The sequence below is a fragment of the Heteronotia binoei genome, chromosome 13 (assembly GCF_032191835.1).
Source record: "Heteronotia binoei isolate CCM8104 ecotype False Entrance Well chromosome 13, APGP_CSIRO_Hbin_v1, whole genome shotgun sequence".
Classification (NCBI taxonomy): Eukaryota; Metazoa; Chordata; class Lepidosauria; order Squamata; family Gekkonidae; genus Heteronotia; species Heteronotia binoei.
The window spans coordinates 13,998,873-14,249,830 of record NC_083235.1 but is presented as its reverse complement, the minus strand read 5'-3'; the positions used below and the strand labels follow the sequence as shown (position 1 = coordinate 14,249,830).

Below are 250,958 nucleotides of genomic sequence, written 5' to 3'. Positions count from 1 at the left end.
GCAAAGGAGTTCCTGCTACGAAAAACCCTCCCCCCATGCACTGCCCCCCCCTCTTTTCATACTTAGGGGCCTCCTGGGCTTTTCGCCAGAGCTTCCCCTATGGACACTTTGGGTACTGCAGCCTGCAGTACGCCGCCCCCTCCCCCCATCGATCCATTGACTCCTCTACTCAGCAGAGAAGCCCCCATCCGGATTGAGAAAGGGCTCGTGTGTATGCGTTGCACTGGGCTGCGGTGCTTTTCAAGGGCTTGTGTGTTTCAAGACAGCCCAGCTGGGGGAGAGGGCGAAAGTGACAATCCCCCAGCTTGGTTATTCTTTGGGTAAAATCCTTCACCTAAAGAACATCAGAAGAGCCCTGCCGGATCAGACCAGTGGTGCATAGTAGTCCAGCATCCTGTCTCACACAGTGGCCAGCCAGTGCCTCTGGAGGGCCAACAACAGGGCAGAGAGGCCGAGGCCTTCATAAGAACATCAGAAGAGCCCTGCTGGATCAGAGCAGCAGTCCATCTAGTCCAGCATCCTGTCTCACACAATGGCCAGCCAGTTCCTTTGGAGGCCCAACAACAGGGCAGAGAGGCCCAGGCCGTCCCCCTGATGTAGCGTCCTGGCACTAGGATCCAGAGGTTTAGTGCCACAGAACGCAGATGATCCCTTTGGTCACTATGGCTGGTCGTCACTGATAGACTGATCCTCCACGAATCTATCTCACCATCTTTTCAAGCTGTCTAGGCCCATGGCCATCTAGGCCCGAGAGCCAGTTTGGTGTAGTGGTTAAGTGAGCATACTCTTATCAGGAACAGCCGGGTTAGATTCCCCACTCCTCCACTTGCACCTGCTGGAATGGCCTTGGGTTGGCCATAGCTCTCATAGGAGTTGTCCTTGAAACGGCAGCTGCTGCAAGAGCTCTCTCTACCCCACCTACCTCACAGGGTGGCTGTTGTGGGGGGAGGAGGGAGGTAAAGGAGACTGTGACTGCTCTGAGATTCAGAGTGGAGGGTGGGATATAAATCCAATATCTTCTTCTTCTACATCCCTTGGCAGCAAATTCCACATGTTTATTCACTCGCTGTGTAAAGAAGTATTTCCTTTTGTCTGTCCTGAATCTACTGCTCATCACCTTCATTAGAGGCCCTCGAGTATTTGACATGTTAGCTTTCTAGATGCAGGGTGTTTTCAGTTTCCATGTTGGTGGTAGAGGGGCATCCTAACCAATTCTCCCTCAAAGCTGTGGAGTCTTGCGATCAAAACTTGTACTTTGTGAGCTACTGGCATTAAAGTGGTGAGCGAGCGATTCGGCTGCTGCAGAAATTAGCTTGCTCTGAGGCCCTCCTTCCTGAGCTAAGACAAAAATGTGTGAGCCAGAGGCTAAAAAACTGTGAGCTAGCTCACACTAACTCAGCTTACGGGGAACACTGAACAGGCCCTGCCTTGAAGTCCTCCGTAGAAACAAGGCAAAAGCGATGGCTCTTGATTCTCCCCAGTGAGCCGGTCCCGAATCAACCCCCTTGGCCATCTTTTTCTGAAATAATCTAAATAACTGACAGTTCTATTTTTTGCTGCTTGCATTTCTTAGCTTTTTTTTTTTTTTTAAACCCACGGCTGCTTTTTGTTGCTTTCCGGGTTTTTTAATTGACACCAGTTGCCTGAGTGCCTTGCGGCAAAATATAGTTATAAATATTAAAGCAAATCGGGCCATCAGTCATCTCATCCCATCGATGTTCACAGCAGCTTTTACTCAGTCACAAGTGCTAATAAAATAACACAAAATGGCAAGGCCCTTCCTCCGGGGGTTGACGCTTCCAGGAAACTCCGCCTCCTGGTTCTCTGTGCCCACAATCACGGGGATTCTGTGCCACCCTTGAATTCACAATTTTAAAAAATATATATAATCTTTTCACTCAAGCGGGTCCTCTTTCTCTGCCAAGGCAAGCAAACGTTCTTCAAGGGAGGCTTTCCTCCCATTGCTACAGTGCCATGCTGCACCTGTTGAACTTCTGCTACAGTACCATGCTGCACCTGTTGAACTTCTGCTACAGTACCATGCTACACCTGTTGAACTTCTGCTACAGTGCCATGCTGCACCTGTTGAACTTCTGCTACATTGCCATGCTGCACCTGTTGAACTTCTGCTTCAGTGCCATGCTGCACCTGTTGAACTTCTGCTACAGTACCATGCTACACCTGTTGAACTTTTGCATGAAACTCCTCCTCCCCCCTGCACCCAATATGCAGGGGCGAGACAGGTGGAACCTAGAGACAGAGCCTTTTCAGTGGTGGGACTCTTAGAATAAACCTTCCCTCACTTGGAGCCAGTCTTACTGTATTGTCAACTTCTGGCCCAACTGCTTCTTTCCCCAGACTCTTAACTAGTGGTGTCAAACTCATTTGCTATGAGGGCCGGATTTGATATAAATGAAACCTTGTTGGGCCGAGCCATGTTGGACCGGTGCCGTGTGTGTACCTATTCAAGATTGGGTAGCGGAGATATAAACTTTACAAAGGACATAGATGAACACAATTAAAGATTTTTTTTAAAAAAAAACTTAAATTAAAACATGCTTAAAATATTAGCACTTGATGGTCTGAAAGGTGCTTTCTCTGTATCTTTCCCATGGGATCCAGGGAAATGCGCAAAGGAAGCTCTGGCTCTTTCCTTCCTTTCCCAGGGGGCCAGAAGGGGGAGGAGCCTCAGCCAATAGAAGGAAGAGAAGCTTGGCTCAGTAGCTCTGCTGTGTGATTGAGAGAGCCTGGCAAAGCAAGCCAGGGCCGGATTAACAATTAGGCCAAGGCAGGCACTGGCCTATGGGCCCCCATGCCTTTAGGTGCCCCTGGCCAGCTTCTCCCCCTGGTTTCCTCCCTGCCTGCAGTCCTCCCAGCCTGCACACGCAGCCAGCAACTGAGCCACTCTTTGCCCGACTTGCCCGGTGCGGCTGATGCTGGTGTCATCTCCCAGTTTGTCTCTCTCTGCCTCTCCTCCGCAGCTTTGTCAAAGGGGCTTTGGAGAAGGTGCCTGCAGGGGCCACAGGTGCTCCAACTGAGATAATCTGGAAGGGCCCCCCCAAGATTTTCCTCCACGGGGTGTAATCCGGCTCTGTGTTGTGTGATCCAGACCACTAACATGGGATGTGCGAGCCATCCAGCTATGGCGTCTCTCCCACATGACCATGCCCTACCCTATCTTCAGGGGCCCTGCTTCATCTTAGACTGGGAGCAACCCAAGAAAGGGCCTTCTCAGAATTTACACCAAAATGATGGAATCCCCAAATAATTGAGCTGGGAAATGCTGCGGAGGTAGGGTTGCCAAGTCCAATTCAAGCAATATCTAGACTTTGGGGGTGGAGCCAGGAGCAAGGTTGTGACAAACATCATTGAACTCCAAAGGGAGTTCTGGCCATTGCATTTAAAAAGACATCACAACTTTTAAATGCCTTCCCTCCACTGGAAATAATGAAGGATAGGGGCACCTTCTTTGGGGGCTGTTAGAATTGGACCCCCTGGTCCAATCTTTTTGACACTTAGAGGGTGCTTTGAGGAGAGGCACCAGATGCTATGTGGCAAGTTTGGTGCCTCAACCTCAAAAAACAGCTCCCCCAGAGCCCCAGATACTCACAGATCAATTCTCCATTATACCCTACTATGGAAATAGGTCTTCACAGTGCAGAATGTAGATTCAGATTTGCACTAGAACATGCACAGAGTGCAATAATGGGGTGTCCAGCAGACATTTCCCCCCCCCCCCTTTTTGATAATCCTGAAGGAAGAAGAAGATGAAGATAAGAAGATATTGGATTTATATCCCGCCCTCCACTCCGAAGAGTCTCAGAGCAGCTCACAATCTCCTTTCCCTTCCTCCCCCACAACAGACACCCTGTGAGGTGGGTGGGGCTGGAGAGGGCTCTCACAGCAGCTGCCCTTTCAAGGACAACCTCTGCCAGAGCTATGGCTGACCCAAGGGAGGGGAGGGCCTCCAAATCGGGGGATCCCCTGCCCCCACCTGGGGATATATGGAAGGGAAGCCGTGGCTCAGTGCACACAGAAGGCCCCAAGATCCACTTTCAGCATTTCCAGGGGAAAGGATCAAGGAGCAGGGAACATGACCTCCTCAGCCTGAGACCCTGGAGAGCTACTGGCAGGCAGAACCGACAATCATGATCTCAGACCAATTGTCTATAAGACAGCTTCATTTTGGATGGGCCCTGCGGCTTGGGGATAGAGTGTCTGCCTTGCATGCAGAAAGTCTTAGCTTCAATCTGGGAGAGCCAGTTTGGTGTAGTGGTTAAGTATGCGGACTCTTATCTGGGAGAACCGGGTTTGATTCCCCCACTCCTCCACTTGCACCTGCTGGGATGGCCTTGGGTCAGCCATAACTCTGGCAGAGGTTGTCCTTGAAAGGGCAGCTGCTGTGAGAGCATAGGGCTCTTTGTACGGGGCCTACTGTCAGCTCCAGGAGGATCGGCTCCCTCAGGGAGGTGTGGTCTAATATGCAAAGGAGTTCCTGCAACCAACACACACCCCCGGCTTTTAAAAATGTGATTTATTGCATTGGATATGACCCCCCCTCCCTTTATAGACAGAATTCTAAATTTCAAAATCTCCCATCCAGAGAAAAAAAACGATCCTGTCAGGAAACACGTTCTAGCCACCTCCCAGAGGGTTTAAATGTGATGAGGCTTTCAAACTTGTGAAAGTCCCCTAGCGAGGGATTCTGCATGCATGATTCATCCAAAGGTGTGGAGTGATGCTCCGTTCCCTTAATAGCTGCCTGGCAGCCAGGAAACAGCGAGTCCAGCTTCTCCTTCGTTATGTGCCATGCATCTCCTGTTTCCTGGGTTGGGAAATTCCTGGAGATTTGGGGGCGGAGCAGGGCTCTTATTCTAGCAGGAGCTTCTCTGCGTATTAGGCCACGCCCCCTGATGTAGCCAATCCTCCAAGAGCTTAGAGGGCTCTTCGTCCAGGGCCTACTGTAAGCTCCAGGAGGATTGGCTACATCAGGGGTGTGTGGCCTAATATGCAGAGGAGCTCCTGCTAGAAAAAGAGCCGTGGGGTGGAGTCTGGGGAGGAGAGGGCTTAGGGACAGGACCTTCATAAGTTATAATTCCATAGAGTCCAGCCTATGAAGCAATCATTTCCTCTAGGACAGGGGTGGCCAAACTGCAGCTCGGGAGCCGCATGCGGCTCTCTCACACACATTGTGTGGTTCTCGAAGTTCCCACCGCCCTCTCAGCCAGCTTGGAGAAGGCTGTTCTCTTTTTAAACCACTTCTCCAAATCAAGCCAGCTGGTGGCTTGGAGAATGCATTCAAAGTTGCTTTCTTTCCACCTCTCCCTCCCCATCTTCCTTCCTTCCTTCCTTCCTTCCTTCCTTCCTTCCTTCCTTCCTTCCTTCCTTCCTTCCTTCCTTCCTTCCTTCCTTCCTTCCTTCCTTCCTTCCTTCCTTCCTTCCTTCCTTCCTTCCTTCCTTCCTTCCTTCCTTCCTTCCTCCCTCCCTCCCTCCCTTCCTTCCTCTCTCAAACATCTGATGTTCATGTCTTGTGGCTCCCAAACCAGTTTGGTGTAGTGGTTAAGTGTGCGGACTCGTATCTGGGAGAACCGAGTTTGATTCCCCACTCCTCCACTTGCACCTGCTAGAATGGCCTTGGGTCAGCCATAGCTCTGGCAGAGGTTGTCCTTGAAAGGGCAGCTGCTGTGAGAGCCCTCTCAGCCTCACCCACCTCACAGGGTGTCTGTTGTGGGGAGGAAGGTAAAGGAGATTGTGAGCCGCTCTGAGACTCTTCGGAGTGGAGGGCGGGATATAAATCCAATATCATCATCATCATCATCATCATCATCATCATCATCATCTTCTTCTTCTTCTTCTTCTTCTTCTTCTTCTTCTTCTTCTTCTTCTTACATCCGATGTTTATTCTATGTGGCTCTTACGTTAAGCATGTTTGGCCACCTCTGCTCTAGGAGAATGGATCTCTGCTGTTTGGAGAACCCTTGTCATTTTGGGAGCTTCTCAGCCGCACCTGGAGCTTGGAATCTCTATGGCAGGGGTGGCCAACGGTAGCTCTCCAGCTGTTTTTTTGCCTACAACTCCCATCAACCCCAGCCATCAGCCATGCTGGCTGGGGCTGATGGAAGTTGTTGGCAAAAAACATCTGGAGAGCTACCATTGGCCACCTCTGCCCTATGGAACTGATGATGGGAAATGCTTTGCTTGTTCCACAGTTGTAGGTGATGGCAGCCCTCAAGCACACAAGCATGAGAAGCCAGTCAATGGATAACCTTACGATTAGCCATCTCATGATACAGAGAGCAGCATCTGGCACGCTGGTGAGTTTGCTTTAGTTGTTGAAGACTTCAAGGCGCATGATGCAGTGCGCTCACAAGCCGACCCACAAGCCCCACAACGTAGGAGAGCTTGATTGTGTCCCAATTGGGGAGGGGCGGTGGCTCAGTGGTAGAGCATCTGCTTGGGAAGCAGACGGTCCCAGGTTCAATCCCCGGCATCTCCAACTAAAAGGGTCCAGGCAAATAGATGTGAAAAACCTCCGCTTGAGACCCTGGAGAGCCGCTGCCACTCTGAGAAGACAAGACTGACTTTGATGGACCGAGGGTCTGATTCAGTATAAGGCAGCTTCATAGGTTCGTATATGTTCAATGGCTGAGAAAGCTGTAAACAAATAGAAGCGGATGAAGTCTGATAATATTTTCTATGGAAGTCCATCGAGGCTGGAAAACAGATTTGGCAATCGAAGTCTTCTTTCTTCCGGTTTGGCCCATGTCTGCATGGAGAGCCAGTTTGGTGTAGCGGACTCTTATCTGAGAGAACTGGGATTGATTCCTCACTCCTCCACTTGCAGCTGCTGGAATGGCCTTGGGTTAGCCGTACCTCTCACAGAGGTTGTCCTTGAAAAGGCAGCTTCTGCGAGAGCTCTCTCAGCCCCACTGACCTCACAGGGCATCTGTTGTGTGTGGGGGGAAGGTAAAGGAGATTGTGAGCCACTCTAAATCCAATATGATCATCATCATCATCATCATCATCATCATCATCATCATCATCATCATCATCTTCTTCTTCTTCTTCTTCTTCTTCTTCTTCTTCTTCTTCTTCTTCTTCTTCTTCTTCTTCTTCTTCTTCTTCTTCTTCTTCTTCTTCTTCTTCTTCTTCTTCTTCTTCTTCTTCTTCTTGAGACCAATGGCTGACTCCTGACACCGACAGAAGCTCCCAGCTGAGCCTCTCATTTCTAGAATGGATCTTTTTGAGCCTGCAGGAAAATGGTCTGCCACAAAATGGCTGCTAAAGGAGGCGGAGCTAGCCACAACATGATCACCACGGCAACATTAGACAAGATCTGTGCAGCCAATCAAATCCCCATTAGTCAACCAGAGGGCTTACTGGGCAAAATCCTCTCTGGGCCCCCCCACCTTCTAAAAGCACTTGGGGGGGGACCGGAAAAAGTGCCATCAGTAGGGCTGCCAAGCCTCTGGGCTGTGTGGGAGTTCTCTCGCCCTGGAGGTCCCCAACCTGCCGGCCCGCATTGGGCCAGAGAGGGGAACCTCCCCTGATGTTGCTGGCACGATGACATCACCCGGAAATGACGTCATTGCGCCGGCGGCATTGCTCACCGGCTGCTCTAGGCGTTTCTGGGAAAACTCTATGGTTTTCCCAGATGCTCTAGCAATTTGGGAGGGAAAGCTCTATGGTACAATAGGTACCAAAAAAACTCCCCCACCGGAGGCCGTGGGGGACTTGGGAACCCTAGCCAGTAGGCGCCACGGTGCCCTTGGGTCCCACGTTGGGGAAGTCGGTTTGCAGTCTTCCCTCAGGATTCCCTCACCTGGCAGGCCTGGGACTTGCTCCACCGCCTGAATGATTCATTCGCTCCCCACCCCATTTTCACAGTTCATATCCAGCTGTCTCGAGCCCTGTCGCCTTCCTAAGATCCTCGCTGCCAGCTCTGAGGCATTGTTCCAATTTGGTACTTACCACTCAGCCAGGTGAAGCGATTGTTAGGCAATGAGGCAGAATCTGAGCGGCACCAGCTACGGTTGGTCAATGCCACAAAGACTGCCCCCTTCTCTGAGGCAATTTTGGACCAGTAAGCTGCGGGCGTTGACGGAAAACACTCCGTGGAGACAAAATCCAACAGGAGGCCTTTTCTGACACCACACCGGGCTGTGTGAGTCATTTGCTTCCAGGCGAATGGGGAAACTCCCCAGGAAGCCGGTGCGAGGGGGCTCCGGCCCCTGGAGCTTCAGCAACCCTTCAGGTTTCTCCTTCCCCCCACCTGCTCAGAGTCGGACGCTCGGGCATGAATCAACCTCTGAATCAGCAATGAGGGAACAACCAGCACTTAGCAGCGATCAATACAGGCCTCTGGCTAGGAGACATTTGTTGCTTTGGCCGAAAGCCAACCCCTCCCTCCCAATTCCGAGGCTGGCGTACAACCAAGCGCAACCCTCCCCCTTCCCCAATCTAGTGGGGAGATCTGGAGCCGGAGGAGGTGGCAGTCAGGGTTGCCAACCCCCAGGCAGGACCTGGAGAACTCCTGGAATTACGGCTGATCTCCAGAGTACAGAGTTTCAGTTCTCCTGGAGAAAATGGCTGCTTAGGAGACCTTAGACCCTGCTGAGGCACCTCCCCGGTAGGGTTGCCAACTCCAGGTTGGGAAATACCTGTGGATTTTGGGGGTGGAGCTTAGGAGTAGGGTTGGCAGGTGCTACCTGGCTGTTGCTGGGGAAACTGCACTTGCATGCACTGGGAACATTGCACAGGTGACAACGCTACCATTTTGGTATAAAACTCTATGGTGCCATAGAGTTTTATCCCAAAACACTAGAGCGTCCTTGTGCGACATGACAAATGCGATTACATCACTTCAAGATGACGTCATCACGCCATGCACGTCCGGCACTGTCAGAGCTCTTTGTGGGCGGGGCTCCCCTCACCAACCAATCCTGTGCCAGCAGGTTAGAGTCTCCAAGATAGGGTTGCCAAGTCCCCGCGACCTCTGGCACAATGATGTCACTCGCAAGTGACATCATTGCACCAGCGATGTTGCATGCCAGCCGCTCCAGGAGCTTCCAGGGAAGCTCTATGGTTTTCCTGGATGCTCTAGCAATTTGGGAGGAAAACTCTATGGTACCATGGGTTTATCTGTAGAACTACTGTCCATGCTGTCCTTCACTGCCACAAATTAAAAACAGGTTGCTAGATATTGGTCAATGCCACAAATTAAAAACAGGTTGCTAGATATTGAGCGCCAAGAACTATACAGTCTGGCAAAGAAAACTTGTTCCCCACGGAGCTTTGAGATCCCTCTCAGTACTGGGGAAACGACCTCCTATCTATCCGTCCTGCAAGTGCCACAGCAGCATAGAGCTTTTTCGCTTGCCAGATGTAACGCCATAATCTCTGCCATTCTTTATGGCAGATTCAACAAGACAGCCTACTCAGTCAAATACTGCCTCTGCAAACAAAAATGTGTTGAGTCAATTACTCATATTCTTCTCTATTGTCATTTGTATACAGCTCTTCATCACAAGTATTCACATCCTATTTTAGTTAGCATGGTGAATTGTTCTGATGCACTTAAGGTCTATAGACTTTTGAATGATTCTTCATCTAGTGTCATGGAGAAGGTGGCTAAATTTCTTTACTCTGCTTTAAAGGCACGCCAAGGGGTTTCATACATTGCCCTGTGGTAAGGCTGCAGTACTGCAATCTGAGCTCTCTGCTCACGACCTGAGTTCGATCCCGGCGGAAACTGGGCTCAGGTAGCCGTCTCCAGGTTGACTCAGCCTTCCATCCTTCCGAGGACGGTAAAATGAATACCCAGCTTGCTGGGGGGAAAGTGTAGGTGACTGGGAAAGGCAATGGCAAACCACCCCGTAAAAAGTCTGCCGTGAAAACGTTGTGAAAGCAACGTCACCCCAGAGTCGGAAAGGACTGGTGCTTGCACAAGGGACCTTTCCTTTCTTTTCCTACTGCTGTTGGTAGATGACTGGGGAAGGCAATGGCAAACCACTCCGTAAAAACTCTGCCGTGAAAATGTCGTGATGCAACGTCACCCCAGAGTCAGAAACGACTGGTGCTTCCAACTTTACCTTTTTTTAAAAGGGATTTCATAGAAACAGTTTATGTTTATGCTTACTCTGATGTATATGTATGCAGTCGTTCCATTTTACCATTTTTAACGAATTTGCTCTGATATCTATATTTATATATTTTATGCAAATATAGGTGCTTAGATCCACCCCCAAAGTCTCCTGGCTCCACCCCTAAGTCCCCAGTTATTTCTTGACTTGGACCTGGCAGCCCTGTCTAAAATTAGTGCAGAACAACATGCCTAGCAGTACTGGAAAGAAGCAAGAGCATTGTTTTCTTTCTTTCTTTAGATATTTATACCCTGCTTTACACGCAGCAGCATCACATTTAAGGGAGCACACACCTCTTAAATGCCTTCTTTCCATTGGAAATAATGAAGGGTACGGGCACCTTTTGCGGGGGGTGGGGTGGGGGTCAGAGAATTGGACCTCCTGGTCTTTTTGAAACTTGGGGAATATTTTGGGGAAAGGCACCGGATGCTATGCTGAAAATGTGGTGCCTCTACCTAAAAACACACACGCCCAGAGCCCCAGATACCTGCAGATAAATTCTCCATTATACCCTATGGGAATCAGTGTCCATAGGGAATAATGGCGTGCCCAGCAGACATTTCCCTCCCCTCCCCCTGCGTTCTGATGACCCAGAAGTGGGGGGAGGGCCTCCAAACTGGGGGGTCCCCTGCCCCCACCTGGGGATCGGCAACCCTATTTCAGGCAGAAGCCTTCTTTAACAAGATGCCTTTTAATCTGCCCGGCCGAACAGAAGCCGTGCTGCGCAAAAGCCCCACTCATTTCATGAAAGCACTTAGCGAGTTGGCAGGCACCAAGAAAGTTGTCACGGGGTGTGATGGCCCCCAAAGGCACCATGTTGAGAGCCTAGGGTTGCCAATCCCCAGGTGGGGCAGGGGATCCCCCGGTTTGGAGGCCCTCCCTCCACTTCAGGGTCATCAGAAAATAGGGGGGGGGGGAGGGAAATGTCTGCTGGGCACTCCACGATTCCCTTTGGAGACCAGCTTTCATAGGGTACAATGGAGAATTGATCTGTGGGTGTCTGGAGCGCGGAAGGACTGTTTTTTTGAGGGAGAGGCACCAAATTTTCAGCATAGCATCTGATGCGTCTTCCCAGAATACCCTCCAATTTTCCAAAGGATTGGACCGGGGGTTCCAATTTTATGAGCCCCCAAAGAAGGTGCCCCTATCCTTCATTATTTCCAATGGAGGGGAGGCATTTAAAAGGTGTGCGGTCCCTTTAAATGTGATGGCCAGAACTCCCTTTTCAATTATGCTTGTCACCACCTTGCTTTTGGCTCCACCCCCCAAAGTCTCCAGGCAACCCTATGAGAGCCCCTAGTCTAACAGGAGAACAGCTGCTGCTTCTCTGCACCCCCATCTAAAGTACCCCCAATATCCCCAAACTAGGGCCAAAAAACACAGCCGTCTCCCCCTTCATTCACCGCTCCCAAAGAGTCAGAATCCTTCCCTCTCTGATTCTCCCGTCAGCTCTCAATTAGCCACGAGCCTGTGACGGCAACGCTTCTTTAATCTGGATCCTTCAAAGCTGGCTCAGGCGACAGGGCGGTGACGGTGACCCCGATATGTCAGTGCTTTGGAGAGATGAGCCCTAGAAAAACAGCCCACGCAAAGAGAAGGCTCATCCATCCGCCACCCAGAAATACCCGAGCCCCACCCCCTCCTTAAGTTGGAAATGACAAGTTCAGAAGATGGGCTGTCGCTAGGCATGCAGACTTGGGCATACAGAAGGGGCCCGCTTCATTCCATGGCATCTTCAGTTCAGGTAGGGTTGCCAGGTCCAATTCAAGAAATATCTGGGGACTTTAAAGGTGGAGCCAGGAGACATTGGGGGTGGAGCCAGGAGCAAGGTGGTGACAAGAAGGAGAAGACTGCGGATTTATACCCCACCCTTCTCTCTGAATCAGAGACTCAGAGTGGCTTACAATCTCCTATATTTTCTCCCCCTCAACAGACACCCAGTGAGGTAGGTGGGGCTGAGAGGGCTCTCACAGCAGCTACCCTTTCACGGACAACTCCTGCAATAGCTATGGCTGACCCAAGGCCATTCCAGCAGGCGCAAGTGGAGGAGTGGGGAATCAAACCCGGTTCTCCCACATAAGAGTCTGCATACTTAATCACTACACCAGGGGTGGCCAACGGTAACTCTCCAGATGTTTTTTGCCTACAACTCCCATCAGCCCCAGCCATTCGCCATGCTGGCTGGGGCTGATGGGAGTTGTAGGCAAAAAAACATCTGGAGAGCTACCGTTGGCCACCCCTGCACTACACCAAACAAGCATAATTGAACTCCGAAGGGAGTTCTGGCCATAACATTTAAAGGACTGTGCTCCTTTTAAATGCCTTCCTTCCATTGGAAATAATAAAGGATAGGGGCACCTTCTTCTGGAGTTCATGGAATTGGATCCCCTGGCCCAATCTTTTTGAAATTTGGGGGGGGGGGTGTTTTGGGGAGAGGCATTGGATCCTATGCAGCAAATTTGGTGCCTCTACCTCAAAAAACAGCCCCGCCAGAGCCCCAGATACCCATGGATCAATTCTCCATGATACCCTATGGGAATTGGTCTCCATAGGGAATAATGGAGTGCCCAGCAGACATTTCCCTCCCCCCCCTCCACTTTCTGATGACCTCTGAAGTGGGGGAGGGCCTCCAAACCGGGGGATCCCCTGCCCCCAACTGGGGATTGGCAGCCCTAAATTCAGGTGATCTCGGGGTCTGCAACCAGGGCGAAGAGCAGCTGATAGGCAAAGCTTACAGGCCCCCCTTCTCAGATATGGCATCAGCATAGACATCAACACACCCAGGAAGAGATCTCAAGCTGTGGGGAGGAAGCCTCATAAAAACATAAGAGCGTAAAAGAAGCCATGTTGGATGAGGCCAATGGTCCATCCAGTCACACAGAAGCCACATCCAGTCCAACAGTCTGTGTCACATAAGAACATAAGAGAAGCCCTGTTGGATCAGGCCAATGGCCCATCCAGTCCAACACTCTGTCACATAAGAACATAAGAGAAGCCCTGTTGGATCAGGCCAATGGCCCATCCAGTCCAACACTCTGTGTCACGCAGTAGCCCAAATCCAGGAGCCATCAGAAGGTCCACATGCGGGGCCAGAACCCCAGAAGCCCTCCCACTGTGCTCCCCCAGCACCAACAATACAGAGTATCACTACCCCTAAGAATGTAAGTGAAGCCATATTGGATCAGGTCAATATCCCATCCAGTTCAGCACTCTGTGTCACACAGTGCCCAAAATACAGGGCTATCAGGAAATCCACCTATGGGACCAGAACTCCAGAAACCCTCCCACTGTGGCCCCCAAAGCACCAAGAGTACAGAGCATCACTGCCCCAGACATAGTTCCATCTATACTTTGTGGCTTCTAGCCACTGATTGACCTTGCTCCTGCCTCAAAGCTTTCTATGCTTGTAGCTGCCGCCACTTCCTCCGGCAATGAATTTCATGTGTTAATTCAAGTGTTAAAGCCCTAAGAAAGCTTTAAGGATGTATTCAAGAATTTTGCATAAAGATTATAGAGCAAAGAAGTCATATTCTAGTTAGAAACTCAGTCCTCTGTAATAAAGTAAAACTTTTTTTTAAAAAAAAAGGGGATTTATGCTTTTGGTAAGTACAGCAAACCCACCTGCATGATTTACAACAAACGTCGCTCTGCTTTGGTGGGAGAGCAATAGCCGTTTCCAGCAATAAGCTTGTTTCTTAGGGTTGCCAATCCCCAGGTGGGGGCAGGGGATCCCCCAGCTTGTGGGCCCTCCCCCCACATCAGGGTCATCAGAAAGCGGGAGGGGGAGGGAAATATCTGCTGGGCACTCCATTATTCCCTATGGAGACTGACTTCCATAGGGTATAATGGAGAATTGATCTGTGGGTATCTGCAGTTCGGGGGGGGGGGGCTGATGTTTGAGGTAGAGGCACCAATTTTGCAGCACAGCATCTGGTGCTTCTCCTCAAAACATCCACCAAGTTTCAAAAGGATTGGACCAGGGAGTCCAATTCTCTGAGTCCCAAAAGAAGGTGCCCCTATCCTTCATTATTTCCAGTGGAGGGAAGGCATTTAAAAGTTGTGCTGTCCCTTTAAATGTGTGGCCAGAACTCCCCTTGGAGTTCAATTATGCTCCCAATGTCTCCTGGTTCCACCCCAAAGTCCCCAGGTGTTTCCTGAATTGGACCTGGCAACCCTTATTCTCCAGCAGGCTGCCAACTTTCATATTAAACCTTGCACCTGTGCCTTGACCAGAAGCTCAAACTTCAGGCAGAGCTGTTCTTAGCTCCATGCAATGAAAACCTTTAGCAGACTGGAGGAAATGAAGGTGGAGCTGCTGACCGAGACAGAAGAGCAAAATGGACCTTTTTTAAGCGATCAGCTGGCATTGTTATTCCTGGTGATATCTTTAGCCTGTCACCTGTCTGCTAAAAATAATTAAACCATGCATTGGGGACAAATCCCTAGTTCACCAATATTTTCCATTACCAACTCCCTCACACGCCAGCTCTCAATATTCCAGGTTTCAGTGCAAAGGTAGGGTTTACTAAGGAAGGTTCCAATGTAAAAAAAATCTAGCAAGAATCCCTCTTTCTCCATCTCTTCCCCAAGCATCCAGCTACCGCATCTCCCCATAATGGACCCATTCCTTCTCAGCTATTCTTCATTGATCTTGATTTTTAAGTGGTCTTATTGTTGGAGTGCGGAGCCCTCTGCTCACGACCTGAGTTCGATCCCAGCGGAAGCTGGTGCAGGTAGCCGGCTGCAGGTTGACTCAGCCTTCCATCCTTCCGAGGTGGGTAAAATGAGTCCCCAGCTTGCTGGGAGGAAAGTGTAGATGACTGGGGAAGGCAATGGCAAATCGCCCTGTAAAAAGTCTGCCGTGAAAAGCTTGTGAAAGCAACGTCACCCCAGAGTCGGAAACGACTGGTGCTTGCATAGGGGATTACCTTTACCTTTTTTTGTTGGAGTGAGTGACTCTGCATGCTTGGGGGGCGCTACATCACTCCAAGTAGGTGTTATCTTCTTCAATGGGAAGGCTCTCTTTGATTTAACCTGGGAGCTGCCCTCTGACCCTTCCTCTCTTACTTTGTCATCTCATTCTTCTCACATGGCCTTCCATGGAGACACCTTGCAGTACTCCCTCTAAGCTGTGGAGTCTTGTGAGCAAAAATTCTACTTCGTGGGCTACTGGCATTAAAGTGGTGAGCTCCTGCATAAATTAGCTTGCTCTGGGGGCCATTTTTCCTGAGATGAGACAAAAATGGGTGAGTCGGAGGCTAAAAAACTGAGCTAGCTCACACTAAGTCAGCTTAGAGGGAACACCATGTCCTCATACTCCCACACATATGATACTGGACAAGCTGGCCATTTGTGATAGGGGAAGTACTCTTTAGATTAGGCCAGGGGTGACCAACCTGAGGCTTTGGAGCCACACGTGGCTCTTTCACACATATTGTGTGGCTCTCAAAGCCCCCACCACCCTGTCAGCCAGCTTGGAGAAGACACTTGTCTCTTTAAATCACTTCTCCAAGCCACGCCAGCTGGCAGCTTGCAGAATGCATTTAACATTAAAGTTGCTTTCTTTCCCCCTGTTCCTCCTTCCCATCTATTTGTCTTCCTTCCTTCCTGCTCTCAAACGTCTGATGTTCACGTCCTGTGCCTCTCAAGCATCTGATGTTTATTCTATGTGGCTCTTACATTAAACAAGTTTGGCCACCCCTAGATTAGGCTTCTTTCTTCCTTTGATTCCAACCTGAATGTGAACTGGGTTGACTTGAACAAATATAAGTCTGCCTTTTTGGCAATATACTTCTTGGGAGAGATATTTACTGCACACAGTATCACACTTCTAGGTAACCAAACCCAGTAAGTTTGTGTGTGTGTGAGAGAGAGGGAGGGGGCAGGGGCTTCTCAAGTTTGGAGGCCCTCCCCCCCCGCTTTAGAAAGTGGTGGGGGGAGGGAAATGTCTTCTGGGCACTCTATTATTCCCTATGGAGAACGATAATGGGATATTGATCCACGGGTATCTGGGGCTCTGGGGGGGATGCTCTTTGAGGCAGAGACACCAAATTTGCAGCATAGCATCTGATGCCTTTCCTCAAAACACCCTCCAAGTATCAAAAGGATTGGACCAGGGGGGGCAATTCTATGAGCCCCCAAAGAAGGTGCCCCTATCCTTCATTTTTTCTAGTGGAGGGAAGGCACTGAAAAGGTGTGCAGTTCCTTTCAATGTGATGGCCAGAACTCCCTTTGGAGTTCAGTTGTACTTGTTCCAACCTTGCTCCTGGCTCCACCCCTAGAGTCCCCAGATATTTCTTGAACTGGACTTGGCAACCCTCTCACCAGGTATGGCACCCTCTGCGTCTCTGCGGCCTGTTTTCTTTTTCCTGTTGAAGGAGAGGAAGAAATAGAGGATGGTGCAGAGTTGTTTTCTGTTGCCCCAGAAGGGCTGCCAGATCTGGGATGAAAAACACCTGGAGACTTTCGGTTGGATCCAGGAGAGGGTGGGGTTTGGGGAGAGGAGAGATCTCCGCATGGTTCAATGCCATAGAGCCCAGCCCACCTTTCAAAGCAGCCCTTTTCTCCAGGGGAGCCGATCTCTGCCAGCTGGAGATCAGCTGTAAAAGCAGGAGATCTCCTGGCCCCACCTGGAGGCTGGCAACCTTAAACTGGAGCAACCTCTAGGGTTGCCAGCCTCCAGATGAGGCCTGGAAATCTCTTGCTTTTACAACTGATTTCCCCTGGAGAAAACGGCTACTTTAAAGGGTGTACTCTATGCAGGTGTGTTAAACATGCGGCCCAAGGAACAAATCAGGCCCCCGGAGGGCTCCTATCACGCCCACAAGCAACTCACTGTAGTCTGCTTCTTTCTCCCTCTCTCTTGCTTCCTTCTGCATCTCAGCTTGCTTTACAAGGCTTGCTCAATCACACAGCAGAGCCACTGAGCCAAGCTTCTCTTCCTTCTATTGGCTGAGGCTCCTCTCCCTCCTGGTCCCCTGGAGAGGGAGGGAAAGAGACAGAGCTTCCTTTCCCCAGTTCTCTGGAGCTCATAGGAGAGATACAAAGAAAGCACCTTTAAGACCAACAAGAGCCCTGTTTTAAGCCTGTTTTATTTTTAAAGTTGTTCTTTTAAAAAACTAAAAATCTTTAGTTGTGTTTGTTTGTGTTCTTTTAAAAAGTTTATATCTCTGCTACCTGATCTTAAATAGGTACACACATGGCCCGGCCCAACAAGGTCTCATTTATGTTAGATCTGGCCCTCATAACAAATGAGTTCGACACCCCTGGGCATTGTACCATGCTGAGGTCCCTCCCTCCCTAAGCCACTCCCTCTCCTGGCTCCACTCCCAAAGTCTCCCAGGTATTTTCCAACACAGACCTGGCAATCCAACTTCCCTCTGTGTAAGAGAGTCAGGAGCCCCCTAGGGTTTCCAACCTCCAGAAGGCAGCTGGAGATCTCCTGCTGTTACAGCTGATCTCCAGGCAACCAAGATCAGTTCCCCTAGAGAAAATGGCCACTTATCTGGGAGAACTGGGTTTGATTCCCCACTCCTCCACTTGAGGCTGCTGGAATGGCCTTGGGTCAGCCATAGCTCTCACAGAGCTGTCCTTGAAAGGGCAGCTTCTGTGAGAGCTCTCTCAGCCCCACCTGCCTCACAGGGTTTGATGCCCCACTTCTCCACTTGCACCTGCTGGAATGGCCTTGGGTCAGCCATAGCTCTCGCAGAGCCGTCCTTGAAAGGGCAGCTTCTATCAGAGCTCTCTCAGCCCCACCCACCTCACAGGGTTTTATTCCCCACTCCTCCACTTGCACCTGCTGGAATGGCCTTGGGTCAGCCATAGCTCTCGCAGAGCCGTCCTTGAAAGGGCAGCTTCTATCAGAGCTCTCTCAGCCCCACCCACCTCACAGGGTGTCTGTTGTGGGGAAGGAGATAATGTAGATTGTAAGCTGCTCTGAGCCTCTGATTCAGAGAGCAGGGCGGGGTATAAATCTGCAGGCGTCTTCTTCTTCTTCTCCCACATAGCCAAGTATTTCCCAACCTGGAGCTGGCAACCCTAGGGTCCCCCCAGAAACCAGCTGCCTAAGCGCCAGATGGGACAGGCGGAAGGTGGCTGGAGCTTCTTCTCCTCCTTTGAGGAGGTCAGGCTGTTGGCAATTGTCCCCCGCCCCCCCCCCCCAGCATGGGGCCCAGAGAAGCTGCCCCTCCCCGTTCCCCACTGGCTCAGACCACCCTGCAGCCTCCTCAGCCCCCGCAGACTCCTCCTGCCCATTGTTAATTCCTCTTCATCCATCTTTCCTCTCAATTAAGGGTTATTATTACTATGGCCATTGATCCCTTTCACCTGAGCGCTTTGAAAACGCTGATCAATGGGGGCCTCTCTTCTTATCGACAGCGGAGGAAGGGAGGGGCGAAGAGGAGGAGGCAAGCGCCGGAGGGGGGGTGGTCCTAGATTGTCCTTTGATGCGTCAGCCAGTGGCAGACAGAACCGAGCTGGAATTCACAAATTCCTTGGCCAAAGTGGGGAAAGCCTGGGGTGAATGTTGTCCCCGTAATTACAGCCAGAAACGTTTCCTTGAGTGGTTTCCACTCTTATCTAAATGGCTTAGGCCAGGGGTGGCCAAACTGGTTTAATGTAAGAGCCACATAAAACAAACAGTTTTTTGAGAGCCGCAAGAGGTGAATGTCAGATGTTTGAGAGCTGCAAGACAGGAAAGAAGGCAGGCAGGCAGGCAAATAGATGCTGGAGAGAGAGAGGTCGAAAGAAAGCAACTTTAACTTTAAATCCATTCTCCAAATTGTTGGCGGGCTTGGCCTGGAGAAGTGATTTAAAGTGATGAGTGCTTTTTCCAAACCATCTGATGGGGCTATGGGGGCTTCAAGAGCCACATAATATGTGCGGAAGAGCCGCATGTGGCTCCCGAGCCACAGTTTGGCCACCTTTGGGCTAGGCTCATTAGATGCTGGAAGTTAAGCAGGGTCGGCCCTGGTTACTACTTGGAGGGGAGACCACCAAGAAGTCCAGGGTCGCTACACAGAGGCAGGCAAGAGCAAACCACCTCTGCTTGACTCTGCCCCGACCTATGGGGTGGGAGCCATAGCTCAGTGGTAGAGCATCTTTCTCTCATGCACAAGGTCTTGTCCCTGGCGCCTCCAGCTAAAAGGATCAAGTAGAAATGGTCATGTGAAGGTCTCGTCCCTGGCACCTCCAACAAAAAAGATCAAGTAGAAATGGTCATGTGAAGGTCTCGTCCCTGGCACCTCCAACAAAAAAGATCAAGTAGAAATGGTCATGTGAAGGTCTCGTCCCTGGCACCTCCAGCTAAAGGGTCAAGTAGTAGTCTCACCATTTTTATTGCTTAATCTCACTTAAAAAAATAATTAAAATTTAAAATAAAAAACTGCAAATTAAGAATGTAAATAGGTTCAAGTTTTCTGTTTCTTCTACAATTCTCTGTTGTTTTAAATTCCAAGGGGGGGGGGTGCTAGTGGGAGTTGTCCTTGAAAGGGCAGCTTCTGTCAGAGCTCTCTCAGCCCCACTCACCTCACAGGGTGTCTGTTGTGGGGGAGGAAGATAAAGGATATTGTGAGCCAGAGACTCTGATTCGGAGTGGAGGGCAGCCTATAAATCCAATATCTTCTTCTTCAACTGAATGGTGCTCAGAAATCCAACCGTTGTTTGTAGGGTGGGGGGGCAAGCCAAGTTCCCCCAACCACCTTTCCCCATTGTGTCCTTTGAAGCCTCTTCCGTGCCTTTGACGGCAGAAACTTGGAGCAGGTGACGCCTCCCCCCCTCTTCTAAAAATTTCATTCCAGTTGGAAATAGAACAACATTAAATTAATGATTAATAACTTCCAATCCCTTTCTTGTCTGCGCAGAGCGAGGGGGGAGCGCGTGAGAGAAATGTAAACCTTAGGCGATGCTTGTTCTGAATTGGCTTTGTCAGGTTTCATATGATTCGGGAATGAAACAAATGGCCGCTGTCGTTCTGGCGTTGCCAGGTCTGCTCCGTCTGTACCTCCAAACCATTCGCTTGTCTCATCTCTTTAACTCCATGTCAGCAATATACGTTCCAGGGGCTTAATTACTGTGGTGATCGGCTGTCAGTGTCATTTTCAAGACAGGGCAACTGAGGCCTAGAGCTATTGGCTTCGTGCGCTCTTGCCACCACCTCTACCCAGGTTTATTTCACGATGACCTCACAACAACCCTGGAGGAACATGCAGTCAGATAGACATTATTTCCAGCATAGAAGGGGCACAAGCCTTCCGATCGGACAGCTACTGCTAGAGAGAAGAAGAAGAAGAAGGTATACCCCGCCAGTTTGGTGTAGTGGTGAAGTACGCGGACTCTTGTCTGGGAGAACCGGGTTTGATTCCCCACTCCTCCGCTTGCAGCTGCTGGAATGGCCTTGGGTTAGCCACAGGTATCTCAGAGCTGTCCTTGAAAGGGCAGCTGCTGTCAGAGCTCTCTCAGCTGCACTCACCTCACAGGGTGTCTGTTGTGGGGGGAAAAGATGAAGGAGATTGTAAGCCACTCTGAGTCACTGCTTCAGAGAGAAGGGCGGGCATAAATCTGTAATTCTTCTTCTTCTTCTCCTCCTCCTCCTCCCTGAATCAGAGTCTCACAGTGGCATACAATCTCCTTTATCTTCTTACTCCGCAATAGACACCTTATCCAACTGCATGCCTTCCCCCCTTCACCTGGGGCCCCCTTCTTAACACAGCGTGGTCTAAAGCGGTTTGGGGATCTATGTGGTACAGAGTTTGACTGCCAGCATTTAAAACAGCAAAAAAAAATATTTATTTAAAAGAGAAAAAGAAAGGGAAAGAAAAACAAAACAAAAACAGTTGCATTTAAAAAGTTAGCACAGCACAGCACCCGTACAGCAAACAGCCTGACAAACAAAATGTGTTATAAACGCATTTTACTGTCCCTGATCTAAACACGCCCTGCCTTTTTGGATGACTTACTTGGTCTTACTGCCTGGAGGCCTCATTTTCCTGAGCAGGCCTCCCCCACAGGCAGGAGTCCAAGGCAAGCAACCTCTCTTCCAGAGCGCCAGCTGCAAACTGCCCTTCTCTTCCTGCTAACTCCAATACCAAGAACAAAAGAACTTCCTGTCTCTCTAGGAGACTTTCCCCCTAGAGTTGTTGGTTTGGCTCTGGAAAGGGAGGGGGGGTTGGAGGGAGGCTACAAAGCCTGCTGAGGGATTTACTGACCCCTGCCAATGAAGCACCAACACTCTAAGATGGCGTTTCTCCACACCACTGATGGACCTGTGCTCCATATATTTATCTAAACCCTTCTTGAAGGTGGCTATACTTGTGGCCGCCACCACCTCCTGTGGCAGTGAATTCCACATGTTAATCACCCTTTGGGTGAAGAAGGACTTCCTTTTATCCGTTTTAACCTTTCTGCTCAGCAATTTCATCGAATGCCCACGAGTTCTTGTATTGTGAGAAAGGGAGAAAAGTACTTCTTTCTCTACTTTCTCCATCCCATGCATTATCTTGTAAACCTCTATCATGTCACCCCGCAGTCGACGTTTCTCCAAGCTAAAGAGTCCCAAGCGTTTCAACCTTTCTTCATAGGGAAAGTGCTCCAGCCCTTTAATCATTCTAGTTGCCCTTCTCTGGACTTTCTCCAATGCTATAATATCCTTTTTGAGGTGCGGCGACCAGAACTGCACACAGTACTCCAAATGAGACCGCACCATCGATTTATACAGGGGCATTATGATACTGGCTGATTTGTTTTCAATTCCCTTCCTAATAATTCCCAGCATGGCGTTGGCCTTTTTTATTGCAGACGCACACTGTCTTGACATTTTCAGTGAGTTATCTACCACGAACCCAAGATCTCTCTCTTGGTCAGTCTCTGCCAGTTCACACCCCATCAACTTGTATTTGTAGCTGGGATTCTTGGCCCCAATGTGCATTACTTTGCACTTGGCCACACTGAACCGCATCTGCCACGTTGACGCCCACTTACCCAGCCTCAACAGATCTCTTTGGAGTTCCTCACAATCCTCTCTGGTTCTCACCACCCTGAACAATTTAGTGTCATCCGCAAACTAAGAACATAAGAACATAAGAGAAGCCATGTTGGATCAGGCCAACGGCCCATCAAGTCCAACACTCTGTGTCACACAGTGGCAAAAAATGTTATATACACACATACACTGTGGCTAATAGCCACTGATGGACCTATGCTCCATATTTTTATCTAAACCCCTCTTGAAGGTGGCTATACTTGTGGCCGCCACCACCTCCTGTGGCAGTGAATTCCACATGTTAATCACCCTTTGGGTGAAGAAGTACTTCCTTTTATCCGTCTTAACCTGTCTGCTCAGCAATTTCATCGAATGCCCACGAGTTCTTGTATTGTGAGAAAGGGAGAAAAGTACTTCTTTCTCTACTTTCTCCATTCCATGCATTATCTTGTAAACCTCTATCATGTCACCCCGCAGTCGACGTTTCTCCAAGCTAAAGAGTCCCAAGCGTTTCAACCTTTCTTCATAGGGAAAGTGCTCCAGCCCTTTAATCATTCTAGTTGCCCTTCTCTGCACCTTCTCTAAAGCTATAATATCCTTTTTGAGGTGCGGCGACCAGAACTGCACACAGTACTCCAAATGAGACCGCACCATCGATTTATACAGGGGCATTATGATACTGGCTGATTTGTTTTCAATTCCCTTCCTAATAATTCCCAGCATGGCGTTGGCCTTTTTTTATTGCAATCGCACACTTTCTTGACATTTTCAGTGAGTTATCTACCACGACCCCAACATCTCTCTCTTGGTCAGTCTCTGCCAGTTCACACCCCATCAACTTGTATTTGTAGCTGGGATTCTTGGTCCCAATGTGCATTACTTTGCACTTGGCCACATTGGACCTCATCTGCCACGTTGACGCCCACTCACCCAGCCTCAACAGATCCCTTGGAGTGCCTCACAATCCTCTCTGGTTCTCACCACCCTGAACAATTTAGTGTCATCTGCAAACTTGGCCACTTCACTGCTCACTCCCAACTCCAAATCATTTATGAACAAGTTAAAGAGCATGGAGCCCTGCGGCACCCCACTGCTTACCGTCCTCCACTGCGAAGACTGCCCATTTATACTCACTCTTTGCTTCCTATTAATTAGCCAGTTTTTGATCCACAAGAGGACCTGTCCTTTTACTCCATGACTCTCGAGCTTTCTAAGGAGCCTTTGATGAGGAACTTTATCAAAAGCTTTCTGGAAGTCAAGGTAAACAACATCTATCGGGTCTCCTTTGTCCACATGTTTGTTTACCCCCTCAAAGAAATGTAACAGGTTAGTGAGGCAAGATCTTCCCTTGCAGAACCCATGCTGAGTCTTCCTCAATAACCCGTGTTCATCAATGTGCCTACTCATTCTGTCCTTGATAATGGTTTCTACCAACTTTCCTGATATTGAAGTCAGACTGACTGGCCTGTAATTTCCCGGATCTCCTCTGGAACCCTTTTTAAAGATGGGGGTGACATTTGCTACCTTCCAGTCCTCAGGAACGGAGGCAGATTTCAATGAAAGATTACAGATTTTTGTTAGAAGATCCACAAGTTCAGCTTTGAGTTCTTCCAGAACTCTCGGATGTATGCCATCCGGACCTGGTGACTTATTAGTTTTTAATTTGTCTATCAGTTGTAGGACCTCCTCTTTTGTCACCTCAATCTGACTCAGGTCTTTCAACACCGCTTCCAAAATTAGTGGTTCTGGGGAGGGCAAAAAGTTCTCGTCTTCCACAGTGAAGACGGAGGCAAAAAATTCATTTAGCTTCTCAGCCATTTCCCTATCCTCCTTCAGTGATCCTTTTACCCCATGGTCATCCAAGGGCCCCACTGCCTCCCTGGCTGGTTTCCTACTTCTAATATATTTGAAGAAAGTTTTATTGTTGGTCTTTATGTTTTTTGCAATATGCTCCTCATTGTCCCTTTTTGCCTGCCTGATCACAGTCTTGCATTTGATTTGCCACAGCCTGTGTTCCCTTTTACTAATCTCACTTGGACTGGTTTTCCACCGTTTAAAGGAGTCCTTCTTACCTTTTACAGAGCAGTTTCTGTCAGAGCTCTCTCAGCCTCACCTGTCTCACAGGCTGTCTGTTGTGGGGAGAGGAAGGGAAAGGAGATTGTAAGCCGCTCTGAGACTTCTTTGGGTAGTGAAGGGTTGGGATAGAAATCCAATCTCAACTTCTTCAGGTGAGGGACACAGTCCCTGCAAGACAGAGAGAGAAGTGTTACAGCAGGAAGGATTTGGTTTGTTCAAATCCAGCGTTGTGTACAAGAGCATGATGGCTCCAGGTTTCCTCAGACAGGGCTCAATATGAGCCAGAGTGGTGTCCAAAACCTCTTTCCTGGGATGTGCCAATTGCTAAAAGGGAATATCTTGGGCAGAGAGGGAGACTGCCTTTCCTTTGTTCCTCTTCTCCCATTTGTTACCTTTATTATCAGCCACAATCTGCACATTAAGGCAGCCTTGGGTCCCTGACAGGTCGTGGCATGACATATCCAGTCCTCTTTCCCTGGTGCCTGACAGGTCGTGACATGACACAGTCTTCTCATCTCCCTGAGAGGTCGTGACATGATATTGTCTTCTCCTCAGCTCCCTGACAGGTCGTGACATGATATTGTCTTCTCCTCAGCTTCCTGACAGGTCGTGGCATGACATAGTCTTCTCCTCAGCTCCCTTAAAGGTCATGACTTGACAATAGTCTTCTCCTCAGCTCCCCTAGAGGTCGTGACATGACACAGTCTTTTCCTCAGCTCCCTTACAGGTCATGAGTCTCATGGCATTACACAGTCTTCTCCTCAGCTCCCTTAGCGGTTGTGACATGACAGTCTTTTCCTCAGCTCCCTTAAAGATTGTGACATAGTATTCTCCTCAGTTCCCTTTGAGGTCATGACATGACACAGTCTTCTCCTCAGCTCCCTTACAGGTCATGAATCTCATGACATGACACAGTCTTCTCTTCAGCTCCCTTAAAGGTCATGACTTGACAATAGTCTTCTCCTCAGCTCCCTTAGAGGCCGTGACATGACACAGTCTTCTCCTCAGCTCCCTTACAGGTCATGAGTCTCATGACATTACAGTCTTCTCCTCAGCTCCCTTAGCGGTTGTGACATGACAGTCTTTCCTCAGCTCCCTTAACGATTGTGACATGACAGTATTCTCCTCAGTTCCCTTTGAGGTCATGACATGACACAGTCTTCTCCTCAGCTCCCTTACAGGTCATGACTTGACAATAGTCTTCTCCTCAGCTCCCTTAGAGGTCGTGACATGACACAGTCTTCTCCTCAGCTCCCTTACAGGTCATGAGTCTCATGACATTACACAGTCTTCTCCTCAGCTCCCTTAGCGGTTGTGACATGACAGTCTTTTCCTCAGCTCCCTTAAAGATTGTGACATGACAGTATTCTCCTCAGTTCCCTTTGAGGTCATGACATGACACAGTCTTCTCCTCAGCTCCTTTACAGGTCATGAATCTCATGACATGACACAGTCTTCTCCTCAGCTCCCTTAAAGGTCATGACTTGACAATAGTCTTCTCCTCAGCTCCCTTAGAGGTCGTGACATGACAGTCTTTTCCTCAGCTCCCTTAAAGATTGTGACATGACAGTATTCTCCTCAGTTCCCTTTGAGGTCATGACATGACACAGTCTTCTCCTCAGCTCCCTTAAAGCTCATCACTTGACAATAATCTTCTCCTCAGCTCCCTGACAGGTCGTGACATGACGTAGTCTTCTCCTCAGCTCCCTTAAGGGTTGTGACATGACATGCATGGTCCTCTTTCCCTGGCTCCCTGACAGGTTGTGACACAACATACACAGTCCTCTCTCCCCCTGAGGTGCCATTTTTTTTTTATTGACAGCAGCCCCAATTCACAGAAATTAAGCAGGCACAACTCTCTCCATTGCTTGTTTCCTTGTCAGGGGAAATAAAATTCAGCAGGTCAGTTTGGTGGGAAGAGCACAGGAGCTCTGTCAGAAAGCAGTGGGGGCAAGACAGTCGGCCACTGTCTTCCTCTCCCCTCAGCAGCTACATCATCTCCAGCAAAGAAGAGGCAAAGATGTTCCTTTCCATGCTTGGGAAACACTCTGCTGATTTCCACAGCTTGTGCTAGAGCTAGAAATTCTGCAAACCACGCAAAGAGGAATGACGGGGGACTCTGGACACCTACTATTCAAACTGCATATGTTTGTTTATATGGATTTTTAATTGTACATTGTTGCTTGTATCATCATTGTAAATTGCCTCGAGTGCGGTTTTGGACAAGGCAGGATCAAAATGCTCTAGATATGGAAGGCACAGCCCAGGGAAAAGTATACCGTGCCCTCCTGCCCCTATCTAGGGTTGCCAGGTCTGACTCAAGAAATATCTGGGGACTTTGGGGGGTGGAGCAAGGAGACTGGGGATCTCCCGGGACTACAACTAGGGTTGTCAGGTCCAATATCTGGAGACTTTGGGGGTGGAGCCAGCAGACTTTGGAGCAGGGATGCGACAAGCGCAATTGAACTCTGAAGGGAGTTCTGGCCATCACATTTAAAGGGACTGCGCACCTTTTAAATGCCTTTGCTCCGTTGGGATAATGAAGGCTAAGGGCACCTTCTTTGGGGGCTCATAGAACGGGATCCCCTGGTCCAATCCTTCTGAAACTTGGGGGGTGTTTTGAGAAGAGGCATCGGATGCTATGAATTGGAGCACCCAGGCTCCCAAGATGACTCGGCTTGGGAAGGACGAGAAGCGGGACCCGGCCTACTCCCTTGTCCCAGTTAACATTCAGAGACTCAGCAGCAGAGTTTTCACACGGCACCATTTCACTCTCTTCACCCGCCGGGTCTGGTTTTCTGTCTGTGCCTCTGTCTCTCCCATTCCCCTTTCCCTTTCCAATCCTCAAGACACCCCTAAGAATCTAAAATAAAAGCTTTTGTTATTATTTTCCCCAGATCAAAGGCCCAATGAAATATTTATTCGGGAGGGGGGGGGCGTAGCAATTCTCCACATGGGCGCTGCCACCTGACGGCTGAAGAGATTCTCTAGCCCAGGGGTGTCGAACTCATTTGTTATGAGGGCCAGATCCGACATAAATGAGACCTCGTCGGGCCGAGCTGTGGGTGTACTTATTTAAGATTAGGTAGCAGAGATATAAACTTTATAAAAGACACAGACAAACACAAAGATTAAAAAAATAAATAAAACATGCTTAAAACATTAGCACTCGTTGATCTTAAAGGTGCTTTCTTTGTATCTCTCCCATGGGGTCCCAGGAGCTGGGCAAAGGAAGCTCTGGCTCTTTCCCTTTTCCCCAGGGGACCAGGAGGGGAAGGAGCCTCAGCCAATAGAAGGAAGAGAGACTTGGCTCAGTAGCTCTACTGTGCAATTGAGAGAGCCTGGCAAAGCAAGGTATTCCTCCCCCCTTCCTCCCCAAGCGAGGAGCCTCAGCCAATGGAGAAAACAGAGACTTTGCTCTGTTGCTCCTGTGCGATTGAGCAAGCCTGGCAAAGCAAGCTGTGATGCAGAAGGAAGCAAGAGAGAGGGAGAAGAAAGCAGATGACAGCCAGTGGTTTGGAGGGCCTGATTCGGCTCCCTGATTTAGGGCTTCCAAAAATGGACCTAACTTTCTGTTCTAAATGTTCATGCTTTCTCCTGCTCTCTGAGCCCAAAATTCAATCACTCCCAGAAACAGAAGTGGGGCAGAGGTACTGGCGCCACTAGCAGCCATTCAGTCGTATGGATCATAGGGGGGTGGGGGTGAAACCTAATTCTCCACACCCATACCAGAATTCACAGGAGCAGGTTTCCTTCCATTGAAGTGCTGCTCAGGTGGAGGGGCCCCCAACCCAGTGCCTTCGGGTGCCATAGTATCCACCGACATTTTTTCTGATGCTCAATGTCCCCTCGAAGCTGCAAAGTCTTGTTGGCTGGCTTGGAGAATGAATTTAAAGAGACAAATGTCTTCTCCAAGCCAGCCAATGGGGCGGTGGGGGCTTCAAGAGACACACCATATGTACCTCAGTTTGGCCACCCCCGGGCTAGGTAAAGCTTTTGCACAGCAAGGCTTCTGATTGGCTGTCCAGATTTTTTTAGAATGTTACTTGGGCAGCAGCTGCCCCCACAGCACCAGAGTGACACTTGAGTGCTTGAAGTTAAGCTCTGGCAGCCATTTTGCATGGGCCTCCTGTGGCAGCCATTTTATTGCTGCGTCCAACATGCCGTGTCAGAATTTTAAAGGTGCTCGCAGGCTCACAGAGGTTGGGCCCAAGCATGTTCTTTAATGTTTACAAATAATCACCATCAGGGCTTTTTTTTGGTAGAAAAAGCCCAGCAGGAACTTATTTGCATACTAGGCCACACCCTCTGCAACCACCATTGTTTTGCATGTGGCCTTTTTGCAGAAAAAGCTCAGCAGGAGCTCCTTTGCATATCAGGCCACACCCCCTGATGGCACCACTGTTCCACACAGGGCTTTCGTGTGTGGAAAAAGCCTAGCAGCAACTCATTTGTATATTAGTCGACACCCCCTGACACCAAGCCAGCTGGAACGGCATTCCTGTGCGTTCCTGCTTAATATAAGCCCTGGTCACCATTCACTACTATGGGAAAAGGGCTGAGTTTTCGAGGACAAAGTCTGAGAACCTCAGATCATCGTCCTTCCTGAATAAAAACGTGCCAGGCAATACGAGCATTTGGGCATCAGTCATGTGTCAGCCCCCGAAGGGTGGTGGATATCATCCACATCCAAGAGTCCTGTTACCCGTTCTAATTTTGTACGGTGGCCCGAGAAGGTCAAGAAGTAGTGCAAGAAGAGTCTCCGTGTGGGCAGCTGGCCTCTTTCCAGAGAAGAAGGACCTTCTGCTGTTCCTGTGGCTCAAGGTCCCACAGCCCTCCGTGAATCGTGGAGCCAGCAGTGGGTGGGAAAAACTCTGAGGAGCTGAGAAGTCAAAGTCATTTTCATCCTGTGAGGTGTCTCAGAAGAAGATATTAGATTTATATCCCGCTCTATACTCTGAATCTCAGAGAGGTCACTATCTCCTTTACCTCCCCACTCCCACAACAGACATCCTGTGAGGTGGGCAGGGCTGAGAGGGCTCTCACAGCAGCTGCCCTTTCAAGGACAACCTCTGCCAGAGCTATGGCTGCCCCAAGGCCATTCCAGCAGGTGCAAGTGGAGGAGTGGGGAATCAAACCCGGATCTCCCAGATAAGAGTCCGCACACTTAACCACTTCATTGAAGTGGCTCTCACAAGAAGATTCTCAACTCACACAAACACACAAAGTTGCTTCCCACTGAACAAGACCTTTGGTCCACCAAGGTCAGTGTCGTCTACTCGGGCTGGCAGCAGCTAAGAAGGTAAGAGAAGCCATGTTGGATCAGGCCCATGGCCCGTTCAGTTCAACACTGTGTCACGCAATGGCTCAATACTCCCTTTAAACTGTGGAGACATGGGAGCAAAAATTCTACTTTGTGAGCTACTGGCATTGAAGCGGTGAGCTGCTGCGTACATCGGTTTGCTCTGGGGCCTTTTTTCCTGAGCGGAGACAAAAACGTTGGAGCCAGAAGCTTAAAAACTGTGAGCTCACTCACACGAACTCAGCTTACAGGGAACACTGCAGCAACCAAAAGCCAGGGGCTGTCAGGAGGTCCACCAGTGGGGCCAGAACTCCAGAAGCTCCCCCCCCCGTTGCCCCCCCTCAAGTACCAAGAAGACAGTGCTGCCCCCAGACAGTGCTCCCTCTATACCTTGTAGCTAATAGCCGCTGATGGACCTCTGGCTCTGTATATTCATCCAATCCCCTCTTGAAGCTGTCCATACTTGTAAAAGGTCAAGGTAGTCCCCTGTGCAAGCACCAGTCGTTTCCGACTCTGGGCTGACGTTGCTTTCACAATGTTTTTACGGGGTGGTTTGCCATTGCCTTCCCCAGTCATCTACACTTTTCCTCCAGCAAGCTGGGTCCTCATTTTACTGACCTCAGAAGGATGGAACGCTGAGTCAACCTGGAGCCGGCTACCTGAACCAGCTTCCGCTGGGATCGAACTCAGGTCGTGAGCAGAGGGCTCTGACTGCAGTACTGCAGCTTTACCACTCTGTGCCACAGGGCTCTTAGCTGCCACCATATCCTGCGACAGGAATTCTCTCCGGAAACTCTTGCAGAGAGATATTTCACATCATCTACCACCAAGCCCTTTAAACTGATGATACTGGGGACTGAACCTGGGACCTTCTGCATGCCAAGCAGATGCTCTACCACTGAGCCACAGCCTCTCCCGTGACAAATTTGGACTCTGCCTCTTCATACCTCTTTTCCTTTCACCTCAGCAACTAGGGCCTAATAGCAGCGATGATTTTCATGGATACTGAATAGGGTCATCAACACCAGGCGAGAGCCTGAGTGAGACAGGGACCTCAGTGGGGTACAATGCCAGAGTCCACCCCCCCAAAGTAGCCATTTTCTCTGGGGGGACTGATCTCTGGAGATCAGTTGGAATTAGGGTTGCCAATCCCCAAGTGCAGGCAGGGGATCCCCCAGTTTGGAGGCCCTCCACCCACTTCAGGGTTATCAGAAAGCGCGGTGGGGGGGGGGGAGGGAGAGATCTGCTGGGTGCTCCATTATTCCCTATGGGGACTGATTCCCATAGGGCATAATGAAGAATTGATCTGTGGGTATCTGGGGCCCTGGTGGGGCTGTTTTTTAAGGTAGAGGCACCACATTTTCAGCATAGCATCCAGTTTCTCTCTTCAAAAACACCTCCAAGTTTCAAAAGGATTGGACCAGGGGATCCACTTCTATGAGCCCCCAAAGAAGGTGCCCCTATCCTTCATAATTTCTAACAAAGGGAAGGCATTTAAAAGGTGTGCGGTCATATTGCAATGGACAAGATCCAGGCTTCGATAGATACTTCTGACCCTTACCAAGCTTATTCCAAGTATATAGCGGTTTGGCTTCCTATCCTGGGGAAAATTGATAGCGACCCATTTTATATCAATTCCTACAACAAAAGCAAACTTTACAAAGATTTTTTGTGGTTATAATTAATCCTGGTGTATTTCACGTAGTAATCTTATCATTGGTCTTTCCCTTTCCCCTCCCCCCCCTTTTTTTTCTTTTTCTTTTTTTTCTTTTCCTTTCTTTTCCCCCTCCCTCTTTCTTGAGGTATATGTTCGGTGAAATTTACCAAGTTATATGCATTTTCTGTATTACTTTATTACGATTGTATAATAACTTTTTCTAATAAATCATTTATTAACTTGAAAAAAAAATAAAAAAAATAAAAAAAATAAAAGGTGTGCGGTCCCTTGAAATGTGGTGGCCAGAACTCTTTGGAGTTCAATTATGCTTGTCACCACCTTGCTCCTGGCTCCACCCCCAGCCTCCTGACTCCACCTCCAACATCTCTGGCTCCACCCCCAAGGTCCCCAGATATTTCTTGAATTGGACCCGACAACCCTAGTTGTAATCTTGGGAGATCGCTAGGCTTGGCCTGAAGGCTAGCAACTCAGTAGGGGAAAAACACAGAACAGGCTCCCACTGAACGTATGAACATATGAAGCCGCCTTCTACTGCATCAGACCCTGGGTCCATCCAAGTCAGTATTGTCTACTCAGAATGGCAGCGGCTCTCCGGGGTCTCCAGCTGAGGTTTTTCACGCCTACTTGCCTGGACCCTTTTTAGTTGGAGATGCCGGGGATTGAACCTGGGACCTTCTGCTTCCCAAGCAGGTGCTCTACCACTGAGCCACCGTCCCTCCCCTCACTGAAACGTATGATAGAAAAAGGAGTGTATGGGTGTGAACTGAGCCAGGATCAAAAGCGGGCTTGGTTCCATCGATGTAAGCGCAGATTCCACCCCCCGCCATACTCCCCCCCCTTCCCCACCATCCCCCTTCCCACCGTGACATTCCTCCAGCCCATCGGACAAGAAAAAGACAAACCGCAGAGCTCGAGCCAGTCAAAAAAATCATTGTTTGCATTATCAGTTGCTCAACGATTAACAGCCTCGTGTTAAAGTCATGATACGTTAAATAAAGCGCTCACGCTGCCTCCGCCCGACAGGAGGAGGGCAGCCGGAGAAGCTGCCCCGCTCGTGTCCCGCCCAATCCCACGGGAAGGAGCCAGCGCAAATATATATATATACATATATTCTTCTCTACAATATTTTTCTCTTTTCTTCTTCTTAAGTAACAGCAGCAACAGCTGGACACAGCTGGGACAGGGAAGTTCGGGACTGACCGAGCATGCAAAATGAAGGGCGTAGAAAAAAAAAATAAGATTGCAGGGGGGAGAACTGGAATGAGTCCCGGGGAGTGTGCTGTGGGGATGGTAGATGTTCCTTGCAGGGTGGAGGCAGAGCGAGAGACAACAGAGAGGGGGAAGTTATTTATTAATCATTGGTCCCCACACCAAGGAGACCTTTATCTTGACAAGGCAACCTCTCCCCTGCCTCACAAGCCCAGTTAAGCCAAACCAGGTATCCAACATTTCCCCCTATGAATGCCGGTTTGGCACATTTACAGCAACCGCCTTCAGAACCAGGCCGCAGTTTGCCCTCCTGATCACAAGGAGCGCTATAGTGATAAGGCCAGGGCTTTTTTTTGTAGCAGGAACTCCTTTGCATATTAGGCTGTGCCCCTCTGATGAAGCCAATCCTCCTGGAGCTTACAGTAGGCCCTGTACTAAAAGCCCTCTAAGCTCTTGGAGGATTGGATACATCAGGGGGTGTGACCTAATATGCAAAGGAGTTCCTGCTAAAAAAAGAAAAAGAAAGCCCTGGATAAGGCCGCTTCAACCTCTCAGCCAGCACAGGATCAGCGGTTACAGCTCCTAGAGAAGAAATAGCTAGAACAGAACCCAGCTGCGTAGGGGAAATAAATCGGGGGCGAGGGTGGAGGGAGAGATCTGAACCCAGGACCCAAAGGAGGGAGGTAGTTCTGGGAGGAACCGTTTGCTGGATGGAGGGAAGGGAAAAGACGGCTAAGCTGGAGAGGGGATAGGTGCCCCCAACCCCCCAAAACAGAAAGAGGATGAGAGAGATCAAGCTGGGGAGGAGGAGGCAGTAAGTGGCAGTTTCGCCCCCCGAAACGCCACCCTGGCAGTGCAGTCGAGGGCAAAGCGAAGGGGTGGGGCCACAGGACGGAGCTGCGCTCAGACGGCGTTGTCCAGGTCAGGCTCAGCGTCGGGGGACGGGACGCACTCTTTGCTTAGCCGGACGATCTCCTGGGAGAGCACTTCCAGGTCCTAGGCAGGGAAAGGAGGAAAGAGAGAGAGAGGAGTCAGAAGGCCAAAACAGAGCTCAGGAAGAGTTGAGAAGAGTTGTTCCAGTTGAGAACCAACACAGCGTGGGGCCTACACGCTCTGCTGCTGCATGCAATAATGCACAGTTTTGCCCACCAGCTGCTCAAACCGTGTTCCATTTGGCAACTGTAATCTGGGTACAAGAAGAGCCCGGTGGCGCAGAGTAGTAAAGCTGCAGTACTGCAGTCGGAGTCCTCTGCTCATGACCTGAGTTCGATTCCAGTGGAAGTCCCCAGCTTGCTTGGGGGGGGGGGGGAGGGAAGTGTAGGGGGCTGGGGAAGGCAATGGCAAACCACCCCGTAAAAAGTCTGCCGTGAAAACGTTGTGAAAGCAACATCACCCCAGTCGAAAATGACTGGTGCTTGCACAGGGGACTACCTTTACCTTTTTATCTGGGTCCAAGACCCTGTTCCCCAATGCGGTGCCCACAGGCACAGTGGCATCTGTCACTGTGTTTCCCAGGGCCCCCTTCTTTCTTTGCAAAGCAAAGAGCTAATCCTGACTTTGGTGTAGGGGTGAAGTGCGCGGACTCTTATCTGGGAGAACCGGTTTGATTCTCCACTCCTCCACTTGTCTACTCAGACTGGCAGCAGCTCTCCAGGGTCTCAAGCTGAGGTTTTTCACGCCTACTTGCCTGGGCCCCTTTTAGTTGGAGATGCCGGGGATTGAACCTGGGACCGTCTGCTTACCAAGCAGAGGCTCTACCACTGAGCCACCGCCCCTCCCCAGATCTTGGAAGCGAAGCAGAGTTGACCCCGATTGAGCACTTGGATGGCAGGCCAACAAGGAAGTAAAGGGTTGCAATGCAGAGGCAAGCAATGGCAAACCACCAGTTCGATGTAGTGGTTAAATGCGCGGACTCTCATCTGGGAGAACCGGGTTTGATTCCCCACTCCTCCGCTTGCAGCTGCTGGAATGGCCTTGGGTCACCTATAGCTCTCGCAGAGCTGTCCTCGAAAGGGCAGCTTCTGTCAGAGCTCTCTCAGCCTCACCCACCTCACAGGGTCTCTGTGGTGGGGAAGGAAGATAAAGGAGATTGTAAGCTGCTCTGAGACTCTGAGGTTCAGCGTATAGGGTGCGGTATAAATCCAATATCATCTTCTTTGTTTTTGCCTGACCTGGATGGCCCAGGATAGCCTGATCTTGTGAGATCTTGGAAGCTAAGGAGGGTTGGACCTAGCTAGTACTTGAACAGAAGAACACCAAGGAAGCCCAGGGCTGCTATGCAAAGGCAGGCAGTGGCTAGCGACCTCTGAACTTTTCTTGTCCTGAAAGCCCTGCCGGGTTGCCATAAATTGGTTATAACTTGACGGCCCAGAAAAGAAAAGAAAAGAAAAGGGAGAGATGAGCCGCAGGTGGGAGGAGCCACAGGCAAACCCCACCCCCCAAGTTTAGGACAAGGAAAAAGCAACATTTGCCTTCTCCCCCAAAATTAAAATGTAGCCGAGGCGACAAAACGTTGCCTTCTCCCTCTGCCAGTGCAGACGTTTGCATGAGCAATTCATTATGGGATTTTAAAAAAATTGCTTGTTGGAACAGGATTGGGGGAAAGTTCAAAGGAAAAGTCTGGAAAGCAGCGTGGGAGACAGAGAGAGGAAAGGGCCAAATCAATTATTAGGCAGAGAGACAGAGACAGAGAGAGAGAGAGAGAAGAGGCAGAACCAAGTGGCAGATTTTCACAGCAAGGGAATCTTGAAGTTTAGGTGAATTGCCTTACCTCTCCACACCTGTAGGGAGACCCCTTACCTTACTTCCCGACTGCGTAGCATGCCCAGGGACGATCTGGCTTGCTGGGAAGTGGGGGGAGGGCTGCCCCACACCTACCCCATTTACCGCGGGGCAGCCGACCGGGAGCCTCTTTACCCAGCTCCACAGTGCCTCCCAGAGGCCACCGCCGGCCACCCACATCATCTCATCTGCCCCTCAGCCCCGCCCAACGAGGAGAGCTCTCCTCGTCGTCCTTGGCCCTCCCAGCAACAGCCCCTGACCTCCTGGCCCTGAGGAGGCGTTCCCTCTCTGCCCATTTTTCAGCCCCAACCTTGAAGGCTGTCCTCTGAAACGGCTCCCCCCCAACACCCTCCCCTCTTGGGTACGGCTATAAATAGCAGTCCTGTTTCCGCTGACCTCACTCTTTCGTTCCCTCGCTCCATTAGGACGTTGGAAGGATCGGATTCTACATCAAGCTAAAACTGAAGGGACGGCGGGGGGCGGGGTGGGGAGAGAGAACCGATATACTGCAAAGTCCTTCGTTGGGTTGGATGCTCTCCTGCCTCGGCGCATGTGCTGGCCTGTGGAAGGAAGGGAACGCCGGCGTTTTCTTGCGGGCTGAACAGGGCCGGTGCGTGGGAGTAGGCAAAGTAGGCAGTTGCCTAGGGCGCCACCTGGCCTCGGGGGCACCCCTCCCCGATGCACGACGACTCTGGCTCCTGACCACTGTCCCCTTGTCCTCTCCCATCACCAAGCTGCCCTCAACAAAGCCAAGCCACCCCCCTCTCCCCGATGTGTGACTTGGCCTCCCACCTCATCCTATCCTGCCACCCTCCTTCCTGGCGTGGGCGGCAAGCACTTACTCCCACCATTTTTAAATAACTTAGCACATTTTTTGTGTGTGTGGAAAAAATTAAAATTAAAAAACCAGTAAATTAAAAATGTAAAAAGTTTCAAGTTTGGCACTCTTCTCTTGATCCGCTAGTGGGTGATTTGCCTATGGCGCCAGAAAGCCTAGCACCGGACCTGGGGCTGAAGCCAAGGCTCCGTCCGGCCCGGTGCTCTGCTCCCGAAAGGCGGCCCGTGTAAGAACAGAAGAGAAGCCCTGTTGGATCAGACCAATGGCCCATCCAGTCCAACACTCTGTGTCACATAAGAACATAAGAGAAGCCATGTTGGATCAGGCCAATGGCCCATCCAGTCCAACACTCTATGTCACACAGGGGCAAAAAAAAATTATATATATAAATATATATATATGTATACACACACACACATATATATATATACACACATATATACACACACACACACACACACCGTGGCTAATAGCCACTGATGGACCTCTGCTCCATATTTTTATCCAATCCCCTCTTGAAACTGGCTATGCTTGCAGCCGCCACCACCTCCTGTGGCAGTGAATTCCACGTGTTAATCATCCTTTGGGTGAAGAAAAGACTTCATCAACTTCATCGTGTGGGAGTTCGCAAAGCGCGGCACGAAGGCGATGGCCTCCCCTCTGCACCCTGCCTCTATACTGCCTCTGAACATGGAAGCTTCAGCGACAAACGGGGTGGGGGATGATTCGTTTCTGTCGTTTACACCCCGGCCTCTCTCCCTGACAGAGGCTCCAAGCGGCTGACGACCTCCTCCTCTCCTCTGGCGCTATCCTCACAACTGCCCTGCGAGGTGGGTTAAGGCAGACAGTGCATGACTGGCCCAAGGTCACCTTGCGAGCTTCCAGGGCAGAGCAGGGATTCTAACCTGGGCCTCCCAAATCATAGTCCCGGTTTGATCAAACTGTAGCTCGGGAGCCACATGTGGCTCTTTCATATGTGTTGTGTGGCTCTCAAAGCCCCCAGCGCCCTGCTGGCTGGATTGAAGGCATATGTCTCTTTAAATCACTTCTCCAAGACAAGCCAGCTGGCAGCTTGGAGAAGGCATTTGAAGTTAAAGTTGCTTTCTTTCCCCCTCTTGCTCACCACCTATTTGCCTTCTTTCCTTCCTTGCAGCTCTCAAACACCTTACAATCATGTCTTGTGGCTCTCAAACATCTGACCTTTGTTCTGTGTGGCTCTTACGTTAAGCATAAGAACATAAGAGAAGCCATGCTGGATCAGGCCAATGGCCCATCCAGTCCAACACCCTGTGTCACACAGTGGCAAAACGAAACAGGCACCATCAGGAGGTCCATCAGTGGGGCTAGAAGCCTTCCCACTGTGCCCCCCAAGCACCAAGAAGACAGAGCATCACTGCCCCAGACAGAGAGTTCCAACAGTACGTTGTGGCTAATAGCCACTGATGGAACTCTGCTCCAGATGTTTATCCAGTCCCCTCTTGGTGCTGTCTGTGCTTGCAGCTGCTACCACCTGTGGCAGTGAATTCCACGTGTTCATCACCCTTTGGGTGAAGAAAAGACTTCATTTTACCCGTTCTAACTCGACTGCTCAGCAATTTCATTGAATTCCCACAAGTTCTCATATTGCGAGAAAGGGAGAAAAGGACTTCTTTCTCTATCTTCTCTATCCCATGCATAATCTTGTAAACCTCTATCATGTCACCACGCAAGTTTGGCCACCCCTGTCATAGTCTAATCACTCCCCCACACCAGTTCTCAGTAACTGCAGTGCATTAATAGACCTCCCAATCATGGTGGGCTCTCCTTCTTTAGAGGTTTTCGAGCAGAAGCTACGTAGATGGCCGTCTGACAGCCATGCTGAGTCTGGGAACTTCGGCAGATCATGAGGAGGAGGGCGGGAAGGGCTGCATCGGTGCTTCATTCTCATGATCCTTTCTTACACATCCAAGAAAATGCCAATCGCCATTTTGGGGTCAGGCTGCAATTTTTCTCCAGGCCAGTTTGGCCAGGTATTGTTAATTTCCTGCATTGTGCAGGAGGTTGGACTAGATGACCTTGGAGGTCCCATCCAGCTCTACGATTCTGTAAGCTGCATCCTTGTTTTGTTGTTAAATACCGTATGCAAGTGTTGTGGGGGCACTGCCCCCTGACTCCCAGGGGGCCTCCGGCAAGCAGTCTTCTTTTTGCATTTTCTATTTCGCTGTGGCTGAGACAGCGAAGTGTCACTGGTGGCAGCCAGAGCCAGGAGAGCTGAGCAGGGCGCAGTGCAGTGCAGCAGCAAAAGCGACAGGTGGAGAGGAGGGAGGCAGAGGAAGCCACGTGGAATGGGCTGGGGAGGGGAGGAGATGGATGAAGCTCCTGGCTGCAAAGTGCCAGGGTGGGAGAGAGGGAGGTGGAAGGAAACCCCCCCCCCCTCGCTAGCATGCATGGTGCAGTCCCTTCTTCACGCCAAAGTTTTAGGGTTGGCTGCCTCAATCTGGCCACGTTCAGAGCCTCCAGCTTTTGCCCCTACCCCAGAAAGCTTCCGAGAAGCGGCGAGCCCCGTAGTGGATGGGAAAGGGTGCCCCCTGACTTTTTAAAAAGGCCCCCGGACTTGTAAAATCCTGGCTACATCCCTGGTGTCAGGGTGGAGTTCTAGCAGGAGCTACTTTGCATATTAGGCCACACCTCCCTGATGTAACCAATCCTCCTAGAGCTTACAAAAAAGAGTCTCGTAAGCTCTTGGAGGGCTACGTCAGGGGTGTGTGGCCTAATGTGCAAAGGAGCTCCTGCTAGAATTCCACCCCTGCAAGTGACAGATTTGAATCCAGTGTCCCCCGTCCTCCCACCTCAGGGTGTGTGCTTCCAAAGCCCTCTTCATCAGCTACTTCCTCTCCTGCCTGGAAAGCTCATGGCAGCCCACGCCGTGTTCCCAAACCAGGCATAAGTATATAAGAAAACGGCAGTGGGACTGGATTGCTCCCCAAAGCGCCATCTAGTCCAAAATCTTATCTCTCACAGCGGCCTACCGCTGTCTCCGAGGAGCCTCCTCTCCCGCTAAACACAGTTCTGCTTAACAGGGTTTTTTTTGTAGCAGGAACTCCTTTGCATATTAGGTCACCCCCCCCCCCCCAATGTAACCAATCCTCCAAGAGCTTCCCGGGCTCTTCGTACAGGGCCTACTGTAGGGTCCAGGAGGACTGGCTACATCATGGAGGTGTGGCCTAATATGAGAAGAACCTGCTAACAAAAAAGCCCTGGTTTTTATATGTGGAAGCTGGTTTCAGCTGCTTCTGGATTGAACAGGGGCCCAGTCTCCAACCTCGTGTCTTGAATGTGCCACTGGACTCCAAATTCCTTCTACATAGGGTTGCCAGGCCCTACTCAAGGAATATCTGGGGACTTTGGGGGTGGAGCCAGGAGCAAGGGTGTGAAAAGCACGACTGAACTCCAAAGGGAGTTCTGGCCACCACATTTAAAAGAACCGTACTCCTTTTAAATGCTTTTCCTTCATTAGAATAACGAAGGGTAGGGGTACCTTCTTTTGAGGCTCAAAGAACTGGACCCCCTGGTCTAATCTTTTTGACGCTTGGAGGGTGTTTTGAGGAGAGGCACTGGATGCTATGCTGCAAATATGGTGCCTCTACCTCAAAGAACAGCCCCCCTAGAGCCCCAGATACTCACAGATCAATTCTCCATTATACCCTATGGGAATCGGTCTGCATAGGGAATAATGGAGTGCCCAGCAGACATTTCCTCCCACCTGCTTTCTGATGACCCTGAAGTGGGGGGGGGGTCTCCAAACTGAGGGGGACTGGCAACCCTAGTTCTACAGCTGGTCACTAGTAAGAGAAGTATACTCAGGGTCGGGGCTGGCTCGCAAACTAGGCGGTTGCCTTGGGTGTCAAGAGGCAGGGGGCGCCGAATTGGGTTCCCCCCCTCCAGTGCCCCAGGCAATCAGCTAGTTTGCCTCCAACTCCCCCCCACTGCTGCCGCGCTCTGCTCGCTCCTCCCGTCGCCACCGCGCTCCGCTCGCTTGCCCCCTCACTTAACACCACTACAGCCCTACTGGCTTCTAGCAGCCCGCGCCTGTGCATTTGGTTAAATGCACAGGTGCGGGCTGTGAGAAGCCTGTAGGGCTGTTTTAGCTGCGGCGAACAGGGGCGGAGCAAGGCAGCGGGGGGGGGGTGGCGAGCAGAGCATGATGGCAGCGGGCCGGAGGAGGCTGGCGGCGGCAGCAAGGGGGGGTGAATGGAGCGCTCCCAGGGGTTGCCGGCACTGTTCAAGGTGTCAGACTCACCCCATCTCCGGAGAGCTGGCAGGCCCCAGAGGGTCAGGTAGCAGCTCTGTTTTCTGCAGGACCCTCCCGTAAAGCCAGGACGGACTGCGGACTGCCTTTTGAGGGTGCAGGGATTTGCGCTTCTAGCTGTTCTGTTTGGCTGCTCGGCCCCAGAGGTTCGGAGGGGGAGGGCGGACCCCGATTTGCGAGGCGGAGGAGTTCCGAGGAGCGGCGGCTCCTTGGCGCACAACGGAGCAGCTCCGAGCTCAAGGTCGCCCGAGAGCCACTCATGTGGAAGGGAAACTGCTACTCCCTCGGCTGCCGGTCGGTGCCAGGGAGGGAGGCTCGTGCTGCTGCTGTTCCTCCAGCAGTCACCTTGACCTGCGGAGGCTGCGACCAGGAACGGTTGGGGAGATTTTGTGGATTGTGCTCCTGCCTACTCTGAGCCAAGAACAGAGGGGGAAATCGGCCAGAGCCCTAGCAGGCAGGGTTGGATTAACAATTAGGCCAAGCAGGCACTGGCCTAAAGGCCCCCACGCCTTTAGGGGCCCCGGGCTGGCTTCTCCCCCTGGTTCCCCCCCTGCTTGCAGCCCTCCCATCCTGCACACGCAGCCAGCAACTGAGCCGCTCTTTGCCCGACTTGCCTGATGCGGCTGTTTCTGGTGTCATCGCCAAGTTTGCCTCTCTCTGCCTCTCCCCCACAGCTTTGTCGAAGGGGCTTTGGAGAAGGGGCCTGCAGGCTGCAGTGGGGGTCACTGACTCTGAGATAATTTGTGAGGGGGCCGCTGAGATTTTGACTGCCTGGGGGCCTCTGCAGGGTTTAATCCGGCACTGGACCCAGGTGGGGGAGGCCATCTCCGCATACTGGGAGGTCCTTCATGAATCCGTATTTGCAGCTCTGGAGCAAAGTTTCCTTCAGAAGGCTCATCTTGGGGGGGGGGGGCTACCTTCCTCCTGCCTGTTTCTCTTCCTAAGATTAGGTCTTTAGCTTGGAGAAATGATGATGGAGGGGGTGACATGGCGCAAGTTTACAAAATTATGCAGGGGATAGAAAAAGTAGAGAAAGAAGTCCTTTGCTCCCTTTCTCACGATACGAGAACCTGTGGGCGCTCCAAGACATGAAGGAGCAACAGGCATAGCGATGGGATAAACATGTGGAGTAGAGGTCCCATCAGCATCTATTAGCCACAAGTTGGAACACTCTGTCTGGGGCAGGGATGCTCTTGGGGGGGGGGTGTTTCTGGAGTTCTGGCCCCGCTGGTGGACCTCCTGATGGCCCCTGGGTTTTGGCCACTGCATGACACAGAGTGTTGGACTGGATGGGCCATTGGCCTGATCCAACATGGCTTCTCTCAAGTTCTTTTGTCTGCGGCAGGGACGCTCTGTATTCTTGGTGCCTGTGGGGGGGCGCAACAGTGGCTTCTGGAGTTTTGCTCAGAGTGTTTGACTGGATGGGACATTGGCCTGATCCATGGCTTCTCTTATGTTTTTACCTCAAGCCCCTAAAAAGCCCCTCTGTCTCCTGTGCTGCTGCAACAAACATGTCCCCTGGCCCCACTCTCTGGCTTTTGAAACTCCTCTCCCAACTCTTAGCCATGCCTACTTTCTAAAAGCACACACCTTGGGTACAGTATCACTACAGGCTTTTATTTCAAGAGTGCTAGCCTCTCTGGTTGTGAGGCTCAGCTGGCAGTTTCTTCTTCCCTGGTGTTCTTCTTCTTTAAAAAAGGATATGAATATAAGAACAGAAGAGAAGCCATGTTGGATCAGGCCAGTGGTCCATCCAACCCAACACTCTGTGTCACACAGTGGCCAAAAAAACCAAGTGCCATCAGGAGGTCCACCAGTGGGGCCATAAGAACATAAGAGAAGCCATGCTGTATCAGGCCAGTGGTCCATCCAACCCAACACTCTGTGTCACACGGTGGCCAAAAAAACCAAGTGCCATCAGGAGGTCCACCAGTGGGGCCATAAGAACATAAGAGAAGCCATGCTGTATCAGGCCAGTGGTCCATCCAACCCAACACTCTGTGTCACACGGTGGCCAAAAAAACCAAGTGCCATCAGGAGGTCCACCAGTGGGGCCATAAGAACATAAGAGAAGCCATGCTGTATCAGGCCAATGGCCCATCCAACCCAACACACTGGGTCGCACCATGGCCAAAACCCAGGGGTCATCAGGAGGTCCACCAGCAGAGCTAGAGGTCCAGAAGCCCTCCCACTGTTGTCCCCCAGCACCAAGAATACAGAGCACCATTCCCCTGACAATGCCTCAGGAACCCAGGACTTCCTTGGTGGTCTTCCATTCAAGTACTAACCGGAGCCAACCCTGCTCAGCTTCCAAGATCTGGCAAGATGATAAGAACATAAGAGAAGCCATGTTGGATCAGACCAATGGCCCATCCAGTCAAACAATTTGTGTCACACAGTGGCCAAAAAACCCCCAAGTGCCATTAGGAGGTCCACCAGTGGGGCTAGAAGCCCTTCTGCTGCCCCCCCCCCCAAGCACAAGAATACAGAGCATCACTGCCCCAGACAGAGAGTTCCAACAATATGCTGTGGCTAAGAGCCACTGATGGACCTCTGCTCCAGATGTTTATCCAATCCCGTCATGAAACTGTCTATGCTTGCAGCCGCCGCCACCTCCTGTGGCAGTGAATTCCATGTGTTCATCACCCTTTGAGTGAAGAAGGACTTCCTTTTAACAGTTCTAACCTGACTGCTCAGCCATTTGCTCAATGACGATGATGGTGGTGATTGTTATTAATTAAGATTTTTATATTGCCCTCCCCACAATGCTGGCTCAGATCAGGCAAGCCTGGGCCACCCACGTTCAGAGCAGAGACAAAACAGGGGTGGTTTGCCGTCGGCTGCCTCTGCGTGGCGACCCTGCCGTGCACTTCCTTGGTGGTCTCCCCTCAAAGTACAAACCAGGGCCGACCCTGCTTAGCTTCCGGGATCTGATAAAATCAGGAGCTAGCCTGGGCCATCCAGGTCGAGGGTCTTCCCATTCTCACCCAACGGTGCGTCCCTGGGGCGGAGCTCCCCCGAAGCCCCGCCCACAAACCTTCTGCAAGTGCATGTTCTTGGTCAGCTGCTCCTCCAGCATATTCTGGAGCTTCTTGTTCATCTCGCGCAAGTTCTCGTCTCCCGGCTTCACCAGGTCGCGCAGGACGCTGCTCAGGCTGCTGCGGTCCACCTGCCCGTGGGCTCCCGACACGTCTGCCAGAAAAGGAGGGGGGAGGAGGGAGGAGAGCATTTGATGGGCATCTCGAGGGTCAGCAAGGAAACAACGCTGTCAAACTCATTTGTTATGAGGGCCAGATCTGACATTAATGAGACCTTGTTGGGCCAAGACATGTTGGGTTGGGCTGTGTTTGTTCCCTTTTTAAGATTAGGTAGCAGAGATATAGACTTTATAAAGGAAACAAACACAGTTTAAGATTTAAAAAAAATACTTAAACATTACTACTCATTGTTCTTAAGAACATAAGAGAAGCCATGTTGGATCAGGCCAATGGCCCATCCAGTCCGACACTCTGTGTCATGCAGTGACCAAAAACCCAGGTGCCATAAGGAGGTCCATCTGTGGGGCCAGGACACTAGAAGCCCTCCCACTGTTGCCCCCCCCCCCCCCAAGCACCAAGAATGCAGAGCATCACACATGGTGGCCAAAAAACCCCAGGGGCCATCAGGAGGTCCACTAGAATGTCAGAAGCCCTCCCACTGTTGCCCCCTCAGCACCAAGAATACAGAGCATCACTGTCCCAGACATGAGACCATAAGAGAAACCATGTTGGATCAGGCCAACAGCCCATCCAGCCCGACACTCTGTGTCACACAGTGGCCAAAAAACCCCCAAGTGCCATCAGGAGGTCCACCAGTGGGGCTAGAAGCCCTCCCACTGTGCCCCCCGCAAGCACCAAGAATGCAGAGCATCACTGCCCCAGATAAGAACATAAGAGAAGTCATGTTGGATCAGGCCAGTGGCCCATCCAGTCCAACACTCTGTGTCACACAGTGGCCAATATATGTTTGTGTGTGTACATACACACACACACACACACACATATACATACATATATAATAATAATAATAATAATAATAATAATAATAATAATAATAATAATAATAATAATATATTTTATTTATATTCTGCCCTCCACGCCGAAGCAGGCTCAGGGCAGCTCACAACATATAAAATCTACAATTTACAATATAAAAACATTATTTCAATGCAATATATATAATTTACTAATTAAAACCATTATAATTAAAGCCATCAAAATTACAATTAAAACTAAAATTTACAGTGTTATACACGCACACACACACACACATATACTGTGGCTAGTAGCCACTGATGGACCTCTGCTCCATATTTTTATCTAATCCCCTCTTGAAGCTGTCTATGCTTGTAGCCGCCACCACCTCCTGTGGCAGTGAATTCCACATGTTAATCACCCTTTGGGTGAAGAAGTACTTCCTTTTATCCATTTTAATCCGACTGCTCAGCAATATCATCGAATGCCCACGAGTTCTTGTATTGTGAGAAAGGGAGAAAAGTACTTCTTTCTCTACTTAAAGGTGCTTTCTTTGTATTTCTCCCATGGGATCCAGGGAAATGAGCAAAGGAAGCTCTGGCTCTTTCCTTCCTTCCTCAAGGGACCAGGAGGGGGAGGAGCCTCAACCAATAAAAGGAAGAGAGGCTCGGCTCAGTAGCTCTGCTGTGCGACTGAGAGAGCCTGGCAAAGCAAGCTCTGCCTCCTCCCTTCTTCCTCAAGGAAGGACCCTCAGCTAGTGGAGAAAATGAAGCTTTTGCTCTGTAGCTCCTGTACGATTGAGCAAGCCTTGCAAAACAAGCTGTGATGCAGAAGGAAGCAAGAGAGAGGGAAAAGGAAGCAGATGACAGCCAGTTGCTCAGGGGTCTGATAGGAGCCCTCCGGGGGCCTGGTTCGGCCCCTGGGTCGCATGTTTGACACCCCTGCTCTGGTCTGATGGTACCATTTGAGGCAGAGTCCCCCCCCCCCACATAAAACCGTTCCCCGCCATGCAGAAAACCAGTGCGTCAATGAGAAAAGATCCCTTTCGCCCTGATATCTAGAAGAACAGAAGAAGGATAAGAGGAAATTCCGTGGAAGACCTCTTCTATTATAGTTTGCCCACTGTACTCGGAACCTAGACACAAGTTTCTGACTGAAATAACAAATCGATTGTATTTGGCCTCTGACATGGATAAGTTAATATTTCTATTATCAGATATTGACTCTACGGTTTCTTATAAGGCAGCACTTTTTGCTTTGGCTGCTAGTAAAATCAGGGCAAAGGCAGTGTCCAGTAGACAGTAAAATGATGCTGTTAACCGGACTATTAGAGCCTGATTATGGAATCCTGGGGTTGCTGTATGTAAGTAAGATTCTGAATAATCTAATATGTTAATCTTAGAGTCCTTGACTGCTTTTAACTTGAAAGTTGCTGTAATTGCAATGACCAATGGTTTTGCGCAATAACTTTTTACTGTACTGACCACAGGAGGAGAAAACAAGGCAGGGATCAAGTGGCACCTTTAAGACCAACAAAGTTTTATTCAGAAGGTAAGCTTCTGTGTGCTAGAAGCACACTTCATCAGACTGAAGTGAATGAAGCGACGGAGTGTGCTTCTAGCACACGAAAGCTTACGTTCTGAACAAAACTTTGCTGGCCTTAAAGGTGCAACTTGACTCCTGCTTTGTTTTACTGCTTCAGACCAGTAGGGCTGTCCACCTGGATCTATCTAAAAGGAGGAGGAGATTGGGTTTATACCCTGTCCTTTCCCTTCCCCTCCCCACAACAGACACCCTGTGAGAGAGCTCTGACAGAAGCTGCCCTTTCAAGGACAACTCCGCCAGAGCTATGGCTGACCCAAGGCCATTCCAGCAGCTGCAAGTGGAGAAGTAGAAAATCAAACCCTGTGATGTAGGTGAGGCTGAGAGAGCTCTGACAGAAGCTGCCCTTTCAAGGACAACTCCGCCAGAGCTATGGCTGACCCAAGGCCATTCCAGCAGCTGCAAGTGGAGGAGTGGGGAATCAAACCATGTGAGGTGCGTGGGGCTGAGAGAGCTCTGACAGAAGCTGTCCTTTCAAGGACAACTCTGCCAGAGCTATGGCTGACCCAAGGCCATTCCAGCAGCTGCAAGTGGAGGAGTAGGGAATCAAACCCTGTGATGTAGGTGGGGCTGAGAGAGCTCTCCCGGAAGCTGCCCTTGTGTGGAACAGCCTCTGACAAAGTTACGACTGCTCCGGCAGCTGCCATGTGGAGAAATGGGGAATCAAATCCGGTTCTCCCAGATAACAGTTCACTCATTTAGCCACTACACCCAGGACCGACCCTAGCCCTTCTGGCATCCTAGGCAGCACAGCTCCACCCCCCGCCCTTGCTGCCTACTCACGAGTAGCCCCACTTCTCCCCACTTCCTGGTCTCTGGTCTCCTGCTGCAGTTGGCCTGCCCCGGCACTGATGGACAGTGAGAACAAAGTGTGGTTTCGCCTGCTGATCAGCTGATCAGTGGGGAAGGGGGGGGGCTTTGGATAGCCCAAGAGCAGGGCACTGGACCGCTGTTCAGGGCATTGAAATAGACCGGGGGGGGGGGGAGGGAGGGAGGAGGTGGCTGGGGAGCGGGCAAACTAGGCATTTGCCTAGGGGGGAAGGCCGAATTCGGTGCCCCCGCTGTGCTGGCGCCCTAGGCAACCATCTAGTTCGCCTAGTGAGCGAGCAGGCCCTGACTACACCCAACTGGCTCTCTAGTTTTCTACGGGCAGGGATTCGGAGGGGGGGGCAGAGGGTTCAGGAGGCACATTCCATTATGTGAGCCCCCACCTAAAATCTGGAGTGGGGTAGCTGAGACTCATGTTTATCACTCTGGTAAGAATGAGGCCTCAGGGAGTAGCTTCCCTCACTTAAAAGCAGGGCTGCCAGTCACCAGGTGGAGTTTAGAGAGCTCCTGGGGTAACAACTGGTCTCCAGGCAACAGGGGTCACCTGAAGAAAATGGCCACTCTGGAAGATGAACTCAGTGGCATTCTACCCCATTAAGGTCGCTCCCCAAACCCCGCCTTCCTGAGGCTCCACCCCCAAACATCCAGGTATTTCCCAATGCTTAGGTGGCAACCCTACTTAGAAACCATCTCGCATGTCAAAATCTTCCTACTTTGGGTCCCTTCCTCGGCAGATGTTAGACTGGTGATGAATGCCCTCCTTCTCTGGGTGTTCTTGACCAATCAGAGATGGCATAACACCCATCACGGTGCCACACAGCCAATCAGGCTTGGCTATATGGCGATACCGTGAAGCCAATTCAGAGTGTGGGTGGGAAGCAGCGTTCTCAGTTCATATTGGCGCCGGGGCAAGAGGTACCCTGCAAACACTTTTGCTCCGTTTTAGGCTCCACCCCCAACAATCAGACTTGAGGATGCATTTTGTGCGGGACAGATCTCTTCATTCGACACATGTCTTCATGTTGGTTCTGTGTTGCATTTTAGCAGAAATAAACCAGATGACCACAGCGGCGCCAACTTCCTCCCACCCTAGGCTCTCCCCATCTAGGAAAGCCGGTGCTCTATCACCTCTGGTGAGGGAAGTATCTGGACAGCCCTCCGCCCGCTAACCATTACCCACCACTCCCCTCTCCCAAAGCCCTGAATAGATCTCATCTCTTCAGGGGGCTGATGTAAGTTTGGGGTCTTTTCCCTGTAGGAAGGCTGAGGAACCGCTCAGCCGTGAAATTAGCAACGCAGTGGGAGAGAGATAACGGCACCAGCCTTTCCTCCGCCCCCACCTGAGGAAAATAGGCTCAAAAAAGGGGGGGGGGAAACAGGGGGAAAGAAATTAAATTAGATTCCCCCCTTCCCCTCTGCTAGAACAAGTCATCCAACGGCTCGGCCAATTCCACCGGGAGGGCAAGCACAGACTCTGTGGGTTGCGCCACATGGGTCCCAAAACAATGGCTTTAGCTCTCCATTTCAAGGGTCTAGACAAGTAGGGGGCTGGCAGCGGAGGGAGAATCCGGGTGGCTGCACGACTAGGAAAGAGAGAGATAGAAGCGAGAAAGCGTGGCAGCCCCTCGATTCAATAAACCTGACGAGTTTTATTTGATGATTCATCAGTTCCCGAATCAAATCAATCTGGAGGGGGGGGGGCAAAAAGAGAGAGAGAAGGGGGTGGGGAGAGTTCTTTCCGTTTTCCAGATTATGGATGTCGGTATCAACAGCAGGCACCCGCGGGAAAAAAAGAAGAAAAATTGGCTGCTCCTCCAGTATATGAGAAGAAGGGGAAAAAACCGACAAGGAAGAAATCCCTGGAGCCATGCTTTAAGTGTTTAACTTAAACATTTTTTTAAAATCCTCCTACATTAATCAGGGTCACCTTTTCTATACGTCCATAAAAAGGTATGAAACTCCCCCGTGGCTGACTTAAGTATGTTGCTGTAAGAAATTAAATGCTTAGGACGTGGGCGGAAATCAGCAACTCTGAGCTCGTGCAGAGTGTTTTCTCCTCACTGCACCGACTGAGCTCTACCCATCTGGGGCCAGGAGAGAAAGACACAATGGTTAGGCAGCGGGACATTCAGGTGGGCTGCAGGATGGGATGCCCACTAGCCAGTGTCCTGCATGGGAAGGGGGACTCATTAAAACACAACATAAGAGAAGCCAAGTTGGATCAGGCCCAGGGCTTCTTTTGTAGCAGGAACTCCTTTGCATATTAGGCAACATGCCCCTGATGCAGCCAATCCTCCAAGAGCTTAGAGGGCTCTTAGTATAGAGCATACTGTAAACTCCAGGAGGATTGGCTGCAACAGGAGGCGTATGGCATAATATGCAAAAGAGTTCCTGCTACAAAAAAAAAAGCCCTGATCAGGCCATCCAGTCCAACACTCTGTGTCACACAGTGGCCAAAAAATCAGGTTCCATCAGGAGGCCCACCAGTGGGGCCAGGACACTAGAAGCCCTCCACTGTTGCCTCCCCGCAAGCACCAAGAATACAGAGCATCACTTTCCCCAGACAGGGAGTTCCAACAATATGCTGTGGCCGATTTTACCAGGAGATAGTCCCTCAATAAGTAGATTTCAGGGCCATTTCAATCTTTCTAATTTGGAGATCACTAGGAAGCTTCTTATGGGAGTGAACCCACAGATTACAGATCCTTGTGCAAAGCTTTTTGCAATTGCATGTAAAATTCGCAATGCTATATTATGTCCCGAAGCCAAATTTTGCTATTTTATATACCCTATTTCCTGCTGTTCGTACTGCAATATTTGAATATTTTGTAAGTATTTTAGCTTTAGTAAATTCTTTCTGATTTGTGCTTGTCGTTGACTGTATTAAAATCGAACGAACAAACGACAGGGAGTTCCATCTATATCTTGTGGCTAAGAGCCACTGATGGACCTCTGCTCCAGATGTTTATCCAGTCCCCCCTTGAAGCTGCCTATGCTTGTAGCTGCCACCACCACCTGTGGCAGTGAAGTCCATGAATTAATCACCCTTTGGGTGAAGAACTTCCTTTTATCTGTTCTAACCCAACTGCTGAGCAATTTCATGGAGTGACCACGAGTTCTCGCACTGTGAGAAAGGGAGAAAAGTACTGATTTCTCTACCTTCTCTATCCCATGCAGAATCTTCTAAACTTCTATCACGCCACCCTTCAGTCGACGTTTCTCCAAGCGCTTTAACCTTTCTTCATAGGGAAAGGGTTCCAACCCTTGAATCATGCTATTGGGATTTGAGAGACCAGCCATATTCTGCCAAGCAGCGCTCAGATCTACCCGATTCCTCCTACAGGCTCAACTGCTCCAGGCCCTGAAATCAGAAGCCATTAAGCCTCTCTGAGCCCCTCTTCGTTTCAGAAAACCACCTCTAGTGGGAAGTACCCTGGCTACTAATGCAGTCCTTCCCACTTTGTTGTTGTTGTTCAGTCACACAGCCAAGTCTGACTCTTTGCGACCCCATGGACAAAGTCACGCCAGGCCCTTCTGTCTTCCACCATCTGCTCAAATTCGTGTTTGTTACATCAGTTACGCTGTCCAGCCATCTCTGTCATGAGCCCTGACGAGGAGGAGCTAGAAGGGTTAACAGACCTGGAAGAGTTGCCAGCCAGTTCCTCAGCTGAACAAACAGCAGCTGGCCCATCAATCACTCTCCAGGCACAAGTGTCAGCTGTTGACCATCAATCTCCTCCAAGCTCTCCTCCTCTCATCTCAAGAGTTCGAAGCAGGCTTCGGAAAGAACTTTCAGAGTGAAGACATGAGACACGCCGATGCTTCAGATCTCTCAGCCCTGAATTCTAGCAGAGTCACTGCCACCCATGGAGCAGGCTGATTGAGACTCCCATATAGCTCCCACCCAGGACCTGGTAACCTTGTGGAAGCAACAAGTCTATTCTCTGGCTTGCATCCATGCTCCTTCCTGATCCTGACCTGCTTGATTTCCTTGGCACCCTGAGCTTTTGGCTTCTGGACATTGACTTCTGATTCCAGTTTGTGATTCTGCATTGATGACCTGGCTTCTGCTTGGCTTCCTGGACTTTGACCTTGGACTGGCTTTGGACTCCTGCCTGCCTGCCTGCCCCCTGAGAACATGACAGATTGCTTCTACCTACACATTCACTCCACAAGATGGATGAGGAGGCAAGCAGAGGCTCTGGGCAGCTAGCAGCCTTGCTTATGCAGGTGCAGCACCTCACCCAAATGGTGGCTTCTCTGCAACAGCAGCAGCAGCTGCAAGCCACTGTCGCTGCCCCACCCAAATGCCCGGTGCTTCTCCCAGAGAAGTTCGCTGGGAAGGTGGAGGAATTTCCTGCATTCTTGGCACAGTGCAAACTGTATATTGAATTGCATGCCAGAGACATCCCTAATGACAAGACCAAGATATGCTTCATTGTCAGCCTCTTAAAGGGGCAGGCAGCTAAATGGGCTACCCCCTTGCTTATAGCCCCATCGCCCCTGCTGACTGACTAACAGGGCTTCCTGGATCATATGGCAGTAGCTTTTGCTAACCCCAAGCTAGCAGCCAGCGCCAATCGGAAGATCCGGACCCTGAAGCAGGGTAGAGATTCGGTTTCCCAGGACTCCACTGAGTTCAAGCTTCTGGCCCAAGACCTGGCCTGGAACGAGGTTGCCTTCATGGACCAGGATACGGAGGGGCTGGCTGACGAAGTCCTTGATGAGCTGGCACGAGTAGACCGACCGGCCACGTTGCAAGGTCTAATCACGCTGTGTCTCCGCATCAATGGCTGCCTGGAAAGCCGCCGCCAAGCTTGCAGCAGCATCCCTCTCAGCTGCCTCGCCGCCCAGCAACGGTGCCAACCCTGAAGCACATCAGCCCCAGGACTGACGACCCCGAGCCTATAAAACTCGGGGCTGCATGGCCGTGGCTCACCCCTGAGGAAAAAGCACGGCGCCGCTCACAAAATCTCTGCCTGTACTGTGGAGGGGCAGGGCACTTCTCCTCCGGCTGCCCCGCCAAGCGCACCCAGCCCAGTACTGTGCCACTGCCACCAGTAAAAGACCAACCCCAAGTCTGAGTGGACCCCCCAACTTGGGGCACCTAGCCAGGTCCCCTGAACCTTACATTACTGGCCAGGGCCCGTTCCCCATACCAGTCACACTCAGCTTGCCAGACGGGTGTTGGCTGTTTACGCCATGGTCGACTCCGGGGCAGCCTGCTGCTTCGTCGACGTGGCCTTTGTGAAGCAACACCAGATCTCAGTGCAGGACAAAGACACCCCGACCCTGGTCAAAGCCATCAACGGGCGCCTCCTCTGCTCCGGTGACCCAGGAGACCCACCCGGTCACGCTCCAGATCCAACACCATCACGAGCAAGTACAATTTGATGTTGCTCACATGCCCCGCTTTCCCCTCATTCTGGGACTCTCCCGGCTCATAAAGCACAACCCCCTTGTGGACTGGGCACAGGGAAAGATGAGCTTCAAGGACCCTTGTCCTCACCAGGCCCGGTTGGCCACCCTGGCTGCCGCCGCCCCAGCAGCTGGTCCTCTACTTCCCCCGGGCTACACAGACTTTGCCGATGTCTTGGAGGAAAAGGGGGCTGACCAACTCCCCCCGCACCGGCCTTATGACTGCGCCATCAATTTGGTACCAGGGGCACCCCTGACCATGGAGCGGCTCTATCCCATGTTCGAACCGGAGCTAGCAGCCCTGCGGGACTTCCTCGCCAAAAATCTGGAACGGGGTTTCATCCGGCCATCCATGTCCCCGCTGTCTGCCACTGTTCTCTTTGTCAAGAAGAAAGGCGGCGAGCTCCGGCCCTGCAATGACTATCGAGCCCTGAACAAGATCACCGTCTGGGACCACTACCCTTTGCCACTGATCCCAGAACGACTGGATAGCCTTAAGGGGACCCAGGTCTATACCAAGCTGGACCTCCGGGGCGCGTACAACTTGGTGCGGATCCGCGCAAGAGACGAATGGAAGATGGCTTTCAGGACCCGCTATGGCCAGTACGAGTATCTCGTGATGCCCTTTGACCTGACCAATGCCCCCACTGTCTTCCAAAGGCTGATGAACGACATCTTCCGCGACTGCTCGACCGCTTTGTGATCATTTATTTAGATGACATTTTAATTTATTCCCAAAGCCCCGCCCAACACGCAGGGCACATCTGCCAGGTCCTGCAACGCCTGCACGAGCATGGTCTCCACGCCAAGCTAGAGAAGTGTGCCTTCGACTTAACAGCAGTCAAGTTCCTTGGCCACATCGTCTCACCCCATGGGACTCGGATGGACCCGAACAAAGTCAAGGCGGTCCTGACCTGGCAGACGCCACGGAACCGCAAGGACGTACAGCAATTCTTTGGCTTTTCCAATTATTACCACCAGTTCATCGCTGCCTATGCCGATGTAACCATTCCTCTGACCCAACTCCTCCGGCCCAAAGAGCCATTTCACTGGACTCCAGAGGCAGACCACGGCTTCACCACCCTGAAAACCTGCTTCAGCATTGAGCCGCTCCTGCGTTACCCAGACCCGCAGCTGCCGTTCACAGTAGAGACCTGATCCTGACCTGCTTGATTTCTTTGGCACCCTGACCTTTTGGCTTTTGGACATTGACTTCTGATTCTGGTTTGTGATTCTGCATTGGTGACTTGGCTCCTGCTTGACTTCCTGGACTTTGACCTTGGACTGGCTTTGGACTCCTGCCTGCCTGCCTGCACCCTGAGAACGTGACAATCTCCTCTTTTGCCGGCCCCTTCTTCTTTTGCCTTCTGTTTTCCCAGCATCAGGATCTTCTCCAGTGAGTGCTCCCTTCTCATTTGGTGGCCAAAGTATCTGAGCTTCAGCTTCAGCACCTGACCTTCCAGGGAACAGTCTGGATTGATTTCCCTTAGGGCTGACTGATTGGATCTTCTTGCAGTCCAAGGGACTCTCAAGATTCTTCTCCAGCACCACAGCTCAAAAGCATCTATTCTTCTGCGCTCGGCCTTCCTTATGGTTCAGCTCTCACAGCCATACATTACTACTGGGAATACCATCGCTTTAACTATACGGACTTTTGTTGGCAGGGTGATGTCTCCACTTTTTATTATACTGCCCAGGTTCGCCATAGCTGTCCTCCCAAGGAGCAAACGTCTTTTAATGTTATGGCTACAGTCACCATCTGCAGTGATCTTGGATCCCAGAAATGTGAAGTCCGCCACTACTTCCATGTCTGCCCCTTCCCACTTTAAAGCATGCCAAGCAGAGGAGCCTGAAGTGTACACTCTGGCGCTGTCTCCAGCGATCAGACTGGGGTTCGCAAAGGGCTGAGCTGGAGAGCTCTTGGGGTCCTGACACAGGCCATGCTGTGGGAAAGGCCCACGTGTCCACCCATCCGCCCCCTCCGGTGGCCGTCCGCTGCAATTTGCTCTTCTCGATTCCCCGGAGTGACACCGGGCCAGAGCGACTGCGACATTTCGATCGATCCGGCCTGCTCTCCCTGCTCCAGGACTTCAGCCCTCATCAGCCAGGCTGTCTCTCAAGACCGAAATCCTTCTGTACTTTGTCTTTGAACGCGCCTGCCTCGCGCACGCACTCTCCGCTCTTCCCCGGCTGTGGAAAGCAGCCAGGAAGCCTCTCTCCCAGTGTCAACTCTTCCAACCAGGAAATGCAAACTGCCTGGCCTCCCTGCGCATCGACATGCGACGCCCGGTGCGAGCTCAGACCTGGCATCGTACAGCTGTCCTCTTTCCCAGCGACCTGTGCCATCTTGCTCCAATCACCGATCTGAATTCGAACCTCCAGGCTACCCTTGAATGGCATAATGCCTGCTCACCAGTTTGCAAATTAAAATTCTGCACCCTTCTGCAACTGCATCATTTGCGCAAACTGGCATACTTGCGTTTTTAAAAAAACACACAAAAAACCTGTGCATTACCATGTAAATGTGAGCGTTTCACTGAGTTGCAGGGATAAGCAAAGCCCGACAGAGGGGACTGGAATCCTGCTGCTTAATCACTGGAAATCCTATTCTGGTCTCTTCCACCTGCAAACGCCAGAAATCTTATTCCTCTCTTCTAAGCGATCTCTTCAAACGCTGCCTGAACATGAGCTGGGAAATGGCTTTCTTTTTCTTTTTCAAAAATATGAATTTGACAAGCGGTTCCAGAATTGTGTATTTGAATTAGAGTGATCACACAAAAGAGAGAGAGAGAGAGAGAGATCTAGTCTGACCGACCGACATGCAGGGCTTCTTTCGTAGCAGGAACTCCGTTGCATATTAGGCCACACACACCCAGATGCAGCCAATCCTCTTGGAGCTTACAGTAAGCTCTGTACTAAGAGCCCTGTAAGCTCTTGGAGGATTGGCTACATCAGGGGGTGGGTGGCCTAATATGCAAAGGGGCAGCAGGAAAAAGAGACCCAGGATGAGATGGATTGAGAGAGGATGTTTTGGGGGACACAGATTCATAGGGTCACCGATAGTCTGATGCAACTGGACAGAACTGAACACCTCCCCTGCCATGTATTAGGTTAACTAATACACAGACAGGGCAGATCCCCAGTTTGCTTGACAACAAGTTTTGAAAGGGCATCGACGCACACATCAGTTACCGGACCGCTGCACGAAACCTCTATTTGCATATCCGCTCCTGTTCACCTATCAGGAATCCCAGTAGCCTCCAAGCTCCGCCCCCAGTGGACCGCACGCCACCTCAAAGCACCCCTTAAAGCTGCAGCCTCCCAAAAAGCTGCTGAGGTGCCAGCACCACATGGGTCCCGCAGCTGTCGCATCTCTCTAACTGCTCAGCTGTAGGCTTGCGTCTCCCTTTCACTGCTCCCTTTCTACAGGCGAGCGTAGGATATCCTGGACACTCATGCAGAAGAGCAGATGTGCAATTCATCCACTGTGAAAAGCAGGGCTCCCTCCCCCCCTCGGAAAAAAAAGACGTTGGAACTCTCAAGAGGGAAATGAAGGAGAAACGCACCCCTCATGAACTTTTAAACATTTTTTGGGGGGGGGATTTTGTTTCCACAAAGAGGTTCCAAAGCTCTGCTCCACCGTGTTCCCGGAGGGGGGGGGGGGGAACCCTAACGAAAAGTGAATCGTCACTGTGCATGGCAAATACGAAGCTCAGATGTGCACCCTGCTTAATTTAAGAGAGAGAAAGGGGGGTTTGTCACACACAGAGACACAACAGGCGACTCTTGGGGCAGGACGACGAAGTGGTTGGAGAAAAAGGCTAACGGATTTGGTTTCCAAAGAATTTGGAGGGCAAATCAGACTATGACAGGCAGAGGTAGAAGGAAGCCGTGCAAGAGGCAGGAGAAGGAGGAGGATGGTATTTTTAGCGTTCATGAAATATTCACCGGCTGGGCTGCGCGTTGCCAAGCGGAGGCAAAAAGCGACCCCGGGCAGGCTATTTATAACCGGCTCCTGTTCCCTGCCCGCGGCGTGATTCTGTGTGGAAGGCCGTCCCCCGCCCCGTTCAGGCTCCCCGTCCACACTGCCCCCTCCCCAGTTTGGCATCCCCGCCAGGCTGCGCCCATGGGCTCTGGGCTTTCGATCCCGGGGTGGCTCAAAGTGGTCGGCCAACGAACTGGCAGAGCCGCAAATGGGGGATGAGACAAAGGCAAAGCCATCCAAGGAACACGAGAACGTTATCCTAGAGAGACTGGTGCTTTAAAAAAAAAAAAGGGTTGTATTTTGATGTCACTTTTATACACAGATACCAAAACATTCTCTTTTCTTTTGCAGTGCATATTCAGCGACCAAAGAGTTTACATGACAAAATATCTATGCCGATCTAAATACGAATGGCTAATATTAATATCGCTATACAAATATAGTGAACGAAAAGCACGCTGCAAGCATCTCATAGGCTGTTGGGATTCGGCATCAATTATCCACGCAGTGGACTTTTAAAATAAATCTATAGGATAGGAGTTGAGGAACTATCATTTTGGTCCGTGGAATATCAGTTTACCTGTCCAGTTTCTTTATTTTCAAAGTCCGAGGCACTAATAACATATTTGTTAAGAGCTCTGAGTCCAGTAAGGCCTTGGAGACTAAAGGAGGGGGCTCCAAGCTGGTGCGGAGATAGGGGGAAGCAAGCTGAGCATGGGAGACCCCCCCCCCCCCGTTTCTTATACTGCAGGGGTGGCCAACGGTAGCTCTCCAGATGTTTTTTGCCTACAACTCCCATCAGTCCCAGCCAGCATGGCCAATGGCTGGGGTTGATGGAAGCTATAGGCAAAAAAAACATCTGCAGAGCTACCGTTGGCCACCCCTGTTATACTGCATCAGGACTGATGTGGTGGAGGCTGATCAGGAAGAACGCGCAGGCGGGAATATGACTGGACAGCTAAGTTCCCTCGCGTCCCGGCGTCCCAGCCTCTTGCTCCAGTTGACTCGCCTGAAGATTTGCTGAGCTTTCCTGCACCGAGAGCAAAAAGTTGACCGACCGCCATCCGGCCTTCCAGCTTGGTGCCTTTCGAGGTCAGGAGCCCGGTGCTGAGTGAGCTCCCCCCGGGGCTCTTTGCTCCGCATGGCTCAGCAAACGATTCCTTCCCTTCCCCCGCCCCGTTCCACCTCTGGCGCGCAGCTTCCGTCCTCTAGGCCGACGGAACGCCTCAGGGCTTCTTTGCCGAAAGCTCGGCAGCTTTGAGAGGAGGGATGCCAGCCTCCAGGTGGGACCTGGAGATCCTCTGGAATCAGGCCCATAGCCAGGATTTTAAAAGTTGGGAGGGCACGTTAAAAAGTTAAGGGGGGCACTTAGCATCTCCCCTCCCCTGATGCAACTCAGGTCATCTGATTCAGGGTCCCTGACCTACCTACCTATCTACCTACCTTCCCTCTCACCCACCCACCCCTGCCGCTGTCACAGAATCACAGAGTTGGAAGGGACCTCCAGAGTCATCTAGTCCACCTCCCGGCACAATGCAGGAAACTCACAAACACCTCCCCCTAAATGTACAGGATCCTCATTGCTGTCAGATGGCCATCTAGTCTGTTTAAAACCCTCCAAGGAAGGAGAGCCCACCGCCTCCCGAGGAAGCCTGTTCCACTGAGGAATCGTTCTAACAGTCAGGAAGTTATTCCTAATGTTGAGCCGGAAACTCTTTTGATTTAATTTCAACCCGTTGGTTCTGGTCCTACCTTCCGGGGCCACAGAAGACAATTCCACACCCTCCTCTATAGGACAGCCCTTCAGATGGCGATCATATCTGCTTGAGGGGCCACAGGGGCAAAAGCGGAGAGGCCAGGGGCTGCCCCTCTGTCATTTCAATTCCATGGAAGGGGTACTCATGAGCAGGAACCTGAGTCAGGGGCAGGGCCCCCACAGGCCCCTCCTGTAGCTACAGGCCTGCCTGGAAGTACAGCTCACCTCCAGATTCCAGAGGTCAGTTTCCCGGGAGAAAATGGCTGTTTTGGAGGGTGGACTCTTCAGCAGTGAACCTCACTGAAGTCCCTGTCCAACCCCAGGCTCCTTCCCCAAATCTTTGTGAGCTACTGACATTAAAATTGTAAGCCTCCTGATAGCACTTGGGTTTTATTTGACCACTGTGTGACCCAGAGTGTTGGACTGGATGGGCCATTGGCCTGATCCAACAAGGCTTCTCTTAGGTTCTCCAGGAGATTCCCAAACTGGAGTTGGTGACGCTAGCTCCCAACCCCTTGCTGGTGGCCAGGGGGGAATCTGGCAACCTTACTTCAGAACCAGTGCGGTATAGTGGTTGAGAGAGTCAGGTTAGTAGCTGGGAGGCCTGGGTTCAAATCTCTGTTTGTGTCACGGAAGCTCATTGGGTTACTTTCGCCCGATTGCAGTCCTCTCAGCCTGACTAACCTCACAGGGTTGTTGTGAAGATAGAGGAGGAGAAAGAGGACAGCGTAGGCCGCTTGGGGTCCCAAGAGAAAGCCAGAGAGAGAGAGCCAGTTTGGTGCAGTGGTGAAGTGCGTGGACTCTTATCTGGGAGAACCGAGTTTCATTCCCCACTTCTCCACTTGCAGCTGCTGGAATGGCCTTAGATCAGTCATAGCTCTGGCAGAGGTTGTCCTTGAAAGGGCAACTGCTGTGAGAACCTCACCCACCTCACAGGGTGTCTGTTGTGGGGGGAGAAGATATAGGACAGAGATGGCCAACGGTAGCTCTCCAGATGTTTTTTGCCTACAACTCACATCAGCCCCAGCCATTGGCCATGCTGGCTGGGGCTGATGGGAGTTGTAGGCAAAAAACATCTGGAGTGCTACCACTGGCCACCCCTGATATAGGAGACTGTAAGCCGCTCTGAGTCTCTGATTCAGAGAGAAGGACGGGGTATTAATCTGCAATTCTTCTTCTTCAATCTTCCCTCTAAGCTGCAGAGTCTTGGGAGCGACTGGCCTTAAAGTTGTGAGCTCCTGCATAAATTATTGTGCTCTGGGGCCATCCTTCCTGAGCTAAGACAAAAAGGTGTGAGCTGGAGGGTAAAAATCTGTGAGCTAGCTCACGCTAACTCAGCTGAGAGGGAACACTGGTGGAAATGAATGAGATAAACACCTTCCTTCTTGCTTGGCAGCAGAAACTGCCCTGGTTGCGGAAGGCGCGTTTCGTGGCGGTATGAAAAACAAGGGCTGAAAAAGCAATGGCCAGCCTCTCTGGGACTCCCGCTAATATTCAGCTCTTCTCTCTCCCCAGGCTTAAGAACAGCGGCAGTTCCTTATGGCAGAACGAAGAGCCCTGCAGCTAGAGCTGAACTCGAGCCAGGGCCCATCCTATTGCCCGAGGACTAGACCACGGCTCTGAGCAGATCTCGATTTTGCTGCTGTAATGCACCAGCATGGACTTGGGCGCTCTGGGAATCTTGGCTTCTATTTAAGTATTACAATCTCGAAGTTTGCTTGGATTGCCGCAGCGAGGCAGTATCTCAGGGGAGTGGGGCACAGAGGATTGTTGGAGGTCAAGAATTGGACCTTCACGGCGTTGTACTTCCCTGCCCTTCCTCATGAGGAAAGAAAATCGATATATGAAAAACATTGTTATTGGCAGAGGTGGAATTCTAGCAGGAGCTCCTTTGCATATTAGGCCACACAGCCCTGATGTAGGCAATCCTTCAAGAGCTTACAAGGCTCTTTTTTGTAAGCTCGTGGGGGATTGGCTACATCAGGGGCGTCTGGGCCCAGGGGTGGGATGCTAGCAGGAGCTCCTTTGCATATTAGGCCACACACCCCTGACGTAGCCAATCCTCCAAGAGTTTACAAGGCTCTTTTTTGTAAGCTCTTGGAGGATTGGCTACACCAGGGGTGTGTGGCCTAATAAGCAAAGGAGCTCCTGCTAGAATTCCACCCCTGATTATTGGCATAATTCACACGGGTTGCAGGATTCACATTCTCTCGGGGGAGAAGGAAGCAGCGGCAGTGTTGGACTGATACCCTGTTCTTCACTCGGAATCTCAGAGCGGCTTACGATCACCTTCCCTGCTTCTCCCCGCAACAGATGCCTTGTGAGGTCAGCGGGGCTGAGAGCGCTCTGAGAGAACTGTTCTTGAGCAGAACAGCTCTGAGAGGAAAGGGATCGACCCAAGGTCACCCAGCAGGCTGCATGTGGAGGAGAAGAGGGCAATCAAAGCCAGCTCTCCCGATTAGAGTCCGGCGCTGCTGCACCCTCACCTTTCTCCCCAATGGAGACCCAAAGTGGCTGACATAACTTTTCCCTCCTCTGTTTTGACTTCAAGGCAACCCTGTGAGGCAGATTACGCTGACTGTGTGACTGGCTCAAGGTCACCCAGCAAGCCTCTACGGCAGAGCAGGAATTTGAACCTGGATCTCCCGGTTCCTGGCCCAGCCCTCTAACCGTAACACCACACTGGCTCTCGGTACAGAATGTGCAGAAGCCATATTAAAACCAACCAGAAGCAACAAGGGGCCCCGTTAAAGCCCTGTGCCCCTCTGTGCCTATGTCTGGGATTCCCTGACAGACTGTAACATTTTATGGCAGGGGTGTCAAACATGCAGCCTGGGGGCCAAATCAGGCCCCCAAGCAACTGACTGTCATCTGCTTCCTTCTCCTTCCCTCTCGCTTCCTTCTGCATCACAGCTTGCTTTGCCAGGCTTGCTCAGTCGCACAGGAGCTAGACAGCAAAACCTCTATTTTCTCCATTAGATGAGGCTCCTCCCTTGGGGAGGAAGGGGGGGTGGGGGGAGGCAGAGCTTGCTTTGCCAGGCCCTCTCAATTGCACAGCAGAGCTACTGAGCCAAGTCTCTCTTCCCCTGGGGGAGGAAGAAAAGAGCCAGAGCTTCCTTTGTCTAGTTCCCAGGACCCCGTGAGAGAAATACAAAGAAAGCCCCTTCAAGACCAACGAGCGCTAATGCTTTAAGCATGATTAATTTTTAGGTTTGTCTGTGTCCTTTATAAAGTTTAGATCTCTGTCACATAATCTTAAATATAAACACACACGGCCCGGTCCAACGTGGCCTGGCCGGACAAGGTCTCATTTATGTCAGATCTGGCCCTCAGAACAAATGAGTTCGACACCCCTGCTCTATGGAAGACGGAGCAAAGGAGCACAATAATAAAGAAGCAAACGATCGGAGAACCAACACTGCGTGGGCCCAACAGCCTTCTTCTTATACGGCAGGCTTTCCCCCATGTTTCCTGCTTCCATCACATTTCGAATGAGAACGTAAAACAAAAGCTAGCCAGAATGCTCATTGGCATTACAAATTCCCCTTCCTCTCCATTTTCTCTTAGGTCCTCACAAAAAGAGCATGAAAGTAGGTCACTGGCAGTTCGAACCTGACATGCAGAAGAAGAAGACCACAGATTTATACCCCGCCCTTCTCTCTGAATCAGAAAGCGGATTACAATCTCCTGTATTTTCTCCCCCCATAACAGACACTCTGTGAGTTGGGTGGGGCTGAGAGAGCTCTCACGGCAGCTGCCCTTTCAAGGACAACTCCTGTGATAGCTATGGCTGACCCAAGGCCATTCCAGCAGGTGCAAGTAGAGGAGTGGGGAATCAAACCCGGTTCTGTCAGATAAGAGTCCACGCACTTAACCACTACACCAAACTGGTTCTCTCTTAGGTCCTCACAACACCAAACTGGCAGAAGTCCCCTCAGTCCATGCCATCCAGATATCTGTAATTGTTGTGAGTCGAGGACAAATGACATCAGACCCAAAGGTTGCCGTGGACCAAAGCCCTGTGACAGATGTTCTGAGACCCAGGAAGTGACCACAAGTGCGAGTTCCACCACAAATTTTCCTGGATGCAACAGGAACCAATCTCACCTTATCTCGCACCTGCACCCCCCTGCATCAGACGGAAGCGGAAACTGCAGCTCATCCAACTGATTTAGAACATAAGAGAAGCCATGTTGGATCAGGCCAATGGCCCATCCGGTCCAGCACTCTGTGTCACACAGTGACCAAAAAACCAGGTGCCATCAGGAGGTCCACTAATGGGGCCAGAATTCCAGAAGCCTTCCCACTGTGCCCCCCAAACAACAAGAACACAGAGCATCACTGCCCCACACAGAGAGTTCCATCTAAATGTCCTCCACAAAACAGGTCCCTGATGCCAAGAAGGATGGGGACCGCTGACCTAGGGTACAGAGATCAGTTCACCTAGGGTACAGAGAGGCAGTTTGGTGTAGTGGTTAAGCGTGCGGACTCTGATCTGGGAGAACCGGGTTTGATTCCCCACTCCTCCACTTGCAGCTGCTGGAAGGGCCTTGGGTCAGCCATAGCTATCTCAGGAGTTGTCCTTGAAAGGGCAGCCGCCGTGAGAGCTCTCTCAGCCCCACCCACCTCACAGGGTCTCTGTTGTGGGGGGAGAAGATAAAGGAGATTGTAAGCCAGAGTCTCTGATTCAGAGAGAAGGGTGGGGTATAAATCTGCAGTCTTCTTCTCTCAGGAGGCCTTCTGCTGATTCCGTTTGCCTATTTTTCACCAGTGTTCTCCACACCCTTGCCCCTAGTAAGGGTCAATCACCAGAGGTCGTCATGATTTCCAGATACACACACACACAAATTACAAAAAACACCCCCTCCCTTCAAATTCTGCCTGGGTCCTCACGCCTGATTTGGTCCCATATAAAGTACAATCTCCTGGGAAAGGGTCAGCATAAGAGATGGGGTGGGTGCTCTGGGCCTTCCCGAGGATGCCCGTACCAGAGAGGTGGCAGCCCGCAAAGAACTTCCCTGGTCCCCTGCCTACGACACTGACCCAGGGCTTTTTTTGGTAGCAGGATCTCCTTTGCATATTAAGCCACGCCCTGTACGAAGAGCCCTGTCAGCTCTTGGAGGATTGGCTACATCAGCAGGGTGTGACCTAATATGCAGAGGAGCTCCTGCTAGAAAAAGCGCAATCATTTTCCACATCCAGCTGGAATCCATGCAGTCAGGGATTTTGTTGTAGTAAGAGCTCATTTGCATATTAGGCCACCCCCCCTGATGTAGCCAATCCTCCTGGAGCTTACAGTAGGCCCTGTACAAAGAGCCCTGTCAGCTCTTGGAGGATTGGCTACATCGGGGGAGGGGGGGTGGCCTAATAGGCAAAGGAGTTCCTGCTCCCCCCCCAAAAAAAGCCCTGCACTGACCCATCCGAACGCCAATAGCCGCTCACCTATTCGGCTGTCCATCACGTAGGTCTCGATGATGGCGCTCTTCCGGCACAGGTCCTCGGCCATGGAGGCGCTGCTGACCTCAAGGTGCTTCACCTGGAAGGAGGAGGTTTGTGTTACTCCCAGTCAGTCCCACGTACCCCCCAGCTCAGAAGTCCCCAACCACTGCCAGATCTCTCTGGAGTTCCGCCCTAGCATGGTGAGCAGCGCTGCAAAACGGCTGCCGCAGGAGGTGGAGTGAACCACAAAATGGCCGCTGCCGCTTCCCTTCAGTCGCACGGCTGTGCTGTGGCGTTTTTTTAAAAATCCACGCAGCCAATCAGATCCCCATCGGCCAATTGGAACCCTAGCTAGGCAAAAAGCCCCACTTTCTAAAAACGCTTGGTGGGCGCCCAGAGAAGTGTCAGCAGGCTCCACATCAGAGACCCTGGTTCAAGCCCACAGCCATGCTGTGAACCTGGACTCCCCCAGAGCGTGGCGTCCCCTTTCCGGGATTCCCTCCCAAGGAGAGAGAGGCCAGCTGCTTTCAGATTCTCAGGCCACATTTCCAGCCAGAGAGGCCCTGAGGCACTTGGAAGTGTTTCCAGGCACTTGAAGTATTAGGGCAGGGGTGGCCAAACTTGCTTAACATTAGAGCCACACGGAATACATGTCAAGATGTTTGAGAGCCCCAAGACGTGAACATCAGCGGAAGGAAGGAAGGAAGGAAGGAAGGAAGGAAGGAAGGAAGGAAGGAAGGAAGGAAGGAAGGAAGGAAGGAAGGAAGGAAGGAAGGAAGGAAGGAAGGAAGGAAGGAAGGAAGGAAAATAGATGGGGAGAGATGGAAAGAAAGCAACTTTAACTGTAAATGAATTCTCCAAACCGCCAGCTATCTTGGTTTGAAGAAGTGTTTTAAAAAGAGAATAAATGTTTGAGAGTTTCAAGATGTGAACATCAGATATTGGAAGGAAGGAAGGAAAACAGATGGGGAGAGAGGGAGCCTGCAGCAGCTGTTTTGAAGCTCTCCCTTTCTCACAATACAAGAACTCGTGGGCATTCGATGAAATTGCTGAGCAGACAGGTTAAAACGGATAAAAGGAAGTACTTCTTCACCCAAAGGGGGATTAACATGTGGAATTCACTGCCACCGAAGGTGGTGGCGGCCACAAGCATAGCCAGCTTCAAGAGGGGATTGGATAAAAATATGGAGCAGAGGTCCATCAGTGGCTATTAGCTATTCTGGCCACTGTGTGACACAGAGTGTTGGACTGGATGGGCCATTGGCCTGATCCAACATGGCTTCTCTTATGTTCTTATGTGACACAGAGTGTTGGACTGGATGGGCCATTGGCCTGATCCAACATGGCTTCTCTTATGTTCTTATGGAGAGATGGAAAGAAAGCAACTTTAACTTTAAATGCATTCTCCAAACCGCCAGCTACCTTGGCTCAAAGAAGCGATTTAAAAAGAGCAATGGTTTCTCCAAACTGGCCAACAGGGTGAGGGGGGCTCGGAAGCCGCACGATATGTGTGAAAGAGCCACATGTGGCTCCTGAACTGCAGTTTGCCCACCCCTGTATTAGGGAGTGGGATGAGGGGGACAACACCCTTCAACCCTGGCTGGGTTTGCCTTGGCAAAACTGGGCTTGGGACAGATCCCCACACAGTTCACAACTTACCCTTCCACTGAGACTCCTCCCCTGATCCCTGTGGGATCAAAGCAGGCAAAACTCTTGTGTCAGACGTGGAATTTCAACCTGCCCCCCCCCCCATGGCGTCCTTCTGCCTTAGGCGAAGGTCATCGTGATCTCAGACTGCTGATCGACAGTCACGCGGGGTCAAACCGTTCCCAGCCAGCCAATCCCAACCCAGGCCCCGCCCTGCCCTACCGCCCGACTTGACCGCCAATACCTTCTCCTCCAACAGCCACTTCTCCTGCTGAACTTCAGCCAGGCGCTGGAAGAGCTCAGAGATCTCTTCGTCCGAGAGGTCGGCCGGCCGCGGGGGCTGCGACTGCGACTGGGGGCTGCCCGTGGTGGACTGCAACAGAGAAGGTGACAAGCGGGGTTGGCCTCCAAATCGGGACCCTGGATCGTCGTGATGGTTTCCTCCGACGGTGCTCCTGACTTCTCACCGTTCTCTTAGAATACCAGCATCTTTCTCCTGACCTGGATGGCCCAGGCTAGCCTGACCTCATCAGATCTCTGAGAGCCAGTTTGGTGTAGTGGTTAAGTGTGCGGACTCTTATCTGGGAGAACTGGGTTCGATTCCCCACTCCTCCACTTGCAGCTGCTGGAATGGCCTTGGGTCAGCCATAGCTCTTGCAGAGCTGTCCTTGAAAGGGCAGCTTCTGGGAGAGCTCTCTCAGCCCCACCTACATCACAGGGTTTGATTTCCCACTCCTCCACTTGCAGCTGCTGGAATGGCCTTGGGTTAGCCATAGCTCTCGCAGAGCTGTCCTTGAAAGGGCAGCTTCTGGGAGTGCTCTCTCAGCCCCACCTACATCACAGGGTTTGATTCCCCACTCCTCCACTTGCAGCTCCTGGAATGGCCTTGGGTCAGCCATAGCTCTGGCAGAGCTGTCCTTGAAAGGGCAGCTTCTGGGAGAGCTCTCCCAGCCCCACCTACCTCACAGGGTTTGATTCCCCACTCCTCCACTTGCAGCTGCTGGAATGGTCTTGGGTCAGTCATAGCTCTGGCAGAGTTGTCCTTGAAAGGGCAGCTTCTGTCAGAGCTCTCTCAGCCCCACCCACTTCACAAGGTGCCTGTTGCAGGGGAGGAAGGTAAAGGAGATTGTCAGCCACTCTGAATCAGAGTCTCAGATTCAGAGAGAAGGGTGGGATACAAATCTGCGGTCTTCTTCTTCTCTGAAGCTAAGCAGGGTAGGCCCTGGTTAAGGCTTGGATGGGAGACGACTGAGGAATCCCAGGGTCGGGAAGCAGAGGCAGGCAACGGCACGCCGCCTCTGCTTACCGCTTGCCTTGAAAACCCTACAGTGTCACCATAGGTCCACTGCGATTGGACGGCACTTGTCACCACCAGGGCTGACCCTGCTTAGTGTTTCTGGGAGCTGACAAGATTGGGCTAGCCGGGTCGCTTCATTGACACACTAACTCCCTCTCCAATGGGAGCCCACAGCCGCTTCCAGAGTTCTTACCTCCGTTTTACTCAGCTCGGTAGGTTAGGCTGAGAACACGATTGACTGCTGCAAGGTCACCTGCCGGAGGATTCTAATCTGGATCTCCTAAGTTCTACTCTGATGCTCTCCCTGCTATGCATTACTGGCTCTCACCAAGGGAGAGGTGTTAAGAAGATGATGATGATGATATTGGATTTGTATTCTGCCCTTCACTCTGAATTTCAGAGTAGCTCACAATCTCCTCCCTTCCTCCCCCTCAACAGACACCCTGTGAGGTGAATGGGACTCAGAGAGCTCTCCCAGAAGCTACCCTTTCAAGAACAGGGTCTCAGAGCGGTCTACAATCACCTTTCCCTTCCTCCCCCTCAACAGACACCCTTAAGGAAGGTGGGAAGAAGAAGATATTGGATTTATATCCCGCCCTCCACTCCGAAGAGTCTCAGAGTGGCTCACAATCTCCTTTACCTTCCTCCCCCACAACAGACACCCTGTGAGGTAGATGAAGATATTGGATTTATATCCCGCCCTCCACTCCGAAGAGTCTCAGAGCGGCTCACAGTCTCCTTTACCTTCCTCCCCCACAACAGACACCCTGTGAGGTAGATGAAGATATTGGATTTATATCCCGCCCTCCACTCCGAAGAGTCTCAGAGCGGCTCACAATCTCCTTTACCTTCCTCCCCAACAACAGACACCCTGTGAGGTGGGTGGGGCTGGAGAGGGCTCTCACAGCAGCTGCCCTTTCAAGGACAACCTCTACCAGAGCTATGGCTGACCCAAGGAAATGCTAGCAGGTGCAAGTGGAGGAGTGGGGAATCAAACCCGGTTCTCCCAGATAAGAGTCCACCCACTTGACCACTACACCAAACTGGCTCTCCAAGGTAAGAGTCCGCACACTTAACCACTACACCAAACTGGCTCTCCTGGGGTGGGGCTGAGAGAGCTCTCCTAGAAGCCGCCCTTTCAAGGACAATTCCTATGAGAGCTACAACTGACCCAAAGCCATTCCAGCAGCTGCAAGTGGAGGACTGGGGAATCCAACCCCGGTTTCTCCCAAATAAGAGTCCGTGCACTTAACCACTACACCAAACTGGCTGTCAACTGGCTAAGAAATGTTGGTCCAGTGCTAAGAAACCCAGATCCCTCTCAAGTTCACCCTTGCTACTGCGCTTAAAAAGCATCTGTTCCATTCATTTGCTCTCCACCAAAATAAATAAATAATAATAACAATGCATCAGGAAGCTGGTCTAAATGTGCCGCCTAAAGCATCAGATGGGAACTAGGAAGCTGCAAGCGAGCTGCCATCTGTGGTACAGATTTGTGTGGAAAAAATTATTATGAGGGCATTTAAAAAATTCTCTATCTGGTTTTTAGACTGGCTTTGCTAAATTGTTTACAGGGCCACATTAGCAGGGGGTTTTCTGGACTTTTTGATGGCTAAAAACACTTAGCGATTGCCAGAAAGGTTCTTGGGGGGGAGGGGGGTGCCCCTGGGCACCATGTTGGGGAAAGGAAAGGTTCCCTGTGCAAGCGCCAGTCGTTTCCAACTCTGTGGTGACGTTGCTTTCACAACGTTTTCACGCAGACTTTTTAACGGGGTGGTTTGCCATTGCCTAAAGAGCTCCGTGGCGCAGAGCGTTAAAGCTGCAGTACTGCAGTCCTAAGCTCTGCTGAGTTCGATCCCCGGCGGAAGCTGGGTTTTCGGTATTGTAGATAGAATCATAGTGCTGGAAAGGTCCATACAGGCCATGGAGTCCAACCCCCTGCTCAATGCAGGATCAGCCTAGAGCAGGGGTGTCGAACTCATTTGTTACGAGGGCGGGATCTGACATAAAGGCTGGACACGGAACCTGTTATTGATCCCTGAGCTGAGAGAGGCAAGATTGAAGACCACTCGGGAGACAGCCTTCTCTATCGTGGCCCCCTATTGGGGGAACCAACTCCTGGAAGAAGCAAGAGCCTTGCGGGACCTTGTCCAGTTCCGCAAGGCAGCTTTGTTTCAACTTGCTTTTAATTGACAGCTACGTAAGAACATAAGAGAAGCCATGTTAGATCAGGCCAATGGCCCATCCAGTCCAACATTCTGTGTCACACAGTGGCCAAATATATATATATATATATATATATATATATATATATATATATATATATATATATGTGTGTGTGTGTGTGTGTGTATATATACACATACATATATATATATATATATATATATATATACACACACACACACACACACTGTGGCTAATAGCCACTGATGGACCTCTGCTCCATATTTTTATCTAACCCCTTCTTGAAGGTGGCTATGCTTGTGGACGCCACCACCTCCTGTGGCAGTGAATTCCACATGTTAATCACCCTTTGGGTGAAGAAGTACTTCCTTTTATCCGTTTTAACCTGTCTGCTCAGCAATTTCATCGAATGGCCACGAGTTCTCGTATTGTGAGAAAGGGAGAAAAGTACTTCTTTCTCTACTTTCTCCATCCCATGCATTATCTTGTAAACTTCTATCATGTCACCCCTCAGTCGACGTTTCTCCAAGCTAAAGAGCCCTAAGCGTTTCAACCTTTCTTCATAGGGAAGGTGTTCCAGCCCTTTAATCATTTTAGTTGCCCTTTTCTGAACTTTCTCCAATGCTATAATATCCTTTTTGAGGTGCGGCGACCAGAACTGCACACAGTACTCCAAATGACACCGCACCATCGATTTATACAGAGGCATTATGATACTGGCTGATTTGTTTTCAATTCCTTTCCTAATAATTCCCAGCATGGCGTTGGCCTTTTTTATTGCAAACGCACACTGTCTTGACATTTTCAGTGAATTATCTACCATGACCCCAAGATCTCTCTCTTGGTCTGTCTCTGCCAGTTCACACCCCATCAACTTGTATTTGTAGCTGGGATTCTTGGCCCCAATGTGCATTACTTTGCACTTGGCCACATTGAACCGCATCTGCCACGTTGACGCCCACTCACCCAGCCTCAACAGATCCCTTTGGAGTTCCTCACAATCCTCTCTGGTTCTCACCACCCTGAACAATTTAGTGTCATCCGCAAATTTGGCCACTTCACTGCTCACTCCCAACTCTAAATCATTTATGAACAAGTTAAAGAGCATGGGACCCAGTACCGAGCCCTGCGGCACCCCACTGCTTACCGTCCTCCACTGCGAAGACTGCCCATTTATACTCACTCTCTGCTTCCTATTTCTCAGCCAGTTTTTGATCCACAAGAGGACCTGTCCTTTTACTCCATGACTCTCAAGCTTTCTAAGGAGCCTTTGATGAGGAACTTTATCAAAAGCTTTCTGGAAGTCAAGGTAAACAACATCTATCGGGTCTCCTTTGTCCACATGTTTGTTCACCCCCTCAAAGAAATGTAACAGGTTAGTGAGGCAAGATCTTCCCTTGCAGATGCTGAGTCTTCCTCAATAACCCGTGTTCATCAATGTGGAGGATACGTAGGAGGATACTCAAGAAGACTGAAGTTATTGGAATCTACCATGCGCACCAAATTGTTTTAACATGTTTTAATTGTTATACTGTTAAACAGGCGTGGCCAATGGTAGCTCTCCAGATTTCTTTTGCCTACAACTCCCATCAGCCCCAGCCAGCATGGCCAATGGCTGGGGCTGATGGGAGTTGAGGGCAAAAGAAATCTGGAGAGCTACCATTGGCCACCCCTGTTGTCAAAGGTTTTAGTTAGTTAATGCTCAATATTTGTAAATGTTTTTATTGCTGAAAGCCACCCTGAGCCTGCTCTGGCAGGGAGGGCGGGATGTAAATCCAATAAAATAAATAAATAAATGAAACCTCATCGGGCCAGGCCACGTGTGTACCTATTTTAAGATTAGGTAGCAGATATATATATATAAAGAAGAGCCCCCTGGCGCAGAGTGGTAACGCTGCAGTACTGCAGTCAGAGCCCTCTGCTCAAGACTGAGTTCGACTCCCGGCGGAAGCTGGTTCAGGTAACCGCTCCAGGTCGACACCAAACTGGCTCTTAGAAGGGTGAACGTCTTGGTTGACCCTGAGTCAAGAGCAGATTTCCTTTTTCTCTAGCTGATCTTCCGCCCAGTTCTAACTAAAGCCAAAGGCCAAGAGTGCGCTGCATGTAGCCACCAAATAGGCAAGTAACACTCTCCCTGCTCCGCCCCCGCAATCTGTTTTAGGTGACTGTACGGCTAAACGTAAGAGTAAGAGCTCCGTGGGGCAGAGTGGTAGAGCTGCAGTACTGCAGTCGGAGCCCTCTGTTCACGACCTGAGTTTGATCCCCAGCGGAAGCTGGTTCAGGTAGCCGATTCCAGGTCGACTCAGCCTTCCATCCTTCCGAGGTCGGTAAAATGAGTACCCAGCTTGCTGGGGGAAAATGTAGATGACTGGGGAAGGCAATGGCAAACCACCCCGTAAAATAAGTCTGCGTGAAACGTAGTGAAAGCAACGTCACCTCAGAGTCAGAAACGACTGGGGCTTGCACAGGGGACTACCTTTACCTTTTATATATAAAGGACACAGACAAACACAAAGATTTTTTAAAAAACACCTTGAAACATGCTTAAAACATTAGCACTGATTAGTCTTAAAGGTGCTTTCTTTGTATTTCTCCCACGAGATCCAGGGAACTGGGCAAAGGAAGCTCTGGCTCTTTCCTTACCTCCCCAGGGGAGCAGGAGGGAAAGGAGCCTCAGCAATAGAAGGAAGACAGGGCTTGGCTCAGTAGCTCTGTGGTGTGATTGAGAGAGCCTGGAAAAACAAGATCTGCCTTCCTCCCCCTGCTTCCTCCCCAAGGGAGGAGCTTCAGCCAATGGAGAAAATAAGAGGCTTTGCTGGACAAACTCTGGACAAGTGTTTGTCCAGCCTCTGCTTGGAGACTGCCAGTGCTCACCACCTCCTGAGGCAGCTGATTTCATTGTTGAACAACTTTTGCTATAAAAAAGTCTACCTAACATCCAGCCAGGTACCTCCCTGCCCTTAATTTAAACCCATGATTACAAGTCCTCTCCTCTTTTGCCAAGAGGAATAGCTCCCTGCCCTCCTCTAACTAGTGACAACCCTTCAAATGCTTCAAGACAGCCATTATTTCGTGCCCCCCGCCCTCCTCTTCTCCAGACTGAACATCCCCAAGTCCCTTAGCCTTTCCTCCTAGGGCTTGGTCTTCTGACCCCCAATCACCCTCGTCGCTCCGTCCTCTGCACCTGCTCCGTTCTGTCCACATCCTTCTTGAAGTGCAGACCTCCAGAACTGCACACGAGACTCCGAGTTGAGGCTTCCAGAACTGCACACCATACTCCAAATATTGTCATTAAACTGGTTTTTCATAGCAGCAGGTTCTTTCCTATGATCTCCAAACAGCGGCATTTACACGAAGCTAGGCCTCTTACCAAAACAGAATTGTGGCCAGCAGGGCTTTTTTGGTAGCAGGAACTCCTTTGCATATTAGGCCACACCCACCTGATGTAGCCAACCCCCCATGAGCTTACAGGGTTCTCAGTACAGGGCCTACTGTAAGCTCAGGAGGACTGGCTACATCAGGGGTTTGTGACAATATGCTACAAAAAAAGTCATCGTGGCCAGAATGTTGGACTAGGATCTAGGAGACCTGAGTTCAAATCCCCCTCCACCACGAACCTTGGAGGGGGACACTGGCTTGGTCATGCCCAGCCCACCACGCAACACTGTTGTGAAAATAAAATGGGGAAAGGAGAACAATGTACATAATGAGCAACTTGGGAGAAGAATGGGATAAAACTGCACTAGATTGATAAACAGAGGACTCATGAAGTGATGGTATCGCTCTACTCTGCTCTGGTAAGACCTAGCCTGGAGCATTGTGTTCAGTTTTGGGCACCACATTTTAAGAAGGATATAGACAGGCTGGAACGGGTCCAGAGGAGGATGACGAAGATGGTGAGGGGTCTGGAGACCAAGTCCTATGAAGAAAGGTTGAAGGAGCTGGGGATGCTTAGCTTGGAAAGGAGGCAGCTGAGAGGTGATAGGATCACCATCTTCAAGCACTTGAAGGGCTGTCATATAGAGGAGGGCCCCAGAAGGTAGGACTAGAGCCAATGGGTTGAAATTAAATCAAGAGAGTTTCCGGCTCAACATGAGGAAGAACTTCCTGACCATTAGAGCAGTTCCTCAGTGGAAGAGGATTCCTCGGGAGGTGGTGGGCTCTCCTTCCTTGGAGGTTTTGAAACAGGGGCTAGATGGCCATCTGACAGCAATGCTAATCCTGTGAATTTCCTGCATTGTGCAGGGGGTTGGACTAGATGATCTCTTCCAAGTCTATGATTCTATGACTCCAAGCAGCATGACCAACTTCCTATGGGATCCCAAAGTTGCACAGTAATTGCAAGAAGAAGGAGGGGGAAAAAACCCACCTCGCAAAGCTATTCTGCTGAGGTCGGGATCGTTCCGCTCCAAAGGCCGAACAAAAGCTTTCTTTCGTCTTGACGTTCGCTTTGGAGAATCATTCAGCAAGAACTTTTAATCAATCAATACGCCCGGCTTTAGGCACACATTAGGCACGCGATGAGTTATTTATTGCGATTTATCAAAGCCGTTCGCACAGCTTCGCCTCGGCTAAAACGCAGTCTTCCATTTTGCACTTAAGGGCAGGTTTGGAGATCGGGAGCGACGCGGGGCTGCTGCCAAAAACCCCTGTGTCCTTGCGTTTAGCTCACTGGCTCCCCCTTCACAGCATCTAGTGCAATTCATCCCCTGAAGGGACTAAGTCTCAGGCCGATTCCCCACTAGCCTTATGCTGCTCTCACGCTCCTCTTCTCCACTGGGCTTCTGTCGGATTTCAGACTATCTGCCCCGGGGGTTGCAACTCACTCCACCTTTTTCACGTGGCAGAAACTGGTTTTTAGAGGCTCTTGTTTGGTGCATGAAAGAGGCAGAGCTAGCTGCAGCCCCAGGGCAGAAAGTGTGAAATCCGATGGAAGCCCCATGGAGAAGAGGAGAGGGAGAGCAGCATAAGGCTAGTGGGGAATCGGTCTAAAACTATGAATGGGTTTCCCTGTCTCCCCCTCCTCAGAGCAACGTATTTACACAGAACAGAGTTGGGGTGGGGGGAGAGGACTGAACACAGAGATGCCATGTCTTGGCAACAGGGGTGGATTTAGTCCAATTTTTTCAACGAAAAACCGATTCGCTATTGGCTCATTTTCTCTTCCAAAAGCCACCTTCATCCAATTTTGGAAAGGAAACTTCCAAGGGCTCCCTTTCAGATTATGGGGTAAAGGGGATTTTTGGCAAGGTGTAGAGGAGCCCCGTGGCGCACAGTGGGAAAGCTGCAGTACTGCAGTCCGAGCTCTCCGCTCACAATCCCCGGTGGAAGCAGGGTTCAGGTCACCGGCTCCAGGCTGACTCAGCCTTCCATCCTTCCGAGGTGGGTCAAATGAGGACCTAGCTTGCTGGAGGGAAAGCGGAGAGGACCACCCCATGAAAAGTCTGCCGTGAAAACGTCCTGATGCGACGTAACCCCAGAGTCGGAAACGACTGGTGTTTGCACAGGGGACCACCATTACTGCCTTTTTAGAGGACCATCGTGGTATTCAGCATCAGACACCAAAAAAATGGTTCTGCATTTGAGCATTTCATCTGAAGAAGTGAGCAGTGACTCATGAAAGCTCCTCCCTTGCCACAAATTTTGTTAAGTCTTTCGGGTGCTTCTGGACTCTCACGCTTTTCTACGGCTACAGACAGACTAACATGGCTATCCAGGGCTTTTTTAATAGCAGGAACTCCTTTGCATATTAGGCCACACACCCCTGAGGTACCCAATCCTGGAGCTTAAGAGTAGGCCCTGTAAGAAGAGCCCTGTAAGCTCTTGGGGGATTGGCGACATCAGAAAGGTGTGGCCTAACAGGCAAAGGAGTTCCTGCTAGAATTCCACCCCTGAGCCACACACCCCTGATGTAGCCAGTCCTCCTGGAGCTTAGAGTACGCCCTGTAAGTTATTGGGGGATTGGCTACATCAGAGGAGTGTGGCCTGGTGGTCAAAGGAGTTCCTGCTACAAAAAAGCCCTGCGGCTACCCATCTGGATCTACCTCCGCTCGAGCATTTGTTGTAGCTGCTTTTCATACCAAAGTTACCAGCAGCAGTCCTTTTTTCCCCAAGGAAAGGATCTTAAGAATAAGTATATACAATTTGTAGCGCTAGGGGGGTGCTAAGCCACCTAGAGAGCCAGTTTGGCGTGGTGGTTAAGTGTTCGGACTCTTATCTGAGAAAACGGGGTTTGATTCCCCACTCCTCCACTTGCAGCTGCTGGAATGGCCTTGGGTCAGCCATAGCTCTGGCAGAGGTTGTCCTTGAAAGCGCAGCTGCTGTGAGGGCCCTCTCAGCCCCACCCACCTCACAGGGTGTCTGTTGCAGGGGGAGAAGATATAGGAGATTGTGAGCCGCTCTGAGTCTCTGATTCAGGAAGAAGGAAAGGTCCCCTGTGCAAGCACCAGGAGTTTCAGACTCTGGGGTGACGTTGCTTTCACAATGTTTTCTTGGCAGACTTTTTATGGTTTGCCATTGCCTTCTCCAGTCATCTACTCTTTCCCCCCAGCAAGCCGGGTACTCATTTTACCAGCCTTGGAAGGATGGAACGCTGAGTCAACCTGGAGCCAGCTACCTGAAAACCCAGCTTCTGCTGGGGATTGAACTCAGGTCATGAGCAGAGCTTAGGACTGCAGTATTGCAGCTTTAACACTGTGCCACGGGGCTCTTGAAGGGAGAAGGGCAGGGTATAAATCTGAAATTCTTCTTCTAACATCCCCAGAAAAATCTCCACGAGTTGGAGCCTTGAGCCATCCACACAACAGGAGGATACTGCTACTTGAAGAGAAACTCCAGCCCTGCCCCGTTTGTGGTAAGCCACGCCCTCTCCGGATGGGAAGCTCCAACCAACTACCAGAGCCGTGCCTCAACAAGCAGAAACGGCTCAGGCACGTGTGGCTCCCGATGCCGTCTACCTAGTAGAGAGCCAGTTTGGTGTAGTGGTTAAGTGTGCAGACTCTTATCTGGGAGAACCGGGTTTGATTCCCCACTCCTCCACTTGCACCTGCTAGCATAGCTTTGGGTCAGCCATAGCTCTGGCAAAGGTTATCTTTGAAGGGGCAGCTGCTGTGAGAGCCCTCTCCAGCCCCACCCACCTCACAGGGTGTCTGTTGTGGGGGAGGAAGGTAAAGGAGATTGTGAGCTGCTCTGAGACTCTTCAGAGTGGAGGGCGGGATATAAATCCAATATCGTCTTCTTCTTCCTTGCCTCCCCTGAGCCCCCTCACCTTATTGCTGCCGGCCCCGGAGCCCTCTTTCATGATTTCACGATAGCTGAAGGAAGAGATGCTGCTGCTGTCGCCCGTCTGCGCCCGGCTCGGCGAGCTGATGTCGGCCAGGACGAGATCCTCGATCCCTGTGGGCAGAGGGGGACATTAGAGGAGACTTCCGAGAGGTGTGGTGGTGCTGGAACAGGTGGGGCTTGTTGGAGATGTATGGCCCCCTCCCTGAAGTCCTGCTCCTAAATGCCAGGCGTGCAAAGATACTAAATGACCTTAAGGAATTGTGAATTGTGAACTGGCAGAGACTGACCAAGAGAGAGATCTTGGGGCCATGGTAGATAACTCACTGAAAATGTCGAGACAGTGTGCGATTGCAATAAAAAAGGCAAACGCCATGCTGGGAATTATTAGGAAGGGAACTGAAAACAAATCAGCCAGTATCATAACGCCCCTGTATAAATCGATGGTGCGGTCTCATTTGGAATACTGTGTGCAATTCTGGTCACTGCACCTCAAAAAAAATATTATAGCATTGGAAAAAATCCAGAAAAGAGCAGCTAGAATGATTAAAGGGTTGGAACACTTTCCCTATGAAGAAAGGTTAAAACGCTTGGGGCTCTTTAGCTTGGAGAAATGTTGACTGCGGGGTGACATGATAGAGGTTTACAAGATAATGCATGGGATGGAGAAAGTAGAGAAAGAAGTTCTTTTCTCCCTTTCTCACAATACAAGAACTCATGGGCATTCAATGAAATTGCTAAGCAGTCAGGTTAAAATGGATAAAAGGAAGACCTTCATCCAAAGAGTGATTAACATGTGGAATTCACTGCCACAGGAGGTGGTGGCGGCTACAAGCATAGCCAGCTTCAAGAGGGGATTGGATAAAAATATGGAGCAGAGGTCCATCAGCGGCTATTAGCCACAGCATGTGTGTGTGTGTATGTATATGTGTGTGTGTGTGTGTGTGTATTGGTCACTGTGTGACACAGAGTGTTGGACTGGATGGGCCAATGGCCTGTTCCAACATGGCTTCTCTTATGTTATGTTCTTAAGGAGTGGAAAAGCGCTTTGAGCATGCTCAGGGGCACATCCTCCTGGAGCTGACAGTAGGCCCTGTACTAAGAGCCCTGTAAATGCTTGGATGATTGGCTACATCAGGGGGCATGGCCTAATATGCAAAGGAGTTCCTGCTACAAATTAAAAAAGCCCTGTGTGTTATTCATAGTCCACCCTTCTCCTTTGGACTCAAGGTGGATTATACAAAGACCAATTTCGCCCTAACCTTTAATCCTGTTTTAGCCCTGTTCCTAATCTGACATTCTACACTAAAAATCATAGAGTCAGCTTATCTGATTCTATGATTCTAGTGTAGAATGTCTGTTTGGGGACAGGGCTAAATCAGGACTAAAGATCTAGTGCGAAATTGGTCAGAGTGAGTTGATACAATCACGGATGGGATATTCAATAAATGATGGCATAGGATTTGGGTTATAACCCACCGGAAGGCTTAAAAACGACGACAACACAGAAGCACATGAAGTGTTAACGTGAACTATTAAATGATGCAGTATTGCACAGTAGGATCCAACTTGCAGCGAACAGAGGAAACAAATCCAGTCTGTCAAGACCTCTTGCTGCTGTGTTTCATTTCGTGTATTCTTTGCTTCGTCTAGAAGAAACGGAAGTTAAATGCCCCAATGAGAAAGGCCAGACTGCTCCTGTCTAGTTTGGCCTTCAAGGTTATTGCAATCTGTTATCTCATGGAGCTTTCACAAGCCGCTTTTGTAGTGTGAGAAATGAAATGAAGTCTTTTGTGAATTGCTTTAGCTTTTGAACTAATCTTGCGCCTAAAGTAAAAAGCACGCTTATAACGGTCACCTTGAAAGCATATAATGAACAAGCCTGCAAATGTACCCCAGTTCTGACACTGGCCCAGACCAGTGTCTTCAATCCTATCTTACAATAAACACTTATCCTGAACACATGGAGAGCCAGTTTGGTGTAGTGGTTAAGTGCATGGACTCTTATCTGGGAGAACCGGGTTTGATTCCCCGCTCCTCCACTTGCAACTACTGGAATGGTCTTGCGTCAGCCATATCTCTGGCAGGAGTTGTCCTTGAAAGGGCAGCTTCTGGGAGAGCTCTCTCAGCCCCACCCACCTCACGGGGTGTCTGTTGTGGGGGGAGAAGATACAAGAGATTGTAAGCCGCTCTGAGACTCTGATTCAGAGAGAAGGGCAGGGTATAAATCTGCAGTCTTGGTGTAGTGGTAAGTGCGTGGACTCTTATCTGGGAGAACCGGGTTTGATTCCTCACTCCTCCACTTGCACCTGCTGGAGCGGCCTTGGGTCAGCCATAGCTCTTGTAGAAGTTGTCCTTGAAAGGGCAGCTGCTGTGAGAGCTCTCTCAGCCCCACCCAACTCACAGGGTTTGATTCCCCACTCCTCCACTTGCAGCTGCTGGAATGGCCTTGGGTCAGCCATAGCTCTGGCAGAGGTTGTCCTTGAAAGGGCAGCTGCTGTGAGAACCCTCTCAGCCCCACCCACCTCAAAGGGTGTCTGTTGTGGGGGGAAAAGATATAGATGATTGTAAGCCGCTCTGAGTCTCTGATTCAGGGAGAAGGGCGGGGTATAAATCTGCAATTCTTCTTCTTCACATGGAGAGTCATTATTCAATTATTATTGAAGGTAGTTCCCAGACCTGACAATCCTAGGCGATGAGTTTTATACAGGGCACTACCTGTTGGCTACCCTTCACCTGGATGGCCCAGGCTACTGCTGATCTTGTCAGCTCTTGAAAGCGAAGCAGGGTCAGCCCTGGTTAGTCCTTGGGATGGGAGACCATGGAGGATGTCCAGGGTTGCTACACAGAGGCAGGCAACGGCAAACCACCTCCGAATGTCTCACGCCTTGAAAACCCTATCAGGGGTTGCCTTAAAACGGCTGCAACTCAAGAACACTTTCCAACACCAGTGCCCCAACACCCCGGTTTATTTCATCTTACGGAGGGAGGAACGTTAAGAACACAAGAGAAGCCATGTCGGATCAGGCCAGTGGCCCATCCAGTTCAACACTCTTGTGTCACACAGTGGCCAAAAAACCCAGACACCATCAGAAGGTCCAGGACATGACAGGCCCTCCCATTATGGGTCCCCCCAAGCACCAAGGATACCGAGCAACACTGCCCCAGACATAAGAACACAAGAGAAGCCATGTTGGATCAGGCCAATGGCCCATCCAGTTCAACACTCTGTGTCACATAGTGGCCAAAAAACCAGGCACCATCAGGAGGTCCACCAGTGGGGCCAGAACACTAGAAGCCCTCACGCTGTTCTTCCTTCCCAAGCACCATGAATATAGAGCATCACTGCCCCAGACAGAGAGTTCCAACAATATGCTGTGCCTAATAGTAAATAACCACCTCACAAGTCTCCTGAGAAACCTGTATAAGGGTCAAAAGGCAACTGTCAGAACGGGATATGGAACAACGGATTGGTTTAGAATAGGAAAAGGGGTTCAACAAGGATGCATATTGTCACCCTGCTTATTTAATTTATATGCAGAGTACATCATACGGAATGCTGGCCTGGATGAAGCACAAGCCAGAATTAAGATTGCCGGGGAAAACATCAACAACCTCAGGTATGCAGATGACACGAATGGCAGAAAGTGAGGAGGACCTAAAGAACCTCTTGTTGAGGGTGAAAGAGGAGAGCACAAAAGTAGGCTTGAAACTCAACATCAAAAAAACTAAGATCATGGCAGCTGGCCCCATCACACCTTGGCAAATAGAAGGGGAAGACATGGAAGTAGTGGCGGACTTCACATTTCTGGGATCCAAGATCACTGCAGATGGTGACTGTAGCCGAGGAATTAAAAGACGTTTGCTCCTTGGGAGGACAGCTATGGCGAACCTGGGTAGTATAATAAAAAGTAGTGACATCACCCTGCCAACAAAAGTCTGTATAGTCAAAGCGATGGTATTCCCAGTCGTAATGTATGACTGAGAGCTGGACCATAAGGAAGGCCAAGCACAGAAGAATAGATGCTTGTCTCTGCCTCCAGCAGTGGTGCTGGAGAAGACTCTTGAGAGTCCCTTGGACTGCAAGAAGATCAAATCAGTCAGTCCTAAGGGAAATCAACCCAGACTGTTCCCTGGAAGGTCAGATGCTGAAGCTGAAGCTCAAATCCTTTGGCCACCAAATGAGAAGGGAGCACTCCCTGGAGAAGATCCTGATGCTGGGAAAGACAGAAGGCTTAAGAAGAAGGGGACGGCAAAAGATACTGATGTAACAAACACGAATTTGAGTCGACTTTGGAGGATGGTGGAAGACAGGAGGGCCTAGCGTGACTTTGTCCATGGGGTTGCAAAGAGTCGGACTTGACTGTGCGACTGAACAACAATAGCCACTGATGGAACTCTGCTCCACATGTTTATCCAATCCCCTCTTGAAGCTGTCTATGCTTGCAGCTGCCATCACCTCCTGTGGGAGTGAATTCCACATGTTAATCACCCTTTGGGTGAAGAAGCACTTCCTTTTATCAGTTCCAACCTGACCGCTAAGCCATTTCATTGAACATTCCTTCCTTGGAGCCGCAAATCCTTCCCAACTTGTGGCCTGCTTGCACTGTGATAATAAACCGGCGTGGTATAGTGGTTAACAGTGTCAGATGAGGATCGGAAAGACTTAGATTTGAATCCCCATTCTGCCATTGAGGCTCGCTGGGTGACCATGGGCCACTCCCAAACGCTCTTGGACGAGCCTACCTCACAGGGCTGTTGTGAGAACAAAACAGAGGAAAGGAACAATGATGGAAGGTGCTTTGGATTTCCACTGCGGAGAAAGGTGCGCTATAAATCAAGCAAGCCAACCAGTCTTCCCTCCAATACCTCCCCTGTCACTGTACTGCTTGTTTTCCAAAGGATAGGACTAGGGAGCTATCCTGGGTGCTGAAATCCAGCATGACATAAACCAGGTGTGGCCAACAGTAGCTCTCCAGATGTTTTTTGCCTACAACTCCCATCAGCCCCAGCCGTCATGATGGCTGGGGCTGATGGGAGTTGTAGGCAAAAAAATCTGGAGAGCTACCATTGGCCACCCCTGACATAAACCAAACCACCAAGTCCCGATACAGCTCCAGACTTCCAAGGAATATGAAAAACAGGGATATCAAATTCATTTATTATGAGGGCCGGATCTGATATAAATGAGACCTTGTTGGGCTGGGCCATGTTGAGTCGGGCCATGTGCATACCTATTTAAGATTAGGTAGCAGAGGTATAAATTTTTTAAAGAACACAGACAAACAAACATATTTTTTAAAAAGCTTTCAACATGGTTAAAATGTTAGCACTCGTTGGTCTTAAAGACACTTTCTTTGTATTTCTCCCATGGGATCCAGGAAACTGGGGAAAGGAAGCTCCGGCTCTTTCCTTCCTTCCCCAGGGGACTGAGAGGGCCCTCAGCCAATAGAAGGAAGAGAGACTTGGCTCAGTAGCTCTGCTGTGTGATTGAGCAAGCCTTGCAAAGCAAGCTGTTCTATAGAAGGAAGCAAGAGAGAAGGAGAAGGAAGCAGACAAGAGCCAGTTGATCAGGGGCCTGTTAGGAGCCCTCCGGAGGCCTGATTCAGCCCCTGAACTGCATGTTTGACACCCCTGATACAGAATGCTCAACACAATAGTAGTATGAATGTGAATTCTCCAAATGCGCTTAAAATAGGTTCTCAATGGAATTTCGATCGTTATACTTCCCCTTTTGATAAATATCTTACTGCTAGCCCAGCACGAAGTATGTACCGCTGAGTCATGAACGTTACCGAGGCTGTAGGGCTCCAGGGATATAAAACAAATATTTTGAACTTGATGCAGAGTTTTGAGAGCCCCAGTGTACAGGCTTAAGTTGTTGATAGGTGCATCTCTTGATAAAGGTATTTATCGAAACGGGAAGCATAACAATCGAAATTCTGTTGAGAACCTACTTTAGGCTCACTTGGAGAATTTACAATCATGCTGCTCTTGAGTTTACGAAATCCAGCATGAAGCGCAGATCCTGAGAGCCAAAGGGAATTTCAGAAGGATGGCGGTGCTCATTAGTTCTGAGTCATCTACTTCAGGGGTGTCAATCATGCGATCCAGGGGCCTGAGCTCCTATCAGGCCCCCGAGCAACTGGCTGTCATCTGCTTCCTTCTCCCTATCACTTGCTTCCTTCTGCAATACAGCTTGCTTTGCAAGGCCTGCTCAGTTGCACAGCAGAGCCACTGAGCCAAGCCTTTCTTCCTTCTATTGGCTGAGGCTCCCCCCCACCAGTCCCCTGAGGAAGGAAGGAAAGAGCCGGAGCTTCCTTTGCCCAGTTCCCTGGCTCCCAGGGGAGAAATACAAAGAAAGCACCTTTAAGACCAACGAGTGCTAACGTTTTAAGCATATTTTAAGTTTTAAAAATCGATATATTTAATTTGTTTGTGACCTTTATAAAGTTAATATCTCTGCTACCTAATCTTAAAATAGGTATGCACATGACTCAGCCCAACATGGCTCAGCCCAACCTGACACGGCCTGGCCCATCCGGCCCTCATAACAAATGAGTTTGACACTCCTGATCTACTTTTTTTTAAAGTGTGTGTATGTGCGTGCGTGCGTGCCAGGAAGTCATAGTGACTACTAACGGGGCATGGAGGGCTTTCAGAGAAGTGGTTCGATGCAGCCTGCCTCTGCCTCCCAGCACTGGTATTCCAAGGAGGTTTCCCACCCAAGTACTAGCCAGGGCCAGCCCTGCTTTGCTTCTGGAATCTGACAAGATTAGGCTAGTCTGGGCCGTCCAGGTCAGGGCGTCTGCTGTTATTTTTAATACTAAAACGCAAGCAGGGCGCTTTCGTTTTACGGGGCCCAGGAGTGCACATTCAGGAAGCCTTCCGAGGTAAGTCTATAATTAATCTTGTGTTAAGCAATCCCGAATAAGCACTCTTACTTAAGACCGTAAATGCCTTGTTGGATCAGATTCACTCCGCCGGGCCTCCTCTCCCAGAATCCCAGCAGCCGGCCAGTCGCTCTCTGGTGGAACAAATTCTACCTTCCGCAGCCGCCCCGGGAGCGAGGAGACCTTATTTATTCAAAAATATTGATACGCGACCCCTCAACCTGTTGTTCGCAAGGCAGCTTCCGACGATTAGTGTTTAAACGCAGGGAAAATAAAACAAAAAGCCAAAAGGACCAATGCACATAATTAGTGAAGAAACTTGCAATAAAGCAAATGTAAAAGCAACGGAGAAGAATTTAGGAGGGGGGGAGGCCGAGAGAAGAAGAAAAAGATATTGGATTTATATCCCACCCTATACTCTGAGTTAAAGCTGCAGTACTGCAGTCCTAAACTCTGCTCACGAGCTGAGTTCGATCCCCAGCAGAAGCTGGGTTTTCAGGTATCCGGCGCGAGGTTGACTCAGCCTTCCATCCTCCCGAGGTCGGTAAAATGAGTCCCCAGCTTGCTGGGGGGGAAGCGTAGATGACTGGGGAAGGCAATGGCAAACCATCCTGTAAAAAGTCTGCCGTGAAAACGTTGTGAAAGCGATGTCACCCCAGAGTCGGAAACGACTGGTGCTTGCACAGGGGACCTTTCCTTTTCCTATACTCTGAATCCCAGAGTCTCAGAGTGGTCATAATCTCTTTTACCTTCCCCCCTCCCCAACAGACACCCTGTGAGATGGGTAGGACTAAGAGAACTCTTACAGCAGCTGCCCTTTTCAAGGACATGATTAAGAGAACATAAGAGAAGCCATGTTGGATCAGGCCAATGGCCCATCTATTCCAACACTCTGTGTCACGCAGTGGTCAAAAAAAGCCCAGGTGCCATCAGGAGGTCCATCAGTGGGGCCAGGACACTAGAACCCCTCCCACTGTTGGACATAAGAGAAGCCATGTTGGATCAGGCCAATGGCCCATCCAGTCCAACACTCTGTCACACAGTGGCCAAAAAAACCCAGGTGCCATCAGGAGGTCCATCAGTGGAGCCAGGACACTAGAAACCCTCCCACTGTTGCCCCTCCCAAGCACCAAGAATACAGAGCATCACTGCCCCAGACAGAGAGTTCCAACAATACGCTGTGGCTAATAGCCACTGCTCCAAATGTTGATCCAATCCCCTCTTGAAGCCGTCTATGCTTGTAGCCGCCGCCACCTCCTGTGGCAGTGAATTCCATGTGTTCATCACCCTTTGGGTGAAGAACAAGGGAAAATGGAACCAAAGCACGAGCAAACAGGGGGGGAACAAAGCAAAGTTTCCTCTGTCGTGAGGGTTCCCAGCCTCCAGGTGGTGGCTGGCGATCTCCCGCTATTACAACTGATCTCCAGGCGACACGGGTCAGTTCAACAGGAGAAAATGGCCACTTTGGAAGGCGGACTCGATGGCATTAGACCCCACTGAACTCTCCCCCCTCCCCAAACCCCACCCGCCTCTCAGGATCCACCCCCCAAAATCTCCAGGTATTTCCCAACTTGGAGTTGGCAACCCTGCCACCCGCCTAAAGCCTAAAAGGAGATTTTGTAATCAGAGGGCCCCTACTGAGAAAGCCCTGCTTGGGCCAGCTGATTCCTGTTCTTTTCTTTTCTTTCTTTGAGGGAGGTGCTAGCAAGTCACAGCTGACTTCTGGGGACTCCACAGGGTTTTCAAGGCAAGAGACCTTCAAAGCTGGTTTGCCGTCACCTGCCTCTGCACAGCGACTCTGGACTTCCTTGATGGTCTCCCGCCCAAGGACTAACCAGGGCTGACCCTGCTTTGCTTCCGAGATCCGACAAGACTGAACTAGCCTGGGCCATCCAGGTCAAAACAAGAGAGGTAGTTTGCCATTGGCTGGACTTCCTTGGTAGAGAGCCAGTTTGGTGTAGTGGTGAAGCGCGCGGACTCTTCTCTGGGAGAACCGGGTTTGATTCCCCCACTCCTCCACTTGCAGCTGCTGGAATGGCCTTGGGTCAGCCATAGCTCTCGCAGAGCTGTCCTTGAAAGGACAGCTGCTGTGAGAGCCCTCTCAGCCCCACCCACCTCACAGGGAGTCTATTGCGGGGGGAGAAAATATAGGAGATTGTGAGCCGCTCTGAAATTCAGAGTGGGGGGCGGGATATAAATCCAATTTCTTCTTCCTCCCCCTCCTCCTTCTTCCTTCTTTCTTTTTCTTCCTCATCCTCCTTCTCCTTCCTCTTCTTCCTTCCTTATTCTTCCTCTTCTTCTTCCTCCTTCTTCCTCGTCCTCCTTCTCCTTCCTCTTCCTCCTTATTCTTCCTCTTCTTCTTCCTCCTTCTTCCTCGTCCTCCTTCTCCTTCCTCTTCCTTCTTATTCTTCCTCTTCTTCTTCCTCCTTCTCGTCCTCCTTCTTCTTCCTTCTCTCTTTTCTTTTTCCTTCTCCTTTTTCTCCCCCGCCCCCAAGTACTAACCAGGGCTGACCCTGCTCAGCTTCCAAGTTCTGGTGAGACTGGGCAATCCAAATCAGGGCTGGGACCTCTGGAGTTGACCACAACTACCAGGAAGGTCTGTATGGAGTATGACACGCCTTTAAGCCCCAAGTGCCGGGTTGTGTAAGGCTTTCGACACCTTGGATCCTGCCAAGAAGCCAGTGAGCAAGCAGTGCAGATCTTTGAAGAACAGCCAGGCGTGATCTCTATCATTTACTGCAATCACCCTGGGGAGGGAGCGGGGGGGGGGGCAAGAGAGTTAATGATTCCTGCTCAGCCACAAGGGCTCCCTGGGTGACCTTGAGCCAATCACCCTTTTCGTCTCCGCTGAATCACGGGACTGCTATGAGGTTCAACGAGGGAAGAGCCCGTCCTGCAGTTCTGAATGCTACAGAGAAAGGGCAGGGGACAAACTCAGTTCAGAAAGCCACACACACTCACACACAAATAGAGAAGCGAAGGCCGCTTCTTTACACGGCAGATTGTGAGATGTGGCTCCCAGTACAGGCCATCTGCTGCACCAGCTAGACCCCAAAATAACTGAGGGATTGGGTTTTTGTTAAAAAGAAAACATTTTTAATAGCTGCGTGGAAGATCTTTAAGAGGAGTCAGAGCCCAAGATGATACAGGTCCCAGGCAGGGTGCAGTGTGGGCTCCCAGAGGACAAGGAGACTATTGTAAGAATGTCAGAAGAGCCCTGCTGGATCAGAACAGTAGTCCACCTAGTCCAGCATCCTGTCTCACACAGTGGCCAGCCAGTTCCTCTGGAGGGCCAACAACAGGGCAGAGAGGCTGAGGCCTTCATAAGAACAACAGAAGAGCCCTGCTGGATCAGACCAGTGGTCCATCTAGTCCAGCATCCTGTCTCACACAGTGGTCAACCAGTTCCTCTGGAGGGCCAACAACAGGGCAGAGAGGCTGAGGCCTTCATAAGAACAACAGAAGAGCCCTACTGGATCAGACCAATGGTCCACCTAATCCAGCCTCCTGTCTCACACAGCAGCCAACCAGTTCCTCTGATGAGCCAACAACAGAGCAGAGAGGCCGAGGCCTTCATAAGAACATCAGAAGAGACTTGCTGGATCAGACCAGGGGTCCATTCAGTCCAGCCTCCTGTCTCACACAGTGGCCAACCAGTTCCTCTTGAGGGCCAACAACAGAGTGGAGAGGCTGAGGTCTTCATAAGAACATCAGAAAAGCCTTGCTGGATCAGATCAGAGGTCCACCTAATCCAGGATCCTGTCTCTCACAGGGGCTAGCCAGTTCCTCTGGAGGGCCAACAACAGAGCGTAGATGCCGAGGTCTTCATAAGAACATCAGAAGTACCCTACTGGGTCAGATGAGTGGTCCATGTATCCCAGCATCCTGCCTCAGTCACTGGCTCACTTCTTCAGATAGCTCCTCCCCTGCCATGAAGTGTGTTAGTCTTTCAGGTGCTTCTGGACTCTTTTCTACTGCAGCAGACAGACTAACACACCTACCCGTCTTAGTGTCTGAAGAAGTGAGCAGTGATGTACAAAAGTTCATCCCCTGCCACAAATTTTGTTAAGACTTCCAGGGGCTACGGGACACCTGTTCTTTTCTACTGCTGCAGACAGACGAACACAGCTACCCACCTGGATCTAACTTCATGGAAGGCGCCACATTTAGCCATAAAAGGTAAGGGTTGTCCCCTGGGCAAGCACAGGTCATTTCTGACTCTGGGGTGACGCTGGATCGCAATGTTTTCATGGCAGACCTTGAGCCAGCTACCTGAACCCAGCTTCCGCCGGGATCAAGCTCAGATTGTGAGCAGAGCTTGGACTGCAGTACTGCAGCTTACCACTCTGCGCCATGGGGCTCTTATACATTTAGCCATTTAAAAAAAGGTAAAGGCAGTCCCCTGTGCAAGCACCAGTCATTTTCGACTCTGGGGTGACATTGCTTTCACAACGTTTTCACGGCAGACTTTTTACGGGGTGGTTTGCCATTGCCTTCCCCAGTCATCTACACTTCCCCCCACAACAAGCTGGCTACTCATTTGACCGACCTCGGAAGGATGGAAGGCTGAGTCAACCTGGAGCCGGCTACCTGAACCAGCTTTCGCTGGAATCGAACTCAGGTCGTGAACAGAGGGCTCCGACTGCAGTACTGCAGCTTTACCACTCTGCGCCACGGGGCTCTTACTCTTACATTTAGCCATACAGTCACCTAAAACAAATTGCGGGGGCGGAGGGGGAGGGGAGTGTTAGTTGCCTTTTGGGTGGCTGGCTACATGCAGCGCACTCTTGGCCTTTGGATTTTAGTTAGAACTGGGCAGAAGATCAGCTAGAGAAAAAGGGAAATCTGCTCGTGACTCAGAGTCAACCAAGACGTTCACCCTTCTAAGAGCCAGTTTGGTGTAGCGGTTAAGCGCGCCGACTCTTCTCTGGGAAAATCAGGTTTGATTCCCCACTCCTCCACTTGTGGATGCTGGAATGGCCTTGGGTCAGCCATAGCTCTCTCAGGAGTTGTCCTTGAAAGGGCAGCTGCTGTGAGTCCTCTCAGCCCCACCCGCTTCACAGGGTGTCTGCTGTGGAGGGAGGAAGGGAAAGGAAATTGTGAGCTGCTCTGAGACTTTGAGATTCTCCACTCCTCCACTTGCGGATGCTGGAATGGCCTTGGGTCAGCCATAGCTCTCTCAGGAGTTGTCCTTGAAAGGGCAGCTGCTGTGAGTCCTCTCAGCCCCACCCGCTTCACAGGGTGTCTGCTGTGGAGGGAGGAAGGGAAAGGAAATTGTGAGCTGCTCTGAGACTTTGAGATTCAGAGCAGAGGGTGGGATATAAAATTCTTCTTCCCTGGTTCCCCAGACCCTACGGGCTCCCTGAAGCAGCAGAGAACAGGCATTCAAAAGCAAAGTATTCACTTATCCAGGAGAAACTAACAGAGCGTCCTTATGGATGCTGACAGGAGGCAATCAGAACTTGGTGTCGGCCCAAGAGGACTCCAGTCCCTGAGAATCCAGCTCCCAGCGCATCGCTGCAAGCATTCCTCACGTCCCGAGCCGAAGAAATTACACGTCTTCTCCGTCTGACGCACATCCTGTCCTTGCAGGGAGCTCGCTGCGGTCTCCCACCCAGACTACCGAGCGGGTCTCCCCCCGTCCTTATACTCTGGAGCTCTTGGACGAAACCCTGGGCCCAGACACGGCAGCTTCAAACCATCCCACTGCCTGGCCTGGCCTGCTGCGGAGAGCTTTGCAGGGGGGCGGGGAAGGGGAGTGCGGCGCCGGGTGTAGGAAGTGAGAAATCCTGCAAGCGAGCAGAGCAGCTGCCCTGTCTGTCTGGTTTAATTTTTAATCCGGCTGGGAAGACAAGAGACCCTTTTAGCGCCGGGGGTGGGTGGGGCTCGCGCTGCCAAGGACGGGCGCTTCTCCCCAGCCAGCGAGAGTCCAAGGCCCCTTTCTGACCCCTGCCCTGGTCGCTTGAGCCCCCGCCTCCAGGGCCGGATTAAACCCTGCGGAGGGAAGACCTCACCTGGAGTCTTGTGTTCAGTTTTGGGCACCGCATTTTAAGAAGGATCTAGACAAGCTGGAAGGGGTCCAGAGGAGGGCGACGAAGATGGTGAGTGGTCTGGAGACCAAGTCCTATGAGGAAAGGTTGAAGGAGCTGGGCATGCTTAGCCTGGAGAAGAGGTGGCTGAGAGGTGATAGGATCACCGTCTTCAAGTACTTGTAGGGCTGTCATATAGAGCAGGGGTGGCCAAGGGTAGCTCTCCAGATGTTTTTTTGCCTACAACTCCCATCAGCCCCAGTCATTGCCCATGCTGGCTGGGGCTGATGGGAGTTTTAGGCAAAAACATCTGGAGAGCTATCCTTGGCCACCCCTGATACAGCGGATGGAGTGGAACTCTTTTCTGTGGCCCTGGAAGGTAGGATCAGAACCAATGGGTTGAAATTAAATCAGAAGAGTTTCCGGCTCAACATGAGGAAGAACTTCCTGACCGTTAGAGCGATTCCTCGGTGGAACAGGCTTCCTCGGGAGGTGGTGGGCTCTCCTTCCTTAGAGGTTTTTAAACAGAGGCTAGATGGCCTTTTGATAGCGATGAAGATCCTGTGAATTTAGGGAGAGGTATCTGCGGGTTTCCTGCATTGTGCAGGGGGCTGGACTAGATGACCCCGGAGGTCCCTTCCAACTCTATGATTCTAGGCTGCTAGGCAGTCAAAATCTCAGGGGGCCCTCGCAAATGATCTCAGAGCTGGAGCACCTGCCCTGCCACCTGTGGCCCCCGCTGCAGCCTGCAGGCACCTTCTCGAAAGCCCCTCTGACAGAGCTGCAGGGGAGAGGCAGACTTGACGATGACGCCACCAGCAGCTGCACCAGGCAAGTCGGGCAAAGAGCGGCTCAGTTGCTGGCTGGGAGGGCTGCAAGCAGGGGGGGAAACTGCGGGGAAGCTGGCCTGGGGCCCTAAATCCAGCCCTGCCAGCCTCCCCCTGTGGGTGGGACTGGCCAGCTTCCCTTCTTCTTCTTCTCGTGTTTCGAAACTGATCTAAAGGTGATCCGGCCTTTGTCGACAGAAAGAAGAAAAGCCCGGAGAGGAGAGAGAGGGTGACTCTTTTTTTAAAATCACTCTATGCTAAGAGAAGCACCCCGCGGAGGGGGAAGAAGCCTTTTGTGTAGGCCGCTCTGCGGAGAAAGAAAAGGAGAATTCCAAAGGCAATGAAAAGGCCTCTTTGCGCTCCCAGGGATGCTTCAGTTCAAAGCTGGCGAGATGAAAGGTGGCAGCTGTCCTGCAGTTTGCCAGGGGGCAAATGGCGGCGTCCCCTGGGGCCCAGGGAAGAATGGCGCCGTTTGAGGCCTACTTGGAGGAGGAGGAGAAGAGGAAGAAGAGGAGGAGAAAAAGGAGGAGGAAGAAGAGGAGGAAGAAGAGGAAGAAGACAACCACGATGACGACTGCAGATTTATACCCCGCCCTTCTCTGTGAGAGACTCAGAGTGGCTTACAATCTCCTATATCAAGGGGGTCGAACTCATTTGTTATGAGGGTCGGATCTGATATAAAAGAGACCTTGTTGGGCCGGGCCATGTCTGGTTCGGCCGGGCCATGACAGGACATGGCATGTGTGTACCTCTTTAAGATTAGGTAGCAAAGATATAAACTTCATAAAGGACACAGAAAAACACAATTACAGATTTTTAAAAAAAACTTAAAACACGCTTAAAACATTAGCACTCATTGGTCCTAAAGGTGCTTTCTTTGTATTTCTCCCATGGGATCCAGGGAACTGGGTAAAGGAAGCTCTGGCTCTTTCCTTCCTTCCCCCAGGGAGGAGCCTCAGCCAATGGAGAAAATAGAGCTTTTGTTCTGTAGCTCCTGTGTGATTGAGCAAGCCTTGCAAAGCAAGCTGTTATGCAGAAGGAAGCAAGATATAGGAAGAAGGAAACAGATGACAGCCAGTTGCTCAGGGGTCTGATAGGAGCCCTCTGGGGGCCTGATTCAGCCCCTGAACTGCATGTTTGACACCCCTGTCCTATAACTTCTCCCTTCACAACAGACACCCTGTGAGGTGGGTGGGACTGAGAGAGCTCTCCCAGAAGCTGCCCTTTCAAGGACAACTCCTACAAGAGCTATGGCTGACCCAAGGCCATTCCAGCAGCTGCAAGCGGAGGAGTGGGGAATCAAACCCGGTTCTCCCAGATAAGAGTCCACGCACTTAACCACTACACCAAACTGGTGAGGGGTGGCTGGTGAGAGACAGTGCCCTCTGCAGGCTGCACGAGGGGCCACCGTGGCCCATTTCCCACCCTCCGGTAGCTGCGGGCGTGGCAACCCCCCCCGCCCCCTGGCAGTGGTAAGGGTCACCTCAGCTGTCTGCATGAAGAAGGGCAAAGAGAGGGATCTGACTACAGCTGGAAACCTTTTCTGCTGAGCAAGGGGGGGATCAGACCGCTTCCCCCCCTCCCCAGTTGTACTGAAAAAAAATTATCAGTGAGCAATCAGTGAGCATGTGTTTGTTGGCTTTGGCTTGGAAGGCCAGAGCACCAAAATCTAGCATGCTGAAAGCTCAGTGAGGATGGATAGCGGTGGGAGTGCTTCTGGAGTTCTGGTCCTGCTGGTGGACCTCCTGATGGCCCCTGGGTTTTGGCCACTGTGTGACTCATGTTGGACTGGATGGGTCACTGGCCTGATCCAACATGCCTTCTCTCATGTTCTTAAAGCCACTGGTGGACCTCCTGATGGCACCTGGGGTTGTTTGGCCACTGTGTGACACAGAGTGTTGGACTGAATGGGCCATTAGGTCTGATCCAGCACACCTTCTCTTCTGTTCTTATGTCTGGGGCAGGAATGCTCTGTCTTCTTGGTGCTTTGGGGGGGGGGGGGGCACAGTGGGAGAGTTTCTGGAGTTCTGGTCCTGCTGGTGGACCTCCTGATGACCCCTGAATTTTGGCCTCCGTGTAACACAGAGTGTTGGGCTAGATGGGCCACTGGCCTGATCCAACATGGCTTCTCTTATGTTCTCATGTCTGGGGCAGTGATGCTCTGTATTCTTGGTGCTTGGGGGGGAGCACAGTGGGAGGGCTTCTAGCCCCACCGGTGGACCTCCTGATGGCACTTGGGGGTTTTTTGGCCACTGTGTAACACAGTGTCGGGCTGGATGGGCCATTGGCCTGATCCAACATGGTTTCTCTTATGTTCTCATGTCTGGGGCAGTGATGCTCTGTATTCTTGGTGCTTGGGGGGGCACAGTGGGAGGGCTTCTAGCCCCACTGGTGGACCTCCTGATGGCACTTGGGGTTTTTTTGGCCACTGTGTAACACAGAGTGTCGGGCTGGATGGGCCATTGGCCTGATCCAACATGGTTTCTCTTATGTTCTCATGTCTGGGACAGTGATGCTCTGTATTCTTGGTGCTGAGGGGGCAACAGTGGGAGGGCTTCTGACATTCTGGTGTACCTCCTTATGGCCCCTGGGGTTTTCTGGCCACCGTGTGACACAGTGTCGGGCTGGATAGGCCACTGGCCTGATCCAACATGGCTTCTCTTCTGCTCTTCTGTGAACTGAAATCCTCCCAAATGTCTTCTTGTTCACAGCCTTGTTATTTATTTATTTATTTATTTATTTATTTATATTGGGATTTATACCCCGCCCTTCGCACCGAAGTGTCTCAGGGCTTGCAAACGGAGGGTCCTCGGGGCTTCCTGGAAGGAGTTGCTCCATCTCATGATGGGTCTCCCCCTCTTCTCCTGCTGCCTTCAACTTTTTCCAGGCACGATTGTCTTTCCCAGCAACTCGGCTTCTCATCGTATGACTAAAGCACAGAGGCTTCCGTTTAGTCATCTTTGCTTCTAGGGCGGATTCAGGCTTGATGAGATGTAGAACCCACTTATTTGTCTTTTTGACAGTCAGTGGTTATCTATAAAGGGGGGGGGGCAAACTGCGGCTCAAGAGCCACGTGTGGCTCTTTCACGGATATTGTGTGCCTCTTGAAGCCCCCCACCGCCCCATAAGCCGGCTTGGAGAAGGCATTTCTCTCTTTAAATGTTTGTTCCAAGCAAAGCCAGCCAGTGGCTTGGAGAATGCATTTACAGTTAAAGTTGCTTTCTTTCCACCACTTCCTCCCCATCTTCCTTCCAGTCTGATGTAGTGCGCGGACTCATATCTGGGAGAACCGGGTTTGATTCCCCATTCCTCCACTTGCAGCTGCTGGAATGGCCTTGGGTCAGCCATAGCTCTGGCAAAGGTTGTCCTTGAAAGTGCAGCTGCTGTGAGAGCCCTCTCCAGCCCCACGCACCTCACAGGGTGTCTGTTGTGGGGGGAGAAGATATGGGAGATTGTAAGCCACTCTGAGTCTCTGATTCAGAGAGAAGGGCGGGGTATAAATCTGCAGTCTTCTTCTTCTCTTCTCTTCTCTTCCCTTCGTCTTGCAGCTCTCAAACCTCTGACGTTTATTCTATGCGGCTCTTACATTAAGTAAGTTTGGCCAGCCCTGCTATAAAACTTCCCTCCACCGCCGCATTTCAAATGAATCTGCTTTCTCTCTGTCAGCAGCCTGCACAGCAGACGAAACATTTATTTTATGAACAGGGCCTTTAAAAAAACCAAGAAACAAAACCTCTGTTTCAACAGCATCCAGAGGAGAAACAGGGATCTGACTTACCAAAATCACAACGTTTTCATTCAGTTCTTGTCCTACGTCTCAACAAACCTCTCGCTAAGCTGAAGGAATGGCCTTTGGGCTTCCTCTTCCTGACATTCTTTCCCACCCTCACTTGTGGCCGAGTGTTCCCTCTAAGCTGAATTAGCGTGAGCTAGCTCACAGTTTTTTAGCCCCCGGCTGACACATTTTCATTTTCACTCAGGAAGGGGGGCCCCAGAGACGAAGACAGAAGATAGTGGATTTCTATCCCACCCTCAACTTTGAATCTCAGAGCAGCTCACAATCTCCTTTATCTTCCTCCCCCACAACAGCCACCCTGTGAGATGGGTGGGGCTGAGAGAGCTCTGACAGAAGCTGCCCTTTCAAGGACAACTCTGCCAGAGCTATGACTGACCCAAGGCCATTCCAGCAGGCGCAAGTGGAGGAGTGGGAGATCAAACCCGGTGCTCCCAGATAAGAGCCCGCACGCCTAACCACTACACCAAACCGGCAGACTAATTGATGCAGTAGCTCACAACTTTAATGCCAGTCGCTCACCGGGTAGAATTTTTGCTCACAAGACTCAGCAGAGGGAGCATTGTTTGCAGCCCTCGCAGATTTCCCCCTCCTCCTGGTTCTTTCCAGCCGGCCTTGGAAACAAAAGCCGTCCCCCAACCCACCCGTCTGTCTTTCGCACGTGTTTTATATATAACTACGCGGCACGGACCCAAAGCTCGCGCCCACTCACTCTCGCTCCGTATCCTGCCTATTGAGAGACTCATCCAGATGGCTGGGTTCAAGGAATCTGCCGGTTTCGTGAATCCAGCTCCTACCGCCCGATGTTCCCCAGCAGTGCTCTCCCCCACTCCCGGCCTGTGCAGCTGGAAGGAACAGATGCCCGAGGAACGCAAGCTGGGCTCTTGGAAGCCTGCAATCAGGTCCAGGGATTTGGCAGGGAAAGTTGCAGGGTCCTTCTTCTTTTTCTCCCCAAAAGATTTCATGATTTTTTACGGCGCTGCTGAGCCACGGACTTCGCAAGCTGCTGTCTGAGCAGGCTGTTCATTATTTCAGGAGGCGGGAGGCAAAAGGAGAAAGAGGGGGAATTTGCTCCAGATGCCAAATTTATTCTGAGCACTGCACTCAACCTGCTCAGAATCTGGAGGGTGTCCTGGGCTGGTCCTCCTCCCTGATTTGGCCCCCTGCTCTCACTGGACAAGCCAAGAAACAATGCAGAGCTCAGAGAGCTTCTACTCAGACAGGGGAGCAGCAGGGAACCCATGAGTGGTGGTCAGCTCTGGCGGGCGGACAGTGATGGGCCTCCACCAAGAAGGAGGAGGAGGAAGAAGATTTATACCCCGCCCTTCTCTCTGAATCAAAGTCTCAGAGTGGTTTACAATCTCCTTTACCTTCCTCCCACACAACAGACACCCTGTGAGGCAGGTGGGGCTGACAGAAGCTACCCTTTCAAGGACAGCTATGGCTGACCCAAGGCCATTCCGGCAGCTACAAGTGGAGGAGTGGGGAACCAAACCCAGTTCCCCCAGAGAAGAGTCCGCGGACTTCACCGCTACACCAAACTGCTCTCCAGTCTGGCTCTCCAGGAAGTCGAGAGGCAGACAATGGCAAACCACTTCAGTCAGAGGTAGGCAACGGCATGGCTGACCCAGGCTAGCCTGATGTTGTCAGATCTCGGAAGCTAAGCAGGCCTCGGTTAGTACTTGGAGGGGAGGCCACCAAGAAGAAGAAGAAGAAAAAGAAGAATTGAATGCTCAGTTTTCCAGTTTTCCTAGGCAATATACATTTTAGCAGGTTGTGCGTCCAAAGTGTTCACTGGAGTTGTTATAGACTATATTGCGTACTGTGATTCTGTATGGATCGCGCAGAAACAGTGAAATGAATTATTGAAAGATCAATTTAAATGTACAGAGGTTCCTTTAATGTCAGTGCGGCGTGTCACAGCTGGTGCTTATTAACTCTTTAGATTGTAGGCGTCCCTGCCGCTCCTTCCGAGTGTTTGGGGTAACAGCAGCATGCATGACTCCAAATGAACCTGCGATTGTATCACCAGTAAGTATGAGGAATAATCGATTGTATTGGGATACTGACTAGTATATTTTATGTATTAATATTATATTATTTGTACCAGTCTCAACATTGTATATGCGCCTGAAGAGGCTCGTTGGGAAACGGTGTGGATACCGGTCCGCTGTTGCGCTTTTTTCACCATATCGGGACTGGACTACACCTCTATGCTGAGCTAAGAAGACTGAGCTGTGCTCTTTTGAGCTGATAAGTTCTTGGGACTTTTAAGCATTGGCTGTTCACAAAACAGTATTTTCTCGAGTCTGCATAGCGTGAATTGCAATTGTTGTACAGTTTATAAGCACGGATATGAATTTTCACTATTTGTGATCACTTAATTATAAATATAGAAAACGTTTTGCAGCAATTCACCGTGAACTTTGCTTTTGATTTGTATCCATTTTACATGGTCATAAGAACAAAAGAACATAAGAGAAGCCATGTTGGATCAGGCCAGTGGCCCATCCAGTCCAACACTCTGTGTCACACAGTGGCCAAATAAACCCCCCAAGTGCCATCAGGAGGTTCACAAGTGGGGCTAGAAGCCCTTCCACTTTGTCCCCCGCCTCAAGCACCAAGAATACAGAGCATCACTGCCCCAGACAGTTCCAATAAAATGCTGTGGTTAATAGCCACTGATGGACCTCTGCTCCATATTTTTATCCAATCCCCTCTTGAAGCTGGCTATGCTTGTAGCCGCCGCCACCTCCTGTGGCAGTGAATTCCACACTTTAATCACCCTTTGGGTGAAGAAATACTTCCTTTTATCCGTTCTAACCCAACTGCTTAGCAATTTCATTGAATACCCACGAGTTCTTGTATTGTGGGAAAGGGAGAAAAGTACTTCTTTCTCTACTTTCTCCATCCCATGTATGCGTCCCACATATCCCATGTATAATCTTGTAAACCTCCATCATGACACCCCGCAGTCTCCAAGCTAAAGAGTCCCAAGCGTTTTAACCTTTTTTCATAGGGAAAGTGTTCCAAACCTTGAATCATTCCAGTTGCCCTTTTCTGGACTTTCTTCAATGCTATAACATCCTTTTTGAGGTGCGGTGACCAGAATTGAACACAGTATTCCAAATGAGGCCGCACCATCGATTTATACAGGGGCATTATGATACCAGCTGATTTGGTTTCAATTCCCTTCCTAATAATTCCCAGCATGGTGTTGGCCTACTCTAGTGTAGGCTCTCAAACATCTGACATTTACTCTACGTGGCCCTTAGGTGCAGCCAGTTTGACCACCCTGGTCTAGGATCTGAGAAACCCAGGTTCAAATCGCTGCTCTGCCATGGAAGCTCACTGTATGACTCTCTCAGCCTCCCAAGGTTGTTGTGAGGACAAAACAGAGGCAAGCTTCGCAGAATCAAAGGGCTTAAAGACCCCAAAGCAGCCTCCCTACTGAAAGAGTGACGTTTTAACTGTGTCCATCAGAACAGCTTCACTGGGTGCCGAGTTCAGCTTCCTAAGGAATCTGTGCCCTTACAAACAGGAACGTGGAAGAACTCATGAACCATTCCCAGCTTATCTCAAAAGTAAAAAATGGGAAGTGCAAAAGAAGTGCAAAAATGAGACATTCAAGCAGCTGTGTCCCACATAGATCTTTGCCCCTGCCCATCATCGGCAAAACTGCAGAATTACAGAGGCAGAAACAAAGGCAGATAATACAGAATTATGGATAGGCGGGATTGCAGGCCTGGAGGACAACTTGCCCTTGTCTTGGCGCAGGCTCTTCTGCTTCCGTTTTTCACAGTAGTAAACACTCAGTAGCGGGGCTTTTTTTGAGCAGGAGCATACAGGAACACAGTTCTGGCTGGCTTGGCATCAGGGAGTGGCCTAATATGCAAATGAGTTCTGCTGGGCTTCTTCCACAAAAAAGCCCAGCATGAAACAATGGTGATGTCGGGGTGTGTGTGTGTGTGTGGCCTAATATGCAGATGAGTTCCTTCTGGACTTTTTCTTCAAAAAAAGCCCTGCGTGAAACAATGGTGATGTCAGGGTGTGTGGCTTAATATGCAAATGAGTTCCTGCTGGGCTTTTCTACAAAAAGCCCTGTTTGAAACAGTGATGATGTCGGGGTGTGTGGCCTAATATGCAAATGAGTTCCCACTGGGCTTTTTTCTACAAAAAAAGTCCTGCATGAAACAATGGTGATATCAGGGGTGTGGCATAATATGCAAATGAATCCCTGCTGGGCTTTTCTACAAAAAAAGCCCTGCTTAGAAGTAAAGCCGTGGCCTGGATATCTGAGGCTAGCCCGATCTCAGACACTAAGCAACATCAGCCCCGATTAGAGTTTGGATGGGAGACCACCAAGGAGGTCAACGGTTCACTATGCAGAGGCAGGCAATGGTGAAACCAATTCTGAATGCGTCTCACCTTGAAAGCCCTCTGCGGCTACCTCAAAACGGCTGAAACTTGACCACGCTTTCCAAGAGCAAAAACTCAGCCCTGCTTTTCAGGTCTGTCGGACATGAGCGTTAAAAAAGGGCCCTTTAATCCTTTGGTTCCAGCTCTATTCCTCCTCCCCACCCCCCGCCCTGCTACCCCCACGTCACTTTTACCTCTGCTCAAAATTATCTCCCCCCCCCCGGCTGGGAATGAAAACGGTTTGGGAAGGGTACGACACCTTGTACCTACAAAACGGCAAGGAGGTGGCAGTTATTCCCCCCCCCCTCCATGTTCTCTCCCCCCCCCCCAATACAGCTTCAGCAGGTGCACCTAGAGTCACTGGAAAAGACAGCCATGCTGGGAAAAGTGGAAGGCAACTGGGAAAGAGAGCCCAAGTTGAGCTGGATGGACTCAACTGTAGACAGCAGATTTATACCCCACCTTTCTCTCTGAATCAGAGTCTCAGAGCGGCTTACAATCTCCTTTATCTTCTCCCCCCACAGCAGACACCCTGTAAGGTGGGTGAGGCTGAGAGAGCTCTTCCAGAAGCTGCCCTTTCGAGGACAACTCCTACGAGAGCAAATGGCTGACCCCAGGCCATTCCAGAAGCTGCAAGTGGAGGAGTGGGGGAATCAAACCTGGTTCACCCAGATAAGAGTCCGCGCACTTCACCACGACACCAAACTGAGGAAGCCACAGCCCTTGGTTTGCAAGACCTGAGCAAGACAAGAGAATGTTTCGGAGGGTGTTAATTCATAGGGTCACCATAAGTCGGAAGGGACTTGATGGCACTTCACACACACACACACACACACACACGTTCTTCCCCTCCAACTTCAGTTATTGCATCCTGGAAGGGAACAAAGCCTCATTAAACAACGTGCCATTCCACCTTCAGATGTACAGGAGCTGCCAAAGTATTTTTTCAAATGAAAATCCACAGCCCTTTTTACACGCGAGGCCCTTCTCGACTAGCACTGTGGATGGGATTTGGCCCGCATCCCAATACAGAAACGCAACACCAGGAACCATCGATGCAGAGTTCACAGGCCCCAGACGGCAACTAAGAAAAGAAACAGCACCCCCTAAAGGAGAGGAAAGGATCAGCATGTGGTCCTCTTCTCAAGAGGCCGCCCCACTTACCCGTCCTGCTCTTGCTATTGGTCAAGATTTCCTGGAGTCGCTCCTGGAGTTTGTCTGCCCGCTTCCGCTCCAGGTGGAGCTGCCGTTTGAGGTCCTTCAACTGTCGGGAGGAGAAAAGGTTAAGGGGAGTGAGAGAGCTTAGCTCCACAACCTATTTTCGGCTTCTGACCCACCAAAAGAAGAGCCCCATGGCGCAAAGTGGTAAAGCTGCAGTACTGCAGTCGGAGCCCTCTGCTCACGACCTGAGTTCGATCCCAGCGGAAGCTGGTTCAGATAACCGGCTCCAGGTTGACTCAGCCCTCCATCCTTCCAAGGCCGGTAAAATGAGGACCCAGCTTGCTGGGGGGAAAGTGTAGTGACTGGGGAAGGCAATGGCAAACCACCCCGTAAAAAGTCTGCCGTGAAAACGTTGTGAAAGCAACGTCACCCCAGAGTCGAAAACAACTGGTGCTTGCACAGGGGACTACCTTTACCTTTAAAAAAAGAATAAGGTCACAGGGACTGCTTGCTAAAGGGGTGCTGAATCTCTTTTCCTTGCAGTGATGGAGCACAGCTATTTGGTCCATCGAGAAAGGTTAACGATAGTTTGACATAACAGGGTTAGATTGATAGATGGGAGAGATTTAGATGAGGCCCCCTCCCCCCAACCCTTCTGAGCCTAAAAGATCCTTTGGAATTCTGGGGTGGGCGCATTCACAACATGGCTGCTGCAGGGGGCGGAGCCAACCCCAAATTGACAGAGCGTGCCATTATTCATCGTTCTATGAGCAAACAGCTTTTCAGGCAGACGCTCCGGTTTAAAACAAGAATACTGATTTCACGGTGTGTGTATGTGCGTTTTACAGGCATGCCACTTACTTTCAATCACACGGCAATGTTAAAAAAAAAAATCCACACAACCAACCAGATTTCCAGAGGCCAATCAGAAACCCTGCTGGACAAAAGCCCCGCCTTCCCACTTTCTAAAAACATTTGATGGACACCAAGGGGTGCCACGTTGGGGACCAGAGGATTAGATAGGAACCTGGCGTGAGTGGATGTTTCTCTTTTTTATATTCTGCCTATTGCTCCGAACTGTGAAAAAAACTGATAGCGATTTACAGTCCTCTGATCTCGCACAGATAATTAAGGTAGACACTATTTTCCAAGATTGATGACCAGAGAGTTGAAATTCAGTTAATTTCCCCCCCTAGATGTTACATATGTAGGACAAGAAGCCTTATTTTACATATATTGACTTCCAAGATCTGAAAAGTCTAAAAGCTACTGCAAATGACTCAATTGGCTGCTGTCCTGCTTTCCTTTTCACGTCCTTACTGTACACATGGAACACACATGAAGCAGCCTTCTACTGAAATCAGACGCCTGGCCCATCAAGGTCAGTGTTGTCTACTCAGACCGGCAGCAGCTCTCCGGGGTCTCAGGCTGAGGTCTTTCACACCACGTCCTGCCTGGTCTTTTTAACTGGAGATGCCGAGGATTGAACCTGGGACCACCTGCATGCCAAGCAGATGTTCTACCACTGAGCCAGGGTCTCAGATCAAGGCCTTTCTTATCACCTCCTGCCTGGTCCCTTTTAACTGGAGATGCCGGGGATTGAACCTGGCTCTGGAGCCACTTGTGGCTCTTTCAGACATATTGTGGCTCTCAAAAACCCCACTGCCCCATTGGCCAGCTTGGAGAATGCATTTAAAGTTAAAGTTGCTTTCTTCCCACCTCTCCCTCCCTCTTCCAGCTCTCAAACATCTGACATTTATTCTATGTGGCTCTTACGTTAAAAGTCCCGTGGCGCAGAGTGTTAAAGTTGCAGTACTGCAGTCCTAAGCTCTGCTCACGACCTGAGTTCAATCCCCGGCGGAAGCTGGGTTTTCAGATAGCCGGCTCGAGGTTGACTCGGCCTTCTATCCTTCCCAGGTTGGTCAAATGAGGACCCAGCTTGCTGGGGGGAAAGGGTAGCTGATTGGGGAAGGCAATGGAAAACCACCCCGTAAAAAGTCTGCTATGAAAACATTGTGAAAGCAACGTCACCCCAGAGTCAGAAACGACCGCTACTTGCACAGGGGACAGTTTGGCCACTTCTGGCCTAGGGAGGCATCGGAGCCTTCAGCGGCATCAGCAGCTGAGCTCAGACGCTCCATGCAGGAGAGAGAGGGAAAGCCTGGCAGTACTGGAAGCGCACGGAGCGCCGACCTTAAAAGAGACATGGCCCTGAACCCAAACTCCGCTCCTCTGCCCCAGCCTCTGCTCTTGGGCTGGCTCGGCGGGGGAACCAAAGCAGCAGCTCTTTCTTCTGATGCACTTCATCCCCCCCCCAACAGGGGGACCCGGGAAGCGCAGCGGCCGTCCCCCTATCAGTCTCAGCCACCTGTTCGCCTCCTTCCCAGCTGCCTCCAAAGGGAAGTGCAGTGACGCACTGCGGTGCGGAGCTGCCACCGAGCGACGCAACTTTCTTGCTCTTTCCACTACGTTGTGTGTTTGGTGGGGGAGTTGCGGGGGTGGGGGGGACCTGCTTCCATTATAGCTTGCGGACAAAACCCCAGCCTTGAAATTCATCCAGCCTGGCAAGAGAGAGGATTTACTAGAGCCCGGGAGTACTGGGACGGACAGCGTGGCGGAGAAAGTTCAGGGAATTTCAATCAATCCCTCCGTTGTCTACCCTATCTTGCTCCAACATGCAGATGTGCGTGCTCACCCTCTCCTCCCCCAATCCCCAGGGAAAACCCTTGACTAGCTCACCGCAGCACTCCCTTTCTTCTCCAGGATCCGCTGCCCGTCAACTGTGTCCTTCACCTCCTGCAAGAGAGGGAAGGCTGTCAACGTAGCCCCCTTCTGGACTCCTGGTGCCCCAAAGGTGTCAAAACGCGTTTCCGCCACACTTTAAAGATTGGCAAAATGCTTGACAGCTCCCTTCATCCTTAAAGCCACCAGCCTCTGAGGGACAAAAACCTATTATTATTAGGATGTGGGCAGAATAGAGGGGGTGCAGAGGAAAGTGACAAAGATTATAGGGACTGGGAGGAAACTTGAGAATGTTCAGACTGGAGAAGAGGAGGGGGAGGAGGGGGAGACAGGATAGCACTCTTGAGGTATTTGAAGCGCTGTCACTTGGAGAAAGGTAGGAAGGTAGGGTGGAGCAGGGACAGGATAGCTCTCTTGAGGTAATTGGAGGGCTGTCACTTGGAGGAAGGTAGGGTGGAGGGGGACAGGATAGCTCTCTTGAGGTAATTGGAGGGCTGTCACTTGGAGGAAGGGAGGGTGGAGCAGGGACAGGATAGCTCTCTTGAGGTAATTGGAGGGCTGTCACTTGGAGGAAGGGAGGGTGGAGCAGGGACAGGATAGCTCTCTTGAGGTGTTTGAAGGGCTGTCACTTGGAGGAAGGGAGGGTGGAGCGGGGACAGGATAGCTCTCTTGAGGTATTTCAAGGTCTGTCACTTGGAGGAAGGGAGGGTGGAGGGGGACAGGATAGCTCTCTTGAGGTAATTGGAGGGCTGTCACTTGGAGGAAGGTAGAGTGGAGGGGACAGGATAGCTCTCTTGAGGTAATTGGAGGGCTGTCACTTGGAGGAAGGTAGGGTGGAGCAGGGACAGGATAGCTCTCTTGAGGTGTTTGAAGGGCTGTCACTTGGAGGAAGGGAGGGTGGAGCGGGGACAGGATAGCTCTCTTGAGGTATTTCAAGGTCTGTCACTTGGAGGAAGGGAGGGTGGAGGGGGACAGGATAGCTCTCTTGAGGTAATTGGAGGGCTGTCACTTGGAGGAAGGTAGGTTGGAGGGGGACAGGATAGCTCTTGAGGTAATTGGAGGGCTGTCACTTGGAGGAAGGGAGGGTGGAGCAGGGACAGGATAGCTCTCTTGAGGTGTTTGAAGGGCTGTCACTTGGAGGAAGGGAGGGTGGAGCGGGGACAGGATAGCTCTCTTGAGGTATTTCAAGGTCTGTCACTTGGAGGAAGGTATAGTGGAGGGGGGACAGGATAGCTCTCTTGAAGCATTTGAAGGGCTGTCACTTGGAGGAAGGTAAGGTGGAGGGGGACAGGATAGCTCTCTTGAGGTAATTGGAGGGCTGTCACTTGGAGGAAGGTAGGGTGGAGGGGGACAGGATAGCTCTCTTGAGGTAATTGGAGGGCTGTCACTTGGAGGAAGGGAGGGTGGAGCAGGGACAGGATAGCTCTCTTGAGGTGTTTGAAGGGCTGTCACTTGGAGGAAGGGAGGGTGGAGCGGGGACAGGATAGCTCTCTTGAGGTATTTCAAGGTCTGTCACTTGGAGGAAGGGAGGGTGGAGGGGGACAGGATAGCTCTCTTGAGGTAATTGGAGGGCTGTCACTTGGAGGAAGGTAGGTTGGAGGGGGACAGGATAGCTCTCTTGAGGTAATTGGAGGGCTGTCACTTGGAGGAAGGGAGGGTGGAGCAGGGACAGGATAGCTCTCTTGAGGTGTTTGAAGGGCTGTCACTTGGAGGAAGGGAGGGTGGAGCGGGGACAGGATAGCTCTCTTGAGGTATTTCAAGGTCTGTCACTTGGAGGAAGGTATAGTGGAGGGGGGACAGGATAGCTCTCTTGAAGCATTTGAAGGGCTGTCACTTGGAGGAAGGTAAGGTGGAGGGGGACAGGATAGCTCTCTTGAGGTATTTGAAAGGCTGTCACTTGGAGGAAGGGAGGGTGGAGGGTAGACAGGATAGCACTCTTGAGGTATTTGAAGGGCTTTCACTTGGAGGAAAGTAGGGTGGAGGGGGACAGGATAGCTCTCTTGAGATAATTGGAGGGCTGTCACTTGGAGGAAGGCAGGGTGGAGGGGGACAGGATAGCTCTCTTGAGGTATTTGAAGGGCTGTCACTTGGAGGAAGGGAGGGTGGAGTGGAGACAGGATAGCACTCTTGAGGTGTTTGAAGGGCTGTCACTTGGAGTTAAGTAGGGTGGAGGGGGGACAGCATAGCTCTCTTGAGGTATTTCAAGGTCTTTCACTTGGAGGAAGGTAGGGTGGAGGGGGACAGGATAGCTCTCTTGAGGTAATTGGAGGGCTGTCACTTGGAGGAAGGGAGGGTGGAGCGGGGACAGGATAGCTCTCTTGAGGTATTTCAAGGTCTGTCACTTGGAGGAAGGTATAGTGGAGGGGGGACAGGATAGCTCTCTTGAAGCATTTGAAGGGCTGTCACTTGGAGGAAGGTAAGGTGGAGGGGGACAGGATAGCTCTCTTGAGGTATTTGAAAGGCTGTCACTTGGAGGAAGGGAGGGTGGAGGGTAGACAGGATAGCACTTTTGAGGTATTTGAAGGGCTTTCACTTGGAGGAAAGTAGGGTGGAGGGGGACAGGATAGCTCTCTTGAGGTAATTGGAGGGCTGTCACTTGGAGGAAGGTAGGGTGGAGGGGGACAGGATAGCTCTCTTGAGGTATTTGAAGGGCTGTCACTTGGAGGAAGGGAGGGTGGAGGGAAGACAGGATAGCACTCTTGAGGTGTTTGAAGGGCTGTCACTTGGAGTTAAGTAGGGTGGAGGGGGGACAGGATAGCTCTCTTGAGGTATTTGGAGGGCTGTCACTTGGGAGAAAGGTAGAAAGGGAGGGTGGAGGGGAGACAGGATAGCACTCTTGAGGTGTTTGAAGGGCTGTCACTTGGAGGAAGGTATGGTGGAGCGGGGACAGGATAGCTCTCTTGAGGTATTTCAAGGTCTGTCACTTGGAGGAAGGTATAGTGGAGGGGGGACAGGATAGCTCTCTTGAAGCATTTGAAGGGCTGTCACTTGGAGGAAGGTAAGGTGGAGGGGGACAGGATAGCTCTCTTGAGGTATTTGAAAGGCTGTCACTTGGAGGAAGGGAGGGTGGAGGGGGGGACAGTATAGCTCTCTTGAAGTATTTGAAGAAGGTAGGAAGGTAGGGTGGAGCAGGGACAGGATAGCTCTCTTGAGGTATTTGAAGGGCTGTCACTTGGAGGAAGGTAGGGTGGAGGGGGGGCAGGATAGCTCTCTTGAATTATTTGAAGAAGGTAGGAAGGTAGGGTGGAGCAGGGGCAGGATAGCTCTCTTGAGGTATTTGAAGGGCTGTCACTTGGAGGAAGGTAGGGTGGAGGGGGACAGGATATCTCTCTTGAGGTATTTGAAGGGTTGTCACTTGGAGGAAGGTAGGGTGGAGGGGGGACAGGATAGCTCTCTTGAAGCATTTGAAGGGCTTTCACTTGGAGGAAGGTAGGGAGCTGTTCTCCTCGGCAGCAGAGTATAGAACTCACAATAGTGGGCTTAAATTACAGGTGGAAAGGTAGCAGCTGTATATTAGCGGGAGAATTTACAGTACAATAAGTTCAGCAGTGGAACTGGCTGCCTAGGGTGGTGGTGACCTCTTCTGCCCGGCCCACCCCAACAGCCTTCAAGGAGCAGATGGAAGACATGCTCACTTTGTAGAAGGAGCTCCTTTGCATATTAGGCCACACACCCCTGATGCAGCCAATCCTCCTTGAGTTTACAGGCTCTCAGTACAAGGCCTACTTTAAGCTCTTAGAGGACTGGCTCTGTCAGGGGTCGTGGCCTAATATGCAAAGGAGCACCTGCTTCAAAGTGAGCCCTGCTCGTCAGGGATGCTTCAGAGATGATCCTGTGTTGAGCAGGGGGTTGGACTAGAACAGGGGTGTCAAACTCATTTGTCATGAGGGCCGGATCTGACATAAATGAGACCTTGTCAGGCCGGGTCATGTGTGTCATAAAATGTAATGCCAGATAGCAGAGATAGAAACTTTACAAAGGACACAGACAAACACAGAGATTTTTTTAAAGCTTAAAATAAAACATGCTTAAAACATTAGCACTTGTTGGTCTTAAAGGTGCTTTCTTTGTATTTCTCCCATGGGATCCATGGAACTGGGCAAAAGAAGCTCTTTCCTTCCTTCTCCAGGAGGGGGAGGAGCCTCAGCCAACAGAGGGAAGAGAGGCTCGGCTCAGTAGCTCTGCTGTGCGATTGAGAGAGCCTGTCAAAGCAAGCTCTCCCTTTCCCCTCTTCTTCCCCAAGTGAGGAGCCTCAGCCAATGGAGAAAACAGAGGTTTTGCAGATGACAGCTAGTTGCTCGGAGGCCTGATAGAGGTCCTTTGGGGGCCTGATTTGGCCCCCGGCCTGCATGTTTGACACCCCCTGGACTAGATGGTCTTTATGAACCCTTCCAACTCTATGGTTCTAGTCAGGATTAAGACTGATAGGGATGCAAACTGCAGAATGCGATGCCCAGGAGATGTGTCAGTGGGTGCCGTGGCGCCTGGGAACCCCTGCCTTAGGTTCAATTTCTGGCCTCTCCCTTTCCCTAGACCTTTGGTCTAAACCGGGACACGAAGAGTGACAAGGCAGGGGAGGGATCTTGTGTGGGATCTAGGATCCACAAAGCAAGCAACCCCACTGTACTCAAGTGTCTTCAATTTCCGGGAAGCCAGGAGGGAAGGGGAACAGGAGAAGTCGCCATCCAAATGCCTGACTTGGAGGGATGGCGCCATCTGCTGATCTGGGCCAGGCACTGCATGCACCCTGAAGACGGATACGGCAACCAGATCTCTGGGCACGCAGCGTGAAAGCGATAATGCAGCAATAGTGCAGCAATATTGCCCAAGCTAAGCTGGCCTGCTCAGGGCCTGGATTCCCCCTATTAGCCCACTGCCTTGAGGTCCGAAGAAGAAAGGCGGACGGAGATGTCAATGAAGAAGAGTAATCCGGCAGATGGGCGACTTTGGCAGGAAGGGGAAAGAAACAGATGGGCCTAGGAACCTCACGCTGCCAACCAGCGGCTCCCGGAGGAAGTCGGCAGGTGGCTGCAGCACGTACACACGCACCTGTTTCAGCCGGTTGACTGCCTCCATGTGTTCATCTCTGGCTCTTTCCATCTCTCGCAGGCTCTCTTTGGTTGCTTCCACTTCTTGGTCTTTCAGCTGCGAGGGGAGACCATCGAGCCGTGGATCAGGGGAGAAAAAGTGGGAGGCGGAACTACTGACTTGCTGGCAAACAGGAAGCAACCTCCCCCCGCCCCCAAACCCTGCAGTCGGTCGCAAACCTGCTCAACTGCGCAACGGTTTGCAGTGAAAGCGAGCGGGCAAGGAGCGAGTTCGAATCTTCACATAAGAACATAAGAGAAGCCATGTTGGATCAGGCCAACGGCCCATCCAGTCCAACACTCTGTGTCACACAGTGGCCAAAAAACCCAGATGCCATCAGGAGGTCCATCAGTGGGGCCAGGACGCTAGAAGCCCTCCCACTGTGCCCCTGCCAGCACCAAGAATACAGAGCATCACTTGCCCCAGACAGAGATTTCCAACAATACGCTGTGGCTAGTAGCCACTGATGGACCTCTGCTCCATATGTTTATCCAATTCCCTCCTGAAGCTTGCTATGCTTGTAGCCACCACCACTTCCTGTGACCTACTCATTTGATTGCCAAACACGTTTTTGGAAGGCAGGTTAGGGGAAAAGCACCTGGAGGGCAATGTCATACAAAACAGATGTGGCCACCTGACACGACCCTTCTTCCCCTGCAGGTGTCTCTTCTCCCCACCCCGTCGGCCAATTCTCCTCCCTACGACTGCGCCGCTTTGAATATCAGCTAGGGTTGCCACAGCAGAAGGTATCCCACTGACTGCCACTGTTGCCTCCTGCTGAAGGCAGAGGAAAAATACAAACTGACAGCCTCCTCGCTGGGCCGAACCCTGAAGTAGTGAAAGGGAGCTCTAGGAGTTGCGAGAAACGATACGGTTTTAACCACAGAGTCCCCGGCAATTCCTAGAGTGACCTTTTGTCACTTCCAGGTTGTGCTCAGAAGAGACCGGGTGAAAATGGTGATGTTGCTGAAGTCAAGTGCCCCGCCCATCTCCCCACCCCTCAAATCTCCCATTGATTGCCCAGCTCAGCTTGACAATCCTAATATCAGCAACAAACCCGGTGGGAACGTTATTCGGCCTCTACCGTTGTAATCAGAACCTCTCTGTCTTCTCTCTAATGTTTTAAATATGTGCCCCGGAGATCATTATGATCCACTTCACAACATCTTCTGAGTGTGCCTGGCCCAAAGGACATCCATCCTGACTCAACCAGGGCCAGGGTTTTCTTGGCTTTGGCCCCGCCCTGGTGGAATCAGGTCCTGTAGAGATCTGGGCCCTATCTGACTTACAACCTTTTTGTAGGGCCTGCAAGATGGGGCTATTCCACCAGGCCTTTGGTTGAGGCAATGGGCGTCCATATTCCCTCTTCTTGGCCTCCCTGGCTGCAACGCTGTTTTTCTGATAACACCATCCTTTTACTCAATTTCGGGCCTATATTATATCATTTTCAGGGTTTTAATATGAACGTACTCAGGGGTGGAATTCTAGCAGGAGCTCCTTTGCATATTAGGCCACACCCCACTGATGTGGCCAATCCTCCCAGGGCTTACGCAAAAGCGCCTTGTAAGCTCTCAGAGGATTGGCTACAGCAGGGGAGTGTGGCCTAATATGCAAAGGAGCTCCTGCTAGAATCCCATCCCCAGGGAGTGCTGACTGTGGTTCAAATTAGTGGTTCTGTGCTCTGAGCCCGCCTGCGGGGAAAGGGCGGAATGTAGCTCAACTCAACGCAACTAAAATAAATAAAATAAACTAACTAAATCAAAAGTAAAACAAAATACTGCCCTGCCCTAATGAAAAGAGGCGTTCGCTCAACGAGCGAGGGGGCACATGGGCTCCCACGCACCTGGACCCTCAGCACCTTGTGCAAAAAAAAAGCAGGGCCCTCACTAGGAAAGTACTGCTCACCTGTGCTCCCCCTCCCCCCTGCTCTTACCCCCAACTCGGCTTAGGGAACGAGTCTCTGGCACGGTCGCCTGAGCAGCTCAGCCTGTAGGCGGCGCTCCTTGAGTCATCCAGGGGCATGAACTGAAGGGGCCGGAAGGTCCCTCCGGCCAGCAGGTGGCCGACGCCCATGGAAGGTGACTCCGTGAAAAGCTCCTCCCCCCGAAGGGCACAGCAAGCCAGTGACAAGTGGCAAGAGCAGAGAAGGCGCCTCCCGTCCAGGTGGCACAGAGGAGGAAGCTCCCTGCCCCAGCCCTCGTACCTGCAGGTCAGCCAAATGCTGCTCCTTCAAGATGCGCACGGCCTCCGCGTGTTCTTGCTGGTGCTTTTCGATCAGCTCCTGGGGGAAGAAGAGGAGGGTTTTTAATACCTCGCTTTTCTCATGATAGAGGTTGACAAGATTATGCATGGGACAGAGAAGGTAGGGCAACAGTGGGAGGGCTTCTAGTGTCCTGGCACTTAATCACTACATCAAACGGAAGGAAGGAAGGAAGGAAGGAAGGAAGGAAGGAAGGAAGGAAGGAAGGAAGGAAGGAAGGAAGGAAGGAAGGAAGGAAGGAAGGAAGGAAGGAAGGAAGGAAGGAAGGAAGGAAGGAAGGAAGGAAGGAAGGAAGGAAGGAAGGAAGGAAGGAAGGAAGGCAGGCAGGCAAATAGATGGAGAAGACAGAGGAGGAAAGAAATCAACTATAATTGCATTCTCCAAGCTACAGGTTTGGGGAGAGAAATGCCTTCTCCAAGTCAGCTGACGGGGTGGTGGGGGCTTTTAGAGCCACATGACATGTGTGAAAGAGCCACATGTGGCTCAAGAGACACCGTTTGGCCACCCCTGACTTAGGAGAAGCAGGAGCCCAGTAGGACAGGGGGTACGAGCGGAGCTGTCCGGGGGGGTGGCACAGTGGGAGGGCTTCTAGCCCCACTCTGCCTCTTGTTGCCCACCTCTGCCTCCTTCAGCCGCCGCTCAAACCAGCCTTTGGTGCCGTCCATGGACTGGATCTGGAGGCGCAGCTCTTCCACCGTTTGCTGCATGGACTCCAGTTCCTGGCTGCGAGCCTGAAGGAGAAAAGGGAAAGAGACGGAGGTGTTACGGAAGGCGTAAGACCAAAGGCTTAAGTCTCAAGCTGGGTTTCTGAGGCAGGATCAGGGAAGGAAAAAACCGAGCTTTCAAAAGTGAGTATGACTCTTTGTGTATTTCTCTTTTAGCTGTACTGACATGCTCAGGTAGGGATACTGAATAGAATACAATCCGAGAGAGGTCACTATAATGGATTACACAACAAAAAATGCAAGCTAGTGACCAATTTACTAAGAAGTATATAGAAACCGGTCCAAATGTCCAAAACATGTACATTCAAGTCCCAAAGTAGTGTGGTGACAAGCCAATCGATTAAGTACTTGTTTCTTTCCAGTCTTCATCAGACCTGGGACCAATATTGATTCAATTATATAGATTCTTTACACAATTTTCAAAAAAGAGGGACGCGGAGCGTCTCCAGCAGCAATTTCACATCGGCTACAGCTCAGTATGTGGATACTGGCTGTTTATCTCATTACGTATACTAAACCCATCTTCCACTACATTTTAACATATTTTTCTTCAAATGGCAAACTATATGTGCGTTACATGTTAAAAGGTAAATTAGTAGGATGGAAAAGCTTCTGCGAATGTAATGCCCTCTTTTTGACTCAGGCTTATATAATAGAGTGACTGACAGACATTCTGACATTTTGACATATTACTGTTTCATTGCTTTCGCATACTCATGATACCCAGATCAAAGGTTTGCTCAATTTGTTAATTTTAACTGTTCTATCTGCACCATTTTGCATTCTAAAGCAAAGCCTACCAGCTATATATATAGCTCTGCTCACTGTACCTGATTCCTCGTCTGATGAAGTGTGCTTGCAGCACACGAAAGCTGACGTTCTGAATAAAACTCTGTTGGTCTTAAAGGTGGAGCTTGACTCCCACTTTGTTCTCTGGAACTGGTTTGTAATCATTCGGCACTTCCACTGAACTAAGGTCCAAAGGTTGTCTTGCACCTTTGAGCACACTCCTCTGCAGTGTTCCCTCTAAGCTGAGTTAGCGTGAGCTAGCTCAAAGATTTTTAGACTCCAGCTCACACAGTTTTGTCTTAGCTCAGGAAGGATGACCCCAGAGCACAATAATTGATGCAGGAGCTCACAACTTTAATACCAGGAGCTCACAAAGTGGAATTTTTACTCACAAGGCACTGCAGCTTAGAGGGAACATTGCTCCTCAGGTGTCTGCTAGCCTGCCATTTAGATCTCCAGGACTGCAAATAGCCTCTGTGACAGCATATTAAGAAACGCACTCTATGCGGCTGTAAAGCCAAGCACTGGGAACTCTTTGCCCTTATCCTTTGGTGGCTTTGTCTGTGGTAAAGAGCAATCTGCCGCCGGTGTAAAAGAACTCACAGACCCTTGAAGGTCACCGCCCTGGGCCCTTGCAGCTAAGAAGAGAAGAGCAAGAGTAATATCAAATGCTGTAACTCCTTGAGGTTGGCCTTTCTGGGCAACTTTTAAGGTGTTAATTGAGAACTTGGTTATACGTGTTCTGCTTTGTAAAGGCCAACGGCTAAACGCAATAAATTTTCGACTGACTGACTGACCGATCAAAGGCGCAGTCAGAAGACAAGGCCTTCTCCCTCTGCAGAACTCAAAGTACCACGGTTCAGCTTCAGTGGGCAGCTGTGTTGCTCTGAAGGAGAAAGGCTCGCTTAGAGCCCGGCAGCACTGTGATGCTGAGCGGCCCTACTTCCCTCACAAGGGTTAAGGAGAATATTCCAAGGCAGGGGTGTCGAACTCTTTTGTTAATGAGGGCCAGATCTGACATCAATGAGACTTTGTTGGGCCAGGCCACGTCATAAAATGTAATGCCAAGCAGCAGAGGAAAGGTTCCCTGTGCAAGCACCAGTCGTTTCCGACTCTGGGGTGACATTGCTTTCACAACCTTTTCACGGCAGACTTTTTACGGGGTGGTTTGCCATTGCCTTCCCCAGTCATCTACGCTTTCCCCCCAGCAAGCTGGGTACTCATCTGACCGACCTCGGAAGGATGGAAGGCTGAGTCAACCTCAAGCCGGCTACCTGAAAACCCAGCTTCTGCTGGGGATCGAACTCAGGTCGTGAGCAGAGCTTAGGACTGCGGTACTGCAGCTTTAACACTCTGCGCCACGGGGCTCTCAGAGGACACAGACAAACACAATTAAAGATTTTTTAAAAAACTTTAAAAAGAATAGCACTCTTGATAATATTTTGTTTATTTAACAGTCTCTGATAACTGACACCTCTCGCTCTGAATTACTGCATCAAAATCTAGAGACAATGTCTGTTCTGTTGCAATCTTGAGTATGCTGTTCAGGTGTTGCTCAGGTGTGTGTCTGTAAGTTGCAAACCTACTTTTGATTTATTGGCATTCATTATAGAAATCTCAGGATCAATGCTTTGAGCCTAAGACCCAGGGGAAAACATGAAATGGCTGGGCATTGCAAGCTTCTGTACGGAAGTTCCTTCATGTGTTGGTCAACCAATGGAGAAAATAGAGACTTTGCTCTGGAAATCCTGTGCAATTGAGCAAGTCTGGCCAAGCAAGCTGCGATAGAGAAGAAAGCAAGCGAGAGAGAAGGCAGCAGATGAGAGAGAAGGAAGCTGTAAGTGAAGGAGCGGGGAATCAAACCCAGTTCTCCCAGATAAGAGTCCACACATTTAAATGCTACACCAAACTGGCCCAGGGCTCCATAGGGAGGGCCAGGGCGTCTACCTTCTCTTCCTTTAGTTGGCCACGCAGATCGTCTTCCTGCCGCTTCTTGTGCTCGTGCAGTTCCCGCAGCTCCCGCTCGTAGCGCGCCCGCACGGCCAGCACCTCCTTTTCGTGCTGCAGGCGCAGGTTGCCCAGCTCCTCCTTGTGGCGCCCCTTCTCTTGCTGGGTCTCGATGGCCATCTCATCCAGCATGGCCTTGCGCTTCTCTGCCGTCTGGGAAAAGCAAGCACAAGGTTACAGGTTCTACCAGGTCTTTGGTTGAGGCAGCAGATATCAAATTATACTGCCCCCGGCCTGCTCACCCGTTTCATCCACTGGCACCAGATGCAGACATTTATTTATTTATTGAATTTAGATCCCGCCCTCCCCGCCGAAGCAGGCTCAGGGCAGCTCACAACAATAAAAATATTTACAATTCCAAACTTCCAACAGTTAAAACATTGAGCAAATTAAACAACAAACCATTAAAACAGATTAAAACAATTTCTGGTACTGGTGTCATCAACTTCCACTGTCTTCAGTCCTCTTGGATATCCTCATATAAGATACTTCTAGTAGGTGTCTTACCATCCAAGTACACATGCAGTGGACATTCTTTGAGAGCCCTTTAACTAAAAAGGTAAAGGTAGACCCCTGTGCAAACACCAGTCGTTTCCAACTCTGGGGTGACGTTGCTTTCACAACGTTTTCACGGCAGACTTTTTACGGGGTGGTTTGCCATTGCCTTCCCCAGTCATCTACTAACAACAGTAGGAAAAGGTCCCCTGTGCAAGCACCAGTCGTTTCCGACTTTGGGGTGACGTTGCTTTCACAACGTTTTCACGGCAGACTTTTTATGGGGTGGTTTGCCATTGCCTTCCCCAGTCATCTCCGCTTTCCCCCCCAGCAAGCTGCATCCTCATTTTATCGACCTCAGAAGAATGGAAGGCTGAGTCAACCTCAAACTGGCGACCTCAACCAGCTTCCACTGGGATCGAACTCAGGTCGTGAGCAGAGCTCCGACTGCAGTACCGCAGCTTTACCACTCTGCGCTCTTTAACTACACTGAAGCCATCTTGTAATTTATGTTGCAGTGGTATTATAGTGATTGCATTATGTTTTCAAATGTTTAAAACTTGTTATGTTTATATGGTGCAAGCCCCCATGAGCCCTGCTTGCGAGGGGAGCGCCGGATAAAAATCCGATTAACCATACAGATAAATAATACAAGAATTCATGCCAAATGCAGGTGAAGGTTGTGGGAGCTCTCGCCTGTTTTACGCTATTTTCGGTTTTTTACAAAGGTCTAGTCCACAGGTGGCCAAACTGCAGCTTGGAAGCCACAAATGGCTCTTTCACATATAAGCCAAGCCATCCAGCAGTTTGAAGAATGCATTTAAAGTAAAAGTTGCTTTCTTTCTACCTCTCCCCCTCCTCCCTCTGCCAGCTATATGATTTCTTTCCATCTTTCCTCCAATTTTTCTTTCCTTCCTTCCAGTTCTCAAACTTCTGATGTTCATGTCTTGCAGCTCTCAAACGTCTGACATTTATCTAAGCAAATATGGCCACTCCTGGTCTAGTAGATCATTGACCCAGGCGTCTACAGCGAGGGATCCTTTAGATTTCCAGTGTTGTCAAAAGGATTCCCTTACCAACTAAAGTTGCCCTTTGGACCCCAAACAAGTGGTATTTCAAGACTGCCCACAGAGCTGGTATATATCCTTGGATTGGATGACTGGCCGTGAAGTCTAAGTTAGCAGCTAATGCCAGACTGATCCTGGATATAACCTCTCGCCGGAAATGTGCGAGCTCCCGCATCTTTTAAACGAATGGTGGTGAGATGATTCAGACGCGACAGGGCTCCAAGCACAGTAAGGGCTGGCCAGCCTCCCGCTTACCTTCCTGGCTTCGTCGAGGTCTTGCAGCAAGCGCTCCTTCTCCTGCCCCAGCTCCTGCAGTTGCTCCAGGAGGCGAGAGTTGGCCCGAAGCGACTCCTTGAAGAAGACACAAGAAAGTCAGAGAGACCCTTGCTGGATTCACCCCGGTGGTCTATCTAATCCAGCACCAGTGGTCCAGTGAATGGGCCAGCGAGCAGGACAGAGAAGAAGAAGAAGACTGTAGATTTATACCCCGCCCTTCTCTCTGAATCAGAGACTCAAAGTGGCTTACAATCTCCTTTATCTTCTCCCCCCACAACAGGCACCCTGTGAGGTAGGTGGGGCTGAGAGAGCTCTGACAGAAGCTGCCCTTTCAAGAACAACCTCTGCGAGAGCTATGGCTGAGCCAAGGCCATTCCAGCAGGTGCAAGTGGAGGAGTGGGGAACTAAAACCCGGTTCTCCCAGATAAGAGTCCGCACACTTCACCATTACACCAAACTGGCTCTTAACCACTACACCAGACTGGCTTTCAACCAAGAACCAAGAGGCCAACCAAGGCCTTCCGCACGATGTTGCCTCCAGGTGCTAGCATTCAAAGGATGACTGCCTCTGGCTATGGAGGCTCCCATCAGTCACTGTGGGTAATAGCCACACTAATGGCTATTACCTCTGACTCAGCGCAATTTCCTTTCCAAGCTGTCTGTGCTTGTGGCTGTTGCTACCTGCACTGACAGCAGTTTCATCGCTCACTGGGGAAATAAGTATTCCCTGTGCATAATTTGATAAGTCTCTATCAGGTTCCTCCTTAGCTGACTTCCCCCCCGCCCCCCCAGAGTACAAAAGCCCCAGACTCTTCAGCCTTTTCTCACACTGGCTGTCATAAAAGTTACCGGGATGCAGGGCTTTTGTTTTTTTTAGAAAAGGCCCAGCAGGAACTCATTTGCATATGAGGCCACACACCCTGACATCATTGTTTCACATAGGGCTTTTTTGCAGGGAAAGTCCAGCAGGGCCTCATTTGCATATTAGGCCACACCCCCTGACATCACCATTGTTTTGTGCAGGGGTTGTTCCCCTGGAAAAAAGCCCAGCAGGAACTCATTTGCATATAGGGCCACACCCCTTGAAACCGCCATTGTTTCACACAGGGTTTTTTCCGAATAAAGCCCAGCAGGAACTCATTTGCATATGAGGCCACGGCCCCTGGCATCACTGTTTCACATTGTTTTTTGTAGGGAAAGCCCAGCGGGACCTCATTTGCATATTAGGCCACCCCCCCAACATCGCCATTGTTCCACACAGGGTTTTTTGCAGAAAAAGCCCAGCCGGAACTCATTTGCATGTTAGGCCACACCCCCTGGCATCACCATTGTTTCATACAGGGCGTTTTTTGTAGGAAAAGCCCAGCAGGAACTCGTTTGCATATTAGGCTGAACCCCATGATGCCAAGCCAGCCAGAACTGTGTTCCTGTTCGTTCCTGCTTTTTTAAAATAAAGCCCTGGAGATGAGTAAGGATTACTGTCACTAACCAGGCATGAGATCTTTACAAAATATGGCTCTTTCATACCACAAGCCAATTGTTATTTCATGACAAGCTGTGCATTTGGTGATGTTCCCTTCTTGCAGCATTTAGCTATTGTCCCCTGGTCCCTTAGGGTTGAAAAGCAGATGCTGCAGTCAGGACTTTTTTGGGCAGAGAAAGCGCAGCAGGAACTCATTCGCATATCACACACTCCTGCCATTACCATTGTTTTGCACGGGGGGGGGGAGGTTGTAAGAAAGGCCCAGCAGGAACCTATTTGCATATCAGCCCACGGCCCCTGGCACCAAGCCAGCTAGAACTGCGTTCCAGTGCTTTCCTGCTTTAAAAAAAAAATTTTTTTTAAAGCCCTGCCGGGATAACGTATGAAGTCCTCCAGCCACCAAAATGCACTAGATACAGGCAACTTGGCATTTTAAACCACCTTTTAGTGCTTAGCGTCCAGGTTAGAGCGGTAAAAGGGAGAAGCATCCACTCCCACCCTCCTAAGCCTGGCGACCTGATGCTGTTGCACATACATAAAAGTGCCATCAAGCTGCAGCAGACTTAGGGTGACCCCATAAGGTTCTCAAAGCAGGTGAGGAACAGAGGTAGCTTTGCCATTGCCCACCTCTGCACAGCAACCCTGGATTTCCTTGGTGGCCTCCCATCCACATACGAACCAGGGCTGACCTTGCTCAGCTTCCGAGATCTGGCGAGATCAGGCTAGCCTGGGCCATCCAGGTCAGGGCAAGAGAGGAGCAGAGGTGGTTTTGCCCTTGCCTGCCTCTGCACAGCAACCCTGGATTTCCTCGGCGGTCTCCCACCCGTATACTAACCAGGGCCGACCCTGCTTGGCTTCTGATGAGATCGGGCTTGCCTGGACCCCCCCAGGGTAGAACATCTCCCGGGTCCTTTAACACGCTTTCAACTGCTTCTTTCACGGACACGAGCTAAAAGGATCAAGTTGCCCAGGTCCAAAAGGCACTGATTATTCCAGACTGATTCAGCTATAATACAAGGTCCGTAGCCTTGCAGAGGCAGAATTTCAGGGGACAGGAAGGTATAAAAGGTGGAGACGGCGAGAGTGAGGACAAGGAATGCAAAGGCAGACTAGATCAGGTAGGAGGGGAAAACCCAGGTTAGGCAGATCTCAGAAGCTAAGCAGGGTCAGCCCTGGTTAGTATTTGGATGGGAGACCACCGAGGAAGTCCAGGGTTGCTATGCAGAGGCAGGCAACGGCAAAAATCACCTCCTTTCATCTCTTGCATTGATCTGGATGGCCCAGGCTGTCCCAATCTTGTCTGACCTCGGAAGCTAAGCAGGGTCGGCCCTGGTTAGTACATGGATGGGAGACTGCCGAGGAAGTCCAGGGTTGCTGTGCAGAGGCAGGCAATCGGAGACCGCTTCTGCTTGCCCCGTCCTGCCTTGGTTAGCCCAGGATAGCCCAATTTTGACAGACCTTGGAAGCTAAGCAGGCCTGTACTTGGAAGGGAGACCACCAAGGAAAGTTTAGGGTTGCTGCGCAGAGGCAGGAAATGGCAAACCACCTGCTTGTCTCTGCCCTTGTCTGGATAGGCCAGGCTAGCCCAATCTCTTCAGATCTCAACAGCTAAACCAGGTTGGCCCTGCTTAGTACTTGGATGGGAGACCCGACAAGGAAGTCCAGGGTTGCTACGCAGAGGCAGCCAACGGCAAACCACCTCTGCTAGAGTCTCGCGTTGAAAACCCGATGGTCTTGGGGTCGCCACGAGTGGGCTGAGACTTGAGGGAGAGGGACAAGAATGAGAAGGATCTGCATCGGCCACAGCTGCAGGGAAATAACCCGACAGGCTGCAGAAGAGATTGAAGAAGGTTGAACTAAAATTGGTGCGTGTGTGTGTCAAAGTTGTATAAGCACCCACAATTCCAGGAGGGGACTGGAGGGGGCAGGAAGAAGAGCAGAAGAAGAGATTGCAGTAAGAGGAACGGGGGAAGAAAAGTCTCAGAGGCTGGCAGGGACGCAAGGCTCACGCTCGATCGAGTATTACCTTCTTGCTGGTTCTTCGAGCGGCAAGAGCTGCGCGACTGCCCTTTTGCATGCTGCGTTGGGAGAGGGGAGGAAGCTGAGAGCACTGTGAAGGGCTTCCTTCCCCTCCCAAGCAAGCAAAAACAGCTGCAGCGAACAGCTTTCCTCTGAAGAAGAAGAAGATGATGACGACGAAGATGACTGATGATGATGATATTGGACTTATACCCCACTCTTCACTCTGAATCTCAGAGTGGCTTACAATTTCCTTTATCTTCTTCCCCGACAACAGACATCCTGGAAGGTAGGTGGGGCTGAGAGAGCCCTCACAGCAGCTGCCTTTTCAAGGACAACTCCTACAAGGGCTCTGGCTGACCCAAAGCCATTCCAGCAGCTGCAAGTGGAGGGGAATCAAACCCGGTTCTCCCAGATAAGCGTCTGTGCGCTTAACTGCTACACCAAACTGGCTCTCCCAGAAACTAGGAAACACTCCCCACCCCCCACCCCCACCCCCAAACCAGTGGCCTACCTGCAGCTGTGTGTTGAGGTCATCCCGCTGGGCAGCCAGGGCTTCCTTCTCGCTCTGACGCTGCTGTAGCTCTGCCCCCAAGGTGGCCGCCTGATCTCGCAGCAGGTTCATCTCTTGGGTCTTGGAGGTCTGGATCTATGGGGTGAGCATGAAAAGGAGAAAGAAGTCTCAGGGCACTGAGCAGTTCGGGTCTCCCCCGAACTGCTCATCGGGGCAGTTCGGGGGAGATGGCGGTCTGCTCATCGTTCAGGACTCCCCCGGCTCAAACAGGGCCTCCACAATGCCTGCCCCCAATAGCATTGACACCATGCTTCTGAATAACATTCCAGGATCGCCTCCTGCACCTCCATCTCTTCTTGATTTGCAACCAACAGAGGATACCCTTTCCATACTGCCATCGCAACGTAAAATTGGGCGCTGCCCCCAACACCCTACAGTTCCCTTCTTTCTGGGTAGCTATGACCAGGGGTGGAATTCTAGCAGGAGCTCCTTTGCATATTAGGCCACAGGGGTGGCCAAACTTGCTTAACGTAAGAGCCACATAGACTAAACGTCAGATGTTTGAGAGCCCCAAGGCATGAACATCAGATGTTTGAGATCCACAAGGCATGAACGTCAGATGTTTGAGAGCCCCAAGGCATGAACATCAGATGCTTGAGAGCCACAAGGCATGAACGTCAGATGTTTGAGAGCCACACGACATGAACACCAGATGTTTGAGAGCCACAAGGCATGAACGTCAGATGTTTGAGAGCCACGAGGCATAAACGTCAGATGTTTGAGAGCTGGGGGGGGGGGGAGGGAAGAAAGGAAGATGGAGAGGTGGAAACTTTAACTTTGAATGAATTTTCAAAACTGCTTGCTGACTTGGCTTGGACAAGTGATGTAAAATGAGAAATGCCTTCTCCAAGCCAGCCAACGGAGCGGCGGGGGATTCAAGAGCCGCACAATATGTGTGAAAGAGCCACAGTTTGGCCACCCCAGGGCCACACTCACCTGATGTAGCCAATCCTCCAAGAGCTTACAAAAAAAGAGCCTTGTAAACTCTTGGAGGATTGGCTACATCAGGGGGGCGTGGCCTAATACGCAAAGGAGCTCATGCTAGAATTCCACCCCGGGTTATGACCAAAGTACGATAGCCTCCGTTTAGTCTTCTCAGCTTCTAGGGAGAGTTCAGGCTTGGTTTAACCGAGAGCCCACTTATTTGTCTTTCTGGCGGTCTGCGGTATCTGTAAAACTCTCCTTCGACACCGCATTCCCAATGAATCAACTTCTACCTGCCAGCTTTCTTCACTGCCCAATGTTCACACCCAAACGTAGTAATGAGGAATACCACGGCATGAATTACCTCCACCTGGGCTTAAATGCGCTAACATTGCCTCCCTTCGTGCAATGACACCCCGCCTTTTTGGCAAGAGCAAGTAAAAACCACAGTTTGAAATTATTAGTAAACAGTGGGAAACTGCGTAGCACGATAATACGACGTCAGTACGGAATGACTGTGCCAACAATTTCTGTATCCAATCTCTGGCATAGTGTAATAAAGAAAATAAATGTAGCTAACAAACAGGCACTCTCCAGAAGATTAAACAAATAACGTCCATAAACAATACCACTGCACAGTCCAAGTGATATTCCAAAATTATCCTGGAGTGGATCCCAGATGTGAAGCAGAACAAAGGAAAGGCAACCGCAGCCAAATCAAGAAGCTCAGGACCGGTTTCGGTGAAGACGCCTTCTTCAGCCTGCAGCCATTACAGTCAAGAATATCTGTTGGCTGTGGAAGCTCCAGTCTATATTCGTTCAGTAGACACAGTGCAAACACTTTGTAGCTGGAATCGCTTCTCCCAGCAATCCCAGCTACAAGGAAGCAATTCCAGCTACAAAGGGAAAAGCAAGGCCACAACGGACACCCTGTGAGATAGTTGGCGCTGAGAGAGCTCTGAGAGAACTGCTCTTGAGAGAACAGCGTTGAGCGAACTTGTGACTCACCCAAGGTCACCCAGCAGCTGCAAGTGGAGGAGAGGGGAATCAAACTGGGTTCTCCAGATTAGAGTCCACTGCTCTTGTGCACTACACCGAACTGGTGGGCAAAGGGATCTTTGACTCCTTTTCTTGCAGCGTGAGCAACGGAAGGGTTTGGCAGAGCTAGCCACTCCGGAGCACGGCTTTTTTTTTTTGTAGCAGGAACTCCTTTGCATATTAGGCTACACCCCCCTGATGTAGTCAGTTCTCTTGGAGCTAACAGTAGGCCCCGCGACAAGAGCCCTGTAAGCTCTTGGAGGATTGGCTGCATCAGGGGTGTGTGGCCTAATATGCAAAGGAGGAGCATCACCCAAGAGGCGTGGAAGCGGCCAGAAGCCACTGACTCACCGAAAGGAAAGGCCTTATGAGAGACCGGAGCCTCTGCTGCTGAAGATACTGAGAAGTAGAGGGGTTAAACTGCCATTTGCCTGGGTCTCACATTGTGGGGCAGGTCTGCAGGCTTACTCAGCACTGCCGATCCTTCGCGCCCGGATCAACCATAAATATGTCACTCTAAGAAAATGACATTCTCAAAGAGAACAACCGTAGCCTGCGTCAATCTGGTGTCTGGCACCACCCAGTACCACTCTACAGGAGTGGCATTCTAGCAGGAGCGCCTTTGCATATTAGGCCACACACCCCGATGTAGCCGGTCCTCCAAGAGCTTACAAAAAAGAGCCCTGTAAGCTTTTGGAGGATTGGTTTCATCGGGGTGTGTGGCCTAATATGCAAAGAAGCTTCTTCTAGAATTCCACCCCTGAGGCCACACACCCCTGATGTAGCCAATTGTCTTGGAGCTTACAGTAGGCTCTGTACTGAGAGCCTTGTAAGCTCTTGGAGGATTGGCTTCATCGGGGTGCGTGGTCTAATATGCAAAGGAGCTCCTGCTAGAATTCCGTCCCTGCCGCTCTATGAGAAAGGGGGAAGGGGTCTGGTACCTGTTCCAGTGCTGCCAGACTGGTTCGCAGGGCATCGTTTTCAGACAGAATGCTCTCCACTTGTTCCTGGCTCTCCGCGCTTTGGCAAGCAACCTGACGCCCCACAAGGTATACAGGAAGAGCCGGGGAAAGAAGCCACAGAGAGAGAGAGGAGCAAAAACAGGAGAGAAAAGGAAAGATTACAAGCACATAGCAGAACAAGGAGAGGACAGTACAGTACTAAAGAGGGTTTTAAAAAAAAAGGAAATGCAGTCTTTTGCTTGGAAATGAAAGCTGAAAAATAATTGTGCATTGCAACTTAAAAAACACACACATATTTTAATTATTGATTAAGATATTATTATAAAAAAATTAAGACAAGCGCTGATATAAGAGAGTTGAGAAACGCAAATTAAGGGGGGGGCAAGCCCATTTGGAGCTTGGAGGTAAAAGAAGGTGAAAGTCCAAAGAGGAAGAGGATCGTTGATTGTTAGGGGTTCCCACGGCCGTCCTGTCAATCCCACCCCCGCCCCCCAGCCACAGGGTTGTCAGCCTCTAGTTGCTGCTTTGAGTCATCTTTGAGCATTAGCCGCAAGTGAGAGTGACATTGGAGACTACTAATCCCTATGAGCAGTGTTCCCTCTAAACTGAGTTAGTGTGAGCTAGCTCACAAGTTTTTAGCCTCCAGCTCACACATTTTTGTCTCAGCTCAGGAAAAATGGCCCTAGAGCACAGTAATTTATGCAGTAGCTCAAAACTTTAATGCCAGTAGCTCACAAAGTATAATTTTTGCTCACAAGACTCCACAGCTTAGAGGGAACATTGCCTATGAGTGTTGTTTAAAAATTTCAATACTGATTATTCTTAATGTCTATGGAATATCCCTTGTTTGGGGGTGCTGGGCAGGGAAGCGCGAACAAATGCGAGAAAAGGAGCAGTTCCCAGTCCCACACCTGGAGAACTGGGGAACAAAAATCCTTTTGGATACCCCTCCACAAAAGTATCTGTCTGGGTCTTTACTCTTGACTCTCGTCCTACTCCACATCCAGGCCTCAGATTCAGTGGGAGCTCACAGGAGCACGGTTCCTGAACCTTTCTGAGAGTTCTCCTCCTCCTTCTGAGACTTCCACCTCCTTGTCCATTGAATAGTAGGTGCAGCTGCATAACAATCCCTGGATGAGCTCCACCACCTATTTTTCTACAAAACAGCTCCTGCTCACATCCTTTCCAGACTGGTTCTCCCCTTTGACCAAAAGAGGCAGAAAAGGCAACTAGGGGACATATTTCAAAGACACTCGCCAGAATTTTAATTTTGGGAGCATACGTTTTGAAGGGGAAGCGGGGGTGGGGGGGAGATGAAACACAGAAGAGAAGATGTGAAACTCAGCATTTACTGTAAAGGGCAAGCCCCGCCCCCACCACCCCAGGGGTTTAGAGATCAGCAAAAGGGAAACAAAAGCAAAATGAACCACAACATTTCACAGGCAAAACCCACCAGTGCTCTAACTGGAGTTGCCCGGTTCGCTCTGGCCACTGGTGGGGGTGGGGAAGGGTAGTATTGCCAGATCCAGGTTGGAAAAATCCAAGAGATTGAGGGTGGAGCCTGGGGAGGACAATGCCATAGACTCCGCCCTCCTAAGCAACCATTTGCTGCAGGGGAACCGTTCGCTGGGGTCTGATAAGCTGTAATTTCAGGGTATTTCCAGGTCCCGCCTGGAGGTTGAGAAGAAGATGATATTGGATTTATATCCCGCCCTCCACTCCGAATATCAGAGCGGCTCATAATCTTCTTTATCTTCCTCCCCCACAACAGACACCCTGTGAGGTGGGTGGGGCTGGAGAGGGCTCTCACAGCAGCTGCCCTTTCAAGGACAACCTCTGCCAGAGCTATGGCGGACCCAAGGCCATTCCAGCAGCTGCAAGTGGAGGAGTGGGGAATCAAACCCGGTTCTCCCAGATAAGAAGAACTGAATCTCCTATAATATCTTTTCCCCCCACAACAGACACCCTGTGAGGTGGGTGGGGCTGAGAGAGCTCTCACAGCAGCTGCCCTTTCAAGGACAACCTCTGCCAGAGCTATGGCTGACCCAAGGCCATTCCAGCAGCTGCAAGTGGAGCAGTGGGAAATCAAACCCGGTTCTCCCAGATAAGAGTCCGCACACTTAACCCCTACACCAAACTGGCTCTCTAGGCTGGCATTCCTAGCCCAGCTCTGGTCAGCTAGCAGACCCAGGGGATGCTATTTTTAGCACTGCTGAAAAACCTGCTGTTACGCCTAGCAGCTACAACTGCCCATCTCCAGGGGCCACCTGGAGGTTTCTCGCTATTACAACTGATATCCAGACGACTGGGATAGAGAAGGTAGCGAAAGAAGTATTTTTCTCCCTTTCTCACAATACGAGAACTCGTGGACATTCAATGAAATTGCTGAGCAGTTGGTTTAGAACGGATAAAAGGAAGTTCTTCTTCACCCAAAGGGTGATTCACATGTGGAATTCACTGCTACAGGAGGTGGCAGCAGCAACAAGCATAGCCAGCTTCAAGAGGGGATTGGATAAGCATAAGGAGCAGAGGTCCATCAGTGGCTATTAGCCACAGCTTATTGTTGGGACTCTGTTTGGGGCAAGTGATGTTCTGTATTCCTGGTGCTTGGGAAGGGCAACAGTATGAGGACTTCTAGTGTCCTGGCCGCACTGATGGACCTCCTGATGGCCCCTGGGTTTTGGCAACTGTGTGACCCGGAGTGTTGGACTGGGTGGGCCACTGGCCTGATCCAACATGGCTTCTCTTATGTTCTCTCATCATCTGTTCCCCAGGAGAAAATGGCTGCTATGAAGGGTTGACTGTGTGGTATTATTCCCTGCTGAGGTCCCACCCCCTCTCCGAACCCCGACTTCCACAGACTCCGCCCCCAAATCTCCATGAATTCCCCACCCAAGAGTTGGCAACCTTCATTGGCACCAAAGCTTTTAAATATTAGGCCCCAGCGACATTAGCTGACAGGGCACCGTTGAGTTACTGGTTGTGGTTTTATCATCGCCATCCAGATGGTGATTAAAACTTTTCAAGGGGAGAACCAGGAAGGACTAGGGGGAGGGGTGGCTTCTGCCCCACCCCACCCCACCCCCCACATACATTATGTCCTTTCTTTTCTGTGAAAGCCCTTGAAGTCTTCCCACTCTTTCCTCTTCCCTTCTCCATCTGCCCGCACATCTTCAGCTCTTCCTCTTTCCTTCCCCCCTAGCAAAACTCTGCACTGTTTGTGGCACCAGATGTCAGGGCAGGCCCCATTATGGGGTGGGGAACCCAGAAGGACAGGGAACCTCACGTTCCCCTGCGTCTCCCCTTCCCACACGATTTCCCCCACCTTTCATCTGTCCACCTGTCTTCAGCTGTATTTGCTTCAGTTCTCCATAGCCGGTAGACAAAGCATCTCACAGCACTCTCCTCTCTTCTCCTTTATCCTCACCAACACCCCTGTGAGGTAGACTGGGATGAGAATGTAACTGGGCCCAGAGTTCACCAACGAGCTTCCAAGGCAGAATGGGAAGTCGAGCTCAGGTTTTGCAGATCCTAGCCCAGGGGTGGCCAAACTGTGGCTCTTTCACTCACATTGTGTGGCTCTTGAAGCCCCCACCACCCCGTTGGCCGGCTCGGAGAAGGCATTTGTCTCTTTAAATCACTTCTCCAAGCCAAGTCGGCAGCTGATGAATCCTTTCCTCAGAGTTGCAAACAGCCTTGGAAAGGGCGCTGCTCTCCATTAACTGACAGTAACCAATCCCAGAATGTTGCCAATGGCTGCTGAGGGCATTCATTTCTTAAAGCTACAGGTGCTGTTTATATTATTGGGGGGTTAAACCCCCCCCTTTTTACGATTTCAGATTTTTCTGCCAACTTGGGACTTTTTCAGAGTTGTAGAAAGATCTTTCTTGACTGTTCACGGTTCCAGTCTGTGGATTTAATTATCCACAGGCGGGGGCCATTGTAAGAATTCAATATATTGCTTGAATTTAGTGTGGCTTTACTGCAGCGCTGCTGCCTCTGTGGTTTCGATTTTATTATCCAATTTTTGTAAAGGTGTATTTGTTCCATTATATATTCCCCTTTTAAACTGCTATAAGCCACCTTAGCGGCAAATCACGAAGAGGTAAATAATTAAAAGTGGTGAGCGACCAAAGAGGATTTATTTGAAGTTTAGTTTTCTATTTAATAAACCACAAGAGATTTATGAACACGCTACATTCTACCAAAGCAAGACTGTATCAGAAAAACAACAAAGCGCCAAACACAACGTATTACCAGTTACACGTATGTACGTGCAAGCTAAAACTTCTTATGTTTTTTTTCCCAACCCATCTGATCTGGATTCAAAGTAACACAAACTCTTCGCAATTACGACACCTAATGACACAGACATCACTTTCCAATTCTGACGTTTATTGCCTTTGCTGGTTTTTCCACCCAGTCAACCTAAACCGACGATTACCGGACCCCCAACTTGTTATTCTTTCAATCTGCTAAAAACATTTCCACAACTTTGCATAGTGATTCACTGCTCGCACTCCATATATGTTGAGCTGCTAATTCCGTCCCATTCTATTGCCTGTTGAAGTGTGCTTTTAGCGCGCAAAGACTTACATGCTCAATAAAATAGATTCAGGTGGGCAGCTGTGTTGGTTTGTATCACTAGAACAAAGAATTTTTAATCAAACTATGGCAATTTTTTAATCAAATTGCCATTGGATTCTAACTTACCACTTTGCATTCTTAACCACTGTCCGCCAGCTATATGTAGCTCTGCTCACTGTACCCCATTCCATTGTCTGATGAAGTGTGCCTGTGTCATGAGCCCTGAGGAGGGGGAGCTGGAAGGGTTAACAGACCAGGAAGAACGGCCTTCCAGAGCCTCAGCCGAAAAACCAACAGCTGGTCCATCAATCACTCTCCCCACATTCCAGGCACCAGCACTGGCTGTTGACAATCAGTGTCCTCCAAGCTCTCCCCTTCCCATCTCAAGACTGAGGAGCCGGCTTCGGAAAACACTCTCAGAACGCAGGCATGAGGTACGCCAATGCTTCCGTTCTCTTAGCCCCAAGTTCTAGGAGAATTACGGCCACCCAGGGAGCAGGCTGATTGAGGCCAGTGTTCCCTCTAAGCTGAGTTAGCGTGAGCTAGCTCACAGATTTTTAGCTTTCAGCTCACAAATTTTTATCTTAGCTCAGGAAGGATGACCCTGAGAGCACACTAATTCATGCAGTAGCTCACAACTTTAATGCCAGTAGTTCACAAAGTAGAAATTTTGTTCACAAGACTCTGCAGCTTAGAGGGAACATTGATTGAGGCTCCCATATAACTCACACCCGGGACTTAGCAACCTCGTGGAAGCAACAAGTCAATTCCTTGGCTTCCATCCACGCTCCTTCCTGATTCCCAATCCCAATTATTCCTGATTCCCGCTCCTGACTGGATAGAATTCCTTGGCACCCTGATCCATTGGCTTTGGACACTGACTTTGGCTTCTGGTTTGCGATTCTGCTTTGGTGACTCGGCTCCTGCTTGACTTCCTGAACTTTTGACCTTGGACCGGCTTTGGACTCCCGCCTGCCTGCGCTCTGAGAACGTGACAGCCTGCACACGAAAGCTCACATTCTGAATAAAACTTGGTTGGTCTTGAAGGTTCTCCTGGACTCCAACTTTGCAAAGGGCTGCCAGTTCTGAATAAATGCATGTGGAATGAACTCTCTCCTTTTCCCACATGGCTTTGTAAGCTGCTGTCATTTCCTATGGAAACGCGCTTCCCATGGCTTACCAGCGCTAACCTTGACGGTAGTTATGCAACCCCCGAGCGTGCTTCTTAACCTGAAGGGTGATTAGCGCATGGAATTCACTGCCACAGGAGTCATTAAACCTCTTAGATTTGTCCATTTTCAACCAAGACAGCAACGGAACTGCATATACTGAGGCGTCAGGCTCCCCCAAAAAGAGCAATATTATCATTTTGAACCAATAAGAAGTAGCTGCTAGCTTTGATGCATAGTAGTACCTTTCGATCTCAAGTGCGGCAAGACATTCCCTTTCCCGCAATAGTTAAATTACTGCATATTTTTCTTCTTTATTTCTTATATTCGTTTTATATTCAGTTTATAGCCCACCATTTCCTAGGGCAGGGAATGTTCTTCTTGTAAAAATCCATAGTAAAAATATTGTGTTAAATTAAAAACAAAATAGTAAAAAAAAATTCCTTATATTGCAGATGGTGCACATAATTCCTCCAGTGCCTTCTGGGGGAGGCTTACGGAGAATGGGGGTGGGGAGGGATGCTCAGTGTACCATCACTGTCTCAAGCAAATGCCTGGTGGAGCATCTTTGCCTGGCATGCCCTGTGGAAGGGAAGTAAATCCTGCAGGGCACAGGTGTCATCTGGCAGGAAGGGGCCAGGGCTGAAAAGGCCCTGTTCCTGGTTGAAGACAGCTGGATCTCTCCTGGGCCGGGAACCACCAGTGAGTTCTTATTTTCAGAGTGAAGAGCTCCTCTTGGGGTGTCCCGGGAAAAGCGGTCCTGATATTATGTGGGTCCCTGACCATCCAGGGCCTTAAAGGTCAGAACCAGCACCTTGATTCTGGTCTGGTACTCCACCGGAAGCCAGCGCAGCTCGCAGAGCACGGGCTTTCACCCTTGGGCGTCTCATAATGACTTTTAAGCTGATTAAAAGCCACTCCACTCAGTCAATAGCTTTTTCGTCACTAGCAAAATCCAACAGACTTTCTCTGCTACATTTTTGAGGTTTCTGGCGTTGAATTTGTCGGACGTTCAATCCCTTCCACTTCCCGCTGTCTCTTGTATAAAAAAAAAAAGGTCAGCCTTAAAGTATCACACTTCACAACCACCACCAAGTTTCCTTAACCAGGGTGGGCCTCAGAATACGTTCAGACCCCAAAGGGATGGCAGACGACCCTCCTTCAACAGATTCTGGTTTTCAGAGTATCACATTCCAAGTAAGAGTAACAAACAGATAAATAGCAACAAGGCTTGACTTTAAAATAGCACACCGCCACACGTCCTAAAAGCAAGCAATGCTTGAAGGCACCAAGTCAGTTTTAAGATATTCTGTTCAGTCCCGCTAGACAGCAAGAAAACAATTTTTTAGCAGTGGGAATCCACACTAAAAGACTGTGCTCCTTCTCAGAAGGCAGGCGCAAACTATGTTAAAGGTCACAAAAGAACATAAGAGAGAAGCTATATGGATCAGACTAATGGCCCACCCAGTCCAACACTCTGCGTCATGCAGTGGTCAAAACCCGGGTGCCATCAGGAGGTCCGTCAGCGGGGCCAGAACTCCAGAAGACCCCCACCGTTGCTTCCCCAAGAACCAAAAATACACATCATTGCCCCAGACAGAGTGTTCCATCTGTACCTTGTGGCTCATAGCTACTGATGGACCTCTGCTCCATGTGTTTATCCAGTCCCCTCTTGAAGATGTCTCTACTGGTAGCTTCCACCACCTCCGGCAGCAGTGGATTCCACATGTTACTCACTCTTGGGTCAGCAGAGAACTGCTCTGCCGCAAAGTCCACTTTCAGATAACATGCTCAAGCTCCCCCAAAATAGCAGAAAACACTTTATGAGTATCAGCTTAAAAACACTGCACTCGATTCCAAAAGCCAGCAGCAAATGGTCTATTAGGAGTAGAGGCACACCATAAGAACGTAAGTGAAACCATGTTGGATCAGGCCAATGGCCCATCCAGTCCAACACTCTGTGTCACACAGGGGCCAAACAACCCAGGGGGCATCAAGAGGTCCACCAGTGGGGCCAGGACACTAGAAGCCCTCCCACTGTTGCCCCCCAAGCACCAAGAATACAGAGCATCCCTGCCCCAGACATAAGAACATAAGAGAAGCCATGTTGGATCAGGCCAATGGCCCATCCAGTCCAACACTCTGTGTCACACAGTGGCCAGACAACCCAGGGGCCATCAGGAGGTCCATCAGTGGGGCCAGGACACTAGAAGCCCTCCCACTGTTGCCCCCCCCAAGCATCCAGAATACAGAGCATCACTGCCCCAGACATAAGAACATAAGAGAAGCCATGTTGGATCAGGCCAATGGCCCATCCAGTCCAATCCTCTGTGTCACACAGGAGCCAAACAACCCAGGGACCATCAGGAGGTCCATCAGTGGGGCCAGGACACTAGAAGCCCTCCCACTGTTGCCCCCCCAAGCACCAAGATTACAGAGCATCCCTGCCCCAGACATAAGAACATAAGTGAAGCCATGTTGGATCAGGTCAACGGCCCATCCAGTGTGTCACACAGTGGCGAAAAAAACCAGGTTCCATCAGGAGGTCCACCAGTGGGGCCAGGATCCCTTCCACTATTGCCCCCCCCCACAAGCACCAAGAGTACAGAGCATCACTGCCCCAGTCAGAGGGCTCCATCTATACCTTGTGGCTAAGAGCCACGGATGGACCTCTGCTCCATTTGTTTATCCCCTCTTGAAGCTGTCTATGCTTGCAACATTGTGAGCAAGTCCTATGAGGCACATAAGTCCTACCTTTTAGCACTGTAGCAGTTTGCTACAGACCCCAGGTTCCCTGCCAAAGAGGCCTTTCTTGAAAGAGGAGGGGGTGGAGGCAGGGCACCCACCTGGTCCTGAAGAGCTTGCAGGGCCACATCGTGCTCTTTGCGACAGCTTTGCAGCTGGTCCTTTAACTCTGAGCAGCCCTGCGAAGAAAAAAGAGGAGAGCATCCATCAGCAAGCACAGAACTAGAGCTCGCCTACAGGACACTCGGCCACTCGCCACTCACTCACTGCAGCTCAGGAGCCACATGTGGCTCTGCTGCACATACTTTGTGGCTCTCGAAGCCCCCAGCATCACATCAGCTGGCTTGGAGAAGGCATTTGCCTCTTTAAATCACTCCTCTAAGCATTTAAAGTTAAAGTTGCTTTCTTTCCACCTCTCCTTCCCTCACTTATCCAAGCCAAATCAGCCAGCGGCTTGGAGAATGCATTTAAAGACAAAGCTGTTCTCTTTCCCGCCCTCACTTCTCCAAGCCAAATCTGCCAGCAGCTTGGAGAATGCATTTAAAGTTAAAGTTGTTCTCTTTCCACCTCTCCTTCCCTCACTTCTCCAAGCCAAATCTGCCAGCAGCTTGGAGAATGCATTTAAAGTTAAAGTTGTTCTCTTTCCACCTCTCCTTCCCTCACTTCTCCAAGCCAAATCTGCCAGCAGCTTGGAGAATGCATTTAAAGTTAAAGCTTTTCTCTTTTCATCTCTCCTCCCCTCACTTCTCCAAGCCAAATCAGCCAGTGGTTTGGTGAATGCATTTAAAGTTGTTCTTTCCACCTCTCCCTCCCCTTTTTCCTTCCTCCTTCCTTCCTTGCAGTTCTCAAACATCTGATGCTGAAGTCTTGCGGCTCTCAAACATCTGACATGTATTCTTTGTAGCTCTTTAATTCAGCAAGTTTGGCTACCCTTGTGCTATAGGAAGAGACAAGAACCCATGTCACGTACACACTGCTCTGGCTGACACTGAACGAACGAGAAATGTGGGGAGCTAGATGGGGGTGCTTTCCTCCCCCTTTCCCCCTCTAGGATACAGGGAAGATGCCCACTGGCCACCTCTAGGCTGCCATCCCATTTAACCACCATGGCATTCCCCAAGAAGTGCTGGAAAGGGCAGTTTTGGAAGGGTGCAGGGGCGAAGGACGTCCTGCCAGCCCTTTTGCAGAAGCACACGACTCAGGGTTCCTTAAAGGAATACTGTGCTGCGTTGAGAGTCAAATGCAGCACTTCTGTAATCTAGGACTCTATTGCCCACCTCTCCCAGTTTGGTGAGTCAGTTTGGTGTAGTAGTGGTGAAGTGTGTGGACTCTCATCTGGGAGAACCAGTTTTGATTCCCCACCCCCCTCCTCCACTTGCAGCTGCAGGAATGGCCTTGGGTCAGCCATAGCTCTCACAGAGCTGTCCTTGAAAGGGCAGCTTCTGTCAGAGCTCTCTCAGCCCCACCTGCCTCACAGGGTGTCTGTTGTGGGGAAGGGAGGTGAAGGAGATGGTGAACCACTCTGAGACTTGGTCCCTGAAAAGGCAGCTTCTGTCAGAGCTCTCTCAGCCCCACCTGCCTCACAAGGTGTCTGTTGTGGGGGAGAAAGGTGAAGGAGATGGTAAGCTGCTCTGAGACTCGGTCCTTGAAAGGGCAGCTTCTGCCAGAGCTCTCAGCCGCACCTGCCTCACAGGGTGTCTGTTGTGGGGGAGGAAGGTGAAGGAGATGGCGAGCCGCTCTGAGTCTATGAGATACAGAGTGGAGGGTGGGATATAAATCCAATATCATCTTCTTCTTCACACGAGGAAGTCCCCCTCTCATCCCAGCCAGAGCGTTGGAGCGCAGGGTGCGACTATCCCGGAGAAGAGTCCCTCTGGCTAGAAAAGGAGGGGCACCTCACCTGGCTGGCCGTCTGGAGCTCTTGCTGCAGCTTCTGGTTCCGGGCCTGCTGGGCTTTCAGCTCGTCCTCCTTCCGCTGTTGGATCTCCTCGATCTTGGTCCTGGGGACAAGGAGCTAGCCCAGCGAGTCGTCCCCATGTAATCCCCAAGGTCCCCTTCAGGTCGCTAAGGCTCACGACTCCCTCCCGACAGCGTCAGTCTCCCCATCTTTATAGCTTGGACTCTCCCCCTGCCCCACCCCACCCCACCCCACCCAACTCTGAAAGTCTCCACCCCCCAGAGGCTCTCCTGCAGGCCTGTTTGAACAGCACAAACCCATGCAACCCCAAGCATGCTCTGGCAGTCGGCTCCGTACCTGCTGTCGTTGTAGAGAGCTTCCTTCTCCGTCTGCAGCCGCAGGAAACTGAGGGGAGGAAGAAAGACGGGGGGGAAAGGTAAGGGGTGCGGCCAGGGCTGGCCCAGCCACAAGGCAAACTAGGTGACCGCCTAGGGTGCTGGTCTTCCGGGGATGACGAAGTGGACACCCCCTGCAGATGACCTGGTGATGTCATCAGTGCAGGTGGGGCCTTGCCCAGGGTGCCAGACAGACATGTGGGTGGAGATCCAAAGCTGCTTCCGCAAGAGGAGGAGAGGACGAAACATGCTGAGCACATCTGCCTGCACTCGCAAACTGTCCAGTTGGAACTCTTTTGCTCTTGCCTTGGTGAGAAGAGAAAACGCCTCCATGCATTGGCTTCCTTTTAGCGCCTCTTCAAGTACAAACTCGGACCCAGATAGCCCAAGCCAGCCTGATCTCTTTTAGATCTCGGGAGTTAAACAGGATCACCACTGGTTGGTGCTTGGATGCTTTTCTTGTAGCAGGGACTCTTTTGCATATTAGGCCAGACACCCCCTGACGATAGCCAATCTTCCAAGAGCTTACAGGGCTCTTATTACAGGGCCTACTGTAATCCTCCAGGAGGATTGGCTACATGGGGGGGCGTGGCCTAATATACAAAGGAGTTCCTGCTACAAAAAAAAAAAGCCCTGGAGCAAAGTATGGCACAGATGAAACAAACAAACAAATATCCTGCGAAGAAAACAGAGATGGAGCAACGCAGAGCGCCAGACCTCCCACCCGCCTAGCAGAGGATGCACGGGGCTAGAGTCTCACTACGTTTTCTGCGCAAGCAAGACGCTTCTGATGGCAGGACAGGATGTTTCTGTCTTCTCTCCCCCCCTTCCACTGCAGCCCATTGAGACTCCCCCAAATGTTGCTCCTGGGGAACAGGGGGCGCTCGGGAGCAACATGACAGGCCAGACTGGAATCTGCCTCAGACAGGAAGAACCGGTGAAAGTACACCACCCCTTTGGTTAACAAAAAGCGACCCCCAGTCCCCTGTGAAATAAGACAATTAGTCTCATTCTTTCTTATGGCAGCCAAACGTCTGATTGCTTTGCAATGGAAGAACATTACGCCTCCTACCATCAATCAATGGCATATAAAAGTCTGGGACGTTTCGGACTCGCTTCAAGGTGCTGGTTATAACCTTTAAAGCCCTATACGGCCTGGGACCTGTCTACCTTCGGGACCGCCTTTCCCCATACGTACCCCAGAGAGCACTACGTTCAGGGTCTCAAAATCTCCTTAAGATCCCTGGACCGAAAGAAGCTCGACTGACCAACACTAGAACCAGAGTGTTCTCGGCAACAGCCCCCACTTTGTGGAATGCCCTCCCCGAAAACATCAGGGCCCTGCCGGACTTGCCACAGTTCCGCAGGGCCTGTAAGACCGAACTTTTCAAACTCACCTTTAATGGTTAGGGGGAGGTGGCTGTTACCTTCAGCATCAACAATCTCACTGAATTAATATAATGGAAAACAGAAGCTTGCCATCTCGGATTTTTAATATATATGGAAATGTTTTTATAGATTTAACTTTAATATGTTTGCTAATGTTTTTAAACTGTTGTTAGCCACCCTGAGCCTGTCAGGGGAGGGCGGGATATAAATCGGATGGATGGATGGATGGATGGATGGATGGATGGATGGATGGATGGATGGATGGATGGATGGATGGATAAAATTGCTGAAAATATGAATGAATTAGAAAGCAGTCCTGCCTCCTACCTAGAAAAAGGGCTTCCATTTTTGGAGAAAGAACAAACCATCTCACAGTTGAGCCAATCTAGACAATCACATCCCTCACTCAATGTTTTAGCCCACTTCTGACTTGATAACTATTATTTTTAGATTATAAACTGGTTGCATTTTTAAATTATAAATAAATAGATTTTAAAAAAAAAAAAAAAAGAAAGAAAGAAAGTGACACCCGATCCAACCCACGTGTTTTGGCCCCTCTAGGTTAAAGGGCAGAAAGGTGTATTTCTCAGCTCCGTCAAGCAAGGCTCCGAGGCCCAGAAAGAAACCCTACGGTGAGCCTTACCTCTCCTGCTTCTTCTTTAGCTTCTCTGCAAGCTGCATTTGGGGGAGAGGGAGGGAAAAGAAGCTCTGAGTTCTCCGTGACGACAGCCCCCAGCGACAAAGTATGGGGCACCTCTCTGCCACCCTCCCCATTCCCGGCTCCCCTCACCTTGCTGAGTTCTTGCTGCAACCTGGACACTTCTGACATCTTGGAGGCCTACGGGAAAAGAGAAAAGGTGTGTCTGAGGGGAAAGAGAACAGAACGTGTGTGCAAGTGACTTGCTCTCTGACCATTACCCCTGCTGGGCCTCCCAACCTCCCTAAAGGGCAGCCACTGAGGTAAGAGCAGCCGCAGTCCTGCAATTCAGATGTAACTGCCTAGAGCAGGGGTGCCGAACTCAATTGTTATGCGGGCCGGATCTCACATAAATGAGACTTTGTCGGTGTCAAGCATTGTCTATTTCTTTCTGAATATAGTTACCAAATTATAGAAATGTTACTAACCATGAATTGAGCCTATGCACATCAAAGTAGCAAACCCCCCCATTTTAGTTCCTTTCGCTTTTACTAACAAATGCAGGAATGTGCTCTTTGAAGATAAAACCTCCTGGGACTAATTCCCATGCCAGCGAGGCTGGAACCCAGGATGAGCTGACCGCAGTAGAGATAAGAAAGTTACAGTGAGAAGTTTCACACGTGAATGTAGGATTGTTTAGGGAACGTAGAATTGTTTATGGAACCTTTGATGTGCCATCTTTAAGTATGCATTTTATTGTTACACTGTATCAGTTCCAATACCTTGCTTGACTGAGCCACATGGATTATCAATAAACCAAACTTTGTTTCAAAACTCAAGGACTGGTTACTTTGAAATCTAATGCTTTGAAATCTAATGCCATGTGTGTTATAAAATGCAATGCCAGGGAGCTGAGATATACACTTTATAAAGGACACACATGAACACAATTAAAGATATTTTTTTTTTAAATCCTTTAAATAAATCATGCTGAAAACATTAGCGCTTTTGCAATATTTTATTTCACAGTTTCCGATAACTGACACCTCCTGCTCTGAATTATTGCATCAAAATCTGGAGATAATTTCTGTGCTGAAGCAATCCTGAGCATGCTTCTCAGGTGTCGCTCAGGTGTGCGTCTGTAAGTCGCAAACCTACTTTTGATTTCCTGACATTCCTTACAGAAATCTCATGGTCGATGCTTTAAGCCGAAGTCCCAGAGAAAAACATGAAATGGCTGGGCATTGCTGGCTTTCGTACACAAGCTGCTTCATGTGCTGGTCAGCCAATGGAGGAAATAGAAGCTTTGCTCTGTAGCTTGATTGAGCGAGCCTGGCAAAGCAAGCCGTGATGCAGAAGGAAGCAAGAGAGGGAGAAGGAAGGGAGAACAGTGAGTTGTTCGCGGGTCTGATAGGAGCCTTCCAGGGGCCTGATCCACCCCATGGGTAGCATGTTTGACACCCCTGCTCTAAGACATGTTCTATTTGAATGTCCCTGGTGAGACAGACATGTTTTAAACCACTGACACAGCGGTGGACCAAGTCCACAGCGGATGTCCTTGTTTCAGAATTGCTAGCAGATTCAAGAGTAGAAAATATACTCATTTTAGCTGAATTTAGCATCCTGTCTCACACAGTGGCCAAACACTTCCTGTGGAGAGCCAACAACACAGTTTGGGCAACCTACAAGAGAATGATTGCCTTTGCAGCAGTTCTGAACAAAACTTGTCTTTGCAGCAGTTCTGAACAAAACCATGCCAGCCAGCCCTCCTTCTTGCTGAGCCTGAAAGCATGCTGAATGCCATTCTCCACCAATCCAGAGAACATAAGAACAGCAGAAGAGCCCTGCTGGATCAAACCAGTGGTCCATCCTGTCCAGCATCCTGCCTCATGCAGTGGCCAGGCAGTTCCTCTGGAGGGCCAACAACAGGGCTTGGAGGCCAAGGCCTTCATAAGGACATCAGAAGAGCCCTGCTGGGTTAGTCCAGTGGTCCATCTAGTTCAGCATCCTGCATCACACAATGGCCAAACATTTCCTGCAGAAAGCCAACAACAGGGCAGAGAGGCTGAGGCCTTCACAAGAACATCAGAACAGCCCTGTTGGATCAGACCAGGGGTCCATCTAAGAGAAGCCATGTTGGATCAGGCCAACGGCCCATCAAGTCCAACACTCTGTGTCACACAGCGGCAAAAAATTTTATATACATACATACACTGTGGCTAATAGCCACTGATGGACCTGTGCTCCATATTTTTATCTAAACCCTTCTTGAAGGTGGCTATACTTCTGGCCGCCGCCACCTCCTGTGGCAGTGAATTCCACATGTTAATCACCCTTTGGGTGAAGAAGTACTTCCTTTTATCCGTTTTAACCTGTCTGCTCAGCAATTTCATCGAATGCCCACGAGTTCTTGTTTTGTGAGAAAGGGAGAAAAGTACTTCTTTCTCTACTTTCTCCATCCCATGCATTATCTTGTAAACCTCTATCATGTCACCCCGCAGTCGACGTTTCTCCAAGCTAAAGAGTCCCAAGCGTTTCAACCTTTCTTCATAGGGAAAGTGCTCCAGCCCTTTAATCATTCTAGTTGCCCTTCTCTGGACTTTCTCCAATGCTATAATATCCTTTTTGAGGTGCGGCGACCAGAACTGCACACAGTACTCCAAATGAGACCGCACCATCGATTTATACAGGGGCATTATGATACTGGCTGATTTGTTTTCAATTCCCTTCCTAATAATTCCCAGCATGGCGTTGGCCTTTTTTATTGCAAACGCACACTGTCTTGACATTCTCAGTGAGTTATCTACCACGACCCCAAGATCTCTCTCTTGGTCAGTCTCTGCCAGTTCACACCCCATCAACTTGTATTTGTAGCTGGGATTCTTGGCCCCAATGTGCATTACTTTGCACTTGGCCACACTGAACCGCATCTGCCACATTGACGCCCACTCACCCAGCCTCAACAGATCCCTTTGGAGTTCCTCACAATCCTCTCTGGTTCTCACCACCCTGAACAATTTAGTGTCATCCGCAAACTTGGCCACTTCACTGCTCACTCCCAACTCTAAATCATTTATGAACAAGTTAAAGAGCATGGGACCCAGTACCGAGCCCTGCGGCACCCCACTGCTTACCGTCCTCCACTGCGAAGACTGCCCATTTATACTCACTCTCTGCTTCCTATTACTCAGCCAGTTTTTGATCCACAAGAGGACCTGTCCTTTTACTCCATGACTCTCAAGTCTATCTAGTCCATCCTCCTGTCTCACAGAGCAGTCAACCAGTACCTCTAAAGGGCCAACAACAGGGCAGAGGCCGAGGCCTTCATAAGAATCTCAGGAGAGCGCTGCTGGATCAGACCAGTGGTTCACCTAGTCCAGCATCCTGTCTCACGCTGGCCAACGAGTTCCTCTGGAGGGCCAACAACAGGGCAGAGAGGCCGAGACCTTCATAAGAACATCAGAAGAACCCTGCTGGATCAGACCAGTAGTCCATCCAGTCCAGCATCCTGTGTCACACTGTGGCCAACCAGATCCTCTGGAGGGCCAACAACAGGGCAGAGAGGCCAAGGCCTTCCCCTGATGTTGCCTCCTGGTTCTAGGATTCAGAGGCTGACTGTGTCTGGATGTGAAGGTTCCCTTTAGTCACCAGGCCTAGCAGCCACTGATAGATCTCTCCTCCGCGAATCTGTCCAATCCCCCTTTAAAGTTGTCTCTTCCTGGGGCCAACACTGGCTGAGGCCCTTCCCTCTCTCACCTCCAGGCTCTGCAGCTGCTCCTTCAGCAGCCTCTTCTCCTCCTGCTCTGTCTGCCACTTCAGCTCCACCTCCGACAGCAGCTGCTGGGCCTGAGCGGCACCGCCATCGGATGCCTGAAGCGCCGAACCTTCCTGCCTGGCCGGGGGGACTTCCGCAGAGGAGTCCCCCTTCCCGCTTCCTCGGCCCTCCGCCTGCCGGGCCACCTCCTTCTCGTAGCGTTCCTGTAGAGCTGAGAGACGGGAGACAGTCAGCTTCCCTCTCCAAAGTCACCCCCCATCCCCTGCAGAACCGCCAGAGCCCTACCCCTGCTTCCCGGGACCTCCCATCATCCCGCAGGAACGCTTTTAAAATCCACGCGTTCGTAACTTTGACAGCTCGCTCTGCCCTCCTGACTTGCTTTACAAATTCTGACAGATGTTGGCAATTGTTGGGCTGAGAGGACAGAGCTGTCTGCAGAGTTTTCTTCTTTCCCCGTGCCTCCCCCCACCAAGGCAGTGGCAAACTGAGATCTATTGCCATCTCAGGGCTCAGAGATCTACTGCTGTTTTTGCATATTATACTGGGAGTGTTAGTTTAAATTGATATTATGATAAATAATTGATATTTATGATCTTATCGGGGCTTTTCTTGTAGCAGGAACTCGTTTGCATATCAGGCCCCACAACCCTGATGTAGCCAATCCTCCAAGAGCTTACAGGGTTCTTCGTACAGGGCCTACTGTAAGCTCCAGGAGGATTGGCTACATCAGGGGGGGGTGCAGCCTAATATGCAAATGAGCTCTCCTAGAATTTCACCCCTGCATATTAGGCCCTACAACCCTGATGTAGCCAGTCCTCCAAGAGCTTACAGGGTTCTTCTTACAGGGCCTACTGTCAGCTCCAGGAGGATTGGCGACATTGGAGGGAGGGGGCGTGGCCTAACATGCAAAGGAGTTCTTGCCCAAAACAAAGCCCTGGTTCTTATTAGGTACGGCATCCTGAGCCCTGTTCGCACGGGGAGGGCGGTTTAAAACCCCAAACCATTCATAATAAATAAATAATTCCCCAAGTGGCAGCCCCCCCACCCCCAACAGAGATTCCCCATCTTTCATCGGAGCTGCCCTCGCTCGCTCCGGCCCGGCCCAGCCCAGTACCTGCCATGTTCTTCTGCAGCGCCGAATTCTCCGCCTGCAGCCTCAGCAGCTCCCCGTCCACAGGAATGGCGGAGGCTCCTCCGTCAGCCGCCTCCCCTTCCCGCAGACACTTGTTCTCCTTCTCCAGCTGCTCGATTTGGGAGCACAGCTGAGAAACAAGAGACCAGAGGGTTAATTCTTCTGCTTCGGCTAACCCTCCCGGCCCTTGTTACCCAGAGCAGAAAGAAAAGAACAAGGGATTTGCCTGTCTAAGAACAGAGGCCCGATGGCCTTCATTCTAGAACAGGGGTGTCAAATCAGGCCCCTGAAGGGCTCCTATCAGGCCCCTGAGCAACTGGCTGTCATCTGCTTCCTTCTCCCTCTCTCTTGCTTCCTTCTACATCACAGCTTGCTTTACCAAGCTTGATCAATGGCACAGGATCTACAGAGCAAAACCTCTATTTTCTCCATTGGCTGAGGCTCCTTCCTTAGGGAGGAAGTGAGGGGGGAAGAGAGTTTGCTTTGCCAGGTTCTCTCAATTACACAGCAGAGCTACTGAGCCAAGCCTCTCTTCCTTCTATTGGCTGAGGCTCCTCTATTGGCTGAGGCTCCTCCTGGGGAAGGGAGGAAAAAGCCAGAGCTTCCTTTGCCCATCCCCCTGGTCCCATGGGAGAAATACAAAGATACAAAAAAAGCACCTTTAAGACAGAGTGCTAATGTTTTTGTTTTAAGTTTTTTTTTTAAATCCTCATGTTTGGTCCTTTATAACAGGGGTGGCCAACGGTAGCTCTCCAGATGTTTTTTGCCTACAACTCCCATCAGCTCCAGCCAGCATGGCCAATGGCTGGGGCTGATGGGAGTTGTAGGCAAAAAACATCTGGAGAGCTACCGTTGGCCACCCCTGCTTTGTAAAGTTTATGTCTCTGCTACCTAGTCATAAATAGGTACACACATGGACCAGCCCAACCTGACCTGGCTCGGCCCGACAAGGTCTCATTTATGTCAGATTTGGCCCTCATAACAAATGAGGTTGACACCCCTGTTCTAGAAGCAAGGCCCTTCCCTCCCTGCTGCTCAATAAAACCTCCCACTCTTAGAAGTCTCTTCTCTTCCAGCAGGTCTTTAGAGAGGTGCAAGCAGGGGGGGGAACCAGTAACTTCATGACTATTATCTGTTCCACGCATATGATCCCACAAACTCTATGGATGAACCCGAGGCTTTTTTTTTTTGGTAGCAGGAACTTCTTTGCATATTAGGCCACTGTCATGACCCAGCTGGGGGCGCCACCTGATGCTGCCACCACTCTGGAATGAGGGTCCCTTGGGAAGGTCCAGGGCACCCTCCCAAGCCCTTCAGATCTCTTGCTTTGGCCAAGAAAATAGGTGTGTAGACCAGGCAGAGGAACAAAGAACAATAAAAAGGTTTATTTTAAACAGGAAAATCAATAAAGGGCAAGTGAACAGATAAGGTGCTTTAAAACTATAGTAACGTGGGTGAAGGCAAATCAACAGAAAGTCCCTAACGCGACTAGACTGAACTGTCCCTCGTCTGTTAGGCCCCAGGTCTTGGCCTGTTCACTCTCTCCCTCATAGTGAGGGCCTTTCCTCCTAAACAGCACCTGTCCTGCTTGTTTTGACCTCTCAGGAGGAAAGAACCGCATTTGTCTCCTGAGAGAGCTTTTAAGCCATTCTCCTCAGAGCCTACTTGGACGCTGATTGGCTGAAACCGGCGCCGAGCATTCTGGGGATTGTAGGCTGTCTCTCCCTACTGCGACACAAGCCTCACAGGCTTCTGAGGCCCACTAGGCTTCTGTCTCACAGCACAGCACAGATCATGACAGCCACACGCCCTGATGTAGCCAATCCTCCAGGAGCTTACAGTAGGCCCTGTACGAAGAGCCCTGTAAACTCTCAGAGGATTGGCTGCATCAGGGGGGGGCGTGGCCTAATACGCAAAGGAGTTCCTGCTACCAAAAAAGCCCTGGGTGAACCAATCTCATCAGATCTCAGGAGCTAAGCAGGGTTGGCCCCAGCTAGTAGTGTTGGTCTCTGCCCTGACCTGGTGGCCCAGGCTAGCCTGATCTCCTCAGATCTCAAGACTTAAGCAGGGGTGGGTTAGAACTCAGATGGGAGATCATCAAGGAAGTCAAGGGTTGCTCTGCAGACCACCTCTGTTTGTTTCTTGCCCCGAAAACCCACAAGCAGGGGTGTCAAACTCATTTGTTATGAGCGCTGGATCTAACATAAATGAGACCTTGTTGGGCCGGGCCATGTCAGGTTTGGCTGGGCCATACCGGACCGGGCTATGAGTGTACCTATTTAAAATTAGGTAGCGGAGATATAAATTTTATAAAGAACACAAATATATATATTTAACTTCAAACGTGCTCAAAATGTTAGCACTCGTTGGTTTGAAAGATGCTTTCTTTGTATTTCTGCCATGGGATCCAGGGAACTGGGCAAAGGAAGCTCTGGCTCTTTCCTTTCTTCCCCAGGGGACTGGGGGGAGAGGGAGCCTCAGCCAATAGAAGAAAGAGAGGCTTGGCTCAGGAGTTCTCTGTGCTAATAGAAGCCAATAGAAGAAAGAGAGGCTTGGCTCAGAAGTTCTCTGTGCAATTGAGAAAGCCTGGCAAGGTAAACTATTCCCCCCCCCTTCCTCCCTGAGGGAGGAGCCTCAGCCAATGGAGAAGACAGAGGTTTTGCTCTGTAGCGCCTGTGCAATTGAGCAAGCCTTGCAAAGCAAGCCACTATGCAGAAGGAAGCAAGAGAAAGGGAGAAGGAAGCAGGCAACAGCCAGTTGCTCAGGGGCCTGAGGAGTCCTCCAGGGGCCTGATTCGGACCCTGATCTGCATGTCTGACACCCCTGCCCTACAGGGTCACCATATGTCACCTCTGTTTGCCCTGACCTGGATGGCTCAGGCTAACCCAGTCTCAACAGATCTCAAAAGCGAAGCAGGGGCCGGCCTGGTCTGTATTTGGATGGGAGACCACCAAGGAAGTCCACGGTCACTGTACAGAGGCAGCGAATGGCAGACCACCTGTGTTCATTTCTTGCCCAGAAAACCCTACAGGATCGCCATACGTCACTTTACATATACACCCAACACTATAAAACACAAACAACTGTTTCTAAAAAAGGTGCCTTCCACTTATGGGCAATGTTCCCTATAAGCTGTGGAGTTCTGAGAGCAAAACTTCTACTTTGTGAGCTGCTGGCATCAAAGTTGTGAGCTACTGCATAAATTACTTTGCTCTGGGGCCATTTTTCCAGGGCTGAGACAGAAATGTGTGAGCTGCAGGCTGAAAAACTGTGAGCTAGCTCACTAACTCAGCTTAGAGGGAACACTTCTTTATAGGATGATTGTAAAATTCAGAGAGGAGTTTAGTGTCATCCCGTTTCCTCAAGCAAAGAAGTCAAACCACACTATAATACGGGGGGGGGGGGGGGGTTAAATGTATAGACTTCTCTTACCAGGGCTTTTTCTGTAGCAGGAACTCCTTTGCCATTTAGGCCCCACCCTCCTGATGTAGCCAATCCTCCAGGAGCTGACAGTAGGCTCTGTACTAAGAGCGCTGTAAGCTCTTGGAGGATTGGCTACATCAGGGGTGTGAGGCCTAATATGCAGGGGTGGAATGCTAGAAGAGCTCCTTTGCATATTAGGCCACACCCCCTGATGTAGCCAATCCTCCAGGAGCTGACAGTAGGCCCTTTACAAAGAGCCCTGTAAGCTCTCGGAGGATTGGCTCCATCAGGATGGTGTGGCCTATTAAGCAAACAAGTTCCTGCTATAGAAAAAGCCCTGCTTCCTACCAACATGATCAGGCAGCATGGGTGAAAATTACAGTTTGTCGTTCTGATTTGCGGGCTGCCTGAAGGCATGAGGAAAAACGGAACAGGAATCTTTGAATTAATAAAATAAGGTTTCTTCACGAAGTCAACTGAGTTAAAGAGGGAGCCTGAAGGCTGCTTTCTTTTTTTAAAGTGCCTTGCTTCTCTTCCCCTTTCTCGTTTTTATTTCTCTACTATTTTCATTTACAGTTTGTCTGTCTCACTGGGACCAAGGTGGCTTAGATGCTACGATGACTCAGAAAAGCACATCTTACAGTGGTGGTGGGGAGACCAGCCCAAAGCACCAACTATTAAAATACCATGGAGCCTGGCAGTAGAAGGGTCTTTTTTCCTCCCGTTCTCATTGTTCGGACACCATCACTTAGTTCTAACCGCCTTTCCCTGCACCGCTCATAATGACACAGCGCCCTCTAGCAGGTCACTCCATGCCATTGCACAAACGTCCGCCAAACGGTACCTTGGACAGCTCTTGCATCAGGGTGCTGTTCTGCAGCCTGAAGTCGTCTTCCTGGCTGTGCAGTTTCCCCTGCAGCATTTCGTTTTCACTCAGCAAGGCATCCACCTCCTGCAGAAGAGGATTCAAAGGTACAGGTGTGCCAAAAAAGAAAAAGCACCCTCTCTGCTAGCCTTGCCCCTCCCACTAGAGGGCAGCACTTCATATTCAAACGAAACAGGGGTGCCTTCCACCAATGCTAGGAAATGCCCTCCCTTGCAGCTTGCATTACTTCCTCCCCATCACACCGATGAGAGCCCTGCTCTCTGGACAAGGAGTATGTAAGTCAGGGGTGGCCAAACTTGCTGATGTAAGAGCCACATAGAGGAAACATCAGATGTTTGAGGGAGGGAGGGAGGAAGGAAGGAAGAGCACAAGGGAGGGAGGGAGGGAGGGAGGGAGGGAGGGAGGGAGGAAGGAAGGAAGGAAGGAAGGAAGGAAGGAAGGAAGGAAGGAAGGAAGGAAGGAAGGAAGGAAGGAAGGAAGGAAGGAAGGAAGGAAGGAAGGAAGGAAGGAAGGAAGGAAGGAATGGAGGGAGGGAAGGGAGGGAGGGAGGGAGGAGAGAAGGAAGGAAGGGAGGGAAGGGAGGGAGGAATGGAGGGAGACAGGGAGGAAGGAATGGAGGGAGGGAGGAGGGAAGGAAGGGAGGGGGAGGGAGGGAAGAAGGGAAGGAAGGAATGAAGGCAGGGAGGGAGGGAGGAAGAAAGGAAGGGAGGGAGGGAGGGAGGAGAGGGGAGGGGAATGAAGGGAGAAGTGGAAATAAAGTAACTTTAATGCATTCTCCAAGCTGATCAACGGGGTGGTGGGGGCTTCAAGAGCCACACAATACTCGTGAAAGAGTCACCATTTGGCCTCCTCAGACTTAAGTTAAAGGCGGAGGGGCCACAGTTACAAGAGGGAGCAGAGATAAAGAAGAGTAAGCAGCAGCTTGGGGCTTCCAATTCTGGCTCTGTGGGATTCCTGGAGATTTGGAATCCCACAAAGGTAGAGAAAGGAGGACACCCATCTGGAACAGACGACGGGATCAGGGAATTGGTTTAGACCCGAGGGTTAGAGCAAACAGGCAACAAACGCACAAGAAGCTGCTTTATACAAACTCAGACCCTCCGGTCTCTTAAGGTCAGTATCGTCTACTCTCCAGTGCAGCTCTCCAGGATCTCAGTCTGAGGTCTTTCACATAACTGACTCCCTGATCCCTTTAACTGGAGATGCCGGGGACTGAACCTGGGACCTTCTGCATGCAAAACAAATGCTCTACCATTGAGCCACAGCACCTCCCCAGGACTATTCCCAGCCACAGCACCTTAGTGCGTGCAAGAGGTCTTACCTGAGCTTTTTTGCTCTTGCTGAGAGCCTAAAGAAGAGAAACGCTAGTTAATAATGCCAGCAGGCCAGAAAGAGCCCAAAAGAGAAGATGATGATATTGGATTTATATCCCACCCTATACTCTGAATCTCAGAGTCTCAGAGCGGATTACAATCTCCTTTACCTTCCCCCTCCCCCACAACAGACACCCTGTGAGGTGGGTGGAGCTGAGAGAGCTCTCCCAGAAGCTGCCCTTTCAAGGACAACTCCTACGAGAGCTATAGCTGACCCAAGGCCATTCCAGCAGCTGCAAGTGGAGGAGTGGGGAATCAAACCCTGTGAGGTGGTTGGGGCTGAGAGGACTCTCATAGCAGCTGCTCTTTCAAGGACAGCTCTACCAGAGCTATGGCTGACCCAAGGCCCTTCCAGCAGCTGCAAGTGGAGGAGTGGGGAATCAAACCCTGTGAGGTGGGTGGGACCGAGAGGGTTCTCTCAGGAGCTGCCCTTTCAAGGACAACCTCTGCCAGAACTATGGCTGACCCAAGGCCCTTCCAGCAGCTGCAAGTGGAGGAGTGGGGAATCAAACCCGGTTCTTCCAGTTAAGAGTCCATGCACTTCACCACTACACCAAATTGGCTCTGAACAATCGCCCCACCTCCTTCCTACCCCAAATCAGCTGCACCTAAGGGCTGGCATCTTACAATGCTGACTGGAGGGACACCTAAATCCCCAAGTATGGCGAAGCGGAACACCATTTTTGCACTCGGTATTGTGCTTCCGCTCTAGCTCGGATGGTCCAGGGTAGCTGGATCTCGTCAGATCTCAGAAGCTAAGCAGGGCCGGCCCTGGTTAATACTTGGAAGGGAGACCACCAAGGAAGTCCGGGGGTTGCTACGCAGAGGCAGGCAGTGGCAAACCACCTCTGGACCTCTCTTGCCTGGAAAACCCGACAGGATCGCTTGAAGTTGGCTGTGATTTGATGGCCCCCCCCAAAAAATTCCTTGAATGTTTGCATCACTCAGGATGCAGGAATGGGAATCTAACATATAGAAGGGTTGCCCAGTAATCAAAAAGATCCCCTCCGGATACCTAAAGGCATTCTCTCAGACAGAGCTTTTTTTGTAGCAGGAACGCCTTTGAGTATTAGGCCACGCCCCCCCCCCCGATGTAGCCAGTCCTCTGAGAGCTTAGAGGGCTCTTTGTACAGGGCCTGCTGTAAGCTCCTGGAGGATTGGCTACATCAGGGGTTGTGGCCTAATCAAGGGTGGGGTTCAAGCGGGAGCTCCTTTGCATATTAGGCCACTCACCCCCAATATAGCCAGTCCTCCGAGAGCTACATCAAGGGGGTGTGGCCTAATATGCAAAGGAGCGCCTGCTACAAAAATGCCTCCACTCCACGGAAGCAGACTATTATTTTCTTTTGAACCAAGAGGAAAAGTAGGATATTTGAAAGAAAAAAAAGGTAAATAGATAAATAATACAAGGACACCATCAGATTCACCAAGATGCAGAGGATTTAGTTCAGCTCCCCCCCCCACCTCCCAGGTTTCCCCCACATTAATGCAGCCTCGCTCCATTACAAAATGTCGAAGTTACCTTCTGAGCCTTAGTAAACTCCTTATCCAGGATGACCAGCCGCTGCCGGAGACTATTGAGTTCTGAAACAAAGAGAATCGCTAATAAGAATCATAATAATAATTACTAGAAATAATAATTTCTTTCAACCTCATGCATGGGAAATCTCATCTCATGCAGAACTCCCTTTTTTCAAAAATGGGAGGGGGAACCTGAAGATGACAACAAGCTAGGAGCTGAATTCTACCCCAACCTAACTTTCCCCTCCTTTTCCTGCAGATCCTTTTATGTTCTAAGGCCCATAAGTGGTTCTCCACTGGCCTCGGCTTCCCTGCATTGGAGAACCACTGGGAAATCACTTATGGGCCTTAGAACGTAAGAGAAGCCATGTTGGATCAGGCCCATCCAGTCCAACACTCTGTGTCACACAGTGGCCAAAAACCAGGTGCCATCAGGAGGTCCACCAGCAGGGCCAGACTCCAGAAGCCCTCCCACTGTCCTCCCCACCCCCCGCCCCAGGCACCAAAAATAGGTAGCATCACTTGCCCCAGACAGAGAGTTCCATCTATTTCTTGTGCCTAATAGCCACTGATGGACCTCTGCTCCATATGTTGATCCAGTCCCCTTTTGAAGCTGTCTATGCTTGCAGCTGCCACCACCTCCTGTGGCAGTGAATTCCACGTGTTAATGACCCTTGGGGTGAAGAAGCAATTCCTTCTATCTGTTCTAACACGACTCCTCGGCAATTTCATGGCGTGCCCACAAGTTCTCGTATTGTAAGAAAGGGAGAAAAGGACTTCTTTCTCTACCTCTCTATCCCATGCAAAATCTTGTAAACTGATCTCTGCAAACTGCCTCAGCTACAATACTATAAAGGCACAGTGTATCGTTGGAACTCTCTGTCTGGGAAAGTGATGCTCTGTATTCTTGGTACTTGAGGGAGGGCAACAGTGCGACAGCTTCTAGTGTCCTGGCCTCACTGATAGAACATACATATATAAGTGAACATATGAACATATGAAGCTGCCTTATACTGAATCAGACCTTTGGTCCATCAAAGTCAGTATTGTCTTCTCAGACCGGCAGCGGCTCTCCAGGGTCTCAAGCTGAGGTTTTTCACACCTATTTGCCTGAACCCTTTTTTGGAGATGCCAGGGATTGAACCTGAGACCTTCTGCTTCCCAAGCAGATGCTCTACCACTGAGCCACCGTCCTTCCCCAAGGATGGACCTCCTGAATGCACTTGGGGGGTTTTGGCCACTGTGTGACACAGAGTGTTGGACTGGATGGGCCATTGGCCTAATCCAACATGGCTTCTCTTATGTTCTTACTCCACAAAATACAAATGGTTCAAACAGAGGTCCCCAACATTGTGCCCGGCAATACATTTCCTGGCACCCACCAAGTATTTTTAGGAAGTGGGTGGGGCCAGGTGGGGCCTCTGCCCAGCAAGGCTTCTGATTGGCTGTGCATATTTTTTTTTTAAATGCTGCTTTGGTAGCAGCCGTCACCACAGCACAAGGATCTGCACTCAGCGGCTGAAATTAAGTTGGGCCCATTGTTTTGCAGCTAGCTCCGCCTCCTGCGGCAGCCATTTTGTTGCCGCACCCACCATTCCTTGCCAGAATTCCAAATGTGCCCGCAGGCCCAAAAAGGTCAGTGACCCCTGGTTTAAACAAAGGCATTTAATGTAAAGTCTGGGGGGGGGGCTGTTCTGGAAAACAGAACGTTGGGCTCGGCTCTTTGCTCTGTACGAGCAGGGCTTTTCTGAAGACGGTTGGAAATCTGTGAGGCAACACCAGTGAAATCTATGATTACCCCACACAGTGCAAGGCCAGCACTCCTTCAAGTTGCCAGTCCCAAAGGCTAGGAAGGGTCTATCGTTAAAGCAACACCTGAGACTCCTAGGGAGGTGACCGTTCCAGCCAATATCCTGAGCCCTTCTCTGCAATCTTGCCAGATTTCCGCAAATACAAAGCCTTGCACGCAGCTCAAGGCAGTGTCGCACCCGTGCTTCGTCTCCTGACACCTACGCTCCTTTTCTTAAAGCTCTCAAACCTGCAAGGAGATTTCTGAGTTTAAAACAAAGCGTGCATGCTAAGCGAGTGTGGGCAAGAGGAAGACTGCACTGTGACACCGACACCTGATGTCAGTTAAGAGTTGGAACAGCCCAAGGGCGGAGACTCCAACGGCATAGCCAGCTTCAAGAGGGGACTGGATAACCAGATGGAGCACAAGTCCATCAGTGGCTATGAGCCACAAGGTATAGATGGAACACTCTGTCTGGGGCAGGGATGCTCTGTATTCTTGGCGCTGGGGGGGCAGCAACAGTGGGCTTCTAGTGTCCTGGCCCCACTGGTGGACCTCCTGATGGCACCTGGGTTTTGGCCACTGTGAGACACAGAATGTTGGACTGGATGGCCATTGGCCTGATCCAGCATGGCTTCTCTTCTGTTCTTATGTCTGGGGTAGTGATGATCTGTATTCTTGGTGCTGGGGGGTGGGAACAGTGGGAGGGCTTCTAGTGTCCTGGGCCCACTGATGGACCTCCTGATGGCCCCTGGGTTTTGGCCACTGTGTGACCCAGAGTGTTGGACTGGATGTGCCATTGGCCTGATCCAGCATGGTTTCTCTTCTGTTCTTATGTCTGAGGCAGTGATGTTCTGTATTCTTGGTGCTGGGGGGTGGGAACAGTGGGAGGGCTTCTAGTTTCCTGGGCCCACTGATGGACCACCTAATGGCCCCTGGGTTTTGGCCACTGTGTGACCCAGAGTGTTGGACTGAATGTGCCACTGGCCTGATCCAGAATGGCTTCTCTTCTATTCTTATGTCTGGGGTAGTGATGTTCTGTATTCTTGGTGCTTGGTGGGCAACAGTAGGAGAGCGTCTGGTTTCCTGGCCTCACTGATGGACCTCCTGATGGCACCTGGTTTTTGGCCACTGTGTAACACAGAGTGTTGGATTAGATCAGTCATTGGCCTGATCCAACATGGCTTCTCTTATGTTCTTATGTCTGAGGCAGTGATGCTCTTGGTGCACGGGGAGTAACAGTGGGGTGGCTTCTGGAGGTCTGACCCTGCTGGTGGGCCTCCTGATGGCACCTGGTGTTTTTTGGCCACTGCGTGACACAGAGGGCTGGACTGGATGCGCTGCTAGCCTGATCCAACATGGCTTCTCTTACATTCTGAGAAACAGGGAGAGAGAGGACTTCTTACCGGCCGTGTTCTTGCGCAGTTCATCAGAGAGCTGATAATTCTGCGTCCGAAGCTCCAGTAATTGTGCCTGCCAAGAGAAGGAAGGTAGGAGTTGGAAGACAGATCCCAAGGCTACATATGCAGCCCAGCTCTTCCTAGAGGAGACCCCCTGTTCTTCCTAGAGTTCTTCCTAGAGGAGTCCTCCCAGTCCAAATGGGGCCTTCTTGGACTCTGATGTCCCTGACACCTCTTCCATTGCATACAGTACTTTACAATCCTCCCCAAGTTCAGCAGACCCAAATTTAGACTAGCCCAAGGCAATCACTGAGATGAAAGATGAGTCCTGCTCTCACTCACCCCCTAGCTGCCCTCACTCGTCCATTAGCTGCCCTCACTCGTCCCCTAGCTGCCCTCACTCACCCCCTAGCTGCCCTCACTCGCCCCCTAGCTGCCCTCACTCATCCCCTTTCCACGGAGTCATGTTTCATCCTGGGCTTTTGGAGAAATTATACAGGAGATACAGAGTGGTTGCAGTGGATCCTACCACACCCATAAAGGAGTTGCTAATATTTTCTCCATCTGCTATTTGGCATTTCTAAAACCCAATGAGATTTACTGTCTTGAGAAAGGAAGGTGGGATGAAAAGAGCAAGGTCCTTTGAGCGAGACCCATCTCCTTTCACCCTCTTTCAGGAGAGTCAGTTTGGTGTAGTGGTGAAGTGCGCGGACTCTTACCTGGGAGAACCGGGTTTGCTCCCCCACTTCTCCATGTGCACCTGCTGATGTGACCTTGAGTTAGCCACAAGTTCTCACAGAACTGTTCTGCTCAAGAGCAGTTTCTGTCAGAGCTCTCTCAGCCCACGAGAAGAAGAAGGGAAAGGAGATTGCGAGCTGCTCTGAGACTAGTTTGGGTAGTAAAGGGTAGGGCAGGTATGTCAAACTCAATTCTTATACGAGCCGAATCTGACATAAATGAGACCTTGCCGGGCCATGTTGGACTGGGCCATGTTTGTACCTATTTAAGATTAGGTAGCAGAGATATAAACTTTATAAAGGACACAAACACAATTAGAGATTTAAGAAAACATTTTAAAACATGCTTAAAACATCAGCACTCGGTCATAATGGTGCTTTCTTTGTACTTCTCCCATGGGATCCAGAGAACTGGGGAAAGGAAGCTCTGGCTCTTTCCTTCCTTCCGCAGGGGATGAGGAGGGAGAGGAGTCTCAGCCAATAGAAGGAAGTGAGGCTTGGCTCAATTGCTCTGCTGTGTGATTGAGAGAGCCTGGCAAAGCAAGCTATTCCTCCTCCCCTAGGAAGGAGCCTCAGCAATTAGAGAAAATAGAAGCTTTGCTCTGTAGTTCCTGTGCAATTGAGCAAGCCTTGCAAAGCAAGCTGTGATGCAGAAGGAAGCAAAAGAGAAGAAGGAAGCAGATGACAGCCAGTTGCTCAGGAGCCTGATAGGAATACTCTGAGGGTCTGATTTGGCCCCTGGGCCGCATGTTTGACACCCAGACCATACAGGGTCACTATACGTCACCTCTGTTTGCCCTGACCTGGATGGCTCAGGCTAACCCAGTCTCAACAGATCTCAAAAGCGAAGCAGGGGCCGGCCTGGTCAGTATTTGGATGGGAGACCAATCTCTTCTTCTTCTATGCTCTAACCGCCCTGAGCCTGCCTCAGCGGGGAGGTCTTATTATTATTATTAACTTGACTAGCAGGGTCTGGGCATTGCCTTTCACCTGGCCAGACATGGCCCAAGAAATACTGATCTCTCTACGCAGGGATGGATTAGGAGGCCAAAAGGATTCTGGAACACAGCCCCACCCCAATGGAGGGAGGACCGTGCCTGCACACCTTGCTGAAAGAGACGGCTGCTGGCTTCCACGGGGCAGCGATGTCTTTCCCCCCACCTCCTGCAGAGGCCATCCTATGCAAAGAGAGTCTACCTAGCCCCACCCCCGCCTCACTGGAGCATCTGATGGTTTTACTGGCCAAGCCACCCAGCAGCCTCATGTTGGGGATCAAGAGCCCCGTGGCACGGAGTGTTAAAGCTGCAGTACTGCAGTCCTAAGCTCTGCTCATGACCTGAGTTTGATCCCCGGCGGAAGCTGGGTTTTCAGGTAGCCGGCTCGAGGTTGGCTCAGCCTTCCATCCTTCCGAGGTGGGTCAAATGAGGACTCAGCTTGCTGGGGGGAAAGCGTAGATGACTGGGGAAGGCAATGGCAAACCACCCCGTAAAAACCACCCCCGTAAAACCACCCCTGCCGTGAAAACATTGTGAGAGCGACATCAACCCAGAGTCGGAAACAACTGGTGCTTGCACAGGGGGCCTTTCCTTTCCATATTGGGGATGGGCGGAAGATTCCTCCCCCCCCCCCAGACAGCTTGATTTCAATTCCAAACAGAAAAGCCAGTTGGGGGGTTCACAAGGCAGAAAGAACGGCAGGGGTCAGAAGAAATCCATCACAATGAACATGTTCTCCGCAGCTGAGAACGAAACGTCTGGAAGAAAAACTTTCTCCAGTAGAACACGGCACTTGAGCCCGAAAGATTCTACAAACCCTAACATGTTCGTTGCAAGAGCAGCCAAGAATGCCTTTGTGTTTTTTATATTTATACTTTTTATTCTCCTAACAACAACTTCAACATGCAAGACAAAAGACAAAAGCACAGTGCAATATTAGGAAATAGGTCTGCGTCCAAGATTATACTACTGTTCTTTGTGTCATACGGTACAACGTCTTCAAAATTAAAAGTAAATCATTGTCCGATACAAAGGATTATTTGGAATTGTATTCTTTTGAGCTAAACAGTCGAGTACCGGATACCATACTATTACCATATATATGCCTAGGAGGTCGTTACATTCAGCCTCCCAACATTTGTTGGCCGCCCCCGGCCCAAGAGACGCCCGCCTTGCCTCAACTAGGGCCAGGGCTTTTTCGGTCCTGGCCCCGACTTGGTGGAATCAGTTCCCTACAGAGATACTTTTTATTCTCCTAACAACAACTTCAACATGCAAGACAAAAGACAAAAGCACAGTGCAATATTAGGAAATAGGTCTGCGTCCAAGATTATACTACTGTTCTTTGTGTCATACGGTACAACGTCTTCAAAATTAAAAGTAAATCATTGTCCGATACAAAGGATTATTTGGAATTGTATTCTTTTGAGCTAAACAGTCGAGTACCGGATACCATACTATTACCATATATATGCCTAGGAGGTCGTTACATTCAGCCTCCCAACATTTGTTGGCCGCCCCCGGCCCAAGAGACGCCCGCCTTGCCTCAACTAGGGCCAGGGCTTTTTCGGTCCTGGCCCCGACTTGGTGGAATCAGTTCCCTACAGAGATCCGGGCCCTACCTGACTTATTAGCCTTCCGTAGGGCCTGTAAAACGGAGCTGTTCCGGCAGGCTTTTAGTTGAGGCTGTGGGCGTCTATCCTTGATCTGGTTGGCCTCCCCTATCGGCACTGTCACCTGTGTTACAAAATGGATTCTCTGCCATCTCTGTTAGATCTCATGATGTGAGACAGCCAGGCTGGGCGACATGTGATGCGGTAAACTTCTCTGAATGCTGTTGAGCTGTCTGTTTTTAAAATGTTTTTTTTAATTGTATTTTATTGTTTGCATTTTAAAAAGTTTTATTGGTTTCAGAAAAAAATCAGGGATAGGGAATAGAGGGAATAGAAAAACAAAATACATATTAACCTTATTCTGCATAAAGATACTTTCAGAGTACAACCCGACATCTGCAGTGCTTTCTTTACATAAATTGTCCCATATTATTATCTCTAAGCTAATCATCATCAACATTTTAATATTTGATATTATAAATCTTTTGGTTAAGATATCTATTGGTTTTGACAATTCCAGTAAAGGCAATTTTGTAATATAAAATACAGGGGGGGGGGGGGGAAGGAGAAATAAGTTCACACCAGAGAATCTTAAGAGTCTTGAGTGTCTAACCAGGCCAAGAATTTCATCCAGTATTTTCTTGCCTCTTCCTTAGATTTCCCAGCCAACAGCTGGGATAGAAAGCCCAGCACTGCTGTTTCCATAATTTTTCCCACCAAGTCCATTTTCATGGGAATTGTATTTTATTGTTTTATCGTATGTTGTACTCCGCCCTGAGCCCTACGGGGAATGGGCGGAATAGAAATATACTAAAGTAAATAAATAAATACGACTTTGTCGGCGTAATTTTGAGGAGACAACCTTGAACTTAAATACGGAAGCTTTGATAAAAGAAAATAAGCCCATCGTTTTCGTAACCCAAGGTTTATGGAAGGCGGTTTGTTGCTGAGCCGTTTTGTTGCAATGCGGTTTCTTGCTACTGACAGCAAACTTGAGATTAAGTCTCGTTTTGTTCCATCTATACTGAGGCATGTCAGGTTGTCTAGAAGCAACATTTCGGGTGTAAGCGGCAAGGACGCACTTGTTATTTCTTTTATCAGTCTAACTACTTGTGACCAAAAGATTTTTATTGCTGGACACTGCCCCCCAGCAGTGAAAAAAAATTGCTTCAGATTTGCACTTTTTTGGGGGGGAAATCGGTGAGTATTGTTTGTCAATTAGATCTGGGACATCGTTGTGAGGGGTAAATCCTCCCCCCCCCCATCAGTATTTTAATCATTTGCAGTTTCACCGCAAAAATTCTGGATGCGAAACTGGGCGATGTCCAGATTTTTCCCCAGTCTTGATTTCACCAATTTATGTTTAAATCTGGGTGCCATTTTTTTAAAAAAATATGCCATTTGTTTGTTCTCTCCAATACTATTTAGCCGTCTGTACATTTTTGTGATTAAAATGCCTTTGTGTTTATTGCAGGAACAGGGCCCTCAGAAGCAGTGCTCCCTCTAAGCTGAGCTAGTGTGAGCTAGCTCACAATCATTTAGCCTCCGGCTCACACATTGTTGTCTTAGCTCAGGAAAAATGGCCCCAGAGCCAACTAATTGATGCAGGAGCCAAATCTCTTGCTCACAACTTTAATGCCAGTAGCTCACAAAGCAGAATTTTTGCTCACAAGACCCCACAGCTTAGAGGGAGCACTGCTCACAAGACACACCCACCCACACCCCTAACGGACAGCTCCTTTTTCCCCTACAAGAAACTGCTTCCCCTCTCAGACCCGCCCTGGTAAGAACCAAGCCAGGATTTGAACCCTGTTTCCATTGCTTTGCAGAAGATCCGGAATAGCCACTCCCTAGCCACGGCCCAACAACGGGCAGGTAGAATTCTGCATTACCACATGGTTAAAGAAGGATTCGGAGGGTGGGGGGTGGCTTTTGCACTGGACCTAGGGTAATCAAACTGTGGCAAGGGAGCCAAATGTGGCTTTTTCACACATATTGAGGCCACGCTGTCGTTTGACTTGGAGAAAGCATTTGTCTCTTTAAATCACTTTGCCAAGCCAGCCAACAGCTTGGAGAATGCATTTAAAGTTAAAGCTGCTTTGTTTCCACCTCTCCCCTCCCCCATCTATTTCCTTCCTTCCTTACAGTTGTCAAACGTCTGATGTTCATGACTTGTGGCTCTCAAACATCTCACATTCATATCTTGTAGATCAGTGGCCCCGAACCGTTTTGGCACCAGGGACCAGTTTTATGGAAGACAATCTTTCCACGGACCGGTGGGGGAGGTGGCGCTGGGGTTTTTTTGCCACCCCAGGCTAGCCCCCACACCCACGCCACATCCCTGCCCTCCACAGGGGTCCTTAAATGGGGGGGAGGGGGGAGACTGGGACTGTTTCTGCCTCCCCCTCCCATTTAACTGATAGGCGGAGGTCAAAGCAGTGCTGCCCCTTCTGCCGGTCCAGGACCCGGGTGGATGAAAGAGACTGTGTGGCCTCGCTCTGAGGCTGCCTCCCGTGCAACCTCTTTAGTCTGGGACTGCTCTGCCTCACTCCGTGGCCCGGTTGCTAGCAGGCCACGGACTGGTACCGGTCCACGGCCCTGTGGTTGGGGACCCCTGTTGTAGATAGATCCCAGTAGGCAGCCGTGTTGGTCTGAAGCAACAGAACAAAGCAGTAGACAAGGGCACCTTTAAGACCAACTAAGTTTTATTCAGAATGTAAGCTTTCGTATGCTCTTACGAAAGCTTACATTCTGAATAAAACTTAGTTGGCCTTAAAGGTGCCCTCGTCTACTGCTTTGTTCTATTCATATCTTGTGGCTCTCAAACATGTGACCTTTATTCCACGTGGCTTTTACGTTAATCAAGTTTGGCCCTGCACTGGACCTATCTGGATGAGGGGAAGGGTCATCCAGACCAAGGGACCCAGGAACACATGAAGCTGCCTTCTACCAAATCAGACCCTCACTCCATCAGAGTCAGTATTGTCCGCTTTGAATGGCAGTGGCTCTCCAGGATCTCAGGCGGATGTTTTTCACGTTACTTGCTGCCTGGTCCTTTTAACTAGAGATGCCGGGGACTGACCCTAGGACCTTCTGCATGCCAAGCAGAGTCTCTGCCACTGAGCCAGGATCTCAGGCCAAGGTTTTTCACATCATCTCTCGCCTGGACCTTTTAACTGGAGATGCCAGGGATTAACCCTAGGACCTTCTGCATACCAAGCAGAGGCTCTGCCACTGAGCTATGACCCTTCTTGTCCTATGGGATGGGATGGGATACACAGTCTCCTTTAAAAAACAACAGGTCTAAGCCAAGGGAGGAATGGCATTCATCATCTGAAGGCTGCAGTGGAAAAGCCGGAAACCAGAATGGCAAAGATCTCTTATCCTCGGATAAACAGAGATTCAAGGCTACGCTTCACCTAACAAACACACACCTACATATCAAACCCAGAGGAAGAGAACAGGAGGAACCAGCCAGATCAGGGATATCGAACATACAGCCCAGGGGCCGAGCTTCCTTTGCCCAGTTCCCTGAATTGCACAGGAGAGCTACAAAGAAAGCACCTTTAAGACCAAGTGCTTCTTTAAGCATGTTTTAAGATTTTTTTTAAAAATCTTTAATTGTGTTTGTCTGTGTCATATATAAAGTTTATATCTCTGCTACCTATTCTTAAATAGGTACACACACGGCCCAGCCCGACATGGCCTGGCCCGACAAGGTCTCATTTATGTCAGATCCGGCCCTCATAACAAACGATGCCGCTCTAGCAGGGCGTGCAAAATCCTGTACAACTCGTGATGTATAGAGCAGGCAAGCTGCCCCTGGAAAATTCTCCCTTCTAAGCGACTCATGAAAGCAACAGCCTTTTTCTTCGGCTCCACCTTATACAAAGCAGGCAAGGGAAAAGCAGGAGCAAAGTTACAAAGCGACCAATGCACCCTCTAAGCGGTGGAATCTTGTGAGCCAAAATTCTACAAAACTACTGTAGTGTAGGGGCTTCAGATTGGAAGGGAGGGGGGGTGAGGAGAAGCCTACTTGCAGCCAGCTGGAAGGTTTACTGAGCTAGACAAATGGGGGAGGGGGCTGTCGCATTACTTGAGAAACAGAGAAAATGTTTAGGGCCAAACTAGGTGGCCCCCTGGCCTCCCCCCCAAACAAAAAACGCTGATGAGGGCCCCACCAAATATGAAATTCTGGCTACGGCCCTGTCCAGGCCCCACCTGGAGACTGGCAACCCTACTCCAGGTGTTTCCCAAGCTGGAGCTGGCAACCCTTGAGGTCTCCTCCCCCCCACTCCAGCCCCTCCCCCCACCCAGCCAGTTTGGTGTAGTGGTTAAGTGCGCCGACTCTTATCTGGGAGAACTGGGTTTGATTCCCCACTCCTCCACTTGCAGCTCTGGCAGAGGTTGTCCTTGAAATGGCAGCTGCTGTGAGAGCCCTCTCAGCCCCACCCACCTCACAGGGTTTGATTCCCCACTCTTCCATTTGCAGCTGCTGGAATGGTCTTGGGTCAGCCATAGCTCTCATAGGAGTTGTCCTTGAAAGGGCAGCTGCTGTGAGAGCCCTCTCAGCCCCACCCACCTCACAGGGTGTCTGTTGTGCGGGATTGTAAGCCGCTCTGAGTCTCTGCAATTCTTCTTCTTCTACTCTCCTTGGTCTCCCCCACCCCCCGCCTCTGCAACCACGCACCTGCATCCGCTCGAACTCCTCTCCAGACAAGGACTGCGCCATCTTTCCTCCCCCTCTGCCCCCTGGTTCGAATCCTGCGGGAGGGGGGATGGAGGAACAACTGAAACGCCGGAAGGTGGTGCTGGAGGGGGGGACCAGATATCCCGTCCCCGCTCAGTCCCGGAGGGGGTGGGGGGCTTTAAGGCTCGATCATAGAGAGGAAGCAGGGAGAGGCAAGAGGGGCACGCATTCTCCCTCTTCCCCCCAAAAAAGAAAGCGTCGGAGGGGAAATCACAGGACCAGGTCAGAGACGCCGGGAGGCCGGAAGTGGGGGAGGCACGACGACTACGGGGCGCTAGAGCGTCCTTCCGGACGCGGCGCAGCGAAGCCTGAGGGGAAAGCGGAGAGCGGGAGAGGCTTCTTATGGGCTGGCCCCGGCCTCTATGGTCGCCGTTCCCGGAAGGAAGCGCCTACCGGGCCGCTCCGTTGCGCGCGGCGATCATAGAGAGGGAGAGGAGGGCTGCGCAGCGCGGAGGGTGACGTCATTGCCCGTGCTGGGGGGGGGGCGGGGCGGGGCGGGGCGGGGATGCAGCAACCTTCGAGGGACGGGGGGATCTTCCCTCAGTCCTCACAGCCAGTCTCCCCTCTAAACCAGCGGTCCCAAACCCTTTTGGCACCAGGGACCGGTTTGGTGGAAGACAGTTTTTCCACAGACTTGAGGGGCAGGATGGTTTCTGGAGGATACAATGGTGCACTTTCTCTTAGTTTGGTGTGATGGTTAAGTGCGCAGACTCTTATCCGGGAGAACGGGGTTTGATTCTCCACTCCTCCACCTGCAGCTGCCGAAATGGCCTTGGGTCAGCCATAGCTCTGGCAGAGGTTGTCCTTGAAAGGGCAGCTTCTGCCAGAGCTCTCTCAGCCCCACCCACCGCACAGGGTTTGATTCCCCACTCCTTCACTTGCAGCTGCTGGAGTGGCCTTGGGTCAGCCATTGCTCTCGCAGTTGTCCTTGAAAGGGCAGCTTCTGTCAGAGCTCTCTCAGCCCCACCCACCTCACAGGGTTTGATTCCGCACTCTTCCACTTTCACCTGCTAGCATGGTCTTGGGTCAGCCATAGCTCTCGCAGGAGTTGTCCTTGAAAGGGCAGCTGCTGTGAGAGCTCTCTCAGCCCCACCCACCTCACAGGGTGTCTGTTGTGGGGGAGATTGTGAGCTGCTCTGAGATTATGAGATTCAGAGTGGAGGGCAGGATATAAAGCCAACGTCATCTTATTATTATTATTACTACTACTGCTATTACTACATTGTAATACTTAATGAAATAATTTTCATTATATATTGCAATGTTGTGTGTGTGTGTATGTATGTGTGTATGTATATTGGCTACTGTGTGACACAGAGTGTTGGACTGGATGGGCCATTGGCCTGATCCAACATGTCTTCTCGTATGTTCTTATGTTCTTAATTATACAACTCACAGCCCAGTTGCCAACAGGCCAAAGACCGGTCCCGGTCCATGGACCCAGGGTTAGTGTGAGCTAGCTCACAGATTTTTAGCTTCCAGCTCACACATTTTTGTCTTTGTTCAGGAAGGATGAGGCCAGAGCACAATAATTTTATGCAGTCGCTCACCACTTTAAGGCCAGTAGCTCATGAAATAGAATTTTTGCTCACAAGACTCCACAGCTTAGAAGGAACATTGGTCCTCACCTCTGGCTTCTTCCGAAGCTCATCAAAGCTTGTTAGTCTATGGTGCTGCTGGGCCAGGCGCCGAGCCTCAATGGGTCACGTACCTCACAACCAGTGTTCCCTCTATGCTGAGTTAGTGTGAACTAGCTCACATGTTTTTAGTCTCCGGCTCACACATTTTTGTCCTAGCTCAAGAAAAATGGCCCCCGGAGCTAACTCATTGATGCAGCAGCTCACTACTTTATTGCCAGCAGCTCATGAAATGGAATCTCACACTTCTCCTGCAGCCCCAACACAGCTACCCATCTGGATCTCTCTACTGAGATCCAACCCCTTAGAAACCCAAGGGGATTGGGGGTGGGGGTTGATTTGGATCAAGTAGCGCCATAGAGACCCAACCAAATTTGGGGGTTAGATTCAAATCCAGCAGCACTTCGGGGACCAATGAGATTTTTTGGGTTAGATTAGAATCCAGCCCTAAGCTCTGCGCACAACCTGAGTTCAATCCCGGCAGAAGCTGGGTTTTCAGGTAACCGGCTCGAGGTTGACTTCCATCCTTCCGAGGTCGGTAAAATGAGGACCCAGCTTGCTGGGGGGAAATTGTAGATGACTGGGGAAAGCAATGGCAAACCACCCCGTAAAAACATCGTGAAAGCAACGTCACCCCAGAGTTGAAAACAACCGGTGCTTGCACAGGGACTACCTTTACCTTTTAACAAGCATAGGCAGCTTCAAGAGGGGATTGGATGAATATACAGAGCCAGAGGTCCATCAGTGGCTATTAGCTACAAGGTATAGAGGGAGCCCCGTGGCGCAGAGTGTTAAAGCTGCAGTACTGCAGTCCTGAGCTCTGCTCACAACCTGAATTCGATCCCTGGCAGTAGCTGGGTTTTCAGATAGCCGGCTCGAGGAGCCTTCCATCCTTCCAAGGTCGGTAAAATGAGGACCCAGCTTGTAGATGACTGCGGAAGGCAATGGCAAACCGTAAAAAGTCTGCTGTGAAAACGTTGTGAAAGCAATGTCACCCCAGAGTCGTAAATGACTGGTGCTTGCACAGGGGACCTTTCCTTTCCTATCGCCTTAGAGACCGGTGAGGTTTTCTGGCTTAAATTCAAATCCAGGCGTGCCTTAGAGACCCGAGGTGATTTTCAGAATGGAATACAGTAGCACCTTTCAGACCAGGAAGGATTTGCTGCCTGAGGATGGCCACAGGAATAAACAGCATCAAGGGGGGTTCCTGAGATTTATGGTAAAAAAAAAAAGGGTAAAGGCAGTCCCCTGTGCAAGCACCAGTCTTTTCCGACTCTGGGGTGACGTTGCTTTCACGATGTTTTCACGGCAGACTTTTTACGGGGTGGTTTGCCATTGCCTTCCCCAGTCATCTATACTTTCCCCCCATTGCTGGGTGCTCATTTTACCGACCTCAGAAGGATGGAAGGCTGAGTCAACCTGGAGCCGGCTACCTGAACCAGCTTCCTGTGGGATCAAACTCAGGTCGTGAGCGGAGGGCTCTGACTGCAGTGCTGCAGCTTTAACGCTCTGCGCCAAGGTTTCTCAGTAGCTGCTTGTCACAGTGAATGAAGGGAACCTCCCCGTTCAGAGGCAGTCACCCAGAGGCAGGAGGCAACATCGGGGAAGGCTTTGCTCTCTGTGCCAGGGGCGCTGAACTCATTTGCGACGAGGGCCGGATCTGGCATAAATGAGACCTTGTTGGGCCGGATCGTGTCGGGTTCAGCCAAACCATGTCGGCCTGGGCCATGTGTGCACCTATTTAAGATTAGGTAGCAGAGATACAACATTTATAAATAACATAGACAAATATATATATATTTTTAAAAAGAAACGTGCTTAAAACATTAGCCCTTGTTGGTCTTAAAGGTGCTTTCTTTGTATTTCTCCCATGGGATCCAGGGAACTGGGCAAAGGAAGCTCTGGCTCTTTCCTTCCTTCCCTAGGGGGTGGGGGGGAGCCTCTGCCAATAGAAGAGAGGCTTGGCTCAGTAGCTCTGCTGTGCAATAGAGAGAGCCTGCCAAAGCAAGCTCTCCCTCCTCCCCTTCCCAGCCTTTTAAGACGTAACCAGAATGAATATTACGCTGCCTGGATAAATAGAGACTGTAGCACCACTGTATTGTTTTAGCTTATTCTTAAAATTAATTTATATTTTGTATTTATATTGCTGATTGATTTTATCTGTTATTGTCATACCATGATACTGTATCATGCTCTGTAAGCCGCCCTGAGCCTGCCTCGGCGGGGAGGGCGGGGTATAAATAAAAACTTATTATTATATTATTATTCCTCCCCAAGGGAGGAGCCTCAGTTAATGGAGAAAACAGGGGTTTTGCTCTGTAGCTCCTGTGCAATTGAGCAAGCCTTGCAAAGCAAGCTGAGATGCAGAAGGAAGTGAGAGGGAACAGGAAGCAGATGACAGCCAGTTGCTCGGGGGCCTGGTAGGAGCTCTCCAGATTCGGCCCCCAAACTGCATGTTTGACACCCCTGCTCTATGCCGTTGTTGGCTGTCCAGAGACAGGATGCTGGGCTAGATGGACTGATCCAGAATGGCTCTCAGATATATAATGGTTTCTATGCATCTGAAGAAGGGAGGTCTGACTCACATGAGCTCATGCTGGAATATGTCTTATTTGCATTCTAAGCTACTCCCTACCAGATGATTTTACTATACTGTCATTGGATCTAAAATTTGTACCAGTTTGCATTCTGAGCCACTGACTCCCAGCTATGTGTGGCTTTGCTCCCTGTACCGGATTCCTCGTCTGATGAAGTGTGCTTAGAGAGCACACAAAAGCTTACGTTCTGAATAAAACTAAGTTGGTCTTAAAGGTGCACTTGTCTACTGCTTTGTTCTATTGCTTCAGACCAACACGGTTGACTACTTGGATTTGTCTTTCAGACGCCACTGGACTTCTCTTTTAGTCTGCTAGCCCTGGACAGTAGGAGAATATGAGCAAGGTCATTTCATGGGAACTGGATTTTCAGTTTATTACCTATTTTCATTCGCTTGGGTCAGAACACTGTGCCATCTTAGGAGCTCTCTCACAATTCGAAAACTGGGTTCGCGCACAAACAACCGCCCATTTGCGATGCAAATATCTCCCCCGTTTGCAATTCAAAATGCGCTTTTGCATGGGTCATGCCACATCAGAACGTGTTTGGATGCTGTTTTCGGGGGCACTTTCTTCATAGAGCTGGGACAGGAAGCTTCAGGGGGAGAGGAGGTCCAATGTCTAATAGTCTAGGCCAGGGGTGTCAAACATGTGGCCCGGGGGCCGAATCAAGCCTTCAGAAGGCTCCTATCAGGCCCCCGAGCAACTGCTGTCATCTGCTTCCTTCTCACTCTTGCTTCCTTCTGCATCACAGCTTGCTTTGCCAGGCTTGCTCAATCGCACAGGAGCTATAGAGCAAAACCTGTTTTCTCCATCGGCTGAAGCTCCTTCCTTGGGGAGGAAGTGGGGGAGGCAGAGCTTGCTTTCCCCCTCTCCACGTCATCTGCCTCCCTTCCCCACTTTTAAAACAATAATGGGGGAGAGTTTTGACTCGCAACACAAAAAGGATTTTGAGACATTAACCACTCCCCCCCCCCTTTTCCGCACAGCCCCGAGGCAAACTGAGGCTTCAGGCGCCTGCAAGTTGCAATGGAAGATAACGGGATCCTCATATTGTCTGTTCAAGCCTCATCATGTGTCCCTGAGGTGCAGAGCTTTTTCGAGGGGGGGTAGAAAAAGCCCAGCAGGAACTCATTTGCATATTAGGCCACACACCCTGGACATTAAGCCAGCCGAAAATGCATTCCTGTGTGTTCTTGCTCAGTAAAAGCCCCGCTGAGGTGGGTTTCTGTCCGCCTGAGTGCAGCGCCTTTGTCCTGTTTCTGCATCTTATGGCGACTGCCTTGAAAACGAGTTCTTCAAACTCCATCAGGTTGGACCCAAAAACATAACTGCACATGCTGCAAGGCCAATACACTGCCTGGTGGAATCAGCTCCCTATGGAGATCCGGGCCCTACCTGAGCTGCTGCCATTTCGTAGGGCCCGTAAGACGGAGCTGTTCTGCCGGGCTTTTGGTTGAGGCAGCGGGCGTCCTATTCCATCAGTCGGACTCCCTTGTTGTGACATCAGGTTTTATAGCCTTGTTGAGGTGCTGAATCCGAATCTGATTTTAACACCATTACTTCTTTTTGGGCCAAAAACTACCCTCTGCGAAATGCGCCCTTCCCGCTGGTGATGCACCTTACTGAGTTTTATCGTTCGGCTCTTTGGTTTTATTGTACTGTTTTAAATCTGACTTGTTGGTTTTTATTGCCTAACCTATGTTGTGAAAAGTGCCCCGTGGCGCAGAGTGGTAAAGCTGCAGTACTGCAGTCGGAGCCCTCTGCTCATGACCTGAGTTCGATTCCAGCAGAAGCTGGGTTCAGGTAGCCGGCTTGAGGTTGACTCAGCCTTCCATCCTTCCGAGGTCGGTCAAATGAGTCCCCAGCTTGCTGGGGGGAAAGTGTAGATGACTGGGGAAGGCAATGGCAAACCACCCTGTAAAAAGTCTGCCGTGAAAACGTTGTGAAAGTGGCATCACCCCAGAGTCGGAAACGACTGGTGCTTCCACAGGGGACTTTTTCTTTCCTATGTTGTGATCCGCCCAGAGCCCATTATGGGAAAGGGCAGAATATAAGTTCACTATATAAACAAATACACACAAAAAGCAGGAGGCCATGGCGGCTATAGAAAAATTGACATTGCTGGTTTATTTATTTAGAAGCCTTTAGCGGGAACATTTAACATACAAAGGAAAAAAAGGACACGAAGAGGAGCCCGGGTTGCCGAGGCTGTTCCCCGCAACAGGGAAACCAGCCCCTTCCCATCGCCTGCAATCCCCCCATGTTTCTGATCCCAAAAACTCCCAGAGCACAGCCTGACGAGAGTTCTTTCAGATACGCGGCCGCTTCCCCCCCTTCCCCCTCTCGATCTCTGCTCTGCCGTCAACCCTCTTGTCCTGTTTTGACATACGGATCCTCGGAGATACCACTCCCGTGGCTGGCACCGGACACCGGCCTCTGCCTTCCTGTCTCCTGCTCGACTGTTTCGCGCAGGGCTCCCTCCCGCCCAACGCAGCCGCGCAACAGGTGAAGGCAGCAGAAGGCGCGCTGCTGGGGTCAGGGCAGTCGGGTGAGAACTTGTTCAGAACCCCCCACCTTTTCAGGGGCCGCTGACACCTGACAGTCTTGAATGGACCGCGCTAGGATGACTGTTCACGTGATTGTGGAAGGGTACTCTACGGCCAACACGATTGTCTCTGCGGTAATTATGACCGGGGCTGGCTGGTCCTCTAGGCAAATTAGGCATTTGCCTAAGAAGCTGGGAGGGGGGCACCGGATTGGGCTCTCTCTCCGCTCCCGGTACCCAAGACAAATGCCTAATTTCCCCCCTGCTGCTGCAGTTGCTGTTTTTCCACCAGCTGGTGGCGGTGGACCACCTTCTGCGTCCCCCCCACCCCAGCCCAAGGGCGCGCTCAGAGAAGCACCGCTAGCTTCGCCCCTACCCGCCTCTACACGGGGATCTCAGCGTTCTCTCTTAAAACAGCGCTGGACGAGGCTTCGCTCCCCCTCACTTCTGGTTCCGCTCCCTTAAGAGAGAAGATGATGATATTGGATTTATATCCTGCCCTCCGCTTCAAATCTCAGAGTCTCACAGCGGCTCACAATTGTCTTTATCTTCCCCCACACACACACAACAGACACCCTGTGAGGTGGGTGGGGCTCAGAGAGCTCTGACAGAAGCTGCCCGTTCAAGGACAACTCCTACGAAAGCTATGGCTGACCCAAGGCCATTCCAGCAGCTGCAAGTGGAGGAGTGGGGAATCAAACCCGGTTTTCCCAGTTAAGAGTCCGCGCACTTAACCACTGCACCAAACTGGCTCAGAAAACGCTGAGATGCCCGCGTTGAAGTGGGTAGGGTGAAAGCTAGCGGCGCTCGTCTGAGTGTACTGGGAGGGGGGGGCGGCGGAGCACGCAGCCGTGTTGTGGCACTGCAGAAAAGAAGGGAAGGGCGGTGGCCTGGCCGGGGGGGGGTGCACGCACCTAGGGCTGCTCGGGGCTTGGGCCAGCGGGGTGGCAAGCAACGAGTCTGCCTGGGGCACCATGTGCCCTAGGGCCAGACCTGGTTACAACCGCCCTCCCACTTAAAGGATGTGTTACTAGCAAAGTCAATTAACGCTATGCTCTTTCTCTCTCTGTCTTTTCACCTGAAGCCCGTTAATGCAGAAAAATCCTTGAAATAAAACCTTGATTATAAGTTCGCTTATCATTAAAAAAACAAGAGAGGCAACAGTTCAAGTTCTTTTTCTCCTACACTGCAATCCTACGCAGAGATACTCCAGCGTCAGCCCTCTGAAATCGGCAGCTTTAAACCGGAACAGCCGCACAGGGTTGCGCCGTCCAACGGCCACATGAGCAAGCGCCGGAGACGCAATTCTCTCCTTTTCGCTTTCCGCCTCTCCCCACCCCATCTTCTCACAGAAACGAGGGACAACGTCAGGTTTGAAGCGGGGGAGGGAATGGAACGATAAAAGTAAAAAGTTAAAGTGCCAAGCTGGTGAAAACCTCGAACCCCTTCCTTCCTTATTTAAATCAATAAAAGGCCAAGGGTTTATAATAAAAAGTCCAATATCTATATAAAATAAAGCTCATTTACAAAAAAAAGGGGGGGCTCTGAGCTGCAGAAGACAGCTTTCCCGAAGGGACGCTTTCTCTCCCTCCCAAACCTCAATTCCCCAAAATTATATACAGCAAAGGTGCAAGAAAGCCAAGGGCAAGAGTGAACGCCACACTCTTTCACACAGTGTTACGGGAAAGGCCCTGCTCGAGTTTCCGAGAGGGCTGGCTTGAGGAAGTGCGCAACCCCAGAATTCCCTCCCCCCAGTTTCTGAGCTTGAGGACAGGTTAGATTCGAGCCTCCTCCTGCCGCGAGAAGCCACGTTTCTACTACTCTGAGAAGGTTTAGTGCCAAGCCGCTCTGCAGCACCCTTGGCTGTAAGAGGAAATTATATCCGCCTCCCTCGGGGAAGGGCCAAAGGGGGAACTCTGCAAGGCAAAGAGATACACAGCCTGTGGGTGAAAGACGGCGGTGCTGCAATAAGGGCACAGCCTCTAGCAGCGGAGGGGGCGGAGACTCCCAAATTCAAAGGGGATTAAGAGGACAAGTCCGAGGGAAGGGGCGGGGCAAGGCAAAGAGGCGGAGCCTCCGGTCCCACCGCCGAGTGTCCCGAGGCGGCCATCATGAGTCATCTTCCATGCTGAAGCTGGAGCGGCGGCTGCTGCCCTTGGAGGCGCCAGGCGAGATGGAGGAGAGCAAGGGATCTGAGGCGCCCAGCGGGGACAGGGTCGCCCCCTCGTCCATGAGCACGTCCTGCAGGCCTCCCCCGTCGGAGCCCAGGGCAAGACCCAGCCCCAGCTCCTCCGCTGTGAAGGGCAGGTCCAGAGACTCGACAAAGGGTGGAGCCAGGTCCCCCGCCAGGGGCTGAGTCAGGAGACCCGGGGTGGAAGTCAGAGGCAGCCCGTGCATCTGCACCTGGAGCTCCAGCTCCTGGGGAAGGGAACAGAGGCAGGCAAGTGAGATCCAGACTCCACCACCAGCCCCGGCCCTTAAAGCGCGACACCCTCCCAACCCCTGCTTACCTGCGCTCCCCGCTACAAGCATGCCTGGCTGCTTGCACTACCCCCTGGCTGCCTTCACCACTCCACTCTGCTTACCTGTACTCAGCAGCAAACATGCCTGGCTACCGCACCACCCCCTGGCCGCCTTCACCACCCCACCACTGCTTACCTGCACTCAGCTGTAACCATGTCTGGCTGCCTACACCACCCCCTGGCCGCTTTCACCACCCCACCCCTTCTTACCTGCACTCACCTGTAACCATGCCTGGCTGCCTGCACCACCCCCGGCCGCCTTTACCACCCCACCCCTGCTTACCTGCACTCACCTGTAACCATGCCTGGCTGCCTGCACCACCCCCGGCCGCCTTCACCACCCCACCCCTTCTTACCTGCACTCACCTGTAACCATGCCTGGCTGCCTGCACCACCCCCGGCCGCCTTTACCACCCCACCCCTGCTTACCTGCACTCTCAGCTGCAAGCTGCGATTGGCCTGCTCCAGCTTACGCTGCCTGATCTCCATTTCTCTCGAGCGCTGCTGCTCTTTCTGCAGCTTCCGGATGTAATCCACCGAAGCCTTGAGAATGGTTCCTTTGTTCCAGCGCATCTCCCTGCAGAGGGGGAAGAGGGGAGTGGTGTTAGATATAGAGGAGCTCCGGCTCATCCCTTCCTACTTTCCTTCACACGTTGTGCCTAAATTCACAGAATCAGCATGGCTGTCAGATGACCATCTCGCCTCTGACCGACTTCCCACTTAACCTTACCCCACTCTCGCTCTCCTCTACGGGGCTTCTGTCAGATTTCGCACAAGCTGACCAGGGGCTGCAACTAGCTTCACTTCTTTCGGACAGCAAACAGAAACCGGTTTTTAGAGGATCTAGCTTGCTGTGCGAAAGAGGCTGAGCCAGTTGGGGCAGCTTGTGCGAAATCTGACGGAAGCCCCGCTGAGAAGAGAGTGAGAGCGGCATAAGGCTAGTGGGGAATCGGTTTCTGTTTAAAAACCTCCAAGGAAGGATAGCCCACCCCCTCCTGAGGAAGCCTCTTCCACGGAGGAGCCGCTCTAACGGTCAGGAAGTTCCTCCTATGACTTACGGGTCATTTGATTTCGGGATGAGGGTCCCCAGCTCTTTGATTCGGTCGTTGATGTTGAATCGTCGCCGACGCTCGACTGCAAAGGAAGGAAAGAGAGAGAATCTTGAATATCCCTGAGCAGGGTAAGCAAAACAGCCTCTGTTTTGATTCAGTTCTGTACCACAGTCAGGATATGTCTCCTCGCGATTGGGTCCTGTTGAAAGAAGATATACCTTGACTGTGGACGTGATTTACTACATTGTATACATCAGGGGTGGCCAACGGCAGCTCTCCAGATGTTTTTTGCCTACACCTCCCATCAGCCCCAGCCATTGACCATGCTGGCTGGGGCTGATGGGAGTTGTAGGGAAAAAAATATCTGGAGAGCTACCGTTGGCCACCCCTGGTATATATTGCTCCTTCAGGGCGCTTCCGCCACCAAGGATTGTGGGCATGGAGTGTGCTGGCCTGATGTGGGATGTTGGAGAGAGGTTGGCAATCTGGCTGGTGTACTGTCTGCCTAATGCACCAGCCAGTGCCTGATTTATTTATTTATATTTCGATTTATATCCCGCCCTTCCCACCGAGGTGATGGAGGCTATAGCAGGCTGGGCATTGGAGTATCCTCGGCTTATAGTCCTGGGTGACTTCAATGTCCATGCTGAAGACGTGGCTTCCACTCAGGCGACGGACCTAGTGTCTTCCATGGCAGCACTAGGACTCTCCCAATATATAATAGCGCCCACGCATCGGGCTGGACACACATTAGACCTGATCTTTGCAGTGGGAGTTGTATTGGATCAGATTTCTGCCGAGGCAGTGCCATGGTCTGACCACTATGCCCTGAGGGCCCGTGTGGATACACCAACCCTACACCGTTTAGGCGGCAAGCAAGTTCTAGCTCGCCCGCGAAGGCAGATGGACCCTTTGCGGCTTCAAATGGCTTTGTGGGATCCCTGGCCCTCTAGTGACTCGTTAGATGAGGTGGTGGAGATCTGGAATAGCCAGCTTTCCACAGCCATTGACGAGATCACTTCCCGACGTCCTATCCTTGTTCACGATCCACCCCGTGGTATACCCCGGAGCTGCAATCAATGAAACGGCGACTGAGACGACTAGAGAGACAATGGCGACGTACTCGCGATGAAACTTCGAGAACATCTTATAGGTCATTTATGCGGACCTACAAGATGGCAGTCCGGGCCACAAAGAAGGTTTACATGGCGTCCCGGATTGCGTTTGCAACCTTGCACCCAGCACAATTGTTTAGTATAATTCGATCATTAACAATTTTACCACAAGGTAAACCAAACGTTAGAGAATTGGAAATTGGCTGTGACGCTTTTGTGAGTTTTTTCGCAGATAAGGTCTCGTCGCTCCGATGCGACCTCCTCGCCATAATTGATACAGTGAAAGAACTTGAGGCACCGAGTGCGTCTTCTGGTCCAATTCTAGATTCCTTCAATCCACTCAGCCTGGAGGAAGTCGCTAGGATCCTTTTCGCTGTACCCCCTACGACCTGTGGGTTGGACCCATGCCCATCCTGGCTTATAAAAGCTAGCCAGGTGCTGCTATGTGAGCCACTACAAGGTGTTGTTAACAGATCTCTGGTAGAAGGGATCTTTCCCACACCTCTTAAAGAGGCAGTGGTCCATCCCCTCTTGAAAAAACCATCTGCAGATCCGGCTGTATTGGCAAACTATCAGCCGGTATCAAACCTTCCCTTTTGGGGTAAGGTTATAGAGCAGGCGGTGGCAACTCAGCTACAGGGATTCCTAGATGACACTTCCGCACTGGATCCATTCCAATCCGGCTTTTGGCCAGGTCACGGGACGGAGACGGTTCTGGTCGCCCTCATAGAGGAGCCTCATGTGACATCTGGATCGGGGCGGCTCAGCGGTGCTGTTATTACTAGATCTGTCGGCTGCATTTGATATGGTTGACCATCAGATACTGACTAGCCGCCTTACCGACATGGGGATTCAGGGGTCTGCCTTACAGTAGTTGGCCTCTTTTCTTCAAGATAGGGGACAAAGGGTGGTGATAGGGGAGGAATCATCTCAAAGGCACCCACTTATACGCCACAGGGTGCGATTCTCTCCCCGATGTTATTTAACATCTATATGTGTCCCCTTGCCCAGATTGTCAGGAGGTATGGGCTGGGATGTCACCAATATGTAGACAACACCCAGCTCTATTGATGGGTGGTCAGTCCGACTGTACCCCAGAAAATCTAGACCTGGCTCTTCAAGCCGTAGCATCTTGGCTCAGGCTGAGTCGGTTGAAGCTGAATCCGACAATGGAGGTTCTCTATCTGAGCCGGGGTGGTCTGGGGGGGTGATCCCTCTGCTGGCTCTTGACGGGGTGCCACTAATACCGGCCCCTAAGGTCAAGAGCTTAGGTGTGCTCTTGGAGTCCTCTCTTACAATGGAGGCCCAAGTAGCAGCCACTACTAGATCCGCCTTTTTTCATCTTCGGCGGGTGTGGCAGTTGGCCCCATTCCTGGAGTGCAACGACTTAGCAATGGTGATCCATGCTACAGTCACCTCAAGAACAGATCACTGTAATGCTCTCTACATGGGGCTACCCTTGACGCTGACCCGGAAACTACAGCTAGTGCAGAACGCTGCAGCGCGGCTGTTAATGGGGCTCCCCCGGTGGGAGCACATTTGGGCAGTGCTGAGAGAGCTGCACTGGCTACCTATTGTGTTCCGAGTCCATTTCAAGGTGTTGGTATTGACCTTTAAAGCCCTCTATGGTCAGGGGCCTGTCTATCTGCGGGACCGCCTTTCCCCGCACGTTCCCCGGAGAGCACTGCGTTCAGGGACAAAAAATCTGTTGTCCATCCCTGGACCAAAGGAGGCTAGGTTGCAGCTGACGCAAGCTAGGGCCTTCTCGGTGGCAGCGCCAGAATTGTGAAATGCTCTCCCGGAAGCCATAAGGGCCCTGCGGGATCTCTCTACTTTCCACAGGGCCTGTAAGACCGAACTGTTTCGACAGGCCTTTGAGATCTAACCGGGAGAGAGCTGCCACCCGACATCATTATAGAGTACCATGATCACCACTTATACTATATTATATTGTAGTGATACAGCACCATGAAATGCAATGTTTAAATGATTTTAAACGGTAGTTTTTATTGGTTAAGTTGTAAAACTGAATGTTGTTAGCTGCCCTGAGTCCGCTTGTGGAGAGGGCGGGATAGAAATTTAAAGTAATAAATAAATACATATCTTTTTTGGCTCACGAGAAGATATAGCCTGACTGTGGAAGTGATGTACTAGTTTATATAGACATCTTTTCTGGTTTATTGGTTGGCTTATGTTTTTGCCTGTCAGTTAGATTCTAAAAAAGTAAAGGTAGTCCCCTGTCCAAGCACCGGTCGTTTCCGACTCTGGGGTGACGTTGCTTTCACAACGTTTTCACGGCAGACGTTTTACGGGGTGGTTTGCCATGGCCTTCCCCAGTCATCTACGCTTTCCACCCAGCAAGCTGGGTCCTCATTTTACTGACCTTGGAAGGATGGAAGGCTGAGCCAACCTGGAGCCGGCTACCTGAACCCAGCTTCCGTCAGAGGTTCTATTTTTGTGTTATTCTTATCATATTGTAATTCTTCTATGTAATTTCTGGCTTTTTTTTTTTTTTTTGCATTTACAATACATGTTATATTGCTTTATCGTTTCTGGAGTTGTATTATTATGGTTCTTAGGAAGTTTTGTGCAGTCTGCAGGCGGTAGCAGAAATTACACCTGGTCTCCAGGTAACAGAGATCAATTCCGCTGGAGAAAATGGCCGCTTGGGAGGGTGGACTCTATGGTGCTGTATCTCCTTGGAGGTTCCTCCCCAATCCCTGCCCTCCCCAGGCTCCACCCCCTTGAAATCTCCAGGGATTCCCCAACCAATCTGTACCAATCTCACTTCCTGAGTTTCTTCTCCACTTGTGTCATGATCCTGGGCCTAGTGAGGTCTACAGACTCCAGAGAAACCTGCCTCGGTTATACTGAAAAGCCTACATTTCCCAAGATCCCTTCTGTCCCTCTGACTGGGTGGCAAGGTTTTGGAGGGGTGGGGCCTGGGAGGAGAAGATAAAAGGGCCAAGCCCAGGAAGGGGGGGGTTCTTTTCCTAGGAGGCAGAGCTGAGGAAGAGCTGCTGCAAGGGAGAGACCCTTGCCCTTAGAGGAAGAGTGAGTAGGCCCAGGTCTGACTGAGACAGTCTAGGAACAGTAAGTCCAGACGCATTAGGGCATTGGTTTATTTTCCCTTCACCCTTTTACTTTTTAATGCACCTCGTTTGTTATATTGCATTGACCGATCTTTTAAATAAATCTCTTCATATTGTTGTTGTTCACTCTGCCTGGTCCTCACGCCTATTATTTGGCATAAGCTAGAGGAGGCCTGAAGGGCTTGGGAGGGAACTCTGGGCCTTCTCAAGGGGAACTCTTAACCCAGAGTGGTGGCAGCAATTGGTGTTACCTTGAGTCGTGACAACTTGACATGGAATCTAGTCCTCCTGAGCGGCGTTCCCTCTCAGCTGAGTTATTGTGAGCTAGCTCTCCATTTTTTAGCCTCTGGCTGAGGTCTTACTTCAGGAAAAAAGGCCCCAGAGCAAACTCATTCCTGCAGTAGCTCACAACTTTAATGCCAATAGCTCACGAAGTAGAATTCTTGCTCATAAGACTCCACAACTCAGAGCACTGGTCCTGAGCAGGCCCCATTTTGGGCAGGAGCTCACAAGAGCAGAGCTCTGGAACCTCTAAATCAGGGGTGTCAAACATGTAGTTCAGGGGCCGAATAAAGCCCCCGGAGGGCTCCTATCACCCTCGAGCGACTGGCTGTCTTCTGCTTCCTTCTCCCTCTCTCTTGCTTCCTTCTGCATCACAGCTTGCTTTGCCAGGCTTGCTCAATTGCACAGGAGCTACAGAGCAAAACCTCTATTTTCTCCATTTGCTGAGGCTCCTGCCTTGGGGAGCAAGGGGGGAAGGGGAGCTTACTTTTCCAGACTCTCTCAATTGCACAGCAGAGCTATTGAGCCAATTCTCTCTTCCTTCTATTGGCTGAGGATCCCCCCCCATTCCGTTGGGGAAGGAAGGAAAGTGCCAGAGCTTCCTTTGCCCAGTTCCCTAGATCCCATGAGAGAAATGCACCTTTAATACCAGCGAGCGCTAACGGTTTAAGCACGTTTTAAGTTTTTAATCAAATATATTTGTGTTCATGTTCTTTATAAAATTTGTATCTCTGCTACCTAATCTTAAATAGGTACACACATGGCCCGGCCCAACCTGGCTCGGCCCAATCCAACATGGCCTGGCCCAACAAGGTCTCATTTATGTCAGATCCGGCCCTTACAACAAATGAGTTTGACACGCCTCTAAATTTTATTGTGCTCTTTTTTATCCTCCCCTCTCCCCAAAACTTGCTTCTGGGCTCCATTGTTCAAGCTCACTGTGAGCATTTTGCTTAACTCTTGAGATGTGGCAAACTTTCTAATATTTTTCCCCACAAAAAAAAATGGGGAAAAGAACCAAAACCTATCAAGCAGACAGATGGGAATCTTCATCATGCCACTGTGGCCACAGAGGAGATAGTCCATTTTAAAAGTATGATGGGAGGAAGGTTTTATAATGACCATTACAATTCAAGAAGGATCTAAGATAGATGCTGAGCGGATATAATTTAGTCCACCTTCTGGTGATGCCGGGGGTGTGCGGTATATGCAAATGTTGTGCTAATGAGCTCCGGCACCTCTTTTTCTACAAAATGACCCCTGGTCCTGAGTACCATTCAGGCACAAGGTTAGTCTGGCGCTTTGTCCCAAATGTAGAGCAAAGTAAGAGAAGAGAAGCCATGTTGGATCAGGCCAGTGGCCCATCCAGTCCAACACTCTTGTGTCACACAGGGGCCAAAAAAACCAGGGGCTACCAGGAGGTCCATCAATGGGGCCAGGACACTAGAAGTCCTCCCACTGTGCCCCCGCCACCAAGCACCAAGAATACAGAGCATCACTTGTCCCAGACAGAGAGTTCCAACAATACACTGTGGCTAATAGCCACTGATGGACCTTTGCTCCATAAGCTTATGCAATCCCCTCTTGAAGCTGTCTATGCTGGCAGCCACCACCACCTCCTGTGGCAGTGAAGTCCATGTGTTCATCACCCTTTGGGCGTAGAAGGACTTCCTTTTATCGGTTCTAACCCGACTGTATGTCTGAGAAAGGCCAAAAATGTTACATGACCTTTGCTAATCAATGGAAGCACCCACTTCAGGTGCCCCACCCACACCCTGGCTGCACGTGTCGTCCTCTGCTAAGTTGGTTCAACCGGTTTGGCTTTGTGCCGGACCGGCTACGTGCCTTGCCCTTCCTCCCACCTGCAGAGAAATGGGTTACACCACCCATCCCCGGTTTTTCCCTCTGGCTCAGGCCAACAGTGGCTCTGCTGTATTCAACCTCCATCCAGATATACACCCAGGGTGATGGCATCGGAGTTTCCAACTCAACCCACCGCTCTTCAGCTTTAGCAATATATATGTTTTTTCACCTCAGCAGTAGTCCTGGCCTAGGAGCACTTTACCCTTTTGAACCTCTGGAGAAGTCCCAGGAAGTCAGTTAGGCCAGGAGACAGACTCGCCCAAGCATCGTTGCTAGGCAAGGTGTTAAAACTAGGGTGGGGAACCCAGCTAGGGCGTCTCTCACTGACCAATCCTGTGCGTTTTATTCAATTGCATTTGCATACAAGAAAATTCCACTGCAGAAGTGTCATGATTCTGGGCCTAGTGAGGTCTGCAGGCCCCAGGGGAGCCTGCTTAGGAGTTACTGAGAAGAGGCGACATTTCCCAGGATCCCTCCTGTCCCTCTGATTGGGTGGCCAGGTTTTGGAGGGAAACTGGCCCGGAGAAGGGTGAGGCCTGGAAGGAGGACATAAAAGGGCCAAGCCCAGGAAGTGAGTATTCTTTCCCTGGAAGGCTGAGCTGGAGATAAGCTGTGCCTGGAGAGCTTGAGCAGGGGAAAGCTCCCTCATCCAAGGCAAGGGGTGAGTATTGGTATTAGGTAGGGACTATATAGATAGATGTGTTAGGGCATTTGTTTATCTTTCCTTCACCCTTTTACTGGTTAATGCACCTTGTTAATTTATATTGCACTAAAATAAACCTTTTTTGTTGTTCACTCTGCCTGGTCCTCACGCCGATTATTTGGCCTAAGCTACAGGAGGCCTGAAGGGCTTGGGAGAGGACTCTGGGCCTTCTCAAGGGGAAATTCTCTTAAGCAGCAAATAGAAAACCGACAGTGCCATTTGTAAGTAATTGACCAGCAACTTGGCGTCTAGTTTCTGAGCACTGGTTCCAGGTTTGAATTACTATTTGCGGCTATGGCCACTTAAGAGAACTGGTACCTTGGATACTGACATGCATTCTGAATGTATTTAGTTGCGGTTCCAGAAAGAGTAAGTTTTGTCAGAAGAAGAGTTGCCATCAAAACACGACTTTACCGGAATCGTGTCACAATACCATCAATTCTGGAGTTACGAACTTTGGCACCTTGGCAAAATATGGACTTTTTGGTCTGTGTTAGTCAGCATTCCATCCTTTTTTGTTTATGAGTTGATGTATATAAACTGATTTTGTACATAATTCGTGTTATCTAATGTATGTTCATAAAGAAGTATCAGCAATTGCTTGACTCTATAATATAAATGCTTACTTAGAAGTACATTTAAGCAGTTTTATTATTGTGACATTTGTGGTTCGTTAGCACTGTTACCTCCTAAGTCTACAGTCTTCCTTGGCTAGTCCTTCTTTTGTTTTGTCTACCCACCTGGGGATTGGCAGCCCTAATCTTGATAGATCAAAGTCACCCTCCCCCGCCCACTGAAGCAGAACACTCACTTAGATTGTGGTTGTCTTTCTTCTGTCTCTCCTTCAGAAATGCTTTAGCTTCATTTTCTACAAAGCAAAGGGGAAGGGAAACACAGGATGAACGTCGATGGCAAAGCTGTTACCAAACCCCTCCTCCCCCGGCAGAGCAACGTATTTCGGCGCTGAGCCCCCGATGCCCACGTTCCCACAGCCTGGTACCCAGGGGTCATTTTGTAGAAAAATAGGTGGTGGAAATCATTAGCATATGCTGCCCCCCACCAGCCAAAAGCAACCCATGCAAGAAAGGAGAGCCCTGGGCGAGCGGGGCCTGCTTGGGCTGGCTAGAGATCCAGCCAGCCCAACCGGGCCTCGCTCAGCAGGGGCTCTCCTGGACCGCCCCCCTCTCCCAGTCAAAAGGCCAGCAAGCCACCCGCTGCCCAAAATCACACAATAAGTGGAGAAAGGGTGGCACGGGCTTCTCCAGGGGTTAATGAGGGCTGCTGGGGGTGTGGCAAAGCCCCTGGTGGCTGGCTGGCTGCCCACTCCTAATCCAGGGATTGTTATGCAGCTGCACCTGCTGTTCAATGGACAAGGTCGGTGAGGAGGACGAGGGGGGGCATCAGAAAGGTTCAGGAGCTGCTGAATTCAAGGCTTGCTGGTACCTGACATCTCTTGCTTGATGTTTGGCAGGTCAGCTGGACAGGAGTTGCTCACAGTGATCGCCGGCTCCATCATCCCTTGGTTGCTGTACACATCCAGGAGGTTTCCCGAGACCGGCAGCTGGAGAGAGTAGAAAGGAGTTCTGGTGAGGTCCTCCCCACAACTCATCACCACCAAGGCAGCCCCAGGAGGAGAATTTGCTGAACAAAGACACCAGACCAGGCTGGAAAGGGGAAGGAGTGTCACTTGGCCATCTTCTTCTTCGTCTTCTTTTTAAGAACGTCTCATTTTTTTAATTAAATAAATTTCAACTTTATTTAAAGCTTGCAAATACAATCAAGACCATAATATCACAACCAACGTAAATACGCTCCAATTAGAATTAGCATAACGAAGGCCTCGTGTCTAAAAGTAAATAACGGAATTAACCAAGGATAAATCAAGAATAAAAAAATAAATCTTTTTTTTTAATAAAATAAGTTACCAGGTACAATCTCCTGATCCGTTAGATAAGTTGTTAAAGGAAGCCAAACAGTTACCACACACCGTTCCTATTGCTCTAACGTTAAATCGAATGAATTGCAAGTTACTTTATTAAGTACAAACAATTCCCACCATCTGTGAAACCAATGATCTAACGAGGGTGCTGAGGAATCTATCCAATTCAAAGCTATTGTAAGCTTGGCTGTTACCAGCAATATATTTATCAGTTCCGAAAAACTTCAGCTAGGTGCAGGATCTTTCCAGCTGCATAACAAATAAAGGTCAGGTTCTAAGGGGAGAAGATAACATGCAATGCGTTTCATCTGAGATTGGATTTGTTGCCAAAAATTATATTTGCAATTCCACCACCTATGCATAAAGGTAGCAGCTGCACCACAGTTTTTTCTGCATACAGAAGCAATAGTAGGGACACCCATTTTCTGAACTTCAGTGCATATCCAAAACTTAAATCCTGAATGGTCCGGGACCAGCTTGGTGCTTGGGGGACCAGTGTATATGCCTCTTCTGGTACATCCCCCAAAGAACCCTGCACTCAGCCAATGACAACCAGCTAGTTATCCCTGGCCCAAGAGCAATCCAGCTATCCTTGACCAAGGACCGGGCCTTTTCGGCCCTGGCCCCAACCTGGTGGAACTTTCTGTCTAGTGAGACTAGGGCTCTGCTACAACTTTGAATGGGAAGGTTAAACCCACAGTTCGGAGGAAGTAACTCAGCAGGCTTTTTCCCCCTAAGTAAATATGCAAAAGACTGGTCAGTAAAACGACTAACCTCCACCATTTTTGATCAGGCTGGCATTTTATTTCTAAGCACTAAGGTGACAAGTTAAAGAATTCCCTCGCTTATTTTAGAACTGGTTTAGTTGTGATGGGACCCCACCATCGAGTTGCAGCCAGCGTATGGTAACTCCAGAGGGTTTTTAAGGCAAGAGACACGCAGAGGTGATTTGCTGTTGCCTGCCTCTTCATAGCAACCCTGGGCTTCCTTGGGGGTCTCCCATCTTACTAACCAAGGCTTAGCTTCTGAGATGTGATGATATCAGGTTAGCCCAGGCCATCCAGGTCAAGGTGGTTTGCCCTTGCCTGCCTCTGCATAGCAACCCTGGACTTCCTTGGTGGTCCTCCATCTGAGTACCAATCAGGACCAATCCTACTTAGCTTCCAAGAGCTGACAACGTTGGGCCATCCAGGTCGAGGCAAGAGATGAACAGAGGTGGTTTGCCCTTGCCTGCCTCTGCATAGCAACCCCTGGACTTCCTTGGTGGTCTCCCATCTAAATACTAACCAGGGCTGACCCTGCTTAGCTTCAGAGATTTAATGAGTGCAGGCTAGTCAGGGCCATCCAGGTCAGGGTGGAGACTAATAGCAGTGGTTTGCCATTGCCTGCCTCTGCGTTGTGACTCTGGACTACCTTGGTGGTCTGCTGTCCAAGGCTGACCCAGCTTATTTATTCATCTATGTAGCCCTCTCTGTTGCATCAAAGTTTCTTTAGTGTGCCAACAACCTTATGATCTGTGTTAGAGCTGCCTGGTGGCTCTGATAATTCCCAGTTCCTCTGCAGGAACAACCTTGCCTTAAACACCAAATTAAAAAGAAGAAAAGCTCACAGTGCTTGGCATCTGTAGGCCTCCGTAGTTCAGGATTTCATCGTTGTAGCTGGATTCCAGGCTAATGATCTCATCAATGACATCATCGATCTACGCATGGAGGGAAGAAGAAGGGTCAAACCCGAAAGAAGCAGCAATGAGAACCATAAGAACAAAAAAGAAGCCATGTTGGATCAGGCCAATGCCTATCCAGTCCAATGCTCTGTGTCACATGGTAGCCAAAACTAAGGTGCCATCAGGAGGTCCCCCAGCAGGGCCAGAACTCCAGAAGATCTCCCACTGTTGCCCCCCAAGCACCAAGAATACAGCACATCACTGCCCCATACATAAGAACATAACAGAAGCCATGTTGAATCAGGCCAATCATCCAGTCCAATGCTCTGTGTCACACAGTGGCCAAAACCCAGGTGCCATCAGGAGGTCCACCAGCAGAGCCAGAACTCCAGAAGGCCTCTCATTGCTGCTGCCCACCATTATCAAGAATACTGAACATCACTGTCCAGACATAACTCCATAAGCCCTCCCATTGTAGTTCCCCAAGCATCAATAATACAGAGCATCACTACCCCAGACATAATTCCAGAAGCCCCGCCTCTGTTGCCCCCCAAGCACCAAGAATACAAAGCATCACTTCTCCAGACATAATTCCAGAAGCCCCCCACTGCTACCCCCCAAACACCGAAAATACAGAGCATCACTTTCCCAGACATAATTCCAAAAGCCCCCCCACTTCTACCCCCCAAGCACCGAAAATACAGAGCATCACTTCCCCAGACATAATTCCAGAAGCCCCCCCACTGCTACCCCCCAGACACCAAAAATACAGAGCATCACTTCCCCAGACATAATTCCAGAAGCCCCCCCCACTTCTACCCCCCAAGCACCGAAAATAGAGCATCACTTCCCCAGACATAATTCCAGAAGCCCCCCACTGCTACCCCCCAGACACCAAAAATACAGAGCATCACTTCCCCAGACATAATTCCAGAAGCCCCCCCCACTTCTACCCCCCAAGCACCGAAAATAGAGCATCACTTCCCCAGACATAATTCCAGAAGCCCCCCACTGCTACCCCCCAAGCACTGAAAATAGAGCATCACTTCCCAAGACATAATTCCAGAAGCCCCCCCACTGCTACCCCCCAAGCACCAAAAACACAGAGCATCCCTGCCCCAAAGTGTTAAGTGGAGAGCAAAAGGGCATAGCTGAAGGGGGTGGGGGGTTCTACTCACTTCCTTCTCAGAGCTGGAACCAATGTTGAGCAGGGCCATCGGGCTGTTGGGAGCACTACCCGCGCCCCCGGCCACTGCCTGCTGCTGTGCCAAACTGTGCTGGGCCTCCGGGGCTGATGCAGCCTGAGGGGAACAGGCGGCTGGCACCCCCGGGCTAGCGCCAGCCAAAGCCTGCGTAGCCATCTTGTTGCCCATGGTTGTCGAGAGGTACTGCTTGACTTGCTGCCGCTGGGCCTGCTGGATGTGATACTTGGTGGGGTTTTCCAGATGGGTTTGAACCTGCAGGGCAGGGGAGAGAAGGAGAATATGAAGGAGAAGGAGAATGAATGAATGAATGAATGAATGAATGAATGAGGAGAAGGAAGGACAATATGAATGGGAAGGAAGGAAGGACAATATGAAGAAGGAGAATAAATGAATTAATGAATGAGGGGAAGGAAGGAAGGAAGGAAGGAAGGAAGGAAGGAAGGAAGGAAGGAAGGAAGGAAGGAAGGAAGGAAGGAGAAGGAGATTTAATGAATTAATGAATGAAGAGAGGGAAGGATGGAAGAATGGAAGGAAGGACAATATGAAAGAATAAATGAATTAATGAATGAGGAGAAGGAAGGAAGAATGGAAGGAAGGAAGGACAATATGAATGGGAAGGAAGGAAGGACAATATGAATGAGGAGAATGATTGAATCAATTAATGAATGAAGGAGAATATGTATGAGGAGAATACAAATAAGCGAAAGCACGTTGACATTGGCCATATGTCCAGGGCACACCCCAGCCTCTACACCAGGGGTCCATGGTGACGTTTGACACCTTTCCTGGTGCCTGGTTTTTAGAAAGTGGGGCAGGGACAAGTGGGGCTTCTGCCCAGCCACTGGAGCTCTGATTAGCAGTCCAGGTTTGTTTAGAAACATCACTCGGGCAGCAACAGCCACCACAGCACAAGGATCTTTACCGTGTGACTGAAGGTACAAACCTACTCGACCACTACGGTCCTCTTCCCGCGGCCCTGCCTTATGTCCTCCATTTTCTGAGATTAGGTTATTTATATATATTCAGGATCAATGTTCCCTCTAAGCCATGGAGTCTTGGGAAGAAAAATTATAGTTTGTGAGCTACTGAATAAATCAGTTTGTTCTGGGGCCATTTTTCCTGAGCTAAGACAAAAATGTGTGAACCAGAGGCCAGCATGTGTGAGCTAGCTCGTGCTAACTCAGCTTAGAGGGAACCCTGTTCAGGACAGTGTATTAGAATAATGCTTTTGTATTGACATACTCAGACAAGGGATACTGGCTGTTTATCTCATTACATATACTAAACCCATCTTTCACTATATTTTAATGTATTTTTTTCAAATGGCAAACTAGAACGATGTATATCAGGGGTAGCCAACGGTAGCTCTCCAGATGTTTTTTTGCCTACAACTCCCATCAGCCCCAGCCAGCATGACCAATGGCTGGGGCTGATGGGAGTTGTAGGCAAAAAAAACATCTGGAGAGCTACCATTGGCCACCCCTGATGTATATATTTATGTTACATGTTAAAAGGCAAATTAGTTGGGCAGGAAAAACTTCTGGGAAAGAAATGCCCTCCTTTTAACCCCGGCTTATTAGCAACAGAATAATTAACAGACATTCTCACATTCTGACAGGTGTCTGTTTTATTGGTTTCCCACGCTAACACAACCTAGAGCAAAGGTTTTCTGAATTTGTTAATTTTACTATTCCGCTATTGGATTTTAACTTTGTACCACTTTGCACTCTAAACCCCACTAGCTATATGTAGCTCTGCTTACTGTACCTCGTTCCTCGTCTGAAGAAGCGTGCATGCACACAAAAGCTTCCGTTCTGAATAAATGTTTGCTGGTCTTAAAGGTGCCACTTGACTCCTGCTTTGTAATATATATTCTGTGAGAGACAGCCATAACGGGCAAAGATGTGTTGTGTGCGAAGGGAATCCCAGGCCAAAAGACCCACAAAGGCAAACACGCTCCCACAATGCAGTGGAGCACACAGTCCACCTGGGTTGCCGACACACAGCAGCGCTCTGCCTACTGACATGGCTGAAAAAGCATTCCTCCTGGCAGGAGCCAAGCTGAGGCTAGCAGAGACAGAATTCCCAAGCAGTTCCCTGCATTCACACAAGCAAAATAACGCAGTTCCAATCCACCTCGGCGACCGTTTGCAAGTGGATTTGGCCATTTCACCCAGTCCAATCCAGTTGGCAGGTGCATTCAAAGGGGACTGAAAGGGCATCATTTAGTGTGTGTGAAAGCACTCGCGCATGGCAGCTGTCAGTACCCGACCACTCAAGCACAGCGGAAGTCACTTAACTCCAGTTAGCTGTTACCAGGGAAAGAGCTTTTTAAGCACTGGACCTTCTCCCGTGGAAAACATTCTATGATGATATCACTCACTTAGTTTCTGCAGAGCTTGTGAGGTTGTATTGTCCAGGTTGGCCTTCGGAAGTTATCCGGACGTTCCAGGCTGGTTTGATAGTAGTTGAGTCATGATATTTTATATCAGGGGTGTCATGTCAAACATGCGGGGCCAAATCCGTCCCCCACAGGGATCCTAGCAGGCCCCCAAGCAAGTGACTGTTATCTGCTTCCTTCTCCCTCTCTCTTGCTTCCTTGCGCATCACTGCTTGCTTTGCCAAGCTTGCTCAATCGCACGGGAGCTACAGAGCAGAGCCTCTGTTTTGTCCATTGGCTGAGACGCCTCCCTTGGGGAGGAGGAGGGGAGGGAGAGCTTGTTTTGCTAGGCTCTCTCAATCACACAGCAGAGCTACTGAGCCAAGCCTCTCTTCCTTCTATTGACTGAGGCTCCTCCCCCTCCTCATCCCCTGGGGAAGGAAGAAAAGAGCCAGAGCTTCCTTTGCCCATTTCCCTGGATCCCACGGGAGAAATACAAAGAATGCACCTTTAAGACCAACAAGTGCTAATGTTTTAAGCATGTTTTATTTTATGGTTTAAAAAAAAAAACCCTTTGTGGTTTCCTGTGTCCTTTATAAAGTTTATGTCTCTGCTACCTAATCTTAAATAGGTACACACACAGCCCGGCCCGACAAGGTCTCATTTATGTCAGATCCGGCCCTCATAACAAATGAGTTCAACACCCCTGGCCTAATACATAAGTAAGTGGCTGGAGCTAATGGCTCCTTTATCTGAGCCACGTTTGACCTGCCCACAGCGCACATGGCACACAGAACCATGCTGAAGCTGCCGCCCCCAAACTAGAGATGCCACACCCTCTCCCCCCACAGCCCTCCTGGGCAGGATCGAAGCCCACCTTCTCCACCTTCCTGCCCCTTAACCGGCTCTTACCTTCAGCACTTCCACAGGGACCTGGGCAGGTGCGGGGCGTGCCAGGGGGCTCACAGAAATGGCGGGCGTGGAAGCCGCGGGGGCGGCGGGGCTGAACTGGGCAGCCTGCTGCTGCTCCCGGCGCTCCTGCTCCTGAGTCTGGGCCCGCATCAGCTGCTGCCGCAGAAGAACCCGCGACGACATGGTGGGGCCTTGGGCCGGAGCCGCCGGAGGACTGCAGAGACGAGAGTGGAAATGAGCAGATGGCTCGGGTTACTCGCTTGCACTCGCTTCTAGCTGTATCTGAAGAGGTGAGCAATGACTCACAAAAACTCATCCCCTGACACAATTTTTTGTTAAGACTTAAAGGGGTTGTTGGACTCTTGCTCTTCTGGATCACTTTCTTCATTGGCTTATACTGGTCAGGGGCCCCATCTTCCCATAAGTCTAACTTATCAACATCTGGCAGAAGTTTTCCCACGCTTGGCCCACGAAAGACATCAAGACCAGGCACGGGCCAGGGGTCATCTCGTTGCCTCTCCCCTTGCTTCGTTCCTGTGATGGGACAGCACTTTTTAAAAGCTTAGAAATGCTGTATGAGAAGCTGAAGGGCTGGGAAGGGTTAATTCTTCCCAGAAACAGAGGAGCCTTTTGTAGGGATGCCAGCCTCCAGGTGGGACCTGGGGATCCCCCAGAATTCCAGCTCGTCCCCCGACTACAGAGACCAATTCAGCTGGAGAAAATAGTTGCTTTGGAGGGTGGACTCCACGGCATATTATGCATACCGCAGGGGTGGCCAACGGTAGCTCTCCAGATGTTTTTTGCCTAAAACTCCCATCAGCCCCAGCCATTGGCCATGCTGGCTGAGGCTGATGGGAGTTTTAGGCAAAAAACATCTGGAGAGCTACCATTGGCCACCCCTGGCGTACCGCACTGAGGTCCCTGTACTCTGCAGGCTCCACCCCCATATCTCCAGGAGTTTCCCACTTGGCAACCCTAGGTGACAGACTGTTCCAACCAATCTGCTTCTGTGAAGAATTAACCCTTCCCAGCTCTTCAGCTGTTTGTACAGCACTTCTATGCTTTTAAAAGGGGCCTGCCTTTATGCATGTGTGTGCAAGTAGTACTTCTCGTTACTTTATTGAGCCCACTTATTCTTGCCCAGGGGTCATTTTGCAGAAAAGGAGGTGCCAGAGCTCATTAGCACAACTCACTTGCATGTGCCACACACTCACCCCTGATGTCACCAGAAGGTGCACTAAATTATATCAGCTCAGCATCTGCCTTAAAATGCTTCTGGGATCGGAATTGTCATCATGAAAGCTTACTCCCGTCATACTTTTTCAATGACTTTCTCCTATGTGGCCACAGTGTCATGATGAGGATTTCCATCTGTCTGCTTTATATGTCAGTTTGGTGCAGTGGTTAAGTGCGGGGACTTTTATCTGGGAGAACTAGGTTTGATTCCCCACTCCTCCACTTGCAGCTGCTGGAATGGCCTTGGGTCAGCCATAGCTCTCATAGGAGTTGTCCTTGAAAGGGCAGCTTCTGGAAGAGCTCTCTCAGCCCCACCCACCTCACAGGGTGTCTGTTGTGGGGGAGGAAGATAAATGATATTATGAGCCACTCTGAGATTTGGAGTGGAGGGCGGGATATAAATCCAATGTCTTCTGTCTTCTTGGTTATTTTCCGGTTTTTTGTGGGGAAAAATATTAGAAAGTTTGTCAGATCTTGAGTTCAGCAAAATTCACACAGGGAGTTTGAATAATGGAGCCCAGAAGCAATTTGGGGGGGGGGGGAGGCGGGGAGGGAGCTGAGAAAGAAAGTGCACAAAAAAACATTACAGTTTCTGAAGCTGCGCGCTCCTGTGAGCTCTTGTCCAAAATTAAGCCTGTTTTTGCCGTAGATTTAAGCCTGAACCACATTTTTTAATCTTTTCCATCGAGCCGGTTGCTTTTTATGGTGCATTCAACTGTGCGTGTGCTAGTCCAAACCCAGTCATGGTCAAACTATCAGAACGGGACTTGTTCCAGAGTCCCGGGTCTGAGAAGAGGGGAACTGAACCATCCTGAGCCAGTTTGGTGTAGTGGTTAAGTGTGCAGACTCTTATCTGGGAGAACCGGGTTTGATTCCCCACTCCTCCCCTTGCAGCTGCTGAAATGGCCTTGGGTCAGCCATACCTCTGGCAGAGGTTGTCCTTGAAAGAGCAGTTTCTGGGAGAGCTCCCTCAGCCCCCCCCCCCCACCTCACAGGGTGTCTGTTGTGGGGGAGGAAGACAAAGGAGATTGTGAGCCGCTCTGAGACTCTGAGATTCAGAGTGGAGGGTGGGATATAAATCCAATATCTTCTTCCTTGCAAGGAAGTGGTAGGTTGGAAACTCCTGTCTTTGACAGGGGGGCATGCCTAAAGTGGGGGTTTCGTTCTACTACTGGATGCGCAATACCCCTCTTCCCTTTTTTTACTCCATCCTAGCTAAGAAAAGGAAGTTGTGGGTTTGGTTTCAAGACACCCAGGTCCTTCCCTCTGCTCTTCCACTGTCTTAGAGATCGCAGCTGCTGAAGGATGAATGGGGAGTCCCTCCTGTACATCTGATGCCGGTACATCAGATTGAGGCGGGATTTACTTTTGTACACCTTATTGTACCCTCAGTAACCCAAACAACCTCAGGAATGGGCACAGATAAACTTTATTACACTTAAGTTTCTACTCCGGTCAGAAGGCTTGAAACACATAAGCAAAAAGGCAAAACAATAGATAACATTAGTACAGTTTCCGGATGCAGCTAGAAGGTTATGCATTTAGAATTCAGATGAACTTTACCCAGCTCTTAAGCTTACACTATCTTATAATCTCATAGCTGTTAAAACATTAACTCTGTGAAAACCTAAGCCCCATTCTATATTAGAGCTCTCTAGTAAGGGGTGTTGGTTTCATAGCTTGAAAACAACAAGGGTTGTTAAATTCACGGCTTGACCAGCATAGAGACCCCCCTGCCTCTCATGCAGTCAGCACCCTCTCTATATATCCCAGGGTTTCTAAACCATTTCCCCCCCAGAAACTAGTATCACAATCAATGTTCCCTCTAAGCTGTGGAGTCCTGCAAGCAAAATTGTTACTTTGTGAGCTACTGGCATTCAAGTTGCGAGCTCCTGCATGAATTAGCTTGCTCTGAGCGCAGATAAAAATGCATAAGCTGGAGGCTAAAAAATTGTGAGCTAGCTCACACTAACTCAGGTTAGAGGGAACACTTATCACAATCTATATCTTATCTGCATTCCAGAACTACCAGGTGCATCTGCAGATGGCAAGTTATCTTTACTCTATCCGGTTCCTGCTCATACCGTATAAGGCTAAGGTTGTCCTGAGATAGCTCTTACCTTTCACCCACTTTCCACTGACCTACATTCTAGCAGCTAACTCCCAGCCTAAGCTATTAACAATATGAATGCATGATAGTGCTGGACAGCTTGGACCCCTTGTGGCCAATTTCATAAAGAGGACCAATTCCAAAAGAAATTCTCCCACACTGATAAAGGTGCTTAACGTAATTGGCTATGGCACCACAGAATCATAGAGTTGGAAGGGACCTCCAGGGTCTTCTAGTCCAGGGGTGGCCAAACTTGCTTAATGTAAGAGCCTCATAGAATAAACGTCAGATGTTTGAGAGCCACAAGACATGAACATCAGATGTTTGTAGGAAGGGAAGGGAGAAGTAGAAATAAATTCACTGCCACAGAAGGTGGTGGAAGCTACAAGCATAGCCAGCTTTAAGAGGGAATTGGATAAAAATATGAAGCAGAGGTCCATCAGTGGCTATTAGCCACAGTGTGTGTGTGTGTGTGTATAAAAAAATGGCCACTGTGTGACACAGAGTGTTGGACTGGATGGGCCACTGGCCTGATCCAACATGGCTTCTCTTATGTGACACAGAGTGTTGGACTGGATGGGCCATTGGCCTGATCCAACACGGCTTCTCTTATGTTCTTATGTGACACAGAGTGTTGGACTGGATGGGCCATTGGCCTGATCCAACATGGCTTCTCATGTTCTTATGTGACACAGAGTGTTGAGCTGGATGGGCCACTGGCCTGATCCATCATGGCTTCTCTTATGTTCTTATGTGACACAGAGTGTTGGGCTGGATGGGCCATTGGCCTGATCCAACATGGCTTCTCTTATGTTCTTATGTGACACAGAGTGTTGGACTGGATGGGCCAATGGCCTGATCCAACATGGCTTCTCTTATGTTCTTATGTGACACAGAGTGTTGGACTGGAGGGGCCACTGGCCTGATCCATCATGGCTTCTCTTATGTTCTTATGTGACACAGAGTGTTGGACTGGATGGGCCACTGGCCTGATCCAACATGGCTTCTCTTATGTTCTTATGTGACACAGAGTGTTGGGCTGGATGGGCCATTGGCCTGATCCAACATGGCTTCTCTTATGTTCTTATGTAAAGCGACTTTAACTTTAAATGCATTTTCCAAGCTGCCAACTGGCTTGGCTTAGAAAAGAGATTTAAAGATAAATGTCTTCTCCGAGCCAATGGAGTGGTGGGGGTTTTAAGAGCCACACAATGTGTGTGAAAGAACTACGTGTGGTTTCCGAGCCGCAGTTTGGCCACCCCTAATCTAGTCCAACCCACTACACAATGAAGGCAATTCACAAGTACCTCCCACATGCACAGACACACCCAGCGACCACCCCTATTGCAGAACACAAGTTCCAAAAGCCTTATTCCACCCTTTCACACTACCACTGCTCTCCCATTCCGTCTCTTTCCAAACTCTCTCCCACCATGGAGAGAGAGTAGGGCTGCCAATCCCCAGGTGGGGGCAGGGGATCCTCCGGTTTGGAGGCCCTCCCCCCACTTCAGGGTCATCAGAAAGCAAGGGGGGCTGGGGAGGGAAATGTCTGCTGGGCACTCCAATGTTCCCTATGAAGATCAATTCTCATAGGGTACAATGTAGAATTGATTCACAGGTATCTGAGGCTCTGAGGAGGCTGTCTTTTGAGGTAGAGACAACAAATTGTCAGCTTAGCATCCAGTGCCTCTCTCCAAAATACCCACCAAGTTTCAGAAAGACTGCATCCGGGAGTCCAATTCTATGAGCCCCCAAAGAAGGTATCCCTAACCTTCATTGTTTCCAATGGAGGGAAGGCATTTAAAAGGTGTGCGGTCCCTTTCAATGTGATGGCCAGAACTCCCTTTCAATGATGCTTGTCACAACCTTGCTCCTGGCTCCACCCCCAAAGTCTCCTGGCTCCACCCCCGAAGTCCCCAGATATTTCTTGAATTGGATTTGGCAACCCTAAGAGAGAGAGTTCACCGGGTCACTTCCCCTGCACGGTCCCCCCTGCGATGACCAGGTGATCACACAAGGGAATGGAGTCAGCGTGTACAAACCCACCCTGCCTCCCGGAGCGTTTAGTAAATGCATGAGGGTGTCGTCTGTGTGAGGGGGTTTCTTATCCTTAAAGACTAGCAACATTTTTTCCTGATATGAGCTTGAAGTCAGAGTTCAGTTCTTCAAATATGCAAAGAGGAAATCATTTTGGAAGGATTACAGAAGTGGGGAGGAGGAGGAACTGAGGCAGAAAGGGGTTTGGTGCATCATTCTGTAAAAGGAACTGGAATTAAATTGTTAAATTCAAGTTGCATGCAGTGGGTGAGGAGAGAGATAAGAATGTCAGAGAAGCCATGCTGGATCAGGCCAATGGCCCATCCAGTCCAACACTCTAAGTCACTCTCTCTCTCTCTCTCGGCTTGGCTTCGCGAACGAAGATTTAAGAAGGGTGCATTAGTCCACGTTTGCTGCAGGCTCGCTGGTGGCTGACAAGACCAATGTGGGACAGGCAGGTCCGGCCACAGCGGCTGCAGGGAAAAGTCTGATTTAGGGTTGGTCCTGTAGTCTTTGCACACTTTGTGAGGCAGGTGCATGCCTTTTCTTTGTTGTTATTTTTCGACCGCAAGTAAGGATGCCCGTTGACCGCGGCTAGCCAACTGGGGTGGGGGAGACGAGCTTTGTTTAGGCCACCTTTTCTAGGCCCCTCTCCGTGTGGAGCAAGCAGTGCTGTCCTTAGATAAGGCTGCTTGGTCGTTCAGGGTGCTGCCGAAAGATGCTTTCGTCTCCGGGTTAGCATCAGGCGACCAATATCCTGAACCGCCTACATGCAGGATTGGGACTGCGGCTTCCAGTGGCACCTTCCACCTGCCATTTCGCCCCTTGCCTATCGCTGCAGGACTTGATGCGTTGTGGGTTGTGTGTGTGGATATGCCCTTCAGGCCTGCGCAGAGGAATTTTTTAGGTGAAGCGCAGCGTGCGCGGTACTGGCTCCACCCTTTCACCTGGGGGTCATCTGCCATGGCCCAGTAAGCCGGGACGCCGGCAGTGAGTCCTCCAGGTGGTAGGTGTTACATTAACGAGCTCTATCTGCCCGGGTTTGATGTTAGAGTTTTCCTTCTCTTAGGCTGACGAGGTTGGTGGGCCCAGCCTGCCCATCCAGTTATACCGCCGGACACTTCGGTCGCACCATGACGTAGCAAACTCTGTGAAAACGGGGGGGACCAGCGAGAAGGTGTTGCTACGGATGCAGTAATGCAGGAAAGGCCATTGCAGTGACCATCTGCCAGGCATAGCCAGACAGTGACCACGCGGCGTTCACTACACCGGGAGAGGAGAGGCTATGTATTGCGCATGCACTTTCCCTGGGGGGGTAGGATTCCCAGAGGGAGCCCACCCCCCACCCACCCCACTCTAAGTCACACAGTGGCCAGAACCCACAAGCCATCAGGAGGTCCACCAATGGGGTCAGAACTCCAGACGTCCTCCCACTGTTGCCCCCCCCACAAGCACTGTGTCATACAGTGGCCAAAAAAAGCAAGTGCCATCAGGAGATCCACCAGCAGGGCCATAAGAAGCCATGCTAGATCAGGCCAATCGCCCATCCAGTCCAGCACTCTGTGTCACACGGTGGCCAAAATCCAGGGTCCATCAGGAGGTCCACCAGCGGGGCCAGAACTCCAGAAGACCTCCCACTGTTGCCCCCTCCCACAAGCACCCAGAATATAGAGCATCACTGCCCCAGACGTAAGAACATAGGAGAAGCCATGTTGGATCAGGCCAATGGCCCTTCCAGTCCAACACTCTGACACACGGTGGCCAAAACCCACACCAGTGGTTCCAATCCCTCTCTCATGGGATTCAAATAAACCAAGTAAGCAAGTGGGGTAAACACAACTTCGTGAAGCAGCTTTCTGAAGTTGAAGGAAATTAACTAATACCAATGCAAGATTATAGTATGACAAATAGGGTTGACGGGTCTCACTGACCACTAGTGGGGGGAGGGGGTGGAGGGTCGCCAGGTCCAGACTGGGAAACTCCTGGAGATTTGGGGGTGCAGAGCCCAAGGAAGAAAAGGGCCTCAGCAGGGTACAATGCCACAGAGTCATAAGAACACAAGAGAAGCCATGTTGGATCAGGCCGATGGCCCATCCGGTCCAACACTCTGTGTCACACAGTGGTAGCAATGTAAAATTTCCAGAATCTTGGGGAAAAACCAGAAATTTTCGGAAAAATTGAAAAAATGATACATTAGCACTTCTTTTTTCTTTTCCAGGTTGAAAGTCATTCTGTTACTTTAGGAACATGAAATATGACTATGGACAATTTTACTTGGCATGATATTATCACAACTAGCATATTAAAAATATAGTGTATCCAAACAATTATTACAAAAAGAATGTACTTTTAAAATAATAGTTATGTGTAATTATAACAAATGAAGCAACAGTTTCCTGAACTGTTTATTAGCTTATGTGGGACAAAAAAAAAAACCCCTCCACAAAACAATTTTTAAACATTCAGAAGTAACAATTATTCATATTTCCTCTCCACAGTATTAAATAAAAATAAAAAAACTCATTCTCATAAAAACAATTGAAGAGGGGGGATGTGTACAGAAGAGAGTGTAGGACTAAGTTTCAATGAATGGGCATGACCTAGGACTTGCTTGTCCTCAGGGCACAGAAATTCGAATAATCTGATACCATACATATTTTTAAAAAAATGATTTGGAAAATATTTGAACACCTTGTCTTGAAATATTTTATTCAGCAAGTTAAAATAAAATGTTCCATAATCAATTTTTTTTCTTTTTTTTCAATTTTTCCAATTTTCTCTTTTTGGGGGGAGGGGGAAGGCCTCAGGAAAAAAACGAGGGAAAACTGGTTTTTTTCTGAATTTTTCCGTTTTTTTTCCGGCCCTTCACATCTCTACCCAGTGGCCAAAAAAACCAAGTGCCATCAGGAGGTCCACCAGTGGGGCTAGAAGCCCTCCCACTGTTACCCCGCTCCCCAAAGCACCAAGAATACAGAGCATCACTGCCCCAGACAGAGAGTTCCAACAATACGCTGTGGCTAACAGCCTCTGAGGGACTTCTAAAAAGGTCCACCCTCCAAAGTAGCCATTTTCTCCAGGGAAACTGATCTCTGTAGTCTGAAGATCAGCTGTAATTCCAGGAGATCCCCAGGTCCCACCTGGAGGTTGGCATCCCTCATTGACAAAAACAGCCAATTAACATTTCTTAAAAGCGGGTTGCATGCAATGTTCCCTCTACGCAGAAGTCTTGGGAGCAAAAATTCTACGTTGTGAGCTACCGGCATTAAAGTTGTGAGCTACTGCAGAAATTAGTGTGCTCTGGGTCACCCTTCCTGAGCTAAGACAAAAATGTGTGAGCTGGAGGCTAAAAATCTGTAAACTAGCTCACGCTAACTCAGCTTAGAGGGAACACTGGTGGCGTGGAACTATTAGAAACTGTAGCATGTACGGAAGGACAAAGTCTTTGTTTAACCCAGGATAGCAGACCGTGGTTAATTTCTCAACGAATTCCGGCAGCAGCTCTTTTTCAAAGGGAAAAAAAAAAGACATGTGCAGCACCTTAAAACGAAACCAATCTACCATTGCACAACAGCTTCCGGGAGCTGAGCGTGGGAGGTCTTCTTGGGTTCACAGGGAATGAATGGGAGTTGTCCCGTGTTATTTGATTCTCTCCTCACTGACCCTTTTCAAACTGGCTTTGCATTCTGTTTTGGTAACTGGTTGCTAATGGATTTTTTTCTGTCATTTCGGAATGTCCTGTTTTAATAACTGGCTGCTAGTGAGATTTATTTACCTGCTCTTACGAACCCTCTTGCCTTGGGTTAGCAAAGCGTGGTTGAGCTCCCTTTGAGGGAAACTGCTTTTTTCTTTTCTTTCTGTTTTCAGCCCCTTCGTTGCACTTCTGAATCGCTGCAGTGCGCTGTTTAAAATGTCCAGAGCGTTTCTTACAAGGCTGCTTCCCCCCCCCCGCCCCGTCCTGCCCTTTTTTGCCGCACTATCTTCCTCACGTTTTAAAAACTGCTCTCACGTCAGCGCCATAGGGCTAAACCACATAGAGATGCCATGATTCCATTAACTCAATGCATCTCAATAGTGCCACTATAACACTATAGTGATCACCTTTATACAGGGGTGTCAAGCATGCAGTTCGGGGGCCGAATCAGGCCCTCGAGCAACTGGCTGCCACCTGCTTCCTTCTCCCTCTCTCTTGCTTCCTTCTGCATAACAGCTTGCTTTGCAAGGCTTCCTCAATTGCACAGGAGAGACAGGGCAAAACCTCTATTTTCTCCATTGGCTGAGGCTCCTCCCTTGCAGATGAAGGGGGGATAGCTTCCTTTGCCAGGCTCTCTCAGTTGCATAGCAGAGTTTCTGACCAAGCCTCTCTTCTATTGTCTGAGGCTCCCCCCCCATCCCCTGGGGAAGAAAGGAAAGAGCCAGAGTTTCCTTTGCCCAGTTCCCTGGATCCCATGGGAGAAATACAAAGAAAGCATCTAAAACCAATGAATGCTAACATTTTAAGCATGTTTAAAAAATGTGTATTTGTGGGGTTTTGTGTTCTTTATAAAATTTATATCTCTGCTACCTAATCTTAAATAGGTACACACATGGCCTGGCCCAACATGGCCTCAGATCCGGTCCTCATAATAAATGAGTTTGACACCCCTGCCTTAGAACATTTTTTTAAGAGCCTGAGAAAGATCACACAGCAAAAAAGGGCGGGGAGAAAAGGTGGCACGGTTTGAAATGACCATAGCACATCAGATTCACGGAAGCAAATTCGCTGTATGAAACCCCCGTCCCTGTATTGCTTTACTCAATCAATCAATATTTCAGTCAAAGACCAGAACAGCAATAAAGGAAGACAACAAGACAACTCATAAGAGTACAGTCAGGAAATCAAGGCTCTTCCAAATATTTCCTCTTACAAATCACAATGGAACAAAATTTTGCGACTGCCTGAATTATTGAGCTCTGTGTATCTTCCAATGAAAATTTCTGAAGCACCCTCAGTTCTAAAATTTATATAAAACTGCAAGAGTTTGAATTTAGATAAAAGTGGGGTAATTAGATGCAATCTTTCCTCTTGATAAAGTTCACAGTGGAAAAAGATATGTGAGTAGGCTTCCCAACCCTCCCGCCCTGGCGGGGGACCCCAGGATTTCCACCCTCTCCCCCCGCTCCCCAAAAAAACAGAAGCAGGGGGAGGGGGGGAAACGGCGCCGGGGAGCATGGCGAGCCGCCTCCTCCCCACCCACCGCAGCTGCTCCTCTGAGATGGGCCCAGGCTGAGCCCATCTCGGAGGAGCAGCCAAGAGGTGGCAGCAGCGCAGGCAAAACCAGGGGAGGGCGGAGGCAGGCCAGGAGCATGGCGAGCCGTGAATCCAGAACCTTCTAGGACCCGGACTCGCGGCTCGCCGCACCCCAGCCCGCCTCCACCCCCCCTCCGATTCCACCCCAGAGGCGGAGCGGGCGAGGCCGCCGCGCTGCTGCCGCCTCTTCTCTGCTCGCCGTGGCTGCTCCTCCGAGATGGGCTCAGGCTGAGCCCATCTCGGAGGTGCAGCCACGGCGAGCGGAGAAGAGGCGGCAGCCGCGCAGCGGCATCGCCCGCTCCGAGACAGGGCGGCTGGCCATGCTCCCCAGTGCCGTTTCCCCCCTCCCCCCCAGTGTCTCCTGGCTCCACCCCCAAAGTCTCCTGGCTCCACCCCCAAAGTCCCCAGATATTTCTGGGGTTGGACTTGGCAACCCTATATGTGAGACCATTTCAACTGCTTTTTCTGAACAAAGACAACATCATTTCTGGATTGCTTTACTCAAAATCAGGCCGACAACAAATAACATCCAGTTAGTTATATGAAAAGGGCTACTATTTACACTGCATTTTAGTATGGCCTATCTTAGTTGCTTAAGTCCAAAGGTTACAGTGGGACACAGAGCAAACACTGGCTTCTATGGTCAATGCCCACCAAAGCCTGTTAACAGCCATCAGGCCACGCCCAGCCCTCTAACCTCCAGCTCCCACACTCCACACAATCTGGGTTGATCCCTCTTCTAAGGAAAGATCTGAAAGTCCATTAACTTCATTAAACAGCTGAGATTCTTTGCAAAGACCCAGAAGGAGAAAGTGCTGGAGGAAACCACAGAGCGGTGAGGCTAATGAGGGATGGGGTGGAAAGCCCAACAGTGCAAAGGAAAGGACATGCATCAGAAAGCAAGTGGGGTACAAATGCACCCTGGCAACTGCTAGGACAGGGGTGTCAAACATGCGGTCCAGGGGGCCGAATCAGGCCCCCAAACAACTGGCTCTTGTCTGTTTCCTTCTCCCTCTCTCTTGCTTCCTTCTGCATCTCAGCTTGCTTTGCAAGGCTTGCTCAATCGCACAGGAGCTACAGAGCAAAACCTTGATTTTCTCCATCGGTTGAGCTCCTCTCCCTCGTGGTCCCCTAGGGAGGGAGGGAAAGAGCCGGAGCATCCTTTGCCCAGTTCCCTGGACCCCATGGGAGAAATACCAAATGAAGTTTTGTTCAAGGTATAAGCTTTTGTTGGCACGAACACTTCGTCAGATACAGTGAAACAGAATTTCCTCAACCATTACATATAGAAAGGGGGGTTAGTTGCCAGGAAGGGCCAATTAGACTCAAGCCGGGGGGGGGGGGAATAAGAAATTACCAGTCAATACACTTAGACAGAGGGTGAGCAGTAAATTATCATACAGCATAATGGAGATATTTAACAGAGTCAAGGATCAGATGGGGGGGAAGAAGGAGGAAGAAGAAAAAAGGAGGAGGAGGAGGTTAAAATGGTAACCATTTATTTGGGTTCAATTCTGGGGTAAAAGCAGTGAAAGAAATAAATATGTCAAAATTGCAGGCTGATATAATTTTAATTGTAGAATACTGGGAGTTTTTTTATGGAGACCCTTGCCATCTATCTCCTCTCAAACATGTACTTTATTTATACTCCCACCTTCCCCCCCCAAAAAAAAGAGACTCAAGGTGGCTTCCATAATTCTCCTCTGTTTGATCCTCACAACAAACGGATCCCATCGAAAGAGAAATCACGTCACCCAGAGTGGGCGTGGGACGCTCCCAGCCATGACAAACAGCAACAGACTACAGTCAACATCCAGTCTAACACAGGAGGAAATGAAATGGTGGGGAAAAGAAACATCTGTAAGGTGTGGGATAGGAGAGATAGCAACACCTATAGTGAGTTAAGAATCTAAAGGTAAAGGAAGTCCCCTGTGCAAGCACTGAGTCATTACTGGCTCATGGGGTGATGGCATATTACGACGTGTTTTCTTGGCAGCCTTTTTGTTACCGGGTGGTTTGCCATCTACACTTTACCCTCAGTAAACTGGGTTCTCATTTTACCGACCTCGGAAGGATGGAAGGCTGAGTCAACCTTGAGCCGGCTACCTGAACCCAGCTTCAGCCGGGATCGAATTCAGATCCAATGCCCCCTCTAAGCTGCAGAGTCTTGTGAGGGAAAATTCTACTTTGTGTGCTACTGGCATTGAAGTTGTGAACTGCTACATAAATTATTGTGCTCTGGGGTCATCCTTCCTGAGCTAACACAAAAATGTGTGAGCTGGAGGCTAAAACAGGAGAGCCAGTTTGGTGTAGTGGTTAAGTGTGCGGACTCTTATCTGGGAGAACCAGGTTTGATTCCCCACTCCTCCATTTGCACCTGCTGGAATGGCCTTGGGTCAGCCATAGCTCTGGCAGAGGTTGTCCTTGAAAGGGCAGCTGCTGTGAGAGCCCTCTCAGCCCCATCCACCTCACAGGGTGTTTGTTGTTGGGGAGGAAGGTAAAGGAGATTGTGAGCCGCTCTGAGACTCTTCGGAGTGAAGGGTGGGATATAAATCCAATATCTTCATCTACCTCACAGGGTGTCTGTTGTGGGGGAGGAAGGTAAAGGAGATTGTGAGCCGCTCTGAGACTCTTCGGAGTGAAGGGTGGGATATAAATCCAATATCTTCATCTACCTCACAGGGTGTCTGTTGTGGGGGAGGAAGGTAAAGGAGATTGTGAGCCACTCTGAGACTCTTCGGAGTGGAGGGCGGGATATAAATCCAATATCTTCATCTACCTCACAGGGTGTCTGTTGTGGGGGAGGAAGGTAAAGGAGATTGTGAGCCGCTCTGAGACTCTTCGGAGTGGAGGGCGGGATATAAATCCAATATCTTCTTCTTCTTCTTCTAAAATTCTGTAAGCTACCTCACACTAACTCAGCTTAGAAGGAATACTGCTCAAGTCATGAACAGAGCTTGGACTTCAGCACTGCAATTTACCACTCTGTGCCACAGGCTCCTTGAGAATCTAAGGTCCTTGTTAAATCCCAGGAAGTACGTTGCCTTGAATTTGTTAATAAATTCAAATTAAACACTTTCACTGTTGGATTGTATCTGTGAACTTGTTTGAAGAACAGTGTACTCCCCGCACATACACATATACATACCAGGGATTAACAGCTCCTATAGCTCCTAATATCTTAACAAGTTCGGCGTAGTGGTTAAATGCGTAGACTCTTATCTGGGAGAACCAGGTCTGATTCCCCACTCTGCCACATGCAGCTGCTGGTATGATCTTGGGTCAGTCACAGCTCCCTCTCAGAGCTGTTCCTCTCAAGAGCAGTTTCTGTCAGAGCTCTCTCAGCCCCACCAACCTCACAGGGTATCAGTTGCGAGGAGAGGAAGGAAAGGAGATTGTAAGCTGATCTGAGACTCTGAGTGAAGAACGGGGTATTAATCCAATTGCTTATTCTTCTATGGCTGACCCAAGGCCACTCCAGCAGCTGCAAGTGGAGGAGTGGGAAATCAAACCCAGTTCTCCCAGATAAGAGTCCATGCACATATATTATTATTTCCTGAAGAAAATGCGGGGGCGGGGGGGGGGGGGGAGAATTTCATGCTTTCGACATTTCCAGAAAGTTTACCTCTCTGCTAAAGTCAACATTCAACACTGAGTACAGTTCGCATTCTAAGAAGGCCCGTGAAGAAGTTTTTATACCCTATTCTTCACTATCCAAAGGAGTTTCAGAGCAGCTTAAAATCTTTCCTTTTCCCCACAACAGACATCCTGTGAGGTGGGTGGGCCTGAGAGAGCGCTGAGAGAACTGGGACTGACCCAAGGTGGCTTCAAGTGGAAGAGAAGTGGGGAATCAAACCCGATTCTCCAGATTGGAGTCCACCGCTCTCAAACACTACACCGTGCTAGCTCACTTTTGGGCATTCTCTGTCAAGGGCCCATTTGCTTTGGGAGCATTTGGGATACCTCCCCCTTACCTCCCCCTCCACAGCCCCAACAGATGAAGAAGAGCCTTAGAAGAAGCCTGTGGCAGTTTCTGAGGAGGGCCCAAAACAGTTTCCCGCTCTTTTCTCCCTTACCTCACACCAATGGGTTGGCTCTTGAGCTCGTAGAAACTGTCGCTGTTCAATGAGAGAATGTTCTCCACGTCAATGTCGGCCACAATCCCAGATTCAGGGAGCAGAGAGTCAAGGCTGTTTGAAGAAAGAATAAGTTTGTCGAGTCATCTGTTTTAGACCAGCTGGGGGATGTATGAGAGGAGCGGATACAATTGATACTGCCATCCGCAGAACTGGAATTCATTTTTAGAATGTTAATACCATTTTATTATATGCAGGGCTTCTTTTGTAGCACGAGCTCCTTTGCATATTAGACTGCACCCCTCTTCTGTAGTCAATCTTCCAAGAGCTTACGGGGCTCTTAGTACCGGGCCTATTATATGCTCCAGGAGGACTGGCTACATCAGGGGTGTGCAGCCTAATATGCAAAGGAGTTCCTGCTACAAAAAAACCCCCTGATTATATGACTTTGATTTTCACTCTGTGGTGCTGGATTGCTGTTACCTGCTCAGTGCCCATTTGGGTTATAAATTGAAAATAATAAATAAATTAAAAAATACACCGGTTGTGAGTCACACGGCTTTGTTCCCCTTTAAGTGCAAGCGCAAAAAATCTCAGTCTGTAAATGAATACTCAGCCTCTCTGAATCTCTCTCTCTCTCTCTTTATGGTACAATACAAAACCAGATTTCCTAAGGAACACCTGTTGATGAAATCTGCTTCAATGTCAGCAATGCCTCCTTCTTTTCCTGGGCATAGCTGTCACCACATTTTAAACAAATTAATAAGTCTGTCCCGACAGCTGTGGTCTAAGTCCTGCTTGCTCTCTCATCGTTGTCGTCGTTAAGTCACAACCAATGTTCCCTCTAAGCTGAAGAGTCTTGTGAGCAAAAAGTTTACTTCGTTAGCCGCTGGCATTAAAGTTGTGAGCTACTGCATAAAATAGTGGGCTCTGGGGTCATCCTTCCTGAGCTAAGGCAAAAATGTGTGAGCTGGAGGCTAAAAACCTGTGAGCTGGCTCACGCTAACTCAGCTTAGAGGGAACACTGGTCACAACCAACTTATGGTGATTCCACAAGGTTTTCAAGGCCAGGGGTGGTTTGTCACCGCCTGCCTCTATGTAGCAACTCCATACCTTCCTTGGTGGTTTCCCACCCAAATACAAACCAAGGCTCACCCTACTTAGCTAGCAAGAGCTGACACGATCAGGCTAGCCTGGGCCATCCAGGTCAAGGCAAGAGATCCACAGAGGTGGTCTGCCATTGCTTGCCTCTGCGTAGCAACCCTGGACCTCCCTTGGTGATCTCCCACCCGAATGCTAACCAGGGCCAACATGGCATAGCTTCCAAGATCTGACGAGATTGAGCTAGACTGGGCCATTTAGGTCAAGGAAGAGACAAACAAAGTTGGTTTGCTAGTGCCTGCCTAAGAACATAAGAGAAGTCATGTTGGATCAGGCCAACAGCCCATCCAGTCCAACACTCTGTCACACAGTGGCCAAAAAAACCCAGGCGTCGTCAGGAGGTCCATCAGTGGGGTCAGGACACTAGAAGCCCTCCCATTGTGGCCTCTCCCAAGCACCAAGAATACAGAGCATCACTGCCCCGGACAGAGAGTTCCAACAATACACTGTGGCTTATAGCCACTGATGGACCTCTGCTCCATATGTTTATCCAATCCCCTCTTGAAGCTGTCTATGCTTGCAGCCGCTGCTACCTCCTGTGGCAGTGAATTCCACATGTTCTTCACCCAAAGTACTTCCTTTTATCCGTTCTAACCCGACTGCTCAGCAATTTCACTGAGCACCCACGAGATCTCATATTGTGAGAAAGGGAGGAAAGGACTTCTTTTTCTACCTTCTCTATCCCATGCATAATCTTGTAAACCTCTATCATGTCACCCCTCAGTTGATGTTTCTCCAAGCTAAAGAGCCCCAAGTGTTTGCCTCTGCATAGCAACCTTAGACTTCCTTGGTGGTCTCCTCTCCAAGTAATCAGACAAGCATAGGCTATCTGGTCATTCTTCTCTCCCCGCCCCCCAAAGCCATCTTCAGAAATTAATTTACGGCTGCCCCATACATCCAAATTGGTACACTAAGAAACAGAGCCAGTGTGGTATAGTGGTTAAGAATGTCAGATTAGTATTCAGGAGATCCCAGGTTCAAATCCCCACTCATGCCATAGACGTTTGCTTGGGTGACCGTGCGTCAGTCACACTCCCTCAACCTAACCTACCTCACAGGGTTGCTGTGGCAATAAAATGGAGAGGAGAATGAAGTAAGCCGTTTTGGATCCCCATTGGGGAGAATGGCAGGGTGCACACGAATCAAGCAAAACATTTTTATGCCCCCTTTCCACCCAATTAGGGTCCTCGAGGCAGCAAATGGAAGAAACGTTAAAATGCTTAAAACAAAATACAGTTAAAATTATACAAAATTAAAACAAACACACAAACAACACTAGAAAGAGAGCCAAGAAGCGTTATTGGGGGTATGCCAGACGAAACAAAAAAGTCTGGTGAAAGACACCAATAGAGAGACAGCCAAATCTGGTTTGTCTGTATCTGGAGTGTATCTGGACTACACAGGTCATAGGTTTGTAGCCCCACAGCAAAGGGGCCACAAACCTATGACAGGAAATATGGCACACCACTGACAACTACTGCCCCACCAGGGACGGACTAGGCCTATAACTGACAGGGAAATTTTCCAGTAGGCCGCTGTCCTGGAAGGACAAAAATGGGCCAGAACAAGCAAGGTCCAAGAACCACTGGTTCAGACTTCAAACCAGGGGAAGTAATCACAACAGTTAAACTGAGGCATTTGAAACTCTTTAGTATCCCTGAGCATCCGCAGACCTTGCCCATCAACTGGAAGAGAGTTCTTTCCGCCAAAAAAGGTCATTCAGCATGTATCACTCACACAAAAGGAAGCAGTTATTTAAAGAAATCAATGTGAGCACCAAAAGAAACACCCCCCACCGCCGCAAAGCTGTGAATTATCTTTTTAAAAAGGCAAGTAGGGGGGGAAATTCAAAATACACCTTCCCCCCCCCCCTTCCAGAAAATTGTCAAGGATGAAATATAGGGCTGATGATAACTCTGGCTTATGAGAATCTGAAAAATCAAGAATGCTCCTGAGCATGAGCAAAGTGCAGCCTGCCAGTTTATTGCAGCCTGTTGGGGACGAGTCATAGCTTTACCATAACACGCATCTTCTGCCTGGCACACAGAACATAAGAGAAGCCATGTTGGATCAGCCCAATGGCCCATCCAGTTCAACACTCTGTGTCACACAGTGGCCAAAAAAACCAGGTGCCAACAGGTCCATCAGTAGAGGCCATCACACTGCGCACACACACACACACACCCCAGCACCAAGATTACAGAGCATCACCGCACCAACAATACGCTATGGCTAATAGCCACTGATGGACCTCTGCTCCATCTGTTTATCACCTCTTGAAGATGTCTACGCCTGTAGCTGCCATCCCTCCTGTGGCAGTGAATTCCATGTGTTAATCCCCCTTTGGGTGAAGAAGTGCTTCCTTTCATCCATTCTAACCCAACTACTCAGCAATTTCATTGACTGTCCATTGAATGTTCTCATATTGTGAGTAAAGGAGAAAAGTACTTCTTTCTCTATCTTCTCCATCCTATGCATAATCTTGTAGGTCCCAGGTTCAATCCCCGGCATCTCCAGTTAAAACAACCAGGTAAGAGGGGATGAGAAACACCTCAGCCTGGGACCCTGGAGAGCTGCTGCCTGTCTGAGTAAACGATACTGACCTTGATAGAAAGGTGCTGATTCAGTATAAGGGGAAGGGCTTTGGCTCAGTGGTAGATCATGTTTTGCAAGCTGACAGTCCCCAGTTCAATCCCCGGCAGCTCCAGGTGAAAGGATTAGGTAGCAGGTGATGTCAAAAAGATCCATCTGAGATCTAGGGAGCTCCTGCCAGCCAGAGAGGAGACAACACTGACCTCGGCACACCAACGGTCTGACTCAACACCTGTTTATCTGGAGCCAGAGCCTCCGCCACGGCCTGTGGTGGGCGGACGGTATTTGCCAGCAAAACCAAAAAGAAGCTGTAAACAGAGGAGTCTCACTTCTCAAACAGTGGCTTCCTACTGTCGCAAATTACTCGTGTTTGTGTCTCATCGCTCTGAATTCCGATCGGCCTGCGGCAGGCTGCAATAGAGGAGACTCTCCATCCAACCCCATCTTGGTGGAATTGACTGTACCAATTCTAAAGAACAGGATCATAGAGTTGTCCATCCTCAGTTGGCAACAGGGGATTCCCTGGTTTGGAGGCCCTTCCCCTGCTTCAGAAAGCTGAGGCAGAGAAAGAAATATTTGCAGAGCACTCTATTATACCCAACACTTTCCCCCAGCAAGCTGGGTACTCATTTTACTGACCTCGGAAGGATGGAAGGCTGAGTCAACCTCGAGCCGGCTACCTGAAAACCCAGCTTCCACCGGGGATCGAACTCTGGTCGTGAGCATAAAAAAAAAAGTCTGCCGTGAAAGCGTTGTGAAAGCAATGTCACCCGAGTCGGAAATGACTGGTTCTTGCACAGGGGACCTTTCCTTTTCCTTACCTATTATACCCTAGGGCAGGGATGGCCAAACTTGCTTAATGTAAGAGCCATATACAATAAATGTCAGATGTTTGAGAGTCACGAGACATGAACATGGGAGGGAGGGAGGGAGGGAGGGAGGGAAGGAAGGAAGGAAGGAAGGAAGGAAGGAAGGAAGGAAGGAAGGAAGGAAGGAAGGAAGGAAGGAAGGAAGGAAGGAAGGAAGGAAGGAAGGAAGGAAGGAAGGAAGGAAAATAGATGGGGAGAGAGAGGTGGAAAGAAAGCAACTTTAACTTTAAACACATTCTCTAAGCCACCAGCTAGCTTGGGGGAAGCTATTTTTTTTTTAGGGAGAGGCACCAAATTTTTAGCATTGCTTCTGGTGCCTCTTCTCAAAACACCCCCCCCAAAAAAAATTTTTTAAAAAGACTGGAACAGGAAGTACAATTCTATGAGCCCCAAAAGAAGGTGCCTCCATCCCCCATTATTTCCAATGGAGGGAAGGCATCTAAAGGTGTGTGGTCCCTTTAAATGTGATGGCCAGAACTTCCTTTGGAGTTCAGTGGTACTCCTCACAACCTTGCTCCTGGCTCCACCCCCAAAGTGTCCAGATATTTCCTGAGTCGGACCTGGAAACCCTAAATTCATCACACTTTAGATCAGGAGAGCAAGGGGGGAAAAAACCAATCCATCCTACTGCTGCGGCTGATTGTGTGTCTCTCCTTGCCCCTATGCTAGGTTGATTCAGACAGCCTATTACTTCTACACCGCTCTGTGCCTTTTGTGAATTCCTTCGTGCAAAAGTCTTTTCCAGCACAATCCTATGCACAGTGACTCCAGTCTCAGTTCGCTCAAGTCAAGGGGCTCAGAAAAGAGTAACTCTGCACACTGTGCACAGGATTTCACTGACAAAAGCACTTGCGGTGATGAAAGCGCTGTTACCACTCCACGGAACGTTCACAAACATTCCAACTGCTCGACGGCATAGTGTTCAGCAGGGCAGAGGAGGCTAATTGTCAGTTGCGCTGGGATTAAAGCCACCCACAACCCCGAAGGTCAACTTACTGGAAAACTAAAAAGAGATCCCTGGAGGGAGATAGCAACAAAGCTAATCAGGTTAGTTTTTGGAGGAGTGTTTGTCCCACGAAGTTAGGACTCTCCATTTAAGAGAATAAGCGGCAAGAAGTCATAACCGAAGCTCACAAGCTAACAAACAGCGTGAAGGCAAGAACCAAGGACACACTTAACACTTAGACGTGAGCACCAGTGTTCCCTCTAAGCTGAGTTAGCATGATCTAGTTCACAGATTTTTAGCGTCCAGCTCACAGATTTTTGTCTTAGCTCAGGAAGGATGACCCCAGAGCACAATAATTTATACAGTAACTCACAACTTTAATGCCATTCGCTCACGACTTTAACGGCAGTAGTTCACAAAGTAGAATTTCTGCTCACAAGACTCTGCAGCTTAAAGGAAACATTGGAGCAGACCTATAACCAGCGTTCCCTCTAAACTGAGTTAGCGTGAGCTAGCTCACAGTTTTTTAGTCTCTGGCTCACACATTTTTTCTTAGCTCACAAAAAATGGCCCCAGAGCAAACAAATTTATGCAGTAGCTCACAATTGTAATGCTAGTAGCTTACAACTTTAATGCTATAGCTCACAAAGTAGAATTTCTGCTCACAAGACTCCACCAAAGCTTAGAGGGCACATTGCCTCTGTAGGTCATCCAAAAGGCACAAGCCAAAAACAAAGGGGAAGTTTTTGTTCATGCCAGCAAATAATCACCTTTGGGAATTTATTCTCTCAAAATCATATCTTATTTATTTCATTTCAGTTGACTTAAACTCCGCCCTTTCTCTCAAGCGGGCCCAGACTGGAGAACAACATAATTTGAACTACAAGCAGTACATACGTATTAAAACCATTAAAATCACATCATAACACCATTAAAACGGTAATATGACAGCACGGGGAGCAATTCCAATTGGGTACACTCAGCGTATCAATGTAGCTACAGGCCCAAAGGTAAGTAAAAAGGATGGTATTACCAGAAAAAACAACGTTGCAGCCAGGGGGGCAAAGAAGATGGAATATGGACGCCTGCTGCCTCAACCGAAGGCCCGGCGGAACAGCTCCGTCTTACAGGCCCTGTGAAATGGCAATAAATCCCACAGGGCCCGGATCCTGCAGGGAGCTGATTCCACCAGGCCAGGGCCAAGGCCGAAAAAGCCCTGGTTGAGGCAAGATAGACATCCTTTGGGGCAGGCACGGTCAAAAGGTGTTGTGAAGTAGATCGTAATGCCTTTAAATATGCCTTTAAAAAGCAAATGAGGCTTGCTTCCGGCAAAAACTATTAATGGCCATTAGTCACAATGGGTCAGATCCAGAGGAATATTTCCACTGATGCATAGAATCCCACCTTCGGACTGTGATTCCCATATCCACCCCCACCACCCCCCACCCAGGGCAACCGGAATCCCACCTCCCCAAAATCCTATTTCTATAGCACAGGAAATTACTCCGCAGAAATGTTAGCCTGGAACTATGCCAGTAGCAAATAATTTGTTGCTGTTGTTGTTCAGTCGCACAGTCGACAAAGTCACGCCAGGCCCTCCTGTCTTCCACCATCCTCCGAAGTCTGCTCAAATCCATGTTTGTTACATCAGTAACGCTGTCCAGCCATCTCATCTTTTGCCGTCCCTTTTTTCTTTTGCCTTCTGTCTTTCCCAGCATCAGGGTCTTCTCCAGGGAGTGCTCCCTTCTCATTGGGTGGCCAAAGTATTGGAGCTTCAGCTTCAGCATCTGACCTTCCAGGGAACAGTCTGGGTTGATTTCCCTTAGGGCTGACTGATTTGATCTTCTTGCTGTCCAAGGGTAGCAAATAATAAACCCTCCAAATTCAGGAGCAGTATGCCAGGGCTTTTTTTTTTTGTAGCAAGAATTCCTTTGTATATTAGGCCACACACCCCTGAAGTAGCCAATCATCCTGGAGCTTACAGTAGGCCCTGTACGAAGAGCCCTGTAAGCTCCTGGAGGATTGGATGCATCAGGGGTGTGTGGCCTAATACGCAAAGGAGTTCTTGCTACAAAAAAAGCCCTGTATGCCCAAACAGCAGCTGCTAAGAACATCTTTTTATTATACTCTGCAAGCTTTCCAGCAGAATCTGGTTGATCACGGCTGGCAGTTGGAAACAGGGCTAGATGGGTGCTTGGTCAGATCTGCTAGGGATTTTCTTATGTGCTGAATTCTACTACATCTCTAGCACACCGCAAGTATAAATCTGCAAATGTTGAAATCAGTCGGACTGCCTGAATCTCTCCTCTCTCCCAAGAAGGCCTCTTGCCCCAACAAAGCTGCTGAAGCATACAACCAGTGTGCAAAAATTAAAATCCACATCACATCCCCCAAGATCCTAAATTTGGCCTCACGTCTCCACAGCTTTCGAAGGCAGGGGCAGACAGCCCTCACGCGGGGGGTGGCGGAAACTGCCATAAACCGCAGCCAACTTACAGTGACACCGGAGGATTTCCATGCCAAGAGACATTCATGGGTGGTTTATTATCACCTCCCTCTGCACAGGAAACCCTTGTCTGCTTTGGGAGACTCCCATCCAGGTACTGATCGGGGCTCATCTTACTTAGGCTCCAAGATCTGACGAGATTGAGCTAGCCTGGGCCACCAGGTCAAGGCAAGAGAGGAACAGAGGGGCTTTGTCATTGCCTGCCTCTGCGTAGCCATCCTGGACTTCCTTGTGGTCTCCCACCCAAGTGCTAACCATGACCAACCCCGCTTAGATTCCCAGTTCTGATGAGATCAGGCTAGCCTGGGTCAAGACAAGAGAGGAACAGAGGTGGTTTGCATTGCCTGCCTCTGCGTAGCGACCCCAGACTCTTCTTGGCAGCCTCCCATCCAATCTTAGCCAAGGGCTGACCATGCTTAGCTTCCAAGATCCGATGAGATCAGGCTAACTTGGGCAGCACAGATCAAGGCAAGAGAGGAACAGAGAGGATTTTTGCCCTTGCCTCCCTCTGCGTAGCAACCCTGGGCTTCCTTGGCAGTCCCCCCGTCCAAATACTGTCCAGGGCTGACCATGCTTCGCTTCCAAAATCTGATGAGATCGGGCTAGCTTGGGACATCCCGGTTAAGGCAAGAGAGGAACAGAGGTGGTTTGCCATTGCCTGCCTCTGCCTAGCAAACCCAGAGCCTCCTTGCAGCCTCCCATCCAAATAGTGGCCAGGGCTGACCATGTTCAGCTTCCAAAATCTGATGAGATCGGGCTAGCCTGGGCCTTACAGTTCAAGGCAAGAGAGGAACAGAGGCGGTTTGCCATTGCCTGCCTCTGTATAGCAACCTTTGATGGTCTCCCATCCAAATACAAACCAGGGCCAGCCCTGCTTAGCTTCTGAGATCTGATGAGATCAATCTAGCCTGGGCCTTACAGTTCAAGGCAAGAGAGGTATAGAGGCGGTTTGCCATTGCCTGCCTCTGAGTAGCGACCCCAGAGCCTCCTTGCAACCTCCCATCCAAATACTGGCCAGGGCTGACCGTGCTTAGCTTCTGAGATCTGACAAGATCAGGCCAGCTTGGGCTGCACCGATCAAGGCAAGAGAGGAACAGAGCAGGTCTGCCATTGGCTGCCTCTGCATAGGAACCCTGGATTTCCCTGGCAGCCTCCCATCCAAACCACACTTAGCTTCCGAGATCTGACAAGATCAGGCCGGCCTGGGCCATCCAGATTAAGGCAAGAGAGGAACAGAGGTGGTTTGCCGTTGGCTGCCTCTGCGTAGCCACCCTGAACTTCCTTGGCAGCCTCCCATCCAAGCACTAACCAGGACTGACCTTGCTTAGCTTCCAAGATCAGATGACGTCAGGCTAGTCCAGGTTAGTCCATCCCTGGTACCCACCCCCAAAGGCAGAATCCAGAGACAGCTGAGTCACAACCCCAAGAACTCCGAAATGTGAGCGAACTGCCAGTTCAGAGCCACAGGCAGCCTTTATCGCCACCCTACGTAGTGCAAAGCCTGGACAGGACTTAATCTCCTACGGAATCAGCAAGCGGAGATCTAAGGGAGAAAAACAGGCGGCGCAGAGGACACTCTGAACCCAGAGGGGAACGATTGTGCAACCGGCAGGACAGGAGGAGGATTGAAAACAGAGACGGGTTTGCTTCCAGAGAGAGAAGGAAGTGAAGAAGACCCTTTCACTGCCGCAAGCAGCCCGAAGGAGAACCCCAAAAGAGCTAACCTCGTGCTTAAGATGGGAAGACAGAAGAAAAAATTTCCATAGAGGTGAGGAGGGGGAAGAAGGGTTGGAAACCCCTCTTCTTTTAAGCTGACATGTGCAGCATAAACTGGGGTGGAATTCTAGCAGGAGCTCCTTTGAATATGAGGCCACACCCCCTGATGTAGCCAATCCTCCAAGAGCTTACAAGGCTCTTTTTTGTAAGCGCCAGGAGGATTGGCTACATCAAGGGGGTGTGGCCTAATATGCAAAGGAGCTCCTGCTAGAATTCCAACCCTGGTAAACACTACAGGCCTTGATGTTACTTTCAATTTTATTGAAGTCTGCCATAGCTACTGAGCAGAAACAGACCAAGGAGGTTCAAACGGCAACCCCCCCCCTCCCCGTTCTGTATGTTTATTTGTTTAAAGGGAACTGAGGACTGGTTAAGCAAACAGTGCTCTCTCAAAAGGGAGCTACATAAAAAGAATGGTCTACAATGAAACAATAAAGTCAGTTGACCTCAATGGCTAAACAGAAAACAAAAGGCCGGAACATGGCCAACAACAGGCAGGATTTTGTGATCAGTGAGTCTATGGCCGGGGTGGCCAAACTGTGGCTCGGGAGCCACACGCGACACTTTCACAGATACTGTGTGGCTCTTGACGCCTCCATCAGCCCACTGGCCAGCTTGGAGAAGGCATTTGTCTCTTTAAATCAGCAGTCTCCAACCTTTTTTGGCACCAGGGACTGGTTTTGTGGAAGACAATTTTTCCACGGACTGGGGGCGGGATGGTTTTGGGATGATACAGTTATGCTCTTTATTTCTATTAGTTTGGTGTGGTGGTGAAGTGTGCGGACTCTTATCTGGGAGAACCGGGTTTGATTCCCCACTCCTCCACTTGCACCTGCTGGGATGGCCTTGGGTCAGCCATAGCTATCATAGGAGTTGTCCTTGAAAGGGCAGCTTCTGTCAAGCTCTCTCAGCCCCACCTATCTCACAGGGTGTCTGTTGTGGGAGAGGAAGGTAAAGGAGATTGTAACCGCTCTGAGACTCTGAAATTTGGAGTGGAGGGCAGGATATAAATCCAATGTCGTCTTATTATTATTACTACATTGTAATATATAATAAAATAATTATACAACTCATGGTCCAGTTGCTAACAGACCACAGACCGGTACTGGTCCACAGCCTGGTGGTTGGGGACCTCTGCTTTAAATAACTTCGCCAAGCCAACTGGTGGCTCAGAGAATGTTTTTAAAGTTAAAGTTGCTTTCTTCCCACATCTCTCTCCCTCCTCCCTCCCTCATCTTCCTCCCCCATCTATTTATTTTATTTTCCTTCCTTCCTCATCTGGCATTCATGTCTTGCGGCTCTCAAACATCTGACATCTATCCGATTGTCATGAGTTCTGACAAAGAGGAGCCAGAAGGGTTAACAGACCTGGAAGAGTTGCCAGCCAGTTCCTCAGCTGAACAAACAACAGCTGGCCCATCAATCACTCTCCAGGCACCAGTGTCAGCTGTTGACCATCAATCTCCTCTGAACTCTCTTCCTTCCATCTCAAGAGTTCGAAGCAGGCTCCAGAAAGAACTTTCAGAGCAAAGAAATGAGGCACGCCGATGCTTCAGATATCTCAGCCCTGAGTTCTAGCAGAGTCACTGCCACCCAGGGAGCAAGCTGATTAAGACTCCCATATAGCTCCCACCCAGGACCTGGTAACCTTGTGGAAGCAACAAGTCTATTCTCTGGCTTGCATCCACGCTTCTTCCTGATCCTGACCTGCTTGATTTCCTTGGCACCCTGACCTTTTGGCTTTTGGACATAGACTTCTGATTCCGGTTTGTGATTCTGCATTGGTGACTTGGCTCCTGCTTGACTTCCTGGACTTTGACCTTGGACTGGCTTTGGACTCCTGCCTGCCTGCCTGCACCCTGAGAACGTGACACCGATGAGGCTCTTATATTAAGCACGTTTGGCCACCCCTGGTCTATGGCAAACATTGGTCAATGACCAATAAATAGTGGTGGAAAGGGCTGCCCAGTCATGGGTGACTTTCGGCAACCCTGTGGGGTTATCAAGGCAAGAGATGTTCAGAAGTAGTTCACCGTTGCCTGCCTCTGCATAGCAACCCTGTAATTCGTTGAGCTTCTCCCTTCCAAATATTAGCTAGGGCCGACCCTGCTTAGCTTCTGAGATCTGATGAAATCAGGCTAGCCTGGGCTATCCAGGTCACAACGATCAGTAAATACTTTCTCTTAAATGCATTAAGGACCTGGCTTTGGGAAGACGCTTGTTCAGGAGTGGCCAAACTTGCTTAACGTAAGAGCCATTCAGAACAATTGTCAGATGTTTGAGAGCCGCAAGTCATGAACGTCAGGTGTTTGAGAGCAGGGAGGGAGGGAGGAAGGAAGGCAAATAGATGGGGGAGCGAGAGGTGGAAAGAAAGCAGCTTTAACTTTAAATGTGTTCTCCAGGCCACCAGCTGAATCGGCTTGGAGAAGTGAGAGAGAAATGCCTTCTCCAAGCTGGTTGACAGGGTGGTGGGGGCTTCAAGAGCCACATGATGTGTGTGAAAGAGCCACGGGTGGCTCCCTGGCCACAGCTGGGCCACCCCTGCGCTAGTTCCTTCCGTCAGACCAGGGGGGCCTCTAATACGAAAGCCCACTCCAGTCCTTTACGGGGAACTATTAAAAGATTCTGTGACCATTAATTCTATTTCTAGAGGCTGTTTTTAAGGCTACCCTTGTCCAAAACCAGACTCAAGGCAGGGCATTATATATGTGTGAATGTCTCATCAAATCACAGTCGATTTATGGTGATCTTAGGAAAGGCTAAGCAAGAAGGTTTGCCATTGCCTTCCTTTGCAGGTTCTTCCTCATCCAAGTACCCGGCTTAGCTTCCAATTTATGATGATCCACGAAGGAATTTTCAAGGCAAGTGCGAGGCAGAGGTGGTCTGCCACGGCCTTCCTCTGCAGCATCTTCCCTGGTTGGCCTCCCATCCAAGTACGGAGTGACCCTGCTAAGCTTCCAACTTACGTTGGTCCCAACAAGGCTTTCAAGGCACGTGAGAAGCAGAGGTGGTCTGCCATCGTCTTCATCTGCAGAGTCCCTCCTTGGTGGTCTCCCATTCAAGTCCCCAACCCTGCTTATCTTCCAAGATCAAGCTACACCACAGCATTTCACCATAGCATTACCCCATAGCATTAAAAGGCAGATTACAACATATGAACATAAGACGCTGCCTTATACTGAATCAGACCCTCGGTCCATCAAAGTCAGTATTGTCTACTCAGACTGGCAGCGGCTCTCCAGGGTCTCAAGCTGAGGTTTTTCATGCCTATTTGCCTAGACCCTTTTTAGTTGGAGATGCCGGGGATTACCAAGGAGATGCTCTACCACTGAGCCACCATCCCTCCCCAACAATAATAATGACAAAAATTGATGATGATGATGATGATGATGATGATGATGATGATGATGATGATGATGATGATGGATAGATGGATGGAAGATAGATGGAAAGAAGATGGAAGGAAGGAAGGAAGGAAGGAAGGAAGGAAGGAAGGAAGGAAGGAAGGAAGGAAGGAAGGAAGGAAGGAAGGAAGATTGATAGATAGCCCCCGCAAGCACCAAGAATACAGAGCATCACTGCCCCAGACAGAGAGTTCCATCTATACCCTGCGGCTAATAGCCACTGATGGACCTCTGCTCCATATGCTTATCCAATCCCTTCTTGAAGCTGTCTATGCTTGTAGCTGCCACCACCTCCTGTGGCAGTGAATTCCACTCACAGCTGCTGAATCCATATAAGCAGGCCAACATTGCTGACAAAACAATTACGGTGCAAGGGACAGAGGTACTCCAAGAGAAGAAGTCCAGTGGCAACCATTGTCCCAAGGGAAGCTGCCTAATGCTGAATCAGAGCATTGGTCTACCAGTGTCTACTCTATGTGGCAGCAGCTCTCCAGGGTCTCAGGTAGAATCACATCCCCTACTGCTTGGACCAGGTGGCCAAACTGCGGCTCGGGAGCCCCATGTGGCCGATGTGGTTCTTTCACACATATTGTGTGGCTCTTGAAGCCCCCATCGCCCCATCAGCAGGCCTGGAGAAGGCATTTGTCTCTTTAAATCACTTCTCCAAGCCAAGCCGGCCAGCGTCTTGAAGAATGCATTTAAAGTTATTGCTGCTTTCTTTCCACCTCTCCTTCTCTTTCCTCCTTCCTTCCTTGCACTAAGAAGGACCTTTTAAAACACCCTTTATTTATTTTAATTTATCTGAAGCCCTTGGAAGTATTTCTATAGTGGTTTTTTCTCCTTGGCACCTAGCCAAGGCCCTTGCAAACTGTCGTTTTGTTTTAACGCATCCCTGAAAACAGACCCCCACGTGCCAACGCCACATAACTCCAGTCCCACACACGACTGCTGCTACGCCTATCCAAAACATCACCACCAGCTCCCTAAGGGGAGCATTCACACATGACAAAATGGAGAGGCTTTGATGAAAGATGCCATATGCTGCCTAAAGGAGATAGAAGAGGGAAAGTTTGGTTTTGATGCAAAGGTTTTTTTTGGGGGGGGGGGGGTTAAAAGGAAACAAGAAACCTTCAAGGAAATCGCCATGGTTACCTCCACCATAAGCGATACACAAGCACTGCATCCCACATGGGATAATTTTGCAATCTCAACCCACTTCGTACTGATGCTTGTGCTCTTGCCCAACACTGTGTCAGTGACTTCCATGTGCTGGAAAGTAACAATATGACTTTGATACAGGAACATTACCGAGGTGAATGAAGAAGAAGAGGACTGCAGATTTATACCCCGCCCTTTCCTCTGAATCAGAGACTCAGAGTGGCTCACAATCTCCTATAATATCTTCTCCCTCCACAACAGACACCCTATGAGGTGGGTGGGGCTGGAGAGGGCCCTCACAACAGCTGCCCTTTCAAGGGCAACCTCTGCCAGAGCTATGGCTGACCCAAGGCCAGTCCAGCAGCTGCTAGTGGAGGAGTGGGGAATCGAACCCGGTTCTCCCAAATGAGAATCCTCACAATTAACCACTCCACCAAACTGACAGAGGCATTGATCCAGATTGCCTACCTCATAAAAAAAGAAACTGTCTCCTTTCTTCTCTTAGCAGCTAGAACAGCAGTGGCAACTGGATGGAAAACAGATAAAATGCCTGACTTAAACCTCTGGCATAACAAACTATGGAGTACCTACAATCGGTGTTCCCTCTAAGCTTAGTTAGCATGAGCTAGCGTACTGATTTTTAGTTTCCAGCTCACACATTTTTGTCTCAGCTCAGGAAAAATGGCCCCAAAGCCAACTAATTTATGCAGGAGCTCACAACTTTAATGCCAGTAGCTTACAAAGTGCAATTTTTGCTCACAAGGCTCTGCAGCTTAGAGGGAACGCTGCCTACGATATTAACCAGCTCAAATGTCCTCTTTCCTTTCCTACTTCCTCGGCTGTCTAGTTTCCTATTCTAAAATAGCTCATTTCACGAGAAACCATCCCTAATACAATTGATGACCTTTTCCTTCCTTATGCTAGTTATATTATTTAATTGCATGGAATGGCTTGGTTAATCACTATTAGGATCTATATAAGAAGAAGATTCACTCTAAATCTCAGAGTGACTTACAATTTCCTTTACCTTCCTCCCTCACAACAGACATCCTGTGAGGTGGGGAAGGGCTGAGAGAGCTCTGACAGAAGTTGCCCTTTTTAAAACACCTCTATGAGAGCTATGGCTGACCCATGGCCATTCCAGCAGCTGCAAGTGGAGGAGTGGGGAATCATACCTGGTTCTTCCAGACAAGAGTCTGCGCACTCAGTCACTGCACCAAACTGGCTCGCTATAGGTAAATTTACTTACAAAGGTTTCAGCTTTACAGTCATTTATATTGGCTAATATTTGAATTTATGGTGCTTTATATTTGAGTTATGATTATATTGACCAATATATATATGTACTCTGTATATGATGGTGAAATGGCAATAAAATGTATTTGGAAGAAAGGGAAAGGAAAAAGGAAAGGAAAAAGAAGAAGAGGAGGAGGAGGCAGAAGAGGAAGGAGGAGGTAGAAGAGGAAGGAGGAGGAGGAAAAAGAAGAGGAAGAGGAAGAAGAAGAAATCGGATTTATATCCCGCACTATACTCTGAATCTCAGAGTCTCAGAGCGGTCACAATCTTTTACCTCCCCCTCTCCCAACAGACACCCTGTGAGGTAGGTGGAGCTGAGAGAGCTCTGACAGCGGCTGCCCTTTCAAGGACATCTCCTGTGATAGCTATGGCTGACCCAAGGCCATTTCAGCAGGTGCAAGTGGAGGAGTGGGAAATCAAACCCAGTTCTCCCAGAGAAGAGTCCGCGCACTTAACCACTACACCAAACTGAAGGAGACAGTCAGGTAGATCCTGCCCAAAAGCAGCCAATGAACAGGCTTGGATCTCTGTAGAGCAGGCAGCCCTTCCACTCTGAACATACAAAGCTGCCTTCTACTGAATCAGACCCCTGGGTCCCTCAAAGCCAGTATGGTCTCCTCAGACTGGCAGCGGCTCTCCAGGGGTCTCAGGTTAGAGGTCTTTCCCATCCACCTGCTCCTTTTATAATCTGGACACCCAGGGAATCAAACCTGGGACCTTCTGCACATCAAGCAGAGGCTTTACCACTGAGCCACAGCCCTTCCCTCTCCTGGTACCAAGCGACAGAGAAGCAAAGTCCACGGAAACGAAGGGGATTTATTCTAAGTGAGGAGGGGGACAAAATACATTCTCTGGGCTCAAAGCATGTATATCCAAACAGTGTGGGCCAGGGGTGGCCAAACTGCAGCTCAGGAGCCACATGGGGCTCTTTCACACATGTTGTGTGGCTCTCGAAGCCCCCTCCGTCCTGCTGGCTGGCTTGGTGAAGGCCTTTGTCTCTTTAAATCGCTTCGCCAAGCCAGACAGCGGCTTGGGAAAATATATTTTTAAATTAAAGTTGCTTTCTTTCCACCTCTCCCTCCCTCCTCCCTCCCCATCTGTTTTCCTTCCTTCCTCCCTCCCTCCGGCTCTCAAACACCTGACATTCGTATCTCGCGGCTCTCAGACATCTGACATTTATTCAACGTGGCTCTTAAGCAATGTTCCCTCTCAGCTGCAGAGTCTTGTGAGCAAAAATTCTACTTTGTGAGCTACTGGCATTAAAAAGTTGTGAGCTACTGGCATTAAAACGTTGTGAACTACTGGCATTAAGGCTGTGAGCTACTGCATCAATGAGTGTGCTCTGGGGCCATCCTTCCTGAGCTAAGACAAAAATGTGTGAGCTGGAGGCTAGTGTGAGCTAGTTCACGCTAACTCAGCTTAGAGGGAACACTGCTCTTACATTTAAAAAACGCAGGAGTCAAGTTGCACCTTTAAGACCAACCAATTTTTATTTAGAACGCAAGCTTTCGTGTGCTCTTAAGCACACTTCATCAGACAAGGAATCCAGCACAGTGAGCAAAGCCATACAGAGCTGAGCAGAGCCATACAGAGCTGGTAGGCAGTGGCCCAGAATGCAACATGGTACAGATTTAAGAACCAATGACAGTGAAGAAAAATTATCTGGTAGGCAGTGGTTTAGATCGTAAAATGGTACAATGACAGAATAGTAAAATTAACAAATTGAGCAAACCTTTGATCTGAGTAGCATGAGCATGCGAAAGCAACAAAACAGCAGTATGCAGTAAAATTAACAAACTGAGCAAACCTTTGATCTGAGTAACATGAGCATGCGAAAGCAACAAAACAGTATGTCAAAATGTGAGATTGTCTTGTCAATGACAATGGGAGATGGGCTCAATATATGTAATGGGATAAGCAACCAAAGTCCCTGTTTGAGAGTGTCAACACAGCTAAAACAGAAACACATTGGAGAGTGATTTTCCTGCTCACCTAATTTACTTCTTAGCATGTAAACATAATTCTAGTTTGCCAGAGGAAAAGGGAATACAATAAAATATAGTGAAAATGGGTAAAGCATATGTAATGAGACATACAGCCAACATCCCTATTTTGAGTATGCCAATACAAATAATTGCACTGATTTAAAAAGTTTGGCCACTCCTGGTCTGGACCGTGACGGCTTTTGCGATGCTCTGCGTGAATTGGTGGGCAAAAGAGAAACCTGCTAAAGCAAAGCAGCTCCGTCTTGCAAAAGGGGAAACCAACAGCAACGATTTTAACAGAACGCCTCCCCCCAACAACCACCCCTTAGCCAGTTTCCTGTTTTTCCTTTCCCCAACGCCAACGACGGAGGGAATAAAAAGTTCCCCGCAGCCCAGGAGAGTCCACCCGGAGCGCGCTCACCTCCTCCACCTCCTCTCCAGACGGTCGCTTCCCTAGCACGGCTCGGCTTCACCGGCAGTGCCCGGGCAGGCTGCAGGGGACTTCGGCCACCCCCGTTGGCGGCGATGAGCTCCCGAGCGCCTTGGGCGGCCTGCCCCGCTTTAGGCCTCTGCGCAAGGCCGGGCGCGTTTCCCGGAGCGGCCCATTTTGGAACAGCATTTTTAACCCGGCATGGCTTAAGGATGCGGGGCGGGGAAAGGGGCCGCCGGGCCCGGGCATGCGGGAGGAGCCCCGGCTGCTTCTTCGCCTTCCCTCCCGCGCCCGATCCACGGACGAGGATCAGCGCAAGCCCCCAAACCGGCGGCGTAGCCACCAACCGGCCGTGCGCCGCGCTTGTCGGAGAGCGCGCAGGCCGCGGGAAGCAGCCCATGGGCGGCCAGGGGGCAGCAACGAGCCGCCGCTCCAGCCCCCGGAAAGGCGCTGGCTCCATCCCTTCCGCCGCCCTCCTCCTCCTCCTCCGGAGGGAGGCCGGCTTAAAGCAGCCGCGCCTGGATTTTTTCCCCGGCTTCTGCTTCCTTGCGCGTGGGCGACGCTCGGAACAGGGACGGCCTCAGCGGCGCGCCCACAACGCAGCCACCGGCTTGCGCGTTTGCAAGGGAAGGGCTGGGAGGCCGGGGCGGGCGAAGGAGGTGCCAACCTCCAAAAGGTAAGATCGATAACACACGCACACATTTTTTTTTTTAAACCCAGTGTAACTTCTTGATAACAATTAATAAAGTTCTGTAAACCTTTCTTGTCCCGGTCTCTCTTTATGAACTTAATCAAGATCACAGAGCAGCGATTGAATCCTTTGCCAGAAGCACAATACAGTTCATGAGGACAATCGGGGCTTTTTTAAAAGTAGAAGCCCAGAAGGGACTCATTTGCATATTAGGCCACATCCCCTGACACCCTCAGTTCTCTACACGGGTTTTTTTTTTTAACAAGCCCAGCAGAAACTCATTTGCATATTAGGCCACACTCCCTGAGATCACCATTGTTTCACAAAGGGCTTTTTGTAGAAAAAGCCCAGCAGGGATTCATTTGCATATTAGGCCACACCCCCTGATGCTGAGCCAGCTGGAACTGCGTTCCTGCTCAAAATAAGCCCTGGGCACAATACTGAAATGGGTAGAGACTGAGTTGTTTAGTATTGCTTGTACCCATAAACGTTTGAGAGAAAAGGCTGAGGAAGGACCAAGGATACGAAACTGTGGAGAATCCTGGGAATACAATCCCTTACTTCCTCATTTGGAATTCGTGTTTACAGCTGAATACTGGAGGGCTCTACCCAGAGTTGCAGACAAACGAACTGATATTGCAGCGGCATTTGCCCTTTGGGAATCGAGCACTGCATCTGCTTTGGAGTAAGACTTTTGGGGGGAGCATCCTGAGTTTCAGTTTTCAGTGGCTGCAATGGATGGAAGTAATGTATGATTGTATTTAATGCAGGGGTGGATTTCTAGCAGGAGCTCGTTTGCATATTAGGCTACACACCCCTAATGTAGCCAATCCTCCAACAGCTTACAAGGCTCTAATTTGTAAGCACTTGGAGGATTGGCTACATCAGGGGGTGTAGCCTAATATGCAAACGAGCTCCTGCTAGAATTCCACCCCTGATTTAATGTATGTTTCTTTGCATTGCACTGTATAGAGCATATGTACACTGAGTGTGTGAAGGTGTTATCATTTCCCGGTGATTAGTTTTTGCAATTTTCTTCTATATACACCAGAACCCGTTGTATATCATTACGCCTGGAGAAAATGGCCACTCTGGAAAGTGGACTCTATGGCATTACACCTCATTCACATCACTCCCTCCCTCCCCTTAAGCTCCACCCCAAAAATCTCCAGGTCTTTCCCAACCCAGAGCTGGCAATCCTATTGCACACATTAAAGTATGAAGAACTATTACCACTAATTATTAGGAGGGTGTGCGTAGGCCGGGCATGTTTGCTCACAAACCAGTCCTATGGTAGTCGATGAGGTCTGTAGAACAGCCAAACTTCACCTGGAGATAGCCTGCTATTGCAACTGATCTCCAAACCAGCGGTCCCCAACCTTTTTGGCACCAGGGACCGGTTTTGTGGAAGATAAATTTCCGCAGGGACCGAGGGGGGTGGGGGGGATGGTTTCAGGATGATACAATTGTGCACTTTATTTCTGTTAGTTTGGTGTGGTGGTGAAGTGCGCCAACTCTTATCCGGGAGAACCGGGTTTGATCCCCCACTCCTCCACTTGCAGCTGCTGGAATGGCCTTGGGTCAGCCATAGCTCTGGCAGAGGTTGTCCTTGAAAGGGCAGCTGCTGTGAGAGCTCTCTCAGCCCCACCCCCCTCACATGGTTTGATCCCCCGCTCCTCCACTTGCAGCTGCTGGAATGGCCTTGGGTCAGCCATAGCTCTCACAGAGGTTGTCCTTGAGAGGGCAGCTGCTGTGAGAGCTCTCTCAGCCCCACCCACCTCGCAGGGTTTGATTCCCCACTCCTCCACCTGCACCTGCTGGAATGGCCTTGGGTCAGCCATAGCTCTCACAGAGGTTGTCCTTGAAAGGGTAGCTGCAGTGAGAGCCCTCTCAGCCCCACCCACCTCACAGGGTGTCTGTTGTGGGGGAGGAAGGTAAAGGAGACTGTGAGCTGCTCTGAGACTCTGAAATTCAGAGTGGAGGGCAGGATGTAAATCCAATGTCATTATTATCATTATCATCATTATTACTACTACTACTTGGGTGGCCAACGGTAGCTCTCCAGATGTTTTTTGCCTACAACTCCCATCAGCCCCAGCCATTGGCTCTGCTGGCTGGGGCTGATGGGAGTTGTAGGCAAAAAACATCTGGAGAGCTACCGTTGGCCACCCCTGCAATATATAATGAAATAATTATACAACTCACGGCCCGGTTGCTAACAGGCCATGGACTGGTACCGGTCCACAGACCGGGGGTAGGGGACCCCTGCTCTAGACGACCGAGATCAGTTCCCCTGGGGAAAACAGCTGCTTTGGAGGGTGGCCTCATATAGGGATGCCAGCCTCCAGGTGGGACCTGGGGATCCCCCAGAATTCCAGCTCATCTCCAGAGATCAGCTGGAAAAAATGGATGCTCAGGGGGAAGGACTCTGTGGCATTCTGCTCCATTGAAGCCCCGCCTTGAGGATGCCAGCCCCTACAGGTGGGGCCTGGGCATCCCTTTGAATTACATTTGTCTGTTTTTGTTTAGATGGTATACCTTTTGTACAATCCCAACTAGGATCATATTGTAATGACATTATGTAGACACACCCATAATGTTCAATGTAGTTATTTTATCTTTTACTGGAGTTCTTTAAATGTCTGTTCATATATAAGAAGACGACAAAGACTGCAGATTTATACCCCGCCCTTTTGGTGTAGAGAGCCAGTTTAGTGTAGTGGTTAAGCGCACAGACTTTTCTCTGGGAGAACCGGCTGTGATTCCCCCACTCCTCCACTTGTAGCTACTGGAATGGCCTTGGGTCAGCCATAGCTCTTGCAGGAGTTGTCCTTGAAAGGGCAGCTTCTGGAAGAGCTCTCTCAGCCCCACCTGCCTCACAGGGTGTCTGTTGTGGGGGAAGAAGATAAAGGAAATTGTGAGCCAATCCAATATCTTCTTCTCTCTGAATCAGAGTCTCAGAGCGGCTTACAATCTCCTATATCTTTCCCCCACACACACACCCTGTGAGGTGAGAGAGCTCTCCCAGAAGCCGCCCTTTCAAGGACAGCTCTGCAAGAACTATGGCTAACCCAAAGCCATTCCAGCAGCTGCAAGTGGAGGAGTGGGGGATCACCCGGTTCTCCCAGATAAGAGTTTGCGCACTTCACCACTACACTAAACTGGCTCTCAGTAATGTATACTGTTGAAAGTTATGGGAAAACATTCAAAGGAATAATCTCCATCTGGCCCAGCATCCTGACTCACAACCAGGCCTCGGATTCAGCGGGAGCTCACAGGAGCACAACTCCTGAACCTTTCTGAGAGTTCCACCTTCTCCTTTGCACCTTGCCAATTGAACAGTTAGGTGCAGCTGCATAACAATCCCTGGATGAGCTCCACCACCTATTTTTCTAACGACCCCTGCTCATAACCCTACCATAGGCAAATTACCCTCTGCCAGCTCTGACACCCTCCATACACACATACGCAGCACCTGCTTAATAACACTGGCCTACTTTGCAGGATTATTGTGAAGATTACAAGAGTGGAACCGTGGAATGCTTTGAGCACTCAAAAGTGATGTCTGGGTGTCCTCACGTGTTACTTTCAGCTGTTCGTTTATTTCCAGAGTCTTTCCCAGCCCACCATGGCACATGAAGATGATGATGAAGAAGAAGATGATGATGATGATATTGGATTTATATCCCGCCTTTCACTCCGAATCTCAGAATGGCTCACAATCTCCTTTATCTTCCCCCACAACAGACACCCTGTGAGGTGGGTGGAGCTGAGAGGGCTCTCCCAGCAGCTGCCCTTTCAAGGACAACCTCTGCCAGAGCTATGGCTGACCCAAGGCCATTCCAGCAGCTGCAAGTGGAGGAGTGGGGAATCAAACCCTGTGATGTAGGTGGGGCTAAGAGAGCTCTCCCAGCAGCTGCCCTTTCAAGGACAACCTCTGCCAGAGCTCTGGCTGACCCAAGGCCATTCCAGCAGCTGCAAGTGGAGGAGTGGGGAATCAAACCCAGATAAGAAAAAAATTGGAGATTTATACCCCGCCCTTCTGTCTGAATCAGAGACTCAAAGTGGCTTACCATCTCCCATATCTTCTCCCCCCCCCTCCCACAACAGACACCCTGTGAGGTGGGTGGGGCTGGAGAGGGCTCTCTCAGAAGCTGCCCTTTCAAGGACAACCTCTGCCAGAGCTATGGCTGACCCAAGGCCATGCTAGCAGGTGCAAGTGGAGGAGTGGGGAATCAAACCCGGTTCTTCCAGTTAAGAGTCTGGCAAACTGGAAGGGAGGGAGGGACTAGTTCAGGAAAATGCATTGTGTTTGTTACTTATGTAATTCCATATTCTGCATCATTTAACGTGTCACATTGAATATTTCTACTTTGTGCAAATGCCAACTCCATCTCAAAAATCCTTCAACTCCTCATCCTACCACTTCGCATTATTAGATGTCTCATCCTATCGATTGTGTCGATTTACGCTGTACAATCCACCTTGAGCCCCAGGGAGAAAAGCAGACGAGAAATAAAGAAAATGCAGATACATCCATAAGAACATAAAGGGAGGCGCTGCGCTTGTTCCTTCAGCCGTCTTCACCAGATTATTTCCTCTCCTGATTCTCTACAGCAGGGACCCGCCTGCCCACAGCGTAGAGCCAGATGCGGCTCAGTGTGGAGCCAAAAATGGCTCGTTTGAAAAAAGGAAATGAAATCTTTAAATTAAAGTAAGCGGCAGGCTAGATTGTCTAGCATGGGAAAGGAACGGCAGATGAAGGCCTGTTATGGGACTACTTGGAGATTCTTTGGTGATACTTAGAGATACTTTGGTGGTGGACAATAATGTCGTCATAGCTGACTTATGGCAACCCTTGGTGGGGGTTTTGGGGCAAGAGATGTTCAGAGGTCATTTCCTGCCTTTGTGTCCCAGCCCTGGTATTCCTCCCTGGTCTCCTTTCCAAATACTGGCTAGGTTCAACCCTGTTTAGCTGCCAAGATCTGACATGTAAGGTAGAGACGCTCTACTGAAAGGGAAATGAGAGAGGTCAACAGCAGCCAGTAATCCGAGCACTAGTAGGGTTGCCAGGTTCAATTCAAAAAATATCTGGGTAAATTGGGGGTGGAGCCAGCAGAATTTGGGGGTGGAGCCAGGAAACATTAGGGGTGGAGCCAGGAGCAAGGTTGTGACAAGCATAATTGAACTCCAAAGGTAGTTCTGGCCATCACATTTAAAGGGACAGCACACCTTATAAATGCCTTCCCTGCATTTGGAAATAATGAAAGACAGAAGCACCTTCTTTGGGGGCTCATAGAATTGGACCCCCTGGTCCAATCCTTTTGAAACTTGGAAGGTGTTTTGAGGGGAGGCACCAGACACTATGCTGAAAATTTAGTGCTTCTACTATTTAAAAAGCTCCCCCCCCCCCAATACCCACGGATCCATTCTCCATTATACCCTATGGGAATCGGTCTCCATAGGGAACATAGAGTGCCCAGCAGACATTTCTCTCCCCTTCCCTTGCTTTCTGATGACCCTGAAGCGGGGGAAGGGCCTCCAAAATGAGAGATCCCCTGCCCCCCAGCTGGGGATTGTGTAACCAAAACAGAGGTTCGCGGCAAAGAAGGCAGGGAAATATAAGCAAAAGCTCCCATTAGAACCAGCCTCCAAACCAATAAACAATATATCAAACATTTGAAATTTTGCCTTGATGCAAAATGGTGGCGTTCTAACCCAGCGTATGCAATTTGTTATGAGATGCTTGAAGAAGCTAATGCGAAACAGGAGCACTGGTACAAACCTGTTGCTTTATGGATTGCTGTCTGCATACCTTTAAGAATTGGACTAACTGAACTACTGTTCCTTTCATTCCTTTCCTTTAAAGAGGGTCCCATCCTCTTTAACTTGTTCATAAATGATTTAGAGTTGGGAGTGAGCAGTGAAGTGGCCAAATTTGCGGATGACACTAAATTGTTCAGGGTGGTGAGAACCAGAGAGGATTGTGAGGAACTCCAAAGGGATCTGTTGAGGCTGGGTGAGTGGGCGTCAACGTGGCAGATGCGGTTCAGTGTGGCCAAGTGCAAAGTAATGCACATTGGGGCCAAGAATCCCAGCTACAAATACAAGTTGATGGGGTGTGAACTGGCAGAGACAGACCAAGAGAGAGATCTTGGGGTCATGGTAGATAATTCACTGAAAATGTCAAGACAGTGTGCGTTTGCAATAAAAAAGGCCAACGCCATGCTGGGAATTATTAGGAAGGGAATTGAAAACAAATCAGCCAGTATCATAATGCCTCTGTATAAATCGATGGTGCGGTCTAATTTGGAGTACTGTGTGCAGTTCTGGTCGCCGCACCTCAAAAAGGATATTATAGCATTGGAGAAAGTTCAGAAAAGGGCAACTAAAATGATTAAAGGGCTGGAACACCTTCCCTATGAAGAAAGGTTGAAACGCTTAGGGCTCTTTAGCTTGGAGAAACGTCGACTGAGGGGTGACATGATAGAAGTTTACAAGATAATGCATGGGATGGAGAAAGTAGAGAAAGAAGTACTTTTCTCCCTTTCTCACAATACAAGAACTCGTGGGCATTCGATGAAATTGCTGAGCAGACAGGTTAAAACGGATAAAAGGAAGTACTTCTTCACCCAAAGGGTGATTAACATGTGGAATTCACTGCCACAGGAGGTGGTGGCGTCCACAAGCATAGCCACCTTCAAGAAGGGGTTAGATAAAAATATGGAGCAGAGGTCCATCAGTGGCTATTAGCCACAGTGTGTGTGTGTGTGTATATATATATATATATATATATATATATATATATATATATATATATATATATATATATATATATATATATATATTTGGCCGCTGTGTGACACAGAATGTTGGACTGGATGGGCCATTGGCCTGATCTAACATGGCTTCTCTTATGTTCTTATTCCCTTACAGGAAAGACTCTGCAGTTGCCCCATTACTGATATCGACTCAATTTCCCATATGATGCTCGATTGCCAATTACACATAGAGTCTCGTAACAAACTTCTACCCTTATCCTCTGATCTGTTTAGAAGCCAATACAGCACAGTTCGATACCTGCTCAAAAATTATACTTTTACAGAAACAACTAATACGGTAGCTAAATTTTTAGCAGAAGCAGCTGTTCTTAGATATAGGCTTTTTATATGAATTGTACTTTTTTGGACAAATTTTAATCACTGGAAGTTAGGGTTGCCAAGTCCAGTTCAAGAAATATCTGGGGACTTTGGGGGTGGAGCCAGGAGACATTAGGGGCGGAGCCAGGAGCAGGGGTGTGACAAGCATAACTGAACTCCTGGCTCCACCCCCAAAGTCCCCAGATATTTGAATTGGACTTGGCAACCCTAGCTCAGAGCCCAGCCTGGCCCAGACGCCCCCTCCTCTCCGCAGGAGCCGCCGAAGGGAAGGAAGCAGCGCAAGCGATGCCGAGCCCTCCTGGGCCTCTCACCAGCTTGAAGAGGTTGGCGACGCGCTCTGCCGCCTCTTGCCGAGGCTTCCTTCGCCTGCCGCTCGCTCCATCCTGCCCAGACCGCGCCGGGAGCTGCTGCTGCTGCTCCTCCTCCTCTTCTTCCTCCTCCTCGGCCTCCGGCAGCGCCTGCCTGCGCAGCTCCCCCCGCAACCGCCTCAAGGCCCGCCGTGACATCCCCAGGCTGTAGCAGGCCGGGCCAAAAACACCGCGGACCGGAAGCCAAGCCGGAAGAGGACCCAAAGGAGACAACTGGTTCTCCTTCGCTGAGGGAGCAAGGCCAAAAGCGGCCAGAGGGCGGTCAGCCCGGGACAAACGCCGCTGGAGCGTGGCCCCTGCCACTCACCGGGCCACGCTCCTTGGCGCCATTTCCCCCCTCCCCCCGCGGGGGAAGAGGCTGGAAATCCTGGGGTCCCCCGCCAGGGCGGGAGGGTTGGGAAGCCTACTGGAAGTGTATGCTGCAATGTATCTTTTAATGCTGTTATGTCATTAAAGGTATTTTGATTTGATATTTCATTCTTTGGAACTTCAATATATGATATTTTTGTAATGATGGTTTGATATATTGTTTTATTGGCTTGGAGGCTGGTTCTCACAGGGAACTTTTGCTTATATTCCTCTCCCATCCAGGGATTGGCAAGCCCAAGCGTGAGCCATGCGCAGATCCATGCCGCTAGACTAAAACCATCGAAGAGGATGCACCTGCGTAGATTTATGACCTACGGCGAGCCTCTGGACGCCCCTGTTCCTAAAAAACTTGAAACAACCAGTGCTCAGCCAGTGAAAATTTTATGGGTTATCAACTGATGTGCCAGCAATCAGTTACTCCAACCTGGATAGCCCAGACTAGCCCAATCTCATCAGATCTTGGAAGCTAACCAGGATCGGCCCTGATTAGTATTTGGATGGGAGACTTCCTAGGAATACCAGGGTGGGGACGCAGAGGCAGGCAGTGGCAAACCACCTCTGTTCGTCTCTTGGCTTGAAAATCCTGCAAGGTTAGGAGTTGACGGCACTTTCCACCACCCCACCTGGTCCTCAGTAATGTGAAGCTGTACAGTTTTAGCTTCAGTTTAAGTTCAGAGCCAGTTTGGTGTAGTGGTTAAGTGCGTGGACTCTTATCTGGGAGAACCGGGTTTGATTCCCCACTCCTCCACTTGCAGCTGCTGGAATGGCCTTGGGTCAGCCTTAGCTCTGGCAGAGGTTGTCCCTGAAAGGGTAGCTGCTGTGAGAGCCCTCTCAGTCCCACCCACCTCACAGGGTGTCTGTTGTGGGGGGAGAAGATATAGGAGATTGTAAGCCGCTCTGAGTCTCGGATTCAGAGAGAAGGGCAGGGTATAAATCTGCAATTCTTCTTCTTCGTGCATATAGGCTGGAGGTGGTCAAACTGTGGCTCGGGAGCCACATGTGGCTCTTCCACACAACTTGTGTCGTTCTCAAAGCCCCCACCACCCCATCAGGCGGCTCGGAGAAGGCATTTTCTCTTTTTTAAACCGCTTCTCCAAGCCAAGTCTGCTGGTGGCTTGCAGAATGCATTTAAAGTTAAAGTTGCTTTCTTTCCACCTTTTTACACCTACGAGAGCCAGTTTGGTGTAGTGGTGAAGTGAGCAGACTCTTATCTGGGAGAACCAGGTTTGATTCTCCACTCCTCCTGCTGGAATGGCCTAGGGTCAGCCATGGTTCTCACAGAGCTATCCTTGAAAGGGCAGCTTCTGTCAGAGCTCTCTCAGCCCCATCTATCTCACAGGAGGGAGAAGATATAGGAGATTGTGGGCCGCTCTGAGACTCTGAGATTCAAAGTATAGGGCAAGATATAAATCCAATATCTTCTTCTTCTTCCCCCTCCCCATCGATTTTCCTTCCTTCCTTCCTTCCTTCCTTCCTTCCTTCCTTCCTTCCTTCCTTCCTTCCTTCCTTCCTTCCTTCCTTCCTTCCTTCCTTCCTTCCTTCCTTCCTTCCTTCCTTCCTTCTCTCAAACATCTGACGTTTATTCTATGTGGCTCTTACGTCAAGCAAGTTTGGCCAACCCTGTAACAGGCTTTCTTGTACAGACTCCTTGTAGGTCTCTCCTTGTGAAGTTTCACATCCTTTCGACATTCAGCCATAAAAGGTTGCAGACGCCTGCTCAACGTTCCCTCTAATTTCCGCCCCACCCCCTGCTCCTGAGCAGAGCAGTTCACATCCTGAGCGGAACAGAACTGCTGTAATCTTAAAGCGGGCAAAGGGCACTGCGAGATCCTGAGTGGCTTCAGATTGCTGCTGAGCGGGTCTTCCTGTGTGAATGAGCGGCCGCTCCTGCCCATAGCTTAGGGAACCCTGAGGCCAATAGAGTTGCCAGCCTCCAGTTGGGGCCTGGAAACCTCCCACTTTTACAACCAATCTCCAGCTGGCAGAGATCAGCTCCCCTGAAGAAAATGGCTGCTTTGGAGGGTGGACAGTGGTGGACTGGCCCGATGGCAAGTGGGCCCTGTGGGCCCCTGATGAAGTGGGCCCCCTTAAACATTAGACCAGGGGTCCTCAAACTACGGCTCGCGGGCCAGATGCGGCCCGCTGAGGGCGTTTATGCGGCCCGCCGGGTTATGGCAAAATCAGACCGGAAGTGACGTTCGACCTAAACTCGCGTTAGCAATGCACACTTCCGGCACTGGGCTGAGGCGGCAGAGACAGAGTGTGAGGCGATACCGAGGTGAGGTGAGTTCCCAGGCTGGGGTATGTGGTGTGGGGAAGGGAGAGAGATGCAGAAGACGGAGAACTGACGGCCCGCAGCCTTGTACAGTAACGGCAGCCACCACAACAGTCCGGCCCTCTAACAGTCTGAGGGACAGTGAACTGGCCCCCTATTTAAAAAGTTTGAGGACCCCTGCATTAGACAATACGTTAAAAATCTTAATGATCTTTTAGTAGCTTGAAAACAGAACAGAAGTCCCAATATTATTACTGTAACGCAATTAAAATTTACGTTGTATTACTATTTTAATGACTCTGTGACCTGGGAAGCTGAGAGCGGCAGGGCCCGGGGAGGGGGAACCTGGCTGCAACCTGTAGGTGAGCTGGCACCCTAGACTACCACCTACCTTGCCTACTGGCACACGCCAGCCATGGGTGGGCCCCCTTTGTCTCCTGGCAACCAATATTTTTAGACCCAGTCTGCCACTGGTGAACTCTATGGCAGGGGTGGCCAACGGTAGCTCTCCAGATTTTTTTTTGCCTACAACTCCCATCAGCCCCAGCCATTGGCCATGCTGGCTGGGGCTGATGGGAGTTGTAGGCAAAAAAAACATCTGGAGAGCTACCCTTGGCCACCCCTGCTCTATGGCACTGTACCCTGCTGAGGCCCCTCCCCAAACCCCGCCCTCTCCTGGCTTCACCCCCAAAGTCTCCAGGTATTTTCCAACACAGACCAGGCAACCCTAGAGTTGGGCTCTCTGCATTCATCCCATGCAGGGGACCCCACCCTTTTTTGACCCTGCAGGAAATTTTGAAATTCTGACATGACGCGGTGTCAATCCTTGTGCTGGGGTGGCAGCTGCTGCCAAAGCGATATTTTTTTAAAAAGCTGCACAGCCCAATCAAATCCCCAGTGGCCAATCAGAAACCTTGCTGGGACAAAGCACTATTTGGCCCCGGCCACTTCCCATAAATGCTTCGCAGGCGCTAGAAAAGCTGTTGATCGACAACACGGCGCCAATGGGTGCCACACTGGGGACCCCTGATCTAATCCGTAATGCCGCATCTTCTCCATCATTAACCTTCCCGTGTGAGCCAAATGGCCATTGTGTAACTGTGAGCAGGGCTTTTTTAAAAGCAGGAACTCCTTTGATTATTAGACCACGCCCCCTGATATAGCCAATCCTCCTGGAGCTTAGAGTAGGCCCTGTACTAAGAGCCCTGTAAGCTCTTGGAGGACTGGCTACATCAGGGATGCACAGCCTAATATGCAAAGGAGTTCTTGCTAGAATCCCACCCCTGATTAGGCCACACCCCCTGGTGTAGCCAATTGTCCTGGAGCTTACAGTAGGCCCTGTACTAAGAGCCCTGTAAGCTCTTGGAGGATTGGCTACATCAGAGAGTGTGGCCTAATATGCAGAGGAGTTCCTGCTACAAAAAAAGCCCTGACTGTGACTATTATCCAGGGGTAACCAAAATAACACGGAATCTTGGAGCCGCTTCAAGACCGACGAACGTCTTGGCCAACGGCAACAATGACTCACTAAAACCTCGAGGCAGAAACGGCCCTTGAACCCAAGCCTTTCTTCCACATCCAACTGCCTCCGTACCATGCCACCAACTTCCACATTCTAGGCCGCGGCCACGCTCCACGCAAACGCACTCCCACATGGGCAAATGATCAGAGTTTATTTGGAATACAAAGTCAAATCTCGCTGGAGATGGAGCGTGATCGTTTCTAACTTCCCTTGTCTCTTGCGGTAATCGCTAAGACGGCGCTAGCTCCAGTCGCAGAATGCATTTCAGGCCCTTAAATCCATGGCATCCGCAAAGCCCACCTCACCTAACTGTACAAATCACAGCCATTTTTTCATCTGAACTCTGGGTTCTCAATTAGCATTGCCAGCTCCAAGTTGAAGAAGAAGAAGATGACGATGATATTGGATTTATATCCCGCCTCCACTCCAAATCTCACTCAGAGCGGCTCACTATCTCCTTTATCTTCCTCCTCCACAACAGACACCCTGTGAGGTGGGTGCGACTGAGAGAGCTCTCCCAGAAGCTGCCCTTTCAAGGACAACTCCTGCAAGAGCTATGGCTGACCCAAGGCCATTCCAGCAGCTGCAAGTGGAGGTGTGAGGAATCAAACCCGGTTCTCCCAGAGAAGAGTCCGCATACTTAACCACTACACACCAAACTCTCTCACCTCGAACTTGCGAGGTGTCCAGGTAAAAGTTGGGAAATACCTGGAGATTTTGGGGGTAGAACACGAGGAGACCAGAGTTAGAAGAGGGGAGGGATTTCAGTAGGGTATAATGCCATATAGTCCACCTTCCAAAGCGGCTAGTTTCCAGGGGAACTGATCTCTGTCAGCTGGAGATCAGTTTTAATTCCAGGAGATCTCCAGCCACCACCTGGAGTTGGCAACCCTGTATCTCAATCAGAACACAGCAGTTGCATCTGGGAAGGCAGAGGAGACTGTACCATTACAGATTGCAGGAGGGGAAATCCCGTTTGCGCAGCTGCCCACACAGAAAGCCAATCGCAGCAGGGATCCGGTGAGGTTCGAACTTTCCTCCCAGATATTTTGTTTTGTTTTCCTTTGCAGGGAACATCTGAGATGAACACAGCCCTGCAATATGAAGTGGTACAGTCCAGCCTATCATTTCAGGACTCTACCATCCCATTCCCACCTTCTGCTGCTGTCGTAGGGGTAGGGCCCAGCTGCAACAGGAAGGGGAAAGGAAAAACCGGGAAATGAGTTGGCAAAAAAGAAAGAAACCAACAAAAGCATTCAGGCTCGGTCCTGCGAGGTAAAAGCCAAAGTCAGCAAAAGGTTGAAAAAAGAAAAACAAGAAGTGGAGAGAGAAAAAAATCCAAACCCTCGAGAGGCTGAGAAGTCAGCAAAATAGAAGGAAAGTGAGTCATAGGGCCTCATTACAGTCTCCCCCCGCCCTCCCCTTCCACTGACACAAATCTTTCTCTCTTTTCCCTCTCTCTCCTTTATGGTTTTCTGCAAATTCAAAGCACGCGGCGGCTGGGAAAACACCGGGACTTGGGACACCGTGTCCCAAATCCCTGCCAAGTTTGGATCTACATGCCCGGCATGAACGAGAGTTCTTTGGGGGAATCCCAGCTCCTTTTCCCAGAGTCACAGATTCTCTAGTTGGATTACAAGATGGCCATTGAAAAGGGAAGCCTCAAGCACTCTGAGTGCAAATGTGAGCATAGAGCTCTTGGCGCACGCTCAGAGACTGACTCCATATATCCCAGGAGTGACAGGAAGGCAGGGTGAGGAGTCAAGGCCGCTAGCCACTTTTGTCTGGAGCAGCAAAATTAAACAGGAGTCCCGGGAAGCGGGGGTGGGTTCAAGGCTAACCAGTTATTCTGGCAAATAAATTCAGGTGAGTAGTTGGGTTGATCTAAAGCAACAGAACAAAGTTTGAGTCCACCTTGAAGACTGACAAAGTTCAATTCTAGGTGCAAAGTTTAATTTTGTACGCACATGAAAGCTTATACCCAGAACTGCATTTTGTTGGTCTTCAAGATGCCACTGGACTCAAACTTTGTTCTGTTGATTCAGACCAGGGGTGGCAAAGCTGCAATGTGGGAGCCACATGTGGCTCTTTCACGTGCATTGTGCGGCTCTCAAAACCCTCACCCTCCCATCAGCTGGCTTGGAGAAACATCTGTCTCTTTAAATTACTTCTCCAAGCCAACCCAGCTGGCAGCTTGGAGAATGCATTTAAAGTTAAAGTTGCTTTCTTTCCTCCTCTCCCTCCCTCATCTATCTGCCCTTCCCTCCCTCATCTATCTGCCCTTCCATCTATCTGCATTTAAAGTTAAAGTTGCTTTCTTTCCTCCTCTCCCTCCCTCATCTATCTGCCCTTCCTTCCTTCCTTCCTTCCTTCCTTCCTTCCTTCCTTCCTTCCTTCCTTCCTTCCTTCCTTCCTTCCTTCCTTCGAAACATCTGGTGTTCCTCTCTTGCAGCTCTCAAACATCTGACATTTATTCTATGTGATCCTTATGTTAAGCAGGGCTTTCTCTACAAAAAAAAGCCCAGCAGGAACTCATTTGCATATTAGGCCACACACCCTTGATGCCAAGCCAGCCAGAACTGCGTTCCTGCTCAAAAAAATGCCCTGATGTTAAGCAAGTTTGGCCAGCCCTGCTTCAAGACGGCTACCGCTTGAATTTGTTTGTAGGAACTATATGTCTACTCAGCCAATCCAGGTATACGAAAAGACCTCAATGCATGTGCACTCCACGCATCGGATGAAGCGAGCTCCAGCTTCCAGAAACCCAACTCTGTCTGAGATGCCCACTAGATTCCTTTCTTATTAAGCTGCTGTGGGGATTGCCATCCGAGTATCAGCCTAGGCAGGGGTGGAATTCTAGCAGGAGCTCCTTTGCATATTAGGCCACACACCCCTGAAGTAGCCAATCCTCCAAGAGCTTACAAAAAAGAGCCCTGTAAGCTCTTGGAGGATTGGCTACATCAGAGGAGTGTGGCCTAATATGCAAAGGAGCTCGTGCTAGAATTCCACCCCTGAGCCTAGGCCAGGGGTCCCCAACCTTTCTGAGACTGCAGGCACCTTTGGAATCCTGACACAGGGTGGTGGGCACAGTGACAAAATGGATGCCTTCAAATTGGCTGCTGCAGGAGGCAGAGCCAGCCACCAAACATTGCCGCTGCTGAACGTCAGCCACACAGTGAAGAGCCTTACTGTGTAGCAGCGGCAGCTGCCCAAGCAACATTTGTTTAAAATCTGCACAGCCAATCAAATTTCCAATAGCCAATCAGAAGCCTTGCTGGGGATAATCCAGACAAGGTGTCAGGGGCTGCTCACGGCCACCATGTTGGAGACCCCTGATCTAGGACGTGGAAGACCCTGGTTCAAGTAACCACACAGTGGGGTGTCACTTTTTTTTGCTGCCTAGCCTCCTTCACAGGGTTGTTGTGTGCGAAGAACATGGGGGAAGGGAGAACTGAGAGAAATGGAACTCTTTGGAGAAAGGGTGAAATAAAAACAGCTAGACCACAGGTGTCAAACATGCGGCCCAGGGGCTGAATCAGGCCCCCGAGAAACTGGCTCTTGTCTGCTTCCTTCTCCCTCTCTCTTGCTTCCTTCTGCATCTCAACTTGCTTTGCAAGGCTTGCTCAATCGCACAGGAGCTACAGAGCAAAGCCTTGGTTTTCTCCATTGGTTGAGGCTTCTCCCCTTCCTGGTTGCCTGTGGAAGGAGGGAAAGAGCCAGAACTTTCTTTGCCCAGTTCCCTGGATCCCATGGGAGAGATGCAAAGAAAGCACCTTTAAGACTGACAAGTGCTGATGTTTTAAGCATGTTTTATTTTAAGGTTTTTAAAATAAGAGGTGCGGGCCCTGCGGAGCCTCGACCAATTCCACAGGGCCTGCAAGACCACCCTTTTCAGGATGGCCTTTGCGGACTGCTGATTGAAGGATTGGTGGATTGAACATATGAACATATGAAGCTGCCTTATACTGAATCAGACCTTTGGTCCATCAAAGTCAGTATTGTCTTCTCAGACTGGCAGCGGCTCTCCAGGGTCTCAAGCTGAGGGTTTTTTTCACACCTATTTGCCTGGAGCCTTTTTTGCAGATGCCGGGGATTGAACCTGGGACCTTCTGCTTCCCAAGCAGATGCTCTACCACTGAGCCACTGTCCCTCCCCCTAATTGATGGGTTCATCTAAGTGACTCTCGCCTAAGTGACTCTCGCCATCATGCCAACTGACAGAATAGCACCAGAAATGCTTATTGTTATTGCTAATTTATGTTAACTGTGAATTAGAATGGTTTCAAAATTAATGTTGATTTTAAAGTTTTGTATAAATCACTGTATGGACATGTTGCTAGCCGCCCTGAGCCTGACTCGGCAGGGAGGGCGGGATATAAATAAAATTTTATTATTATTATATTATTTTAAAAAATCTTTAATCATATTTGTGTCCTTTAAAATTTTCTATCTCGGCTACCTAATCTTAAACAGGTACACACAAGGCCCAGCCAGGTCTCACTTATGTCCAATCTGTCCCTCATAACAAATGAATTCGACACCCCTGAGCTAGACAAAACCTAGATTTGTTGGGGTGACTGGGGTTTGGATTTCTCACAGGCGCTCAAGGCAGAAAACGGGAGATGCCACTCTTGGACCTACTCTATACCACCCTGGGCCAGGTTGCTTTCACCCCCTGCCAATTCCAGAACAGGTCTCTGCTTCCACATTAGTTAGATTGCAACAGGTCCTTTCCGGGAACCAGCCCTCCCGCAGGCCCCTAATTTTGAACTTTGGGGGCAGGAGACGTATCCTTCACTCATGAGGACAGAAAACCAATCCCTCCTTGAACCAAGGAAGCCCACTGGGTGACCTCAGGCTATCCCCCACCTTCGGCCTCACCTACCTCACAGGGTCGTTGTGAGGTTTCAAAGGGAGGAAAGAAGGACGTCGGCTGCTTTGGGCCCTCATCAGGGAGAAAGGCAGAGTGCAAATGAATTAATGAAATGAATGAGGTTTTGGCCACAGGCAATTATACTAGATCTAGGGATGCCAGCCTCCAGGTGGGACTTGGGGATCCCCCAGAATGCCTGCTCATCTCCAGACTACAGAGATCAGTTCCCCTGGAGAAAAGGGATACTTTGGAGGTGAATTCTGTGGCATCACACCCTACGGAGGTCTCCCCAGGCTCTATCCCCCAAATCTCCAGGAGTTTCCCAACCTGGATAAGAACATAAGAGAAGCCATGTCGGATCAGGCCAGTGGCCCATCCAGTCCAACACTCTGTGTCACACAGGGGCCAAAAAAAAACCCCAGGTGCCATCAGAAGGTCCATCAGTAGGGCCAGGACACTAGAAGCCCTCATACTGTTGCCCCTCCCAAGCACCAAGAATACAGAGCATCACTGCCCCAGACCAAAGAACATAGGAGAAGCCATGTTGGATCAGGCCAATAGTCCATCCAGTCCAACACTCTGTGTCACACAGTGGCCAAAAAAACCCAAGTGCCATCAGGAGGTCCATCAGTGAGGCCAGGACACTAGAAGCCCTCCCACTGTTGCCCCCCCCACAAGCACCCAGAATACAGAGCATCCCTGCCCCAGACAGAGAGTGCCAACAATACGCTGTCGCTTATAGCCACTGATGTACCGCTGCTCCATGTGTTTATCCAATCCCCTCTTGAAGCTGTCCATGCTGGCAGCCGCTGCCACCTCCTGTGGCAGTGAATTCCACATGTGCATCACCCTTTGCGTGAAGGACTTCCTTTTATCCGTTCTAACCGACTGCTCAGCAATTTCATTGCATACCCAGGAGTTCTCATATTGTGAGAAAGAGAGAAAAGTCCTTCTTTCTCTACCTTCTCTATCCTGTGCCTAATCTGGATCTGGCAACCCTACCCCCACACCTCCCCCTGGTGACCACATAGTACCTGGTAACCCGAAACAGATTTCTGGAGGGGGGTGCAAAGAAATAAGTGGGGCGCCAAAATTCCCGGGGTTCCCTGCTGATCCCGATATTTTCGACAGCAAGGTAGAGTTGCCAGAGCCAGGAAGGGAAATACCTGGAGATTTGAAGAGGAGGGGTGGAGCCTGGAAAGGACCTCCACAGGGTGTTATGTCACCGAGGCCCCCTTCCCAAGGTGCCATTTTCTCCAGGGAAACGGATCCTGGTCACCTGGAGAGCCATGGTAACAGCAAGGGCTCTCCAGGTGCCCCCTGGAGGTTGGCAAGCTGGGGCCAGGGGTGCCAGGGGCGCTCCCCCCCCCCAGCCGTTTGTACTCTCCCCCGAAGTCAACAGATTCCCCCCAGAAGCCCCTCCCCTCTTCCTTGAAGGAAGGAGGGACGGTGGCTCAGTGGTAGAGCATCTGCTTGGGAAGCAGAAGGTCCCAGGTTCAATCCCTGGCATCTCCAAAAAAGGGTCCAGGCAAATAGGTGTGAAAAACCTCAGCTTGAGACCCTGGAGAGCCACTGCCAGTCTGAGAAGACAATACTGACTTTGATGGACCCAGGGTCTGATTCAGTATACGGCAGCTTCATATGTTCATTCTCCCCCCCCTTCGCCCGCCTTGCAAATCCCGTTACACCAAAGGAGGCGGGGCTCAGCTAAGCCTCAGGGTGATACGGGGAGGGAGGGGCAGTGGTGGCCTAGCCAGGGTGTCAGCTTGCCCGATGGCAAGTGGGTACGGTGGGCCCCTGATGAAGTGGGTCGCCTTAAACATTAGGCAATATGTTAAAAATCTCAATCAACATAAGACACTTTTAGTAGCTTGAAGATATAATAGAAGTCCCAGTATCATTACTGTAATGCAACTTAAAATTTTCATTGTATTTAGGGTTGCCAGCCTCCAGGTGGGGCCTGGGGATCTCCTGCTTCTACAACTGATCTCCAGCTGGCAGAGATCAGCTGGGGTGAGGGGGAGAAAATGCAATCTCTATTTAAATTTAGTTTCTACTGTATACTGCCAGTGATATGTACAAGATATGTACACTGCAATTACTAATATATATATATATATATATTCCGCAAAAGTTTTAATGGTGCCGTTTCCCCCCACTTCTGTGTTTTTTGGAAATTTTTATTTATTTCTTACAAACAATGAAACGATAGCCTTAAGAGTTGTGGCATCTGGCGACCAATCTTTTTAGACCCAGCCCGCCTCTGGGGAGGGGGTCTCCTCTCTTGCAACTCCCACCCCCACGCCCCCCTCCTTCGCCCCTCCCCCAAAGACTCCAGGCCAGACTCACCTGAGCAGCTGGAGGGCGTCGGTGGAGCGCGGGTCCTCCACTAGGACGTAGACGGTGGCGGCGGGGGGCGGCGGATCGGGGTGGGGGGCCTTCTGGCTCCCGTCATGGGACATCATGCCCCGCCCCGCCCCCCCGGATTGCAATCGGTGGGGCTGGCGCAGCAGCAGCAGCGGCCGCCTATGGGGAGAGGAAAACGTGGAGGGGGGAGATCTGATCTGCTCGATCAAAAGCGGTTGCCAAATCTTTTTCTTTTGCGCAATGCAAATAGCAAAGGTGTTGGGGGGGATCTCCGAAGCCGGGCAAGGAAGGGATTCAGGACGAGACGCGCCTCCTCCTCCTTCTTCTCCTCCTCTCTAGACTGGAGGGGAAAACAACCCAGCCGAAGGATTGCTTCATTTTCCGGCTTGCGAGACGAGGGGGGGGGGGGGGGGGCGATCTCTCCGGGAAATGACATCAGGCGGGACTGGAGCCGCCCACTGGTGGGGTGAGCGGGTCGGAAAGCCATGAAATGCGGTGGGGTGGAAGGAGAACCGTGGCTGCTGTTGTTGTGTTGTTATTGCTGTTATGGTTATCTTCTTCCCCGAGGAGCTGATCTCTGCCAGCTGGAGATCAGTTGCAGAAGCGGGAGATCCCCAGGCCCCACCTGGAGGCTGGCAACCCTAAATATAATGTAAATTTTAAGTTGCATTACAGTAATGATGCTGGGACTTCTATTATATCTTCAAGCTACTAAAAGCGTCATTGAGATTTTTAACGTATTGCCCAAGCGCCTTCCCGTTTCTCCTAGGGACGTGGGTGCCTCTGAGCCTGTGCAGAGAGACCCCTTTTTAAAAAAAATCAAATAAACTTTATAAGAGAGACCCTTTCTGGCGTGCCCTCAGGTCACAGCCGACTTATGGCGACCCCCGAGGCGTTTCAAGGCAAAGGTAGTTCAGAGTTGGTTTGCAGAACAAAGTAGGAGTCAAGTGGTACCTTTAAGACCAACCAAGTTTTATTCAGAATGTAAGCTTTCGGGTGTGCATGCGCACTTCATCAGACGAGGAATCAGGTACAGAGAGCAGAGCTACATATAGCTCGTAGGCAGTGGTTTAGAATGCAAAATGGCACAAATTTAAAATGTAATGACAGAATAGTAAAAAAATTAACAAATTGAGCAAACCTTTGATCAGGGTAGCATGAGCGTGGAAAGGAAAGGTCCCCTGTGCGAGTATCAGTCGTTTCCGACTCTGGGGTGACGTTGCTTTCACAACGTTTCCGCAGCAGACTTTTTACGGAGTGGTTTGCCATTGCCTTCTCCAGTCATCTACACTTTCCCCCCAGCAAGCTGGGTTCTCATTTCACCAACCTCGGAAGGATGGAAGGCTGAGTCAACCTGGAGCCGGCTACCTGAAACCGGCTTCCGCTGGGATCGAACTCAGGTCGTGACTGCAGTACTGCAGCTTTACCACGAGAAACCAGTAAAACAGTAACGTCAAAATGTGAGAATGTCTGCTAATCATTCTATTGCTATAAGTCTATAATTCTATTGCTATAAGTGCTATAAGTCTGGACCAGAATGAGGGCATTTCTTTCTAAGTTTTTCCCATCCAACTAATTTACCTTTTAACATGTAACATACATATAGTTTGCCATTAGAAGAAAAATACATTAAAATATAATGGAAGATGGATTTAGTATATGTAATGAGATAAACAGCCAACCAATATCCCTTATTTGAGTATGTCAATACAGCTAAAAGAAAAATACATTGGATAGTGATGTTATTGTCCACATAATTTACTTTTTACCATATAAACGTCATTCTAGTTTGTCATTAGAAAAAAAGAATACCCTCTGCTATTGTTATTGTTGTTATGATTATCGGGGGGGAGTCAAGCGTGTCCACGTGAAGGCGTGTGCTGGGGTAGCCAAGCGTCTTCCTTTTTCTCCTGAGGATGTGGGTGCCTCTGAGCATGTGCGGAGAGACCCTTTTGTAGTGTGCCCTCAAATCACAGCCAACTTACGGTGACCCCCTAGGGCAGGGATGGCCAAACTTGCTTAACATAAGAGCCACATAGAATAAATGTCAGATCATGTTTGCGATCTGCAAGACATGAACAAATATTACACACATGTCTGTATTAAAACTCTTAATACTTTCCTCGCACTTTACAACACAACCATGCTAGAAGGAGACTTTTCAAAAAAGAAAAGCTGGGAATAACAGTGCCCATATAACCAACACAGGGAAAGGTTAGGGAATTGTTTTGGTACCGGCAGGAGAAGGAAATACACATGTACCTCATAAATCACTGACCATCATTTGCATCATTATGCATCTCTCTTTGCCTTGACACCAAGGTTAGTAAATCCAGCTCCTACCAGAGCTTTGAAACTAAGGGGGAACCCAACACAGCCCTCTTTAATTCCATCCCTCCTTCCAGTGGCTCCCTTGGCTCTTGCACTTTCTTTCTCCACTCTAGGTCTCCAGGCAACCTCTGTGATGGAGGAGAAGAGCTTGCAAGTCTGCCCCTCCCCCCGCCTCTTTCCCCACTTCGTACATGGTCAGCCTATGGGTCAGCACTTAGAGGCTGACTGAGGTCCCAATGCTAAGCACGCTTACTTGAGAGTAAGCCTTCATTAAGTTCCTCCTTGACCATAGGGAGCTGCACAATATGTGTGAAAGAGCCGCAGTTTGGCCACCCCTGCCCGAGGGGTTCCAAGGCAAGAGATGGTTCAGAGTTGGGTTGTGTCTGTGTAGCGAATCCCGGACTTCCTTGGCGATCTCCCCCATTCAAATACTAGCCGGGGCTGACCTTGCTGCCCATGATTGGAGGAGATCATGCTGTCCTCGGCTATCCAGGTCAGGGCAAGAGAGGAGCAGCGGTGGTTTGTGCCTCTGCATAGCGACCCTGGAATTCCTTGAGGGTCTCCCATCCAAATACGAGCCCGGGCCAGCCCTGCTTAGTTTCCCTTCTTAGTGAGCTTTCTTAGTTTCCACAATCTGATGAGATCAGGCTATCCTTCACTATCCATGTACGGGCAAGAGAGGAGTAGAGGTGTTTTGCCTCTGTGTAGCAACCCTGGTATTCCTTGGAAGTCTCCCATCCGATACCAGCCAGGACCAACCCTTCTTAGTTTCGATAGCCATCCTCGGCTATCCAGGTCAGGGCAAGAGAGCAGAAGTGGTTTGCCATTGCCTGCCTCTGCGTAGCGACCCTGGTATTCCTTTGAGGTCTCCCTTCCAAATACTGGGAGGGCCGTCCCTACTTAGCTTCCGAGTAAGATCAGGCCAGCCTGGGCTATCCAAGTCAGGGCACAGAAAGACCATCCTAACCCAAACGTCCACCAGCGCCTTAAAGACCAGCAGCGTTTAATTTTAATTTAATTTTCGATTTATATCCCGCCCTATCCTACAAGCATGATATAGTTCCATTGGAGCAACTGTAACAGGAGTAACTGCTGCATTATCAGGAGCTTAGGAGTTTCCAAGGCGTGGGGAGAAACTTCCAGCCATGTTTTATGGATGCCAATCTCCAGGTAGCACCTGGGGATCCCCCAGAACAAGGGTGATCAAACTTGCTTAATGAAAGAGCCACAGAGAATAAATGTTTGAAAGCTGGAAGGAAGGAAGGAAGGAAGGAAGGAAGGAAGGAAGGAAGGAAGGAAGGAAGGAAGGAAGGAAGGAAGGAAGGAAGGAAGGAAGGAAGGAAGGAAGGAAGGAAGGAAGGACAAATAGATGGGGGAGGGAGATAGAAAGCAACTTTAACTTTAAATCCATTTTCCAAGCCCCCGGCTGGCTTGGCTTGGAGAAGTGATTTCAAGAGACAAATGCCTTCTCCAAGCTGGCCGACAGAATGGTGGGGCCTTTGAGAGCCACACGTGTGGAAGAGCCACATGTGGCTCCCAAGCCACGGTTTGGCCACCCCTGCCCTGGAGTCGCAGTTTATCTCCAGGTGACAGAGATCAGTTCCCCTGCAGAACATGGATGCTTTGGGTGGTTCTCTATCATCAGGAGCCTCAACTGTGATTCTGGGAAATCTTCATCCCCCCCACCCCACCCCCCGAGGTTGGCAACCTTTGGGGAAGCTTTAGAAGTACTCGATTCAACTGCTGAAGAATCTGGTCTCCTGCCCTCTCTCTCTGTTCATTCCTTTCTTAGAGGGAGAAGATTCAATGTGTGGATCTGGTTTTGTGGAGCGAGATCCCTGGCTCATCCAGGCCCTTATTTTGGGTGTGGCTTTTTCAAAATTATTTTGTGGGGGGTTTTTAATGTGTGAATGTGTGCATCTGGAAGTTATGGCAGTAACCTCTGGTGACTGACCCCCTCCACAGGGCCTGGAGGATATTCAGGAAAGTGGATGAATAAATCCTGTCTCTGCCTCCCAGTTCTGGTATTCCAAGGCGGTCTCTCCCATCCAAGTACTTGCCAGAGTCCACCCTGCTTAGCTTCAGAGAACTGACGAGATCAGCTTGCCTGGGCTATCCAGGTCAGGCCTCATCCAGTCCCTTCTAATCTCCTTTGGCTACAAATTCTTTCCCCAGCCTCCTCTCCTGAGCTGCTTTTTGACCAGCTAGGCCAGGAAACGAATCAAAGGCTTTCTGCCTCAAGAACATGTGCTTTGACACTGATCCAAGACTTCCCTCTGTGTGTGCTAGTTTCAGTTAAGTTCGTGAGGAAGACTCTTTTGTTTGTTCATTGGTTGGCGAGGAGCTGAGGTCCTTTTGTAAGAAAAAAGGTGCCAGAGTTCATTAGCACAACTCATCTGCAGTACTCATTTGCATATGCCACCCACCCCTGACATCACCGGAAGGTGGACTAAATGATATCCGCTCAGCATCTACCTGAAAAGGCTTCTGGAATTAGAATTGTCATCATAAAACCTTCCTCCAATCCAGTGTTCCTTCTAAACTGAGTTAGTGTGAGGTAGCTAGCTCACAATTTTTTAGCCTCCCACTCACACATTTTTGTGTGAGCCAGTTTGGTGTAGCGGTTAACTGCGCGGACTCTTATCTGGGGGAACCGGGTTTGATTCCTCACTCCTCCACTTGCACCTGCTGGAATAGGGTCGCCATGTCCAATTCAAGAAACATCTGGGGACTTTGGGGGTGGAGCCAGGAGCAAGGGTGCGACAAGCATAATTGAACTCCAAGGGAGTTCTGGCCATCACATTTCGAGGGATCTCACATCTTTTTAAATGCCCTCCTTCCATAGGAAATAATGAAGAATAGGGGCACCTTCTTTGGGGGCTCATAGCACTGGACCCCCTGCTCCAATCCTTTTGAATCTTGGGGGATATTTTGGGAAGAGGCACTGGCTGCTATACTGGAAATTTGGTGCCTCTATCTGAAAAAAACAGCCCTCCAGAGCCCCAGATCCCGGCAGATCAATTCTCCATTATTTCCTATGGGAATAAGTCTCCATAGGGAATATTACAGTTCCCAGCAGACATTTTCCTCCCCCTCCCCCGCTTTCTGATGATCCTGAAGCGGGGGGAGGGCCTCCAAGCCGGAGGATCCCCTGCCCCCACCTGGGGATTGGCAACCCTATGCTGGAATGGCCTAGGGTCAGCCATAGCTCTGGCAGAGGTTGTCCTTGAAGGGCAGCTGCTGTGAGAGCCCTCTCAGTCCCACCCACCTCACAGGGTGTCTGTTGTGGGAGGAGAAGATATAGCAGATTGTAAGCCCCTCTGAGTCTCTAATTCAGAGAGAAGGGTGGCATATAAATCTGCAATTCTTGTCTCAGCTCGGGAAAAATGGCCCCAGAGCAAACTCATTTATGCAGAAGCTCACCACTTTAATGCCAGCAGCTCACAAAGTAGAATTTTTGCTCACAAGGCTCCACAGCTTAGAGGGAACATGGCTCCCATCATACTTTTAACTATGTGGCCACAGCGGCAGGATGAAAATTTCCATCTGTCTGCTTTATCTGTGTTGGTTATTTCCCCATTTTTTTGGTGGGGGGAAATATTAGAAAGATTGTCAAACCTTAACGTTCAGCAAAACTCTCATAGGGGGTTTGAACAATGGAGCCCAGAAGCAAGTATTGGGGGGGGGGGGTTGGGTAAAAAAGAAAGAGCACAATAAAATGTAAAGGTTCTGGAGCTTTGCTCCTGTGAGCTCCTGCCCAAAATGAGGCCTGGAGAGGATACAGAAACAAAGAAGACTTTGAATCCAGAAAATTGCCTTCTCGTGTCACAATCTGGGAATCGAACTGTTGATGCCAAATGGTTTCAGTGTTACAGCCTTACAGCCTTCCGTAACTAGTACTTAAAGAGGGCCCTGTTGGGTGGAACAATAGGAATACTGGTTTGTGGTCCGTCTTGGTAGCCATGGGAACCAGAACGGTATTTTCTGGGAGACTGCCAACAGGAGAGGAGCCAGTGTAGTGCGGTGCTTAGCGAGTTGGATACAGATCTAGGAGACCCAGGTTCAAATTTGTGTTCTGCCAGGGTAGCTCACCGGGTGACCCTGGGCCTGTCACGCTCAACTTCACAGGGGGGTTGAAGAAGTCCATACAGCTGTGGACCCTATACACCAGGGGTGGCCAACCTGTGGCTCTTTCGCACATATTGTGTGGCCCCCACCGCCCCATTGGCTGGCTTGGAGAAGGCGTTTCTCTCATTAAATCACTTCTCTAAGCCAAGCCATCTGGCAGCTTGGAGAATGTGTTTAAAGTTAAAGTTGCTTTCTTTCCACCTCTCCTCCCTCCTCCCTCCCTCCCTCCTCCCTCCCTCCCTCCTTCCTTCCTTCCATCTTGCAGCTCTCAAACATCTGACGTTCATGTCTTGCTGCTCTTGAACATTGGACATTTATTCTATGTGGCTCTTACATTGAGCAAGTTCGGCAATGCTAGCTATACGCTTCTTATTCCGGTTTTGTCTCCACGTATCTTTAAACATCTTCATCATGTTATATGCTAATTTGCTGCTCAGCCTCTTTTTGTAAGTTTGAATGCTTCTCTTCCATTTCATTATATCCAAAGAAGTCTGCCTGCACACGAAAGCTCATACCTTGAATAAAACTTTGTTGGTCTTAAAGGTGCCACTGGACTTCAACCTTGTTCTCTAGAACTAACTGCTCATACTGGTGGCAAAGGGCCCTAGGATGACAGTCCAGCTAGCTAGAAAACAGTGCCACTGTGGTTCTGACACTTTTAAAAAGTGGGATCCAATTTGAAACTGTTTTAGTTTCCAGTGGGTAGCCGTGTCAGTCTGCAGCAGAAGCAGCAGAAGATTCAAGTCCAGGAGTACCTTAAAAGACCACCAAGATTTCCAGGGGGTTTGTTAGGCTTAGCCCCCTTTGTCAGATACAAGCAGGAAACAAGAATCCTCTGTCCCTGTTCAGTCCCAGGGGGGGTGGGGTCCATTGTCTTGAACTTTTAAATGAATTCTTACTCCATAGTCTCACGTTGTAATCTCCCTTTGAAGCTCCTTTCTATGGGAGGTGTCCCATCCAGAAGGTGGGAGGGGTGTTGTGGAGAAGGGAGTCGGGATGCAGAGGTACAATACAAAATGCAATCTGCCTGATTAGATCAGGAGACAAAGACTTAGGGGGCAGCAGAGAGATAAGCAGATAATGAGAACATCCAGAAGACAAAAGTAATGACTGCTAGGGAGATTGCACAACTTGAAGGCTGAATCCAGTTGCACCTTTAAGACCAACAAAAGCCTTGGTTAGAAGGAGGGCTTTTTTTTGTTGCAGGAATTCCTTTGCCTATTAGGCCACACCCCTCTTATGTAGGCAATCCTCCAAGAGCTTACAGGACTCTTAGTACAGGGCCTACTGTAAGCTCCAGGAAGACTGGCTATGTGAGGGTGTGTGGCCTAATATTCAAAGGAGTTCCTGCTACAAACAAAAAAAGCCCTGGATGGGAGACCTCCATGGAAGTCCAGGGTTGCTATGCAGAGGCAGTCCATAGCCAACCATCGCTGAATGTCTCTTGCCTTGAAAACTCGACCCGGTCCAACATACATAACCAAACTGCAACCAAGAAATTAGAAGGAGACTTAGACTGGAAAGGGCAGCCGTGAAGGAGCTAGAAAAGATTCTTACACGTGTGAATGTGTTGCTGGTGACCAAGATGATACATACTGTGTATATACCTATTTACTGTCTAGTCAAAGCCAACGAATGGTGACCACGGGGGGTTTTCAAGGCAAGAGATGTTCAGAGGTGGTTGGCTATTGCCTGCCTCTGCATAGCAACCCTGGGCTTCCTTGGTTGGCCTCCCATCCAAATACTAACCGGGGCCAACCCTGCTTTGCTCCCATGATCTGACAAGGTCAGGTTATCCTTGGCTATCCAGGCCAGGACAAGAGAGGAGCAGAGATGGCTTGCTATTGCCAGCCTCTGCATAGCAACCTTGGGTTTCCTCGGTGGCCTCCCATCCAAATACTAACCAGGGCCAACCCTTCTTTGCTTCTGTGATCTGATGAGATCAGGCTGTCCTTGTCAAGATGAGAGAGGAGCAGAAGTGTTTTGCCCTTGCCTGCCTCTGCGTAGCAACCCTGGGCTTCCTCCGTGGTCTCCCATCTAAGTACTAACCAGGGCTGACCCTGCCTTAGCTTCTGATGTCTGATGATACTGGGCTAGCCTAGTCCATCCAGATCAAGGCAAGTCACAAATGGAGGTGCTTTGCCATTGCTTGCCTCTGCAGAGCAACCCTGGACTTCCTTGGTGATCTCCCATCTAAGTACTAACCAAGGTTTAGCTTCTGATGTCTGATGAGGTCAGGCTAGCCCAGGCCATCCAGGTCAAGGCAAGACACCAGTGGAGGTGGTTTGCCATTGCCTGCCTCTACAGAACGACCCTGGACTTCCTTGGTGATCTCCCATCTAAGTACTAACCAAGGTTTAGCTTCTGAGGTCTGATGATATCGGGCTAGCCCAGGCCATCCAGGCCAAGGCAAGACACCAGTGGAGGTGGTTTGCCATTGCCTGCCTCTGCGTAGGAACCCTAGACTTTCTTGGTGATCTTCTATTCGAGAACCAATCAGGGCCAATCCTACTTAGCTTCTGAGAGCTGACAACACTGGGCCATCCAGGTCGAGGCAAGAGATGAACGGAGGTGGTCTGCCCTTGCCTGCCTCTGCGTAGCAACCCTGGGCTTCCTTGGTGGTCTCCCATCCAAATACCGACGAGGTCCGACCCTGCTTTGCTTCCATTATCCAACAAGATCAAGCTAGCCTGGGTTATCCATTACCACCATTAACTCAATAAAGGAAGCCATGGCTCACAGTTTGCAAGACTTGAGCAAGGCTGTTAATTATAGGACATTTTGGTGTGTTTTTTTTTAATTCATAGAGTCACCATAAGTCAGAAGTGACTCGACAGGACTAAACGCATGCACAGTGAAATAAGAATCCTCTCTCCCTGTTCAGTCCTGGGAGGGGGGTGGGGACCATTGCCTTGAACTTTTAATGAATTCTAGTTCTGTAGACTCACCTTGTTATCTCCCTTTGAAGCTTCTTTCTGTGGGAGAACCGCCGCTCTTAGTTCTGGAACGGAATGTCCTGGAAGATGAAACTGTTCTCCTGCAGGTGTCGGAGTTTTGTGACTTTTTTTTTTAAATGTCAGATTTATGTCTGTCTATTCTTTTGTGTAGGCACTGACCTGTTTGCCTGATATAGAGAGCAGAACAACACTGCTGACCGTGTAAGGCATGCTTGCAAATCGCTCTGCATTACCTTCCCTTTCTTCGACATCAAACACAAGAATCGGACATCAATTAACCAGGGGTGGCCAAACTTGCTTAACATAAAGAGTCACAGAATAAACGTCAGATCTAGGAGAGCTGCAAGACATGAACCTCAGATGTTTGCAAGGGTCGTTTTGTAGAAAACTAGGTGGTGGAGCTCATTAGCATAACTCATTAGTATATGCCCCCCCAGCCAAAAGCAACCTAATGCTAGAAAGGAGAGTCCCAGGCAAGTGAGGCCTGCTTGGGTTGGCTAGAGATCCAGCCAGCCCAAGCAGGCTTTACTTGCCTGGGGCTCTCCTGGGCTGCTCCCCCCCCCCCCAGTTAAAAGGCCAGCAAACCACCCACCACCCAAAATCACGTAAGTGGAGAAAGGGTGGCGTGGGCTTCTCCAGGGGTTAATGAGGGCTGGTGGGGGTGTGGCAAAGCCCCTGGTGGCTGGCTGGCTGGCTGCCCGCTCTCCTCATCCAGGGATTGTTATGCAACTGCGCCTACTCTTCAATAGGCAAGGTAGGTGGGGAGGAGAAGGGGGGCTGTCAGAAAGCTTCGGGAGCTGTGCTTCTGTGAGCTCCTGCTGAATTCAAGGCCTGGATGTTTGAGATCCACAAGATGGAGGGAAGGAAGAAAGGAAGCCAAATAGATGTAGGAGGAGGTAGGAAGACATGAAAGAAAGCAACTTTAAATGCATTCTCCAAGCCCCCAACTGGCTTGGCTTGGATAAGTGATTTAAAGAGAGAAATGCCTTCTCCAAGCTGGCCGACAGGGCAGTGGGACTTCGAGAGACACACAATATATGCAAAAGAGCCACATGTGGCTCCCGAGCCACAGTTTGGCCACCCCTGTCAATTAACGATTAAGAATGTTTGGTTTTTACATGTTTGATGTTCATCAACATTCCCAAGAAAGAGTTATTTTGTAGCCATTTGGGGCATTATGTCTGGCACAGCTCTTCAGTTCTGGCCTTGGGGCCCATGCGTCAGAAAGCCATGACCCACTTGTGAATTCCAACCCAGAACGAGATCTACAGTCCTACTGGGATGGTGCCACTATGTAGGGGGTGGAATGGGACATTCCAGGTTACCAGGTTTGGGGATTTGTGAGCTGAAGATAGAATTTTTCACACTGAGAACATCAGAAGAGCCCTGCTGGATCAGACCAGTAATCTATCTAGTCCAGCATCCTGTCTCACACAGTGGCCAACCAGTTCCTCTGGAGGGCCAACAATAGGGCAGAGAGGCTGAGGCCTTCAAAGAACATCAGAAGAGCCCTGCTGGATCAGACCAGGGGTCCATCTACTCCAGCATCCTGTCTCACACAGTGGCCACCAAGTTCCTCTGGAGGGCCGACAAGAGGGCAGAGAGGCCGAGGCCTTCATGAGAACATCAGAAGAGCCCTGCTGGATCAAACCAGACGTCCACCTAGTCCAGCATCCTGCCTCACGTGGTCAACCAGTTCCTCTGAAGGGCCAACAGCAGGGCAGAGAGGCTGAGGCCTTCCCCTGATGTTGCCTCCTGGCTCTGGGATTCAGAGGCTGGCTGTGTCTGAACGTGGAGGTTCCCTTTAGTCACCAGGCCCAGCAGCCGCTGACAGACCTCTCCTCCATGAATCTGTCTATGCCCCTTTTAAAGCTGCCTGTGCCTGCGGGCTTCACTATACCTTCTGGCACCGAATTCCACACTTTAATCATCCCTCTGTGTAAAGAAGTGTTTCCGTTGTCAGCTTCATTGGATGCCCTCAAGTTCTAGTATTTTGGGAGAGGGAGAAGAATTTCTCTTGTTTGACAAGGTTCCTGAGGGCCATCCAAGAACATTTTCTCCTGTCCATCCATCAGATATCGTTTCACCGGTTCATTCTGATTTCTGGTATTTCTCAGGAGAGGTCTGAAGAGCGATTTGCAGTGTAGGGTTGCCAGGTCCAATTCAAGATATATCTGGGGACTTTGAGGGTGGATCCAGGAGACTTTGGGGGCGGAGCCAGGAAACATTGAGGGTGGAGCCAGGATCAAGGGTGTGTCAAGCATCATTGAACTCCAAAGGGGGTTCTGGCCATCACATTTCAAGGGACCGCACACCTTTTAAATGCCTTCCCTCCGTTGGAAATAATGAAGGATAGGGGTACCTTCTTTGGGGGCTCATAGAATTGGACCCCCTGGTCCAATCCTTTTGAAACTTGAAGGGTGTTTTGAGGAGAGGTACTGGATGCTATGCTGCAAATTTGGTGCCTCTGCTTTAAAAAGCAGACCCCCTCCCCCGGAGCCTCAGATAACCGTGGATCAATTTTCCATTATACCCTATAAGAATTGGTCTCCATAGGAAATAATGGAGTGCCCAGCACTCCATTTCCACCCTCCTTGCTTTTTGATGACCCTGAAGCCAGGGGAGGGCCTCCAAACCAGGGGAATCCCTTGCCCCCCGCCCGGGGATTGGCAACCCTAACACAGTGTGAGAAAGCTGTGAGACTGTTAAATAAAGGGATCCGCCAATATGGTTCTGTTTAAGGACCCTTGTTATCATGTAAACTGACAGAGATAGTGTCAGGAACATCATTGCTACTGTCAGATTAAGTTAAGTTTAATTATGTATTGACTGGTTTTTAAATAATGTTAATAAAGTTCTTATATTTATTGTATTGTATGTTTGTGAATGTTGTTAGCTGCCCTGAGCCTGCTTCGGCGGGGAGGGCGGGATATAAATAAAATTTTATTATTATTATTATTAAAGCTGTCTCTCTGCTTCCTGTAAGTCTGTCTTGTTCCAAATGTAGGATTCCTTTGCCCCCAGTGTGGATTACTTTATGGTTATTAACATGGAAACTCATTTGTCACTCAGAGCTTGCAAAAAATCCTTTTGGAGCTCTCCCAAGTCCATTCTGGAGGGTGGGGGGGGGTCACCATCCTGTGGGGGGAAATGGGTCTTGTGCGTTCTTCTATGCCTTCTTCTAACAAACAATATAAAGCCCTCTTTCAGGGGAAGAAGATCCATAAGTTAATTCATTTATTATAATTATCCATCAAGACAGCTCTTGTGTATTTTCCCCAGTGCGGCTAGTTATTCTGAGAGGCAGGAATCAACATCGGAGGAAGACATTAAACCCCTTCCTGGCCACAATCCGGAGAGCAGGAAAACCAGGGGTGGCCAAACTGTGGCTCGGGAGCCGCATGTGGCTCTTTCACACATCTTGTGTGGCTCTTGAAGCTCCCACCACTCCATCTGCCAACTTGGAGAAGGCATTTCTGTCTTTAAATCACCTCTCCAAGCCAAGCCAGCTGACAGCTCGGAGAATACATTTAACGTTAAAGTTGCTTTATTTCTACCTCTCCCTCCTCCCATCTATTTGCCTTCCTTCCTTCCTGCTCTCAAACATCTGATGTTTATGTCTTGTGGCTCTCAAATGTCTGACATCCACATCTTGTGGCTCTCAAACATCTCACATTCATGTCTTGTGGCTCTCAAACATCTGACATTTTCTATGTGGCTCATACATTACACAAGTTTGGCCACCCCTGAGAAAAACCAACAACCTGGGATCACAGTTAATATGACAAACAATACAAAAACCAAACACTGTGATATACTGGCGAGCAACATTTAGTAAAACTTTTGAAATTCGTGGAAGGCTTTTATGCACATTATGAAAAAGTTTAACTTGACAATGTTACAAGAAAGGTCAATCCAGTTTCATTCATATTAAGCTTATATCACATTAAGAAGTACAACGTTACAGTGTTGTAAGAAAAGTCCATCCAATCTCAATGAGCACCCGGATATAGGCTCATTTCGTCCAAATAACTTTCTCAAGAGTATTTCTGTTTCCTTCAGGGTTGTCAGCCTCTTATTACAATACAACGTAAATGCTCTCTGCAATCTCTTGATTTTCTTTAAGTTCTCTCATTCCAGAATAAACCATAGTAATTATAACAAGATACAACCCCAAAGCTGAATGGAGGTGAACAATTCTTATTCTTTTTAAAGACTAATTTTTAATTTTTAAATGTTATTGGTTGTTATCAGGGCTTTTATTGTAGGGAAAAGCCCAGCAGGAACTCATCTGCATATTAGGCCACACCCCCTGACAGCACCATTGTTTCACATACGGCTTTTGTGTAGAAAAAGCCCAGCAGGCACTCATTTGCATATTAGGCCACACCCCCTGATGCCAAGCCAGCCGAAACTGCCTTCCTGTGCGTTCCTGCTCAGAAAAAGCCCTGGTTGTTATAAAGAACTTACCTCCCAGTACCACTTAAGCATATTTATAATAGGAGTAAGCCAGTCCTTTTGTAAGCCTGGCAAAGCAAGTTGTGATGCAGTTCCTTTTGATGGCAAAACGCTCTCAATTCACGTATCAATTTAAGAGCGAGCTCTCTTGCTTCCTTCTGCATCACAACTTGGTTTGCCAGGCTTGCTCAATCGCACAGGAGCTACAGAGTGAAGCTCCTCCCTTGGGGAGGAAGTGGGGGAAGGAGAGCTTGCTTTGCCAGGCTCTCTCAATTGCACAGCAGAGCTACTGAGCCAAGCCTCTCTTCCTTCTGTTGGCTGAGGCTCAGCATGCCAGTGAGGTGGATTAGGCTGTGTGTGTGTATAGCGATATGTGTCCTTTATAAAGTTTTTATCTCCCTGACCCGGCGACACATTTTATGACACACATGGCTTGGCTGGACAAAGTCAAGATCTGGCTCTCATAGCAAATGAATTCGACATCCCTGCCCTAGACTCCACCCTTTGGCCTTTTTTTCCAGGACAGCTGATCTCTGCCAGCTGGAGATCAGTTTGTAGAAGTGGGAGATCTCCAGGTCCCACCTGGAAGCTGGTAACCCTATGACTAGTTTGGCCCTTCTAGATCAAAAGTGATGTAATTTGGCGTACTTCACCCTTCCCACCCAGGCTCCACCCCCAAACCTCTAGGAAATTCCCAAGCCAACACTGCAGCTGTAACCATGGAGTTTAATTGTTTTATTGCTTCTTGCTTTTCAAAGGGCTAGTAATAAAAGGTACTGGGTGGGAGATGGAGGAACTCAATCAAGGAAGCCAAGGCGTTCCGTTTGTAAGACCTGAGCAAGGCTGTTAGTGACAGGACGTCTTGGAGGACATTAATTCAGAGCAAGGGTGGCCAAACCTGCTTAACGTAAGAGCCACACCGAATAAACCACACATGTTTGAGAACTGCAAGACATGAACATCAGATGAAGGAAGGAAGGAAGGAAGGAAGGAAGGAAGGAAGGAAGGAAGGAAGGAAGGAAGGAAGGAAGGAAGGAAGGAAGGAAGGAAGGAAGGAAGGAAGGAAGGAAGGAAGGAAGGAAGGAAGGAAGGAAGGAAGGAACAGATTAACAATTAGGCCAAGTAGGCACAGGCCTACAGGCCCCCACGCCTTTAGGGGCCCTGGGCTGGCTCCCCCCCACCGCCCATTTCCCCCCTGCTTGCAGCCCTCCCAACCTGCACAGACAGCCAGCAACTGAGCTGCGCTTTGCCCAGTTAGCCTGGTGTAGCTGCTGCTGGCGTCACCAAATTTGCCTCTCTGCCTCTCCCCCGCAGCTTAGTAAAAGGGGCATTTGAGAAGGTGCTGGCAGGCTGCAGTGGGGCGGGCACTTAGACTCTGAGATAATTTGCGAGGGGGCCCCCAAGATTTCGACTGCCTAGGGGCCTCCACAGGGTTTAATCCGGCCCTGAAGGGAGGGAGAGAGGGAAATAAATGGAGGAGACGGGAGGAGAGGGAGAGGGGTGGAAAGAAAGCAACTTTAAGTTTAAACACCTTCCCCAAGCTGGCTGATGGGGCG

General features: G+C 50.0%; 2 protein-coding genes across 3 annotated transcripts; both read right to left on the bottom strand.

Annotated features, from left to right (window-relative positions):
- Window positions 1–32,085: 32,085 nt before the first annotated feature.
- On the bottom strand, window positions 32,086–157,572 carry GRIPAP1 (GRIP1 associated protein 1). 2 transcript variants are annotated; one of them, XM_060252712.1, is made up of 26 exons: window positions 157,469–157,572; window positions 149,440–149,506; window positions 146,246–146,307; window positions 144,672–144,698; window positions 143,309–143,416; window positions 139,024–139,171; window positions 137,891–138,120; window positions 134,288–134,335; window positions 134,141–134,172; window positions 132,071–132,118; window positions 131,717–131,816; window positions 129,918–129,995; window positions 121,295–121,387; window positions 118,332–118,466; window positions 114,295–114,390; window positions 112,418–112,630; window positions 109,574–109,687; window positions 108,900–108,977; window positions 106,658–106,753; window positions 101,606–101,662; window positions 98,870–98,969; window positions 75,731–75,858; window positions 65,224–65,352; window positions 63,336–63,429; window positions 43,329–43,483; window positions 32,086–33,380 (listed from the first exon to the last, which is right to left on the bottom strand). In XM_060252712.1, exons 1-26 carry the CDS (start codon window positions 157,508–157,510, stop codon window positions 33,288–33,290), a joined length of 2,571 nt encoding a protein of 856 aa, XP_060108695.1. In that variant the 5' UTR covers window positions 157,511–157,572; the 3' UTR covers window positions 32,086–33,287. The 2 variants fall into 2 exon arrangements, with proteins under 2 accessions (XP_060108695.1, XP_060108696.1); XM_060252713.1 differs by lacking the exon at window positions 121,295–121,387 and having other exon boundaries at window positions 157,469–157,543.
- A 6,292-nt stretch (window positions 157,573–163,864) lies between these two features.
- On the bottom strand, window positions 163,865–235,636 carry TFE3 (transcription factor binding to IGHM enhancer 3). The gene is made up of 10 exons (XM_060252724.1): window positions 235,511–235,636; window positions 197,782–197,895; window positions 183,036–183,249; window positions 179,717–179,995; window positions 178,485–178,574; window positions 176,380–176,497; window positions 175,748–175,804; window positions 167,888–167,963; window positions 167,259–167,406; window positions 163,865–166,725 (listed from the first exon to the last, which is right to left on the bottom strand). The coding sequence occupies exons 1-10, from the start codon at window positions 235,624–235,626 to the stop codon at window positions 166,417–166,419; spliced, it is 1,521 nt and encodes a 506-aa protein (XP_060108707.1). The 5' UTR covers window positions 235,627–235,636; the 3' UTR covers window positions 163,865–166,416.
- Between the last annotated feature and the right edge of the window lie 15,322 nt (window positions 235,637–250,958).

Coding starts and splice junctions, on each gene's coding strand:
- GRIPAP1 (XM_060252712.1), bottom strand. CDS start 157,510: ATGGCGCAGTCCTTGTCTGGAGAGGAGTTCGAGCGGATGCAG. Junction 134,173..134,287: donor TGCAGCAAGAACTCAGCAAG/GTGAGGGGAGCC, acceptor CCCCAAATGCAG/CTTGCAGAGAAGCTAAAGAA. Junction 112,631..114,294: donor ACCTCGACGAAGCCAGGAAG/GTAAGCGGGAGG, acceptor TGCTTTTCCCAG/ACGGCAGAGAAGCGCAAGGC.
- TFE3 (XM_060252724.1), bottom strand. CDS start 235,626: ATGATGTCCCATGACGGGAGCCAGAAGGCCCCCCACCCCGATCCGCCG. Junction 179,996..183,035: donor TCCCTGTGGAAGTGCTGAAG/GTAAGAGCCGGT, acceptor CCTGCCCTGCAG/GTTCAAACCCATCTGGAAAA. Junction 167,407..167,887: donor ATCCCGAAATCAAATGACCC/GTAAGTCATAGG, acceptor CCCCCTCTGCAG/GGAGATGCGCTGGAACAAAG.